The 264,478-nt window shown below is 43.9% G+C and overlaps 2 protein-coding genes across 2 annotated transcripts; one reads left to right on the plus strand and one right to left on the minus strand.

Moving 5' to 3' along the window:
• Window positions 1–46,955: 46,955 nt before the first annotated feature.
• PPIL4 (peptidylprolyl isomerase like 4) lies at window positions 46,956–156,097 on the minus strand. The gene is made up of 13 exons (XM_029594067.1): window positions 155,719–156,097; window positions 145,554–145,621; window positions 143,740–143,804; window positions 142,314–142,431; window positions 139,124–139,266; window positions 131,482–131,578; window positions 115,255–115,371; window positions 103,934–104,058; window positions 102,654–102,720; window positions 81,808–81,919; window positions 70,296–70,392; window positions 53,834–53,969; window positions 46,956–47,967 (listed from the first exon to the last, which is right to left on the minus strand). The coding sequence occupies exons 1-13, from the start codon at window positions 155,786–155,788 to the stop codon at window positions 47,731–47,733; spliced, it is 1,452 nt and encodes a 483-aa protein (XP_029449927.1). The 5' UTR covers window positions 155,789–156,097; the 3' UTR covers window positions 46,956–47,730.
• A 116-nt stretch (window positions 156,098–156,213) lies between these two features.
• Window positions 156,214–227,828, plus strand: GINM1 (glycoprotein integral membrane 1). Its single transcript, XM_029594069.1, has 8 exons — window positions 156,214–156,477; window positions 167,460–167,516; window positions 168,074–168,170; window positions 169,856–169,992; window positions 184,881–185,040; window positions 188,685–188,815; window positions 215,742–215,905; window positions 227,209–227,828. The coding sequence occupies exons 1-8, from the start codon at window positions 156,373–156,375 to the stop codon at window positions 227,351–227,353; spliced, it is 996 nt and encodes a 331-aa protein (XP_029449929.1). The 5' UTR covers window positions 156,214–156,372; the 3' UTR covers window positions 227,354–227,828.
• Window positions 227,829–264,478: the final 36,650 nt, after the last annotated feature.

Raw genomic sequence — 264,478 nt, forward strand, 5'->3', positions numbered from 1 at the left:
AGAATTTTTCTTCAAGTTCCTGGACTCCCGTTTCTTGTTTTTAGTCAGAGTTTTGTGTACTAACTTGCTTGTCTCTTTTCAGTATGTCTGGATTTCCACGACCTGCAGGAGGCGCCTGCATCCAAATTTTCTCCAAGTCCAGTACTGGAACCTTCTCGACCTGCAGGAGATGCCTGCAATTGTTCCAAGTACCATCTCCTCAGGGCACCCACTGCGATGTTACTCTTCTTCCTGGGTTCCATACGACCTGCAGGAAGTGCCTGCACCTCTTCATCAAGAACCTCCAAGCTTCAAGAGTTTACTCTACAGCAACTCCAGGTCCCTGGGTTTAAATGACCTGCAGGAGGCACCTGCACCCTAAACCTAGTTCCTTGTTCAACTCACTCCTTGCAGGTGTAGTTTATACTAGCCCTGGATTTCTCTCCAGTTTTCTGAAATTCACCTTGGAGTCCTTCCTTTCCTTGATCTCAACATGGTTAGTCGCTCTGGATCCTCAGTTATGATCCTGCGTTTCTTCGTACAAGTGGGAATTTCAACCTTTATCTCCAATGCAAGCTACTAAGACTATTTTGTGGTTCCTTTGTTCTGCCATGGCAAGCTGTCTTGATGCCAGAGTTCATCGTCATTCTCCTCCAGCGTCCTTCAGGCAGCATTCTGAGCTGGTAGAATCAGGATTGGAGTTCCTGAATTTGGTGTCCATCCGCTGCCAAGCAAAGGACTTTAATTGCCATCTTTAGCGTGCCTAATAGCCTGCTGGAATCCTTGCTATCCTTGAACCTCACCACCTATCTACGGCGGATCATCTGACTCAAACCTGAGAGATACTCATCTATTCTCCTATCTGGAAAATCCTGTACGATGAACCAATATCCTACTTGAAGTATCTTAGTGATGTCTGTTGACTTCCAAGCTCATCTTGAACAGCTTCTTTATCATATGGGAGCCTGCTTTTCTATACGTATTTTCCTGAGAGACTGTTTCTTTCTTCACCGAATTAAAGGGATCTCTCTTACCATCTGACCTGTTAAAGGTCTGGAACCAGTTGCTTGTGTTTCCTTCCACTTGCCTACTTCATTTCTGTGCCTACTATCATCAAAAGGTATATCCATACCACCACGACTAGCTTTTCATCTTTGGTGCAATGTTCTTTGGATTTCCTTGTTTCATCAAGTGCTTCTGGCACCAAACTACCTCTGAGCAAGTGGCACCTGTCTCCTCAACCTAAAGAATTCAGCTTGATGCCTAAATCTCGATCTTCAACATTATCTTCTGCTAGAAGATCATACTCCTGTTTTTCACTTCCACCTTGACTCAAGATCCAAGTACCAGTCTGCACTCCAAGATGCGACCAACCAATTGTGCCTTCCATTCTACTTGGTTCATATCCTTCTCATAACTTCCTGTGTCTACGTCAAGTTGTCAGTACGTTGCTTCATCTTCACTTCAGTTCCTCTAAAGCATTGAAGATCTTGTGTTTGGATCCCTAAGATCCCCACCCGGCATTGGAGTTGTGCTGTTATGATCCTGCCCGCGGACCCCATCCCACAGACAGGCCCTCACCTTTTCCTATGCTGGCCCGACGCTGCTGCCTTTCTCCACGACCTGGGTTACCCTGAGCCACGCTTCCTCCTTCCTTGCAGTGCCACCACCAGAGTCCCTCCTTGGAGCCGCCACCGAGGTTCCTCCTTCTTCGAGGCCTTTGCCGCTCTGGACTGTTACCGCTACCACGGCCGACACCACCCTCGCGGCAGATGAATGCCACTGCCGCAGCCGACACCACCCTCACGGCAGATGCTGCCGCGGCCGACACCACCCTTGCGGCAGATGAATGCCGCTGCCGCTCACTCCTCCTCACGGCTGGGAGCCGCGCCACTGACTCTGCCTCCAGCGGGGAAGCCCCGCTGGGATTCCCTCCAGCGGCATGGAGCTGCCGTCATCTTCCTCTCCTCCTCTCGGGGCAGGAAGCCGTCCCCAACGTGGCTCTTCTTCGCGGCTGGACACCGCCGCAGGCCTCAGTCTTCCTTCATTCCTCCGGGGTCCCCCTAGGCGTGGGCGCGCGCCTCTTCTTCTCTTTTAAAGGGCCAGCAGCAGGAAACACTCCGTGGCCTCACCGAATGATGTCATCTTATCACTTCCTGGACCAGCCCTATATAAAGGCCCTGCTTCAGTTCCTCAGGGCCTTCGAATCGGATTCCATGGTCATCCATGGCCCCTCTTCTCCAGTTAAGTTCCTCCATGGTCTGCTCCTAGCCCAGATGGCTTCATATTCCATGTTCTTCTTGTTCCTGATGTACTGTGTCTGACATTCCGGGTCTCGTCCCTTGTCGGACCTTTTTCATGGTATGTTCCAGTCCTTGGGTCCCTGATGTCCTAGATGTCCAGATATCCTCATGTCGAGAGGTATCAGTCTCCTGTGTACCCAATGTCCTTTGTCCCAGTCCAGCTTCCGATGAATCTGCGAGCAGCCTTGCCGTCTACCGGACTTCGTCTCCAGCCGGCATTCTTGGGAGTAAATCCATCTCATTCGGATTCCGTCTTCAGGTGACTGGAGTCCCCTTCCGGTTAGACCTCTCTTCAAGCGTTGTCCAGATCCTTCTTCCGACCTGTGCATGTCCCGCTCTCTGCATGGTCCGCAACCAACCTCTCAGGTTGTGTAGGGTGCACAGCGGGACAGGGTGGTCTGTGACCAGTCCACATTGGACTGTGTAGGGTGCCCTGAGGGACAGTGCCATCCAAGTCGCAAGAGACTCGTCTCGTCCTAGTTCCAGGAGCCCTCTTCTCGTCCTAGTTCCAGGAGCCCTCTTCTCGTCCTAGTTCCAGGAGCCCTCTTCTCGTCCTAGTTCCAGGAGCCCTCTTCTCGTCCTAGTTCCAGGAGCCCTCGTCTCGTCCTAGTTCCAGGAGCCCTCGTCTCGTCCTAGTTCCAGGAGCCCTCGTCTCGTCCTAGTTCCAGGAGCCCTCGTCTCGTTCTAGATCCAGGAGCCCTCGTCTCGTCCTAGATCCAGGAGCCCTCGTCTCGTCCAAATTCTCAGTCTCGTCTCGTCCAAATTCTCAGTCTCGTCTCGTCCAAATTCTCAGTCTCGTCTCGTCCAAATTCTCAGTCTCGTCTCGTCCAAATTCCCAGAGACTCGTCTCGTCCAAGCTCCCAGAGACTCATCTCGTCCAAGTTCCAAGAGCCCTCATCTCATCTAAGTCCCAGAATCTTGTCTTGTCCTAGTTCCAGGAGCCCTCGTCTCATCCTACTTCCAGGAGCCCTCGTCTCGTCCAAGCTCCCAGAGTCTCGTCTCGTCCAAGTACTCTGACTCTTCTTCATGTCTTCCAAGTATCCTGAGTCTTCAAGTATTTGTCTAAATCCTCAGTCTGAACTCTCTAAGTATACTGATTCTTTCCATGTCTACGAAGGGTCCGGAGTCTTCTGTGTCGGTTCCTTGTCTCTTCGTTTCCAGCCCTCTGCCTCCGTCTGACCTCACGCACTCATCACCCCCTCGTGACGGGTCCAGAAGGGCTACCGAGTGGCCGGAGGGCTACTCTGGAGACCAGCGTTGCGTTGCTGGGACTCACTGGTGTGTTTTAGTTCAGCGGAGGGCTGACCCTGCCTCGTTCCAGTTCCTGTGTTCCTGCCTCGCCCGTGCCTGTACTCGCTCACTTCCCTCGGGGTGTGTCTTGGGCTCCCCCCTGAGTCGCCCCATGGACCAAGGGCTCACTATCCCCCAGGAGCAGCAGGCAATTGCGCCTCTGCGTCCCTCCTCTGGACCTGTAGGGTGCGTTCGCAAAAAGATGTTACTTTGAACTTGGCATTCAGAAATCTCGTGATTGCACTGGATATTCAAAAAAATTACTTTTGGATTTAAATTATTTCCTCACATTTCTTTGTGTACATTTGCACTTTGGCATGTGAGGCTTTTCAACTCTTGCTATTACCAGGTCTGTATATTACACTGATATAAATAATGTTGCACATCCCTCTTTCCAGATTAACCCACAGTGCAGCCTCCTTACCTTGAAAACCCAGCAGTGCAGTTGCTTTAAAATTGTTCTTTATATAAAACAAGCCGTTAAGCCCGTCACAACGGGCTACATTACATTTTTGTTTTCGGTCCATTTTCGAAAACAGCACCCTCCTACACTTTTTCTCCCTCATTCCCCCTTCCCCTCAGTCACTCACCCCCTTCCCACCCCTCAGTCTTACTCACTCTCTGTCTCCCACTGCCTCCTTCCCCTCACTCTCACCTCCCTCCCCTTCCCTCCTCCACTCCCTTTTTCTCTGCTCCACAACTTCTTACCCTTCCACTTACTCACATCCCTGTCTCTCACCTCTCCCTCATTCTCCCTCTCCCCTCACTCTTCCCCCCCTCTCAGTCCCTCCCCCTCTCTCCCTCTCACTCAGTCCCTCCCTCCCTCTCACTCAGTCCCTCCCCCTCCCACTCAGTCCCTCCCCCCCTCACTCAGTCCCTCCCTCCCCCTCCCTCAGTCCCTCCCTCCCACTCAGTCCCTCCCTCCCCCTCACTCAGTCCCCTCCCTCCCTCTTTCTCTCCTCCCTCCCTCTCTCTCTCCTCCCTCCCTCGCTACTGGCCGCCGCTGCTCCTCGTCGTCCGCTGCCACCCGCCGCTGCCGCTGCCACCCGCCACCGCTGCCACCCGCCGCCGCCATGTTTTGTTTTTTTTTACGCTGGCTAACACCGACGTCCTTGCCCGCACATGCGCAGTAGAGCTGTGCTCTACTGCGCATTTGCGGGCTGTCGGTCATGGCCCATTTATAAGGTAGATGCTAAGCCTTCTCCTTTCTTTCCTATCTGATCCTCCCTGAATAGATTTTAGCCAAGTATAACTATATCCTAGCATTGTTTTTTCCATGGACCAGGTCTCTATGACAGTTACTATATATAAATCAGCTGGAAGAGTGGTCAAAGATTTGGCAGCTGGGTTTCAATGCCAAGAAGTGCAGAGTCATGCATCTGGGATGCAGTAATCCAAAAGAGCTGTATGTGATGGGGGATGAAAGACTGATGTGCATGGACCAAGAGAGGGATCTTGGGGTGATGGTGTCTGGAGATCTGAAGATGGCGAAGCAATGTGACAAGGCAATAGCTAAAGCCAGAAGAATAGCTAAAGCCAGAAGAATGCTGGACAGTATAGAGAGAGGAAAAACCAGTAAGAAAAAGGAGGTGATAATGCCCTTTTACATGTCCTTGGTGATGCCTGATCTGGAGTACTGTGCTCAGTTTTGGAGCTCTTATCTCCAAAAGATGGAGGCAGTCCAGAGAAAGGCAACAAAAATTGAGTGGGGGTCTGTATCGGAAGACCTATGAGGAGAGGCTAAAGAATCTGAATATGTATACCCTGGAAGAGAAGAAGTGCAGGGGCGATATGCCTTCAGATACCTAAAAGGTTTGGGGGGGGTTTTATTTTATTTTTATTGAATTTTAATTTACACAATTCACACATTGTGATAAATGATTACTGGTATTACAAGGCATTAAACATTATTAGCAATTTTACAACTAATGTTTTTTATGTTTTTTAAATACTATACAAAAAGAAATTAAAGTGGAGGTGTGTTACAAAAAGAACTATAAAGCAAACGTATTCATAAATCAATAATAATAAGTATATTTATAGCGACCGTATGAAACCCCTACTTATTACCATTCTGAACTGTAAGGGTTGGTTCGGGATGAGAACTAAGGAAAAAAACGGAGCTGTGATGACTCAAAGAAAATATAGGTAAAACTTTGAAACTTAATAACACACTTGCAGGGGTATTTTAAAGTAAACTTTGAGCACTTTAACACAGCTTCCTCTCTCAATTCCAAAAATTTCCTTCTCTCCTGGGTGGGCCTTGTGATATCGGGAAACATCCATATCTTTTGACCTCGAAACACTTCATGCCTGATGCGAAAGAACAGCCTCATAATATTATTTTTGTCTGTCTGGAACGTAAATGTTACTAATAGTGTTCCTCTTTTAGTAATTTCTTCATCACTATTTAACTCTAATAACGCTGTCACATTTACTTGCTGTTGTTGCCGTAATTCTTGCTGTTCTCTATTTCTCTGAGGTAGGAAATATGCTCTGGTTATCAGAGGAGCTGCTTCTTGTGGGATCTTTAAGATCTTATTCAGGTATTCTTTAAATAGATCCAACGGTGGAATAAGATCTATTAATGGAAAATTTGTTACTCTTTTATTTAAACTCCTCAGGGAGTTTTCAATATTTTCTAGTCTCTTATCGTGTACTATTTCCTTTTGAGACATCCTCTGATTGTAATTTTCTATAGTTTTAATTTTTTCTTCCACTATTCCAATTTTCCTATCTTGCACTTGTATCTTTCCTTCATTTTCAACTGAGTTTCTCGCAACCACAGACACTGTTTTTGAAAAATTTACAATAGCGCTCTCGATTGCAGCCAGTGCTTCCCATATTGCCTCATTAGTAATAACTTCTGGCTTTACCAGGAAAGGAGTTAAGGCTTGAGGTAACTCACTCCTTTCTACAGCCCCAGTTTCAGTGTCCCTTTCGTGTTCCTGCAGTACAGCAGGCTCATCAGCCTCCAAAGCGGTGGGGTATGTATGTTCCCAGTGCTGGGCTTTCACCAACCTCTGCTGATTCTTTTCCTTCCCTGTGGGAATTATGAGCTTTGCCGGCAGGCCATGTCAGGGTTTAACACTAACTTCCCTTCTCCCTGGCCTTTGCATTAAATAAAGCATTACTTGTGCTTAAACCTCTCTGCCTAGGAGAGGATACCTGACTGTCATGTATTTCTCTAGCTTGTAATTAACCCTGATTGCCTGAAAGAAGGGCTAGTTGCCCCTAGTCAGAGGCAGGACAAAGACAGGAGGTATAGGATTCAGCAGCCAATGAAATGATCCGTACACACCCCCTGAGCCAAGCCAATAGTGTAGTGACACGTCTGTTGCTATGTGGAAAGGAGCCAATCATGTGATGACACATCATCTGCTTTTGAATGGATGTACAATAAAAAGGGGACCCTGGGGAGTGCCCAGTCCTTTTTCCTGCCTGATGTGTCTTCATTGCTGCTATACTTTCCGGTGCGGTCTTTGCTCTCCGGGTCCTTGCAGCACCTCCCTCGACTCCGCCTCTCCCACTAAAGTCCGTCGCTGAGGCGGGGACGGGGTCTCAGGCACGCCGGGGCTAAGTGAGATTTCTTCAGCCTGAGCCATGGGCGTTCGCTCTCCACCCAAACCTCCTGCGGCTCTCGCTCCCGGCTCTTTTGGGGTTGGCGCGAAGAAGGTAGGAATTGATGTCTGTTTTAACTCCTCAGTCTGCAATCGCTAAGCTCTCTTGTAGATGAGCTTTGCACTTGATATGGGGCATTTTAGGCAATAGAGGCAATATATTTCAGAAGAAAAAACTTGTGGCTCCTTCACCAGCGTCTCATAATGTCGCCATCTTGGACACACTTATACCTAAAAGGTTTTAATGATGTATGGACTTTGAATCTTTTCCATTGGAAAGAAAACAATAGAATTAGGGGTCACGAAATGAAACTCCAGGGGGGGATGACTCAGAACCAAATGTCAAGAAATTTCTTCACAGAGAGGGTGGTGGAGTCCTGGAATTCAAAGGGGCATGGGATAAACACTGTGGATCTCTAAAGGGTACAGGAGGGAAATGGGATAAGCATGCAGGGGGGGTAACTTGCTGGTACAACGGTTACTACCCCTAGCAGAAGGCATGGAGATTACTACCCTTAACCAATATGCTTTGATGCTCTTAATGCAACTGCCTCATAAATTTACGTGGGCTTATCACTGAATACCTCACGTTAAGGTTGCGCAGCGTTTTGAAGGCTGCTATGCACGTCTATTAACTTTACTTAGACTGTGCCCTGTCTGTCTTTTTGTTTTTGAATTTTAACTCATATTTGTTTTGCAGAAGAAACCGGAAACTTATCTGAGCATTGCTTGAACAGTATTTGACAACACCGACCCAACCCCTGTTCAAGCAATGCTCAGATAAGTGTCCGGTTTCTTCTGCCCGAGAGCGGGAGATCGCGCCGGGACCCCCCACTGGACCCCAGGTAATTTAAAACATTTTGGGGGTTTCGGGAGGGTGGGGGATTTGTTTTAAAGGGTCGGGGTGGGTTTTAGAGTTGTTTTGGTGTGCCGGTTTTCCCGCCCTCCCCCGATTTACGATTTTTTGAAGATAAATCGGGGGAATTGCTATTGTATCGCAGCTCTAACGATTTTTGACGATTTAAAATATATCTGACGATTGTTTTAAATCGTCAAAAAACGATTCACATCTCTAGTATCGAATGCGGATGAGATATCAAGTAGTGCAAGTATATATGATTGGCCTTTATCTATTCCCTTGAGGAGCGTATCCGTGAGTGAAATTAGGAGAGTTTCTGTGTTTAGGAATTTATGGAAACCAAATTGGGAGGGGAAAAGAATATTGTGTTTGTCGAGATACTCAGTGAGTTGGGTGTTGACTAATCTTTCCATGAGTTTTGCAATAAATGGCAGGTTTGAAATAGGTTGGAACAGTGAGCTCAGATAAAACAAGAAAAGTTAGTAAACTGAAGGGCTGGTTAAGCCACTTACCAGTCCTCCAACAAATAGCATGAACAGCATTTTGCACTGTATGCACCTAAAGGGTGAACCAAAAGCAAAAATTGGCAGCTGAGGGCAGGTCGGGTATTAGCTTGCCTTCCTTAGAAAAAGGAAATTATCAGGTAATTATTAATTTCTCCTTCCTCTGCACTCAAACAGGCCAATCTCCATAAATGGGTCGTATGACATAGTGAGGGCAAAGGTAGCGCTGGCGCCATTTTGAATATTGGCAATACGGCCTGAGTGCAGGAGGTCGCTCCCGGACCCCTGCTGGACTTTTGGCAAGTCTTGTGGGGGTCAGGAGGCCCCCCCAAGCTGGCCAAAAGTCCCTGGGGGTCCAGGAGCAATCTCCTGCACTCGTGACGTCAGGTGACAGGAACCAAAATGGCGCCGGCGCTACCTTTGCCCTGTCAAATGGTAAGGGCAAAGGGCCACCTGCGCCATTTCTATTAACGCAGCCGTGGCCCGAGAGTGGGAGATCGTGCCGGGACCCCCCACTGGACCCCAGGTAATTTAAAACATTTTGGGGGGGGTTCGGGAGGGTGGGGGATTTGTTTTAAAGGGTCGGGGTGGGTTTTAGGGTTGTTTTGGTGTGCCGGTTTTCCCGCCCTCCCCCAATTTACGATTTTTTAACAAAAAAAAACCATGATGATCAGATTTCCCTCCCCCCCAGCCAAAATCGATCGTTAAGACGATCGATCACACGATTCACATCCCTATTCGATACCATTAATCACTCCATTCTCCTAAACAGTCTCACCGACATAGGTATCTCAGGAACTGCCCTCCGCTGGTTAGAATCCTACCTTAACAATAGATATTATAAGGTCAGAATAAGCAATAAAGAATCCTCCCCCATCAGCATAACTCATGGAGTTCCCCAAGGCTCATCCCTCTCCCCAGCCCTATTCAATATCTACCTCCTGCCCCTTTGGCAACTACTCGCAGACCTAAATCTTATTCATTTCATCTACGTGGACGATGTTCAGATTCTTATCCCCATAACAGAATCTCTCCCCAAATCTCTCAAATTCTGGACAACTGCCTTAACTCCATTAACCACCTCCTTACCAGCCTCAACCTCGCTCTTAACACAGCCAAAACGGAACTACTCATCTTGCCCAACCACAACAACCACTCCCGCCTCGAGCCTTCCACCACTACAGTCCAGCAAGTGAGAGATCTCAGTGTTCTCCTTGACAACCAGCTGAATCTAAAAAAAATTTGTTAGCACTACAATAAAAGACTGTTACTTTAAACTCCAAGTCCTAAAAAAATTAAGACCCCCTCCTCCACTTCTACGATTTTTGCACAGTCCTCCAAGCCACTCTATTTTCAAAAATTGACTACTGCAACACTCTTCTTCTAGGCCTCCCCGCGACCACCATTAAACCCCTGCAAATGCTGCAAAATGCCACAGCCAGAATCCTAACCAACACTCGCCGAAAAGACCACATCACGCCCATCCTCAAGGATCTCCACTGGCTCCCAATTCGCTTTAGAATACTCCATAAGAGTCTTACTATTATTCACAAGACCCTCCACAACCAGCACTCACATTGGCTAAAGGAGTCCCTGCACTATTACACATCAAAAAGGCCTGTCAGATCTGCTTGCAAAGGATCTTTCCACATTCCCTCACCCAAACTCATTCACCACATTTCCACTAAAGAATGTGCCTTTTCCTTAGCAAGGCCTTCACTATGAAACTCCATGCCCCCAGAATTACGCCAGGAACACTGCCCCTTGACCTTTAAAAAAAAAAAACAAAAAACTAAACTAAAAACCTGGCTGTTCAAACAAGCCTACCCAGTGTCTAGTCCCTCAACTCTCCTCACCTGCCCCCTTCCCTTCTCCCCACCCTTCTCCTAATTTGTTCTACAGTATTATTTTTAGCTCCCAATTTTTTAGCCAGCAGTCAGTTATATTATATGCTATATCAACTGTTATACTATATGTTAATCAATGTTAACTATTGATATTCTTACCTCAGTATAATACGTTTCCTCTCACCTACTATTGCTCACCTGTTATCCTTCTCTTTCCGTGAACCAAGTTTTTCGTAGCCGCCTGTTCTATGTAACTTATCTTTCCTTTCTAAGTTATAATACCCCTGTTCCATGTTAACCGATGTGATATGCTACATGCATGTCGGTATAGAAAAGTTTGAAATAAATAATCATTTTCAAGTATAATCGGTTTGTCCACAGTTTGACTTTTTCAGAAAATACCGGTGGGGTGATGTTGGGGCAGGGCTATATATCTGTGATGTCAGCTTTTACTCAGTCTCCATCTATTGGTAGAAGTGCATAACCCACTGGCCTTTAGAGAAAAGGAAATGATCAATTAAGTAGTAATTTCTCCTTTGAAACCTAGTCGCTATTGATAATTTCTTGCATTGCTCTACCTAGGAAATGTTATATGTGAACTGAATGTAAAATAGTTTAAGCTGTGTGTGTGTAGGAGTTAGTTGTACAGCATGAAAGCATAAAACTGCAGTGGAAGGCAGTTACAGAACTAATCAAGTTCTGAATAAAAGCCTTGTGAGGGACCCTAATAATTGTTTGGAAATGGTATCCTGGAATTTGTGGCAAAATTGAATAATTGCTCTTTCTCCTGCTATTCAGAAATTTCAGCTCTCCTGGAAGCAATCCACATGGAAACAGTAGGACTGCGTTTGCAAAACTTGTTCTCTCACACATACAACAAAGAACTGGTGTTCATCTAAAGGACAAAGCAACTGAGCTCAGCAAAATTATATGATTACAGGTTTACATGATTCAATGCCAGAGATTTCTACATTATATTTTGTGACAATGTATATGTTAATCTATGTATACTTAAGCTAATGTGAAGGTTATTTTTCTTATATCTGTTTGCCTCGGTAAAAACTCATCTGTTGCAGTTCCTTTCCTATGTTGGCTTTTTATTGGTACGGAGTGTCCTAATCATTGCATGTTTAGAAGTAGCAAGCACAGAGGGGAGATATTGGATTTGTTCTCCTGTTTAAAATGCAGAAAATTGCAGCCAAAGGTCCTTCTAGAAAATCCCCAGTAAAAAGTGGGGAAGCTGCTGTTATAAGTTATGTTTTCCTCTCCTCCCTGTAACTACCTCTTTTCCTTTGGAGAGTCTGAATTGAAGACAGTTCTGAATAGATGTTGCTTTTACAACTAAAAGACACTTAAGAACTTATGCATGGCTTTTAGTATACATGAATCTATGCCAGGAGTTGGTGGTTTCCAAAGAGAGAAGCAGGATCTGGGAGAAGGAAGGACCCCCCCAGCCTGGGGAGGGACCCGACCCTGCACTGCTGACCAGAGCTCTCCCTCTCCCCTTCAGAGAAGGCCAGCGGCACGGAATCGGCAGAATAGGAAGAGCTGCACTGTACAGTAGTAACATCTAGTGTTTGCACTTCCCTCCCAAAAGAATCGACTCGCTCACCACCTAACATACTTGCCCTCTTTTGATAGCTTGTTTTCTTTTTCCTTTTTCCTTGTTCCTCTTTCCATTTTTCATATATTTAAATATTTTAGTGGGTTTCCTTTTTATTTTATAGCCATGAGGGAGAATCCAGGCTCTTAAAAAGATTTTCTGGAGGTCACACGTCTGCTTTTCAGGTTGTGTTTATACGTTGGCAGTATCTGAGTGACACTGATACGTTTCTGGTTCTGCACTTCTGATGCAACTCCAGCATTGCTCTCTGCTTCAATGGCACGGAGGGGGGGGGGGGGGGGGGGGGGGAGGAAATTAGACTCAAAACAATACCCAACAAGAGCCCTGACCTCGGCCGTCTCAGTAACTTATAGGTATGGGAAACTGATAACTAAGGGGGATTGCTGGGCAGACTGGATGGGCCATTAGGTCCTTTTCTGCCATCACTTCTATGTTTCTGGCTGTGATTCACACAAACATCTTTATTTTACAATTCATAATGTCAGGGAATGATTAAGAAAAGCAAAAAAAAAAAAAAAAAATCCTTGCTTTGTTCACTTCAACCATGTTAAGAATAGAACAGTAGAAGAGCACAAGTTCTTTCAACTCAGTTATGAAAAGAACCTACAATTCTATTATTGCTTTAAAAGCCCAGTTTAAAAGATGGTCTGCTGTGTATTGCTGAAGTTCGTCCATCAGTGTGCCTGCCAGAAGCAATGATTGTGTCACGTGTGTTGGCTAGAATTTGAACACAGGTCTGTACCGCTTCTTTGTGCTGGCAGAGATGTACTACTAATGAAAGGTGAGGAAGTCTGATATGTTTCCATAATAAAACGTCTATTGACTTTTATACTCCCAGCATTTCAAATATTTTGCATGCAGCCACCTCTAGGACCCCCTTATGCGTTTATTCAATGCTTGAACACTGTATGACAGCTTCAGAAACCAAAGGAGGGGGAACAATATTCTGCAGAGATTAGAGTAAATAAAAAATTATACAATTTCACAATTTATAAAATACAGAGGGGTTGTTATTTAAAGGCATTTATTGAGTTATCTGGATAAATGCGAAGGGTTCAATATTGGTGCCACTTATCCTGATAAAAATGTATCTGGATAAATGGGGGGGGGTGTTCCAGGGCAGAGTTTAGTCTAATAGGTTATTCCGCTAACACTAGTCATGGCCAAGTGGAGGGTTAACTTTATCTGGGAATGTATTCCCGAATAACCTTAACCTAACCAGCTACAGTCAGATGATATAACAGGTTAAATGGCAAATATGTAACGGAAAAAAGAAAACTCCTGAGTGGGCCTGCCGGAATGATCCCTACACCCCACCTCAAGTGAGACAAATATTTGGCCTGCCTGCCCAATCTCCCCCTTCCCCCACCAAAAGATATTTGTAAAGGTTCATGTTGAATGAGGCTGATCGCCACCCTCGCTCCTCTCCCCTCTTCAATTAAGCCAAAAAAAAAAACCCCTTACTTTCAGCCTCTTCCACTTCCCTGCTTCCTCCCACCCCTCATACTGCGGTTCTGGCAGCACAGAAAGTTTTGGAAGATGCTGGGAGGGTTGGGGTGGCAGAAGGAGGGACGAGGCGGGTGCTAGACCAGGAGCCAGGGAGGAAGTGATTGGCCCGATTCAGTGTTAACTTGTGCAAAATCTTTTGGGGAGGGGGGGGGCACATAGAGAAGTGAAGAAGGGATCAGGCTAGCGGGGCCAAGGTTTGTCTCGCTCGGGTGGGGGATCGGGCCAGCAGGCCTGCTCAGCTTTTGCTTTTTTTTTTTTAACCGCCATTTCTTTGCATGTAGCTGATTTAAGGTACTGTTAGTCGGGTATACGTATCTGGATAACTTTGAAACCTAACGTAATATTCAAATATAGCCAGTTCAGTTTCAAAGTTATCCGGATATACTTGTTCAAGGATGTTCAGCGGGATGTTTCTCCCCGTAAATATCCTGATAACTTATTTGGCTAAAGTTAGCTGGATAAGTTATCCTTTTTCTGGATTATTAAATATTGACCTCCAAGGATATAATTTTGAATGTCTTTGATCATTTGTATTTGGGCAATTCTTTAGTCTTTCCTCATAGGGGATTTGTTCCATTCCCCTTATCATTTTGGTAGCCCTTCTCTGTACCTTCTCCTTACCTTCTCCATCGCAATTATATTTTTTTTTTAGATGCAGCGACCAGAATTGTACACAGAATTCAAGGTGCGGTCTCACCATGGAGCGATATAGAGGCATTAGGACATTTTCTGTTTTATTCACCATTCCCTTTCTAATAATTCCCAACATTCTGTTTGCTTTTTTGACTGCCGCAGCACACTGAACCGACAATTTCAATGTGTTATCCACTATGACGCCTAGATCTCTTTCTTGGGTGGTAGCACCTAATATGGAACCTAACATTGTGTAACTATGGCATGGGTTATTTTTCCCTATATGCATCACCTTGCACTTATCCACATTAAATTTCATCTGCCATTTTGATGCCCAATTTTCCAGTCTCACAAGGTCTTCCTGCAATTTATCACAATCTGCTTGTGATTTAACTACTTTGAACAGTTTTATATCATCTGCAAATTTGATTACCTCACTCGTCATATTTCTTTCCAGATCATTTATAAATATAATGAAAAGTAAGGGTCCCAATACAGATCCCTGAGGCACTCCACTGCCCACTCCCTTCCACTGAGAAAATTGCCCATTTAATCCTACTCTCTGTTTCCTGTCTTTTAGCCAGTTTGCAATCCACGAAAGGACATCGCCACCTATCCCATGACTTTTTACTTTTCCTAGAAGCCTCTCATGAGGAACTTTGTCAAACGCCTTCTGAAAATCCAAGTACACTACATCTACCGGTTCACCTTTATCCACATGTTTATTAACTCCTTCAAAAAAGTGAAGCAGATTTGTGAGGCAAGACTTGCCTTGGGTAAAGCCATGCTGACTTTGTTCCATTAAACCATGTCTTTCTATATCAGTGATGGCTAACCTATGACATACGTGTCAGAGGTGACACGCCGAGACTTTTTGCTGACACGCGCAGCGTTTTGTGGACTATCGGGAATTTTTTTTTTTTTTATCTGCTGCGCAGAGCCTTTTTTTTTATCTGCTGCGCCGACCCTTTAAAACTAGTTTTTTATTATCCCCCCAATGCCCCCGGGCGCAGCGACAGGCAGATCGGCAAGGCCAAGAAAAAGATCGTGTTTAAACGCGATGCTCCTCCTCCTTCCTGCCCGTGCGTCCCCGGAAGTAAATGTTGCCGGAGCCGCGTGGGCAGGAAGGGAGGGGAAGCATCAGCGTGTGCAGAAGTGGAGGAGCACTTGCGTTTACGGGCTGCCGCGAATCTCAAGTCGCAGCAGCCCCAGAAGAAGAAGAGGCCCGGTAGCAGGGCCACCGCAGAGCCCATCCTGCAGCGACCCACAAAGAGGAGGCCCAGAGGTGAGAGAGAGGCTGAGGGTCTGTAGAGGGTGTGTGTGTGTGTGCGTGTATGAGATGAGTGTTCAGAGATTGTGTGTGAGAGTGAGGACCTGAATGTTTGCAGAGACAGCATGTGAGAGCCTCTGTGTGTGTGAGAGAGACAGCATGTGACAGTGAGAGCCTGTGCTTGAGCAAGACAGCATGTGGGAGTGAGAGACTGAGTGTATGAATGATTGTATGAGACACAGCATGTGACAGTGAGAGCCTGTGTGTGTGTGAGAGAGAGAGAAATGCATGTGAGAATGAGAACCTGTGTGTTTGAGGGAAGAAGATGGAGAGAAAAGAAACAGAAAAAAAGACAATATAAAAGGAATTGGCAAAAAAATAAGAAAGGGAAGGTGGGAAAAAAAGCCTGTGACCAACCAATTAGAAAACGAAGATCAGACAGCAAAGGTAAAAAACAAAATAAATTACTTTTTAGTGATTGGCACATGTAATCTTTGGGAATGTGCAAGAATAGCACTTTCTCTATGCGGATCTCACAATGTACGAGATCAGTATGGAGAAAGTGGAAGCCCACAGGGCCTGCACAAAGGAGGCAGCAGAATGGGCTTCAGTGCCAGTAACAGCAATCAGCACCTCCCCAATAGCCATGTGGCAGCAGTGACAGTGGCAGCAGAGGAATGAGAGAGGTTCTGAGGTTGCTGGCAAAAGAGAGGGGGGGTCTGCCTTTAGTGTGTGCATGTGAATGAATGGGACTCTGCATGGGGGTGTATGTGTGTGAATGCATGGGTGCCTGCCTGGAGGATGGAGCGGGAGTGGTGTGAAAATGACTGGGAGCCTGCCTGGGTGTGTGTTTGTGTGTATGTGAGGGAGCCAGTGAGTGTGAGAGCATGAGTGTGTATGAGAAAATCCAGGGGAGTAAGAGTTGGGGGGGGGGGGTGGAGGGGGGAGAGAGTGTTTTAATTGAAGATTTAGCCAATGAAATTCAGCAACAAAAAAGTCATTAAGCAGGTAAGGTAAAGAATTATTTGTTTTTGCTTTATTAATAAATACAGAACATATATTAAAATTATAACTTTTTGTTATTAATATTAGAGCTACAAATATCACAAAATTATGGATTTTTCTAGAAGTGACACACCACCCGAATTATGCTCGGTTTTTTTATGAATTTTGACACACTGAGTTCAAAAGGTTGGCCATCACTGTTCTATATGTTCTGTGATTTTGATGTTTAGAACATTTTCCACGATTTTTCCTGGCACTGAAGTCAGGCTAACCAGTCACTACTGCTTCTGGTGTGTGTTACTGGCCTATATGGAAGAGGAGTAAGAGAGCTGCTGGAGGGGGTTAGTAAAGGTAGCTTTTTTAGTTTATTTTTCTTGATTGACTGCTATTTTAATTACTGAATATTATATGATGTGTTTGCTGTTTTGAAATATTTTATTGATGTTTGGAGAATTTTAAATAATTTTTATGAGTTTTTGTTAGAAATTATTCTGTTCATCATAGTTGTTGTGAAACATTTATTCTGCTTATTAGTATTGTTATACAATTATTTCTGTGTGGGGATCTATAGCTGCTTGGCTAGTTCTGTTTTCCTAATAGGAGGTGTATTGGTGTTTAGGGCCTGATTTAATATTTGTAGTGTTGCCTTTTCATAGGTAGGGTTGTTACTGTTTGAGTGTATTCCATAATACAGGTGTAACTGTGTGCGGATTAGTTTATGTGCATTACTGCAGATCCTGTTCTGTGTATGTGACCGAGGTGAGGTATTTTACTAGCATGTAAGCGTTTGTATCAGTCTTATTTTCTCAAGAGTACATGCATTGGTGATAAACTGCTGTCTTTTCATAAGTAGGGTTATTGAGCCTGGTAGTTGGAGTTTGTGTTGCTGTTACTGAGATGACACTAGAACCAGAATATATTTTTTGTAAGGTGAGTTGTACGGGGAATGTCAAAATTCTGCTTTACATCCATAATTGTGGGTCAGGGGGGGTTCCTGTGGATGCAAACTGTACTTTTACATTTAGCCCTATGATGGTCATGTGTTCAGTGTGTTACGCATGTGAGAACCATCTGTCAGGTGTGTCCCGACAGAAAAAAGGTTGAGAACCTCTGCTCTATATATTTCCCACTGTAAGAGGGGCACTTTCAACTTAGGGTGGGGGGGGGTGTTACAAGGGTCTACAGGCAGACCAATGTAACACAACCCCCCTGCCAAAACCCATCCAGAGTTGAAAATGCTCTTCTTACAATGGGAGATATATAGAGTGTCATATTGTCTCTCTCTCTCACCCCTCTGGCTCAGAATCTCCAGACTTGTACTTGCATCATGGCAGTAGGTGCCAAAATCTACCTGTTTATCTTTATTTGCCACTTTAACACATACACATTAGTAGACTGCCTTTACCTTCAGGACAGTGTGCTCCCATTCCTCACAGTGAGTACCGCTTCCCTCAGTACTCTTACAGCTTTGTTACGGCTCAGTGTTTGGACAGCAATATTCTACAGGAACTGCCTTCTTTCTGAAGACCTGGACCTTGTCTGACTTAACCCACCTGGGTCCCAGCTCTTATTCCTCCCCTGCTGGGCCCTGCCCACAGAGCTCTCTCTCACAAGGGCAATTAAAGGGGACCAGGCACCCGGCCTGGTCCTTCATCGGTTTAAGGGGGAAAACGGAGGCACTGCCTCACAGGGCACTTAGATCAGCGGGTCGTAATCTATTAGACATTCAATTAGCCTGCTTACTTCGTCTAGATGAAACTAGGGACAGAACATTCTATGTAGCAGGACCAAACACTCAATCAAATTTGTGTTATTTCATGTTATGGCCCTTTTAGGAAACACCTGAAAGCACTTTAGTTCTCACAAGCATTTGCTTCTCTGACAACTTGATTACATCATCACGCTACTATAAGAACATTAAGATTGCCTCCCCAGGCTGCTTTCCCTCCCCTGTTTTCTGTTCTAGTATTTGTTGATGCCCCCTCCTGCTGACTGAAAGTAGCCCCCTTTTTTTTTTTATTCTACTGGCTGGTGTTGCTGTAGCTGAGCCAAACATTCCAGGTCAGTGGTAGTGGTGAAAAAAAAGGGAAACCATCTTAATCTTCTCCCTTAATAAATTGGAATTACCTGTTATTAAACAAAACCTTGAAGTGTACTGTAATGAAACCCCAGGTTCTACCCTTGCCTGTACTATACCCCTTGCCTTGCTCTCCCCCTGCCCAGCTTAACCTCCATTGCCATCCCCCTCTCCCTGCTGAACCTTCCCCTGTTCCCTCCTGCCCAGCATCCTACTCTAACCCCAGTGTCCCCCTTCCCTACCTAGAATTCTCCTGGTCCCCTCAGGCTGTTGCAAGGCTGGCCTTAGGAATGGGTAGTGTCTCCCTCAATGATGTGACACAGAGATCATAAGCATGTGTGTGTGTGTGTGTATGAGAGGGAGCGAGCGTGTGTGTGGAGGAGGGGAGAGTAAGCATGAGCAAGAGAGACTGTGTAGGTGAGCGTATGTGTGAGAGAATAAACATGTATGTGTATATTAAAGGGAGAAGAGAAAGTGTGTTCTTCATCCCCACTATTCAACAACAATCGCAGGGTGATTGGAAAGCAAAATCTCCAGGTATGCAGCGTGCAGGAGTTTTAAAAAATTCCTTATTCATTTTGTGTATTATTTAATGTGCTTGCTGTTTTGAAACATTCTATTGGTGTTTTAGAAATTTTTTAAAATGTTTGAGTTAAATTATTGGATTTATTCTACTCATCGGCTGTTTGAGATATTTATTCTTTTTATTAATAGGGTTCAATTGTTATGAATGATGTTTTATATTTCTTGATTTTATTCTTTGATGTTTTATGAGGAATGATGATGATTCCATTTTTCAATTGTTGCACTGCATACAGAATCCAGCTTGTTGCAGTTTCCAGTTTAGTTTTGGTGTACATGTTTCTACTTATGCTTTATGGTCTGTTTATCGTGTATTTGGTGAGGGTCTGTCTGTGTTCTGCATTTGCAACCAAAGAGCGATATTCTACTAACATGTAATTTCTGTGTAGGGATCTATTGCAGCCTGGCTTATTCTGTTTTCCTAAAAAGAATGTATTGGTGTTTTAGGGCCTGGTGTAATATTTGCTGTGTTTCCTTTTCATAGGTAGTGTTGTTTCTGTTTGAGTGCTGGAAGTTTATGCTGTTTTTGTATGGTAGGTTTACTGTATCATAATTCATGTTTTTCTGAGGGCAAAACCACACCCAGCACCTGTTAAAATAGGCCTAATGCCATATGGGTTTATGGGGTTCCAAGTATCTTTTGCACAGGGTTTTATGGCTGGCATCACAGGAGTGCATGAAAATATTTATATACATATTGTTGTGATATTTTTACCTCAGAAGACTGTACTTTGAATATACTTTTTCATGTAAATGTTTTTAGAAATGCATGATTTTTAATTGCATGTGGAGAGGGCTGTGTGGTAGAGGGGAGGGCTCAAGGCTGTAAGGTTTACCTACTCTGCCTAATATCCTTGCACATTGTGTTCTGGGGACCCCTTGACTGCTAGCTATGCTTCTGGCCAGCACCACCGCCCCTTTTTAATTTGAGCTTTTGCTGCCTGCCACAACTGCCTCTTCTACTTCCATGGTTCGTGTGGCATGGCCAGGCCTACCAGTACTGCAGCCTCTTCTTCCAGTGCTCATGTCACTTAGGGCCAGGGACAAATTCAAGTAGTAGCTTCTAGGGAAAATGCAGCGCTTGGGTCAAGTAAAAAGCAAGTTCTAAAAAAAAAAAAACCAAAAACTGTAGGAACTGGAGGGTCCTCTGTATGGATGCTGGATTAGGTTCAGGGGAAGTGGGCACAAATTTATGCAAGGAGGGACTCTTTTTTTCAACCTACCTGCCTCCCTCTCTCCCCTTGGTCCTCGAGTGTCCAGTCCTGGTCTGTGGAAAAGTTGGCAACCCTACCCAGAACAGATCCTTTGGGCACTCCACTACTCACCTTTCTCCATTGAGAAAATTGACCATTTAGCCCTACTCAGTTTTCTATCTTTTAACCAGTTGACAAGCCACAATAGGACACTGCCCCTCCATCCCATGACTTTTTAATTTCCTAAGAAGACTCTCATGAGGGACTAGTGTGATAAATTATTTTATTTTTATCCTTTTATGATTTTTACTGTATTTTAATTTGATTGTGTATATTGCTGTTTTATAATGTAAAGTGTAATCCACCAAGTACCTTGAATCATATGGGATATAAATCCTCCATCACCACAAAAACATTGTTAAATACATAGTAAAGTGTTTATAAATTATAATTTTAAGAATAGAAACCCTAGCTATATTTTATCTGTGTTTCCAAGATGGTATTTTTAAACAATTCCCACACTTTATGCAGACATTTACCCTGGCAACTGTCCTTTTTAGTTTTCTTCTAACTAGTTTCCTTGTTTTTTCACTGGCTCCCTTTTAAAAGCAGAAGTTTTATTTATTCTCTGTCAAGGGGTTGTCAACATTAAATGTGTTGTGAATTAAATGCATTGGTTGAACATCAACAAGAATATATGCTTAAGTCAGAGAACTATGATCAGAAGTGAGACATAATCCCTCTGCTTTCAGATCAGAAAGTGGAGTCATCACTGGAAGTCTCATGCCTGACTACTCTGGGAACCCCCTCCTCCCCTTCTGTGAGTCAGCTCTGATCAACTCTCCTAAACCATGACTAATGCTGGAAAAGGAAAATTGTAAAAGCAAAATAGTTTATTAGACCAAAAAGGTACCCACAGAAATGTTCAAGAATGATTACAATGTATAATCCAATACATCAAGTATGTTTAACCCATAAACAGTAGCATGAAATCCATTTATAATGAGCTCATATTTTCTATAGAAATATTTTAAAAAAGCAGCTTTTTTACCAATCTATGTGGCTATGAGAGAGAGAGAGAGAGAGACAGACTCTTTATAAGCTCTCATAGTAATCAAATATTTATACCACTATAGGAGGGTAATCTAGGAGGTTTTGGTGGTGGACTAAGGTTTTGAGGCCAGTTTTATATGCACAGTCAGACATACGAACAGCATAGTACACATCAGGGAAGATTGGATGTGATTTCGAATGAGGAAAGATGAGATTTCTATAATGTTCTCTCGCCCTAGCTTGATGCATCTCTATCTGGGGACCATCAAGCTAGGGCGAGAGAACATTATAGAATTCTCACCTTTGTGTATCCTGCCTTATTCCAAATCACATCCAATCTTCACTGATGTGTACTGTGCTGTTCGTACTTCTGACTGTGCATGTAAAACTGGCCCCAAAACCTTAGTCCACCACCAAAACCTCACCTTGAGTTACTAGATTACCCTCCTATAGTGGTATATATAGATGACAATTATGTGTGACACCCACAAGGCTGGCTCCCGCTCTCTCCCATTTCACTCCTCTCCCTGCCTGCAATAACAGCCTAATGCATTTTGACGAATGACCCTGTGTGGGCCTTATTCTAAAAGGTCTTTTTCCTGTTCTTTGCCTATGGAATGAAGCCTATTAATAGGCAGGCACATGGTGCATGGAAGAAATATCATACACTGGCATTTATACCACTTTTATGAAAAATTGCACAGCTTTTGTCTGGGAATATGCAGCACTTTAATATTAAAATGAAATAGTACAGAAAACCCTGGTGAAAAATGCATAATTTTAAAATGACCAGACTCATTCATGATAAAATGATCCTACTCTCAAAACACTTGACTCTATTACATCTAAGATTCTATTAAAAAGTATTAAAGATTAGCATTTATAGTCTTGTTTCAAAACCACTATGAATTTATGTCAATATAGATTTCAATGATTTGTAGTTCTTGAGCATAATGAGATTCTAGCAGAGTGAGCTGGGCTACCACGAGGAAAGGTAAAACTTTTTTTTTTTCTTTTAATATTCCACGTTTCAGTCCTTCAAAGTGGATTACATTCAGGTACTATATTTATTTCCCTATCCCCAGAAGGCTTACATACATTTTTATTTATTATCTACATCCTGCGAAGGCGCCAGCTTTTGCCGTATGGGGTGGGAAAAAAAACCACACAGACCACTAGTGCCTGTTTCTCGGCGGGTCTTATTACATCAGCCCCTAAATTTGTAACGGAGGGTGAATGGACTTGCTGAAGGTCACAAGGAGATGGGATTTGAACCCTGGTTCATAGCCCACTGTTCTAATTACTAGGCTGCTACTCCACTGCTTATGTTTTTGTGTTTAATGTAATTATGTAACCATATTTTTGAAAGACAAATGGAACATTCTCTTACTTGAATTTAAAAGCTAGGATTTAAAATAAGGCGTTTAAGCATTGCTAGCTTGAATTAAAAGAAAGCCTTTCATGGGCTTGCTAACTATGTTAGGGTACACGATATACCTCAACTGAGTATTGAATTGGTCTGATTAGTTAGACATTAGACAATAAACCTCTCCTTATGGTTACTTAATCTCATTAAAGAATAGGCTGTAGATGAGGCTGCGCTCTATCTAGCTCCTGCCAGAGTCCTCTATTCAAGCAAAATGGCTGCTGTAAAAAAGTGCAGGATTTTACTCCTGTTAGCATGCATTTTTCAGGAGTAAGTTAACTCTGGTATGTAGCAGGGGTTTTAACCCCTAAAAAAGTGTGCTAAAGAGGTATAAAAACTCACTATAAGATTAGAGTGGGTGCATGCAAATCCTATACAAAAGAATGCATTAGGTATTCCTCAGCAATGCAGGGAGGTACATTAAAGGGCAAACAGCTTAAAGCACATTTTCCTGTCGTGTAGCCAGATGAACTCAGAACAAGTGGGTATAGTGTGCTCGTGCTAGCAATTGGAGACGGATCTGACGTCAGCACGGGTACATATACCCCCACAGGAAGTGAAGCACTTCAGTAATTTCCGTCTCCAAAGCAGTTTGGAGAGCCTGCACGCTCGCTGAGCGTGCTTCCAATCTACTTTCTATTTTCTACTTTCTACTTACTACATTTCTACAGGAACATCGAGCCCCGCACTCCTGCGGTGATACCATTCGGTCCCTCCCCCAGTTGAGTTTCCCGAGGTGATTTCCGTGATCCCTCGGAGGTTTAGGCTTCGGTCCGGTGGCCGAATCGCGGCAGGGACCAAGCCCCCGAGCAGGAAAGGCTTGGGTTGAGCTAAGAGGCGCCTCGGTCCCGGCGTGGACTTGGGAGGCAGCGGGTGCATTCCTCAAGCGCAGTGGTGAAGGTATTTCCCCTCTCCCCCCGCAGCCGGAGACCGCCCGGGTTTCAGCCGGGAAGCGCCGAGGATCAGGTAAGGCGCACAACTTTTACTTCGGTCTCCGAAGTTCGAGGATCGGCGGCGTTGCCTGTAGGCGGCACGCCGCGGAGGTCGCCATTTTGTTGGCCCTGTTCAGGTATTGAGCGCCCATGATAGGCACCTGTATCGTATTGAGCGCTTCTTATTGAGCATATATTGCATATGGTTGAGCATATATTGTATTGAGCGTATATTGCTGACCGCATATTATTGAGCGCATATTGTGCTTAGCGTTTATTGCTGACCGCATATTATTGAGCGCATATTGTGTTTAGCGTATATTGCTGTCCGCATATTATTGAGCGCATATTGTATTAAGCGTATATAGCTGCCGCTTACTATTAAGCACATATTGTATTAAGCGTATATAGCTGCTGCTTACTATTGAGCGCATATTGTATTAAGCGTATGTAGTTGCCGCTTACTATTGAGTGCATATTGTATTAAGCGTATATAGCTGTCGCTTATTATTGAGCGCATATTATATTGAGCGCATATTATATTAAGTGCTTGTTGTATTAAGCGCATCTTGCTGCCGCATATTATTCAGCGCATATTCTTCAGAGCGCAATGGAACAATCGAATGCCCCGGTGTCCCCGGCGGCGGCGCCTCCTGATTCCGGCTTGAAAGCTCTTGGCCTCTGCTCAGCATGCCAGCTCAGAGCCACGCACAGCGAGGAGCCAGACTCCCTTTGTGCCCAATGTGAGGAGGCAGTGGGAGCCTCGGGCCAGGACCAGTCTCAACTGAGGTTTGTTGACAGTTCCCCAGGGCCCACCCCAGATCTCGCAGGCAGTCTCGAACAACCTGGAATCCCGAGGGACCTGGTACCCCGACGACTTGAGACCACCTCCATTTCCTGGGTGTATCTCTTTAAGGGGATCCATGCCTTTGTACCGATGCAGTCAGCTTCCCGTCCAGGTCCTGCTGCTGCTGTTGCTGCTGCTCCTGTTGCTGTTGCTCCTGTTGCTGCTCCAGCGGATCCTGCCCCTGGACCTTCGCGCCCTTATCGTGGGCAAGCACACCCGCCTCCGGGCAGTCCGGTTCAGGTGGACCCTGATGTCGCGGAGACTGAATCAGAACCCTCCGAGGAGGGGGAACTTCCCTCGGGGATGGAGCCATATCGAACCATGAGGCGGTTCTTTCCCAAGGAAGATCTCTCCGACCTAATATCTCAGTGCCTGGCGGAGTTGGATATTACAGGCCCCAGCACTATGGTGCCATCTACACAGAACCCTCTGCTGGAAGGTCTTCGTCCTACAGCCCGCCATTTTCCCTTCTTGCAAGCCGCACAGCAAGGTCATTTTGTCAAATTGAAATCAAAGGGTAAACCCTGGAACAGGCAACTACAGCATTTGAGATGCACAGCACCAAAGTGTGGACTGTTCAGCTGTAGGTGCCTTCCCTAGAGAACTTACCCCTTTGATGCCACTTGGCATGTCTTGTTCAAATGGTCTTGTATGTGAGATTATGCCCAAGTCATGATGCCCAGTGCCAATCTTGAATGCAAGGCCATTTTGCTCGCTTTCAGCACTTACCTCCTTACTCCTGTTTTAAAGCATTTTTCTGCATTAGTGCAGATTTTTCAGTTGAACTCACATTTTAGCGCACTTTTTTCGTTTAGCATGCTTTTTTAAACTCTTGTTTGATTTGCATCCCATTAGCTTACTGCATCCCATGGGGACCCTTTTTTTTTTTTTTTTAAATGTGCACGTTAAGTAAAACCTGCGCTGAAATTGAACTTCACCTTTAGTACAGTGGCGCTGAGGCAAACACGGATATATAAAGAAGATCTTCAGGGTCATAAAGCACTCCTGCTTCCGCTCTGGCAAGGTCTCCTGGAAGGAAAGCATCCTTTTGGAATGTAAGGAAATGATCCTATACTTAGGACCCACTTTCCTAAAGATGTGTTATCCTCTTGCACCGAGGATGCATCTCTAGAGGTGTCTATCCAGGAGGGTAGGGATAGGACTGCTATTGTTATTGGGGATTCAGTCATTTTAGCGATGTAAATAGCTTTCTGGCTGATGGCCATGAGGATGCCTTGGGAACTTGCCTGCCTGGTGCCTAGTCATATCATCTAGATAGGATTTTAGAGAGTGCTAGGGAGGAGGCAGCTGTCATGGTATGTTACATGCATACACACTATAACCATTTAGGAGTATGAAGGCCATTATGCTGAGTGACAGAGTGGTCCAGCCCTGTAGGGGGAGTATAAAATATGCTTTCCACAAGCATTCTGGTGTTCTGGAAATGGGAAGAGACCGAGAGAGTGGAGAGAATGTAGCAGTTACTACGCACAGTAGTGCCAATTATGCTGAGGTGCTTCCACAAGCCTTCAAGGGGTCTGAGAGCAGTGAGAGAAGTGAAGAAGATGGAGACTCGAGTCAAAAAAAAAAAAAAAAAGAACTGTGTTGGAGGCCTAAAGGTCCAAAGGAAGAGTGGTGACTGTGTGAAGCTTCGTTGCAGGGCTGGGGAAACTGCATCTGCCTAAGGACAGGGGAATGAGTTGCACTGAAGACATTCTTGATGCTGAATGAGTAATTTTGTTTTCTTTGGGGGGTTTTTTTGTTGGTTTTTTTTCAGAAAAGTGAACTTGGGGAAGAGACTGTGTTTAGGTTTGGGGACACAGAAGATTTGGAAGATTAAAGAAAAGAAGAGCTGACCTTGGGAAATATAAACTGTGATTTGGTGAATTTTGAATTATTTTTTCCTGCATTTTTCTGGTGAACTGAACTTTGGACTGTGAATTTTGTCATTCTGCTGAGCTGGTTATTTTAATAATAAACTGTTTTTGTTTCGGATCACAGCTTTGATGTGGACATTGTGATTTTTCTTGGGTATCCTTGGCCCACTTTGGCCTTGCTGGTGAGCCTACCCCCAACCCACGGACCTCGAAGAAATTTCCCCCACCTTGGTTCAGTAGTACCCAGTGGTTCTCAGCTCCTGGCAAAGGTTGGGGTTACAGATAGAAACTTTTATATTCAACATGCTGCTGATTACCGAGGCTTTCTCTTGGTATGGGAGTATCAAAGGTTAGTCCTCATTTACCAGATGTTTGAGCTCTCAACTTGAAGTGCTCTATTATATAAAACCTGATAGTTATACCTGTATCCCATATTCAGCTATTGACTATGAATCTGAATGATCTTATCTATATGTATGGATTGTGTTATATGTGCTCCTATTTTTTGCTTTCTTCCCCTTTTGGAAATATATAGAAACATCCGGTGAATTTTGGGTTTGCAATGATGAATTAAGACATTGATGGTATGAAGGAAATGTTACATCATCTGTAACTTTATGGAATCAACTTGTGACAGGAATATTCTTGTTGCTGTTCCATAAGGCAGCAGGGGGCAGCAGAGACACTGCATACCTAAATTGTATGAGCCTGTGAGGCATAAATAAAGGAAACAACCAGGTGATGTCATTTGTTATATAAAACCACCCCACTTTAGCAGTCTCCTGTCACCCCAAATGTCATGAATATATATTTGAGTTCTTTATAGTGAAATGTCTTAATCTTCTGGTTAAATACATTGAAAGAAAATACATTTTAGGAGGGGAGAAACATTTTAGTCTGCAAAAGGAGAGGGTCTCCTCTAAACAGGGAGAGTTAGTAACTCTGGGAGCATTGGAGATGTTCTTGATGGCGTGAACATGTCAAAGTCGTATGAGAAGGCAAGCATTACAGAGGGCAGCAGAGAACAGGGATTAGACTGAGGGAGGAAAGAATGTGTGCAAGATCAGAAGACGATGGGGTTAGAGCTGGCCTTGTCTGGGGAAGATGTCTCAACTCCAATGAAGAGAAGGGAGTTTAGATTATAATATAGACAGTATGGACTGAATGTGAGTGTAATGGGCAAGTGTAAAGTCAGGAACTAACAGGTCTTTGTCTTCCAGGTCCCCTTCTCTTCTCAACTATCACAAGGAGGTGTTTGTAGAATAATTAATGTTCTTTTATTAGCAGAAATTTGTGATAGTTACAGCAGATATAGTTGGAATTGGAACAATGAGACAGAGTTCCTGAAATGTTTTCTGGGTTATAGGAAATACAGAAAAAATGTACATATTAACTGCTCATTATTCTAAGTTTTCCATATGTAGTAACAAGTTAACATATTAGCTAATCCCATATCCGATTACATAACCACATTGATTTGGTACTGAATGGAAATTAAGATCATCTCAGAATTACTTAGTGTATGCTGCCATATAGTGCATCTAAGCTCGCAGAAGTAAAGCAGTTATTCCGGTATTATTCCTTTCACCTACATCTGGGAATAACCAAAAACAAAGATATTCTTTTAATTACTGCTCTTACATATCTGTTCCTCTACCCCCAATTTCTGGGGTGGAAACTCTCCCCACTTGTTCCCAGCTCGCGCAATGGAAGGAGTCAGTCTGTCTCATAGCTGAAGCATCTTCTCTCCAGTAAAAAGATATTCTTTCTGTCTTTGCTAGGTTTACAAGAACAGTTCTCTCCATGCAACATTCTCTGCTGCCTCCAATGAGCTGACCTTTGCTATATCTTCATATAATGAAATGGTGCCAGCCTCAGGAACTGCCGGTGCCACTTTTAAATACGACCCAGCAGGGCAGGAGCAACCAGGGATGGTTGCTACCCCAACAGATAATTCCTTGACCCGAGTGAAGGTCCTAACCATGGAGTGCTAAAGGTGAAGACAGTATCCAGGATCCCTCCTGAAGCAGAAGGGACTCTAAACATGGCTCTGTGTCGGTTTTTCAGAGCATGGTTACACACTGCTAAGTTGACTTCACGTTTTTATTAGCACCAGAGTTTGTTTTTGAACGCTATAGCATAAAAAAAAAATTAAAAGGACCATTTAACCAACAGCGTCCTAAGATACTTAGATTATTAGACTCCTGGAGTTTAAGGGTCAGACAATCCCAGATGATTAAGCACCAACATCAACTTTGAAATATATACTGAGTGATATTTTATTGACTGTTTCATTAATTCCCATTCAGTTTTCTTGGGCTTTCTCTTTTGCAGTAACTGGATTGTTCTGTATCTCTGTTTTGCTAGGGTTCATATGGAGTCTGTTCTTTTATGTCCATTCTTGAAATTCTGCAAGACATGCACTTAGTTTAATTATGGCTGCTGATGGGTTTGGGTTCATTGGTAGATGAACATCATCTGGGTAGATGTAGCCCTTGATATCAAAGGCTTGAATCAGCTGTGCCAGTGGTTTGAGGTATTGTTTAAAGAGTATTGGTGAAAGTATAGAGTCTTGAGGAACCCCAGAGTTCAAGATCTAGGATGTTACATTTCGCTATACAGAAAATAAACACTAGTAAAATATTGCATCTCTGTCACAGATGCAGAACCCCTACCCTCACCTAATACAGAATAAAGGACCACAAATTAGAAATATTTATTTATTATTTACCAATATTTGATCTGAGATATCACATCATTTTACATTCAGGTATTTCCCTATCCCCAGAGGGTTTGCAATCTAAGTTTGTACCTGAGGCAATGAAGGGTAAAGTGACTTGCCCAAGGTCACAAGGAGTGACAGTGGGACTCAAACGCTGGTCTCCTGGTTCATAGCCCACTGCTCTAGCCACTAAGCTATTCCTCCTCCCAAGAAAATATGTAGACAAAAACTGAACTGAAACACCAAGAAACTAGACTCTTCATACAACACTGCAGAAAGAGAAATACTTTCTCCTTTACTGTGCAAAATAAAAAGATGAGAGAGATATATATTTACCAAAGCCAAAATATTCCAATCATTAAACTTAAAAGGAGGATAATTCTCAATAGGCTGCTGAACTCAGCACATACACATATAAATAGGTCCACCTAAAATTATGCCTAGTCCTAACAAGGATGGCTGGAAAACACTGTTCACCAAAGCTGCTGCTATAATTGCTATATATTATCTGCCTCTTTCCATACAGATATCCTGATCCAGGTCAGTTTAAAAGATGCCTGCAGGTCGACTCACTCAGGAAGCAGGTGATGGAATGGAGAGAGGAGGTGATGAAGCTTAGAAATATCCACAAAAACAAAGACTGCATTAATTAAATGCTTCTTGAGATACCTAAGATGGGAAAACTGCAGTAGGGAGGGAAAAGAGAAACTGGACTGGCAAGATGTCAGCTGGACATATTTTACTAAATCCAATAGAATCCTTACCCCGCCTTCACTCAAGCTGAAGAACTGGTATGCAGCCCAGGAAGCTGAAATGGAGAAACCCAGCTCAGGATGAGGAAGAACCAAATTTCATGAGCCCAAAAGCAGTAAGATCAATTAACTGACTTTGGAAATATTCCAAAATGGTTAATATTTTTTACATTTAAAGCGTTACCATAAGATTTACTAAAATAGGACTTTTGAAAACTTCTAAAAGATAAATTACACCGCCCCAGTGTTCCAGGTTACCAGCCCCTTTTCTCGTTTTGCTTTCCATTGCCATTAGGTATTTAAAAAACCTGAACATTTTAGGATCACTATGTGCTGCACTTGAATGGCTGTCACTGAGACAAGGTTGTAGATTAGTGAGTGAACTAGTAACTCCCATATGCAGTTACTGTTAAGCTTGTGCAAGGATACATGCACAAGAAGTCCCTGAAGGTGGACTGGAGGAGCTATTTTGGTGCAGTGTAGCAAATCAGAAAGAGTTCTAGGCAAAGTGACTTAAAAATGGAAGCATCAGTGATCTGAAGCTTCAGTTTGGTAAGAGGAGTACATGTTCAGAAGGGTTTGGGTTTGAATATCCTGTAGTGAGCAGCCTCGCAGATTTATCCAACTGTTTATCCAGCTAAAAGTTGCCAGATAAATCACGAGTATTCCTATGCAGCAGTGGCATAGCCACAGGTGGACCTGGGTAGGCCATGGCCCACCCAGTATGGGCTCAGGCCCATCCAATCAGCTTGCCCATGGCCTGAAAAGAGAGGCCTTGTCACAGAGCTGCTGTGAACAGTTGCAGTGCTGCCAGGTGTGCAACCCAGGGGAAGTGGCAGCCAAAGAGAGGAGGAGGAGGCTCACAAGGCCACAAGTGGCCGAGAAGAGGAGGATTCCTGAGATGCCACTGGTAGGATGCAAGTAGACCCCATCCCACTGGTGGCCAAGAAGAGGAGGAGGCCAGGAAGCCCCACAAGGCCACCAGTGGACCCTATCCCATCGGCAGCCGAAAAGAGGATGAGATCTCACCAGTGACCAAAGAAAGAAGAGAACCTCACTGGGAGGGAGCCCATTCTCCTGCTCCTCCATGTGTGCCAGCCCTATGGCATTCAAAACACGTGCAGCTAGCAGTTGCTATATGCTGATCTCGAGATGCATGAGATCAGCATAAAGGAAGTGTTAGCCCCTCGAGTTTTGAATAGCACAGGGCTGGCACATAAAAAGGAACAGCAGCAGAACAGGCTCTCCCTTCTGTTCCCAATGGGGAGCCTGCCTGAGTCATATGTGTGTGTGAGAATGGGAGCTTGCCTGGGCTTGGTATGTGTGAGAATGGGAGCCTGCCTGGGATGGATGCATGTAGATGAATAGGAGCCTGTCTGGGGTGGGGATGTATATATGTGAATGGAAGCCTGCCTGAGATGGAAGAGCCTATGTGTATGTGTGAGGTAACATATGTGTGTGGGAGTGGAAGCCTGCATGTGAGAGAGAGAATGTGAGATTATGTGAGTTTGTGTGGGAATGTAAACCTGCGTGTGAGAGAGCAGGTAAGAGTAAGGGCCTGTTTGTGTCTGAGTCTGTGGGGAGGGGGCGAGAATGGAAGCCTGTGTGTGAGAGTGGGAGCCTGTATGTATGCAAATGGGAGCTTGTGTGTGAGGGAGAACATGCAAGAGCAAAATATGTGTTTGTGGGAATGGGAGGCTGTGAGTGAGAGCCTGTGTGTGTGAGAGAGCATGTGACAGTCTGTATATGTGTGTGAGGAAGTGGGAACCTGCATGTGAGAGTGACAGCTTCCATATGAGAGTGGGAGCCTGTGTGAGAGAGAGCATGCAAGAGTGGGAGTCAATATAAGAGAGAGCTTGAGAGTGTATATATGAAGGAAGGAAACAATATAGATAGGAAGAGAGAGAAGAAACAGAATAAAATAGACCTTGAAAAAGAAATTCTCTCAATTGTCCTTGAAAAAAGGTCAATTGAGAGAATTTTCTCAATAGATCTTGAAAAAGGATCCTCTCAATTGAATCTTTTTGGAAATATCTTCAGTACGCCAAACACACTTGTTTTCTATTGCTGCACCAGCTCTGTGGAATCTTATTCCTTTTGAACTCCAGTCCTTAGACAATTTTAAAAAATTTAAACATCTATTGAAAGAATTCTTACTTCATCATGCCTTGAGTGTATTCTAGAGTTAAATAAGTGAGAGGATTCCCTTATCCTATGTGACAGATATAGTTGATAAGGGTTGTAGTACTAAATATTATTCAGATTACCTTAGATAAGGTATTGGACATTATAGTTTCTATGAAACTAAAGGTATTTTTGTTTGTTAAGTTTGTGGTTGATAATATGTATGATATTTCATATTATGTATGTTTTTATTGTATATCGCCTAGGCCTGTTTGTGTTAGGCAATTAAAAAATTTTAATAAAATAAAATGAAAATGAATTAGAAAATGACAGACAAGGGGGAAAAAAAGAGACTGGGACCAACTGATTAGAAAAATAAAATCAGACAACAAAGGTAAAAAAATATATATACTTTTTGTCTTTCAGTGATTGAATATGCCATCTTTGAAAATATGCATTTCTTATATATTTGTATTTTGCTTTTTCTTCAGTATTCTATTTGTCTGGTTTCTCAGGCTTTCCATTTCAGTTTTGTCTGCATGTTTCTTTCTAATTTGTAATCCTTTATTCTGTACTATTTATTTATTTGAAAACATTTATTACCCACTCTTTCTCTGTTCAGAGTGGGGAACAATATAAACATACACAGACAGATGAAAGGTGAGAACAGGACAATGCATAAAATTAGGAGAAGGGGGAGAAAACAAGCAATCACCTAGGGAGTAGGTGGAATATTAGGGTTGTAGGGCCTGGTTTAATGTTGCCTTGCTGCCTTGACATAGAAAATGTAGCTGCTTTTTGAGTCCTGAGAGTTACTGCTGTTATGGTATGACATGGCAAGGTTTCAGGTGTTTATTTTTTGGATAGGGGTTTATGTTACGGCACAAAGTGTTTGGCGGAGGAGAGAGTTTGTTTTGTTGTCAATGAGATAATGCCAGAATTTGAATACATATGTTTTGCTCTGCTCTGCCTTGCTTGCAAATCTTAAGTTATGGATATTATGATTATTGCTGTTTTATTATAGTTATGATATTCTCTGCATTTCTGGATTGATAAAAGAACACATTCATATTTGTTTTATTACAAGATTAGCTCTGATGTTTCTGTTAAGTGTTTTTGTTTATTTTTTACATATTATTGTATACTTTTAACTACAATAAATATAAAATAAAATAATACAGATTAATAAGGAATTTTTAATGTTGGTAAGTGCTTAAAAACAATTGAATTAAAATATTTTATAGCATCCCTCATGATGCATGGCTTTTGCAGACTACTTAGAAATCCAGGTCAGGTGCACTCTAAGGCATTATTTATCAGTAAAAGCACAACTGATAGGGCTCAGAACTGTGTGCCTACTACCCACCCAGGTTAACCCCTCCCAAACAAAATTCAGTTCTGGCTATGCTACTGCTGAGCAGAATTGCTTTATCCACCTAAGGTAATTGGAAAATGTCTATATTCAGCATCATCTGGTTTAACCTATCTGGTTAACTTTAGAAGTGCTGTAGAGCAAAGTTAGTAAGATAAATAAAACAATTTCCCCCAAACAAGGGGCTGAACAGCCCCTCCCCCCAAGCCATCCCATTCCCCTGTGCAAATAAACCCCATTGTTGCTTTGTCAGAGTAACGCAGGACGCAGAGGGGGAAGGGTTCCACCTGTCTCTTCCTTCACGCCACAGATCTGGAGGGTAGAGGGAAATGGGGCCATTTGGAGGGTTAAGTGAAGAAGGGGAAGGGATGTGGGGTGGGCATTTCATGCTGAAAGATTTTTAATCACAACTGAAGGGGATGGGGGGGGCAGAAGACGGATTTATTTACACAGGGGGGGAGATCACATGACACTTTGAGTTGGTAAGATGTCACTTGTCCAGCTCTGATCTCTGTTTTCACCTCATCCACCCCATCCATTGTTTTTAGTTGTTTTTTTTTGGGTGGTCTGCTTGGTCAAAAAAGGTTGGTGGGAGTTTCTGGTGAGATTATTGGGAATGCTGGTGCATTTAACTAAGAAAGCGAAGGATAAAGAGAAAGACAAGAGCAAGCCGGGATCTAACAAAATGGTGGGTGGGCCTCAGTTGGCAAACCCCACTGTGCGGCAGGAGACAGCCCTCACAGGAATTAAAGCGGCCATGGTGGAAGCTTTGGCCCCAGAATTCCAAAAAATAGTGGACAAGCTGGAGGACTTCACATCTTGCATGGCAGTTTACGAGACCCGCTGCAGTGATCTAGAATAGCGCATGTCTGACAATCAGGACGCCATTGTTTCCATCTGCGAGGAGTTGAACTCGGCGAAACTGCAGCTCAAACAGCAGGAGGAGAGGCTAGAGGAGCTGGAAAATTGCTCCCGCTGCAATAACTTACGTTTTGTTGGTCTGTAGGAGTCCTTGTCAGACAAAGATCTGCACCCATTTCTGGAACAATGGTTGGTGAGTGAGCTAGGCCCTTCCCTAACACAGGGGCCTCTCAGGATTGAGTGGGCCCATTGGCTGGGCATTAGATGGAACAACTTTGGGAAGCTGAGGGTGGTGATCGTCAAGTTCCTTGATTTTGTCTATAAATCTGGAATCCTGCAATATCTTTGTGCTGGTAAAACTCTGTCACAACAATATGAAAAATTTGGTATTTCAGGACTACTCACTTAAGCTATCTTCACAGAGAAGGGAGTTTGCTCCGGTCTGTAAACGACTATATTCCCTGGGAGTGGGGTTTGCTTTGATCTACCCGGTGAAATTATGTGTGGCCTTGCCGTATGGCGTTACATGGTTTTCATCAGTAACCACAGCTCAGCTGCTAGTGAACACCTTGGAGGCAGCTAAGGAGCCTGCAAGCACGTGAAAGCATCTTCGCTCCCTTCATGTTTATCTGGACTTGCAAGTTCCAGCGCTGGCTCAGGGTAGTTACAGATAGTTGTTGCCAGGGGACGAACTTCGATGTTTGATGTCGATTAATGACTATCTCTGAGGCCAGATGAAGATGACCTCTTTTTCAGGTCCCTTATCTGTGGCAACACGGTCTATGGTTCCTGCAGGTCATAGAGTTACTACAGAATTACTTCAGGCATGGAATCTTTGTACCGGGAGCGTAAAGATTTATTTTCATTTTTGGCGGAGAACTCTCCAGTACTCTCATTCCAACTGGATATTTGCCTAATAATAGCCCGGGTGTGGACAATTGATACTTCTTATAAATACTGAGCTCTTGAAGGCACAGTTCTAGTTAATCACGATCATTTATATTTGTTTGTGAGGTATCAGTGTGTGTGGGGTGGATGAGTGTGTGAATGGAGAATGGGAATCAAACGTGATCTGAATGTTTGGATGGGGTGTGAGGGTTGGGGGGGGAAGTTTGGGGGAGGGGGGTTCCTATCGTGCTGGTTCAGAAGCTCTTAATATTTAGTATCTTGTTCCCTTTATCTGAGAGATTAAGGAGGAAGGTGAGTACCTCAGCTGAGAAGATTCTTGCCTTGTTGGGTTTGGTGGTATATTTTTTGAGAGGTAGCGTTTTTTCAATGCCTAGTCCTAATTTAAAGATAGTTTCTTGGAATGTGAGTGGAATTTACGCGCCAATAAAGCACACTAAAATACTTAGTGTTAAAGCGAATGTCAGCTGATATAGCGTTTTTGCAGGAAACACATTTGAGTGAGCGAGAGCACTCGAAGCTCAAACACTGGTGGGTGGGTGGGTCAAGTCAGCTATGCCTCTGCCTCCACTAGATCAGCAAGGGTAGCAACATCGGTCCAAAATATTCTTCATTAAAGATAGTAAAGGAGGTTAGGGATCCTAATGGGCATTACATCATTACCCTGAGAGAACTGAACAGAGAAAAGGAATTTCTTTGTAACGTATATGCACCTAACAATTATGTTCGTCATTTTTTCTCAAAGTTGATTAACCAGTTACTCCCCAGTATCGAGGACTTTATTATTCTGGGGGGTGATCTAAACTTGGTTGTGGACCTGGCTCTAGATAAGTCCCAGGCATCTAAGGGGCATTCAACTGGAGGTGCTAAAGGGATTCCTTTGTTGTTATCTGAATTACAGCTTATGGATGTTTAGCGGGTTCTCCACCCACTAAAGCGTGATTATACACTTTTGTCCCAAGCGCATGCTACATTTTCTAGTATAGACTATTTTTTAACTTCTTCCCATGGTTTTTCTAGAGTTGATGAGGTGGGTGTTGGGAAGATTAAAGTCTCGGATCATGCCCCCATTTGGATTGCATTACATAATCCTGATTGGGGGGGGGGGGGGACGGACTCATGGCATACACTGGAAATTCCCCTTCTATTTAACTACTGATGCTTTTTTCAAGTGTATCTTTGTGCTAAATGTGAAGAGTTCTCAATTAATAATGCCTCCCATCGTGATATAGATCCTGTGTTGCTTTGGTATACGGCGAAGGCTGTACTTTGAAGGGACATTATAGCCTTTTTAGTAAAACGTCGCAGAGACTTGAGTAAATGCATCATTGCATTGGAATCCCACTTGAGAAGGCTGAAGGCTCTTTTAGTCAAGGCCAACACAGCTGCCAATAAAGAAGCATATTTCTCAGTACAGGTAGCATTGAACACTTTATTACACCAAAGGGTGAAAAAGAGTATTCTTTATTACAGATTTCAGTTGCATCAACTCAGTGACAAAGCAGGGAAGCTTATGTCTTCACTGATTAAATCTTCTGCCGGGTCCAGGTACATATCCCATATAAAGAGTCCAGAAGGGAAAAATACTCAAAACTACTCAGTCTATTCTGACTATCTTTGAACATTATTATGCTGCCCTTTACACATCAGAGGGGTATAACAACACCAAGTGTCAAAAATTTTGAGGAAATTACCCCTGTGCTCCTTTACAGAACACCATCTGCAAAGACTGAGAAAGTAGCTTTGGGTATCTGCTCTTCCAAGGCTTTGAAAGCCCCAGGCCCAGATGGATTTTCCAGTGAGTTCTATAAAACCCTGGCAGAGCAGGTGTTGCCTCTGTTATGCTGTACCTATGAGGCATTGGTTGTTCAGGGTTAGTATCCCCCACATATGAATAAATCTGTAATTACCATTCTTCCCAAGCCAGGACGGGATCCCACCCTGATTTCCTCATATTGCCCAATATCTCTGATAAACTTTGATCAGAAGTTGCTAAGCTTATGGCGGATCGCCTTGCATTGACCTCATTGCCCCTGGACAGGTTGGGTGTGGAGGGGCAGGCACGCCATAGTGAATGTTAGAAAATTGCTGATGGCTATCGATAGGAGTACTAAGGCTAACATCCCTTTGATGGTGGTAAGCTTTGATGCCGAAAAAGCTTTCGACAGAGTGGAGTGGCAGTATCTGTTAGCCTTATTTAAACATATGAATTTAGAAGGACCCTTTATGAGAGGGCTACAGTTGCTCTACACTGATCCCATAGCATAAGTTATGGCTAATGGTAGCAGTTCCTCCACTTTTTCCATCAACAGGAGAATGTGTCAAGGATGCTCCTTGTCCCTGTTTTTGTTTTTACTTGCATTGGAACCTTTACTTATGGCCATTAAACAAGCCCCAGAAGTGAAAGGGTTCCCACTAAAGCTGACCACCTTTAAATACACAGCTTTAGCCAATGATTTACTGGTTTGTTTGTTGTTTTTTTTTTTAACAGATCCGGTTACTTCGCTCACCCAATTGCTCCAACTTATTGAGGAATTTGGGGTCTTTTCTGGACTTAAACTAAATAAGGATAAGTTGGAAGCTCTACTATATCCAGATAGCATTAGGTTAACCTGGCAAGGACCATTCCCTCTTAAATGGACTCTGAGAACTTTTAAGTGTCTGGGTGTACAGATTGGTCTGGATTTGACTCAATTATATAGAGCAAATATCTCACCCTTACTGGACCACACTAAAGCGAAGCTGGAGACGTGGCGGCCCATGCCGTTATCTTTAGTGGGTCGGATTAACTTATTTAAGATGGTCTTATTTTCTTGCTAGTTATACTTGTTACAGTTGCTGCCACTCCGCCTCACTCGTAAAGATATTAAGCTTTTAAATCAGAGCTTATCAAAGTTTCTTTGGGCATGCAAAAAGTCGAGAATAGCATTTCAGAAGCTGCATTTCAATTCGGCTAAGGGAGGGCTTAGCCTCCCTGATATAGAATTATGTAACTTGGCAAGTCTCTTGCGAATGTTGTGGGACTGAATATATGGTGGCTCCACTTAATCAGATATCGAGACTGATATATTATTTTTTACTTTTCCTGTTGACCTGCGATATGTCTTGCATGCAATGAGTGATGTCTTACACTCCTCGGGTTTGGCACACAATGTTCTGGTTGCACCTTTACGTTGGGCATGGAAGTGACTTGCTTCATTTCTGCAGTTTTCTAGAACCGGTTCCCCACATTTACCCATACAAGGGAATTTAGACTTTTCTCTGAGGTCTCAATCATGGTTTTTTTTTTTTGCAATGGAAAAGGTTAGGTATTACTGCTCTTTCTCAAGTTTTGACCAGGGATGGGATCCTACTCTCTTTCTCGCAGTTAAGAGAGCAGCTTAATTTACAGATTTTAATCTCTTTTCCTAATTACAATTACAACATTATGTTAGCTCTTTACCTGGGGATGCTCTAGATATGTCAAGGGCAGAAGTGATAGATCACTTTTTTCAGCTCGAGAGGTCTAAGATCTCACTTGCGAATCTTCATAATTACGGGTTTAAAACAATTACGGCTTAAGTTGCTTTGGGAGACTTGGAGGTAGGATTGTAATTTCTCTTTTTCCCAAGGGGGCCTGCTCTCTTGCTTTCAACAAAATTGATTTCTTCTAATATGTACCTTCGGGAAATGCTGTTTAAATTTTACCACAGAGCATATACTTCCCCAATTATGGCTATTAGGGTTGGGATCACACTTTCTGGGGCTTGTCTGAAGTGCTCTGGGACAAGAGGTTCTTTCATTCATATGTTTTGGGAGTGTCCCCTGGTCCATAAATTTTGGAGAAAGGTTTTGAACTAGCTGGGAGAGATTCTGAATGTCTGACTCCCCATGGCTATTGAGGCTGTTTTTTTGGGGGTGGGATTCCCAACCAGTTTGAGAAAGGAGGGAGATAGATTTTTACTATGCAAGGCTTTGACACAGGGGAAACTATTTTGTTGCAAGGGCGGGCTAGGGATCCCCCATCCTTTTGGCAGTGGAGGAATGCACTCCACAATATGGCGCATGTGGAATCTCTGATTCCTGCTGCTTCTCCTGTCGCCAAAAAGAAGTTTTTAACACCTGGGATAATTATATTCAGAACCTCTCCAGCAGAGCTAGGAGCTTACTATTAAACCATTTATATAAGCTTTGAATTTGTTTTGCATTATTATGGCACTATTAGGATCAGGTTGGGTTGGGGAGGGGGGGAGTAGGGAGTTATGTGTCTTCTGTGTAGATAGTCCACCCTGATTTCTCTTGAGGCCTTGCTGGACCAGGACAATACAGCCAAGATGGCCTAATTAGGGATTGTTATTCTACGACATAGATATTAGGATGGAAATTGCATTTTCTTCCATTTTTTGGGGGGGGAAGGGGCACTATAATCAGGGTAATGCTTCTATTGTTCTGTTGTCCTGTGTCAAACTCATTGTTCTGGACTGATTGTGTCCTGATTGTTTGATGTCCAGTGTTGGTTGTATGTTACCCTTATTCTCAATAAACATATTTCAAGTTATCAGTGGGATTGGGTGGCAAGGGGAGGGCTTAGAAGGGAACAGCCAACCTCTCTCTCTCTCTTTTTTTTTTTGTAAAGTAGAAAGGGGGAAATTCAACGTGAGTAATGACTTTTTAGAAACCCAACTCCGCGGGGTGGTGGGCAGGTTTCCTAAGGACTAACATCCTGCTGTCCTAGGAGAACACCTGTTACAGGTAAGCAACTCTGCTTCCTCCTAGGACAAGCAGGATAGTAGTCCTCACATGTGGGTGAATACCTAGCTTCATGCTGCTCATGTTTGCACAAGAGACACACATCACTTAACTAGGTGCCAACGGGCACAACAAACATGCTGGTGGCAACAGAGGGAGTCAGCCTGAACAAGGAGCAGAAGGGAGGGAGAGTTGGATTTAATTACTGAAAAGGTTCTGGAGGACTGACTGAACAAAATGGCTGTTGCATCAACCTTCTCTGTTCAAGCAGTAATGTGACGCAAAGGTCTGGAGAGAAATCCATGTCACAGGTCTGCAAATTTCATCCATGGGGACTGCATTCAAGTCAGCCACCGAAGCTGCCATGGCTTGAATGGAATGAGCCTTGAGATGGCCTCCCAGCTGTAGACCTGCCTGCACATAGCAAAAAGAGATGCAGTCTGCCAGCCAGTTAGACTAGGTCTGCCTGGATACAGCAACTTCCAATCTACTTTAGTTGAAAGAAACGAAGAGTTGCATAGATTGTCTGTGGCCTGCTCTTCGTTCCAGGTAAAAAGCTAAGGCCCTTTTGCAATCTAGGCTGTGCAGAGTTTGCTCATCCCGGGGCAAATGAGGCTTAGGAAAGAAGGTTGGTAAGACGATGGACTGATTAAGATGGAAGTCGGTCACCACCTTCTGTAGAAACTTAGGATGTGTGCAAAGAACCATCCAATCGTGGAAGGGCGACCAAAATGATAAAGGGGATGGAACAGCTCCCCTATGAGGAAAGACTAAAGAGGAGGAATAGCCTAGTGGTTAGAGCAGTGGACTATGAACCAGGAGACCACGGTTCAAGTCCTGCTGTCGCTCCTTGTGACCTTGGGCAAGTCACTTTACCCTACATTGCCTCAGGTACAAAAACTTAGATTGTAAGCCCTCTGGGGATAGAGAAATACCTACAGTACCTGAATGTAAACCGGTGTGATATCTCAATTGAGATGAATGTCGGTATATAAAAATAATAAATAAATAAAATAAATAAATAAATTTTCAGCTTGGAGAAAAGATGGCTGAGGGGGAATTTGATAGAGGTGTTTAAAATCATGAGAGGTCTAGAATGGGTAAATGTGAATCAGTTGTTTACTCTTTTGGATAATAGAAGGACTAGAGGGCACGCCATGAAATTAGCATGTGGCACATCTAAAACTAATCAGAGAAAGTCTCAATTAAACTCTGGAATTTGTTGCCAGGGGATGTGTTTAGTGTAGCTGTGTTTAAAAAAGGATTGGATAAGTTCTTGGAGAAGTCCATTACCTGCTATTAATTAAGTTGACTTAGAAAATAGCCACTGCTATTACTAGCAACAGTAACATGGGATAGACTTAGTTTTTGGGAACTTGCCAGGTTCTTATGGCCTGGATTGGCCACTGCTGGAGACAGGATGCAAGACTTGATGGACCCTTGGTCTGACCCAGTATGGCATGTTCTTATATTGGGTGGCTTGCAAGGACTGCAGCACTCCCTGGATGAAGGCACCTTTATTGAGCCAGTCATACAGGTAGGGAAAGAGCTGTACTCGCCGCCTCCTCAGATATGCAGCCACCGCCACAAGGCACTTTGTGAAAATGGGGGGTGCCGAAGCCAGACCAAAGAGCAGCACCTTGTACTGGAAATGGTGTTCGCCCACCATAAACTGGAGGTACTGCTGGTGGGAGCGGGAATCCCTATGTGAGCATAGGCATCTCGTAGATCGAGGTAGCAAAGCCAGTCTCCCAGGTGCAGGAAAGGAATAAGGACACCCAGCAAGACCAGCTTGAACGTCTCCCACGTGAGGAATTTGTTCAAGGCCTTTAAGTCCAAAATCGGCTGAAATAGCTGGAGTAGAAAGACCTAGAGAAGAAACTGCTTCCCTGCTGACCAAGAGGAACGGAATAGACTGCCCTGGCCATTATAAGGGCAGAAAGCTCCTTGAGAAGTATTTCCCGATCCCCTGAAGACCCCCCAAGAGGGGCACAAGGGAAAGTCCGAACGGATCTCCTAGAAATGCAACCTGTAGCACTGGCAAATGATGGAAAGGACCCACTGATCCGAGGTGATGGTCATCAAACAGTGTACAAAGGACATGAGCTGACCTTCGACTGGAAGATCCGCCACCAGCTGCACTGGCAACTGGCATGGACTCCCTTGCAGCCAGTCAAAAACACATAGTAGAAGTCTGCTGAGGCACTGGATGAGTTCTGGGGACATGCTGTTGCCTAGGATGAGACCTTGGTGCGGTCCATTGAGACTGTGCCCTACCTGCAGGAGGATAGTACTTCCTCGGCCAATAAAAAGGGTGTCGAGGATTTTTTGCCTGAGGTCTGTGGGTCCAAGGTACTAGCCGAGAGATGCTGCAGGCTTCTCATGATCTTTGAGTTGTACTATGCAATATGGTCTTGCACTTTGGGTCATTGATCAGAGGCCCATAGCCAAGCCATATGATGAGCCCCAATGCCTGCCATGGCTACCCTTGCCGCTGTCTCAAAGACATCATATATGGACCTAACTTCATGTTTGTTGCATTCCAACCCTGCTGCACAACCTTCAGGAAATCTTCCTGGAGTTGTTGAGGGAGGCGGTCTACCAATTCCTGAACCTGCCTCCAGAGGTTTCTGGAATATTGAATCATACATGATTGGTAGCAGGCAATGCGGGCCACAAACATAAGAGCCCAGAAAATCTTGTAGTCCAGGACATCTCGGGCCTTGTGCTCACGGCCTGGCGGAGCAGAGGCATGGGTGCGAGACCTCTTCACTTTCTTAAGGGCTGACTTCACCACCACCAACTGGTGTGGGTGGTGGCACCACTCAAATCCAGTAGATGGTTGCACAAGGTACACTGCATTGGTCTTCCTATTTACCGGAGGGACTGAGATTGGATACTCCCAGAGCCAACCAAGTCCTTGAAAATATCATGGACCGGGACTGCAATTACTTCCTTAGGAGCAACCACAAACTGAAGGATCTCCAGCATCTTGTGCCTGGAGTCTTCCTCAGTCAGGAGCTGGAAGCGGACTGACTCTGCCATCGCTCGTACAAAGCCGGAGAATGTCAGGTCCTCTGGAGGGGAGCGGCGTCTCTCCTTTGGAGGAGAGGGTTCAGAAAGCAGTTTTTCAGAGTCCTCAGAGGAAGAGACAGAAGGCTCATCTTCCCATGGGTTGTAAGGGGCATCAACCTCGCTCCCTGGTGACACCGGTGGGGGAGTATGGAGTATGGTCCTTGGCCAGGGCACCGGGAGCACAGAGAGCCTCACAGGCATGGGCCCTGGGGGTATCAACGGCGAAGGACCTGGTAACTCAAAGCTCGGCAGCTGCAGAATCAGTTCGGGGGGGGGGGGGGGGGGGGATTTACCACCGAAGCCGATGGCCCTTCCTCATCGAAGGAATCTGTGATGGGGAGAGTCTCTGATTGCGGCCTCACAGTGCCCACCATGACAGTGAGGGCTCCTAAGGCACTGGTACGGGTTGCGTCAGCAGTGCACAGAGTAGCAGATCCAAACATTCCAGCAACAGCACCAGCATGGATGGACAGGTTTCAGTAGCAGAGGAGACCCCGAGGGGGCTGGTGGCTCAATGTCCTGCAAGAATCATCCCACTGCCAACCGTACTCTGTGCTCCAACTCCTCCTCGAATGTTGTTGATGACAGTACAGCTTGAGGAGAAGGTGGCATAACCTGGTTCTCCTCAGAGGCCAGAGGGGAACCGGTGCCGGCACAGATATCAGTGGAGACAGCCTTGGGCCCTCGGCCTCGACAGGCAACAATGCCTCGTCGGCACGGGGCCACTTCGGTGGTGTTGCGGACAATGACGGCAGCTTTCCGAGCTTCGAGCCATGGGAGGAAGGTAACAGTTGACAGTGCTTCCTCGATTTCTCCTGATGCTCAGCTCAGTCTTTCCCTGGTACCGAGGATGATGGCGATGATCCAGACCTAGAGAGGGAAGAGATAGACAAGGGCCAATCCCCAGCACCTATTTCCAGCTGGGAAACTGGCAAGGGAGAGGACAAGATGGGCCCAGTATCTCCAAGGTCCTTTTTACACCGATGTCGAAGGTGCGGACTTCCTGGCCCCAAACAACTTGTCCATCTTGTCCAGGCATGCTTAGCTATCATTGGGGGTCATCTGGGCACAAAACGAACAGCTGCATACATCACGCGAGGCCCCCAGGCACAGAATGCAGACCTTGTGGGGGGTCTGTGATGGACATGGTCCGGGGCCACTGGGAGCTGCGGTGGAACTCTGAGGACACCATGAGAGAAAAAGCAACTGCTGAGCGGTTGATGGCTGATGGCACCGGGAGACGGCACTGTCGGTAATTGACCGCAAAGAATGATGTACTTACCACGACGCCTCTAACTAGGGCCGGGAAAAGATCGAGGGACCTAGCATGGGAAAAAAATGAGATGAATTTGAAAATACAGTTTTCTGAAATGAAAAAAGCGTGAGCTCCACCTCCGCAAGATGATAGCTCTGCAGAAGAGACTGAAGAGAGACCCTGCGTGGAAAGTGGCACGCTGGGCATGCTCAGTGTGCCTAGTCAAAGTTCTAGAAACTTTGACAGAAGTTTTCCATGCTGGGCTCCATCTGATGATGTCACTCACATGTGAGGACTATAATCCTGCTTGTCCTAGGAGAAAAAGGCTTTAGGTTTGTTAGGAACTGGTCAACATTTTGGGGAAGGCAGGGCCTTTTCCAAAAGGATGGGCTTACTTTAACCAGGGTGGAACCTGGCTCTAAGCATTATCCTTTAAAAAGTAGATCAGCTTTTAAACTAGATCAGGAGTGAGCAAACTGTGGAACACTTTAAAAAACTTAGGTACCAGCCAAAATTATTTAAGAGCCAAGAAAACTCCATCCTATCCTGCTAAACTTTATTTTTGCTTTTTTACTAATTATTCTTAGTTTGCTCATCTTTTATATTTGCTTGTGTATTTGATTTTTTTTTTTTTTTTTAACTTTTTACCTTTATTCTCTCTTCCCCACCTCCCCATTCTCTATGGCCTCTTTGTTCATTCTCCTCCCCCACTTCACCCCTTCTTTTCCCCTGATGAGTATCAGCTGTGATCTCTTTTCCTGGTTAGGGACCCAGAAGCAGGAACTCCTCCTGGGCTGAGGTCTGAGAGTGGCAGATCTTCCTGGGCTGTGGAACACTGTAATGGCTGCTCATATGTCCAGTTCCACCACAAAGTAAGTGACTCACTACCTGAGCCTGTCACAGCAGAAGCGGCTCCTCTCCCTGGCCCACTGAAAGAGATCCAGGACTATGCCATAGAATACTTACAACAATATCACAACATTCTGGCAGCTCCCTCTCTCCTCAGCTTGGAGTTCCTTCACGGCACTGAGACTCGACCGCCTAACCATTTTTCTTCCTTGATTGGGCAGCCAGTAGGCCCCCCTACAGAATTGTTCAGGATAGCCCCGTGCATCCAAGCACCTTGCTGGCTTCTGCCATTGCTTTATCCACCTGGTTGGTCACCTTAAGATCATCAAATACAATCACCCCCAGATCCCTCTCCTCTTTTGTGCTTAGAAGAATTCTGCCTCCAATATTGTACTTCTCACCTTGGGTTTTTGCATCCAAATGCATTACTCTGCATTTTGTAGCATTACATCCTAGCTGCCAGTCTCTAGACCATTCCTGGAGCTTCGCTAGATCCCTCTTCATGTTTTTCACACTCTCCTGGCTTTCTACCCAATCCTTCCTGCCATATCACTCACGAAAATGTTGAAAAGAACTGGGCCAAAGATCAGGCATACCACTCGTAACAATCCCTGCCCCTCAAAGAAAACTCCATTTACCATTACCCTTTGACACCTCCCATTCAGCCTGTTAATTATAACTGGTGTAACCCCAATTCAGGGTGTATGCTGAAATCTGGATGGGGCCATAAAAACAAAATACCTGGCCGCTTTCAAATTATTCACTGTCATCAGTTCTTGTGGCTTTGGAGGTGGGTTCTTTCTAATTGGGGGGTGGGGGAGAGATGTCCTTCGAAGCCCAGACATGGGCTAAATCCATATTGGTTTTGTCCCATTAAACTCTGACTATGTGTTCAGTAATTCTTTTCTTTATATTTTCTACTATTTTGCCTGGGACTGGTGTCAGGCTTACTGGTCTGTAGTTTCTTGAAACATTCCTGGAGCCCTTTTTAATAATGGGAGTTATATTGGCCACACTCCAATCTTCAGATATCGTAGCTGGTTTTAATGTTAATTATTTAATTCATTTAGGTCTGCAATTTCATTTTTTCAAGTTCTTTCAGCACTCTGCTGCTGATTTGCTATTCTTTAGTTTGCCAATTTTTCCTATTAAATCTACCAGGTTCACTGAGATTTGTTTCAGTTCTTCTGAAAAATCACTTTTAAATATTTGCTTACAGCTTCCTCAGTACAGATCAAAGAATTCATTTAAAATCTCTGCTATGGCCTTGTCCTTCCTTAGTGCCCCTTTACACCTTGATCATCTAATGATCTGACTGACTCCCTTATATGCTTTTTGTTTTGAATAAACCTGAAAAAGATTGAGTTTTTGCTCCCAACAGCAAACTTCTTTTCCAATTCTGTTTTTGCCTTCCTCATCAATACTTTGCATTGAACTTGCCAGTGCTTATGGTTTTTCCTGTTTTCTTCATTCAGATCCTTTTTCCATTTTTTTGAAAGATGTTCTTTTGGCCTCTCTCATCTCACCTTTTAACCATGCCAGAAGGAGTTTGGCCTTCCTCCCACCTTTTTTAATGGATGGAATACAGCTAATTTGGGCTTTCAAAATGATAATTTTAAACAATATCCATGCCTGCTGTAAACTCAACCTTTGCAGTTGCTCCTTAGTTATTTTGCTAACCATTGTCCTCATTTTATCATAGTCTCCCTTTTGAAAGTTAATTGCTATTGCAGTAGATTTCCTTAATGTCCTTTCTCTAGTTATTAAGTAAACATTTGATCCAAATTGATCCATCCTATCATTTTTAACAAAATGAACCTCACCTTCATTTACCCTTCATTGAGTCAACAACTATAAAAAAGGGAAATATACACACAAAACATGGATTTTCAAATTCAATTTATGAACATACTAATCTTATCAGAATTTTGCAGGGGTAAATTCAACCAACAGAGTAAAATTATGTTTCCTAACCCTCTCCTGGAGACATATCTACCCAGTCAGGTTTTCAGGACTGCTACAATGAATATGCATGAGAGAGATTTGCATACATTAAGACCCAGTGTATGAAAACAGATCTCATGCATATTTATTACAAAAGATCCTGAAAACCTGACTGGGTAGGTATGCCTCCAGAAGAAGGTTGGGAAATAATGGATTTAAAAAAAAAAAAAAAAAAGTAAGTATAATACAAAAGGTTTTATTGAAACATAACACTAAAAAAAATGTAACACAAGCGCACCTCATAAAAAGAAGATAAATAATGGCTGGGATGACTAAGATTCTATGGAAAATGTATATCAAAAGAAAAAAAATTTATATATATATATATATATATATATTATATATATATATATATATAAATTGTAAACTAATGATTTCTCTTGCTGCATAGCAGTTCAAAAAACAACCCCATGTTCAGTACAAAGTAGAAGAACTAAGCAAGCATATACAACACGAAGGTGAGACTTTGGGAAGCTGCTGCTGTTTTTAATCCATTTAAACTGCTGACAGCAGCAGTAGCATTATACACCCACTAAGTATATTTAGCTATCTCGAACCCTCTAAGTGCATATTATGAAGGCGGGGGGGGGGGGGGGGGCGACGGTGTGCATTACCTACAATCCCATACTACTTATTTTCTAGCTTATCCCATGTTATTTGTATTTGGATCGCTCTTTATCCTTTGATTTTTTCGGACTCTTGTGTCTTCTTCTGTCCTGCTCCCTTTCAGGGGGTTCCTCTCTGTAGCAGTCTTTAGACTTGCTTGAACTGTAATGGCTGTTACGATCACGGGAACGGCTACGGCTGCGGCAGTCATATTTGTCTTTCCTTCGCTTCTCTTTACAATACTCTTCTGTAGAGTGCTGATGTCGCGACTCCTTCTCAAGGTTCTGCCACAGAAGAGGGCAAGACATCAATATACAAAGGCAAAAAAAAAAAAGAAAGATCATCCCACCACAAAATAAAAACAAAAACAAAAGCTAAAACAAAACAGTCAAAACAATTCTTCCATTTTCTGGAAAATACACAGTCTTGGATAGGAACAACTGAAAAATCATAATGCTAAGTGGTAATATTATAAATATGGAACCAAAGATAGAGTCTTAAATTTAAGAAATTCTAAAACAAATTAAAAGCAATACAAGGAGTTTTCTTCTTGCTTTATATGACAAGGAATGTCAGACATGCAGTCAGATCTTCCTGCACCTCCTAATGTTCTGCAGCTGTTTTTTCAGCCAGGCAAGTGTCAACACCTAGGAAAATCAGAATAGGGCTATAATAATTCTTAAAAGTCAAACCTCCAATGCTAAATGGAAGTGCATATGATTACGTATAACACTATATCAAGTGTCAGCTGGCAGTAAAACTATAACCTAGGTTTTAGGTTATATCCTCCAAATTTCTTCACCTTTAATAGCTTTCTATTTTACTTCAAAATATTCCACTCCTTAAGTAACTTTTACTGGCAAGAGAGTCTAAATAGATTTAAGTTGCAGCTTCCAATTATAGACTCATTTGAAAAAGCAAAATCATGATATGCTGGCATAACTTGCTAAAAATCACAAAGAAACATCAGAATTACATAGAAGTAGAAAATAAAGAAGGCATGTCGGATTTTTTTTTTTTTTAACTATATTGTAAATGTATATTTGTAAGGTGTCATAACCATTAGGTGGGTTGATACAAATAAGTCAACTCACTCAGTAACCATCAACCCCAAAATGATTTAAACTAGGTAGTGAAAATATGCAAGTATTAAAACAATATGAAAACATTAATTGTGAAAAAAAACTTATACCAATAAAATTAGTCCCAACATGGCCATATTTTGATGATGCAATGAATCAAGCTGCTTCTTGTAAATTCCTTTAGATGGTGCAATTTGCTACATACACTTTCTTCTGAAGACAGTGAAAGGCTAACGTTTTTACAGCCCACAAGATTCAGCTTCTGTAGCAATTCCCTTGATACATTTTCCACAGCCCAGTTTACTAAAGAGAAAAGGTAAAGCCAGTATGATGCCATCTGTAGACAAGCAGGAGACCTGTCTAATTCCTAGCTAAGTTCATATTTCTGAATTTGGGAATGGTTCACATGGTTGCTAAAGAAGCCCCAGCTGCCCACATTGAGGAACATATTAAGTCTCATACTACACTTCAACCACCAGCTGGCTTTCAGAACGCAATGTTGTCTCCTTCAGACTGTCATATATGTTGTGCCCCACTTTGGGTGAATTTCTTGTTCAAAATCGGGTAATAAATCCAAATAAATTAATTAATTTAATTAAATTTTCTTGAGAGAGCTGTATCCTGTAGGTAGCATTAGGCCTAGTGCAAAGGTAAGCAACTTCTAAAAAGTAAAATAGGTCTGGTTTTCAAGCTAGAACATTCATTGCGGTTAATTTTTTTCTTTTAAATTTAATTTTTATTCAAAAGTTTTCCATATATACAGTAACATCAACTATTCAGAATCACCCTCCCTCCCCATTAGTTCAGTAGGAAAGCCTGACTTTTATCAGCCAACCAAATTCGAAATGTCAACCCAACAGCTTGGAATTTCTCTATCTTATTTCGCTTCAAGGCTGTCAGATTCTCCATCCGATAAATGAATAAAAGTCTCTTGTATGCTGAAAGCTTACCAGGTACATTCTTTATCCTTCCAGTAGGCCGCAATTTCACATCTTGCTACAGTTAAGATGTAATCAATCAGCTGATCTGTCCTCCTCAGCATTCCCTCTACCAAGGACACCAGCAAGAAGGATGAAGGGTCCTTTGTCCATTTGAAAATCCATAATGTCCAAAATCAAGCTATTAATCGTATCCCAATATGGAACTTGCCTCATTGACTCTCTGTCCCTATAATTCCTCCAGCAGTGATCTGACATACTGGGAAACATTGCATTCAAATATGCTCAAGTATACTTTTAAAGAATTTTCCGTCAGCTGCGCAGATAAATGATATTTTTGCCAACTACCACCTAATATCACTCCAGATGTCATCATCATCCGACCATCCTAACTTTCACCCAGTCCTTCTCATGTATCCTCAGGAGGGTAACTCAACCGTTGATACATTTTTTAGATAAACCCCTTCATAGGCAACCCTTTTATACAATAAGTTTCAAATATGGAATGCCATCTTTTCCCCACTATGCTTGAAATATAATTACGGACTTGCGAGTAGGTATAAAAATCACCTCTTTCGAGATTATACTTATCCTTCAACCTCGCAAAGGACTCCCAACCCTGTGAAGAGAAAATCTGTCCCAGCTGAATCAATCCATGTTTTTCCCATTTCTGAAAACTAGCATTCCCTAATCCTATTTGAAAATCATTGTGTCGAATCAACATCAAAGGTGAAAAATCCCCCCCTTGTTTTTAATGTAGCCCACACCTCCAGTGTTCTTCTAGTAAATGGGTCACACACACTTTTACTCAATTGTGAACCTCTCTTAACCTAAAACAGAACCTGCAGTGGCGGTTGATGTAAACATTGTTCAATACAGATCCATTGCTTCAATACCCCCCCCCCCTTAAACCATTCCAGGCATGCCCTAATTTGCACCACTTTATAACAATTTTCCACCTGTGGTACCCCCTAGGCCTCCCATTCACTTAGGTGTAATAATAATCCATGGCGGTCCCGGATCCTGAAGGAATAGAATGCGTCGATGGCATCGAGCAGCTCCGCATCACAATAGCAGCAAGGCCGTGCTTTGAACAGCAGCGGGCCACTCACCGCAATGGCCTAGAGGGCAGCTACATCAAGGCCATGCACCTAGGCTGCCTCAAGGGCTGCCGTGGCATCAAGGCTACATACCCAGACAGCGACAGGGGGGCCATGAACACACCTCAATGAAATCGAGGGTATCAAAGGCCCTGTGATCACTGCAGGCACTATGAGCAGCACTAGCTCTGAGGGCACTATGGCCATCAAGACACATAGACAGTATCGAGGGTGGCCATGCATGCACCTTGATGGAATCACAGGCACTGATGGTACCGTGGGCACCGATGGCACTGCAACATTGATGTCATTGATGGTAACACTGGCATCTCAGCATCGATGGGCATTGCAGCATTAATGGCAGCATTACATCGATGGCACAGAGGCCTCAAGGGCACTGAAAGCAGCAAGGGCATCGACATCGATGTCTACACCATTGGCATAGAGGGGAACCATTGCGCCCAATAGCAGTCCTATTCCCCGACTCCAGCCGCTTCTCCGCCACATCGATGCCTAAGGCACAGAAGGCCCATACGGCACTGAGGGCGGTTCCGCACCTCAAGGACCTCGAAGGCGTCCCAGAACTTCGATGGCATCAAGGGTGAACATGGTGCTCGATGGCAAACTTGGTCCCCAACGCAGTCCTGACATCAATGCATCAGAACAGTGCGCCGGTCACAGATATGCATGGGCAATCGTTACTGGGCATAAAATTGATGGTGCAGCAGCAATCTGCTTGCCCAGGTTCCTGCTCACCTTCTCTCCCAGGGAGACTACACTGCCATCACTGGCAAGCAGGAGGGGAGGCTACGTCATCCAGGGCTCCTGCCTGTGGACACTAGTTCCTTTGAGTGTGGGGAGGATGAGCTCTCCATTCCCCACAGGAATGGTATGGTCCTCTCTCTCTTCACTGTCTGACCTCCATTGATGGCTATCGGTGAAATGACATGGAATTCCTGACCGGGTAGATCGAGAAGGTCCGGAGATTGAGCAGTCCCAGGAGCAAGGGTAACCCAGCAGCAGATCTGGAGGTGGAGCAGTCCCCTCCCCCTTGAGCAAGGGGAACCCAGACGCAGATCTGGAGATGAAGTGGTCCCCCAGGAGTAAGGAGACCCCAGCAGCAGGCCTAGAGGTGGTGCAGTCTGGTTCCCTAGGAGGGCATGGGCCACAGCGGCAGTTTGGGAGGCGGAGTTGTGTCGCCAAGGATGGCGTGGATCCTAGTGGTAGACTGAGAGAAAGGAGTCAGGTCCTCCAGGAGGGCATGGACCTTTCAACAGAGCAGAAGGAGACAGTTTAGTTACAACGGACCACCCCAGGCCAACACTGCCCACCAGCCCAGTTGCATCTTTTCACATAGGTGAGACTTGAAAAAAAAGAGGGAGGATGATAATAAACCTTGATTAAGCAGGAACCTAAGAGGTCCCTTCCAGTCTATATGGTGGTATGCTGTGGGGACCAACAACCCCAAATTGCCAAACATTAAATGTTCTTGCTATATTGTAGAAATGTATATAGTTGCTTGGCCTGAGGCTACTAATCATGAGTAGATAAGTGTGCTGTTTGACATTCAATTAGCAATGTACATAGTCATGTAGAAATGGATATATTTGTATAGTCACCGAAGATGTTCGTGTCAGTATGCTGGAATTTCTACAAGAACAGTTAAGTCATAAACAGCATAGAGATGATTATCGGAAATTATTAGAATTGGCCATGACCTTCCTCGGTGGTACTCCCCCAAAAGGAGTCTCATTTTGTGTTCCTGGAGCTGTGAGCCATGCTCAGTGGATGGCAAAGGCTATTTATGCCTTTAAAATATATTTATTCCAAGATCAATTTAAACTGACCACAAAAGAGAACGATTCAATCAGAAGAACATGCATTTTTCTTATCAGACTATTTACGAGCCTGGTTCCTAGCACCGCTGGCTCTGAAAGCTCCATATCTAGATTACAGTTTTTTTTACTGAAATTGAGTATAAGGACATAGATCCAGAAATTAGTAGTGCTGCTGTGAAAAAATTTGCAAACTATTTATGGTTTCTATCACCAAAAACTGCGGCATTCGCATTCTTTGATGAAGTTCCAATAGACATTAAGCAAAAAATGGCTATTATAATAATGACTACACAAGACAGCGATGCAGAAAATCAAATAAAACAATTCACTGTTAGAAGTGAAGACCCTCAACCATTTTAAAGAAAAACACTTCTATGATTTCATTTCTGCAGAATTGAAGATGTGCTTCTTAAGATTTTCAATAAACACAAATTTTCTAAAAAAACTGCCCATTTACTTGGAAAGATGATGTCAACTTCCAACATGGGTTGGAAACATTGAAAAGCATTGTAGCAGTTAACGACGTAGCTGAAAGAGGAGAGAAGCTAATCCAAGAATATCAGAGCATTCTGACCAAGAACAAAAAAGAAAAGCAATATATTGTGCAGATGGTTAGTAAACACAGAAAGAAAATACCCAGATGCTACCAAAACTGGCCTAATGAAGCAGTAAAATCTGGTATCTTATTACATTTTTATCGTTATTATTTCCATTTTAGACGTTATTTTGTGAAGTATGTATTTTTCATTTGGTTTCAAGTTTTGCTCAATATCTTGGCTAATTTTTATTTCATGTAAATAACTGTAAGAAGAAATAGTTATAAATAAAATTGTTTTTTGATTATGCTTGACTATTATTTTCCCAAACAACATTTGAAAATGAAATACAAAAGTTTTAAATAAGAAATGCTAATTTTCGGTGAACTTTGAAACTTTAAGGCCTTTGGAGGTCACCTTAAAATAGTTCAATTGAGCAGAAATTTGGCAAGGAGCACATTTTCATATATTGGAGCAAGATTAGGGACTGGGAGCAAAGAATTTCAAAAGTTGAAAAATAAGGGCCACCCTGATGGTGTCATAATTTGCTGCATTATTACTCAAACATCTCACTCTTAAAACTGCAACCATTGGCATGGGTTTATAAAATATGGACATGCAATCAGACAGGCTGTATTTCAGATTTTGGTCAGTACCTTGGATTTTTTTGGTCTCTTTTCATCTTCCTCACTGGAGTAGTGGTGTTTTTTCTCCTTGTGTTTTTTGCTTGAGTGTCGGTGACTTGTGCTGGACTCCTCCACCTCTTCATCCAATACTAGGTCATATTTAATGCTACATCAGTGAGTTAAGGACAGCTTTTCTGTCACCAAGTACCAGGAGCATGCGATCAAAACCATTTTCAAAACTTGCCAACATTCAGGGTGTGCAGGATGTAGTTAAGTCAGGCAGAAGCTGTAGGTCCCCAACAGCCATAAGGTCAAACCCACATCTGTCAACAGCTATGCACCTGTTCACGGGATTAAACCACAAAGGACATTCCCACAGATGGAGAATTAACGAGCCATCAGCAGCAGATATAAAATCTTAAATCATTATAAAATACATATGGAACTTGGCTGTCCCCAAATTTCATAATGACTGGTGTTCCATTACATTTCAAAATAGGAGAATTGAACCAATTTTCCTTCCCCTTGAAGATTCTAATAGGGATAAGGAAACAATATGTGGGGACTGACGACCCTCTGATTATTTAACAAATGGATCACAAATCTCCATCTTCCCATTATTCTTGCTACTAACTGGCATAGGCATGTATGGGAACCTCTGCACATACCCTGGAGTGAAAAATTGAATACATTTTAATTGAGAAGGGCAGAAATGGTACAGCCTAAACAAATATTGAAGGCCAAAAGAATAAACAATTTGCCTGGCTTCAAATTCTTTGTTGACAGTGACTTCTTTAGCTAGTGCCTGAGAATGTTCTAGGTTTAGAATTAGTTTCTTTTTTTTGTAGTAATATCACCTCTATCAAAACCTAAATTCAGAAGCCTCCATATGTTTAAACTGAAACCATGATGAAAAACCCCAAATGCAAAAAAATAAACAATAGAAAACCCCCACTTCCCTTAGTATGTCACCCCTCCTTTGCCTATCCTGGATTCATTGCTTTGTTTTTCTGTCTTTTCCATGCTAATGACTCCTCAGCTACACAAATACATGCATTTGACTCAACCAGAAAAAGTATCCAGCAATAGTACCTGCTCTGTAAAAACACCAACACACACTGATATTTGGTACTCCCAAGAACCCCATATTAGCTGGAAAATAAACATCTAAATTTACAAACACCTAAAATCAGAAGCTCTACCTAGAATACTCTTGTGGCTGGTGTTATCTGTCTACTGGGGCCCACATTATGTTAACTTGAAAGAAGCGCTCTGCATGTTCATGTGTGTATCCCTTGCCAAAAGCATGCAATAGTGTGTTCTTTGCAAAGCTGCATGGCAGGAAGGAGGCAGAAGGCTGCTTTCCAATGCATGTGCTTTAAGCCATGTGGCTCTGGTGCACATAGCTATGTGGCCAGAGGAAGGAAGCAGGTCTGGTGGACTGCAAAACAGAAGATACCCACAGATTAAAAAGGATGAGTGGAGACAGGGACTGCTCAGTCAGGCCAGGGGACAAAAAGAATACTGGGTTCAGTCAATGTTTCCTTGGTTGAAATTTCAACAGGATGTTGGCTAGTTTTAAGCAATGCTCCCAGGAAAAAGTAGCATACACAGCAACTCAACAGCACAGAAAAGCTTTGCCTAATGAGAATGAATGCATGAGGGCTTAGCTAAGAAAGAAGAGAGAAACTAAGATGAAGAAACTGAGCACATGGGAATGGGGGAGAAAGAAGAAAAAGAACACAGCAACCATCAAGCAAAGTAATGTAAATGAAGAGAATGTCATAGCAGAAAGACACTTGTATTGAAAATTAACTATCAGCCCGATTCGATAAACTGCGGGAGAGCCGGCGCTCCGAGGTGAGCGCCCACTATCCTGGGCGCCCAATTCGGTATTTAAATTAGTGCTGGTGCTAATATGGAGGCGCTAGGGACACTAGCTCGTCCCTAGCGCCTCCTTATTGGCGGAAGTGATGGCTGTCAGTGGGTCTGAAAACCGACACTTAATTTTACAGTCATTGGTTGTCAAACCCACTGACAGCCACGGGTTCGGAAAACGGACACCGGCAAAAATTGAGCGTCCGTTTTCCAACCCGCGGGCATTTTTTTTAAGTTTTTAAAAAATTTTTATTTTTGGGACCTCTGATTTAATACAGCAGAAGCTGCTTACCTGTAACAGGTTCTCACAGGACAGCAGGGTGTTAGTCCTCACATATGGGTGACATCATCAGGATGGACCCAATCACAGAACGCTTTTGTCAAAGTTTCTAGAACTTTGACAGGCACCTACTGGGCATGCCCAACATTGTACTAACCCTGCATCCAGCAGGGGTTCCCCTTCAGTCTTGTGTAATAGCTAAAGAATGTGCGAAAAATAAAATAAGAAAACGTAAACGAACCCAATACCGCGGATTGGAAGGTGGGTTTCATGAGGACTAACATCCTGCTGTCCTGTGAGAACACCTGTTACAGGAAAGCAACTTCTGCTTTCTCACAGGACAAGCAGGATGGTAGTCCTCACATATGGGTGAGTACCGAGCTGAGGATGACCGGTGCATGCACCAAATGTACCCAAAGACGTGCAACAGGCACATTAGGTCGGTGGAAGGGTGTTGGTACGTTAAGTAGCAAATAGGTTGCGTAAGACAGATTGGCCGAAGATGGAATCTTGTCTTCCAGCTTTATCTAAAAAATAATGGGCTGCAAAAGTATGGAGAGAATTCCAGGTAGCAGCCTTACAAATATCAGAAAGTGGCACAGATTGGAGGTGCGTTACTGATGTCGCCATGGCCCTAACAGAGTGTACCTTGACATGATCTTGTAGCGGAATGCCTGCCTGTTGATAGCAAAAGGAAATACAGTCCGCTATCCAGGAGGATAGAGTCTGCTTACCCATAGGTTGACCCAATTTGATAGAATCGAAGGAAACAAATAATTGAGTGGATTTTCTGTGGGTGGCTGTGCGGTCTAGGTAGAATGCTAGAGCACATTTACAGTCCAGGGTATGCAGAGTCTGTTCTCCTGGGTTAGAATGGGGCCTGGGAAAAAAGGTAGGTAGTACGATAGATTGACTGATATGAAAGTCTGTTACTACCTTAGGCAAAAACTTTGGGTGAGTGCGGAGCACTACCCTGTCGTGCAGAACTTTAGTGTAAGGCAGATAGGTAACTAATGCCTGCAATTCACTAACTATGCGAGCGGAAGTGATGGCTAAGAGAAAAATCACTTTCCATGTGAGGTGGCGAAGATCACAGGAATTGGAGAGGCTCAAATGGCGGTTTCATGAGCCGTCCCAAACCAGGTTAAGGTCCCAAGAAGGGGCCGGAGGAAGTAGTGGAGGTTTTAGGTGGAGCAGGCCCTTCAGAAAGCGTGTTACCAGGGGTTGTACTGAAATAGGTAGATTCCCAATACCTTTAATTATTTATTTAATAGTTTTTTTTATACCGAGGTATAGCTAGCAGCCTTCACTCCGGTTTACAAGTACAACAACCTATTACATTTAACAGTAAACTGAGAAAACTGAGGAACATCAAACTAACTTATTACAAGCAAATTCAAATGTTTAAAACAGGGTATATCTGTGATTAAACCATGTATTTTCTAGCTTAAGACATTCAGTGTCAGTCTTTGTAGTGCCATTCCATATCCGATAAAGGTTATGCATGGGATATATTATGTGAACTTAGCCAATACCATCTTTGAAAGTTTGACTGAATATCCAAGGTTTGAGCTCTTTTTTTAAATGATTTAATGTTGCTTTGTGAGCTCAAGTGCTCAGGTAGTGAGTTCCATAATTTCGAACCAGCTATGGATATGGCTCTGTTCCTTGTGGTGGATAGCTTGGCTAATGGGAGTGATGGTATTTCTAGCTGTAATTTACCTGCTGTTCTAGTCATACGTTGTGATCTGTGTATATGTATGACATTGTCAAAGGCCGGGTTATCTGTTTTGTAGATTGCGTTGTGTAGGATTGTTAGTAATTTGAACTCAATTCTTTTTTCTACTGGAAGCCAATGTAGACTGTTGAGCACGAGCGTGAAGTGTTCAGATTTCTTTTTGCCAGCTAGGACTCTCGCTGCGGCATTCTGTAGTAATTGAAGTGGTTTTAAGGTCACTTTAGGTAGGCCTATCAAGAGTGAATTGCAGTAGTCAAGGCTGGCGAAGATGAGAGATTGTAGGACAGTTCTGAAATCTTGGTGGTGAAGCATCGGTTTAAGATGTTTAAGTATTTGGAGTTTATGGAAACCTTCTTTTGTTTTTGTAGTGATGTGCTTTTTGTAGGTTAGTTCACTGTCAATCCAAATACAGAGGTCTTTTACGTTGTCTTTAAGTTGTATGTGGATGTTGTCTATTTGGAAGGATAGGGTGGTTTTGGATCCTGAGTTTTTTCTTTCGATTAGGATGCATTCAGTTTTGCTCATGTTTAGACATAATTGCTCATGTTTAGACATAATTTTAGGTGGTTTAGCATATTTTTGCGAGAGGATGTGGTTAGTGCAGTTAGTATAGATGTGTTTAAAAAAGGATTGGATAAGTTCTTGGAGGAGAAGTCCATTACCTGCTATTAAGTTCACTTAGAGAATAGCCACCTCCATTAGCAATAGTAACATGGAGTCTGGCTTTTCACTGTGCGTGGCTCTAAGCTGGCATGCAGAGCAGAGGCCAAGGGCTTTAATGCCTGAGGCAGGCGGCGCCGCCACTGAAGACGCTGCGGCGTTCTGATCCATGGAAAGTATGCGCTGAATGCTTAAAAGAACAGGCGCACAATAATTATAGTATGCGGCAGCAATAAGCGCCTAATACAACAGGCGCACAATAATAATAATATGCGGCAGCAATATGCGCAATATGTTCTCAGCAATAGGCGGCCAAGAAAACGGCTCAATTGTATGCAATATGCACTCAGCAATATGCAGTTAGCAATACACGCTCTATGGCATCCAATAGGCTCTCAGCAATAAGCGGTCAGTAATACACGCTCTATGGCTTTCAATAGGCTCTCAGCAATATGCGGTTAGCAATACACGCTTAATGGCATTCAATAGGCTCTCAGCAATATGCGGTTAGCAATACACGCTTAATTATTTATTTATTTATTTTTAATTTTTATATACTGGAATTCCTGTATGCAATACAAATCAGTCCGGTTTACAAGTAACGAAAAGGTTGCCCTGGTCTGGGAGGTTAATGGCATTCAGTAGGCTCTCAACCATAAGCTGTTAGCAATACACGCTCAGTGGCATTCAATATGCTCTCAGCAACAGGCGGTTAGCAATACACGCTCAGTGGCAGTCAATAGGCTCACAACAGTAAGCTGTTAGCAATACACGCTCAGTGGCATTCAATATGCTTTCATTAACAGGCGGTTAGTAATGCTGGCATATGCTCACAGCAATAAGTCAATATACGCACAAGGAGGAACAGAGCCGCACCTATTACGGGTGCTCAATACCTGAACAAGGCCCCAAAATGGCGTCCTCCACGGCGTGCCATGCCGCCGATCCTCTGCTCCTCGGAGACCAGAAATAAGAAATGTACGCCTTACCTGATCCTCGGCACTTCCCGGCTGGAACCCGGGCGGTCTCCGGCTGCGGGGGGAGAGGGCAAGTACCTTCACCGCCGCGTTTGAGGATCTGCACCCGCTGCCTTGTCCACGCCGGGACCGAGGCGCCTCGAAAGCCTCACCCGAACCTCGCCCTGGGGCTGTGTCCCTGCCGCGATTCGGCCGGACCGAAGACTTACACCTCCGGGGTGATCACGGAAATCACCCTGGGAAACTCTACTGGGGAAGGGACCTTAGGGTATCACCGCAGGAGTGCGGGGCTCGATGCTATAGAAGTTTTAGTAAATAGAAAAAGAAAAGAAAAGTAGATTTGGAAAACACGCTCAGCTAGCGTGCAGGCTCTCCAAACTGCTTTGGAGACGGAAATTACTAAGTTGCTACGCTTCCTGTGGGGATATATATACCCCGTGCTGACGTCAGATCAGTCTCCAACTGCTAGCACGTGGATACTATCCCATTCGTTCTGAGTCCATCTGGCTACACGCCAGGAAATTCTGTTTTTTCCAATGTTAATCACAAGTTCCATTTGGTTTAGCAGTTGTTTTATTATGTCTAGGTACATGTTAGCTAGGTTTAACGTTTTCTCTATTGTGTCCTCGATTGGTAGATTTGAATATCGTCTGCATAAATGTAGTGTATGAGTCCCAATCCTGCTAGTAGATGGCATAAGGACAGCATGTATATGTTAAAGACGGTTGCGGACAGGACTGATCCCTGCAGTACTCCTGTTTTGAGATTGATTTTTTTCTGATAATATGTTGTTGATCTGAACTTGAAAGAACCTATTTTTTAGATACGAACTGAACCAGTTTATTGTTTTGTTGTGTAATCCAATTTCTTCTAGTCTTTTCAGTAATATTTTATGGTTTACTGTGTCGAAGGCTGCTGCTAAGTCTAGCATTATTAGAATGTAGTGTTTACCGCTATCAAAATCTCTTAAAATGTTATCTGTTAGTGAGAGAAGTAGTGTCTCAGTGCTGTAGTGCTTGCGAAATCCATGTTGGGACGGATACAGTATGTTATTACTATCTAGGTGTTCAGCTAGCTGTTTCTGTACTGTTTTTTCTATTAGTTTGGCTAGTAAGGGAAGATTTGAGACTAGGCGGTAGTTGTTCAGTATCAGGGGGGGGTCACTGTTTTTTTTCTTTATGATTGGTTTTATAATTGCCCTTTCAGTATATCTGGTATTGTTCCTTCTTCTAGGGATAGGTTTATGATCTTAGTTAGTGTAGGGGAGACTGTCAGATCGATACAGTAAAGTGCAACCGCGGTTACCCTGCTCCTAACTCGCCTTCTACTCACTTTCTGGCCGCGTTAGCCCTTCCTGCGATACACTATCCCCTTTAACTCATCCCTACCGCCTCTTAAAATTCCCGGGTAACCCCTTCCGCCCACGGCATGTATATTAAATGTAAACGAGCGAATTAGCTATTCCCTCCCATACAGTAACGCGCGCCCCGACTATCGCTTTTTTACCCTGCCGTTTTGCCGCGCGTTTACCCTGCTAACTTACCGCCTACCCTTACCCCAGCGTTAGAGGTAGGGGTAAGGGTAGACGGCAAACTTTCCCCCAGCCCCCGCTCACCTGCCCTGGCCGCGTCCGGTCTCCGGTGCAGCCCCAGTCCTGTCCCCTCCTCCCGAAGCAAAAAAAAAAAACCCCCGAAAAAAAAGTAGCAAGAGAGTGAGGGGAGAGACGGGCAATCCTACGCTCAGGCCTGCCAGTCCCTTGTTCTCTCCTCCCGAAGCAGGGCGCGAAAAGCAGCCTTGCTCCGGGAGGAGGGGGGGGGCAGTTTAAAGCGACGAAGCGACTTACTTTTGCAGCCCCCCCCCCCCTGGACATCGGCAACGACCGCGGCTCCTGCCTCCAGCCTCCAGCTGTCAGACAGACGCATCGCACGTGGGAAAGCGGCCCCTATGCGTGCAATTGGCTGCTCAAGACGTGATGTCACATGCCGTGATGCCAAACGTCGTGACGTCACGTCTTGAGCAGCCAATTGCACGCATAGGGGCCGCTTTCCCATGTGCGATGCATCTGTCTGACAGCTGGAGGCTGGAGCCGCGGTCGTTGCCGATGTCCGGAGGAGGGGGGCTGCAAAAGTAAGTCGCTTCGTCGCTTTAAACTGCCCCCCCCTCCTCCCGGAGCAAGGCTGCTTTTCGCGCCCTGCTTCGGGAGGAGAGGAGAAGGGAGTAGCAGGCCGGAGCCTAGGATTGCCCGTCTCTCCCCTCACTCTCTTGCTACTTTTTCGGTTTTTTTTTTTTGCTTCGGGAGGAGGGGACAGGACTGGGGCTGCACCGGAGACCGGACGCGGCCAGGGCAGGTGAGCGGGGGCTGGGGGAAAGTTTGTAGAGCATCGGAGAACATAACTGTCCACTTCCTGGTACCTGTCATTTCAAATGTCATTTGAAATGACATTTGAAATGACAGATACCAGCGTGGCCGGGATACTGTATAGGCGCTCTATACAGTAAAATGGGTTGCGCGGGCCTAACCTTCGACTAACGCTTCGCAGACGCGGCATGCATTTGCATGCAATTTGAAGAGAGTATCGAGCGGTAGGTGAAGAGAACTGTGCGGGGAACGAGGGTGTGCCTGGCACTGCCGCACTCTAACGCGGCATAACTGTATCGACCTGTGTGTTAGCTGTTTTTTTTAGGTCAAATGTTGGTATTGAGTCGATTATGTGTGGAGCCGGGTTTAGGTTTTTTTAGCATGGATTCAACTTCCATCTCGGATATCTCGATAAATGACGACCATTGGTTAACCTCTCTTTTTTGCATTTTAATTTGTTTGGTATTTTGGATCTTAAGTTAGTAATTTTGTCACTGAAGAATTTGGCAATTTCGTCACATTTTGATTCTGGTAGTTTTTGAGGTGATGCTTGTTTGTCATTGGTGAGATTTGATACTATTGAGAATAAGGTTCTTGGGTTGTTAAACTTTTCTATTTTATTGCTGTAGTATATTCTCTTTCTTAACATTAAGGATTAGTTGTTTGTAGAAAGCTAGATGTTTTCTGTATTTAATTAGGGTTTTGGTTGTTTTGTGTTTTCTCCATCTTTTTTCTATTGCCCTGAGATTCCTTTTTCATTATGCCAGGGATTATTTTGTTTTGATTCTTTTTTTTTTGTATTGATTTGATGAGATTTATTTCATCAGCTATTTTTTGGGTTGAGTCTAACCATGTTTCCGTAGCAGAATTGCAGTTGTTGTAGTCAATATCTGTTATTTTTTCTTCTAGTTTGTCTTTTAGTTTTTCAAAATTATAAGGTGGTCGATACTTAAATTCTATGGGTCTATGATTTTGTTTGGTTTGTGGTTTAAGGAATTTGACATTAGAATGAATAAGGAAGTGGTCTGACCAGAGAATTTGCGTGTAATCAGTTTTAAAGTGTTCTAAACAGTTGTGGTTGATGAAGGTGAGATCAAGAGAGTGTCCAGCTTTATGTGTTGATTTGTCCGTTATTAGTGAGAAGCCTAATGTTGTCATAGTGTCTATCAGTGTTTGGCATGTATTTGATAAAGGGTGGACATCCATGTGAAGATTAAAATCCCCTAGAGCTATGGTAGGTTTAGAGATGTTTAAGTGTGTAGTGAGAAACTTGATTAGTAGTAAGATATTTAATTCTAGGAGGCTTGGTGGGCAGTAGATAAGGCATATTTGTATATTGCAAGAATCAAAAATGGCAATTTCATGATTTGGGGGGGGTGTTATTGGGATTGGTTTACATTTAAAGGCTTTTTCGATAATTAGTAAGAGTCTGCGTCCACACTTATTTATTCTAAGGACTGAAAATACCTCGTAATTTATATGTGCTATTTGATTTTTTACTACTACGTCTGATTTTTTTTAACCATGATTCAGTTATTGCAACGAAGTTTGGTTTATTGTCATACAGTAAATCCGTGAAGACTGGGAATTATTTTGTGACTGACTGTGCATTTACTAAGAGGAATGTTAGCGTTAGGAGGTTGTTTATGGCAGAGTTTTTTGACATAGGGGTCCTTTTTTATATATAAAATGTTATGTTGTGATGTTTTCTTTGTCTCTTTTGTTATATATCTAGTTTTGTTCTTTAAATAATTGCTAAACAGTGCGCTCAGCCTGTATAAAACTAAGTTTATGGGAAACAGAATAGAAACTGAAAATATATCTGCCTGTTTCTTATCTCTACTGCACCAATACTGAGTTTTAGGTCAGGTCAGTGCCTATGAATTAAAACATGCTTTCTAAACAAAGCAAGGAATCTTTTTGAGAAGTTTGGAAGACTTTTGGCTATATAGTGAACTGAATGCTGAGCTCCAGAAGTGTTTGGTATTTTATTAGTACCATATTCAGAATATAAAGTTTTCCTGAACCCAAAGAGACAATATCCCCTCCTCCACCACACATGCAATGAGGAGTTAACACAGCATGTATCTAAGTGTGCAAGACAATGGATCCCATGAGAACCTCCTCTGCTCACTCTGGATTTTTCCCACATGTAAATAATGAACTAATCCTTTACTGAAGTGGTTCCTAGCTTCCTCCTCAAAATCTACTGCAGAACTAGCCCCCACCAATCCAAATGGCTCTCAATTAATTTAATATTCCCCCTCTCCATTTTTCTGTTCTACAGGCTACAAAATAAAGCACAGATTTTCCGATTGTGCAGTCATAGATTTCACAATTGCTTCTATGTCAAAAACATGACCATCCTACACTCTGATTGTGCTGCTTTCACAGTCTTGATTTTCCTCTAAAGGAAAGTTTACCAACAAGTCAATTTTTTTCGACTGCGCAGGTTCTGTTCTTCTTCTTCTGAGTATCAATTTCAGGCGAAAGAACTAAAGAATAGATTAATAGATTTCTTTCTCAAGGCTATCCCAATGCATGTATATGATGGGCATACATTTGAGCCAAATATACTCATTGTGATTCTTCCTCGATCATGGGATGACGGTTAACAGCGTATTACGTACATTCTCCCTTTCTTACCATATGTCCGAGAGTTTAGGGCATCAATTTTGAAAAATTGGTATATTTTGCAATAGCATGATATTTTTAAGGACCCCCCTCGCATTACATACACGTTTGGAGCCAGTCTATGGGACTCTTTGGTGCAGATTTTTTTTTATGAGACAGGCTTGAGATGAAATCCAGTAGAAGCATTTATATCAACCATGTGGTAAATGTACTGTATACTATGTATGGATCTGCACATCTGTGATAATCATAGCATCAGCCAATTGGACAGTGTCACAAATACAATACCACTTGCTTATCTATAGGAGTAATCTATGCAATTTTGTGCCCACGTGGAAAGTGTTATGTTGGGAAAATAAAGAGAATGCTCAAAATGAGGTTGATCGAACACCATCCCAGCATATTGTTGCATCGCCTTAATGCACCATTGGTTACACACTGCAAAGAGTTAGCCCATTCGTTCAATAATCTTCATAATTTGTGAATTAAAGCAACCTACACAAAAGCTGGCGAGGAGGGGATTCTGATTTGGTTTTGGTGTGTTTAGAACAATGCTGAATTTACAAGCTTAACATTGTCTCACCATATGGTTTGAATCTGGATTTTAGTGTGTTTTTGGGATGAGTGATTAATCAGCATGTAGATGCTGTTTAATTGACCTGTTTTTTATTTCAGGAATAACCCTTTCAGCTGGTTCTACATCAGGATTCCATACTGACATCATCACATTTTCTGGCATTTAAAAGGATTGTTTTCTCACATGGTTTCTCTAATAAGATTTATATTTATTATATATTTATTATATTTATTATATTTATTATATTTATACACTTTATTTATTTATATTATATTTATTATATTTATAATAAATATTTATTATATTTATTATATATTATTATATTTATACACTTTTTATTTATTTCCCGCCTTATCTTCTTTCCAGCTTGTTCGCAAGCTTCCAAGTTCTCTTTCCCTGTTGATTGTAACTTTGACTTATTCCTGCCCATTGTTATCTTTCGTTTACTTGAATTGTTACTCCAGTTATACCCTTGTTAAATGTAAACCAATCCGATATGGTTATTTACTATGAAGGTCGGTATAAAAAACTGTTAAATAAATAAATAAGATGCCTAGAGACCTTTTGTCTGTAAAGATTATAGTACAAATTCACTAAAGCTAAGTATTTTTATAACTTACTTCTGAAACCTTATTAATTGCTGATGTCTCATTTGATTTTACAGACAACAGTTTATTCCAATTGCTTTCACAAATTATGTTGTTTATCATTGAATAGTTCCTGAAGAACTAAAACTCCAAACCAAAAAGAAGAGCTGGACAGAGACCTGGTTGAAGACATCCTTAAGATAGGAAAGAAGGGAGAAATGGTAATTGTTGGTGACTTTAATATGCCAGATGTAGACTGGAAAATCCCATCTGCAGAATCTAAAAATAGTAGAGCGATAGTGGATGCCATGCAAGTAACTTTGTTCAAACAAATGGTAAATGAACCCACTTGAGAAGGAACTATACTCGACTTAGTGCTCACTAATGGAGATAATGTCTCTGATGTCCAGGTGGGCGCCCACCTCAGCACCAGTGATCAAACGGTATGGTTTAATATCACTAAAAAAAATATGGAAAAGAAGCACAAAGACCCGAGTTTTACAGTTCAAAAACACAGACTTTGAAGAAATGGGGAAGTACCTAGAGGAAGAACTAAAAGGCTGGGAGAACGAGAGAGATGTGGATCAGCAGTGGACCAATCTAAAAGGAGCAATTACCAAGGCAACTACTCTATATGTTAGAAATGTAAAGAAAAGCAAAAGAAAAATGAAACCTATCTGGTTCTCAAAGGAGGTGGCTGACAAAATTAAGGCTAAAAGAACAGCGTTCAAGAAATATAAAAGATCCCAAAAGGAGGAACACAAAGAACAATATTTGAGTCAACTGAGGGAGACGAAGAAATTAATGAAGTCGGCAAAAAGTCAAGCGGAAGAGATGATTGCCAAGGAGGTAAAGAGAGGTAACAAAACATTTTTCAGATACATCAGTGAAAAGAGAAAAGTTCAACGTGGTATAGTGAAATTGAAAGATAGAAATGATCAATGCGTGGAGAGTGACAAAGAAATGGCAGAAATATTAAACGAATACTTCAGTTCTGTGTTCACTAAAGAAGACCCTGGAGAAGGACCATCTCTACACAACAAGAAACTGGAAGGAAGTGGAATAGAAGAAAACCCTTTTACAGTAGAAAATGTATGGGAAGAGCTAAAGAAGCTGAAAGTGGACAAAGCCATGGGACCTGATGGGATTCATCCAAGGATACTGATGGAGCTCAGAGATGTGCTGGCGGGTCCGCTGTGTGACCTGTTCAATAGATCCCTAGAAACGGGAGTGGTGCAGAGTGATTGGAGAAGAGTGGTGGTGGTCCCGCTTCACAAGAGTGGGAACAGAGAGGAGGCTGGTAACTACAGACCGGTTAGCCTCACTTCATTGGTGGGAAAAGTAATGGAGTCACTGTTGAAAGAGAGAATAGTTCACTATCTACAGTCCGGAGAATTGCTGGACCAGAGGCAGCATGGATTCACCAGGGGAAGATCCTGTCAGACAAATCTGATTGACTTTTTTGACTGGATAACCAAGGAATTGGATCGAGGAAGAGCGCTCGATGTCATCTACTTAGATTTCAGCAAAGCTTTTGATACAGTTCCGCACAGGAGACTGGTGAATAAAACGAGAAGCTTAGGAGTGAGAGCCGAGATGGTGACCTGGATTGCAAACTGGTTGACAGACAGAAGACAATGTGTGATGGTAAATGGAACTCTCTCTGAAGAGAGAGCGGTTTTAAGTGGTGTACCGCAAGGATCGGTGTTGGGACCGGTCCTGTTCAATATCTTTGTGAGCGACATTGCGGACAGGATAGAAGGTAAGATTTGTCTTTTTGCGGACGACACTAAGATCTGCAACAGAGTGGACACGCCGGAAGGAGCGGAGAGAATGAGATGGGATTTAAGGAAACTGGAAGAGTGGTCGAAGATATGGCAGCTGCGATTCAATGCCAAGAAGTGCAAAGTCATGCATATGGGGAGTGGAAATCCGAATGAACTGTATTCGATTGGGGGAGGGGAAGGCTGATGTGCACGGAGCAGGAGAGGGACCTAGGGGTTATAGTGTCTAATGATATGAAGTCTGCGAAACAATGCGACAAGGCGATAGCAAAAGCCAGAAGAATGCTGGGCTGCATAGAGAGAGGAATATCGAGTAAGAAAAGGGAAGTGATTATCCCCTTATACAGGTCCTTGGTGAGGCCTCACCTGGAGTACTGTGTTCAGTTCTGGAGACCGTATCTACAAAGAGACAGAGACAAGATGGAAGCGGTACAGAGAGAAGAGTGACCAAAAAGGTGGAGGGTCTTCATCGGATGTCATACGAAGAGAGATTGAAGAATCTAAATATGTACACCCTGGAGGAAAGGAGGAACGGGGTGATATGATTCAGACCTTCAGATACTTGAAAAACTTTAACGATCCAAAGACGACAAACCTTTTCCGTCAGAAAAAAATCAGCAGAACCAGAGGTCACGAGCTGAGGCTCCAGGGAGGAAGACTAAGAACCAATGTCAGGAAATATTTCTTCACGGAGAGAGTGGTGGATGCCTGGAATGCCCTTCCGGAGGAAGTGGTGAAGTCCAAAACTGTGAAGGACTTCAAAAGGGGCGTGGGATAAACACTGTGGATCCATCAGGTCTAGAGGAAGTGTATAAAGGGGAGGCAGCAAAACACTGCACGGAGCGACAGTAGCCACAGAGGCATTCACGGAGCGGAAGGATGGAGGCCTGCCATCTCCATATTTAAAAAAAAAAAAAACCAGGGGTGGGCAAAAGTATGTAAAATTAACGAAGAGTTCATAAGCTATAGGTACTACCAAGTATTAGGCTTATTCAATATTTGTTGATAATGTAGCTTTCAATGCATACTTCACTTTCAATACATATCCAACATAGCTCTCTGCTTCAACAGCAGGGGAGAAGTAAAACTAATAGTTCACGCTTATCCAGCATAGCTCTCTGCTATAATGGCAGGGGAGAAGAAAAACAACCAATAAGGGCTGAATAACATAGTCTGGGTAAAACAAATAAGCACGGGTGTAGCTTGCTTATTGCGGCGGTTACTACCCCTAACTAATCAAGCTTGATATTTCACTTGGGTGCAGCTCCATCACTGCTCTCTGCATTAATGGTGGGTGTGAAAGGGAAATAGAACCAAAGGTTAATAGGAGCCAAGAGAAACAGATAAGTATGAGAAAAAAAAGAAGTGTGAGGCTTGCTGGGCAGACTGGATGGGCCGATTGGTCTTCTGCCGTCATTTCTATGTTTCTATATGTTTCTATAAGAAGAACATTGCGAAACACTGGCCATTGTTGGGTTCTGTTTATTAAACCAATTTAAGACTGGTTGTCTAAACATTTTATTTGCTTTAAAGAAAAATGTTTTCAAAAAAATTATTTTAGATTTTGATACCCAGATAAATGATTTATTAGACCGAATGGCCCATGCAATGTAGGGCACACTGGCTTGATGATTTTGTGGGGATAATCTTTTCATATAAGTTTGCTAATTGCAGGAGTGTTTGTTTTTGCAACACTTGGTTCATGTTTTCCTGTGTAATGTGTGTATTATTGGGATTCATTAGACACTCCTTGGTTATCAATAACTAAATGTAACCCACAAAATTCATGCTAAATTCCTCTATCCCTGCATTTCCCATCCTCTTTCACTCCATTTCTAATTCTGCCTCATTTTCATTTTTCATATGTCTAGCTTCCTTATGTCCCCCCCTGCTTCTCCTCATATTCTCCAATGCATATGTAAAAACTGTGGCAATGAGGGCTATCACTGAGAAGATAGATTATCTCTCTGCAACCAGTTCTGATAAAGGGCAATCAGAGCCAGTAACATCTCCCACTGTAATTTCATCACATCCTAACACCTCAGTTGAAGAACCAAGGAGACAGCTGGGTCAATGTTTTCTCAATTGCATGCTTATTCCTAATTTATTGACATTTTGATTGTGTTTTTCTTAATTGAATTTTTTTCACAAACCTCCATGTTGCTGAGGTATCACTCTTTCTCCATGGCTTGGTTGTCATTTTAGCAGGATATACCCCACATAATCTATGACAAAACTGCACTAAAACACCAGTCTTCCGTCCCCCATAAAGGATCAATCAATGGCATAGCAGACATTACTATTTAGCTAACATATGAAAACCAATGCGGAACAACAGATTATGGCATCATCAGTTATGCCACTGCTTACCTACAGAACTAAACCATTGTACAAAAAATATGGACAAGCTTCTAGTGCAACAGTGTCTACAGGACAGCATAAAGCTACTATCAGGTTATTTAACACTATCAACCATGAACAAATACTCAGAAGAAATTCTGGGAAGTGAGTTCAAGCCTCCCCTTTCTCACTTTCTGTATGGCTCTAGCCATCACTAAATTTTCCTCTGCATAATCTGTAACAACTGCAACTGGGTTAGAAATAACATTACTTCTTCCTTCCTTCTCAGGAAACATTCACACATGCAAGAAACCTGCTGCCAGAACATCCAACGAGGTGGGCTACATGTTTGGTTTTGAAGTATTCATCTGTAAAGCATATTAGAACCCTGTCTGCAGGAAAAAATGCTATGCTAGTTCAGATTCCTGGAAATGTTTCCTTGGCTAAAAAATTAAGTAAAGTTATGCTTTATGAGAAAAATGTGATTGTAACTACACATGTAGCTACCTAGATGAAAAAGTACTAAATTGTATCCCTTGATTACTCTGCCAGGGTTTTCTCATCATAGGAATCCATAGATCTCTCTGTTTAGTGCAAATATTTTGACCATATTTTTTAAGCTGTTTCCCTGATGGCCTGGAGAAATTTTTAAAAACAGAGACAACTGAATAAGGATACTCTTGCTTCGGTTTCATCTTGTCTTTCAGAGCAAGTTTGGAATGCTTATCTAGGTCTTTTTCATACTCCTTGAAATCATCCTTGGTATATTTGCCACCTGATTCAAGGTAAAAGAATAATCTGCATTAGCCTGTGATAATCAAGATTTAATGCAAAAAAAGTAAAGTCATACACATGAGGTGCAGCAGTCAATATAATAATACATAAGGATAAAGCATTGATGGATATACACCAAACTGGAAGGAGATTGGTGATCACATTGCATAATAACAAAGTTGCAAAACAATGTGATAGGGCAGTGGCAAGAGCTTGGGGGCACAGGGAGGAGAGGGCATCACTAAGGGGTCGATTTTCAAAACTGCGCGTGCGCATCCATGTGCCTGCGATTCCCGGCGTGCATACATGGGACACGCCGATTTTATATCATGTGCACGCCGGTGCAACGCGATTGGTTTTTTTTCCAGTTCCCTAACCCCCCCCCCCCCACCTAACATTCCTTCTCTTCCCCCTCTCCACCCCAACCCCTAACCCTTACCTAGCTACCCCCAATTTTTTTTTTTTTATTTTACTACTTGCTGCTCCTCTGGAGCAGAAGTATTTTCCACGCGCCAGTCGGCTGCTAATGCACGCTTTCCCATGATAGCAGCTAATGGCAGATGTCCCAGCCAGTCTTTGTCCCAACCAGCCTGCCCCTTTTTCAGGGCCAGGCACTTCTGCGTGTAACAGGGGTTACGCGTGTGGCTGGGCCCATTCTAAAATGCGCTCGGAAAGCCCGGCCACACACAAAAAAAAATAGGGGTTATGTGTGTGGCCCTCTGAATATTTACATGTACGTAGGTAAAAAAAAAAAATTTAAAATTAAAAAAAGGAAACAATTATATCTCTGTACACTCACAGATGAGACCCCATCTGGAGTATTTGCATTCAGTTCTGGAGGCCATATTTCTAAGGGACACAGACAGAGCAGAAGTAGTTTAGAAAAGGGCTACTAAAATGGTTCCAAGTCTGTATTAAAAGTCCTATGGGATAAGACTCTGAGGTCAACAAGAGATACGACAGAAACATTTAAATGCCTCTGGTATAGTGCACAAGAGGCAAAGAGGGCAGACTAAAGAATAACCTGGGGAAGTACTTCTTTACCCAAGAGATGGTCGATGCATAGGGTAGACTTTTGATGGTAGAAAAACGTTAACACTTCAAGAAAGCATGGAAGAAGAACAGGTGGTCTTTGGTTGAGAGGAAATTAAGGTGATGCTAGTAGTAGTACATTCAGCATTATTGCACAAAGAAAAGATCTACCAATGCAGAGGCATGAGGTAAACATAAATAAATGAACAGACTAGATGTATCCGCTAGTCTTTATCTTTTGATAGAGTACATAGAAACATAGAATAAGAGAAGATAAATTCCTGGAAAACCTAAAATAAACATTCCTTCATTTCATCTTACTTGGAAAGAACAGAATAAGCATGTGTTGTTCTGAGCTGATAATGAAACTGAAGACTATCTTCCTGCAAACCATACTCACTCTGCTCATTGAAGAGGATGTTCACTATTGCCTGAATTTTAAAAGTCTTGTGCGTGTAAAATTTGGGGGTTACACGTGTGGTGCCACTCGTATTTTTGAAAGGGCCCAGCCACATGTGTAACCCCCGATACGCACAGAAGTGCTGGGCCAGGTAAAAAGGCGGGGCCGGGGGGCAAGATGGCCTCCGTGTGAGACGAACAGTTGAAAGACTTGTTCCCTGTATTACCTGGAAAACTTATTTGCCTGCTTAAATTATGCCGCATACTAAACGGAAAGCTACGGTAAGGGAAGCAACATCTTCTCCCTTACCCGAACTGACTCAACCAAAGAGAGAGTCATTTTTCGCCGTTCCAGCAAACTCAACGCCGGTGGAAGGAGCTGCTGCAGAAGTCAGCACAGAGCGGGTGTTGACTATGCTGGCTGTTGATATCACTAAGTCCTGGTGCACCGAAAACTCCCTCTCCCCCCATGATTGCGACTGAGGCAGAGGACGTACTGGGCCTACAAAAACAAGGGAAGGCTGAACCGATGCCTGGGGTTTCCAGCGAACCCGTAAGGGTGGATACAGCAGGAGCAGGAAACCGGTTAAAGTTCAGGCCAGTGAGAGATTTTTCTTCTGGAGATTCTGTCGCTAGTAAGGAAGAAGAACATTTCGGGGTGGAGATAGGGAACCTGGCAGCAACGGGAGATGAGACGACTAAGAACCAGTTGGAAGTTTTCCCCCTAATGGTGAAACCAATGGTAATTGCCTTAGATCCCTTGTGGAGTGCTTTGAAAGGTTTGGAGACAGCAATTTTAAATTTAATTAAGATTACCTTGGAATCTAATCTGCAATTTCAGAACATTGAGAGTAAAATTACTTTGGAAGATACAAAAATGGAACAATTAGAGGCAAGAATTTATAAAGTGGAGCCTGTGCAGCATGAAATATTAAGGGTAGAGGCTGTGAATATTAAGAAAAATCGAGAATATTGAGAACCTTGGTAAATATTCAAATCTTCAAGTTCTTAATTTTCCGTTTGTGGAAATAATATCTCCTTATGATATGTTCAAGAAATATCTCGTGCATGTTTTAAAATTATCTTCTGAGACGTTACCAGTGCTTAATAGAAAATATTATCTTCCTACAAGAGGAGTTAAAGGGGCAATTAGAGAAGATAAGGCCATCGCGGAAAGATTAAATTATTTTTTAGCTTCAGTGTTTACTGAAGAGGATGTTGGGGAGATACCCATATCAGAGAAGGTGTTCATGGGTAATGATTCAGATAGACTGAATCAAATCACGGTGAACCTAGAAGATGTGGTAGGCCTGATTGAAAAACTGAAGACTAGTAAATCATCTAGACCAGGGTTCTGAAGGAACTCAAAAATGAAATTTCAGACCTATTTGTAAAAATATGTAACCTATCATTAAAATCATCCATTGTACCTGAAGACTGGAGGGTGGCTAATGTAACCCCAATATTTAAAAAGGGCTCCAGGGGCGATCCGGGAAACTACAGACTGGTTAGCCTGACTTCAGTTCCAGGAAAAATAGTGGAAAATGTTCTAAATATCAAAATCACAGAACATATAGAAAGACATGGTTTAATGGAACAAAGTCAGCATGGCTTTACCCAGGACAAGTCTTGCCTCACAAATCTGCTTCACCTTTTTTTGAAGGAGTTAATAAACAGGTAGATAAAGGTGAACCGGTAGATGTAGTATATTTGGATTTTCAGAAGGCGTTTCACAAAATTCCTCATGAGAGGCTTCTAAAAAAAAGTAAAAGGTCATGGGATAGGTGGCAATGTCCTTTAGTGGATTACAAACTGACTAAAAGACAGGAAACAGAGTTGGATTAAATGGACAATTTTCTCAGTGGAAAGGAGTGGGCAGTAGAGTGCCTCAGGGATCTGTATTGGGACCCGTACTTTTCAATATATTTATAAATGATCTGGAAAGAAATACAAGTGAGGTAATCAAATCTGCAGATGATACAAAATTGTTCAGAGTACTTAAATCACAAGCAGATTGTGATAAATTTCAGGAAGACCTTGTGAGACTGGAAAATTAAACATCCAAATGGCAGATGAAATTTAATGTGGATAAGTGCAAGGTGATGCATATAGGGAAAAATAACCCATGCTATAGTTACACAATGTTAGGTTCCATATTAGGAGCTACCACCCAAGAAAGAGATCTAGGCGTCATAGTGGATAACACATTGAAATCATCGGTTCAATGTGCTGCGGCAGTCAAAAAAGCAAACAGAATGTTGGGAATTATTAGAAAGGGAATGGTGAATAAAACGGAAAATGTCATAATGCCTCCGTATTGCTCCATGGTGAGACTGCCCTTGAATACTGTGTACAATTCTGGTCGCCGCATCTCAAAAAAGATAGAGTTGCGATGGAGAAGGTACAGAGAAGGGAGACCAAAATGATAAAGGGAATGGAACAGCTCCCCTATGAGGAAAGACTAAAGAGGTTAGGACTTTTCGGCTTGGAAAAGAGACGGCTGAGGGGGGATATGATAGAGGTGTTTAAAATCATGAGAGGTCTAGAACGGGTAGATGTGAATCGGTTATTTACTCTTTCGGATAATAGAAAGACTAGGGGGCATGCCATGAAGTTAGCATGTGGCACATTTAAAATTAATCGGAGAAAGTTCTTTTTCACTCAACGCACAATTAAACTCTGGAATTTGTTGCCAGAGGATGTAGTTAGTGCAGTTAGTGTAGCTGTGTTTAAAAAAGGATTGGATAAGTTCTTGGAGGAGAAGTCCATTACCTACTATTAATTAAGTTGACTTAGAAAACAGCCACTGCTATTACTAGCAACAGTAGCATAGAATAGACTTAGTTTTTGGGTACTTGCCAGGTTCTTATGGCCTGGATTGGCCACTGTTGGAAACAGGATGCTGGGCTTGATGGACCCTTGGTCTGACCTAGTATGGCATGTTCTTATGTTACCTTGAACTTAACTCAAGCTCTGGAAATGGCATTAGATTCAGAAATTTCAAAAAGGACAACATTATTTGTGTCTTTTACTCTTCCATCAGATCGAGACTTAGTGTTTTGAATGTTTATGCGAAATAGATTAAAGGAATTTTTTTTGTGGAAAAATGTGGATCTATCCAGACCTTTCGAGGATCACACAAGAAAGAAGAAAAAAGTTTCTTATTTTGAGACCTGAGGTAGTAACCAGAGGGGGCAAGTTTACCTTAAAATACCTTTGTAAATGTTTGGTGAATTATTTGAACAATTATGTTTTCTTTGAACCATTACAACTGTGTTAATTCTTGGACGCTCATAACCAAGAGGTTAAGTGATCAGGTTGAGGTGGTAGGTTAAGTTTGTTTGCTGGGTCTCAACATTGTGGGCTTTATAAAATAAAATGTTTTCTTTACCTATAAACTGCTAAATTTCAACCCCCCTAAATTTTTTACAAATGTACAGATAAAAGATAACTATTCTTAAAAACTGTATTGCAGCTGAAATATGTATGGATATATCTGTTTATTACAACATAAGTTTTACTGTTGTAAATTTTGAAAATGATAAATTTAAAATTAAAAAAAAAAGGGCCAGGACGGGGCAGCAGCGTAGGAAGATGTATAGGGAAGTTCCTTCCCAGTCCGCTCCTTAATTGGAACTGGAAATCGGCTGATTGCATCGCTGCACATATTTTTCTAAAATTCCACCCCTGCGCACGGAGAAGGCCACCTGGCTGCAAATTAAAATCTGGCGTGCATGTTATAGAATCGACGTGCACGCGGATGTTTTAAAATCGACCCCTACATGTTCTTTATTTTATTATAATAGGTATATAAACAGATAAACAGAAAAGCATGGCCAGCAGTCCCATCCTCCTTAAACAAGGGACGTGACAACCACTTTTATGCATGGATTTGCTAGCACTTTCAAGTTTGACCCTATTAAAAATGAACTCACTCTTATCAGATCAAGGTTATTTTGAAGAGGGTTAAAGACAGGTCCATGCTCCACCTTCCTCTCAAGTCTGGACTCAAATCAATCAATTTTTGTATATTATCATGTCTCCCACCCCAAGGATGGACAGATTGAATCCCCAATACAGTGCTTTCAACACTGGTTGAAAAGTGCTAAAAAGCTATCAAGTCAAATCCCCTTTAATAGTAAACTGTTTTGCTGGAGTATAAATATTTATTCAGCTGTATTTTTATGAGGCAGTACTATAGCTTCTAGCAACAACATGAAGTTAAGTATGACTTTACTCTAGATGATCCCATGGCTTCTTTATGCTATTGCTTTGGCACTTATTTCAAATTCTCACAACCTGGCCTCCACTCTTCAGAATCATTTTAAACAGCCTTGTTTTTATGACATGACTTCAAGCTTTGTCAGCTTTTCAATCTCCCACATTTAAAGGCAATCTCATAACATTTACAGATCTGAGACTAGTAACCTCTTTGTTGGCCTGAAAAACATTTACTCTGTTCAGGCAACTTTTTTGATGAGACACCTATTCTTAAATGATCTTTCAAAACATTTTGTCAACTAACTATAGAGATGCCCTGAATGCAATCATGGCTAAACAAAAACAGCCATGTTCTTGAAAATCAACTCCAAAAGTTCAAAATAATTTACTATGCTTTACATGACTTAATAATTTTACTAAAGCTAATCCATCCTTTTCCTCCAAAATTTGCCTGGATGAGATTGTATCCCTCAAGATTAGCATTCATATCAGTGGCATGGGACTAAACAAAAATTATTTCCACTAGCTGAGACGGTACTATATTAAAGTAAATGGCTTAATCTAGAAATTGATATTTCTATGTTGAATTTTCTGAATGTCACTCAAGTTAACTGAGAAAAATAAATGTTTGGCTCTAGGCACCAAATTTCTTGACGTCATAATGCATTGAATTTTCCTGTGCCTGGCAAAATCCAGATGTACCTTGAGTAGGTTGACTAAACTTACTATACAATACTTATAAGCCATGGAATGGACTACTCCTGATGGAGTCAAAAATAGTAGTGGAATTCAAGAAAGCATGGCATAGATTCAGAGGATCCCTAGTGGCAAGGAATGAAAGTGAAAGACAGAGATTAACTGGGGTTTGTGGAACTGCACTGAAAGTAGAAGTTGGTGGCCTAAGGACCTGATTTACTAAGACTTTTTTTCACGTTCTGTATTTATGGAGGGGGGGGGGGGGGGGGGGGGAGTTTGAGGGGGGAGGAGAAGCTTAGTAAATCAGGCCCTAGTCGAGCCAATTGTCACAGAATACAACTGCAGATAAGATCCAGTGGCAGAACTGCAAATTCACTCTGTCACGCAAGAGCAGAAACAAAGGGAGAAGTGATAAGAACAAAAAAAAAAAGGGCAGAGAAAGGAAGCCCAGTCTAGAAATACTGCAAAGCAGCCAGATAGGTACCAGGCTGTTTCAACTCCCCAGAAACCAGTCAAGTTGGTGCCAGCACATTGGTGGTGACTGAGTACTGTTCCCAAAGTCCATGGGGACCTAGAAGGCTGAATGTTTGGCCAACAGCCTCATCCGTTTTGGTAACTGTTTTAGATTACAAAACTTTGTGGTAAGACATAGGGGTTTTGGGAGGGTGAAGGGGAATAGGGTGTTGGATTAAAAATGGTATCTTGCTCATCTAAGCAGAATGGTAGAGTAATGAAGAGCAAAACACTAACCGACTTGGATAAGAAGTCATATCCTACACATGATCAAGCTTATAAGGCTGGCAGCTGGGATACATCCTGTAGCATGAACAGGAATATCAGCTGACAGAATGGGCCAACTGGTCTTTTCCCGTTCCCATCGATGTTATTACAATATGTTAACATTGTTAAAGTGTTGAACACTGTGGCCAGTTTGTTTTAACAAAAACACTATTCCAACCAAATTAACTGGGACAAAGAAAAATGGCAGGAAATACTTCCATCTACTCTCTTGTCTCTATTTTAATGTGTCATGTTCTTAACATTAAAAATGTTTTATCGCAAAGAGGGTGATAGATACATGAAACATCCACTAGTGGAAGGAGTGGAGGCATAAACAGGATCATAAATTCAAGAAAGCCTGGGATAGGAACAGAAGATCTTAGTTTCAAATGAGTGAACCCCCCCCCCCCCAAAAAAAAAACTGGGGATTACAATATATTTTATCAGGAAGTAAAGTGGGCAAATGGAGGGGCCGTGCAGTTCTAATCTACAGTTATATTCTAATGCTTCTCTGTTTCTAATCAATGAATGCTAATCCAAAAAAAAAAAACCAAACCACTCAGCTGGCAGGGTCAGGGTAGAACAAGTGAGAGGACGAGAGAAAGACCACCAATGGGCCATTTTCTCAATTCATCATTAAACTTGGCTGAAACAGTAGGCTTGTTTTTTTATTTTGTTTCTTAAGCCTAAAATGTTATTTTATAAACAGCGAGGTCCTTTTTCAGCTGCTGTTTAGATTGGCTGGTTAGTTGGATAACCTTACCCGGCTAACTAGCAGGGTATATTCAGTGGCGATTATCTTAAAGTTAGGACAGGTCAGCGGCATGACCAAAAATTATGTTAAATTTTGCAGACAATTCAACAGGTAGAAAGCTCAGAACTTGCTAGAACAGATTTAAACAAAATTATCAGCAATCCAAAACATACTCAAACGGATTTAAATGACATTAGCAGTACAGAAAACAGTCTCACATGTAGCTCATCAAAAACAGTACGCAACTTATAGACTCAACATAGGTGGCAATTAAAATAGCAAACTTGTACTTATTTTCATGAATTTTCTTCAATTTTCCATAAAATAAAATCTCCATATATGATCTCAAATTATTAATAGTGTCTCCCATATTGACAATGTTTCGCTGTAATTCGGCTTAGTCAGGAAGAATAACCACATAGCATAAGGCTGTTCATGTTCCATGTAGGAAAATTGGTTCTTACCTGCTAATTTTCGTTCCTGTAATACCACAGATCAGTCCAGACCAGTGGGTTATGCACTCCCACCAGCAGATGGAGTCAGAGAGCAAAGCTTCGAGGCACTGGTATCCCAAGTGTGCCACCTGCAGCTCATCAGTATTTCTCTGACTCCAGTAGATGGTGGTTGTGTATACCTGCAGCTCTGTGTGAGATGGATTTTTCTTGCTCCCGGAGGTGCTAGGTTCAGTATCTGGGCCATCCCTCAGGTAGAGCCAGGCGAACGAGGGTTAGGTTACCCCTGGCAGTGTTAGCCCATGTGGTTCCGGGTCCCCTGATAGCCAGGTAAGAACCAATTTTCCTTTCCTGTACATACCCAGATCAGTCCAGACCAGTGGGATGTACCAAAGCCACATTAGACTGGGTGGGAACCCGAAAGACCTGCTCACAAGAAGCTCTCCCCAAAAAGTGCTTGGTCCGGATCCCTAACATCCAGACGATAATGCCTTGTGAAGGTATGCAGGGAAGACCAGATTGCGGTTCTACAAATCTCCTCAGGTGACAACAACTGACACTCCACCCAAGAAGCCACCGGTCAGACTGATTTACCCAGAGAGCCGCGGTGAACAGGGAACTTTAACTTCTAGTAACAGAAAAAAAATAAAGCCTAAGCTAAGAATAATAGAAAAAAAATCCCCAAAAGGGCTACTTCCCTGTACCACAGACACTGAAGGGGAGCCTTCGAGTCGCTGAGGGAGCCAGTCCCCTGGCTATCAAGGGACCCGGAACCACATGGGCTAGCACTGCCAGGGGTTTGCCCAGCTCTACCTGAGGGATGGCCCAGACACTGAATCTAGCACCTCCGGGAGCAAGAAAAATCCATCTCACGCAGAGCTGCAGGTATACACGACCACCATCTGCTGGAGTCAGAGAAATACTGATGAACTGCAGGTGGCACTCTTGGGATACCAGTGCCTCGAAGCTTTGCTCTCTGACTCCATCTGCTGGTGGGAGTGCATAACCCACTGGTCTAGACTGATCTGGGTATGTTCAGGAACAACAAAGTTCAATAGTGGCAAAATGCTTACATACTTTTCATATGGAGCAAGAACAGCCTTATACTATGTGGCGTTATTCTCCCTGATGAAGGCAAATTACAGCAACTTATGGTCTCAACATATGTGATGTTTAAAATAGTCAACTGGTACTTACTTTCATGAATTTTCTACAACTTTCCATTAAAAAAAAAAATCTGATGTTGACAATGTTTCGTCTACAAGTTGCTCGCTGTTTTTGATGAGCTACATCTGAGACTGTTTTCTAGAGTGCTGATAATGTCATCTAAACCCATTTGAGTATATTTTGGATTGCTGATAATTTTGTTTCAATCTGTTTGAGCAGGCTTTGAAATACCTACCTGATGAATTATCTATCTGCAAGTTTTAACCATCCCAGAATTTAACATCATGTTTGGACTATATGTATGGAGATTTAGAATTAATGTGGTTGGGAAATTTAATCTGCTCTTTTTGGTGCAATTTTGGTGTATTTGCATTAAAGAATAAAGTTTAAAAAATATATGTAAGGAATACAAAGAAGGGAAGGAGGTTTTTTAGACTAGTGATTTGTGACACCTTATTGAGAGCCTTTGGCTCCGTGGTGTACTGAAGTCTTTTCTTACTCTCTTTAAATTTTTAGATTTTTGGTTACGCTAGCTTTTTCTGAATAAATAAAATCTAGAATTTCCTCCCAGTGAGGTAGTTTTTAGGCTAAGATTTAAATATGCTATGTGGGGTTTTTTGTTTGCCTTTTTTTTTTTTGTTTTAGCTGTCAAAGCCACATGATAGCAGAGAGAGCCAGGAAGGGGATATTGAAGTCCACTGGGCTGGGTACCAGAGGGGACAGAGAGGGAGCTACAGTGTTGGGGTTGGAACTGAAAGAGCAGAAGGGGGGAGCTGATGTGCACAAACAGGCAGGGGGGGGGGGCTCCTTTCCTGCTAGATTCCACCTCCTCAGCACAGGGTCCCAAAAAGGTTGCTCCTAGGGCTCCCTGCCCAGGGATGGCTCTATTGGTCAGTGGTCCAATGTGGTTCACTTGCTCCTCTTTTTCCTCACTTTGGGCGACCAAAATGATAAAAGGGATGGAAAGGCTAAAGAGGTTAGGGTTGTTCAGCTTGGAGAAGAGACGACTGAGGGGGGATATGACAGAGGTCTATAAAATCATGAGTTAGACTAGAACAGGTAATGGTGAATCAGCCATTTACTCTTTCAGATAATACAAGGACTAGAGGGCATGCTATGAAGTTAACAAGCAGAATATTTAAAACAAATTGGAGAAAATTCTTTCACACTCAATGCACAATTAAGCTCTGGAATTTGTTGCCAGAGGATGTGGTTAGTGCAGTTAGTGTAGCTGGATTTAAAAAAGGTTTGGATAAGTTCTTGGAGATGTCCATTAACTGCTATTAATCAAGTTGACTTAGGGAATAGTCACTGCTCTTACTGGCATTAGTAGCATGTGATGTGGTCAATGTTTGGGTACTTGCCAGGTACTTGTAATCTGGATTGGCCACTGTTGGAAACAGGATGCTGGGCTTGATGGACCCTCGGTCTGACACAGTAAGGCAACTTCTTATGATCTTACTTAATGAGGAGCTCCTTAAGTGCTTCTAGGCAGTGCACTGCAAAGGGTGCAAGCTCTTGTAAATATGTTAGCACAGAACACTTGCTTTTCTATTATCTTAATTTATTTTTGATGTTGTAATTGTACCTACTGTATACACCACTACTGTTTTTGTGCTTTCATCACTAGTTAGAAAATAAAATTTTAAAAACTCTCTTAAAGTGACCGCTAATAAAACATCAGAACATTTTCTATTCCATCAAAGATTCCATACTGCCACTATTATATCCCATTATAATGACTCTTTGTTCTAAGAAATTGAAGTATGCAACTCATATATAACTATAAATACTCAGCACAACACAAATTTGTTGGCTCCTGGCGGTTATAAAGAGAAAGCAACTTACATGGATTTAAAGCCTTTAACAGCAGTACACAATGAAACAGAATCCAAAGCAAACATATAATAACCACCTTTTCCTTTCCATTTCACTTTAGCGACAGACTGGCTAAAATCCACATGAATCCGTCGGTCATCTATGAGCACATTGTCCATTTTGAAGTAAGCTTTTTCACAATCTTCCTCCTGAAATTGATGCCAGACACAAAGAAAACAAAATGTCTTTGTTAAATACACCCATACAGAGAACAAAAAAAAAAAAAAAGACAATGGAGTGCTCATGTCCAAGATAATGACCAAAGACCGCTTTCCATAACTTAAAAAAAAATATTTACAACCATTTTGTTGGTTAAGTTTGGTCCAAATAAGCTGTTACCTTCAGTTTAGTTGTGGCTTTTTTGTTCCATAATAAATATTCCCTTCAAAGGTGGCCTAGTTAAACCACAAGAGCAAACAAATTCTCAGTCATGAAAAGCATCTCCTAGCATGTTTTAAGACCTGTAGAGTATTCAGACAGTAAAAGTGCACTGTATGTTAGAAACAGATATGTGACGACAGAAAAAGACCATATGGCCTATGTAGTCCACAACAACTGCTCAGCTCTACAATCCATAACATCTCTCAGAAATCCCTTTGTTGAGAGTCTGCTAGGGAGTTAGCAATCTGTTATCAAACCACTATCTGATGGGAGGAGCAATCAGACAGGAATTAGTAATCTGTTATCATTCGGAATTAACAGTCTGCATGGAGTAGCAATCTGTTATAGTTAGGGATAGTTGTGGGTGGATCCTTGGGCCAATGGCAGATGACCACGCCCCCGGGGTGGGGGGGTGGGGGGGGGAAGATCCCGAGAGGGACCACCGGTCAGGCTCAGAGTTTGGAGACAGACACACACTAGTTCTTTTATTAAACAATATATTGAACTACCAGAGATGGCAGTAGTGAGCTGGAAAGCCCGGCTGGCTGTAGTTCCTCAGATACTGGAACAGCGATCCCTGGAGGCTGAGCTGTAGAGAAACTAAGATATAGTGAGTAGGCAGGGTATGCAGATGGTAACACTCACACAATGTCCCAATAAAGCCCAGGAGCTGGAATGTACAGGTCCTCGAGGAGTGAGTACCTGGTTCCAGGGAAAGCTCAGAGAGAACGATGGTAACTCACTGATGTAGCTGATATAGTTGGTAGTGATGACTTCCAAGCAGAAGAGTATATGAAGCAAGTCTGGGAACAAGGGCCCTCGAGGAGTGAGTACCGGTTCCAGACTGTCACCTGAAAAACAAAGGAGAGCGCGAAGCCCCCGACGAGTGGGCACCTCTGGTAAGTCAGAGGAGGCAGAGTTGCTTAAAAGACAAAGCGAATCAGTTGTCAATCCTTGCTAACTTGATGTGTTAGCAAATACGGAGACCTTAAATATCCGTCGCAGGTGACGTTATCTTCGGGGGATGCCCCCGAGGTTTGCGCCATTGCCGGTACTTGTCGGGGCCGCGCCGCTCGCGCACCCCTAGGCCTCCAGGAACATGGCAGATAGCAACGTTGAGCCAGTCCAGGAACGCCCGAAGACTTGCGGCAGAAGAACGCCGCGGCAGCCAATCTTCCCGCGGTCGGAGAGGGAGGCGCCAGAGAGGTAAGGAGGGCGGAGAGAGGGCGTCGGGCACCTATGGACACAACACCCCTGTGCTGATCTCATGTTTTCTTGAATTCATATACTGTCCTTGTCTCCACCACCTTCATAGGGAGGCTGTTTCATGCATCCACCCATCCTTTCGGTAAATAAATATTTTCTTAGATTACTCGTATTCCCTTTCACCCTCATCCCATGGACCCTTCGCGCTAGGGTTTCCTTTCAGTTTGAAGAGACCCACCTCCTAATCATTGAGGAATTTAAATGTATATCTATATATATATCTATATATATATATTTGTAATAAACAGCATGAAATAAATTTTGTATTATGGGTACCAAGCTTATTCACTTTGCCTCTCAATGCCTTTGAGGATAGTGTCTCTAAGACCATGCACTCTGCTATGTGTCATATCGTATATGCAGAGAGGCTTAGTGACCTGCTAAACAGTGCCCTGAAGGGTCATATTTATCTTGCTTTCCTTCTTATTGATTGCCATCACACTGATGCTAGAGCTTTGAGAGCCCAAGGCAGTGGCAGCTGCAGGGTCAACTGGGCCTTCCACGTCGGTGGTCCCAGCGATGGTGGGGCTGCGGAGAGAGGAGATGCCGTGCCAGCAAGGACCGCCCGCGCACCACAGACCAGAGAAGACCGCGGCGGCGACACCGAAGGCACCTGCGCCGAGAGGCACGCGCATGAAGGAGCACAACAAAGGAGCTTGCCCCTTTGTGCACACCTGAAGTGCTTATACCTTTAATCAAGCTGCCACAATCATGGATTAAAAGTACTACAGTGAACCCATGCATGGATGGGGTCGCTATGGAGATCTAAGGAGCATCCAGAGAAATAAGCACAGAACCAACACAATGTTGGACCACCCCATGATAAGTAAAAACTCTTCAACTATATCTTCCTACTTATTGTTTACTCTGCTTCTACTAAATGCTCAGTCTCTGTCAAAAAAAATCCCTCTGATTAGTCCTGCTAGAGGACTTAAATCCCACTATTTTCTATATCACTGAAACCTGGCTAAAAGACAGAGATAATTTTCTCCTAAACCAAATTAATCACCCTAACTATGATGTATTTCATTTTCCTAGAGCTAAACGAAAAGGTGGGGACTTATTAATAATTAGCAAAAAAGACCTTAAGCTTGTACAATATTAATCCTTCCTATGAGGTGGCAATTCTTAAGTCGCCACAACTACACATAGACTGGGCTACTGTCCTCCAGAAATACTACAAAAAGATTGCTCACCACCGATTGCATTATTCACTAAGGTGTTTCCATCACCAGAATCTACATTAATTGTAGGAGACTTTAATCTCCAGGTAGACAAAAACACCAAGAACCTTAGCCAGTGAAATGTTTTTAGAAACAACGGAAGCCCTGGGATGGTCACAATTTGTCTCGAAAGCCACTCAAAGCGGGTCACACTCTAGATCTAATATTTGCAAATACCAGTAATTGCCTAATCAATATGTCTCACACAATACTGACTGGTCTGATTACCAATTAATAAAGGCAGAAATTGCCATTATCAACCAAACCCATATTAATATAGATCAGTGGTTCTCAACTTTTTTTCTATCAGGACAGATGATGCTCACATGCGTGACACACTGAACACATGATTATCATAGGACTAAATATAAGCATATGCTCTGCATCCACATGAGTCCTGACAATGAGTGCAGAACAGAACTAAAACATTTCCCTGTACAACTCACCATACAAAAAAGATATTCTGATTCTGGTGCCATCTTAATAACAGTATCACAAACTCCCTCTACTACCAGGTGCATTGTAAAATAATACAAACAAGCCCCACTCTGTACACATCTATCAAACCTGCCATACCTCAGCAGCAGTAACTCCAAGAAATGAAATAGGAATAGTCCTACCCATGAAAATGCAGCAGTTCACCACCAGCACAATATAATATTAAGAAAATACAATAAATAAGGCTGATACAAACCTCTAGTAAAGTACCTCATCTCAGTCACATACCCACAGAATACAAACAGACCTGCCTTCACCAAATATAGAATAAAAGACCAAACATTACAAATGTGGAAACAAAACCTGGACTGGAAACCCCAAGATCGTCTTCTGCATGCAGTGCAAAACTGGAGATTAGAAACAAAAATATATTTCCTCCTCCACTAAGCAAAGGTCAAAGAGAGGAAATGTATAGTCTCAAAACTGACATAGTATGGCCCTTGTACCCAGTCAGTCCCCTCCATGCCCCCATCACTTCTCCCAACTACTCAATCATCCCTTCTCATGCTCATATCCCTGTCCAACATTCCCAACACCCCCACCCCACATCCTCTTCCCCATGCTCCTTCTCTCCCCTGTTCAACTCTTTCTGCCCTTCCCTCCCGCTTCCCTACCCAGAATACCTGACCACCTCTTTCCTACCCCTTCCTGCTCAGCATCCCCCACTCCTCCCTCTCCTCTCCCCCAACCCAGCAGCCCCACACCTTCATCTTTCTCTCCACTTCCACCTCTCCTCCCTACTCAGTAGCCCCCAGCCCCTCCCCTCTTCTATCTCTCCCTATCCAACAACCCCAACCTCCTTTCCCCCGCCCCTTCCCATCTAGCAGACTCCTGACCCATGCCTTCCTGCCCAGCAGACTCTCAACCTACTACTTCCCACGCCTCCTGCCCAGTACATTTCTCCCTCCTCCTGGCTCCCAGCCAGTAGAAAAGACTTCAGGCCAATCCAGAGTCTCTCTCCCTCTTTATCAGCAGCAGATGAGGGCTAAAAGCATTGAGGATAGGAAGATGAGGAGGCAGCAGCAGATCTATAGAGTACACACATTTCTCCCCAATGCTCCTGCTTTCACATCCAGGCCCCATGGGGTGAAGAGAGCATCAGCAGCCTCACTGCCAGGCCAGGCAGGGGAAGATAAAGTTGGTGTCCTGCCAGGCCCATATGAACAGGAGTTGTTGATATTGTGCTTTGATCTGAGTGAAGAAAGAGGGAACAATTTTCCACGGGCCAGGAAGAGAAGAAAGCAAGAGCAGCTTCCTGTCATACCCAATAAAAAAAAGAAGTCAGACAACTCCTGCCCAGACTGATAAGGAAAGATCAGTCTTCTGTTGACTCTGTGACACACCTCCCAGGACTTGGGACACACTAGTTTGCCTAACACACCTATTGAGAACCACTGATATAGATAATAAGCACACTTACCTTCAGGAAAAAGATAGAGATGTAAGTACTTGCTAAAGCAATAGAAAAACTCCATGAACTAAATCAAACCAATTCCACATTGACAATTTTATCCCAGGAATCAAAAGCCAATGACATAGCTGAAAACCTTAGTCCTGTCCAGATGAAAACTATTAACAAAGAAAATAATAACTCCAAACTTAAGTAGTCCTGGTACAATGAAGATTTAAAGAAGCACTAAACTGAACCTTAGAAAATTAGAGAAACAATGGCGGAAATGCCCATCTGCTGTATCCTTTGAAAAATATAAATCTTTCCTTACAAAATTCCGTTCACTAACCAATAAAGCAAAAAAAGATTACTATGTTAAGAAGATTCATAGGGTAACATTTAATTCTAAACTGCTCTTTAAGGTTGTTAAAAATTTATTTAAAGACCTGACATCTTCCATCTCAAGAAACTACAATTTCACAAAGGCCGCTTGCAATAAATATGTTACTGCATTCTTAGCAAAATCAATAAGTTGAAAACAATTCCCAATCTGTTCTCCAACAAAAGCACCTGAAGATTCTAATGGCATGGGTAAATGGTCAAATCATTACTAAAATTAAACCTGCCATTCATCCATGTGACCCAATATCAGACAGTTACTTGAAACACGTACAAGGGGTTATCACTCAGACAACCACAACATTAGTTAACCTCTCTCAGAATGAACTGTTCCAAATGGGTTAAAACAAACTGTGATAAAGCAGATCCTAAAAAATAAGAATGGTAGAACTGACTATTGGGACAACTATCGTCCAATATCCAACTTGTCTTTTCTTGCAAAAGTTCTTGAAAAAGCAGTGTTCTCCCAGCTTGTGAATCACTTGGAAGATCAAAATATTCTCTCAGCAAATCAATTTGGATTTAGGAAACATCACTCAATTGAGACATTACTCCTCTCATTAATGTACTCTGTTTTACGAGGACTTGACACAGATAAATCTTATTGTCTTGTGCTAGTTGACTTAACTGCCGCCTTCGACACCGTGGGCCATACCCTGTTATGACATCAGATGAAAAACATTGGTATCAATGGCAGTGTTCTCAGATGGCTCTCTTCATTTTTATCTAACAGAACATTCCAAGTCAAACTGGGCAACCATATATCTAATACTTTCCAGTGTGATACAAATATCCCTCAAGGCTTAACCCTCTCAGCAACACTATTCAATATTTGCATGCTCTTACTATATAAATTACTGACAAATCTAAGAATAACTTTCTTCTTGTATGCTGATGACATACAGTTTTATATCCCACTCTCCACATCATTTGAAAATACAGCTTTGTTACGTTCTATCTATATGAAAGCAATTCAAGAGCTTTCACAACTTAAATTAACATTAAACCCCAAAAAAATGAAATCATTTGGCTGAGTAGAAACTCATCAACAGTTAAACCACCTGCCTAGACCTGGGCAATTTTCCAATTAATCCCTCAAATCAAGTATGGGATTTAGGTGTACAGCTAGATGAGAACCTCCCAATGAAAATGCACATCAGTAAATTAAGACAGGCCATGCCAAGTTGGTTCAAACCACTATTAACTTTTGTGGATTTCTGTACTATATTGCAAACTCTAATCTTCTCAAACCTTGACTACTGTAACTCATTACTACCAGGTCTTCCAGCAAGCCACTTAAAACCACTACAATTATTACAAAATGTTGCAGTATGATTATTATTAGGAACCAGGAAAAAAACATTACATCCTCATTGATGTCACTGCATTGGTTACCAGTACAATCCAGAATCTACTATAAAGTATTAACATTAATACTCATCATTCATTCCAATAACACCGACTTGTTAGGAGTGACACTACAACCTTTCAATCCTCAGTGAACATTAAGATCTCAAAATAAAGGACTACTGACTATTCCCACAATACGGAGCACACACCCGACGCAAATAAGAGATTAAGTGTTTTCCATAGTGGGTCCAAAGCTCTGGAATTCTCTGCCTGAGTTGCCAAGTATTTTACCAGACAGAAAGAGATTAAATGTGAATTAAAAACATGGCTATTCAAAAACACATATAATTTAACTTAAAGACATCAGAATATACAGAACCATAGACAAGGACAAAAGATAAAACGCAGTTGTTTATCTGTAACAGGTGTTCTCCTAGGACAGCAGGATGTTAGTCTTCACATGTGGGTGACATCATCCGATCGAGCCCGGCATGGAAAACTTTTGTCAAAGTTTCTAGAAACTTTGGCCAGCAGACTGAGCATGCCCAGCCTGTTACTATCCGCACGTCCACGCGAGGCCCCCCCTTCAGTCTCGTAATCTAGCAAAAATACAAGCGAAAAACGAAAAACAAACCGAAGATGAACCTAACATCATGGGAAGGCGGGGGGGATTCCTGAGGACTAACATCCTGCTGTCCTAGGAGAACACCTATTACAGGTAAGCAACTACGCTTTCTCCTAGGACAAGCAGGATGTTAGTCCTCACATGTGGGTGAGTACAGAGCTCCAGACTGCCCCATTCAACCAGGAAGCAACCAACAGTGCCCAAACAAGGTGCCAACACCATATGCCCACAAATGCTCTTTCTACTTATTTCAAATCATCTCGCAATGTAATTTCACCCATTTTTTCCAAACTCAATCTTTCATTATCTGAGGGTCTTATTTTACCATCGTTAAAGCATGCATTTGCTCAGCCTTTATTAAAAAAAAAACCATAACCTTGATCTAGCTGACCCCAACAATAAATCACCCAATTTCTTCTTTACCGTTTTTCACCAACATTCTAGAATCTGCCATTCTAACTCAATTGAATGATTTCGTCGAAAAAGCTGAACTTTTAGATCCACATCAATTTGGTTTCCGTTGCACTCTAAACACTGAGCTTTTACTTCTTTCTCTTACTGAAATGTTTAGACATGGCCTTGATTCTGGACAGCAGTTTTTGTTGGTTTCCCTTGATATATCCACAGCCTTCGAAACGATCGATCACAGTATCTTATTTTATAGACTCCAGGAACTTGACATTTCAGGGAAAGTGTTAAATTGGTTTCAATCTTAACTATCTGACCATTCTCATGTCATTGAAGAAAAATCGTTTTTTTGCTTAATCTCCAGTGTCACCACTGGAGTGCCACGAGGCTCAGCTCTTTCCTCTACTCTCTTTAATCTTTATTTTGCTCCAATCTGCAAACTGCTTCCAATCTTGACTGACTCTTATAAGTTGTACATAGATGACATTCAATTTGTATTTCGTATATGTTCTCCGTGGGAAGTTACTCTTGAGCATCTTAACATCTGCTTCTCTGCCATTAATAAATGGCTGAGACATCACAAATTGTCTTTAAACATGGCAAAAACAAGAGTTCCTTGCTATTCACAGTCCCTATTCTTCAATCAACTTCAACTCTATTTCACTGCTTGGTTACAATTTCACAATTCAACAGCAGGTCAAGAGTTTTGGAGTAAACACCCAATACTTTATCATTTCGCCCCCACATTAAACATGCTATTGCATCGAATTGCTATCGAATTCGTGTTTTATCTGGCCTTAAAAAACTCCTTCACAGACGTGATTTTCGAACTGTCCTACAGGTCGCTCTCTTTCCCATAGTGGACTATTGCAATTCACTTTATCTTGGCTTAGCCAACATTACCATTAAGTCCCTGCAATTGCTACTTAATGCTGCTGCTCGTTTGCTTTTTGGCTTGAAGTGGTCTGATCATATCACCTCTACCCTGAAAGAATTACATTGGCTTTCCATACACGAGAGGATAAAGTACAAGGTTGCAATGAGTATCTTCAAGCTTTTGAATGACAAGTCTTCTATTTGGGCAAATGCCATGCATTGATTTTATCAGTCTGCAAGGTCTTTGCGCTCATCCCAAAGTGGCCTACTGGATGTACAATCTCCATGGCTTGCCAGACTCCATGTCACCCGAGAATGCGCTTTTCCCATTGCAGGCCCTACACTCGAACTCTTTCCCTATTGAAATCAGATTCCATCAAGAGTTTCAGAAAGCTATTTAAAGCGTATCTTTCTAGTCTTGCTTACTTTTAGTATTTATGTTAATGTAATTGTTTTATTAGCAGTTATATTTGTTTAGCCTATGTTTTAAGTTTTGCTTATATTGAAGTTTTATGTTTATATTGTAGTTTTTATGATTTGTTTTTATCTCTTCCTTGCATGTTTTTGTTTTTTTTTATATTTTATTATGAATGTTTTTGTTGTACATCGCCTAGTCCTTTTTTTGTGTTAGGCAATTCATAAATTAATAAAATCTAAATCCAACGGGCACAACACAACTGTGGTGCTGTGGGGAAACAGGGGGCAGTCTGGACCCACAAGGAGAACGAGTAGAGAGAGGTGGGTTCAGGTTTGGAACAGGTTGCACTGGATGGACTGACCAAAGGCACTGTTCTGATGGCTATCCCTGTCAAAGCAGTAGTGAGCTACAAACGTGTGGAGAGATCTCCAGGTTGCAGCTCAGCAGATTTCTGTGATGGGGACTGCACGCAAATGGGTCCCCGATGCTGCCATGGCCCACACAGAGTGAGCTTTTTTTTTTTTTTTTTTTTTTTTTTTATAAATATAAAGAACATTCCATACTGGGTCAGACCAAGGGTCCCATCAAGCCCAGCATCCTGTTTCCAACAGTGGCCAATCCAGGCCATAAGAACCTGGCAGGTACCCAAAAATTAAGTCTATTCCATGTTACTGTTGCTAGTAATAGCAATGGCTATTTTCTAAGTCAACTTAATTAATAGCAGGTAATGGATTTCTCCTCCAAGAACTTATCCAATCCTTTTTTAAACACAGCTACACTAACTGCACTAACCACATACTCTGGCAACAAATTCCAGAGTTTAATTGAGCGTTGATTGAAAAAGAACTTTCTCCGAAGGCCTGCCTGTGTAGCAGAAGGTAATGCAATCCGCCAGCCAGTTCAATAGGGTTTGCTTACCCACCGCTGCACCTAGTCAGTTGGGGTCAAATGACACAAAGAGCTGGGTGGACTGTCTGTGGCTCACCATGCGATCTAGGTAAAAGGCTAGTGCCCGTTTACAGTCCAGGATGTGGACAGCATGTTCCCCAGGGTGGGAATGTGGCCTCAGAAAGAAGATGGGTAAAATAATCGACTGATTGATGTGGAAATCAGTCACCACCTTGGGCAGGAACTTAGGACACGTACGCAAGACCACACAGTCGTGGAAGAACTTCATGAACGGTGCGTACGTAACCAAGACCTGAAGTTTACTGACCCTGCGAGCGGAAGTGATCGCCACCAGGAACATGACTTTCCAGGTGAGGAACTTCAGATCACAGGACTGCAGAGGCTCAAATTGAGGCTGCATCAGTCTTGCTAGGACAATGCTGAGGTGCCAGGATGCTGCTGGTGACTGAAGAAGGGGGTTTTAGTTGGAGGAGACCCTGCATGAAACGGCCAACGAGGGGCTGGACCGAAATGGGCATACCAGCGACACCCTGGTGGTATGTGTTGATAGTGCTGTGGTGTACCCTGATGGAACTGGTCTGGAGCCCGGACTCGGACAAGTGCCACAGGTAGTCCAGCAGACGGAGGAGGGCACAAGTGCAGGTCCAACCCATGCCCTCCGCACCAGATGGAAAAGCTTTTCCATTTCGAGCTGTAGGACTTCCTGGTCGAAGGCTTCCAGGATTCAATCAGAACCTGGGAAACACAGTCTGAGAGCTGTAATGGCTGGAGGATTATGCGCTCAACATCCAAGCCGTGAGGGCCAATGCCTGGAGGTTCAGGTGGCGCAGAGTGCCCTGGGTTCTGTGATATGAGGTCGGGCACTGTCCCTAGCGGAAAGGGCGCTTGCACTGACAGGTCCTAGAGAAGTGGGAACCAAACATGTCAAGGCGAGGAGGGTGCCACAAGAATCATTGTACCCCTGTCCTCATGGCGCTTTGACAGAGTCTTCAAGAGGAGCAGGAGAGGTGGGTAAGAACAAAAGAAATTGCCATGCTGGGTCAGACCAAGGGTCCATCAAGCCCAGCATACAGGAGGCTGTGTCCCCAATGAAGGGAGAAGGCATCGCAGGTCGGGTGGCCGTTCTCCACTACCAGGGAGCAGAATTTGTTCACTTTGTGGTTATGAGGGGAGGAGAACAGATACACATCCGGCATACCCCAGCTGCGGAATAGGTGGGCTGCCACCGCAGGGTTGAGAGACGACTCTTGTGGCTGGAACGACTGACAGAGGAGATCTACCAGTATGTTGAGGTGACCCGGCAGGCAGGTTGCCTGCAAATACATCCCTTGGGAGAGGGCCCAGTTCCAGACCTCTACTGCCTCTTGGCAGAGGAGGAACGAGCCCATGCTGCCCTGCTTGTTGATGTACCACATCGTGACCTGGTTGTTCGTCCTGAGCAGAACTACTTTGGATGACCACTGATCCTGGATTGCCCATAAGGCGTACCATATCGCCCAAAGGTCCAGAAAGTTTATCTGTCAACGTGCTTTGGCGGCAGTCCAAAGGCCTTGAGCGTGGAAGCCTTTTGTGTAGGCTCCCCACCCCTGAGGCAAAGCATTGGTGATGAAGATCGTCTGGGGCAGCATGAGCTGGAATGGAAGTCCGCTTTCCAGATTGGGGAGGGCTTCCCACCAGGCCAAAGATCCCAAGAGGGTCCATGACCATGGTCGGAGCCTCTAGATCCTCGGATACCTGTTGCCATTGGGAACGCAAGGCCCACTGAGGGCTCTGCATACGGAGGCGGGCTAAGGGAGCCACATGGACAAAGGCTGCCACTTGGTCCAGCAGGAGACGGGCTGGCACCCTCCTGCTGTTGCGGACGAGGGAGGCCAGCGAGGTGAGGGCAATCGCTCAGTCCCTGGGCAAGAAAGCTTTCGCTTGTGCTGTGTCCATCCTGGCACCTATGAAGTCCAGCTGAAGGGACGGACAGAGGTGCGACTTGGGAAGTTGATAACAAATCCCACAGTCTGCAGGGTCTGAACTGTCAAGGCCAGAGCTTGCAAGGCTCTGGAGCAGCCAGTCATCCAGGTATGGGAACACATGGACCAAGCAATGTCTGAGGTAGGCAGCCACCACTGCCAAGCATTTGGTAAAGATGCGGGGGGCTGATGCCACTCCAAAAGGCAGCACTTTGTACTGGAAATGTGCATTCCCCACCACGAAGCAGATGTACTTCCTGTGGTTGGGGACAATTGCAATATGTGCATAAGCCTCCTTCAGGTCGAGGGAGCAAAGCCAGTCTCCGCTTCAGAGGAGTGGGATCAACATGCCCAGAGAGAGACCATTTTGAATTTTTCTTTTACGAGAAACTTGTTCATCGCCATGCGGTCGAGAATGGGGCGCAAGCCGCCATTCCTTTTCGGAACGAGGAAATACCTCGAGTAGAACCCTTGGCCCTGCTGATGGCAAAGGACCGTTTCCACCTCGCCCGCTGTGAGGAGGGTGGAGAGTTCTGTTTGAAGAATGGCCAAATGGGTGGATGAACCCCATGATGGCCATGGGGGAGAGGTCTCTAGGAGCCGGCTGAAATGCAGGTGGTACCCCTGGCAGACGATGGAGAGGACCCATTGGTCCAATGTTATCTCTCTTCCCAGTGACCGGCGAAGCTGAGGAGTCTTCCTCTGAGTGGGGGATTGGCCTCCTGGAGAACTGCTAGCTGACTTACGCTCCCTTGCCGCTAGTCAAAAGCTCGTGGCTAGGGCTTCCTAGGGGGCCCATTGTTGGCAGTGGCGACCCCTGGAACCGGTTCGAGGTGGGCGAGTCCGAGCAGCCGGCAGGTAATACTGATAGAAAGGTTTATGATTACCTTGCCAGGAGGATTTCCTGGCTGGGGACGGCCCTTCTGAGGAACTAGTGGACAGCTGCTGGAGGTAAAGCCAATATTTCTCTGACAAAGCATATTAAACACTTTGGAAAGCCAGAAATATTAACTATAATATTTCAATAATTTCTTGTATTTTTTTTTTTTTTTTAAGAAGAAGATCCCTCCTCAAACTCCAATAAATGTTTCCTTACTTATTTTTGTTTCTATATTTAGCTTCTCAGATGGGTTTCTGGACTAGTTTAGCAGAAATAAAGGAAAGAAAATTATTTGGAAAGATTTAATTGTTTCTTCCTTTTCTTTCTGCTATACCAGTCCAGAATGACTGGGAAGTACCAAAGCCCAATTACTTTCGGTTGAAGGATGTTAGTCCCACTTTAAGAACGGCTCCAATTTAATGCCTTCTTTTGTGAGAACATCCATTCTATAATGTTTAGTAGAAGAATGTAATTACGACTATGTGGCTGCTTTACAAACCTCTAAAGGATTTACAGCTTCTACTTCTGCCCATTCATCCATTTTAGTTCTTTGGACCGCTTTTGTTATATCTTCTGCAGCTTATGCTATTTGCTGCTGATGAGTGTTTGCTGTCACGCTCAGTACAGCAGTGATTTTAATCAGACAGGAATCATTTAGACAAAGTTTAAAGCCCTTGAATTAAGATCTCCTCTGCAGTTAATAAGATGAGGTTGTCTGTACAATGTAATAAACAGTTTTCTAAAAAAAAAAAAAAAAAAAAATCAAACAAACAAATAGTTCTGGACTGGTGTAGCATAAAGAAAGGGGAAAGTTTGGTATAGAAAATACTCATATTCAAAACAGACAAATTCAGAGCAACCAGCCCTATTTCACATCTTAATCAGGGTATGAAGTTTGACAAACTGATCGCAAATATATATATTTATTTATTTAATGATTTTATATACCGTCGTTCGCGTCCTTGTTGATTTCTGAAAAGCAGGTGGGATATGTTAAAGGAAGGCAAACAGTCTCAATATCTGCAGGACTTGGTGCAAGGGTTAGCTATGGTGAAGCAGCTTGGCAACAGTATTCATAATGCAATCAAATTTGCCATAAACATTGGAGGGATTAATATAAAACTGCATTACCATTTAAACTAAAGGGATACTTTGATAAAGAATAAATTAAAGAAAATTAAAAGGAACAGTTGTGAGTATAAAACATCTGCATGAGATGTGGAAACTGTTTAAAGACCATCTTGAAAGTCCAGATAGAATGTATTCTGCAAGTTAAAAAAAAGGTCAAATGAAGTCCAATTTTATTTAATTTTTTTTATATTCTGTTTTTTGGCACCTCAAAGCGAATTACATTCTGGTACTCTGTAGGTATTTCCCTATCCCCACAGGGCTTACAATCTAAGTTTGTACCTGAGGTGATGACTTGCCCAAGTTCACAAGGAGCAGCAGGGGGCTTGAGCCCTGATTTCCTTGGTTTGTGGCTAGAGCAGCTGGCTATTAGACTACTCCTCCACTGCTAGCATGGCTGAATGGTACTGTGAAAGGAGAAATTACTACTTACCTGATAACTTCTTTTCCTCTAGTAAGGGCAGGTCAATCCCCATGAGTGGGTTATGCACCTCTGCCAGATGGAGACGGAGCAAAAGCTGACATCAAGGCCACAGTACCACCCAAATATCAGCCCACCAGTATTCTCCAGAAAAGCCAAACTGTGGACAAAACTGATTATACTTGAATATTACTATTAACAATCAACCATTCATGCTTCCCAACCAACAAGAACACTGAGCTCAACCAAAAGAAGGAACATATCTAGTAAACTAAGGGCTAGAGAAACCACTTGGCAGTTTTCAAAGAAGAGCAGGAATCTCTGCTTAGCTCATCTGAAGAAAGGCTAACCAAAAAATGTAAACATCAGCAGCTGAGGGCGGGTCAGGGATTGACCTGCCCTTACTAAAGGAAAGGAAATTATCAGGTAAGTAGTAATTTCTCCTTCCTCAGTGTTTGGGCAGGTCAGCCCTTACAAGTGGGATGCACCTAAGCTAATCTTGCAAAGGGCAGGAAGCTGTCAGCAGTCCAATAAATACCGCCCGTGCAAACACGGCATCCTCCCTAGCCCTAACATCCAAATGGTAATGCTTGGAGAAGGTGTGCAAAGATAACCACGTCACGCTTGGCAAATTTCAGCAGGCAACAACTGAAGTTCCACCCACGATAATGCTTGAGCCCTCATGGAGTGTGATCTAATCTGTTTCAGCAAGACAACCTCAGCAGCCATATAGCTGCTGTAATGACCCTTTTAACCCAGTGTGCTATCGTTGCCCACGTTGCCAGTGCTCCCTATTTACTTCTACAATGGAAAACAAACAGGTGATCAGACCTCCGAACAGTTTTAGTCACCTCCAAGTACCACAGTAAATGACGCTTGACGTACAGGGCACGCAAAAGACTGTACTCAGCTTCATCTCTGTCCCTGTCCAAGGCGGGCAGGGAAATGGACTGATTCAAATGAAACTCGGAAACCCTTTTGGTAAAAAAAAAAAAAGGAGGGCACAGTCCGAAGCTGAACCACACCCGGAGTCATACGGAGAAAAGGCTCAAGGCAGGAAAGAGCCTGCAGCTCAAAGACCAGACGTGCCGAACAGATTGCTACCAGAAAAACTGTCTTCAAGGTAAGCAGCTATAAGGAAAGAGTATGCAGCATACGAAAACTCAGACCTGCCAAGAACTCAAGGACCAAGTTACGATTCCACAGCAGCACTGGAAGCTGCAATGGGGAGTGAAGATGCTTAACTCCCTGCAAGAAACAGGACATGTCTGGATGGGAATGCAAAGGCCCTCCATTTGATAGATACTAATGCTTGCCTATGAATACTACCTCTAGAACCAATCTTTGTTTGTTTATTGAGTTGCAACTATGAATGTCACTATGTAAACTGTTGTGATCTATACGTGGAACAACGGTATATAAAATGTCTAAATAAATAAGATAAATAAATAAAACTTACTCTCCCCCTATAGCAAGCCAGGGCTGCAACTTGAACCTCCAAGGTGTTAAGGGCCAAACCCTTAAGCAAGCCTTCCTGTAAAAATTCCAAAATCAAAGGAATATTCACCTTGAGCGGTTGAGTACCTCGCTCAGAACACCAGGCCTCAAAGACCCTCCAACTTCTAACATAGGCTAGAGAAATAGAAAATTTCCAGGCCCGAAGTAGAGTGGAAATTACAGCAGGTGAATAACCCCGCTTCAACAACCCCGCTTCAACAACAATGGCCAAACCATAAGACAGAATCGACCTGGATCCTCGTGTAACATGGGCCCCTGAAGTAACAGATCACATGGTAGGAGCACTGGATGGCTCCTACCATGTGACAAGATCCAGCCAATGGCACGGATACCCTGTCACATGGTAAGGGCAAAGGGCCATCGGCGCCATTTTGATTAGTGGCAGCCGACGGCCTGGGAGCCGGAGGACGGCCCGGAGCAGGAGATCGCTCCCGGGACCCCCACTGGATCACCAGGTATCTGTAAAAAGGTTTTAGGGGGGGGGGGGGCGGGGGGGTGGGGGAAGCTAAGGGGTTACTTTTAATGGGTCGGGGTGGGTTTAGGGGTTATTTTTGTGTGCGTTTCTTTCCCGCCCTCCCCCAAAACGATAAGGGAACCCCCATTATCAATATCGTGGGGTTTTTCCCTATCGTTTTGGGGGAGCCCCCGATTTCTGACGATTTTGAAAATATCGACGATATTTTCAATCGTCCGAAGCCCGATTCACATCCCTAATAAATAATCACATTCACACTACATGTATACCTCATAAAAATGCATAAAAAGAACAAATGCTCATATATGCTCTTAATATATTAATTAATAATTTGAATATGTAAGCATAATTCTATTTACTTAAGCCACAGCTTAAAAAAATACATATTCACTACTGAGAAAAAACCATCGGTCCCCTTGTGTTTTTTGAAAACTCAGATCACAAGTTGAATTGAGAATTGCTTGTTATTGTTGAAAAACTATATGTCCCAACAAGGTTCCTTGTTTCACCCCAATAAGAGTTTCCTCAGGGGAAATTATATCACCTTCTTGACGTATCACAACATTCTCTCCAATCCGCGCATCTAAAAAACACATAAAAATCAATACCTGCCAATCCAATATATCAAGATGTTGATGAGATTTGATTAACTCTGTATAATTATTGAGATGTTTAGATTATATAGTATATGTTATACTGTTGTATAATATGCAAAAAGTGAACTGGACAATTTAATTCCCATTTTTTTTCCAATTCACTGCCAAACAAAAGCAAGCCCTTGAAGGGCAGCTTGGTAAGATTAGATTTTGAAATAGTATCTGCTGACCAGTGCCACAATAACCGAAGCAGCTCCTCTGACGGCTGTGTGAACCATATCAAGCCTGCATCAGCTAAGAAGGTGGTCCCTGGGTCTACCATACGTCCAAGTTTGGACACAGCGCTACCAGCTTCTTAATAAAAATGCAAGATAGCCCAAACTACTAAGGCGCAACAAGAAGCAATTTGTAATTTCAATGTCACTGCCTCAAATACTGATTTCATGCAGGTCGAATCCTCCAGTCAAGTTCGCGATCTTGGAATTTTAATTGATTCTGATTTTAGATTAGAAAGTGATATAAAACAGAAAACGAGGGACGGTTATTTTAAATTGCAGATTTTAAAACGGCTTAAACCCTCTGCTAGATTTTAATGATTTTATAACTGTTTTACAATCTTTAGTCTTTTCCACTATTGATTATTGTAACGCTTTATTTCTTGGGTTGCCTGCTACCCACCTAAGACCACTGCAACTTCTGCAGAATGCAGTGGCGAGACTTATGTAGAGGCAAAATATTTTACCATATTACTCCTACTCTGATTGATTTGTACTGGTTACCCATAAAGCAAAGAATTGAATACAAAACACTGTGTATTCTTTTCAAATCCATAAATAACAAACAAACTTTAAACAGGACCTGAAAACTTTCCTTTTCAAACAAGCATACTCTGAAAAGCACACCTCCCTCCCATAACGCTTACCCCCTTCCATGATGTCTATTCCTCACTGGCCTTCGCGACACTACTGTAAATAGTAATACTCTTGTAAAAATGATATTTTTAAGCTTCATATTTTCTTCATAAGTTGTGAATCGTTGCAATTTTACCCTATCTGTATATTCTCAGGTTCTTTGTTGCACTGTAAAGCACTTGTTGCTGATTTTCGTTTTAATGTGAACTGATGAGATGTTCCCAATGTTCATCGGTATATAAAAACCGCTAAATAAAATAAATAAATAAATCTGAATGGTTAAATGCATCATTACATCTTCATACTCCTCAAAGGAACTTTCGCTCAGCAAATACAGGACTTTTGACAATACCATCAATCAGAACGGCACATTTGTCTGAGGTGAGAAAACGAGCTCTCTCAGTCACAGGTCCAAAATTATGGAACTCTTTACCAGATGAATTAAGGTTACAAAAAGATATCAAATATTTTTTTTAAAAGCTGAAAACATTACTATTTAGAAACGCATATGAAATATTGGCAGAGACTTGATCGCCTTGTTTGATGAGTCCCTCGCTAGCCTGTTCTTCTCTTTTTAATCTGATTGTTTTGTTTTACTTATCATATTTGTATTATTGATTATATTCAGTAAAATAGAGAAAATACATTACAATGTATTGTGTTTTATTTTTGAGTAGTTTTTATCTTTTTTGTACATCTTATCTATTTATGATTTATTGTACACCATCTAGATTGACGGTATATAAAAGAAACAAACAAATAAAGGCTTGCTTTAGGATAGCCGCAATCCTTCTATCCTGAGCATTCTTCAGTACCGCACCTTCCTCTACTGGAATGGTGCTATGTTTCGTGACAGAACAAATCAAGGCATTCACCTTAGGGAAAAGCAACTGCTCTCTGGCCTGTGGATCCAAGGGGTATAAACCTGCCAAGATGCATCCTCCTTTAAAGGACACCTCTGCGCTCTCCATTCCACATCAATCAACTCCTGGATTGCATCTGGGAGGGGAAAGAAACTAGAAGACTTGCATAGGGTGACCCAAATGGGATCCTTCTTCTGCATCCCCAAGGAGTCAGTCCCAGCCCCTCTGAAAGTCTTCAAGGTCTGAGAGATCAAATTCGGCAACTCATCTCTATGAAAGAAATGGAAAAGAGTTCTAAATGGCTCCAAATCTAGGAGAATGTCCCCTTCCTCACCAGGAGAGCCACCACCATCATCATTGGTATCATCTTGATCCACCTGCATCTGAGCCTTGCCAGACCGTACTGCACCACAGTGCTTGACAATGGAAAAAGGTGAAGCAGCACTCAGAGCGCATGGGCCTACCAGTACCAACACTAAGGAAGATGCCTAAGCTAAATGCACAAGATGTGTGTCCAGAAGGAAGAATGCCCAAATGGGACGCATGGGCGAGAATGGACGCATAAACATATGCACAGGCTCACCGATGGCTCACAGCAAAAAATGCGTAAAATTACCTCATGGCCTACCACGCGCCATAAAGGGGAGAAGCCTGGGAGATGGCCTAGCCAAACGGCTGCTCAACCCACCATGCCTGCATCACTTCTTCACCTCAGAGAATTCCTATATGTGAGCGTGACTCGCCAAGGAAACAAACCCTTTCCTCCTGCTTTCTTTCTTTTCGCTGTTTTTTTTTTTTTTAAGTAAAAAAACTTTTTCCTGAGCTCTGCCCTCCCTGGCTGAGAGCAAGAACGTGTCCCGGCTAAGGGGGGAGAGGGCTAAAGCCTTCACTGCTGAGCCTCTCTTGGACTGCAACCGCTAATTAAATTTTAGGTCCACGCCACTCAAGGCCTCGGGACTGAAGACACTTTTATTGGAGGGATCGTGTGGTATCACCTTAGGAGGCAAGCAGTGCTATATAAGGCAGGCCAAGAGAGAAGCTTGCCAAAGATGCAAAACCCAATAATAAAATCTTTATCATATACATCAAAAAAAAAGAAACCTGTGATAAAGAGTTAGCTGGACCATTAGATGGCCAAGGAAAATAAGGCATGCACAGGGAGAATAAAACCATACCAGAAAAATTGAATTGTTTGCTTTGGACTTCACTGTAGAAGAAACTGGGGAGATAACCACACCAGAAACATTATTGGTAAATGGATGAATCACTGTGAAGTTAGAAGAGGTGCTAGAGCAAATAAGCAAATGAAATAAGTCATCCCCAGCGTTCTGAAGGAAGTCAAATATATAACTTCAGACCAGTTACTGATAATCTGTAACCTATCATTAAAATATGCCACTTTACCTGAGAACTGGAAGGTAGCCTATGAAATTCCCATTTTGAAATAGGGTGACCCTGGAAACTATAGACCAGTAAGTCTGTCATTAGCATTGGAACAGTTTGCCTTCCAGTTTCAGAAAGGAGGTGGATTTACTATAATTCCAGAAGGTTTTAAAACTTGCCTAATGAATGATATTATTCAGCAAAGTTAATAGATTTATATTTTAAAGGATGTTTGTTACCCATGAAGAAATTGTGTAACTAATTGTTAATTGTGTTGCAAATCGCTTAGGAAGATTTTTAATCTATTAGGCAATAAATAAATGATTTCAAATAAATAAATTAATAAATAAAAACAGAATTACTGGCCACATGGATAAACATGGCTTAATGGGAAAGAGCCTGCATGGATTTAGCAAAGGGAAGTCATGTCTTCCTAATCTATTAGGTTAAGGGCAAAGGCAGATAATAATAGTGTCTTTGGATTCTCAGAAAGCATTTAATAAAGTTTTTCATAAAAGACTCCTTGGGAAATTAAAAAGTCATGAGATGAGATAAGAGGCACAGCCCTACTGTGGATTGGTAACAGAAAAGGATAGAACTACATGGTCAGTTTTCCCACTGGAGACAGAAACAGCAGAGTTCCCCAAGGATTGGTATTACGACCAGTGTTTCATTTATTAATTATCTGAACAAAGGAGCAATGAGTGAGGTGATCAGACTAAGATGACACAAAGTAGTTAAAAGACTAATAGACTATGAGGAATTGCAGGACAACCTTGCAAGACTGGGGAATTAAGTATCTATATGACAGGTGAAATTGAGGACAGGTGCAATGTGGTGCACATAGGGAAAATAATCCTAACTTTATGTTCATAATGCTAGGTTTCACATTAGAAGTTATCACTCAAAAAAGGACCTTCCATAAAAAAGGGACAATTATGATGGAAGCCATAAAAGCTATTTCTTGCTTACAAACTTCCAAGTTTACCTGGATCCAAACATACCTTGTCAAACTCAATGAAGGCATAGCAAAGAGATTCTCCAGTCTTCCAGTCACGGATAATTTCACAGCTGAAAATAAAGCATACGAGGCACAGTCAATATCATCTTGAATACTTTTTCCTGTTTATCCTCCAATGTAAGGCTTCTCTGCAAATCCCTCTGAACTCCCACCATCTCCCCACTAGTACTGCACTGACACACAAATTCACACACAAGATCTCTAACTTTTCTTAGGTTGCTTGATAGTGGATTCTGCAGCCAAAATTGCATCATTCTGCAGCTGTTCCTTTTGAATAAATGTGTCATCATAATGCCATCTAGATAACAAAAAGACTACAGGAAAAAGGGAATGTTTTACAGTATCTAGTCCGTGAAGAAAGCCAGGAAGTTAGTTATTTACTGACAGCTAATATAATCTGATCACTGGGGGGGGGGGGAGGGGAAGCAGAGGATCTTCATTGTTAGGGCAGGTACTCTGCTTGAAGAGGGATGGGAGAAGATTTTTCTATGCACTGTTCAGTGACACACATTACTGAAGGCAAAACAAATGCTAAGGTTAGTGTAAAAACTCCTGCAAATCCATGATCCACCAGTAAAGAAACTGCTGCTAAATATACTGGGATATTATATAGGCTAACAAAAAAGTGCAATGGCCAAATTCAGTTCTATGTTCCTCTCAAATTATTCAGTTATCATCAAGAACAAAATTAATTTTAAAAAATACAGAATGGTTGAAAAAAGCTGGTTTAGCTTTAAATGAAAATTGTCCAACACCATCACAACATGGCTGTTTCAAGCTTAAATTGCTCTTTATCAAGCATCAACTTAGCGAGCACAAACATAACTTTAGTCTTTTCTCAATTATGAGATGAAATTTTGTCCTATGAAGTGATATAGCTTTCTTATTGTCAAGAGGGGACCTAGCGCCCCTCTTGACAACAGGAAAGCTATATCATGCAGAAGAAAGGCCACAGGAATCCTGTGATACCACAATGGGAACTATAAAGAAAGACATTTACTGCTTCATAGTTTTTATTTACAGATGTTATGCTTAGCCCTGGAGAATTTTTACCACAGAACACACAGGTTCTCCTTTTCTTAATGTAAGCAACTACAGAGTGCTTACTATTTCACCTGTATGTCAAATTCTAATAAACAATCCTACTGAAAAATATTTACAGATTTTTTTAAATTAACCTTTACAAGATTAATGCAAACAGACTGTTTATTTTAGTAAGACATTAATTTTTTCCTAATAAATATAAAAGTAAACTTAATTAACCTTTTTATAGATCCAAATCGTGAGAAGATGATCTCGAGGTCCTCATCTGTGGTTACTGGATTGAGTTTACAGACAAACAGCACATTCTCAGGGGGCTTGATATCTGCATCGGGCAAATCCCCGACCTGAAGCAGAGAGTGGGAGGGAAGAAAAGAAGGGGACAGCACTTTCACAACCTCTTCTGTCATTTCATGCAAAACTTTCCATCTGTTTCGTAAGAGAATCTGCTTCACCATTCGCCTCTGCAAGGGACTGTTCTCTACCACAATGAATCAAATTAGCAGCAAGGCTCAAAAGAACCAGTGTCAAACATTCTCTCCTTTCAGAACTGCAATATAAATAATGCTAAACCTTATGCCATTCTAAAAAGTTCTGTAGTGTAAGAATGTCCTATGCGACTCCTAAGCTCAGGGCTAAGTATCATTGAATCATGTATTTGGCCTAATCATCTCCTCCAAATTTGAGATACGTACTGCTGAAAATGGTGTGACCTGTAGAAATGCTGGATTTCATGCACATTGTAAAAGTACTCGCTTGTTCACTGTGGAGCAAAACCATCCAAACCCCTTCTATGCTTCAGCTCCTGCCTGAGCTGCAAAGAGGAAGATCATGCATGCTCTACATTTGTGTGTCTATTTCTCCATCCCACTCTACCCCACCACTGCTGCCCAACAGCTGTACAGAAATATTTTCATTTTAACAACATTTCAGCTTATTTAAAATAGAACATGATGGCATGATTGTTTACATTATCAGAATTGTAAACCTCATGATGAAGCAGTTTATGACGGCAAGAGTTCAGCTGGAGGCTATTCAGCGTGGCATTTGACCACCACTGAAAGATCAAGCATGAGTTCAAAGGTCATCCAGTCCAAACCCAATGCAGACTGTATACAGTAGAGGCATTGTGACACTGAAAAAGTCAGAAACTAGGACACCTAATAAAAGTAGGAGTGACAAGATGACAAAATGACAGAAGAGAGGTAAATGAGGCGGTGATGGTGACCAGAGAGTGAAACAAAAATGGAAAAAAAGAAGTTAACTACCAAAGTTATGGTAAAATATACAACAGAATAGCAATATCATGTTCAAGTCCCCGCTTAGCTCTGGTGTACCCCAAGGCTCTTTTTAACATTTATCTCACCCCTGTATATGCCGATGATATTCAGTTCTTCTTTCCCTTCAGAAACTTGTGGACCAAAATAGAAGACACTATGTATCTGCCATCCAGAACTGGCTAACGGATAACAAACTCACTGTAAATATCTCCAAAACTGAAATTATGCTACTTTCTCGCTTTCTCCCATCAGCTATCCCAACTCAAATTATCTTCATGAAAGGACTTCCACTCTCAAACATTGCTCGCAACCTCCTTCAGTCTCAATTCAGCAATTTTACAATCATTACCTTTTTCCAGCCTTGACTACTGCAATTCACTTTTCCTTGGTCTCCCAGGTTACATACTTTGTCCACTTCAAATTATTCAAAATTCAGCAGCAAGACTTCACTGGCCTTCCCCCTCCTGATCACATAACGCCAGTCTTAAAATCCCTACATTGGTTACCTATCACCTGTTCAATGTGTTAGCAGTCATTCACAATCTCTTATAACATTAAATCACCTTGGATTACAGCCATTTTGAAAATACAAGAGCCCTGAGATCAGTGAACTAGAGCCTGCTTGAAGTTCCCTCCCCAAAATTGCACACATTGAAGAGACCAGGGAGTAGGCTTTTTCATTTGCTGGCCCCCTATTTTGGATCTCCCTCCCTGTTGAAGTCAGAACAATTAAAGAGCCCAAATTTTTCAAAAAGGCATTAAACACACACTTATGTCGGAAAGCCTATGCTTCATGATGATACAACAACACTGTCACATGCCATAAATATTATTTTAATTTATGTTTTTATGTTGCAGATACAGTCTTGTTTTAATATGTCATACCTGTTTTATGTATTTTAAATAATGTGCATGTTTTCTGTACTGGCCCTGAACATAGGAAGGGTGGGTAACAAATCAATCTGATGATGTCACCCATGAGTGAGGACTAACATCCTGCTATCCTCGGACAACATCTGTTACAGGTAAGCAACTCTGCTTTTCCCACCAATTGCATACATTTGGTGCACACAATATTTTTGTACATACAAAACTTACCCACACAAAAAGAGATATCAGTGAAGGTATTCAGGGAGTGAGACTTAACTTTACCCATCACATTTCCATGATGGCCTTATCTTCTCTAAGTGCCCCTTTAACCCCTCGCTCATCTAACAGTCCAACTGACTCCCTCACAGGCTTTCTGCTTCGGATATATTTGTTAAAGTTTTTATTGTGAGTTTTTGCCTCTACGGCCAACTTCTTTTCAAATTCTCTCTTAGCCTGTCTTATCAATGTCTTACATTTAACTTGCCAATGCTTATGCTTTATCCTATTTTTTTCTGTTGGATCCTTCTTCCAATTTTTGAATGAAGATCTTTTGGTTAAAATAGCCTCTTTCACCTCACCTTTTAACCATGCCGGTAATCGTTTTGCCTTCCTTTCACCTTTCTTAATGTGTTCATAAGACCCTTCCCTTGTCCGTTCATAGGCATATTGCAGAACCAGAGGGCCGTTGCCTAGCTCTGGAATGCTAACTGTATGGCGTTCAATTTACGTTTATTAATGTGTACAGACCTAATACGGGTCAGAACGAATTTTACGGGGGATTGACACCTATAATTGAGAATTTCTCCTCCCTCCCACTGATGATGGGTAGGGTTTGGAATGTATGTCTAGACCCAAGCCAAGACAGATCTAGTGAGTGCATTTCTTTCCCAAGTTACGCTGCTGGGTTCAAAGAGCTGTTGGCCGGTTTAGATGTGATTGATTGATCTTTGGAGGGCTCAACATCCGTCTGGAAAAGATTATACATACTTTTTCCCGCGTCATTTCACCTAGAGGAGGATAGATTTCTTTCTTTGCACTGCCTCCTTGCTATCAAATATTTTGTCCTGTCATATCTGAGATCAATAGTCCAGTCCAGGGACTCCTGTCGCCTAAACTTGCGTTTAAATCCCTCATTGTTAAGTATGAGAAGTTCTGTCAGGTGATTCGTGATGCAATTAAAGATTTCTCTGAGGTGAATTGAGTGGCGGAGCAGTCCCCTGTTGTTTTCTGAGAAATGCTCAAAACGGGGTAAGATTATTAGTTTTGCTTCTCATCAAAAGCGCATTCGGTTACATAGGGAAAAATCTTTGGAAGGGAGAAAAAAAGCCCTGGAAGCACGGCATAAGGCTACCTGCTCTCTCAAGGTGTACAGGGATTTGCAATGTATGAGAGAAGACCTTTAGCTGTTGCAGGTGGAGGGTATTGAAAGATCCTTTCAATTTTCCCCTCAGCGACTGTATGAGCATGGGAATAAAATGGGTGCATTTTTGGCTAGAGCAATTCGGAAGAGACTTGTTCAAACAGTAGTTGGGAGTATAAGAACTCCCTCTGGGGAGGTAGTGTGTCACCATCAATCCATTAATGAGGTATTTAAGGACTTTTATCAGGCTTTGTACAGTAACAATGAGCATTATCGCGTGGCAGAGGTGGAGGAGTACTTGGTGGGGACTGAATTTCCTTCACTCTCCGATCGGCAAATTGATAGATTAAAGGCACCTATTACTGAAGGCAAGGTGTATGCGGCCATTATGAGTTTAACTAATGGCAAGTGTCCGGGACCTGATGGTTTTCATATAGATTTTTAAAAAAAATTCCCCGTTTGAATTAGCTTCGTGAATGAAGGACACATTCGATTTTCTGAGAGAAAATCCTGATGTTCCACATACTATGTCAGTTACAGTTATTGTATTGATTCATAAACCTGGTAGAGATGGGCTGGACCCGGGTTCGTACCGTCCAATCTCGCTAGTGATCTCCGATGTCAAGATTTTAGTGAAAATCTTGCAGACTAGACCGGAGACAGTAATATCTGTTCTTGTCAGGCATGATCAAACAGGTTTTATCAAAAATTATCTTTCGACCCCAAATACAAGGAGGCTGTTTAATATTATTGCTTTGGTAAAGCATACCTGTACAGCAGGACTAGTGGCTGCCCTTGATGCTGAGAAGGCATTCGACCGTCTTCAGTGGGGATTCCTAACAAGAGTTCTTGCGAAAGCAGGGCTCCCAGTCAAATATTGGGAATTAGTGAATTTACTGTATGCCCATCCTCGTGCCAAAGGGCTTACTAATGGTCATTATTCATATTTTGTTTTCCCATCATGTGGAGCATAAGACGCATTCACCTGCAATGTGAGAGATCTCGGTGTCTATCTTGACCAACATTTAAATTTCAAATCTCACATCCACAACACCATAAAAACAGGTTTTTTCAAATTGCACATCCTAAAGAAACTTAAATCCTTGCTTTATACCCAAGACCTCCGCACAGTCCTACAGGCAACTATCTTAACTAAACTGGACTATTGCAATTCTTTATTTCTGGGCCTCCCTCTCTCCACTATCAAACCCCTCCAACTATTACAGAATGCCATGGCCAGAATTCTCACAAACACACGTAAATCTGATCACATTACCCCTATCCTAAAAGACCTCCACTGGTTACCTGTAGCCTACCGCATAAAATACAAAACACTCACCATTCTCCACAATCTATTGTACAATCAAAATCACACCTGGCTCGAGAATGCACCACTTTTCCGATCATCAACCCACCCCTCCAGATCCAACCTTGCTGGAACTCTATACACCCCCTCACTAAAAACTGCTCACCACACCTCAACCAGAGAAAGGGCCTTCTCCAATGCCGGCCCTTTCCTATGGAACACCCTGCCCACAGCCCTCCGTCTAGAACCTAACCTGTCTAAATTTTAAAAAGGGCTCAAAACCTGGCTCTTTACATTAGCGTATCCAGATGTTGACCAAACTTAGCTTTCACTCTAACCTCTTAGCCCACTCACTCTCCCCTCCTCCTATCTGCCTCTCTGCTTTCTCCCCTATTCTTCCCCCTAGCAAAGACTCCGAAATACAGTGTTTCTTCCCCCCAAGCAAAGACTCCTAAATACTGTGTTATAAGTTCCCCTCCTCCACTCTAAGCTTATCCTACCCTGTCTCTCCCTCCCCCCCCACCACCTCTCCGTTTCACTGCCATCAATGGTCTGGTACCTACCAGCCCACCTGTACATATATTGTCTATTGTTAATTTATATTCTTCAAATGTTCCTATCAAATTTCTCCCTTTCCCTATCTTTCCTACTGCTGGCCTCTCTCCTCCTTCATTGCTGCTCCCCCTTCCCCATCCCTGTTTATTCTATTTCTCTCTCTCTTGTTAATTTGTTACAATGTAAACCGGCATGATGTTCCAACGAATATAAAAATCAACAAATAAATAAAAATAAATAAAGACATGGATGCCTCCTTTCTCTGTTATTGTTTAACCTAGCCATTGAAGTTCTGGCGTATAAAATCAAGATGAATCCTGAGGTGACAGGCTTTCAGCTGGATGGAGCATTGCATGTCATATTCCTCTATGCAGACGACGTTCTGTTTTCTTTAATGAATCCCAGACAGTCCAGCCCTAACTTATTAGATATTCTGTCAGAATATGGCAGATTCTCTGGATATAAAATAAATTTTTCTAAATCAGAAGTATTTCCTCTTGAACTATTGAGGTTAGAAGAGATACCGAAGTGTTTTCTACACCTTTAAGAAGGCATGGTCTGATTTCAAATATCTGTGGATTTGGGTATCCCGTAGAGCGGCTGATTTGTATAGACTCAACTACACTCCTGTTGCAAAGATTAAGTAGGATTTGGTGTAGTTGGATGATCACTTAGTCTCGTGAGCTGGTAGGATTAATGTTCTAAAAATGAAAATTTTACCTCGTTTAATGTACCTTTTTCAACATATTCCCAGTTAATTGCCCGAGGGGTTTTTCTCTATTCTTTCTGGGATTATGTCAAGATTCATTTGGCATCAGAAATCGGCACATATTAAGATATGTATGCTCTGGGGACCCAAGGAGGCTGGAAATATCACCCTTCTGGATCTGCAGAGTTGTTATTGGGCCTATGGGTTAGTGGGGGCTGTGTTGTGGCTTCATAGAGAATGCGCTGTATACTGGTATATGCTCGAACATAAATTAGCAGAGGATGTGGATTTGCCTATGTCGCTCCTGCAGCCAGATCTGCTTAAGGGGGCTAAAAAAGCTGGAGGGGTTAGTCCTCACATCACTTATACTCTAAAAATCTGGAGGGCCCTGAGTAAGAAATTAAAGTGGCCTGAACATGACCTCTCTGCGCTCACTCCCTTGGCGAGGGAATCTCAGGCTGGTGATGACTATGATGTACAGAGATGCTGCCTGTTAGTGGAAACTTGGTTTAAAATTTCTGGGGCAATTACGGGAGTATGACAATACGCAATTTCAACCCTTTCAAGATATTTAGGATGAATTTGGGGTAGATGATGATTCAGAAGTATTCTACAGTCATTTAGTGGCTGAGCTGACTTGATTCATAGATAAAGGCTGGCAGCCTTTGGTTCCCGATCCTGTAGTGTGCATTCTTATTCAAGATACTCTACCTTGGAGGGGTATATCTCTTTTCTATAAGGCCTTATTGCAAATACAGGTTATGCAAGAACCACCATTAGGCGTAATTCATCAATGGAATAGTGACCTTCAGTTGGAACTGACAAACCAGTAGTGGAAAAGAATTTGGGAGAAAGCACATAAGATTTGTGTGTGTTCGCCTTGTTGAAATGATGGTAAAGAAAGAGCAGCGTCTGTCCCCACCTAAGGACCTGACCTTCGCAGGGTTTGTCCGGGCTACGACTGAAGCCATACCCTTCCAGCTTATGACGGAGGAGGATGCTCGCCACAAAATGCTGGAGACTCTCCAGTTCATGGATGCCCTGAAGGAATTGGTAATGGTCCCATCCACAATATTCTCCATGAACTGCTCCTTCGGCTTTGGGAGCAACCCCTCTCCATGGTCTCGGTGAACCAGCAAACTGTAGGCTTTGATAAGCGCCAACTTCCCCACCAATCTGTGGTGGTAGAGTCTGCACCGAAGAAAGCAAAGAGGTCGAAGACTCATGCCTCGGCTCCGCCTGGCAAGGAGAATAGGGCATGGGATGCCATGGGTAAAAAAGTGTTTCAGGGCTCCATGCTGGTGGCCCATATTGCTTCCTACCTGTTATAAATGACCCAAAACACCCATAACCCTCTGGAAGCAAGTTCAGGAGGTTGTGGATGGTCTTGCCCAGCAGCCTCAAGAAGCCCTTATGGCTATTGTCCACCAGGGCCTCGCGTGCAGGAAACACGAAGTGCGTGTGGCCTATGTTGTCTTTGAGACTGCGGGCTGCGTAGCTGCCACCGGCATCTCAGCTAGGCGTCTCGCATGGCTCCGTGCCTTGGACCTTTGCCCTGAAGTTCAGGACCAGCTGGCTGACCTGCCTTGCACCGGGGATAAACCTTTTCGTTGACAAGCACAGCTTCTGGGGGCACATGGCCGCAACCGTCCATGTCACCCCATTCACCCGTCTGCATATGCGCCGAGCCCAGTGGTCCCTGTGCGCTCAGTGGCAGCAGGCCAACCAAGATCTCCAGGTTTGTATCCAGGTTTCCCCCGCTCCCAGGAATGCCCTGGCTTGGTGGAGATCCCCATCCAATCTGGAGCAGGGTATTCCATTTCAGGTGCCCCCAGCCCAGATTATTCTTACTACAGATGCGTCTCACCTAGGTTGGGGAGCCCACGTCAACAGCCTCCACACCCAGAGTCTCTGGACTGCCCAAGAAGCCCGGTGACAGATAAAGGTCTTGGAGCTGTAAGTGATCCGGTATGCACTGTGGGCCTTCCAGGATCGCCTGGCCAATCACATGGTCCTCATTCAGTCAGACAACCAGGTTGCCATATGATATATCAACAAGCAAGGGGGCACCAGATCCTTCCTTCCTCTGTCAGGAGGCAGTGCAGATCTGGTCCTGGGCTCTGGCTCAGGGAATGTTGCTCCGGGCGGAGGCAGAGAGCACCTCTGCAGACAGGCCGAGTTGTGCCTTCTGACCCCATGAGTGGTCCCTGATGCAGGAGGTGGCGCATCGAATCTTCCGCATCGAATCTTCCAACTCTGGGGAACCCCAGTCATGGATCTATTTGCCGCCCTCTGCAACAGGAAGGTTCCTCAGTACTGCTCCCTGTCCACGGCAGACAGACAGCCAGCTACAGCGCCTTTGCCCTCCACTGGGAAACGGGCCTCCTCTATGCATATCCTCCATTCGCGTTGGTAGCAAAGACTTTGTTGAAGCTTCGCCAGGATCAGGGGACCATGATGCTCATAGCCCCCCATTAGCCAAGACAGGTTTGGTTTCCACTCTTGCGGGAGCTCTCCCAGCGGGATTGCCCTGGACCTTTTCACGCAGGATCAGAGCAGGCTGCGCCACCCCAACCTCTGGGCCCTGTTCCTTACAGCCTGGATGTTGAACAGTTGATCTTGCAGCCTCTTGACATCTCAGAGGAGGTGTCTCGAGTCCTCGTGGCTTCAAGAAAGCCTTTCACAAGGAAGTCTTATGCACTGAAATGGAGGAGGCTTACTGTCTGGTGCAAGCAGAAGAATAGACGACCCCCCGCCCCTTCTCTTGCCTGATCTGGGACCTCCTGGTTTATCTGCTGCACCTATCGGAGGCTGGGCTTAAAACCAACTCCATTTGGGTGCATCTCGGTGCCATAGGGGCTTACCACCAGGGGGTGGATGGTTCGCCCATCTCGGTGCAGCTGATTGTGGGGCGGTCCATGAGTAGGTTGCTTCAGCTGTGGCTTCCCCTACGGACCATAACGTAGTGTTGGCTCAGCCAATGAAACCACCCTTTGAGCTCCTGCACTCCTTAATGCTCAGGTATTTGGCCTGGAAGGTCATATTCTTGGTGGCAATCACTTCAGCATGCAGGGTCAGTGAGCTGCACATCTTGGTGACTTATCTGCCCTACACAAGTTTTTTCCATGACAGGGTGGTTCTGCGTACCCACCCTAGGTTCCTGCCGAAGGTGGTGACAGATTTCCCGCTGCACAGACCGTCAATGCAGTTTCAAAAACATCGTAGGTCATACAGACCTGGTGTTTTCTGCACTCCAAACCCTTGTGCACCAGCGACATGAGGGTGTCTTGCTGCTGTTATGCAGCTGCTCAGTCACCTCCTGTATCTGCTTCCAGATGTCCCGCGCGTATTGGCTCATATAGAGCTGGTTGGCAGCGATGCAGGCAATAAGCAGAGCACCATGGAACACCTTCCTCCCAAGAGGGTCCAACATTCTGTGGTCTTCCCCAGGGGCTCCAAGGCTCTCTTGAGGGCAGATTCAACCACCACCGACTGGTGGGGCAGCTGACACTTATTGAATCCAGCAACCTTCTGGACGAGGTAAACCTCGTCGCTGCCTTATTCACAGTAAGTACTGTGAGGGGATGGTTCCCAAATCCTCAGCAGCAACTCCTTGAGGAGCTCAGGCACTGGGACCACCACTATCTCCTTAGAAGGCAACACAAACTGAACTCAAGCATTTTGTGTGTGTGGCATCTTCTTCAGTCAAAAGCTGGAATGGGATGGCTTCTGCAATCACCATCACAAACCCTGCTAAGATCAAATCCTCAGGCGGGGGACTTCATTTACCTCGAGTAGAAGAGTCTGATGGGAGACCATCCAAGTCCTTGGAGGAGGACTCAGTTGGATCATCCCCCCCAGGGGTCATAAGGACCCTCATCTTCACTGTATACCACATGGGAAGGGGCCCTAGGTGCTCGGCTAATGTCCAGAGGTGCAGGCACAAATGAAACTGGATGGGGGACTAAAGGCCTCAGTGGAGCTTCTCCATGGAGGAACTGGCAACTACCACTATATCAGAAGGGGAGAAGCCTTGTCACCCCACTAGGCACAGGTGCCACCCTGGGAATCTACACCAGCTGGGTTGGTAAGGCATCAATGAGCATATTAAGCTTCTCCAGAAGCGGTACAAGGATGGGTGGCACCAGCTCTGGTGCAACAGGTCTGAAGCCCTGCAGTGCTTGCTCCACCACTAGCTGGACTCGACGCTCCAGCTACTCCTTGAATGCTGCTGATGCCAACACCAACTGAGAGGAAGGAGGGGTGGCCAGATCTTCCTCGGACCCATGAGGGAGATAGTCGACTGGCACCAGGACCGATGGAGACCATCGTGGACCCCGGGCATCAATGGAGGATGAGCACTCCTTGCCAAAGGGTCGCTTCGGGAGCATTGAGGCAAAAGCCGGTGTGTTCCCATGCCCGGCAACATGCATCAATGGGGACCAGTGCTGATGCTTCTTTATCTTCCCACGATGCTCGGCTCAGTCTTTCCCCAATGCAGAGGTCGTGGACAACGAATCCGGAGCCCTCATCCCGGAGGAGATTGATAATGGTCAGTCTCCGGTGCTCCTATCCACCGGCAACCTCGATGGAACAGACAGTCCCACCGATGTCAATGGCTTGGTGTCCATTGGTGCGGCTCCAAAGTCCTTCAATGCTGGTGCTGTCACTGGCTCAGATTTCTTTGACCTGAAGAGGTGGTCTATCTTGTTGAGTCGAAGCCAACGTCCTTTTGGGGTCATCTGGGCACACAAGCAGCAACCCCAGACGTCATGTGATGCTCCCAGGCAGAGGATGCAAACATCATGAGGATTGGTGATAGGCATGGTCTTCAGGCATTGGGGGCATTGGTGGAAACCAGATGCGGCCCTGATGGGGGTGAAACAAAAGGGGAAAAAAAAAAGGATGATGGCGGCGAGCATTGATGGCAGACAGGCACCGTCACCACAGAGGGGAAACGACCACAAAAAGAAACTTATCTGAAAGATAAAAACCCTGACTGGGGGCACTACGGGAAGGCACTGAGAGAGACCCAGCAATGGACTGAAGGAAAAAGATAGCAAAAAACTGCAAAAATCAAAAAGTTTTCCACAAGGCAAAAAACAAACATTTTCTGAGCTCAATCTGCGAGGCTCACTGCACCACGGAAAAAAATAGACTAAAGAGGGACCCCGCATGAACACATGGTATAGGGCATGCTCAGTGTGCCTAGTCAAAGGTGCTAGAAACGTTTGACATGTTTTCCACATCGGGCTCCATCTGATAATGTCACCCATATGTGACTTAGATTTTCTATTTCATTTAGTGATGCAATAAAAATATTTTACTGATCTAGAAAAAGAAAGAGTTGGGATTAAATATATATGCTATATTTGCTTGCTGTTATTTCATGAGGCATATATGCATTGCATGATGCACTTATTTATCTTCAAGCCCTAATGTGGAATTTTTTTTTTCATTTACCATTTCCAAGAGAACAGCTTGGGTTTTTGATTCCTTCTCTGCTAGGATTTCATCCATCTCTTCAGCAGATCTTCCTTTGCTGTCATCAATCTCTTCATCTGCTCCTATCCGGCCACTCTGCATAAAGAAAACAATATATATAAATATAAAGTACATGCACACATACAGGAAGGGCAGATTCATACTCCAGGTAATATATACGTGAACAAATGATTCTCATTTTTTTCAAACGCCAGAGATCAGTGAAGCCTGCAGAACGCTGCCCAACTTTTTAAAACTAGTAAATAAAGAGTGGAGGAGGAAAAGAACAGGTGCTACACATGTACCAAGGATAGAAAGACCATGAAAATAACAAAAAAAAAAACCAACCCTTAATCAACTAGGGTACCGAACATAAAAGGGAAAAACATGCAAAGCCAGCAAGAACTGAAGAGACAGACAAAAACAGAATAACAAAAACAAGAACAATGGTAGTAGGGGAGAAGGAAATATACATCTTAGAGAGGACAGAGTAATAAATATTGGCATTCAAAATTTCAACAGTAAATGAGTTAGAAATCACTAGGACTAAGCAAATATAACAGAAAAATTATATAAAATCTTAGAAATGGGAGAGGGAAAGGGGTTGGGTTAGCCAAGCCTATAGCCTCTAATATAGGGTTAGTTTGATGTTTGCTCCATCTATATGGGGTTATTTTTGATATGTTCTTATATATTTTCATACATCAGAAATGATGACTGAAGAATGAGGCTCTTGAGGATTATTATTATTTATTGAAATTATGAATCCCATCTCCTTGATGACAACCAAAAATCATAAAATCAGTAAAAAGATAGGAGAGTTTCCTACTATAAAAAATATAAAGCAACAAATGCAAAGGCTTTAAAATATCTGATTTCTGAATTTTTTTTTTTTATATTCCGCTTTTCAGCACTTCAAAGCATATTACATTCAGGCACTGTAGTTATTTCTCTGTCCCCAGATGGCTAACAATCTAAGTTTTGTACCTGAGGCAATGGAGGGTAAAGTGATTTGCCCAAGGTCACAAGGAGCGGCAGTGGAACAGAACGCTGCTCTCCCTGGTTCAAAACCCGCTGCTTTAACTTCTAGGCTACTCCTCCACTCCCAATGCTTGTGTGGAGAGCCAGGATCCAAGATGACTAAAGGGAATTCTGAAGCTCCACTTGGCTGTTTTCCTCATTTTCCCCATCAGTTTTGATGAGAAGTGCTAGGGCAAGATTCACGCTTTCCCAGTTAAACATTTGTCAATACCAGTTCCTGCTGACCCAACAGAATGGTTTGCTGTCACAGAGGCAATGGGTTTTGGGCCAGTCAGCTCTCCTTGGGTCTTTGTGCCGACATCTCTAATGCTGGAGACATCTCTGCTGGGCATTCTCCTCTGCCAATTCCAACTGCTCCGAAGAAGCAGAGCACTCTTTCCACCAAGGCCCAAGATGCTATGCGGTTAATTATTTAGCCTGCAATGGTTAAGCGTTGGCCACTATTCTTCCTGTGGGATCAACATCGGTGGTGGAATTGTTGCATTCAGCGGGATAGCAGTAATAGGACAGGTTCCAAGTAAATCCCAGCTGCCTATAGTGAATGTCACTACCTCTTTTGGAGGCCCTTCCAAAGCTCCCATGTCTACTATGCCTGGAGGCAATTCCCCTACAATGGGACCTTTGTTGATTCAGGGGGGAGTTTCTGGGAAATTGTGCTAGGAACACCTGAAAAATTTACTTTACAAAAAAAAAAAAATCTACATAACCATTTCAAAACTACAACAAAAATTGTCAGTTCAAGATATCGCTGATTATGTTAACAATTTGAAAGTTAAGACGAATAATAAATATTTAATTAAATAAACCAGCAAACACAAACCAAGGAACAACATACCAAGCTTTTGTATAAAACTATAGAAAAATTTTTAGGATGGAAATTCAGAGTTAAGAGCAACATTTTTCTTTGTTGTAAATTGTAGGCAATAGAAAATTATATAAATCATGCACATCTTTCCTTTATTACATTTTCCTAACTTTGCAAATGTCGCTGCTTTAGAAGTCTAAAAAATGTATTATATAAGAGAGAGAAGGATGATTAGTGGCGTGCTACAGGGATCAGTTGTTCAACAGCTTTGTGGGCAATATTGTGAAGGGGGTTAGAAAAAATAACCACTTCACAATATCGCTCACAAAGATGAATGTAATGGAATAAGTAAATGTTAATCAATTGTTTATTCTTTCAGAAAGTACAAAGGCCAAGGACACACAATGAAGTTACTAGGTAATACATTTAAAACTAATAAGAGAAAATATTTTTTTACTCAACACATAATACAGCTCTGGAATTTGTTGCTTGAGAATGTGATAAAAGCTATTAGTGTAGCTGCGTTTAAAAAAGTTGTGGACAAGTTCCTGGAGGAAAAGTCTATAACATGCAAAGGGAGTTTGCCAGATCAAAAGAGCCCACACAATGTGCTTTCCAAATTAGTGAAGACAAAATGTATTTCACAGTTTTAAACAAGCACTAAAGTCTTCATCACAAGAACAAGCTTTCACAGTCCCCCGACATGGAACAGTGTCGGGGGAATGGCTGCAGCGCCATTCAATGTTATTGAAGCAGTTCCACTCGGCATTTGGTCCCTCCCAACGCAGTTGGTCGAAACACAGTTCCATGTCAGGAGGGGGGGGGGGGGGGGACCATGAAAACTTTAGTGCCTGTTTAAAACTGTGAAATACATTTTGTCTTCACTAATTTGGAAAGTACATTGTTGTGGACTCTTTTGATCTAGCAAACTCCCTTTGCTTGTTTGGATTACCCATTGTGGATGATTGCTAGAAAAGTCAATAAACCATTAAGGTGGAGTTGCAGAAATCCACTGCTTATCCCTGGGATAAGCAGCTTGGAATCTATCAATCCCTTGGGATCCTGCTAGGTATTTGTGACCTGGATTGGCCACTGTTGGAAACAAGATACTAGGCTTGATGGACCTTTGGGCTGACCCAGTATGGTAAGTCTTGTTATGTTCTTAGAAGGAAACGTTTGCATTTTAGCATATGATTTTATTTATTTATTTATTTATTGTCAAAAGAAAGCAAAAAAAAAAAAATCCCTCTCGCTGCAGAGAGGATTTTTTTTTTGTTTTCTTTTGATATTATACTTTTATTCCCTTTCCGGACTTTTTAATTGTTTGTCTATTGACATTTGATATTCTGCTTTTTACTGTGAATGATTTCAAAGCACAATACAATAAATTTAAAGTATGTTACAATAATATTAGATCAGACAATACTGAGGATCTACATGCCAAGACATGCAAAAGAGTAGACACCCCTGAAAGAGTACATAGAATGAGACGTGACCTAAGAAAGCTCAGGGAGTGGTCTTATACTTAGCAGTTAACATTCAGTGCAAAAAGGTGCAGTCACACTTGGAGTACAGAAATCTGAGGGAGCAGTATACATTGAGGGATGAGAAGCTGATGTGCAAGACACTTCAGGATGATAAAGTCTGATGATCTCAAGATAACAAAAAAAAAACAGAGGGATACTAGGGTGTATACAGGGAGGTATATCTAGCAGAAAAAAATGGTGAGGATAATGCCCCTGTATAGGTCATTAGTGAGACCTCATCTAGAATATTGTGTTCAATTCTGGAGGCTGATACTCTGATAGAATATAAATAGGTTAGAGACAGTCCAGAGAAAGTAACAAAATGCTGCCATATGAGAGGAAATTTAAGAACGTCAATACGTATACTTAGAGGAGAAGAAGGGCAGAGGGGATATGATAGATACATTTAAATACCTAAATGCACATGTAAATCTTTTTTCATGAAAAGAAATTGCAGCACTAGAGAAAATGATATGAAACTAAGGTGTTAAAATTCAGGAACAAAGTCAGGAAATATTTTTTCTCAGAAAGGGTAATGGATTACTGCAATGTACTCATGGAGTGGGTGGTGAAGGCTAAAATGGTAAAGGACATCAAGAAGGTATGGGATAAACACAGGAGGATCCTTACTTCCAAAAAGAGAAAAGACAGCAGAAAAATGAACTAGTGGCACCTCAGACAATGGGGGTAGACAACTGAGGAAACCTGCACTGTATGCAGTTAGGACCCTAACAGTAGTGACATGGCTGCATCGAGCTAAGAAATCTTGGTTAACCTGCATGGAACAACCATGATTAAAATGCATACCTTAATGAGCTTGGGGAAGTCGGATATTTTTAACAATAGTCTTGCAGGTTTTGATGTCTGTGCAGATTCTTAGAAAGCTTAGAGTTACCCCTCGGAGGGGGACCTGGGTGTCTGATTACTCGTTGGTCTTGTAAGAATCAACGAGGAAGATGACAAGACCTGAAATGGCCTGCCAATGAAGTGGTGGAGGCCAGTACTTTAACAGATTCTGGGCATGATTGGGAACAATATGGAGGGCAGTGAGAGGATGGCCAATTTGTTTTTTTTTCTGTTGTCATTTACTATGACATTATCTGTTATACTTGGGAGGCCTCATCACCTATTTTCAGGGTATATTTTCTGACTACTTGATTGGTGAAAAATGCAGAGCAGCAATTTTTGTTAGGACAGAATGTTAAGTAAACTGTACTAGATTTGATCCAAGAAATAAAATCAGGTAACAATGTAATTGTAGCAAGACTCTGCTGGTTTTTTTCACCGGCAACTGCAGTGCGCTTCTGCTCCGGAGGGCTTCTTACAGGTCCGTGCCCACACAGAAGATTTTTCGAGTGCCGTGGGTGGCATGTGGCAGAGGCCCACACGGAGCAGCATAGAGCGGCGACAAAGCATGATCAAAATGGCGGCCGCAACAGAGGCCCCAAAAATGCTGGCAGCGATTTCAGAGGAGGAGATCTCCCAAAAGCGTCTCTACGGCGCTGGATGCGTGCCTAATAACAATTCAGACATCGATGGATGAGTTATAGGGCACCCTGGAAGGCCAAGCAAAACGGCTGGATCAGGCAGAACAGGTGCTCTCTGATTATGGGGACCGGCTGGCAGACTTGGAGCGCCACGTGGCGGAGCTCCAAGCCCAACACAAAGATCTCTTGGATAAGATGGAGGATAAGAGAATAGAGGTCGGCACAGCAATCTTAAAATAATTGGGCTACCAGAATCAGTGCAGGAGGGTGAGCTGATAAGCTTCGTGGAAACGTGGCTCCCTGGCAAATTGGGCCTGGTGCTTCATGATAAGCTGTGCTGTGAGCGGGCTCATCGGGTGGGGCCACCACGCGAGGCTCCAGCCAGACCCAGACCGGTGATGGCGCACATTCTCAGCTGGGCACACTAAACTCAGATGCTCCGCGCCTTCCGCCAGCAACCCTCGGTGGAATATCAAGGCCACAAAATACTTCTCTTCAATGACTTCTCTGCAACTACAGAGGAAGCAAATGGTGCCGGCCTGCTCAGACCTTCATAAAAGGGGAATACGTTTCGCTCTCCTATACCCGGCGAAGCTGAGGGTACACCACGGCAATCGTGTGCATTACCTTATGTCCAAGGAGGAAGCTTCATCCTTCCTGGCGAAGCTAGATAATCCTGGAGTTTAAACAATCCTATCTGAACACTTGGTGAAAGGCCACAGCACGTGCAATTTATAATGAATGGGGACAGGTGGTCTGCTACCCCGTGCGGATAGAATCCACAGCTCAAAGCATCCCTGGTCACTGCACGTGCTGGAGCTGTTATCGTTGGTTATCACAGTTTCCTGTTTTTTTGGAATTTCTCAGTGCCAGGTCAAAGGAATCCTGCAACACAGCAAAGTCTATGGACTTGGCCGGGCGGGACAGTACGATATGGTAGCTATACAGGCTATAAGGCAGTTTCTAAGCTGGGCGAACGAGGAGGGGGGTACCTAACTATGTTTGGAAGGTATGGTTCTGGAACGGGAAGGTCCCCGTGCCTCTTAGGGCATGTGGTAGTATGTATGAGGGTATGGATGTGGTATGCATAGGGGGGGGGGGGGGTGTTGGTTGGGAAGGGATAAAGGGGTGGGGGATGGAGACCAGGTAATAACTACATGGGTTTTGGTTCTGCCGGATCCGGGGGCTCAAGCTGAGGAGCCCCGGGACCACTCCGTATTGTGTTTAAAGCCAGGGGCAGAGGGCCCTCTGTCTTGACAATGCACGTGTAGTGATCATGGCAACAGTTAAAATTACATCCCTTAATGTGGATGGTATCCACTCCCCAATAAAGAGGTCCAAATTGCTTTCCATGCTGCGCCGCCAGCACTCACCGGTAGCGTTTCTCCAAGAGACGCACCTTACAGATGTAGAGCATGGGAAACTAAAACGGGATTGGGTGGGGCAGTGCATTTATTCCTCTTTTCCCGCTCGCAAGCGGGGCGTTGCCATTCTCATACACAAACAGTTGCCCTTCCAGCTCGAGCAGGTATGCCATGACAGAGAGGGACGAGATGTGGTAGCTGCTGAGGTCCTCTATCAACAGCAGGTGGCTTTTTGCAATATCTATGCCCCTAATGCATATTCCCACGAGTTTTTTTTTTACAGGGCTGGTGGGCATACGGACAAGTTTTCGGGTTGTCAGTAAACAACTTGATTGCAAACCATCTAAGCCCGTCGCGGCCAATGACCTCTACTTAGGCGTACATTTCCTATGCCAAGAACTCCAACTGCTTGATGTGTGGCAGGTTATTTACATCCCTCTGAGCTAGATTTTACTTTTTATTCCAACTCACATCAGTCGTACTCCCGCTTAGATTACTTGTTAGTCTCTAGCGCCATGTTTCCCAGGGTAGTGGATGCTACTATTGGTGTCATTTCATTCTCAGACCATGTCCCGGTGACCCTCACTTTGAGGGGCGAGCGGGGGCCTTGGGTCCTTTTTCATGGTGCATGTGACCTGAGCTGCTTCTTGACAAACAATTCCACACTTATTTACAAGCTCAGTGGAAGGCATATTTAGAGCTAAACGCCTCCCCAGAGATCTCACCGGGATTGCTCTGGGAGGCCGGAAAGGCAGTGATGCGCGGCCATATTATAGCCTATGTTGCTAAGGTAAATCGGCAGCGCAATGCAGAAATCCTACGCCTTACTGGAGTGCTTAAAAAGGCGCAGCACCAACTCATGGCCACCATGTCGCCAGCCGATAAAGGCTTGGCGGACCAAGCACGCGAGACACATAACTCTTTACTACACCAAAGAGCTTCTAAAATCATTAAGGTATTACCAATATCAACTATATAAGTACGGTAATAGAGCAAGCAGAATGTTAGCCAACTTAGTGCGGCCCCGAAATCAAAGATCGGTTATTACCGGCAGCCGAGGGCAGGACGGAGCGCATAAGGCTACAGCAGTGGATATTTCAGCCCGGTTTCTGGAATACTATAGAACGCTGTTATACTAAAGAGCTTCCTGATCCAGCAGCCACAGAGCAGTTCTTTCAGGGGCCAACATGGCCGCGCCTGACTGCGGACCAGCTAGCAGAGCTGAATAAGCCTATTAGCGACCGAGAGGTATATGCGGTGATACAGGGATTGAAGGTGGGGAAGGCGGCAGGCCAAGACGGGTTAGGGTCCGAATTTTACAAAATTTTGAAATTCCAACTTCTGCCCTCACTGTTCAAGCATTATAATGAGCTGCTTGTCACTAAAGAGCTCCCTGCCGAGGCCAAATCGCTCAGTCATTGTGGTCCTGCCAAAAAAGGACAAGGATCCTTTGGAGGTTAGCTCGTATCGGCCTATATCCCTGATTAATGTTGATGTCAAGATCTTAGTGGCTATACTCGCTGCGCGCTTAAATGGGATCTTACCTGTCTTAATTGACCCCGACCAGACTGGTTTTATTAAAGGGCGACAGGGCATGCGGAATGTGAGGCGCCTTATAGCGGCCCTCAGCTACCACCCCACGATGGATGCCAGGATATTGAGTTTAGATGCCGAGAAAGCCTTTGACTCCATATCATGGGAATATCTGTTCTGGGCCAAGCGTCAATATGGCTTCTCGGGACAGTTAGTGACATGGCTCGAAGTGCTATATCACAATCCTAGCGCTCATATTTTGCTGAATGGCGCCCTTACGGACCCCTTCGACTTACAGTGTGGCGTACGGCAGGGGTGCCCACTATCCCCACTCTTATTTGTGCTGGCAGTGGAACCCCTAGCCACCCGATTGCGTGGGGGAAAAGGAGTTTTGGGGACTCAGCATCGGCAGCCACCCTTTAAAAATATCACATTTCGCCAATGATATTTTGCTGTTTGTGGGACGCCCGCGCCACAGTATTCCGGTGATTACCCATATTTTTGAACAGTTCTGGAGTATTGCAGGGCTGAAGATTAATTTTTCAAAATCTGAGGCCCTCGCATTGGACCCAGTGCTACCACAGTCATGGGAAGGACCCTTTCCATTTGCATGGGCCCCTGACAAGCTTCGATATTTGGGGGACTGGATCCCCAGAGATTTGGGCCTAATGTATGAACTAAATCTCACTGCAGTCATCAGCAAAGCGCAGGCACAATTAGTAGCATGGCGCCCTCTCCCACTTTCTCTGTTTGGCAAGTGCATACTGGTGAAAATGGTACTTTTCCCCAAAATTCTATATGTGCTACACATGCTCCCATGTTGGCTTACAGTTAGCGATTTAAAGCGCCTGCAATCCTGCATCTCCAAATTTCTGTGGCGGGGTAAGGCAGTCTGCATTAAATACACCACTCTTGAAAACCCTCAACAGGCGGGAGGATGTGGGATGCCAGATTTTCGGCTCTACAATGTCGCCTGCCAACTGAAATTTGTGGGAGAATGGCTGACATTTATTGCTATTGTGAGAAGGGGTTAGTGAGCAGAATGACGACACCTTGGTCACCGCTTTGTTTGCTTCATCTCCAACCCTCGCAGTTACACCCCTCGGACTTCCCCAAACAGCTGCTGAATCCCTGTATTTCCACCTGGAGGTGGCTGAGGAAACTCCAGGGTCCGGCGGACACCACCTCATTACTGATGCCGCTGATGGGTAACTTGGACTTTCTACCTGGCCGGGAATCCAGCGGCAACTTTCAACACTGGGCCAGTCGTGGGGTCATATTCGCCTTTCACTTATATGACTCTGAGACCCATACCATTTTGGACTTTCAAACGCTGACTAAGGATTATCATCTATCACCACATCATTTCTTTGCATATCTACAAGCCCGTCACTATCTGCAGTCCCTCTCGTGGACAACGGAGGTGGTGGCCACGGAAACTGACTTTGCAACTAAAGTTTTCGATGCAGCCTGTCTCAATAACACTATAGCAGGATGGGAGAACCCTAGGCCAGGCTCGCAAGGCACGCGACTTCCTGTAGCCATTGGTGCGCCGGTGGTCTACCATCTTGACCTAAGATATCACCCGGATGTGGGGCTTTGCGAACTACAGTTCTGGATTCTCCACTTGGCCTATTAGGATGATGTCCGCCATTTCAAGATGGGCCTCACTGACTCACCGCTCTGTATCAAATGTGCATTGGAGGAGGGATCTTTGCTACACCGTCTCCTGCACTGCCAGATGCTCACATGGTTTTGGGAAACAGTGCTGGACCCTATCACCCGCTGTACCGGTATTGCCACACATGCCTTCGGTAGTATTCTGAAGACCCATCCTTTCCGTATGATGCTGCCAGGAAATCATTCTAAGGCAAAGTTTGGGCCTGTAGCCACCCTGTTAGCATGCAGAACGATCTTGTCGGTGTGGGTGGAACCTACAACATCCCCTTCCGTAGCAGCCTGGCACTATAGGATGGCAACGTTTATGCAACTGGAGTGCATGGATTTCACTGCCGGAAACTGCAAGCGGAATAAGAAGTATGAGGAATGCTGGCAGCCGTGTTTAATTCTGCTACCCAAGGAATTACAAACTGGACTGCTGGAAACTGGTTATACTATATTATGGGACTGAATTCCCTGGTTTCGGGGGGGTGGGAGGGAGGGAGGCTGCTGCTGTTTGTTGGAAGCTGTATGCCTGACTCCATGGGGAGGGTAACAGGAGTAACTGTGGAAGCTGGGATGTGTGTGGTTAGGATGTATGTAGGTGATGAGACCACTACTTGGGATGACAAGTTGGGAGAGTGGGGGGTTACTAAAAAAAAAAAGAGGAAAGCGGAAATTGCATTATATGCGTTCAGCTGACCGGTTTGTGCTTTTGTTACTGTTTAACATACTACATTTGCTGTGCCGTGCTCTGTTGGCATGGACTGTACTATACTGCCCTGTCTAACGCAAGGATGCATATTCTTGCTGTTAATAAAAACTATTTTGAAAAAAAAAAAAAAAAAAGACACAAGACAAATTCAAAATTTATATTTTTGTAACAAAGATGCACCATTTTTAGGTTACAATATACAGGGGTAAATATTCAGCTGCTGGGCGGCTAGCAAAGTTAGCTAGATAAACATATCCAGCTAACTTGGTCTGGATATTCAACAGCCTTGATAAATTTGTCCTGTTTACTTTGCTGGCCATCCAGATGAAAGGTGAAATTTATACTTAAAATGAATCTTCTTTCCTTTAATCCTACCACACCAATTCAGACTAGTGCCAGATGGAGACAGAAAAAAAAAAAACATTCTGAAACTACTCGACTCCAGGAATAGGCAACTTCCGTCCTGGAGTAAAACAAACAGGCCTAGTTTTAAAGATATCTACAATGAATATGTAGGAGGTATATTTGCCTATGATATTCCCTGTGGATATCCTGTCTTTTGCTGATATACACAGAAGCTATTGCCGCCTTTATTTTATTTATTTTTAACTTAACTATTCATCAATTTTAAATCAACAAGATACAAGTTTGTCAAGTTTTGCTTGACAGAAACAGGATAATCATTCATAACCGAAGTAAAGAAAAATATTAATACTATATCAAAAATGTAAAAACCTACTAAGCCCACAAACAGGCCGATACAGTACAGTGCGCTCCGACGGAGCGCACTGTTAGCCGTCGGGATACAGAAAGTAAAATGTGCAGCCAAGCCGCATATTTTACTTTCAGAAATTAACGCCGACCCAAAGGCGCTAATTAAGTCGGAGGTCCCGAAGAGTAAAAAAAAGTTTAAAAAAATGTGAATTCGGCTTGCGGCTGTCGGGCCGAAAACCGGACGCTCAATTTTGCTGGCGTCCGGTTTCCGAGCCCGTGGCTGTCAGCGGGCTCGAGAACAGACACCGGCAAAATTGAGCATCGGCTGTCAAACCCGCTGACAGCCGCCGCTCCTGTCAAAAAGGAGGCGCTAGGGACACGCTAGTGTCCCTAGCGCCTCCTTTTACCCGGATCTACCGCCGGATCTAATTTAAATACTGAATCGCGCGCGCCGGGAGAGCAGGCGTCCGCCCGCTCTCCCGCAGACTTTACTGTATCGGCCCGAAAGAGAGGGAGATCGCAACAGCAAAGTTAAAGTTGAAGAGACACAGCACACAAACAAGGCAAATCATACAAGGAAAAGACACTGCCAGACAGAAATAATTCACATGGCCAGTCATTAAACCTAATCTGAAGTAGAAGCAGGAACCATGGCGATCCTCTCATCTAAAAAAGATTTCAAATAACTAGGTTCATAAAGACAAACCTACTGCCAGACATTTTTATCAAACGTTTAAGCAGGATATCTTAAGAAAATTTTCCCCCTAAACCTATCACATTATCATGCAACTGAAAAAAAGATCTATTTTGAGTTTGTTTACACACATCTCAAAAAATCCAGACCTTCTGACCCAAAAAAGATGTCTCTCTATTACTGAAACACAGTCTCATTATAAGATTCCTATCCACTTCAGAAACATATGAAATCAGCAAAGTAGCTCAGTCTTTCACAGCTTCAGCTGATTGTTCAAGAAAATCAGTTAAATCCAAACTTTCTGAACAGGGGAAATGTCCAGTACGTTTTCTTTTTTCCTAAATAGCAAGTAGAATGCCATATTGGGGGGGCACAGATTCTTCTGATATACACAGTACTTTCCTCATATTTCTTGATTAACTCCTTAGCACCAATTAAGGGGGGGATCTTGGAAAGTTAAGAATCTAAAGATTCAAACTCCTCCATCTATTTTCAAAAATGTCCAGTCTTCTGTGGATGGCTAAACTATCTTTAGCAGAAAAAGCTTTAATAAAATCTAGAAACAGCAAAGACAGATTCCAATTCCTTAATTTTTCCATCGTAGCCCACAACAGAAACTTTCAACAGCAGAGATCTGTCCTTTCACAAATTTCAAAGACTGGTCAAAATCATTCTTTCAAGCATCATTATCGCCTGCCAGAAATTCTTCCAAACTTATATTGGCTGAAGTGCATAGGGCATCAGGGGGCTTCCTAGAGACAGAGGGAACAATATCTCCTCGAGCTCTTGATTCCCTGCAGCCAACAGAAGTAACATCCACCTCTCGCAAACAGCAAGAATCTAGCACGGCCAACATGAGAGCTCTCTCAGCATGTTGAGACTCCACTGAAGCGCCGGAAACAGAAACTTTCATGACACCCGCTACCTCACTCAAAATGCCACCGCTTCTAAGACCCAGAATCAAGGGAGGTAAGTGGTTCTCAGGAATCATTGAGGTTTCTCCCTCTGGCTGGTCTGGTATCATCCCCTCACCAGTACTGGCAACGAGGGAATCTCCCAAACATATAGGCTCTAATCCCCCCCCCCTCCTCTGTGAGGAGGAATAAGCAATAGAGAAAATCCCCCATAGCTGGCCCTTCCTCTTCACCATGATAGGAAATTGAAGCTCAAAGACATGCTGAAATTAAAGAAGAATAGAAATGTCTCACTAAATTAGCACCTTCTTGGATCCCTGCCCCTGCTATTGCCTCCTTAACCACCTGCTAATAATGGCTTTGTAGGCAGCTTCACCCTTCCTGAGACTACTAAACACCATAAGTTGCTCATCTGTTTCATGAAATGAAGTCATCACCCTCAAATAACTCAAAAACATTTGTCGGACATCCATGACATGGAAAAACAAATCCCCATCACAGCCTAATTTCTTCCAAAAGATCATAGGAGAAATAACCTGGTTAAGATGAAACTGAGAAACTACCTTGGATAGAAACAAAGGCACCGGTGTGTAATGGATAACTTTTCCTTAGAAAAAAAACCAAGAATGGATCCCTACAGGAAAGAGCCTTCAATGTCCCATCTTTAACTGAGGCTCATGTGTGGCATAGATAAGATGTTTCTCACATTCCTTCACATTTTCCACAACTCTGTTAGTCTGCTTGCCCTGGATAAGACGATTCTGTCAGCTTTTGCCCACATTCATGCACATACTGCACTATGTATGACTGATAAGCTGCAATCCAAGTACTAAGCATGGATCCCTGAAATATCTTCTTCTCAAATGCATCTAATGCCTTTGGGTCCTTCCCAGGAGGAGTGTTAGAATGATTCCAGATGGGCTTAGCACTCTTCACTGCCAACTCCACCACCACAGAGTGATGCAGTAGCTGGACTACTTCAAACCCTGGACTCTATACTTAAGATCCAGCTTTTGGGCCAGCGGAATGTCAGAGTCTTCCACATTCTCATTTGCAAATCCATGCACTGGAGAGGATACAGAATTTTCTGCAGGACAGAGAAATTGTGGTAGACCAAGGATATCCATCCTTGGGTTCTGCTCTAACAGCAATGGACAACATCTTTGCTAGCAAGTAGCTAAGATCTTCTGGTAGACAGCTATGCTGAGGCAAGTCTGGCATGGGACTGAATAAATCCCCGTGGAATCCTCTTCCTCTGATCCCAGGGGAATGCTGAGACAGGAAACAAGACAATGCTGAGAGAGAGACCAAGGAGGAGACCTCCATTCATCTGAGGGGAAAGCCTCAGAATGAGCTGATCTGTCTTCCCCTTCCAGTCTATGAAGGAATGTCTCTGAAGGGAATGAATCTACCACCTCAGGAATTGGGCATCGCTCATCACCAGAAGCCCCTGAGGAAAGGTTTGAACTTCTGTAGGGCCCTGAATATCCATCTTTGACATGAGAGTTTCCAACCTCTCTCTCCCAACTTCAGGGCTTAAGTAGGCAAAGAAATTCCTCACCAGCTCCAACAGCTTTGCTTCCATTGGTTGTAAGACCCTTTATGTTGGAATGGAGGAAAGACATCCTTTACATAAATCCAAACTGGCTAATCCTTTCTAAGGGATGTTGATGCCGGTGGCACAGAGTAGAAGCTTGGAGTTACAGTGATTGCAACTGCCAATATGGGAGGCTCTGATGTATTATGTACTGGCCATGCCGACACTTTCCTCTGGATGGTGCCAAATCTGATCACTGATACCATACAGCCTCCTTCTGCACCACAGCTGTACTCTTCACGGGCAGCTATGTCTGGCTTCTGCCTGTAGAAATCTCAAAAGGAGTGACCCCTACACCTCTTGCACCCCAAGAGCCTCAAAGGGAGTAAGATCCTAAACATTTCCCTGGCCTATAGTGTCTAGAGTCCCAAAGCCGACCACCGACCTTGACAAGGTTTGAAAAAGGCACATCCCCTTGTCCTCCAGGAGCCTTTGCAACTAGGGTCCCCTATCAAAATGTTTCAAATCCTACCCAAAAAGCAGTTTGCATTTAAAAGGAAGTTGCTGAAATGTGACTTAGACCAAGAATCAACTGCCCAGTTGCACAGCCAGAGCAATCTCCTGGCCTCAGTTGCCGAAGCCACTGACCTACAGGAAATTTGCATATAACAGAGGTCATCTGCAACAAAGGCAGTCACTGATTCCATTTCTTGCAACCTCCTCATTTTTTGGGAGTTGTTGAATCCAGCGCAAGGGTGCCCATACAACTAAGGCAGACAAGGTAAAAACATGCTTTGAAGGAATCTGTTTTCCTGTCCTGAAGATCCTTGAGTGAAATACTTCCCTACACAAGGATTGTAGTCCAACTGGTGACCACAGAAACCAGAGTGTCCATCCAAGGAAGCTGAAACAAACATTGTACCGCCTCAAGGGAAAGGGGGGTATAACTCTAGCATATTTCTGACCCTCCTGAAGACCACTCTGCATAGATTCCCATGCCGATAGAACCATATCTTCTAATTCTGAATGCAAGGGAAAGGACTTGGAAGGACTTATGCTTCTCCTCAATGATGGGATCTTCCTCCTTCGAATCTTCAATCCGGAAGCAGGAGACCACTTGATCAATATAGTCATCTCATCCTTCCTGAAGAGATAAATAACAGAGTCTTCCTCTCTCTTGGGAGGCAGCTCTCCCTCTGTCAGAAATGCACAACTCAAAGAATCTGGCTCCTCTGAATCCTTCTGGGGCTCTTCCCAGCCTACTGGGGAGAGCTCTGCCACCTCCTTCAGATGCTTCACAGGCATGAGAGCACCAGCTGCGGATGCAACTTCCCCTGTAGGAAATCTGTGCTAATCACCAGATTTCTGAATTGCACAGAAAGCCTGGTGAAGTAAACTAAAAAAATCAAAACTAAAGTCTTGAGATTCCTTTGTCTGGCCCCTAGGGACCCAAGGAGGAAGACAATCAATGAGAACCAGAGCCGGGGGCAGGTCTGAAACAACAACAACTGAGCTGCCCAAGCGCTGAAGGAACGCCAGGATTCCTGCGGGAGGAGACAAGATGATAGACATTCCTGCCACAGAGGGCCCACTCAAAATCCCTCCAACATCAAGCCTGGCCAAGTATCGGTCCCAGATTACTGAAGAAGCCCCCACTGAGAACACTCTCCTGGGATTCCCCCCACTCTAATGCAGGCAAAATACAGTGATGCACCGCAGCAGTGGAATCTCTCAGACCGCTTCATCCTGAAGCAAAATAAACAAAGCAGGAACAAAGAACAGTGTCCCCAGTACATGCTTCCCCTGTGCAGTCATCCAAATTGCAGTTCAGGAGGACAAAGGAAGGAAGCTTTAGTCACTACACAATGGTGACAGTACTGGCCAGACTCAGGATCCCAGAGGGAATTTAATCTGTGGCCCCTGGCTAAGGATGGTCTCTGCAACAATTGGACTTTTGAAGGGAGATAGGAGGGCAGCCCAAGGAGAAGGGCCATAAAGGACAGCTTTGACTGAGGTGAAAGACCAAAAGAGCAAGAAGAAATGTCATGCCAAAAAGTTAGTTATTTAATTTATTTCTAGAACTAAAAAAAACCAACTCTCCAAAATAAAATGAACAGCCATACTGTTGACAACAGTTTTTTGTAGCTATATTTCTTGACAAGTCCCATTTAACACTAAGTTCCTCCCTATGCAATGCTTTACAAGATTATAACTTACATCTAGCTGCTCTTTAGTGGGCTCTGGTGACTTATCAGGAACTGGCAAATCAGAGGGGTCATCATATGGATCATCCAGAATCACGGTATGATTTATCCTGGCAGGAAATAACAGGCAACAAGACATAGGTTTATTTACATAATGTGTTCTTCGATGCTGATGGAAGGCAACAACATCTCACAAATACTTTATTTTGTAATTTACAGGGCTTCCCATCCATAGGTATCAGAATTAGGAGGGCCACTGAATCGCTGCGGGAGATCCAGGGGTCAGTCGGACAGGCAGTAGCTGTTTGGTGGCAGGAGGAGGAGAGCAGCGGTGCATCAGCTGCATCTTCCATCTCTACAACTCTGGGCCTGACTGCTGCTCTGAATCACAGGAGACTCTGTAGAGTCACGTGACGCAAAGTAGCAGGCGAGGCAGGCAGCATAGCAGGAAGTGGCAGTAGCCCAAGGCACCACTGCTCTTCTCCAGCTGCTGATCAGTATGGGGAGGACAGAGAGGGCAAGAGTGAGCAAGCAAGAAAGACCAGTGGAAGATAGGGGTGGAGCTTACTTGGCTTGGCCTCCACCCAACCTTAAAAAGGTATCCCAGTGCTCCTGATCCCATAGATCACTGTAGCCGGGAGCGTAAATGAACAGGAGACAGGTTCAGATCCGATCTCGAGAGGGGTTGTGGGTGGTTTTTTTTTTAACTAACTGTGGATGCAGTGGGCTTAGGATCCAGTGGGTGGAATAGAAAATGGTTGCCTGGACCCAAAATGGTGACTGCTATTAACAGGCAAGGACAACAAGAGGATTCAACCCTGCAGGAGACTTCCCTTGCAGCCATACTCAGCAGGAAATCTCAGCTCACATGGCACAGCAGTCATGAGACATGGAGCACCAATATAGTTAGTGGAACTTTACACTAATCGTATACTAAAATGAATTATGGCAATGTGGTGGAAGATGGGCTTATTTTCAAGTAACTGCATTATGCATAGTAATATGTTTGAGGAAGGGAGACAGAAGCTGGTGGAGCACTGGGGGAGGATGAGTGAAGCAGGGTAGGAGACACTAAGGACACATGAGTGAGGCTGAAGGAGGACTGGGAGGGTGAGGACAAGATGAGTGGGGCCATCCAGATCTGACTTGGAGAAGTGACAGTATCTTTGACAAACCAAACCAGATGGGTGCTTGGTCACGTCATAAGAATATAAGAATTGCCATACTAGGTCAGACTGAGAGTCCATCAAGCCAGTATCCTGTTTCCAACAGTGGCCAATCCAGGTCACAACTACCTTGCAGGATCTCAAACATGCTTCTAATGCCCCAGAATAAAAAAGCAGATTTGCTTACCTGTAACAGGTGTTCTCCTAGGACAGCAGGATGTTAGTCCTCACAGATGGGTGACATCATCAGATGGAGCCCGGCATGGAAATCTTTTGTTTCTAGAAACTTTGACTGGCACACTGAGCATGCCACTATCCGCGCGGCCAGGCAGGGTCCCTCTTCAGCCTTGTAACTTAGCGAAAAAGACAAGCGAAAAATAAAACAAACCAATAGTGAACTTAACTCCGCAGGGTGGCAGGCGGGTTTCCTCAGGACTAACATCCTGCTGTCCTAGGAGAACACCTGTTACAGGTAAGCAACTCTGCTTTCTCCTAGGACAAGCAGGATGGTAATTCTCACAAATGGGTGAATACCAAGCTGCACACTGCCCCTGGTAAAGACAGGACGAACCCACGTGCCAACGGGCACAACAGAAGTGCTGTGGGCTGTAGCGGGAGGCAGCAAGAACCAGATACTGGGCCCTAGTTAGAGAGAGTTGGGTTCTTACGCCTGGAACAGATTACGAAGGTACTGGCCAAAGATATTGTTGTCGACCAACCTTGTCCAAACAGTAATGGGTGGCGAATTTGTACAGGGAGCTCCACGTCACAGCCTTGCAGATTTCAGCGACGGGAAGCGGACGAAAGTGCGCCACTGACGCTGCCATGGCTCTGAGTGTGCCTTGATGCGGCCTCTAAGTGAAAGGCCTGCCATCTCGTAGCAGAAGGGTATTCAGTCTGCCAACCAGTTAGAGTCTGCTTGCCCACCGCAACGCCAAGTCCGCTTTTGTCAAAGGAAACAGAGTTGCGTGGACTGCCTGTGGGCTGCTGTGTGCTTAAGATAAAAGGCAAGGGCACGCTTGCAGTCCAGGCTGCACAGAGCCCATTCCCCCTGGTGGGAATGGGGCCTCAGAAAGAAGGTGGGCAGAACAATAGACTGGGTGAGATGGAAATCAGTCACCACCTTAGGCAGGAGCTTAAGGTAAATACATAAAACCCCCTTGTGTCCTGAAAGAATTTTGGAGAGGGCGGATATATCACCAACGCCCACTGACCCTGCGAGCGGAGGTGACCGCAACCAGGAAAATGACTTTCCAGATGAGGCGTTTAAGGTCGCAGGAGCACATAAGCTCAAAAGGAGACTGCATGAGCCACGCTAGGACCATGTTGAGGTCCCAGGACACAGCAGGACGATGCAGAGGGGGTTTTAGCTGCAACAAGCCACTCATGAAGTGGCCCTCCAAGGGCTAAACAGAAATTGATGCACCCCAATGATAAGCGCTGATCGCACTCAGGTGGGTCTGTAGCCCAGACTCCAAGAGCGACCACAAGTAGTCCAATAATCGTGGTGTGGGGCACGAGAAAGGGTCTAGGCCCTTTGCCTAACACCAGAGGGAGAACCTCCTCCAGTTCAACCGGTAAGACTTCCTGGTGGAAGGCTTTCGGGAAGCCACCAGTACCTGGCAACACGTTATCAGAGAGGTTGAGGGACTGCAAGACTTACCCTTTCAACATCCAGGCAGTGAGGGCCAGCAACTGGAGGTTCAGATGGCGCAATCTGCTCTGGTCCTGCGTGACCAGATCTGGGGAGGTGCCCAGGCATATGGGTTCCTGGATCGATAGGTCTCGCAGAATCGGGAACCAGACCTGTTGTGGCTAATATGAGACCAGGATCATGGTGCTCCTGTCCTGCTGGAGCTTCACGAGCGTCTTCCCCACCAGCGGGAGTGAAGGATACGCGTACAGGAGGTCCTCGCCCCAAAACTGGGTGAAGGCATCCAAGGCTGGTTCCCTTTCCTCCCTGTATAGCAAGCAGAAGTGGGGCACTTTGTAATTCCCGGGGGAGGCAAAGAGATCCACGTCCAGATTGCCCCACAGGCGGAAGAGCCTGTCCGCAACTATCGGGTTGAGTGACCACTCGTGGGGGTGGAAAATCTAACTCAGGCGGTCCGCCACTAAATTCTCTGTCCCTGAAAGGTAAACCACTCGTAAGATCATGCCCTTGGACAGTGCCCAGGCCCAAATCTGTACCGCCTCCTGGCAAAGCAGGAAGGAGCCTGTGCCTCCCTGCTTGTTTATATACCACATCATGACTTGGTTGTCGGTCTGGATCAAGACTACTTTGTGGGCCAGACGATCCTGGAACGCCAAGAGGATGTACCAGATCACTCGCAGCTTTAGGATGTTTATTTGACAACTCGCTTCCTGCTCTGACCACAAGCCCTGCATGCGGAGACTGCCCACATGTGCTCCCCAGTCCAAGATGGAGGCATCGATGGTCAGTACCACTTAGGGAGATGGAGTTTTGAAGGGAAGACCTCTTTTAAAGCTGGGCAGCTTCTCCCTCCAAGAGAGGGACGCCCGGAGTGGTGAGGGAACTTACACTGAGGTGCTGAGGGGGTGGCTTGGAGCCACTGACAGCGAAGTGCCCACTGCGCGACACGCATGGCTAGTCAGGCAAGTGGAGTGAGGTACTGAAGCCGCCATGTGACCCAGCAAGCAGAGCAGCACCCTGAAGGACAGAGTGTGCTAGTGACGCCAGAACCTGGGCACGGTCCTGGGGAAGAAACGCTCTGGCTAGAGTCATATCCAGCAGAGCTCCAATAAACGCCAGCTGCTGGGTTGGGCTGAGATGAGATTTGGGGAGGTTGATTACAAACCAATACAGTCAGGCAATTTGTGAAGATCCTCAGGGCAGAGGCTAGGCCAAATGGTAGCACCCGGTACTGGAAGTGCCTGTGGCCTACTAAGAAACGGAGATACTTCCTATGAGGTGGGAATATGACTATATGGACATAAGCGTCCTTCAGATTGAGAGAGCAGAGCCAGTCTCCTTTGCAAAGGAGAGGGATCAGGGTATCCAAGGAGATCATCTTGAAGCGACCTCGGTGCAAGAACCTGTTTAAGGCTCTGAGAATGAGAATGGACCGGAGGCTGCCTGCTTTCTTTGGTATCAGAAAATACCTAGAGTAGAAACTCCGACCCCGTAGAGAGTGGGACACGGGTTCGTCCACACTGGCTTTTAAACAAGGCTGAGAGTTTGGACTTGAGGACTGCCTGATGTCCCAAGGGGTCCCACGTAAAGAGTGGCGGGGAGTCCGCCGGGACAGTTTTGAAGTTCAGGCGGTAACCATGTTTCACAATGGCCAGAACCCAATGGTCGCTAGTAATGAGGGCCCAGTGATCCGCGAACAGACACAGTTGGCCTCCGACCGGTGGGCAAGGATTCACAGGCACTGGGAACTGGTCTCCGCTCTCTCGCGCAAGTCAAAAACCCACAGCTGGGCTGGGTTGCAGCTTGGGCTGGGGCCTGGGTGTACACTGCTGGTAAGGCCAACCCCTGGTTATAACTCTTGATGCTCTGGTACGTGTAAGTAGGAGGATAGTACCTTCTCTGGCAGTAGAAGGGATTATGAGGACCTGATCATGGAGGCCTGTGTCCAGAAGATTGTGGGTTGAAAACGCTGGCCAAAAGCTACTGCAAGGTTTCATGGTGGTCCTTGAGCTGAGCTACTGTGTCCCTGACCTTTTCACCGAATAGATTCTCTCCGGTACAAGGCAGGTCTGCCAACCTCTCCTGAACCTCCGGGCGAAGGTCAGAGGCCCGAAGCCAGGCCGTGCGACGGGTGCTAATGCCCGCAGCCGACACTCTGGCTGACGTCTCAAATACATCGTAGTTTGTCCTCACCTCATGCTTTCCGGTTTCCAGGCCCTTCTGAACCACTGCCTGTTCTGCCTCCTGTTGTTGTGGGTAGGTTTTCTGCCAGCTCTTGAACATATTTCCTTAGGTTCCTGTTGTACTGGGGCATGTACAACTGGGTAGGAGGCGATACCAGCAGTAAGCATTGCTCCTTGAAAGACTCCTACCCAGAGCATCCAGGGCCCTGTGTTCTCGGCCTGGAGGGATGGATGAATGGGTGCGGGATCTCTTCACCTTTTTAAGGGCAGTCTCAACAACCACACAGAGAGCTGCCACTTTTGAAAGCCTAGGGCGTGCCAAACCAGATACAGGGCATCTGTTTTCCAGTTAACCGGGGGACAGATCCCGGATGCTCCCAGATCCTGTATAGAAGTTCTAAAAGAATTTCATGGATCGGGATAGCCACTACCTCCTTCGGTACCATCCACGAACTGAAGGACTTCCGGCATTTTGTGGTGGGCGTCTTCCTCTATGAGAAGTTGAAACAGAATAGCTTCCGCCATCGCCCTAACAAAGCCCGTAAGGGCACAGAGGGAACCAGTGGTCCTGGTACACCGGATGGCTTGGGAACGGGCTCGGGGAAAGGTGCCTTCGCATGCCTCTGGCGCAGTTGCACTTCCTCCTCGGAGGACCCAAGGACTGGAATCGCTCCGGAGGGTTACCTCGGTGGTCGATAAGGAACAGAGAAAGCCCTGGCGATCAGCTCTGTTGGTAGGATGCCCAAAAGAATGTCAAGGTGCTCCAGCAGAGGCGCTAACAGCACAAGCACTGGTTCTGGTGCCAGTACGGGGGCTGGCGCCAGGGGCAGTTCAACACTCCGGAAGGCATGGCGAACCCCCTGTTGCACCTTGCGGGTCCAACTCCTCCTGAAAATCTGGCGATGAAAGCGCGGATGACGGAGAAGGTGGGCGAGGCGTCACTGGCCCCTCCACGGGGAGCCGAGGCGGCTCGGTGTCCAGCACCAAAAAATCGGTGGGGGAACACCTATGACTCCTGGGTCTGGAAGAGGATGGAGCCTCTTCTCCAAGGAGTCACTTCGGGGGAGGCTCGGCATAGGCCAGTTCTCCCCCAGCATTGGCACTGATGCCGTGCGAAGGCGACGGATGATGTCAGTGTTTCCCTTGGTGCTTGGCCCGGTCCTTCTCCACTGCCGAGGAAGCAGACGATCCAGGTGCCTCTGACTCCGAGGTTGCCAGACAACCCTCGATGCCACGGTCTCCCTCACCGTTCCCCCAGGGACGTCAGTGAGGAGGATGCACCTTATGACCCTTGGGCAGATGATTCTTTGGAAACCTCTTAGATGACTCCGGTGACTTGCCCTCCGAGCCTTCTCTACCGGAGGAGAGCCGTCTCTCTCCCCCAGAGGGCTTCTCCTTCATTTATTCCTACTCTGTTTCCTATTTTTTAGACAATTAGCAATCCACAAAAGGACAATGCCTCCTATCCCAACATTTTATTTTTTCTGAGGAATCTCATGAGGGACTTTGTCAAATGCCTTCTGAAAATCGAAATACACTATTATCCACTGAATCACTGTCATCCACAAATGTATTAACTCCATCAAAAAAAAAAAGTAGCAGACTAGTGAGACAAGACTTCCTTTGTGTAAATCTATGTCTGCTATGTCCCATTAAACCATACCTGTCTATATGTTGTGGGATTATAATTCTTTACAATAGTTTCTATGATTTTTCCCGGCACTGAAGTCTGGTTCAGCCATCTATAGTTTCCCAAATAATGCCAGAAATTCTTTTCAAAATCAGCATTATGTTGACCACCCTCCAATTTACAAGTACAATAGACAATTTTAAGAATAGGCAACAATTACTAGTAATAGATCTGCAATTATCATTTTTGAACTCTTTCAGAACTAGAGTGTAAGCCATCTGGCCAGGCGATATGCTATTCTTCAGTTTGTTAATCTGCTCTATCAGCCAGGTTCACTTTGATTTGTTTTAGTTCTTCTGAATCATCACCATTAAATATAGTTTCCAGCAAAGGTATCTTCCCAACATCCTCTTCAGTAAACATCGAAGCAAAGAACTCATTTAGCATTTTCTGCTAGGCCTTGTCTTCCCTAAGTGTCCCTGTAACCCCTCCATCATCTAACAATGCAACAGACTCCCTTCACAGGCTTCCTCCTCAATTTGATTCATTGCAGGCATTGGCCCACCGACTTGGGAGAGGATGGAGTCTTGCTCCCTTTTCCCACCCTACCTCCAGCTTTAGGACTCTGCTAAAAAAAATAAAAAGACTCCAGCAGAGGTAGTTTCAGAGAAAGAGAAACGCATCAGTTTTGAACTTAGCTGAATAAGGCGGCCAGGATGATTTGTGCTGGTTTCTCTGCTCATGTGTGATTTCTAATTGCAATAAGCTAAACATTTTGCAAGATATGAAAATGGGCGAGATCTGCCAGTTCTGCCGTTTATGAAACTCCATGAACTCAAAGAAACATTTATTTATTTGATTTGCATTCCGCTTTTTCAGGCATTTCAAAGCAGATTACATTCAGGTACTGTAGGTATTTCTCTTTCCCCATGTTTTTTTTTTCCCTTGACAAGCTGGTGCAAGTAATAAAACCTACAAAGATAGAAGGAAAAAAAGGGATAGTGCACAAAATCCAACCATACCTGATGTCCTGATAAGGAACAAACTCCTTGTCGACAAAGGTTTCATTAATTTTCTTTAGTACATCCATGCCTTCTGTCACCTCGCCAAACACTGTGTGGACACCATCAAGGTAATCTAGATTTTCTCCAGTAGTTATAAGAAACTGCAAAGAGCAACAGTAAAATGCTTACAGTGTGTAGTTAACATATGAGCACATTCTAGCAAAACACAGAGGTTCATGAAAAAGGCTGAAGTGTATACAGTAATGCCAGTGCCCTGAAGGCAGTCTCCTGTGCATGCTCTTGGCCTGCAAATGTCTTTAACGATAAACAGCATAAGAAGAATTTCAATTTCATTGATTCAAAAGATAATTATAAAATTAATTGAAAAGAATACTAAAACATGTTTTCTTTGATGGTATATGAGACTAACTCCATGTTTAAACAAGAATGACCAACAGTCTTTCATTGCTATTCAGCACCATAGTCTGCACAATGCCTAGGATAGACAGAAAGATTACAATTAATAGCACTTTTTAAATTTTGAAGTGCCATAAAAAGCAACCCTAGCAAAACAAATTGTTACTAATTCAGCTGCCAATTAAAACATCTCCCTTTTTTTTAAATTTGTATTTACTATTATTTTATTCCTTATAAAATAAAAGTGTTTGATGATTTTAAAATCTCTCCCTTACAAATATTCCCATCATTAATCATCTGAGTAAAATAAAGCACATCACTGATACATGTAAAGCATGAGCACAAAAATAACAGAGAGAGCTAAACTTAAAGATGACAATATTTACCATCTTTCTAAAAAAAAAAAAAAAAAAAAAAATTAAAATAAAAAAAATAGTTAAGAAAAATGTTTATAAAAAAAAAAAAAAAAAGAAGGTATCTAGAACAAAGACACAGGCAGGAAGCAATTGAACTAAGAAACATTAAAGGGTATTTTGAAAGCTTCAATGTTGCTGCTTTAAAGAATCAAATTTCATTATCATAAACCAATATTTTAATAGATCCAGTTCCAACAATCATTATGTTGACATTCACACCCATCTTTAGAGTGGTGGAGACTGCAGCAATCACTATGCCAAGGTGCCAGGTAATGACTAGGCCCAGCATGTAGGGAGACAGACAGTGCAGCCTTGCCGATCTTCTGGGAATGTCCTAGGTTATCTATATGTGCTCCTGCCCCCTGCCAGACCTTTTAGCCCAAAATGGCATCAGTGCTTCAACTTGGAACAAAATCTGGAGCACAAGTAGTGGAGAGGGCTTGATTGAGAGAAACAGCCAAAAAGCTGCATGAACTTTTCTCGAGAGTGCCCCTCTTTCTTTTTTTCCCCTACAGACTAAAGTTTTAATAAAGCATAGATTCTGCAAAGAGATGAAAGCCTGGTGTAGGAACAGAACCTGCAGCTTTTTTTTTCCTCTTTTCAAAAGTGCAACAACCACTCTTATCTCCTTCTGGAGGCTTGAGATGGTGACAAACCTGCCCTATCCCCTTCACCCCTCTTCTACCTCCATTCTGTGGAACTGTGGGGTTAGTGCAAGTAAGCATGTACCAGATCCCTGCAACTATTCCTCCTCCCCTCAAAACTTCCTCTAAACACAGTACGAGGGGGCAAGCTCCAAAAAGCACTCAGCACTGTAAACAGAGCAAAACAGCCACAGATATGCATTTCAACTTTTGAGTCAGCTATGTTGAAAGTTTACTTTAGCCTTTAATATAAAGAAACTCTAAAATGAAGCCACTGGAATCTTCATGAAGAAAATCCTTACAATAATACTAAGAAAAGCAGGGACATTTTCAAATAAATAAAGCTTCAATCACACATACAGAAGTTAAAAAAGCAAGCAGATTACTATGAAGACACAATCCCCTTGGACGTAAATACTAGGTATGTGCACACAATAGACCTATTATTAAGAACCATTTGTTTTATTTCAGCCCAGCAGTCTTCTTCTGTTCAGGTCAATTGGAACCAGATTCTACAGTGCCACGTCTTTATTTCTACAACTACCCAGTATTTTGTCTCCATTTTATACCCTCTCTCTCCTTCCTTCACATCTAGCCCAGGCGGCGCAGTGACAATCCTTAATCAGAGGCCACAGACTGTAGTTCCCTCTTGAACATTTATTTATTTATTTTATTTATTTAAAATTTTTATATACCGACATTCATCAATGATATCACATCGGTTCACAGTGTAACGCAAACAGACGCCTGGGATAGCATCCCAAACCTGGTCATTAGATGCTGCTGTTGTGAAGGAGCTGAAAGCCTCTCTCCCCAGGGGCTGTGAATGCCGAAACTGGCCTGGGGAACAGAATCTGGGCCCATGGATCAAATCCAGGTGGTCATTTTCAAAAGGGATCGCATGCGAATAGAGATTTTTCGCATGCGATACCTAGATCGGGGCGGGTTCTGGGCAGCGTCCACACCGGAAGGGGAGGAGTCGGGGCAGATGCCGCAAAGACGTCGCTGACGGCGAAAAGGTAAGGGCCCTTTTCGCCGCCAGTTTCGCACCCAATAGCGCCACCTTTTACGATGGCACTATTGGGTGCGAAAGCCCCCCCACTTCACCACCCCACCCCCCTGTTACCACCGGATTTTCTAAGGTCTGCGACCTTAAAAAATCCAGGCCTAAGTTGCCAAGCTGGCTCAAAGAATTTTTATTTTTTTATTAAGAAAGGATATTTTGTTAACACAGAAGTTCAAAATGGCAATGGCTCTGTACAAATGTTTAGTGTTTTTAAAATGCAGGTTAATAAAGAAATGAGGAGAGTTTAATCCACATGCATTACCGTTCAATATCTCCTTCTTCTCCAAGAAAAAAAGCAAACAACTTTCACTCTTTGCCCAAACATGTCCATCTTGGCCGAACTTCTGGCAGGCCCAATCTGGCTCCCAGCTCTGGAACTAGTTTGGTATTTTATCAATTTCTCAAATTTTTCTATACTGCACATACAGCGAACTGATCAAAGCAGTTTACAACATAAAAATAAGTGTCACTAATACAATACACATTATTTAAAATAAAACAATATATTAGTATTATACAAAGAATTACTTCGGTAATTTATTATGGTTAGATGCACTATTACAGTTTCTAAATTAGCACAGCATGTCAATCAATTATAAACTTGCAGAGATTTCTGAGGAGACCTCTCCCTTTTGGCTTCTCGCTATAACCATCAATCTTTTCACCTGTGATCCGTGCTGATCATTCCCATTGTTCACCATGGACACAGTCCCCTGTTTCTTGTGCTTGATTCTTGGTACTTTTTCTGCCTCAAAAAACCTAGCTTGATCCCCATAGAGTTTACTAAGAAAAAACAGAAAATATAAACATGCAATGAAACAGTAGGTCAAAAGGTATTAACTAATAAAAAAAAAAAATCAGTAAGGTTTTATAATATAAACAAACACTTTTGTGTGTATATATATATTTATTTTATTTATTATTTTTATATACTGACATGCGATCTCAATCGAGATATCACACCGGTATATATATATATATATATATACATACATACATACACACACACACACACACACTTAGGCACCAGTCAAAACTATTTAGAAGACAGGGAAATCTATTCCTTTTCCTCCACCCTTTTATTTTGCTCATCTGTTTTTTTGCTTCCATTTTTTTTCTTTTTCTTCATTTTTTTTTTTTTACTCTCTCCTTCCCTCCCTCTGGCCTCACCCCTTCCTAAACAGCCCAGGGTCAGGGACCATCCCTAGATTGTGGTAGTTCTACTCAAGTCGGCCACATCTTTGTCAGGTGCCAAATTTTAGGTGCCTAGGAGTTTCCAACATTTGAACACAAAGATACAATGGAAGGGACAGTGGAAAGGGACTTCTGTCTCCATCTGCTAGAGGGGGGCAAAACCCATGAGTCTGGACTGATCCAGGTACATACAGGGAAAGAGCCTTTACTGCCTTCCCATTGTTGTCCAAGAATAGAGGAAGAGTGGGTATTAGTAGTCCCTGCTGCTGGACCCACCAATGGGGAAAAACGTCACTGGGGGCTACCCGATGCTTGCGTCATCTCTGCGGGAACTCAGACCCCCAACTGAGTTGGTTCCCAAAGGGGAAGGGAAAACCAATACCAACAGGACTGAAGCCTGGAGCTAAGCCCCCAAGATTTGGATTAAGCTCCACTGGAAACTTTAGCCTATAATCTTCTCGGGAACAGCTTACTCCTAGCTGCTGCATCAGTCCACACGTCTGCACCATCTGCTGGAGACAGAGTAGAAGGCTGCAACATGCACATATAAGGGGAGTGAAGTCAGTTTTCAGCTTTTTATTTGATTCCTCTGCTAGTATGGGAATATAACTCACTCACCAAGACTGGTCTGGAATGGATGATAAGGAATGAAGTTTTCTGTAATGTTTTTGGGTGTTACTGAACATATGATGTGAGGTGGCAGGTTTATCACCGTGGTAAAAAGATGAAATTTAAAAATTCATCCTCTACAATAGTAGACAGGGCTGCATAAAAATTTCAAGAACTCCCTGGAGATACACCTATTAAAACAGGACCTCCAGCTGCTATCCAGCTAACAGAGCAACTTCGTTTTCTCTCTCTCTATATATATATATATGTAAACACAAATTTACTCACCAAAAGACAGATTCTCCTCCTCGGCCAGTCCCCAGCGGGTCACCAGTTTGTATGATAAAGTCCCTCTGTAATAACCAATGACCCAAGTGACTAACAGCAGGCTGCACCATGTAGAATTTGGTTAAGAGAGGGACTAAGTTCAGGGATCATGATACTATGAATCAGACTCATGTATAAGTGCCGAATTCAGAAGCAACCGAAACTAAACATGCAGTCTCAGACAGTTTTCATTTTAAGAAAAGGATAGGGAGATCAAAGAAAGTACAGGGTAATGAACAGCAACCAAATTAACTAAGAATGTAATGTTTATGATGTACTGACTACATGAACTCAGGATAGTTGTATACCTAGATCCCTCAAGATATCGAACTACTTACTTCTTGGTTCTAGTTTTACTTCATTAGGCCTTATTCATCCTTTTTCTTTAGCATCCAAGATTTGTTCTGTTTTAAACATTAGCTCAAAATAAAACATGGGAACCTTTTACCATGACCTAACCCCAATTTTGTAAATCTCATTCCCCTGAGATTTGGTGTGGTGTCTCTAGATGAACCTGTGGGAGCATTTTGGATAACAAGCAAAAGGGTAGCCCATCTAAGCACTTGAATGCAGCTAGAGGCTAAATGAGAGCAGCTTTCAAATTTAACAGATATTGTGCATTTGGAATAAAATAGAAATTCAGAAATACAATATATGGCCTATTGACATTTTTAAAGGCATCGTGACTGTAATATAATTAATTTGGCCATCCATTGCTCCTTCTATGTGACAAGGGCTGACCAATGGCACCGGTAGCCCCTGTGACATAGTAAGGGCAAAGGCTATCGGCGCCATTTTGAATACCGGCAGCCGAGGGTGTGAGTGCAGGAGATGGCTGCTGGACCTCCCCAGGGAGTTTTGGTAAGTCTTGGGGGGGGGGGGTCAGGAGGGTGGGGGGTTGTAGTTAATTTAATTTTAGCGGGGAAATGAATAAGAATTAACGTATAAACGTATCAGGGGGCCCCCTTGCCGAATGCAACGTATCTGCCCCCGACGAATACGAATCCCGAATGCAACGTATGGTGTCCCTCTGCACATCCCTATAAAAGATTCTATGTATCTACCAATAAGAGCAATAACTATATTCTATTTGGAATTATGCTAGATACTTGTGACCTGGATTGGTCACTGATGGAAACAGAATACTGGGCCGGATGAATCCTTTGTCTGAACCAGTATGGCAATTCTTATGTTCATCTGTTTTGTACAGGCACTTAATCAAAAGGTTACCCAATTATCATCAATGACTTAAGTTAATAGGAGCTCTATCCGAACTGGAGGCAGGCTCAAATTATAAGATAACCAAAACAGAGATAAAAGGGCTAATCAGAGAAAATTCTTTTTCACTCAATGCACAGTAAAGCTCAGGAATTTGTTGCCAGAGGATGTGGTTGGTGCAGTTAGTGTAGCTGGGTTCAAAAAAAGGTTTGGATAAGTTCTTGGAGGAGAAGTCCATTAACGGCTATTAATCAAGTTTACTTAGGAAATAGCCACTGCTATTAATTGCATCAGTAGCATGGGATCTTCTTAGTGTTTGGGTAATTGCCAGGTTCTTGTGGCCTGGTTTGGCCTCTGTTGGAAACAGGATGCTGGGCTTGATGGACATGGCAATTTCTTATGTTCTTATGGGCATCTGTTTCAGAATCACCCATGGTATTAACACAGAAATATAAACAGAGACTGTACTTACTTATAACAAATGACGTTCAATCTATAGCTGACAAGAACATATGGAATCAGCAGAAAGATAAAAACAAATCTTCAAGAACACTCACCTGAACATTATGAATAAGACAGTAATTATAGTATTTGATTTTGCACAGCTTCAAAAAATTCAAACAGGCTGAAAAAGAAAAAAAAAGATCTTTTATTTCTCCCAAGACTTGTAAAGTTGCTTGAGCTTAGAAAAGATGGCATTGTGACAATATGAACAGTCTTGTGCTGGCCAGAGAAATGAATCAGCCTGGACTCTGGCTGTTCTCGCAAACGTTTTATTAATGACAAGAAAACAAAACAAAAATAGCTTAGCAGTTCTCAAAACAAAGTTAGCAATATAAAATTCACAGTTCAGCAGTAATGACCTTCCCTAGGCTTCCTTCTCTTCATGGGGCCTCCTACCCCCTACTGGGGCTTGCTAGTTATTCCCCCTCCCTAGGGAACCGCCCCCCACCAGGATTCCCTGCTACACAGATCGATACTGTAACGTGCGGTTGAAGATTTCCCGTCTGTAACGTGCTGTGAGCGCACAATTCGGACGCGTAAGGCGATTCAGCGATACAGTCTCTAGTTTCACGCGTCCTTAGCGCTTCTTAAAACAGACGCATAACCCTTTCCGCACCCAGCATGTATATGATATGTAAATGAACGAATTAGCTGTATAATGAAGGAATTAGCTATTCCCCTCCGATACTGTGACGCGCGCTCAGATTATCTCCTTTGTAACCCGCTATTTTGCCGCGTCCTTAACCTGTTAGTTTACCGCCTACCCTCTACTTGGTGTTAGTGTGGTGTTCGAAAATTAAAACGGGAATAAAGTGTAAAAATGGGGGTAAAACCAAAGGGAGTAAAGTGTAAAAAACCATGGACGACCTCCATATTAACATTGCAGCGTAAGTTGTTTATATATATGTATAAATACCTGTCACTTTCCGAATCCCCCAGGCGTGCGGTCATAGAGGCGGCGGCAGTGGGAGCCGGCGGGCGGGTGGGCGCGCGTTGGATCCAGGCGGTGGCGGGAGCCGGCGGGCGCGTGTTCGATCCAGGCTGCGGCCGGGTGGGCGTGCATTCATCCAGGCAGAGGGAGCCGGCGGCGAAAGCGGCCTCCGTGCGATTTTGGCGCTCAAGGCGTGACGTCACGACGCTTGACGTCATGCCATATGACTGCCTTGAGCGCCGAAATCGCACGGGCATTCATTCACTGCCGGCGGGGGCCGTGCATTCATCCAGGCAGAGGGAGCCGGCGGCGAAAGCAGCCTCCGGCCTGGATCGAACACGCGCCCGCCGATGCTGCTCGAGCCGGCCGATTTGCGTCTTTCGCAAGCAAAATAGACGACACTTCCCCCTGGGGGAGGCAAGCCGAACAGAGACTCTCCCTTACTACCATGTGACAGGGGCCGACCAATGACACGGGTAGCCCGTGACATAGTAAGGGCAAAGGCTATCGGCGCCATTTTGAATACCGGCAGCAGATGACCCACGTGCAGGAGATCGCTCCAGGACCCCCGCTGGACCACCAGGGACTTTTGGCAAGTCTTGGGGGGGGGGGGGGGTTTGTAGTTAATTAACTTTAAAGGGTTGGGATTTTTTGTTTTGTTTTTTTATATTTGCTCCATAAGACGCACAGACATTTTTCCCCCACTTTTGGGGGGAAAAAAGTGCGTCTTATGGAGCAAAAAATACGGTATTTGTGTTTGTTTTATTTGGTCCTGCTCTAAGCCCTTCCACAGTGATTCCTCATCAGCCTCTACATATTTCTCCCCTTCACCGCTGAGTCTCACAATGCCACTTTTGCACTTCCTTCTATCACTAACATATTTAAAAAAAAAAAAAAGTCATCCCCCATTTTACCATATTTGATATTTTTTCTTCCATTTACCCTTTTGCATTCCTGACGACTTTCCCAGCTTCTCTTTGCTTTTCCAGATATTGTCACCTGTCTTCCTCTTTCTGCAATCTCTTGCAGTTTATGAAAGTGAACCTTTCTCCTTTCCGCTACTTCTTTAGAAAACCATAACGGCCTCTTTTTTTTATTTATGCATGAATAAAGATTTTGGAACCATCTTCAAAAGGAAGGGACAGACTTTAGTGATATTATTGTAATGGGATATATATCCCACTCCCTGAGAAATGTAAGAGAAAGGGCTTTATAGGCAGATTCAGAAACCCTCCAGAACAATGACAGAGGTATAGGAACAGAAAGAAAAGTCTACAATTCACAGGAGCCAAAGGGGCTCTGAAGGAGGGAAGGTGGGGACTTTCTTAACCTCAAGTATATCATTCAGAAATGGAAGAATCTAAAGTGTTTAAGCAACCAGGAAGAGATCTTATCTAGATGTAGAGTGGTACAGCTAACAGCTAGCAGGTAAAATTGCTTTGTTAATCTATTTGACAAAGGAGGAAAAGATCTGCTAGTGGGTGGCTATATTGCAAGTTAGGAGCTATTACAGATGGTATTTATCCCAGACCTTAAATTACAAGTGGAAGTTAGCAGCCAACTGCAAGCTTAAAGCCTGAAATTGCTATAGGTTGTACTATAGTCTAGAAACTGTTTAAATCCTTGCTGAATTGAATTAAAACTTGGAATTGCTGCAGTTTGTACTGGAGTCTAAAGGCAGATAGTAATTTATTGCTGTGGAGTGAATGGATTGTATGAGAAGAACAGAATACTGAAGAGAGAAACTGCCTAGAGATGTCCTGACCAATAAGTCACCCAACTGTAACTCTGTGGCTGAGTGCCACAGTTAGAGGAAGTGTTAGGGTGCATACTTTAATGATATTTTGGATATGTGTGGAGAAAGAGAGACCAGCATCAAAGATGACCCCAAGGTTACAGACCAAGGGGACTGGGAGGATGAATGCACCATCACAAGAGAGAAAGAGATAAAGGAGTCATGGGGTTTGGGGAAAGATAAGAATTTCTATCTTGTCCAAATTAAGGTGGTGGGACATCCAGGTGGTGATGTCAGAGAAGCTGGCTGAGATTTGGGACTAGATTTCTGGTGAAGTTTCTGGTGTAGAGAAGTAGATCTAGGAGTTATCAGCATAAAAGTGGTACTGAACACCTTGAAAGGCTATCAAAGCACCAAAAGAAGTGGGCCCAGGATTGACTTAATAGTGGAATAGAAGTGGAGGAAAAACAACCAGAGGATACACTAAAAGTATGAAGGGAGAGATAAGAAGAAAACTTTGCATTTGTTTTATCTTTTATATTGTAAACTGCTATGATGACTTTGATTGATTAGAGGTCAATCAAATTTAATTTATAATAATAAAATCCAATTGAGTACTGTATGTCAAGGAGTAGACTATAACACCAATGGTGTCAAAAGCAGTGGATAGGTTAAGGAGGATGAGAATTGAGTAAAGATCCTTATCCATGAAAGGTCACTGGAGACTTTGTCAAGGATGGATTCTGTAGAACAGAGGGCAAAAAAATAGGCTGCAGCAGATCTAGAACTACTTGAGATGAAAAGACAGTGGAGATGAATAGTATATGCAAGCACTTGGGATGTGAAAGGGTGGAGGGAGTTGGAATGATAGCAAGGCAAGTAGGGTTCATACATATTTTTCTATAATCAGGCCGATGTAGTACAGTGCGCTCAACTGTTTAACACGTGGTTGGACTCAGAATTAGTGCGTCCAAAATGCATGTTCAACTCCCCACCCCAAGCCAATAGAGTTCATCATATGCAAATTCATGTTAATGAGGCTATTAGCTATTTCCCCATCCAAAAAAAAACCAAAACTCGGCACACATTTTTACCCTCAGAAATCAACACCTGCCCTGTCGGAGGAACAAAAAGGACGAGAATGTTTAAAAAAAAAAGGGGGGGGAAAGGAAAATTAGGACTTACCTGATAATTTTCATTCCTGTAGTACCAAGGATCAGTCCAGACTGCTGGGTTATGCCTCCCGTCCAGCAGATGGAGTCAGAGAGAAACTGAAAAGGCACCACTGATATACCCTGGTGCGCCCCCTGCGATCCTCCAGTATAATCCATAACAAAGCAGTATGAAATTAGAAAACAATGGCAAATTCTGTGACTAGCTCAATATAAAGATGAAACGTATATGAACATGTGGAAAAAACAAGGAAACCATGAAAACAAGCAAGTGCCCGTAAAAAACGGAACCCGAAAAACACGAAAAAACAACAGTTGCGGGACTCTACACTCTTCACTGAAATGGGCGGGCGTCTGGACTGATCCTTGGTACTACAGAAATGAAAATTATCAGGTATGTCCTAATTTTCCTTTCCCTGTACGTACCAGGATCAGTCCAGACTGCTGGGAAGTACCCAAGCTGCCCTAAACGGGGTGGGACCCTGACAGTCCCGCACGAAGCACACCACTGCCGAATGAGTCCACCGTCGGAGCGCGCACGTCCAAACGGTAATGTCTCGCAAAGGTGTGCAATGTCTTCCAAGTAGCCGCTCGGCAAATTTCCTGCGAGGAAATAAACCCACTCTCTGCCCACGATGCCGCCTGGGAGCGCAGAGAATGAGCCTTAAGACCCTCCGGAACGGCGCGACCTTGGGAAATGTAAGTAGACACAATCGCCTCTTTCAACCAGCGTGCGATCGTAGTTTTTGAAGCTTTATTTCCCTTCTTTGGACCACCCCACAAGACAAACAGATGATCAGACAACCGAAAGGGGTTGGTAACGTCCAGGTACCGCAAGAGTGGCCTTCGAACATCCAACTTGCGAAGTTCCGGTTGCCGCGACGCCTCAGCCCCGTCCACCGCAAATGCCGGTAGGTCCACCGTCTGGTTGACGTGAAAGGCGGAAACTACCTTAGGCAAAAACGAAGGAACGGTACGTAGAGAAACCCCCGAATTAGAAATACGGAGAAAAGGTTCCCTACAAGACAACGCCTGAAGTTCCGAGATTCGGCGAGCTGAACAAATAGCGACGAGAAAAACAGTTTTGAGAGTGAGATCCTTGAGAGTAGCCCTTCGTAGAGGCTCAAACGGAGAAGTACAAAGACCCCGGAGAACCAAATTTAAACTCCAAGAAGGACAGATAGGTCGCACCGGGGGTCGCAAATGTTTAACTCCCTTTAAAAATCGTGCAATGTCCGGATGCATGGCAATGGAAACTCCGTCAAGTTTACCGCGGTAACAGCCTAAGGCCGCTACCTGCACACGCAGAGAATTATAGGATAAACCCTTCTTTAGACCCTCTTGCAAAAAAGTCAGAATATGAGACACCGTAGCCTTCCGCGACGGCACTTCCAGACCCTGACACCAGGAGTCAAAAACCTTCCATACCCTGACATAAGCAACCGAGGTAGAGGGCTTACGAGCCTGCAGAAGAGTAGTAATGACAGACTCGGAATATCCTTTCCTTCTCAATTGCCGCCTCTCATAAGCCAAGCCGCTAGACAAAAGCGATCGGCCTGGTCGAAAAATACTGGACCCTGCCGAAGGAGTCGAGGCAGATGACAGAGCCGCAAGGGGCCGTCCACCGCTAGATTGATGAGGTCGGCGAACCACGGCCTCCTCGGCCACTCCGGAGCTACGAGAATGACGGGTCCCGTGTGGGATTCTATGCGACGCAATATTTTCCCCACCAACGGCCACGGTGGAAACACATACAGAAGAACGTGCGCAGGCCAGGGAAGAGCTAGCGCGTCTACGCCCTCCGACCCGTGTTCCCTTCTGCGACTGAAGAAGCGAGCTGCCTTGGCATTCAAACGAGTTGCCATGAGGTCCAACCGGGGAGTTCCCCACCGGCGACAGATGAGTCCGAGTGCCTCGGGAGATAGTTCCCACTCTCCCGGGTCTAGTCGTTGCCGGCTGAGATAGTCTGCTTGAACGTTGTCGACTCCTGCGATGTGGGACGCCGCAATCCGAGACAGGTGCTGCTCTGCCCACACCATCAACTGGCTGGCTTCGGTTGCTACCGGTAGACTCCGTGTACCGCCTTGCCGATTTATATACGCTACCGTGGTTGCGTTGTCGGACAGAACCCGAACTGCTCTGTCCCGAATCAAAGGCAGAAAGTGCTGTAATGCTAGGCGAACCGCCCTTGTTTCCAAACGATTGATCGACCACTTGGTCTGAGGAGGCGTCCAACGTCCCTGAGCGGACTGAGACTGACAGACTGCTCCCCAGCCCGTCAGACTGGCATCGGTCGTGACAATGATCCATTGAGGCGGATCCAAATCGGTGCCTTGGAGCAAGTGGACCGGATCCAACCACCATTGTAGACTGGTCCTCGCTGGGGGTAAGAGTGGCAAAGGTATCTGAAACTCTTCCGATTTGGGGTCCCAACGAGACAGAAGCGCCCTCTGTAGCGGCCGCATATGCGCAAATGACCACGGAACCAAATCCAGTGTGGATGCCATATATCCAAGAACCTGTAAGTAATCCCATACCACAGGCAGGGGAAGGGCGAGGAGACGGCGAACGTGCGCCATCAGACGCTCCATCCTTGCCTGTGGGAGAGAAACCTTTCCCACTTTCGTATCGAACGAGGCGCCCAGAAATTCCAAATTCTGGGAGGGGATCAGATGGCTCTTGGTGTAATTGACCACCCACCCCAAGGAGTGGAGCCGGTGAAGGACTGCCTGAATCGCATCTTCGCAGAGACGTCGCGATTTTGCTCGGATGAGCCAATCGTCCAAATACGGGTGTACCAACACTCCGTCTCTCCGAAGACTCGCCGCCACCACCACCATTACCTTGGTGAACACCCTCGGAGCTGTCGCCAGACCGAACGGAAGAGCACAAAACTGGAAGTGAGATCCCAGGACCATAAAGCGCAGAAATCTTTGATGGAACTCTTGTATCCCTATGTGCAAGTAAGCCTCCGTGAGATCTAAGGAAGCCAAATACTCGCCTTTGTGTACTGCCGCTATGACCGAGCGCAGGGTCTCCATCCGAAACCGCGGTATGCGCAACGCCCTGTTGACTCGCTTGAGATCCAGAATCGGCCGAAATGTGCCCTCCTTCTTGGGAACGATGAAATAGATGGAATAACGGCCCATGCGTTGCTCGGCGGGCGGCACAGGCACTATTGCACCCAGCGCCTGCAATCGCTCCAGGGTCTGAGCAATTCGCTGTTGCTTTACCTGAGAACCGCTGGGAGAGATAAGGAACAAATCGCGCAGGGGCCTTGCAAAATCTAGGGCGTAGCCGTGAGATATAATGTCGAGGACCCATTGGTCTGAGGTAATTGTGGCCCATTCCTCCCGAAAGTAAGAGAGTCGTCCTCCTACCTCCGGGACGGAGGAATGGACCGGCGTCCCTTCACTGAGCCGCCTTAGAGGTGGCGAAGGTATGAGACGCCCCTGCGCGTGCCTGCCTTCTACCACGAAAGGAAGGAGTCCATGACTGGGAACGCGGAGACGGCTGTCGGGTAGCAAAAGAGGACCCCCTTCCCGAGCGAAAACAGCGTTGCCCGCGAAACCGTCCGCGGAAGGTACCCGAAGGGCGAAAAAATCTAGGCTTGTCCTCTGGCAACTTAAACACTTTATTCTCCCCCAAAGATCGGATAAGGTCTTCTAACTCGGTGCCAAATAACAACTTGCCCCGAAAGGGAAAGGAACCGAGTTGGGCCTTGGAGGAAGAGTCCGCCGCCCAATGACGCAGCCAGAGTAACCTCCGTGCCGACACAGCCGAAGACATAGACCGGGCCGAAGTGCAGAGGAGGTCATAAAAGGCATCCGCGGCGTAAGCCACCGCGGATTCTATACGGTTCGCTTGCTCTGCTTCATCCGGAGGCAGATCTTGAGATGTCAACATCTGTTGTACCCAACGAAGGGTAGCCCTTTGTACCATGCAGCTGCAAACGGCCGCCCGTACTCCCAAAGCCGAAACCTCAAAGATGCGCTTAAGCAACGTCTCCAGCTTCCGATCCTGAAGATCCTTAAGGGCCGTACCCCCTGTTACGGGAATGGTGGTATGTTTAGCCATGGCAGTGACCGCCGAATCCACCCTAAGGAGCTCCAAGGAATCCGCAGGGAGAGGGTAAAGCTTATCCATAGCGCGGCTGACCCTAAGAGTTGCCTCCGGATTATCCCATTCCCGGGATACAAGCTGAAACAGTTTATTATGAAAAGGAAAGGCATGCGCAGGCGTGCGGAGCCCGTCTAATTCAAAATCCCCTGGCTGGGAATTGGAGTCAACCTGGGGTACTGGAATCTTTAGTTCCCGAAGAACATGGGCAATCAAGGGATCCAGTTCTTCCTTATGAAATAAGCGGAGTATCTGAGGATCATCCCCCTCAACCGGGTCCGTACCCCCTACATCCATATCAGGATCCGGCGTGGACGGATCCTGTGAAAGGGAGGCCGGAGCTACATGCTGAGGAGGTTTTGGAGGGGGAGCCGAAGGAGCTGGAGCAGCCTGCTGCAGAGGTTGAGGAGGAGCCGAGGCTGCATCCCCCAAGCCAAAGAGACCAGTAGAAAGTCTCCCCCGTTTATCTGGGGCAGGAGTACCCTGCTCCCATTCCGCTTCGGCCTCCATATAAGCCTTGTGGAGCAAAAGTACAAATTGTGAGGAAAAGGGATGAGGCCTCTTCAAAGAACCTCCTTTTGCTCCCACAGGTGGCAAATTAACAGGCCCTGGTAACCCGCGGGGGCTAAGATCCGGTGGGGACAGGGGGGGGGAGTCATCCCCTTCTTCCGACGAAACCGCATCGCGATCCGAGTCATTTAAAATGGCCGCCGAATTTTCTAAAATGGCCGCCGCCCCCCGGTATCGGCAGCGCGGACTGCCGAGATTTGGCCGACGCTGGCCGTGCCCCACGCCGCGGGGAAGGGGAGCTCCCGGCCGCGGCTGACCCCCGCGAGGAACCCTCACCCCCGGGAAGGCACCGGGAGCAAAGGCCCTCGCGGGAGAGCCGACGGCCCGGCTCCCCACATGCCATACAAACAGTGCCTCGGGGCATGGTTTGTTTTTTTTTTTAAACACCAAAAAACGGCGCGAAAAACGGCGCGAGTAAGGGCTGGGTGACAAGCCACCCCTTCCGGAGACCACAGTGAGGAACGCAGGCAGTGGACACAATTACCTCGTTTTTAATTTTTTTTTTTTTTTTTTTTAATAGGGCTGCCACCGGCAGCTAAAGTACCTCACAGACAAGTGGCTGGTGGAGCCTGCAGGGGGTGTAGCACACCCGACTAAACTTTCTTCTCCGAGGAATGAAACTTCTCAGGAGGCGGATAGGGAGAGTGACCGGCCCACCGATTAATCCTCCCCTCCTCTCACTGGGTAAGACTGAAAAAAACCCCGGGAAAAGGCTGTAGGGCAGTGCCCTGCCTGGCCTGCTATGGCTCCACTTATTATTACCAAATTAGGTACAAATCACTAATTGATCTAGTCACAGGATTTCTCCTCTATATTAAGTCAAACCTGATAGGGAAATCCCTTCACAATTCAATTTACAGGAGATCAGGACCGCAAGGTTATGCTGTCTCATCTGCTGGAGTCAGAGATATACTGGAGGATCGCAGGGGGCACACCAGGGTATATCAGTGGTGCCTTTTCAGTTTCTCTCTGACTCCATCTGCTGGACGGGAGGCATAACCCAGCAGTCTGGACTGATCCTGGTACGTACAGGGAATGCTCAATTAATGAGCCTCCGTTTACCTAACCCGTAGCTGTGCACAGGTTAGGAAAACGGAAGCTCATAAAATTGAGCGTCCGTTTTCCTAACCCGCTGCCACCCACCTCTCCTGGGCGCCCGCTCCCAAGGAGGCACTAGGGGCACACACTTTTCCCTCCTTTTTAGTGTGGCCATTTAAATATTCAATCACGCGCCCAGGAGCACCCCTTTTTCCGTGCACATTTATTGGATCGGCCTAATTGTGTCTTGACAACATTGTGTCTCTGTGACTTGCCATGTGCATCTGGTGTATATATACATATTATGGTATTTGTGTCTATCGTTATACGGAGCAATACCCATGTATGGATACGACTGTAGACAACCTAGATAAAGATATATTATATTTTGTTCGTGCCCAAATGTCCTATTCAATTTTTGAGAGAAGCTGCGGGGGAGGGGGAGGGGGGGTTATCCGGTGAGAAAAAAAAAAGATTTTAAAACACAAACTATCCTAGAAAAAGCATCAAGTGCGTTTTTGTTATTCACAATATCCTTCCTGCGAATGTAAAGTAGCACAGCAGGAATCAGGGGGTAGTAAAACATTCCGCTGACTCTCCTTTCGACTAGTTCATAAGAGCAGACTCCACATGAGTCCAAACCCTGCAATTACCTCTTGGTCTCTCCTCTGTGTATAAATCAATGACGAGATCTCCCAGCGTAGTCTCCAAGAGCACCGCCATAGCACTGCCGCCACTGACATCACCAAGCCCCGTCACATCCGCTGGCGCAGGAGAAGGACGTCGGGCAGCGCGCGCTGCTTGCTGGGAGCAGCTAAATGGGCGGAGCCCTTGGAGTCAGTCAAAATAATGTCCTTTGGCGATCAATGCCACCGTTTTCTGGCAGTTAGCATGAAATCACGTAAAGAAGCATGCTGAGCGCAGGAAATATTGATTTCTACAGACACAAAAAAGCCGCTCTCTTTCTCAAGAGCAGCCTAATTCTATCCCTGTTTCGGCTCCCTCACTCGGCTATTTACTGAAAGTCAATAAATGATTTCACAAAAGGGGTTGGGGGTGTGTGAGGGTGGTCGTCCCTTGCCCTAGTTAAAAATGGCCGCCATAAGAAAGAAAGCGAGTCCATCAACTTCACTTATTGATATCCAGTTGAACTGAAAGGTGTAGGAAGAGTAACGAGAGAGAGCGAGCGCGCGCGCGCGCGCGCCTTGCACAGTCACAGACACGCACGGGTGGGCCGGAGCGCGCTATCCCCGGATGTGCTAGTGCGGAGCTCGCGCCCCCGCCTCCCGTTGGGACTCCCGGGGAAGATGGAAGTCATGCTGGGGCCTCTTTGGCCCTGGCTCTGCCTCTGGCTGCTCCCCTGGCTTGTGCTCTCCAGCCCTTCGCTGCCGGACGCCGCGCTGGGCACCCAGGTACCGCGGGGCGAGCTGGCTGCATGTTTTCAGGCTTCCGTATGGGTGTTGTTTCAGGGTTTGCTCGAGGAGCCAACGCCATGACTGCATGCAGGCTCCTGCTGGTTACCTCTGCACTCATTGGCATTTCTCTCTCCTGCTGGTAGGAGGTAGCCCAGAGAGGCTAGGGAACTGATACTAGTGATCAAAATCCCGCAAATGTCCGGTGCTGAGCAGCTGTTTCTTTTACATTATTGCCTCATAAAAGAGGCACATAAATAAAGGTAAACAAAAAGGTGAACCTTTTTAATTGGACTAATTTATACATTTATTGTATTAGCTTTCTAGAGTTTAAAACTCTCCTCTTCAGATCAGAAGACAACTGAGCAAAAGATGGATCCTATAAGAGGATCCTTGAGAGGTTTGGAATAATGGTGGGGATTGGAGTTTGTTCGGGATGGAGGACGGTACTTGATGATCGGCTCTTGTTAGGAACGGGTTTTTATTTTTCACATTTATCTCTGATCTAGTATTGAACGCACGTTTGTTGCAGGCTTTCTGGACAGGTGCTTTTCAATCACATCTCGCTCGGAGGGTACCGTAACTGAACTCACCCAGGGAAGTAGTTGCGCTCCCAGATGTATTTCAGGAGTTAGCTAATGCACGTGACTGAAGTTCGTGAACTCGTCGTTTGGATTAAGCCTGAACACATACGGAAGCTCATGCCACATTTTGTCTTGGAGTAGTTTCCACCCTGTGAATGGAACCAGGGGCAAAACTGGATTATTTATTCCAGAACGCAATCTAGAAGAACTAATCTGCGAGCGGAAGGGTCTGTCTCCGAGCAGCGGAAACGTGACTCTCAACAATTTTCTGCTAAACCCCTCGGTATAAAGACTGTCGGGGTGCCTATCTATTGGCATGTTGGATTGGGAAATAGCCAGAGGTGCTGTGCTGGCTGACAGGTTTACCCAGCCACACCAGTTTTGTTCTGTTTAAAAATAAATAGTGATGATATTGGCTCCCTGAAGGTTTGAATAGTTACCTCATCTTTGGTGAGGTAGGGGGGGAGATAATGATGGTCAGAGATATGATGGCTTTGTATTTTTCAATAAAAGCTTTTATAAAATAAATACGATGGGATGATTTTGGAACTTCATGATAACAAGTAGGGTCAGTGCACTCTCTACTAGGAGTGAGGTAATCAATTTTGTATCATCTGCAAATTTGTTCAAAGTAGTTAAATCACAAGCCGATTGTGATAAATTGCAGGAAGAACTTGTAAGACTGGAAAATTGGGCATCCAAATGGCAGATGAAATTTAATGTGGCTAAGTGCAAAGTGATGTATATAGGGAAAAATAACCCATGCTATAATTACACAATGTTAGGTTCCATATTAGGAGCTACCACCCAAGAAAGAGATCTAGGCATCATAGTGGATAACACATTGAAATCGTCAATTTAGTGTGCTGCGGCAGTCAAAAAAGCAAAAAGAATGTTGGGAATGGTGAATAAAACAAAAAATGTCATAATGCCTCTGTATCGCTCTATGGTGAGACTGCACCTTGAATACTGTGTACAATTCTGGTCGCCGCATCTCAAAAAAGGAATAGTTGCAATGGAGAAGGTACAGAGAGGGGCAACCAAAATGATCAAGGGAATGGAACAGCTCCCCTGTGAGGAAATACTAAAGAGATTAGGACTGTTCAGCTTGGAGAAGAGACTGCTGAGGGGGTATATGATAGAGGTGTTTAAAATCATGAGAGGTCTAGAACGAGTAAATGTGAATCTGTTATTTACTCTTTCGGATAATAAAAAGACTAGGGGGCACCCCATGAAGATAGCATATGGCATATTTAAAACTAATCAAAGTTCTTTTTCACTCAACGCACAATTAAACTCTGGAATTTGTTGCCAGAGGATGTGGTTAGTGCAGTTAGTGTAGCTGTGTTTAAAAAAAGGATTGAATAAGTTCCTGGAGGAGAAGTCCATTACCTGCTATTAATTAAGTTGAATTAGAAATAGCCACTTCTAGTACTAGCAACAGTAACATGGAATAGACTTATTTTTTGGGTTGGGTACTTGCCAGGATCTTATGGCCTGGTTTGGCCACTGTTGGAAACAGGATGCTGGGCTTGATGGACCCTTGGTCTGACCCAGTATGGCATGTTCTTTTAGCATGGGATATCACGGTGGGGCTTTTTGTTAAAGCATAGTTGTTTGAGGATTGATAGAGCAGGAGTGGGCAAATCTTATAGTTAGAGGTCCACATTTCCTGGGGGGCGGGAATCTCTTGGAAGCTCCTTGACACGACAGTTAAATCCCCAGCACTTGCAGGCATTTCAGCATCCAGCAGGCTTAAGCACCATCATTTTTAGCACCCAAGGAGCCCTTTTAATCATGGATCCCAGCCTCTACCAAAATCAGCAAATCTTCAACCCAACAGCAAGGTGTTTTCCCAGCTAGCAGACTACCTCACCTTAGTCACAAATGCAGAACGCAGACAGACAGACCCTCACCAAATCAGGTTAAAAAGGCCATGACATGGGAAGGTATTTGGGTATGTAACCAGACTGTTGGGTTGCATTATTCCTCTATCTTCTGACCTGGTTCTATCTACCTTTTGTGAAAAGAGGTAATATTCTTTTTACATGTAAAGGCTTCCTACTTGGGGGGAAAATCGATTTTGTTAGTGTGGCAGGATGAGACATCACCGCCTTATTGGCAATGGCGGAACTCATGGACGCCATGTCTTTACATAACTGTGACAATGTGGGTCGGAAGAAAGATTCCTGGAAGTTTGGGAACAATATATTCAGAGCTTGTCATCTAAATCTGGAAGCTTGATATTAAGTACTTTAACTTTGCTGTGATTGGGCAGTGCCCATCATACACTTTAAGTGCTTCCTTATCTTGAGTGGGGGGTGGGAAGGGAGTAGGCTGGGGTGTTCTTGTTTATTATCGTGTAAGTTTTAAGTATCTTTGGTATTGGTGGGGTTAGAGTTGCTGTTGCGTGAGTGCACAAGAACCAGGCACTCAAGGTCATAGGTTACTTTAGATTTGCTTGAGGGGTAATTAGAAACTCCTTATGTTTATGTGACAGTTATTTTTGTAGTAGAGCTATGTTATGCAATAACTTATATTGTGTTTATTATGTATTAGATCACACATGTTCATGCTTTTATTTGTTGCAGGTATGCTTTGTAATACTTGACTCTGAATAAACGGATTTATACTAAAAAGGCCATGACATATAAATAGAAAGATGCAAACAAAAAACTAAACTGGAAAACACTAAAAACCAGATTCATGTGTGGTACAATAATACAAAAACAGAAATATCCCCATTCCTCATAAAAGAAAATCAGGAAGTATAAAATCACTCATTAGTTAACCATGCTAATAAAAATATTTCAAAACAACTGATGAATAGAATATATAATTAAGAATAAGGATTCAAAAAAAGTTAAAATTTCCCAAAAAACAATTATTTAAAAACTGCAGACATATCAAACACCCATTTCTTAACATCCATTCAGATGAATCCAGAACAAGTGGGTTATGCACCTCTACCAGCAAATGGAGATAGAGCAAACTGATGCCACAATATATATATAACCCTGCAGTGACAGCCTGCCAGTATTCTCCTTCTCCAGCAGATAGTGGATGTGCATCTCCCGACTGGGGATTGCTTCATTTTAAAGAAAAGGAGAGTTAAGGAAATAATTTACCCTGCTCTCCTGCAGTGATACCAAATGGACCCTCCCAGAGTTGAGAATTCCTGGAGTGATTTCCGTGGTCCCTCAGAGGAGTGCCTTAGTCCATTAGCTGATTTTCAGCTGGTGTAGACTTAGCTGCGCGAGCAGCTGAAAGACAGCGGGTGCAGGAAGCTGAGCACTGCGGTGATGGCAGCTGCCCACTCAGCCAGGTAAAGCTGAGCTCCGGTAAATTTTTTTTTTTTTTTTTTAAAGATTATGCAGAGATTTAGGAGGCTTTTAGTTGTGCAGGGCTTTTTCCTCCCGTGGCTTCCACGTTCGTCCCACTCTGTGAGAGGTCGAGAAACATGGGCAACCTGGAGGGTTGAGGAGCCTCCTTAGGCTAGGTTCTGCTCTGAGGCTTTTCGCTGCGCACTGCATGGTAGGTCGCTACAGCATTTTGTGTGCTTTCTGCGGCTGCGCTCTACAGGATTGTTGGCCCGGCGTGTGTATCTAGCTGTGTGTTACGAACCAGGAGGTGGACCCTTAGTCCGAGGTAAGGTTAATGCTACCAAAGAGGGAATCAACCCTCTCTGGTCCCTACCGTCAGAGGGCAAGGTTTGAAGATACGGTAGTAGACTGATGACTTCGGCCTGGAAGCTCGTGGTTCCCCCAGGAGGAGCCCGTAGGAACCCGGCCGCTGGGACTTAGGAGACTCACCGAAGACTGAAGATAGGTCCTGACGCAGGCGCCTCCTGCAGGTCGTGGATTCCGGATGGCTGTCGTCTCCAGCAGGTCGAAGACAGTCCAGGAGCGTGAGTCGAAGAGTGGCCAAGAGCCGGTTCCAGGGTCAGAAGCCGGTCCAGAAGCAAGACAGAAGAATGGTCCGAAGCCAGTCAAGGAGCGAATCAGGAGAAAGGTCCGAAGCCAGTCCAGGAGCGAATCAGGCGAAAGGTCCGAAGCCAATCCAGGAGCGAATCAGGCGAAAGGTCCGAAGCCAGTCCAGGAGCAAATCAGGAGAGAGGTCCGAAGCCAGTCCAGGAGCAAATCAGGAGAGAGGTCCGAAGCCAGTCCAGGGTCAAACCAAGAAATCACCGCAGCCAGTCCAAAGGTCAAAAGCCAAGGGAGCAGTCCAATCGGAAGCAGGAACAGAACGGAGACCGGAACCAGGATCGCAGGGCACAGGCAAAGGGTCTGAGAGTCAGACCTTGCCTTAAATACTAAAGGTGAGGGAGGCGTCCCGGGAGGGAGCCATGACAACTTTCTGTTGTGGCCCCTTTAAATATATTCTTCAGCCGCGCGCACGGCCCGATCTAACCCGGAGGGTTTATGCACGACATACTGATAAACGATAAATCTGTGCTTTCCCTGTACGTACCTGGATCACTCCAGACTCCTGGGTTTATGCACGACATGCTGATATGTCTGGTTTATCGTCTTTGCGCCATAACAGAAACATGGCTGAAAGAAACAGACATCGTTTTACTAAACCAACTCCCAAAGCACGACTACGACATCTTCCCCATCCCGAGACCCAAAAAGAAAGGAGGAGGCCTCCTCGCCACAAGAAAGGAACTGAAACTAACACAACAAACCATTAGGCTTATCTCTAAATTTGAAATCGGACTTTTCAAATCCCCCCAACTACAAATATGCTTAGTTTATAACCCCCCCAGGTCTCCTAGACTCAAATTCATCCCCACTGATTGAATTTATAGCTAAAAATATATCCATGAACACACCAGCTATTATCCTAGGGGATTTCAATTTACATGTTAATACCATCCCCCTCCCCTCCTCATGCAAGGCCTTCCTGACATCCCTCCAAGCATTGGGATTCAACCAAATAATAAAGAGTCCCACACACAGAGCAGGGCACACTTTAGATCTCATATTCACAAACAATCTCAAACTCTGATATCCCCTCTTGCACTCCAATTCCCTGGTCAAACCACTCCTCATCAAAACAAACCTTACCATCCCAAAACACTTAATTCTGACACCAATGCTAAATACTCTACTATCCACTAGAGCAGGGGTCAGGAACCTTTTTGGCTGAGAGAGCCATAAACGCCACATATTTTAAAATGTAATTCCATGAGAGCCATACAATATGTTTAAAACTAAATACAAGTAAATGTGTGCATTTTATGTAAGATCACACTTTTAAAGTACAATAAGTCTCTGAAAATATTACACCAGGCCTTAAGACACCAATACATCTCCTATTAGGAAAACGGACCAAGTCAGGCTGCTATAGAGTCCTACACAGAAACTACACGCCAGCAGAAAACCTCACCTGAATCACGTGCTGTCCCTCACCTAACATAGAATAAAGAGACCAAAACGCATAACAAGAAGCATGCAGACAAAAACTGAATTGGAACTGCAACAAGCCAGAGTCTCTGTATGCAGTGTAACAAAGGAAAAAAGAAACATCACACATCCTTATAAAACAAATCAAGAAATATAAAATCATCAGCAGTAAAACTGTACTAACAAAAAGAACATATTTCGAAACAGCTGATGAGTGGAATATCCAATAATTAAAAACTCATATAAAACATTTCCAGATACCAACAAAATATTTCAAAATAGCAGACACAAAGATCCAGTAATGAAAATAATAAGGATACAAAAATTTTTTTGCTCTGCATACCTGGGAACGTTTGATATCCAGGTGTCCTGAGATTGTTCTGAATTAGCAGGAGGTGGGGGTGGTTTGCTTGGAACTTTCTCCTCTCTCAGTCACATACAGCGCTCTCTCTCACACTGGCTCTCAATGACACACCTATACACACATGCTCTCAGTCACTCACATATACAAATGTTTTTTCTCTCTCACTTATATAGGCTCTTAATTACACATTTACACACATGCTGTCTATCTTTTCACGCTTACACACCCACAGGCTTTCAATCACATAAATACATGCTGTCTTTTTCTCTCACACACAGACTCTCATTCACATGCTTACAAACATGTCCTCTCTTTCTCTCATTTACACACAGGCTCTCAATCACATACTCACATGCTCCCTCACCTAAATCAGCTCTCAATCACACAGACACACATGGTCTCTCTCTCTCATTTAAACACAGGCTCTCAATCACATACTCACATGCTCCCTCACCTAAATCAGCTCTCAATCACACAGACACACATGGTCTCTCTCTCTCATTTAAACACAGGCTCTCAATCACATACTCACATGCTCCATCACCTAAACCAGCTGTCAATCAGACACAGACACACATGATCTCTCTCTTACTTATACACACAGGCTCTTAATCATACATACACATGATCTCTCTCACACACAAAGGATCTCAATCATACACACATACTCTTTCAAACAAACAGGTTTTCAATTACAAACTTACACATACAGGTTCCCAATGGTAAACTTACATTCATGCTCTCTCTCTCACAGGCAGGATCTCAATCACAGACATACTCTCTTTCACATATACAGGCTCTCAATCATTCACATACATGCAAGCTCTCACTCACACACACAGGATCTCAAACACACATGCTTGCTCGCTCATTCATTCACTCTCTCTCCTCCCCCCCCCCCCCCCCGGGAACTCGCGGCAGCAGCAGCCACCTCCCAACGCTAACCTCCTTCATTTTCAGCCCTCGCGGAGGCGAAGGCGGAGTCCCATCGGCCGCGGTTGAAGATTTTCATTTTCCTCCGAGCCGCGCTGCAGTCTTCTTCCCATCGGACACTAGCGTGCCTGCGCGGGTCTTCCCGCGCAGGCACCCGATGCTCTCCACTTCCTCTTCCGGGCCGCGGGAAGAAGAGAGCACCGGCGTGCTTCTCTTCTTCCCGCGGCCCGGAAGAGGAAGTGGAGAGCATCGGGTGCCTGCGCGGGAAGACCCGCGCAGGCACCCGATGACTCCAGCGCTGGCACCCGGCTGACACCCGATGACTCCCGCGCAGGCACCCGGATGACTCCAGTCGGCGTGCTCTCTTCTCCTCCCCCCGCGGCCCGGAAGAGGAAGTGGTGAGCATCGGGTGCCTGCGCGGAAGAAGAGACCACGCTAGTGTGGTCTCTTCTTCCCACGCAGGCACCCGATGCTCTCCACTTCCTCTTCCGGGCCGCGGGGGGGGGGGGGAGAAGAGAGCACGCCGGTGCCGCTGACTCCAGCTGTCCTGCCGCGTTCCGCCCGGGCTGACAGCATTTTAAGCCCGGGCGGCGGAGGACCGGGGAGCAGCTGGGTCAGCGGGGAACCGCGAAGTATGGCGACACTTGTCTGCGAGCCAGATGCAGCCCTCAAAAGAGCCATATCTGGCTCGCGAGCCATGGGTTCCCGACCCCTGCACTAGAGAAAACCCTGCCCAAATGACGACCTCATCACAGCCATTTCAGATGACATCAGCAAACTGGATCTAACTGACTCTGAATCTGCATTCTCATCCTGGCACCAAATCACGAGTAATATTGCTGACAAACTATGCCCACTACACTCCAAGAAAATTAACCACTCACCTAACCCTAAGAAACTCTGGTACACTCCAGAATTAAAGACACTGAAACGCAACCTTAGAAAATTAGAAAAGAACTGGCGTAAAGACCCATCCGCTACTCAACTCGCCAAATACAAACAAGCCCTGCACATATACCGTGAAAACATCCTAAAAAACAAACGGGATTTCCACGCATACACGAATTCCACTGAACCCCAAAGCATTATTCGAATATGTAGCCAACCTAACCAAAACGCCCCCCCCCCCCCCCACCTATCCCTGAGGAAGAAGCTGCAAACAAATGCCATGACTTAGCCCAATTCTTCCATGATAAAATAGCAAAAATCATGACACAATTTCACACAATCCCATCTTCATCATCACCAACCACACCCAAGAACCACACTTTAGCACCACAAGCAACCATGAACTGTGAGAACACCACCCCCTCTGAAATTGAATCATGTCTAAGAAAAATGAGGCCATCCTCACACCCATACAATACTATACCCACTAAACTCCTCACTATCCCCAGCACTATATCCCATCCATTAGCCCAAATTATAAATAGATCTCTCACCCAGGGTCAAGTCCCCTCGGCCTTAAAGCAAGCAGTGATCAAACCCATTCTTAAGAAACCAACCCTAAATCCAAATGAACCTACAAACTACCGCCCAATCTCCAACCTACCTTTCATATCAAAAGTTATGGAAAAAATAGTTAACATCCAGCTTACAGAATACCTAGAAAACAACAATATCCTATCCAATTCACAATATGGTTTCCATAAATTCTTCAACACTGAAACCCTCTTCTTATCATTATCCGACCACCTACTCAAGGGATTAGATAAAGGCCACTCATTCATACTCGCACTTCTTGACATATCAGCAGCCTTTGACACCATAAATCACAACGTACTACTTGATCGGCTATCTGAAATCGGTATCACAGGAACCCCGCTCCGCTGGTTCATCTCTTACCTAAAAAACAGATAATACAAAGTCAGAATAGGTAACCAAGAATCCAAGGCATTCAACCTACTACAAGGAGTTCCCTAAGGCTCCTCTCTTTCCTAAACCCTGATCAACATTTACCACCTGCCCCTCTGCAACCTTCTCTCAGATCGTGGCCTCAAACACTACATATACGCAGACGACGTACAAATCGTCATCCCATTCACAGACTCACTACCCAAAAGCCATCAAAACATGAGAAGCCTCACTTGCAGCCATCAGTAACTTCCTCTCTAGTCTCAACCTTGCACTCAACACCTCAAAAACAGAAACCTTAATAATAACTCCTCCACCCAACCATCTCATCTCTAATCAACACAACACTCCCCCTAACTCAATTCTTACATCTCAACCTCCTCTAAATGCAGTTATTACATCTCAACACGCAAGAAATCTAGGAGTCATCATAGACGATCAACTCAACCACAAAAAATTCATTAAAAACCTCCTCAAGGAATGCTACTTCAAGCTGCAAACCCTAAAAAAACTGAAACCACTCTTACATTTCAATGATTTCCAAACAATACTTCAGTCCACAATATTCACAAAAATAGACTACTGCAACTCGCTACTCCTTGGCCTTCCAAAAAACACCATCTCCCCCCTCCAATTGCTGCAGAACGCAGTTGCACGCATCCTCACCAACACTCGCAGGAACGAACACATAACCCCAATCCTCAAAGAACTACACTGGTTACCTATCCAACAGCGCATACAGTACAAACCCTCACAATAATACACAAATCCTTACACAACCCAGATATAAACTGGCCCCATAGCACCTTCTCCTTCTGCAGCACAAACAGACCCACCCAATCACGCTACCTAGCAACGTTAAACATTCACTCACCCATTACAATACCACCAGGGATCGCGCCCTATCCATTGCCGGCCCCATACTCTGGAATTCTATGCCCGCTGACATACGCCAGAACACTGCCTACTTAAATTTAAACAAAAACTAAAAACTTGGCTCTTCACACAAGTATACTCAATCTCAAGGACACTACACTGCATCCTATTACAATGCATCCTATACCACCCCTACTCCCTGCCCTCTCAATAACCTACGCCCCCCCGCACTTATCCTAACACCTCACCACACAGTAGCTCTCATCACGGAGAATACTAAACTTCACCTTACCCCAGTTTACTCTACAAAAAACGATCCAGTCCATACACCCAATTATATAATTACATTCATTATACTATTCAATTTAGATATTTATATACATTTTATTATGTAGCAACCCCTATTAGTCACATTATTAACGTGTTACTGCTGCTCTAAACAAATATAATCTGCCTAGCTGTTTCTATTAAACTGTTATTATAGTTACTCTGTAAAAGTTATGTTGGTTACACTGTAAAGCTCTGTTGCTGACTCCATGTTGCCTGTAAACCGATATGATGTCCAACAACAAATGTTGATATAGAAAAACCTTAAATAAATAAATAAATGCATCCCTGCCAGCAGATGGAGACAGTTTCACTGACACTGCTTGATAAACCCTAGTGCCACCTACAGTTCCTCAGTATTTCTCTGCCTCCAGCAGATGGTAGTTGGTGCTAAACCTGCAGTTCTGTGGTTTGAGTATTTTTTGTTTTTGGAGCCTTTTTTTTTTTCTTTTTGGAATCCTAAGGGGTGAGCCGGGGGTCTGGGACCTCTTTATATGCTCAACCTGTACGCCCGTGGAGTGTAAATCTGGTGGTCCGGATCTGCTGCTGATTGTACTTTTTTGCTTTAGTAGATGTAAACAGATGTTTCTCTCTCTGTACAAGTATGTGTCAATAGCTATTTTTATTGCTTTTCAGGAGAGCATCAGAATTAATGTTACAACACTGAAATTGACTGGCAATGTACCTGAACAGGTAGAAAATTTGCATATTGCAGATAACTGTACTTTTTCTTTTTTTTTCTGCATTTAGTATGGAGCTTATATGTTCATAATTGTCTTGTAAACAGTTCTCTACTCTATTTTGTTAAGTCATTTGGATTTGGAAATATGTTTTATTTACTTTAGTGGTTTGCAGCCATCAACCTACTTTTTAGTGTTTAACCATTATTATAAAATATCCTGGTGTTTACAATCCAAATTATCGCATGGTGTGTTTTCATGGTCTTAACATTACGGTGATGTCATGCCTGTGACCACTTTTTGCAGGTGTTCATCTTGCTTTTGTGCCTTATGTGCATTCGCTGTCTACTTAAATGTCCATATTGGAGAATCATCTTGAAACTCACATGCACCAATGGCTTCAGCCCCTGTCTCTGTGTGTGCACATGTGGTGCTTACACAATATGCTGGCAGATGAGGAGCTCCAAGCCCATCCTCCTCTGCCGCTGAGGATCTTCCCTGTTTCTCCAATTCTTTCCTGAATTTTATTGCTGTTTTTTGCCCCCATCTCAAGTGTGCATTCTGTTGTAGGTGATATTCAACATCTCGTTTGTCAGCGGACAGGTCCTTGTCAATGACTTCCCTGTGAAGAGTGGCGTCACACGGGTCACGTGTCCGACTGTCGTACGTGAGTGTCGGACGGGGTTGCGTTGTATGTTGTGGTGGATTTTAAACTAGATATGTATTGCCCCTCTAAATGCAAACAAAGGCTACAGTCTAATCAACTCTAAGATAATGACAGGTGCTGCACAAACTGCATTTACAATTACCCTTGCTGACCATTTAGAAGGTGGAAGCTTGTCAGTGAGGAGAAGGCTGTATGTATAGCATGACAGAATAAAAGAAAGTGATGATAATACTAAAATACACGTGTGTGTATTTTAAAATGATTGGTCTTGAAATGATCGCTTCACCATCTCTCTAACTTAATTCTAGGAGAGCCAGGGGACAAGAGTCTACCAGTGCTGCTCGGTTTTTTTTCCTGCTTCCAAGAAAATCTGTTATGCTATCTTATTGCTGGATGTTTTACCTAACTAATATCCAGGAATTGTTTGGGTTTTTTTGTTTTTTTAAACATAAATTTAAATATGTTATATGTATTTGACTTTACAGAAGAATGGATCTACCTTTTTCTGCTTGCAGATTTTATGACCTCAAAATAAGCAATTGGAAATGAGATCCTGTGTGAATGAAATATTCTTCCAGGGACCTCGCTGCTTGCGGCATGTACAAACTCTGCATGCCCGGGCAGGGAAGGGGACAAGGGTTGCAGGTTATTTTCAGGGCTGGGATGCTGCCCTGTCCAACAGTGCTGAGCTCCAGCCCAGCAGGGTGCAAGCGTAATTATTCAAAATCGGGGACTGGAACTGAAAAACAATAGAGACAGAAAGCTTGGTGAACTAGCCGCACTGGCCAGCATGGCAGGAAATCATGTTTGCTCCCTAGTCCTTGGTTCTGATTAAGTCTAATAGTAACTATTAGTTGCAATCAGATTTTCAGAGGTAAGCACACTTGTAATAACATCTTTATGTTAAGCAAAGAGTAGTGCTATGGGATTTAAAAGTATGCTTCATGAGAGAAGCACAGCCTCGTGCACACTCGAAGGCAAAAATACAATACAGTACAGGTAACTATCTCCTCTTTGTAAAGGTTAGGACCAATGTACTGAAAGCCTAGGGCAGGGCCATACAAGATTTCTGGCTTCCCCCTAGGTGTCTTCAGGTTGCAATGCTCCTCTTTATGTCCTGACATGCTTGGGCAATTGGGACTTGTATTTGTGTGACTCTAGAGCAGTGAGCCACTGTGTGCTCACTGTCCTTGCAGTGTGGGGGATCCTACCTTCTCCCTTTCTAAAGGGAGTTGCTAGGACAGTGGCACCACAAGAGTTGTGAGCAGATAGGGGCTTCCCAGCAGTCAGGTGCTTACATGGTTTGATTTAGGACTACCCAGCTTTACAATAAGGAGCAGGGCAGGGGCAGTAGTGTTGATATATTTTATGCCCCTTGCTGTCTATATTCCCTTACGAGTTGTGCCAACCCTGAACATAGGCCTGGTTTCTATAAGATTTTCAACCATTCTCTGCCTATGGGGAGCATACTGTCTAAGAAACCAGGACTCCTAGCTCCGAGCAGGGATTTTGGTACTTCACATTGTTCCTTGACTACTCCTGGATTAATATGTTGAGTTATTAATGATTTTAGTTTCCATAGAAACTTTTTTGGAATTTGATACTAAACTTCATTCACCTAGTCTAGCTCTTTTCATGTCTGCACTGTGGCATGAGGCCTGATGGTGCTCCTTTCTATTTGATAGTGGAGGGTGGAAGTGCCACGGGCAGCCTGCATGAGGTTGCTGTCCGTATCCTGGTGCACGAGTGGCCGCTGACGCTCGGATCCCGCGTAAAGCTGATGGTGGTGCAGGAAGAGGTGATGGAAATAGGAGGCGAACAGGTAACGCTCTCTACTCCTTTTCAGGCATGGTTTAGGTAAGATAAACTTTTGATAAAGAAAAATGCTCTCGCTATTTAAAGATCTCATTACTGTGTGAAAAAGCACTCCCTCTGTTTGTTGGATTTAGTTAGGCATGCAAGGTTACATATTCTGTACTATAGATTGATTACCTTGGCAAGGGCCACAGAATTCTGTTGGTTTCCTCCTAGTACCTGTGTTATCACCTTTCATGGTTAAATGCGGGATGAGAGACACTGGAACGTTTTTGTGACACCACCGATTAATTTTAGAAGATTGATTGGATGTTTCGTTTTTTCAACCCTTTCCTTTAACCTTCCAGTGGACCCTGCACGGTGCTCCTCACGACTTCTGATATTCTCTGAGATACCATTTGTGTAAAGTCCAATGCATTTTCTTTACTTCAGCATGACATTAACAGTATATAGAGATGGGAGGAAAGCGTAACATTGGCTATAGCTACCAATCCTTTCTATTTTCATTTTGTATCCAACAGTTCTGGCTTTTTGTTTTGTTGCCAGTTTCTGAGGGATTTTTTATTTGTTTCTAGTTTTGGTTTGAACATTCAGAGTGGGGGGGGGGGGGGGAAGCAAAGAAGCAATATTTTTAGTGCAACATGGCTCAGAAGGTCTCTGAACAATTTTGGGTCTCTGCAGGGGATTGTCCCATAAGGCTGTGTGGGCTGACTGCCATCTCAAGTGTTTTTGTGGGCTCTCCTTTTGCTCTTGGAGGAGAGCTTTAAACCGTGTTGGGCCATTTCGTAGTCAGACTCAATGTGTTTGCAGTGCTTCCAGCAGAACTTGTAGTACGGTGAAGGGGAAAGGTAGCAACATGGCATTCTCTCACTGGACTGGTTACCCTTTAGAAATTTCAGCTGCCCTGCCCTTGTTGTTAAATTTTCTGTTCAACCTATTTTTTTTTTCTTGCATGATTTATTTTCCAGCGGCACTTCAGATTATTTGAATCAATGATTATTTGCCTGCTCTAATAATGATAGACATGTTTAGAACACTATCAGATTACCTTTAATGATAACACTGTGTCCAAAAACATTATAGCACAGAGCCAGCACCAGTGGCTTGGGTTCCTGGCTCAGGACTTCCAATTCCCGGGCCAACTATGGCTGCATCCTAGTCATCCTACAGCGGAGATGCCAAGTGGCTGGATTTAGGGCCCATGATTCTGGTCAGATCACTCGATCATTAACACAACCCTCTCTCTACAAACCCCATCCACCTCCTCTCCTTCTCAGCCTAAATCCTTCCAATTTCGTAAAACTTGCCCTATAGATACCCTTGCCACCGCCTGCTCCAACATCCCAAATCACATTGACCTGGAGACAGCAGACAGGGCTATATCCTCCTGGACAGAAACAACTCAGAAAATCGCTAACAATTTATGCCCAATCATTCACAAAACAATCACACAAACCAAATCATCCAAAAAACCCTGGTACACCCAGACACTCAAAACCCAAAAAACCCAGCTTAGAGCAGCAGAAAGACACTGGCGCAGACATCCCTCTACTGCCACAAAAACCACCTACTACCAACTCATGCATGCTTACAGAAACGCCATTCAAACAACAAAAAAAGAATACTATGCCAAGAAAATTCATCACCTCCAATTCAACCCTAAAGCACTATTCACTCTAGTCTCAAATCTTACCAAATCCAACGTGCCTACATCCCAAATCCCCTCCATACAAACCCGATGCAATGAAATTGCCATGTTCTTTAAGAACAAAATATCCAACATCACCGCCAAATTTACCCCGAATACCAAAAATTCCCCCATCACTAATTGCATCACCCCCCCACCCCACAGACACTCACTATCCTCTCATGTTTTGAACCTTCCTCATCTCTAGAAATAGAAAACATTTTAAAAAAGATGAGACCCTCCTCCCACCCCTCAGAAACTATCCCCACCAAACTACTCCTCGCTATCCCCAAAACCATAGCCACTTCACTCTCCAAAATCGTTAACTGCTCCCTGGAACACGGCCTAGTACCTATCTCCCTGAAACAAGCCGTGGTCAAACCCATCTTAAAAAAACCCTCCCTTGACCCCTCCAACCTTTCCAATCTCCGTCCTATCTCCAACCTCCCTTTCCTCTCCAAAATCATTGAGAAACTAGTAAACTCCCGCCTCTCCGACCACCTAGAACAATCCAACATACTCCCACCCACACAATATGGTTTCCGAAAGCACCTCAGCACCGAATCCCTACTCCTCTCCCTCACAGACACCATCATTAAAGGTATGGACGCTGGCAACTCCTATCTCATCGCCATGCTAGATATCTCCGCCGCTTTCGACACTGTAGATCACAACATCCTCATCAACACTCTCATCAGCATAGGAATCTCAGGTACTGCCCTCTCCTGGATAAAATCCTTCCTCCAAAACCGTACCTACACAGTCCTCACCGACAATTTCACGTCCCCCCCCCTATTAATCTTGACTGTGGCGTCCCCCAAGGATCCTCCCTCTCTTCCACCTTGTTTAACATTTACATGCTCCCCCTTACAAACCTCCTCTCCAACTTTGGGATTACACACTTCATCTACGCAGATGATGTGCAAATCCTCATTCCTTTCACAAATTCTGTTCTCACTGCTCTCCAAAAATGGAACACCATTCTCGCCTCCATAAACCAACTCCTCACTGACATGCACCTAGCTCTTAACCCGCAAAAAACTGAACTCCTCCTCATCTCCTCCAGACATGCACCCACACCCTCCCCCCCCCCACCCTCCAACCCTCTAACTTTCTCTCTGACACAAGAAACCTAGGTGTCATACTTGACAACCAACTAACTTTCAAACCATATATCAAATCTATCCTTAGCTGCTACTACAAACTCTCAAAAAACTCAAACCCCTCCTCTACTTCTCTGATTTCCGTACTGTACTCCAATCCATAATCTTTTCAAAAATTGATTACTGTAACGCACTCCTACTGGGACTCCCTGCTACCTACATCAAACCTCTACAACTCCTTCAAAACGCTACTGCACGCATCCTCACCAATGCCAAAAGAAAGACCACATCACCCCTACCCTCTAATCTCCACTGGCTTCCTATCCACTCACGAATTTTATACAAGACCCTTACCCTCATCCACAAAAGCATAATCAACGAACACTACAACTGGCTAAACCCACCCTTCCCTCTCTCGTACCTCCACAAGACCCACCCGCTCCTCTCTCCGTGGAACTCTCATTCCTCCCTCCATAAAATCCACTAGACTCATCTCCACCACCAATAGGGCCCTTTCCCTCGCAGGCCCTTCCCTTTGGAACTCCATGCCTCTTGACTTACGCTCTGAAACCTCCACACCCACCTTCAAAAAGAAACTCAAAACCTGGCTCTTCCTCCAAGCATACCCCCAATCATCATCATCACCTACCAACACCCTAACCCTACCACCCTCTCGTACTAACACCCCCTCCATAGGACCTACACCCACACCCTCTAAGGAAATACAAACCCCACACCTAACCTCCAGCACATAATTTTTGTCACTTAACGCAACTGTACACACCTCCTCACTGAGCCTCTTCGCGCTTAAACAATTTTGTATATAACATATGTATATATCAATAATCACTCGACCCTTGTACATATTTTTTCCTTATGTACCAGTTTCACCCTCCCCTACCCCCTTCTCTGTCTCGATCACCCCACCCCCTCCTTCCACAAGTTATCTAGTTATTTGCTCCGTTTTTTGAGCTTATGTTTCACACTGTTTCTTGTAAAGGCTTTGCCTATATATCCTTGTTGTAAGTTATCTGTAAACCGGCACGATGTGCAAACGGTTGCCGGTATATAAAATTAAATAAATTAAATTAAATTAGGGACCCAGAAGGAGCCCTGGTGGCTCCCAGCCAAAGACTGTTGCTGTGAGGACTGGGCTAAGTAAGTTGGGAGGGGGATATAAAAGGAGAGATAATCCCCAGGTAGTCACTAATGGAGGCTTATGGTGCTAGATCCCAGCCCTGGTTCTGATTGAGCTGGGAGTCCAAAGGAGCAGAAGAAAATTGCTAGGCCAAAAAATAGTGCAAAGTAAGGGATAAGGAGGTCGTGTTTTGCCTTGAACAAGAGTTGCAGGACTTCAGAGAGACTCCTATTGCACCTTGTTTAATTTATTCTTTTACATTTCTTGTTGCTGAATAAATAAAGTTTTTTTACATGATAACTAAAGAACTAGGGAAGAAAAATATTGCTGCCTTGTGGGTAATACAAGCATCTAAACTTCTGGAGGTCAGAAAGAAAATATTAGAGTCTCTGCTATGCTGAGGATCTATCCTTTGGCAAAACAGACTAGATTTCTGCAGGAGCGACATTTGATCTCCATGCATGCTTGTCGGAAAATGCTAGCTCTGACTGACAAAACTACAGCTACTAGGAGCTTGGTTAGAAACTGTGGTAGAAAAAGTTGCACAACTGTGTAGGATAACTCAGTCCACTGAGGTGACACTGAGATGCACATTCAAGAGTTAGGAATCTCAGTGACAATCTTGTGTCAATGGAATCCTTAGAATGGGAATATCCTTGTTGAAGAGCAAAATATGGAAAATAGTAGCTAAAGAAAAGCTGTGGTTCAATTTTAATTTTCTGTTCACATGGATCCCAAAAGGCCTCAGGTTAAAAGTTAGAAAATAATTGCTTAAAATTTGAGAGAGCTCATCAGGCCTTGGCACAGGCTCCTAGCCTAGAGGTTTGCTATGTGCAGTAGCTGTAGTTATACAATTATGTGGACAAATCCTTAATTCTGGACTTTGCTTGGCAAAATTAAACATGAAGGACAGCAAATCTTTTCAGGACTCTTCCTCAGCACTGTAGAAGAGGGGATACAGTTTTGCAGAAGTCACAAAAGAATGTAAACAGTGTGGCCTTCCTTATGCAATGCTGAACTCTGCACATCTAAAAGTCTCTGATGCAAACAAGTCGGTTAATGTTTGAGTTTATTCGTAATTTGCCTTTCCATTTATGCCCAAGGCAAGAAAAGTAAGTCATACAAACAAAAAACAAATAAAAACATGAAAAATAAAAGTATAGAGATAAAACATAGGATGGAGAACAAGCATTAAAAAAAATTGGTCATTTTAATAGCTGAGAGAGGGTAAGAAGTATATTTGTGACTACCCTCCACCATCTCCTCAACATGTACAAAACCTGACTTTTTTACAATTTACTAGTTTTCATTTTTAGTACTCACCCTACTGGTTAATGTAGGCACATATGGGGTAATTTTGAAAAGGCTTTGTAGCAATTTTCAAAAGCCACTCGCATAAAGTGCACTTACATGGGTAAATCCTATGAACAATTTAATGGCAGCAATTTTCAAAAGCCCATTTAATTCTGGTAAAGTGCATTTATACATGTAAAACCCATTTTTAAACATGTAAATGCTTTTGAAAATCTGGCCCTTATTGAATATGTTGCTATTTGCTTTCTAACTTTTTCTTGTTTGCATGTGTGAATTTATTTTTGGTTTGTGTGGTGGTGTGATTGTGAGTAAGTACTTTTCACATGCATGTCTGCCATTGTGGCTTTTTTCAGTATTTGCTGTGTGTTTCATTTACAGCTTCCAAAACCTGTCCTGAGGGACACTCCCAGCTAGTCAGATTTTCAATATATATCCATAATGAGAATGCATAAGATAACATTGCAAGCAGAAGAGGCAGTGCATGCAAATTTGTTATGTTATACTCCTTGGGGATTTTCTGAAAACCTTCTGGGCTTGGGATCCCCCAGGACAAGGCTGGAAACCATTATTGTAGATTACATATATTGTTTGTGGGGTTTTCAGATTCCAGTGCGCACGCATTATCTTTCTCCAGCTCAGGAGGTTCCTTAAATTGCTCTGATCTTATTTATCAGGTTTTTAGTTGCCTTTATCCTGTTTCCAAGCTTTGTTAACTTTTATTTTCTGACTGAAGCAGGATTGAACCCTAACATTTCAGCTATGAATGGAACTCCGAATTCCAGCATGAGCTAAACACAAATGCTCGGCATGTCCTTTGAAAAGCAGCACAAAAGATTTCAATTTGTTTTAAAATTATACATTAATGTATAGGGTCCTCCACTGCACATGTAGACCACACCCTATTTTCTCTGAGGTCAAGCAAGAATGGTCGTGCTCACACATGGGCGACATCATCAGATGGTGCCCCAATCTGTAACTTTGATCTCAAAGCTTCTAGAATTTTCAGTCATGCCCTACTGAGCATGTGTAGCTATAGTCATCACCCTGCCCTCTAGGCAGAGTCCCTCAGTCTCTTTTTGGTTTTTTTTTTCCCACTGAGCCGTGTGGTCGCGGGAGCCGTGTGTGTCACGGTATTCAGCTTTGCCCTCTCCTCACAGTTTTTGTGATTGTATTTTTTCTAGAGCTTCAGCTGTTTTCTTTCCTTTACCTTACGGTAGTTTTATTTCTTTATTTTTTTTTCTTCTGTCCTCTGTCTGCCAGCCACATGGCAGTCCTTAGTTGCTGTGCGGTCTGGCAGAGTCTATTTCTATCCCTTATTAAAAAAAAAAAAAAAAAAAAAATTCTGCACCGGCAGTTTAGCATCTGTGTCCTCTCCTTGCTCTGCTTTTGTACCTTTATCAGGTGCTGGCAGGAGTGACTGAATGCAGTCTGTGGGGTGATCCATGTAGGCCACTGAGCCCAGGCAGGAGTTCCATGCCGTTTCACCGCTCGATCGACATTGATGGAGGTTCAGACAGTGCAGAGTTCAAGGGCCACACTGTTCCTGTGATGGAGGGGGGGGAGCTCATCCTTCCCACATTCAAAGGAACTAGTCTCCATGGGCAGGAGCCCTGGATGATGTAGCTTCCCCTCCTGCTTGCCGGTGATGGCAGTGCAGTCACTTCATGAGAGAGGGTGAGCAGGAGCCTGGGCAAACAGCTTGCTGCCGCTCCTCTGGTGCCATGCCCAGTAACAGTTGATCTGATGCATCGATACCAGGACTGCCATTGAGCGCCTTGGTTACCCTTGATGCTGTCAAGGTGCCGGGACACCCTCGATGCCATCGGGGTGCGTGACAGCTCTCGATGCCATAAGGGCCTTCTGTGCCGTAGGCATCTGTGGACATGGAGTCATCGAGCACCTTGGGCCTCGATGTGGCGGAGTAGCGGCACCAGCCTCTAGCGTCCGGGACCAGGTTTGCCATCAAGCACCATGGTCCCCCTCGATACCATTGTAGCTTCCCTCGATGTCAGTGCTCTCGATGCTTCGGTGCCATTGATGCCCTCTATCCCATCGAGGTGCGTGAGTGGCCACCCTCAATGCCGTCGTGGGATGTGGCCTAGATGCCATTGCAGTGCAGAGGTGCCCTGATATCAATGGCACTCTCGATGCCATCAAGGTATGGGGCCGCCATGGAGGTCATTGGGTGTGTTGTACACCGATGCCTTTCATTGCCACTCTCAACAATGTCGAGCACCACCAACAAGGCACTGGGATTGCCAGTGAGCGCCCTGGATGTTCCTGAGGCAGTCGACTGCCGAGGCTCTTGAGATCCCTCGAGTGCCACTGAAGCCCGTGAGTGACTGGGATTTCGGCCTTGAACAGATCAAGCCCTGGGGGTTGTCATTTACTCAAGGCACCCTGGTTACACCAAATCATCCAGGCGCACTGGTCTGGTACCCTCGAAGTTCCTTGGTGGTGTTCCAACAGGGCACTGAGGGGCATTGCGCTGTCCCATCACTGAATTATGGCTATCGGGCACCATAAATGCTGATGATCTTGGGGGCCCTGAGCTGCTGGGATCGGGGTCATCGGAGACCCTGCCTGGATTCGTGCACCATCTGTGTGAATGAGCACTAGCAAGGCTATCGTCTGTCAAAGCCAATGGTGAGGGATGCCATCAAGCTAGCAGCATCGACGTCCTTGGACTTATAGGTGAGCTGAGGGTCAGAGGCATAGCGAGGGTCTCTGGCGCCCGGGGGCCCATGCATTTGTGATTTCTCCCCTGCACCCCCCCCCTTTTCTCCCCCATCATCACCCACCAGTGCATTACCACATGGCACCACTGTTATCTTGATATTTTTGATTGGAGAAATACTGCTGTTCCTCCCAAGTGATTTTTGAAGGATTCGCCACCAACTTATACCACAAGTGATCCAACAAGTAAATACATCGTCTATAACATATATGGTATTTTGAGTATTATATATTTTAATTGTTTTAATTTATTTTATTTGTATTAAAATTGGTATATATTGTTTGTATTTTGTTGTAAAGCGCTCTGGCCAGATCTGAAATCTGTTGAGCGGTATATAGGAAATGAGAAATAAATAAAATTAATAAGGAATAAAAAAAAATCAGTTGCTCTCCATACCTGGGAACTTTTGACTTCTGGTCATCCTGAGATTGTCGTGGAGTAGTGGGAAGGGAGGAGCACAAACTCTCATTCCTTATATACACACTCATTCATCCTGATGCTCACACAGACACACACAAACACTCTTTCAAAACCCACACAGTCATAGACTCACACAAGCTGGCTGGCTCCCTCTCTGTCCGGCTCTCACACACACTGGCTTACTCTCTCTCAGGCACATGCATGCTAGCTCCACTCCCATACATACACGCCGGCTCCTCTCCGTCTCTTCCCCCCCACACACACAAACACGCTGGCTCCCCTCCATCTCTTCCCCACACACACACACATGCTGGCTCCTCTCCATCTCTTACACACACACACACACACGCTGGCTCCTCTCAATCTCTTACACACGCTGGCTCCTCTCTGTCTCTCTTCCCCCTCCACACACACACACACACACAGGTGGCCACGGGCCTCCTCTACCTCTGCTGCCTGGCAAGACAGGTTCCCCTGGCAGCTGCGGCAGGGATATTGCAAGGGTATTAGGAGCCCTGGGCAAACCGTACAGCCTGGCTCCCCTCCTCCCTACCTCCCCATACACATAAGAACATGCCTTACTGGATCAGACCAAAGGTCCATCAAGCCCAGCATCCTGTTTCCAACAGTGGCCAATCCAGGCCATAAGAACCTGGCAAGTACCCAAAAACTAAGTCTATTCCATGCTACTGTTGCTAGTAATAGCAGTGACTATTTTCTTAATTAAGTTGACTTAGAACTTATCCAATCCTTTTTTAAACACAGCTACACTAACTGCATTAACCACATCCTCTGGCAACAAATTCCAGACTTTAATTGTGCGTTGAGTGAAAAAAAAACTTTCTCTGATTAGTTTTAAATGTGCCCCATGCTAACTTCATGGACTGCCCCCTAGTCTTTTTATTAGCCAAAAAAGTAAAAAACTGATTCACATTTACCCGTTCTAGATCTCTCATGATTTTAAACACCTCTATCGTATCCCCCCTTAGCAGTCTCTTCTCCAAGCTGAAAAGTCTTAAACCTCTTTAGTCTTTCCTCACAGGGGAGCTGTTCCATTCCCTTTATCATTTTGGTCGTCCTTCTCTGTACCTTCTCCATCACAACTATATCTTTTTTGAGATGTGGTGACCAGAATTGTACACAGTATTCAAGGTGCAGTCTCACCATGGAGCGATGCAGAGGCATTATGACATTTTCCGTTTTATTCACCATTCCCTTTCTAATAATTCCCAACATCCTGTTTGCTTTTTTGACTGCCGCAGCAGTCAAATTTCAATTTCAATGTGTTATGCATTATGACGCCTAGATCTCTTTCTTGGGTGGTAGCTCCTAATATGGAACCTAACATTGTGTAACTATAGCATGGGTCATTTTTCCCTATATGCATCACCTTGCACTTATCCACACAATTTAAAATTATGCATTTATAACACATTTTACGTGAAAAATGACATTCTGAGGTAAAAATAATATACACATTGTTGTGATGTTCTCCTGTGGTGCCAACCAGAAAAATCTGCAACTTGGAACTCATATGGTATTAGGCCTATTGTAACATGTAGGGTGTGGGCATGGTCCTCCTGTATCAACACAGCACTATCTGCCAACATTAAAAAAGTATCAACCCTAGGTATGAAAAGGAACACCGCAAATATTACACCAGCCTCTAAAACATAAATACATCTCCTATCAGGAAAACAGAACAAGCCCAGCTACTACAGATCCCTATAGAGAAACCACATGTTAACAGAATGCTTCATCTCAGTCACACATGCAGAATACAGACCTCACCAAATACAGAGTAAAGATACATTAAGGTTTAAATAGAAATGTGCAGACAGAAGCTGAACTGTAAATCGCAACATGCCAGACTCTGTATACAGTGCAACAATGGAAAAACAGAAATATCACCATTATTCTTGAAACAAACAATAAAATCAAGATATATAAATCATTACTCATAATGGTAAATTCATAATTACAATAATTTCAAAACAGCTGGTGAATAGAATATCCAATAATTAAAGACTTGTACAAATTTTGAACGCTTTCCCAAACACCAATAAAATATTTCAAAACAGCAGACACACCAAACACCACTGAATAATTACAAATAAGGATAAAAAATCTCCTGCTCTGTATACCTGGGGAACTCTTGGTTTTCAGTGTGTTTGTTATGGATTGGTGGGCGGATGTGGTAGCCGCGATACACAAGTTTTATCCTCTCTCTCACATACACACTCTCCAACACAAGCACGCACACTTACTCTCTCCCCCATTTGCACCCGCACATGCTCTCTCCCCCACACCCTCACTCTCCCCCACATGTTCTGTCTTACGCACATACACTCTCCTCCACATGCTCTCATACACACACAAATGCGCTCTCTCCCCCAAAAGTTCCTGCACACACATGCGCTCTCCCCCTTCTGTGCTCTCTCACACAATTTCTTTTCCTTCTCATGCTTTTGCACACACCCACTTGCTTTCTCTTTCCCACACATGCTGTTACTCACACATGCTCACATGCACACACTTGTTTTCTCCCTTCTAGGTGCAGGCAGCAGCAGTTTTCTTGGACTTCCTTGCAGCAGGAAGCCTCCAGTCTCTTCCTTGTGAGCAAACATGGCTCTTGTTCTTGACCACACAGGCAGTTTGCTGCTGCTGCTTCTCTTCAGCCGGGTGGCCCGGCTACCAGTGCTGCCTCTCTTGAGCTGGACAGTGGGATGGGTTTGCCCAGCAGCCGCGGGCTGCCTCCTCTCTGCTGCCAGATGGGATTGGTTCCCCTGGTGGTTGTAGAGCCTTTTCTTCTCTGGGTGGAATGGGATCCCCTGCACCCCTTGGCACCCCCTACAGCTAGAGGCCTTGGCCCCCTGGTCCCCCCTCACTATGCCACTCCTGAGAAGAACAGTTGATGGCACTGGCAGTTGTCAGTTCCTCTGGGCACCGATGAGGCGTGTCGGGGCTGTAGAGCCTCTGCCTGCAGGCGCCCTTGGAATCCTTGGTGTTGCTGGTCCATCAGTGCCTTCAGGCACTGGGGGTCTCTCTTGCTTCACAGGTGCCTGTGGCACAGGAGATGGCACTATATACCGTTGAACTGATCAAGATTCAGTCAAGCACCATCGAAGCCCTGGGTACAGTGTTGTTTTGTGCCCTTGATGTGATCCATTGGTAAGTGCAAAAGTGCTATGGGCCCTACAGGCACCATCACCACTGTGGGCACCAGTGGATGCAGTTGGAGGCTGCAGGACATGACCGCAGAGCACCATGGGCAAAGTCACCATGGACTTTGCTGCTGCCATTCCATGAGGGAAACTGCGATGAGCCATTCCCGATGCAGTTTCAAGGGCCGTGTCCAGCCTCTTGGAGTGTTATCAGGTACTAGAGGGGGGCAATGCCATAGAACACCATTCCACCACCATGCAGTACCCAGAGCTCCAGTGGTACTGGGGATGCCGTTGTCACACTGTTTCTATGCACTCCACTGGGAGTTACTGTAACAGTGGAGCACAGCATGTGCAGTCGGGTATGGCAAGGCTTCTATTCCAAGCGCCTCGGGCGATGGCAGACTGCACTAAACATACATAGAAACATAGAAATGACGGCAGAAAAGGACCAAACGATCCATCCATTCTGCCCAGCAACCTTATGGTAACCTTAGATGCACCACATAGGTCTCCCCCATTATAGTAGCATCTGCCATACCATACAAGTCACCCCCTTACTTAGTTTCCCAAACTGTCAAAGTCAGGGCCCTTGTTGGCTGCTGTCTGAGTCCAATTCTCCATTACCTCTTGCCGTTGAAGCAGAAAGCAATGTTGGAGTTGCATCATCTCCATGCTTATTTGTTTTCCCAGACTGTAAAATTCATGTCTTTGTTGGTTGCTGTCTGAAAATAATTTCTTTTTTCTTCTTTTCCCCCTGCTGTTAAAGCAGAGAGCAATAATGGAGTTGCATCAACAGTATGAAGGCTTATTGGTTAAGGGTAGTAACCACCATACCAGTGGTCACCTAGCCTTTAGGGATCTATTGTGTTTATCTCAATCCTTCACTTTTTTTGTCTTCACCTCCTCCTCCAGAAGGGCATTCCAGGCATCCACCATCATCTCCGTGAAAAAATATTTCCTGACATTGGTTCTGAGTCATCCTCTCTGGAGTTTCAATTCGGGAACTCTAGTTTTACTGATTTCCTTTGAACGGAGAAGGTGTGTTGATTGTGCATCATTAAAACCTTGCAGTTATCTGAAGGTCTGTATCATATCTCCTCTCTTCCAGGTTATACATATTTAGGTTCTTCAACCTCTCCTCATACGTCATTTGGAGACCCCCCACCATTTTTGTCGCCTTTCTCTGGACCGCCTCCATCCTGTCTCTGTCCCTTTTGAGATATGGTCTCCAGAAATGAATATAATACTCTAGGTGAGGCTTCACCAAGGACCTGTACAAGTGGATTATCACTTCCTTTTTCTTACTGGTTATTCCTCTCTCTTTGCAGCCCAGCATTCTTCTGGCTTTAGCTATTGAGGGAGCCATTCCAGAGTAGCTCCCCCCCCCCCCCCCCCCCCGGTGAAGAATAGGGCTTTCTCCCATCCAAGAGTCACCTTTGATACCTGCTGAGCTCAGTGGCGTTTTTGATAAGGACCATTGTTGCAAGTCATTCTTGCCTGCGGGACCCTACCTCAGTGAGGAAAGTTCTAATTAATCAATTGGCGAGTATGCCTTTCAACCTATCGCCATATCCATGTCTCAGGGAGTTGGGGGATGAGGGACCCCGCAATAGAGATGCTGTTCTGTGGTTGCAGTGGCTTGCAAGCTATTCTTCCCCATTTTAGGGATAACCCTGTCTGTGGACAGGGGAGTCCTGGTTCATGCAACAGTTGTTCCACTTTACTGGACTGCATGCTTCCTTGGGAGAAGTATATGCTATCATGGCTGAGGTATGCAGTGTGGGTGAGCTTCAGGCCTAACATATCTCCTTGCTGAGGGGTTTGGGTTAGTGATCCCATTCAGGGATTGCCTTTCATCCCCTGAAACTCTTGATGCTGTCCTGCTGGTGTCTGGTGCTATGGCACATAGGGTCTCTCACAAACCCTGCCATTATTACTGATTATTCTTCCAAACCTTGCTTGGGTTTTCTGCCCATTATGCCTATTAGCCAAACATGGGCACACTTTTGCAGAGACATTCTGTCCTTCAAATGTCAGTGGACCACAGTTTCTTTCTGTGGAGTTTTCGAATACCAGTTAGTTTTTCGGTCTTCGTCCAAGAGTCCTTTTCTTGTTTACATCTCTAGACCTTTTCCTGTATACAGGAGGTTTTAGACCTACTCTCATTGTCAGGGTCTACTGATCCAAAACCTGCTTGTAGTGTTGTCTGTGATGCGGAGTATGTGTTTCTTGCTGGCACTCGCATCAGGGTTTTGTATCTCAGTCTTTTCTATGATTTTCTCTTAATTTGGTTCTATATTTTCCCGCCTAGACCCCTTTGTGGGTCGGCTGCCTAACCGTCAAAAGGGAGAGAGAGGTGGTGCTTTCAGCACAGTGCGGTTTCCCGCTTTGACAGCCTAAAGCTTGGGATTCACCCATGTGTGAGAACTAGCATCCTATAGGAGATCTCTTCAATTACCGATATTTCGATTGTGCTTAACCTCTGTGCTTGCTGGCATCTTGTGGAAGGATGTCCTTATCTCTCAGTGCTAAGAATCTGGTGATTCAGCTGCAAGAGTAACCATTGGCTTTTTCTGGAACCATGCAGTTCCATCTAATTTTTGGAAGAATTTTGTAGTCTGTTACCTTTGATATTTGTACCATTCTGAACTATTTAGATTTTAGAAATTTGTAAAATGTGCTTTCTTTTTACAAGCCTTTACCTGAATTGACCAGCCTTTGGTCTTTGTTTTTTTTTGTTGGGGTTTTTTTTGTGTTTTGAATACATTTATTTTATTTGTTTTAGTTGATTAGTTATTATAAAATAGGTTTGTTATTCCTTGCTTAGAGTTTACTTTTTGTATTTTTAGCAAGTGTTACAAAATTTTAATAACTAAAAGACAGTAGAAATTGCCTAGCTGGGGAAACTCACCTCTGCCTTAAAGGGAGAACTGAAATGTTACAACAAGGTATGGGATCCTTACTGGTGGGGACATAGAAAATTGATATAGCTCTTTCTTCAAGACTTGACGAGATTTGCTACATTTTTCCTGGAAGTTTTATCTCCATTTTTTAATGTCTTCAGACTTTGATGAATGTTGGATGCTGCCAAGATTGAATTGTTTACTACATTTTATATATATATATATATATATATATATATATATATATATATATATATATACTCACACAACCATGTTTCAGGCATGAGGTAAATATCAGTTTGGCTTTGTGATGGTAGTTGGGCATATTAAAAATCCATTAATATTTAGAGTTTGGCCCTTCCAATCTGGTCTCCTCCTGGATTATTAAGTGAAACCCTATTATTACATTCTTCATCTCTTTTGCAGGTTCAGCAAGAAGACACCACAGAAATCGAGTTCCTGGTTAATGAAGAGATGCATGTGCTCAGATACTCAAGTTACAGCACACCTTTGAAGGAGAGCATGCTGTATTCCATTTCAAGGGATAAAGATATCCTGTTTACACTTCCTAATCTCTCAGGAAAAGGTACTGTGTGGAGCACTTACAGAGACACCTTCAGTCGGACACCAGTGGTTTCCCAAAGTGTGACAGGAACACTATTGGGGCTGGGAATCATAGGGGGAAGGGCCAGTCCTGATGTATCAGTCTTAATATATTTGCTCCTGCACCAGGATCCCAAGAGCAATTTTCAGCTTTCTCTTACTAGTTGGCTCCAAAGAAATTGGCTGGATTGCAATATGCCCATATGGAGTATGTTACTAAATTACAGCAGCATACATGTGATTTTGTGTTTCCTGTCCTCTTTAAAATGTTTCTCTGGTGACAAGTCACCTTGTGGGGAGTGTCATACTGAAAGGCTTTAATGGGTTGGAGGGGATAGACAATCATTGAAGAGAAATGTGTGCTTTGTAATTCTGCTGGGATTGGGCCTAGGAAAGAGGGAGCATTGGGAAGAAGAAATGGGGTGGACAAGGACAGGAATAATAGACATGTGGAAGTGAGAGGATACCATCGGTGAAAATTTTACTCTGTCCGCCCTAGTATTCGGAATTTTCATAGTAGAAAGTTGGCAACGTTGTGTGAAACCCTGAGTCATGGGCTATCTGTGGGCTTCTTTTTTGGGACTGCTATCTCATTCCTGCTCTGCCTGTTGGCTGTATCACTTTATTGCACACTCAGTAGGTTTAGGTTTCTTTATTTACAGTTCATTCAGAAAGTATACAGACCCCTTCACTTTTTCCACATTTTGATACATTACAGCTTTATTCTAAAATGGATAATATGCATTTTCCCCTCCTCAAACTACACACAATACCCCATAATGACAAAGCAAATTCAGGTTTGTAGAAATTTGTGCAAATTAATTAAAAAAAAAAAACCCCAAAACTGAACTATCACACAGGTATTCAGACCCTCTGCTATGACACAAAGTTGAGCTCAGGTGCATCCTGTTTCCATTGATCATCCTCGAGATATTTTTCCAACCTGATTGACTCCACCTGTGGTAAATTCTAGTTTCCTAGACTCCTCCTTTTTACAGTTTAGAATGAATAAAGGGACACTTAGCCTCTTTAAATTCTATGACTTGACCAACACTGAGTAGACAGTTGAAAGGTGTGGAAAACATTAGAAGGGATCTAGCTAAGCTCAAGGAATGATCTAGGCTCTATCTGCTAAGATTTGTTGCTCAAAAATGAAGTGACATGCATTTAGGATGCAAAAACCCAAAGGAATGGTACAGTATAGGAGGTGAAATTCTAAGCACAAAAGAAATGAGGGATCTGGGGCTAATTGTTTCTGACTATCTTAAGGTAGCCAAACAGGTGGATATGGTGACTGAAAAAGCCAGAATGATGTTTTAACTGTACAGAGAGAGGAATGGTCAGCAGAAGAAAGGAAGTGATATTACCCCATATAAGTCCCTGGTGAGACCTCATTTGGACTACTGTATACAGTTCTGGAGATTGGACCTTCAAAAGATATAAATCAGATAGAGTCTGTACAGAGGGTACTACAAAAAAAGATTTAAAAATTACTTACTATCTGCATCCCCAATCCAAAAGGGTGACTGATGTAGCCTTCAACAGTAATGTGCATAACAAACAGTAGTCTTCGTTTTAAAGCATAGGGGGAAAGACTTAAAGATCTACACATGTACACCCTAGAGGAAAGGTGGGATCAGGAAGTTATGATAGAGACATTTAAATACCTCCAAGGTTTTCATGCTCATGCAACCAGTCGCTCTTTCAAAGGAAAGGAGGGTCTAGAATGAAGGTCATGGGATGAGGGTGAAAAGGGGTAGACTCAGGAATAAGCTAAGGAAATATTTCTTTACAGAGTGTTGTGGATGCATAGACCAGTCTCCCTGTAAAGATGGTGAATGGTCAAGCCAGTATTTGAATTCAAGACAGTTTGGGAAAAGCACAGGGGATCTCTGAGGGAGTGGTAGGGATTGTAAAGCTGAATAGTTGCTGTGGATGGGCAGATTAGATAGACCATATGGTCTTTTTGCATCATATTTCACCATTTCTGTAATATAATGCATTAATTTGATACTTTTGACTTGGCCACTGTGGGAAACTGGATACTGGGCTTGATGGACCCTTGGCCTGACCCAGTATGGCATATCTTGTGTTCTTATGTTCTTAATAAAACGGAAAATGTCATAATGTCTCTGTATTGCTTCGTGGTGAGACTGCACCTTGAGTACTATGTACAATTCTCGTCACCACATCTAAAAAAAAAATATATAGTTGCCCTGAAGAAGGTACAGAGAAGAGAAACCAAAATGATAAAGGGGATGGAACAGTTCCCCTATAAGGAAAGGCTAAAGATGTTAGGGCTGTTCAGCTTGGAGAAGAGACAGCTGAGGGGGGATATGATAGAGATCTTTAGAATCATGAGAAGGTAGATGTGAATCGGTTGTTTTCTCTTTCAGATAATAGAAGGACTAGGGGGCACTCCATGAAGTTGGCAAGTAGCACATTTAAAACTAATCTGAGAAAATTATTTTTCAATCACGCACAATTAAGCTCTGGAATCTGTTGCCAGAGAATGTGGTTAGTGTAGCTGGGTTTAAAAAAGGTTTGGATAAGTTCTTGGAGGAGAAGTCCATTAAGTGCTATTAATCAAGTTGACATAGGATTAGTCACTGCTATTATTGGCATTAGTAGCATAGGATCTACTTAGTGTTTGGGTACTTGCCAGGTACTTGTAGCCTGGTTTGGCCACTGTTGGAACCAGGATGCTGGGCTTGATGGACCCTCGGTCTGACCCAGTATGGCAATTTATTATGTAATTTGTATTTTTTAATATGTGCTGTATTCTGAGGATTTTTTTTTTTTTGTATATTTCACAGGTATCACATAGCCTTTTCCTTTTGTGAGGTTTTAGCAGATATAATCTGTCATATTTGGAAACCTTTTCCTCCTTGGATCAGCTATTCTTAGAGAGGCTTTCACTTATGTAGTGCACAAGTCCCAGAAACTCAGGGGAATGAGGAGTCTATTCTGATCTCTCATCATGTAACTGCATGTACATTTTGTAAGAGTACTGTTTTGTGATTTATGTGATTGTTACTGCTCACTTTTCATATCATTCCACAGATTTGCCGTTTGCCTGTTATAGTTTACCCCGTTTTTAGTTTTAATTAGTCTCCCCCACCCCCCAGTTGAAATTAAGTTTATTGTAAAGCTCTGTTACGCTGCATTACTTGTTCTCTGGAAACCGATGTGATGTTCCCAACGAATGTCGGTATATTAAAATGTTAAATAAATAAAATAAGTATTGTACTGATTAGATGATTTTGAGTAAATATGCATTCAAAGAATGATCTATCTTGTAAAAGTGAATATATTTTACAATTCTTGGTACAATTCATTCTTTTCAACTTTGCAACCAAGACTTAAGATGACAATTATGTAGTGGGAAAATAGCATAAAGCTTCCATGTAGAGCCAAGGAAAATCATTTTTTCAAATATCCAGAGAAAACTCTAACTCAGCAGTTAGAATAGTAGGAGAATACCCTGTTTCACTCTTCATTTGTGTAAATGGGGCAGGGGGAATATATTTTGATTAGAGAGAGAGACATGTAATTTTTATATGGAGTGGGAATGGAGTTTGAGACAGCTGATTTTTGGGTTTTTTTGTTTTGTTTTTAAATATATAGAGGTTCAAGCTCCACTACAGACGACGAGTCAATACCTTCTCCGGCAAATGGAGACAACAGTGGAGGAAGACACAGCCCCTGGCAAGTTACCTGAGACTCCACTTAGAGCGGCATCACCATCCTCGTATAAGGTGATTTACAGCAGGAAATGCTTACTTTCTGTGTTTCTTCCTCTATTTTATGACAGTATAATGGGGAGACTTGTGTAAGAGGTCCCAGGATTCTCTTATCATCTGATCTTAACATCTCAGAATTTTACATTAGATAGATACTTCTAATCCTGGTGTAGTCTGTTACTTAGAGCAGAATAATTTTAAACTGGGATTGCTATTGGAGCTTAAGAATACAAATCCTATCCTTTCACTGAATTCATGTGACTCTTGGCCAAGAGTCCCTGATGGCTACATTTCCACAGTAGCTGCTATCTGCAGCTTCCCCATTCTGGAGCTTCTTTCTTTTCCTTCCCCTTTATGATTGATCTATTGCCTTCTCCATCATCTCACATCATTGTGTGTTCTTCCTAAAGTAATTTCTCCCAGGACAAGCAGGATGATAGTCCTCACATATGGGTGACATCACTGGATGGAGCCCTATCACGGAAAATTTTCTGTCAAAGTTTCTAGAAACTTTTAACTGGCACACTGAGCCCACTGAGCATGCCCAGCATGCCATGATGCCTCGAGCCACAGGGGTCTCCCTTCAGTCTTCTTTTTTCCGTGTTGCAGTTAGCCTCAAGGTGAAGGAGCCTTGTGTGATTGTTTCACAAATTTTTCCTCAGGGAAAAAAGATTAAAAATTTTCAAATTTCATCCCCTTCATAGGGGTCTCCCTTTCTCCACTTTTTTTTAGTCAGAAGGCCGTCGTCGGCTGTCCGGCCTTCAAAATGGCCGATCGGTGAGTACTAATTTTTTCTCCAGTCGATACCGTCAGCCTGAATTACCCTCACATCATGTCTATCACCAACCCACATGTCAAGTGTGTTCTCTGTTTGGGCGAGAAACATAATGTATCTACGTGTCCACAATGTGCCAAAATGACGGCAAAAGGCAGACTGGCCCCTCTGGAGAAGATGGAACATCTCTTCCAAATTCAATTAATTCCATCGACATCGACATCAACACAGTCGTCTCTGGCTGGAGCGGCCAAAAAGTTAGTTTTCAAAACAAAACGTCGTCCTGATGGAAGCGGTGACCGACCATCTCCGACTCCATCTCTGTCATCGATAAAATCAACATCGGTGCTTGAGAAAAAAAGCATCGAACATCGTGAAAAACATCACCACTGCCATCTACGGACTTCGACCCCCGATGTCAGATCGATTCCCGGATCGCCCTCGATTCCCATCGAGCCATCACATAAAGGGTCTTGAGTGGAAGAGCCATTGATACCCTCGATGCCTCTCACTCCAAGGTGATCCTCACCGATACTGGGTATCACGTCACCACAGGGATCTGTGGAAGGGCCGGTTCCGCCTTCTCTGCCACCCCCTATAGCTGCTCTGACTTCACCAGCTATATGGGAGGAACTGAATGGGTTCATCCGCCAGGCAGTAAAAGACGCTCTGCGAGACCTGCAACCATCAATGCCGATGCCTACACCGCTACTGATACCGGCGCTGACGCCGGACCTCTCATTCTTCGCACCGATATTCACTAAGCTCGTTGCCCTCATCGGTGCCCTCCCGATGCAACCATTGCCATCGGGAACGAAGACTCAGATTCTCAATCCCAGGGAAGACGATGCCTCGGGAACCTCAACGATGCCTGAGCCAATACTAGGGCTGTCGGGGATTTCGCATCAGAGGTTCCCCATTTCTCCATCGGTTCCATCACTTCCACCATCGATGCCGCCGCTGAAACCAATGAATGCCACTTTTCATTCCTCACTCTACTCCTCCACGGCATCCCTTAACCGACACCTGGGATGAGATTGCCACCGCTTCTTCATCGGAGGATATATTATCGGACCCATCCCCACCGGAAGAGAGAAGGAAGTCACCACCGGAGGACCTCTCATTTTCAAATTTTGTAAAAGAGATGGCTGATACGGTTCCTTTCCAGCTGGTGGCAGAATAGGACACGAGGCAGAAAACCCCAGAGGTTTTACAATTTGTAGATCCTCCTAAGGATGTTCTTGCAATACCTGTCCATGAAGTCCTTGTGGATCTTCAGCATAGACTATGGGAGCACCCTTGTTCAATACCACCAAAGAACAAGCGGACTGACGGCACATACCTGGTTCAATATATCCCAGGTTTTCAAAAACCTCAACTCCCCCAACTAGTCTGTAGTGGTGGAGTCCGCCCAAAAGAAGTCAAAGAGAATCCGCCCACACTCATCTATGCCTCCTGGCAAGGAACAAAAATTCCTAGACACGCTGGGCCGGAAAATGTTCCTAGGTTCCATGCTTGTCTCCAGAATTGCGTCCTATCAACTATATATGACTCAATACCAGCGCAATTTATGGAAGCAGGTATAGTAATTGACTGAGTCACTACCTGAACAACACCAGGATTCCTTTAACAACATTATTTTTAAAGGTCTAGAGGCAGGCAAACACGAAGTACATGCAGCTTATGACAGCTTTGAAACATCATCTAGAATGGCTGCAACTGGGATTAGTGCCCGCAGATGGGTCTGGCTAAAGGCTTCTGACCTCAGGCCTGAGATTCAAGAAAAGCTGGCAGATCTGCCTTGTACTGGTGAAAACCTTTTTGGGGAAAAAATACAAGATGCTGTGGCGCAGCTAAAGGAGCATTCTGAAACTCTGAACCAGCTATCTGCTGTTCTAGCAGAAATGCCCTCTTCTGCATGTCGAACAGCCAGGAAAGACACCAGGAAACCTATTACAGACTATGGAGATACTATCCTCCAGCACCCCATGGTAGGGCATCAAGATCATCCCAGAGAGATCAACTCAGACAACCAAGGGCACCTAGGCCTCAGCCTCCTCCTCAGACAGGCCCAGCATCGGGATTTTGAAACCTGCCAGAGGACAGCAGCCACTCTACCAACCCGATCCCGGATCTACCAGTGGGAGGTCGGATCTCCTTCTTTCTACGCAATTGGTCAAACATCACAACAGATCAATGGGTACTATCCATAATAACACAAGGTTACCGTCTGGATTTTCTCACAGTGCCCACCAAAGTCTCTTTGGGTACACAAAGATTATACCACTCTTCTGCAAACAGAATTATCCACCCTCCTGAGAGTCAGGGCTGTGGAACCAGTTCCCCGACCTCAGCAGGGCAGAGGATTCTACTCCCGCTATTTTCTCATTCCAAAGAAAATAGGAGGGCTACGTCCCATCTTAGACCTCCAAAATCTCAACAAATTTCTGAGAAAAGAAAAATTCTGGATGGTTTCCTTAGGCACCATGCTTCCACTTCTTCAAGCAGGAGATTGGCTCTGTTCTCTGGATCTTCAAGACGCTTACGCTCACATTCCAATATTCCCCCCACATCGCAAGTTCCTGCGCTTCCTGGTGGGTCATCAACACTTTCAATACCGGGTTCTGCCATTTGGACTTGCCTCTGCACCCCGAGTATTCACAAAGTGCTTAGCGGTGGCAGCGGCCCATTTATGCAAGGAAAGCATACACGTTTTTCCTTATCTGGTCAACTGGCTCATCAAAAGCCAATCAAGACAAGGAGCTCTCACTTCTCTCAGACTCACAGTCAATCTGCTTCAATCATTGGGATTTCTTTTTTTTTTTTTTTTCTAATTTAACATTACAGCAAGACATCATCTTACTAGAAGAAAATGGATATGCAAGTTCAGTACATAACAAGAGAAAAAAAAAAAAAAGGAGGCAATAATTTCACATTCATCTGATTACAGAACAATTGCATTTCCCCTTAAAGAAACTTTGACCTGAGGGCAGAAAAATAATTGGAGACTAATAAAGTAGTAACATCCTTAACATAGGGCTTAACGTGTCACAGGAGCTTATTACTACATGATCCACTCTAGTGCTAATTATTAGAGGGAGTTATGACTACCCTCCTAGCATTAAGGAAAGATTTTAGTTGTTCAGGATAGAAGAAAATAAAGCATTCTGTTGAAGACTTAATTACACACTTACAGGGATATTTTAACACAAATGAAAACCCCAAAGAGACTACTTGGGCTCTTAGCACTAAAATTTCTCGTCTCTTCTCCTGTGTTACTGGGGCAAAATCTGGATATATACGAATCTGTGTACCCCTGAAGGGCACTGCCAAATTCTTAAAGTATCTTTTCATAGTTTCACTGACATCCCTCTCAGTAATAAATGATACCATTAACGTAGCACATTCATAAAATTCAGAAGTTGAGTCTTTTAAAAATTGTGTAAGGTTCCCTTTAGCAATGATATTTTGAGAAATTTCTCGGTTTTTTAGCAGAAACAGGTAAATAAAAAAGCTTATTAACTAAAGGGATTTCTCCCTCCTGAAATTTCAAAACCTCCAAGAAATATTTTCTCAATGAAACATAGGGAAGTTCTCCCACAATCTTAGGGAAATTTATAAATCTTAAGTTCAAGTGTCTCGAGTGGTTTTCCAAATGTTCCAGCCTGCGTGATACAGCGCTGAACTCTTTTCACCATCTTGGCCTTATATTCCTGATTCCTCACCAACTCTGCTTCCACCGTCTCCATTCGCGGCTTTAATTCTTCTATCTGTACATCATGTGAGTCTATCTTCTGAGCAAAAATATCCATTTTATCATTAATTTCACTCACAACATTCCCTAATGTAGTCACTAGGTCCCATATAGCATCCAGTGTGATTGTCTCTGGCTTTAATGGCATTTGTAAGCGGGGACGCTGGATAAACTCACCCACTTTCAGCACAGGTGAAATTCCAGCCAGCAAGTTCCTCCCAGCTCCAGCAACTGATCTCTCCGAAGCTTCCTCCTCCCGGGTAGGTGTTGACTCTGGGGGGAGGGGGGGACTGAAGGAAACACCAGGGTCTCTCTGTCCCTGGTGTTTCCTGCTCTTCAGAGCTCTGTATCGGAGTCACAGTTGCTCCATCTCTCTGGCATCCTTTCGTCGGGTCTGCCTGAGTCACTTCGGAGCTCAGTGACGCAACTGCCTGAGAGAGGTCAGGGAGAGCTGCTATCACGGGCTTACGAGGATCCGGGGGGCTGAGCGTGATTTCCCCCAGCGAGACAAGCGCTCCACCGCTTGTTCCAGCAGCGGGGGTTTCACCTCCCGTTTCAAGCTCCTTCACAGGTGCGTAAGATATTATCAAGCGCTGAGTCATTAGCTCTGGGTCCGAAGGAAAGACACGGAGCTTTCCCTTCCTTTTTGCAGGCATTGTTACCAAAAATCTTATTGCAGAAACAGGAGCTCAGCGTTCACACAGCCAGTCACGCCGCCATCTTGCCCCCCAGTGTCCAATCATTGGGATTTCTAATCAACTACCAAAAATCCCACCTGATGCCATCTCGCCTCCTACAGTTCATCGGAGCAGAATTGAACACCACCGTATCAAAAGCCTTCTTCCCGAAAGACCGCTCCCTGCACAAACAGAGAAACTAGTTAGCTAAGGACGCCTTTGCTGACCCCTGGAACTAAGGCCTTCTATATGCGTATCCCCCGATACCGCTAATAACCAAAACTCTAGTGAAGCTACAACAGGACAAAGGGTCAATGATACTCATAGCCCCATATTGGCCTCTGCAAGTATGGTTTCCCATACTCCTCGACCTCTCGATCAGGGAACCAATTCGCCTGGGCACAGCACCCACGCTCATAACTCAGGATCAGGGTAGGTTGCACCACCCCAACCTTCAATCCCTATCCCTCACAGCCTGAATGTTGAAAGCTTAATCCTTCAACCACTCAATCTTTCCACTAATGTATCTCAAATGCTTGTAGCTTCACGAAAGCCTTCCGCACGAAAATCCTATCATAAGTGGAAAAGATTCACCACGTGGTGCACACAGAAAGGTATTGATCCATTTTCCTGCCCCACATCATCTCTATTGGACTATTTCTGGCACCTTTCAGACTCTGGTCTCCAGACTTCGTCAGTAAGGGTGCACTTGAGTGCTATCTCAGCTTACCATAAAGAAAAAGGGGATGCACCGATATCAGTGCAACTCCTTGTCAGTAGATTTATGAGAGGTTTAATTCACTTAAACCCCCTTTGCGGCCACCAGTCACAGAATGGGACCTTAACGTGGTACTAGCAAGGTTCATGCATTCTCCTTTTGAACCCATAGATTCATGTGATGTTAAATTTCTTACATGGAAAGTTCTCTTCCTAGTGGCTATTACATCTGCTAGAAGAGTTAGTGAGTTACAAGCACTTGTAACATACAAACAATACTCACCCTATACCAGGTTCCTACATGACCAAGTGGTACTCCATTCTCACCCTAAATTCCTTCCCAAGTTGGTTACTGACTTCCACTTGAATCAGTCTATAAACTTGCCCACATTCTTTCCCAGACCTCACTCACACCAAGGCGAAAGAGTTTTACACACCTTGGACTGTAAACACGCGCAAGCATATTATCTAGAACGCAGTAAAGCCTATAGGCACTCCACCCAGCTCTTTGTTTCCTTTGATAAAAACAAACCGGGTAAAGCAATGGGCAAACAAACACTCTCTAACTGGCTAGCAGATTGTATAGACTTCTGCTATGAAAAAGCAGGCCTTTCTCTCCAGGGACGAGTAAAGGCGCGCTCAGTTAGTGTGCTACTGAGGTTGCCATAGCTCTATCGTTCTGTACCGATTGCTGACATCTGCAAAGCTGCAACATGGAGCTCTCTTCACACATTTGCAGCCCATTACTGCTTGGACAAGGAAGGATGACAAGATTCAGCCTTTGGACAATCTGTCTTAAAGAACTTATTTCCAGTATAGTCCCAACTCCTTCCACATCCAACCTGCTGTAATTTCAGGCTGCCTCATTTTTCCAGTACACCAGTTGTTGTGCCCGTTGCACAAGTTGTACACTGTTGGTCTAACACAAAGATGACTCAGCCTGTAGCTTGCTAATCACTCATATGAGAGGACTATCATCCTGCTTGTCCTGGGATAAAGCAAAATTGCTTACCTTGTAATAGGTGTTATCCCAGGTCAGCAGGATGTAGTCCTCACGAAACCCACCCGCCACCCCGCGGAGTTGGGTCCAAAACGTTTTATTATTTTATTTTTTGCTAACACTTATTGCTACAAACGAGACTGAAGGGAGACCCCTGTGGCTCGAGGGATCGTGGCATGCTGGGCATGCTCTGTGGGCTCAGCGTGCCAGTCAAAAGTTTTCAGTGATAAGGCTCCGTCCAGTGACGTCACCCATATGTTAGGACTACATCCTGCTGTCCTGGGATAACACCTATTACAGGTAAGTAATTTTGCTTTCTCAGTTTATTTGAATCAGTCCATCGTTTTACCTACCTTTTTCCCAAGATCTCACACCAGTAAGGGCAAGCAGATCCTTCACACTTTAGCATGCAGAAGAGTATTATTCTACTTAGACAAAATTGTTTAGAAAGTTATCTCAGTTATTTATCTCCCTCTGTCTGATCAAGCAGGGAGTTTTGGTTACTAAATTCTTTTCACATAGATATCTGACTATGTCCTATTTTTATTCTCAGTAAAAACAGCAGCTTCAGAATAAGGTTGAAGGTGCATCAGGCTAGGGCTATGGCAGTATTTCTAGCCCCCTCTTCACTCTGCTTCCATAAAAGATATTTGTAAGGCAGATACAAGGTCATCTGTTCATTATTCTCTAGAAAATGCTTCACATCAGGATAGTAGTTTTGGCCAAGCTATACTAAAAAGCTACATGTCAACTGTCCCTCTGGGCTACATATTGAAAGCTTTAAAATGAGAGAGTATTGACTACTGCATGCAAACCTCAGCTTGGGAGCCCCCACCTGTGTGGTTGTATTTTGTCCTATCTGTTCACAGAGAATGCAAAGTGGCTTACCTGTAACATGTGTTCTCCATAGACAGCGAGACCACACCATCTCACCTTCCTCTTCTCCTTAAAGTTGAAGGTTAATTTGCCAAAGAAGACTGAGGAGACTTGTAGCAGCAGCTGAATGGGGACAGCCACGCTGGCTAAAAAGGACTACCTGGTTCATTCTGAGCTCAGAGAACTTGTTCCATCTCTGTGCCGTTGGATGACAGCCCCTTGTGCAGGGCTGGTGCTGCCCTCCCCCCGTTCATTCATTCTCTGTCCCGGACCCACCAAACAAAAGCCTAGCTCCCTGCAGTGATACAAACCTGAAAAAATGACACCCCCCCCCCAACCACTGGCTGGTGCAAGGGTATTAGATGCCCCAGGCGAACTTTATAGCCTTACACAACATGCACCCCCCCTGCCCCATTCCACACACACAGTTAAGAGTTATGCATTTATATTTTACATGAAAAATATCAAAGTACAGTATTCTGAGGTAAAAATATCACTTACATTATATTTACATGCACTGCTGTGATGCCAACAGAAATCCTTGCAAAAAGACACTTGGAACTCCTATGGTATTAGGCCTATTGTGATGTGGTTGGCTGTGGAACTGACACTCTGAAAGCTCGAATACAGTTCCTATTAAGAAAATGCTTCACCTCAGTCACACATGCAGAACATAAACAGACCTTCATCAAATACAGAATAGAGCAACCATAAAGTAGAATTACAAATGCGCAGATAAAAACTGAACTGGAAACCACAAGAAACCAGACACTGTATGCAGTGCAACAATGAAAAAACAGAACCATCATGCCCATCCCAGGCAGCCTCCCATTCTCACACACAGACACGTCCATCCCGGGCAGCCTTCTATACACACACACACACACACATATATCCCGGGCAGCCTTCTATACACACACACACACACACATATATCCCGGGCAGCCTTCTATTCACACACACATATCCCGGGCAGCCTTCTATTCACACACACACACACACACATATCCCGGGCAGCCTTCTATTCACACACACACACACATATCCCGGGCAGCCTTCTATTCACACACACACACACACATATCCCGGGCAGCCTTCTGTTCACACACACACACACATATCCCGGGCAGCCTTCTGTTCACACACACACACACACACATATCCCGGGCAGCCTTTTGTTCACACACACACACACACACACATATCCTGGGCAGCCTTTTGTTCACACACACACACACACACACACATATCCCGGGCAGCCTTCTGTTCACACACACACACACATCCCGGGCAGCCTTCTGTTCACACACACACACACACACACACATATCCCGGGCAGCCTTCTATTCACACACACACACATATCCCAGGCAGCCTTCTATTCACACACATACATATGCATCCATCCCAGACAGCCTCCCATTCACACACACACGCGCGCCCATTCTGCCCTGTACAATTGCACGGTTTGCCCACCCGGTGGCACCAGGCTTGCACTTGTGTAAATAGTGACACACCTATGTAAGGTGGCGATGTGAGAAATGCCCTACCTCAGTGTGGCTAAAAGTACGGATGCTGTTCCATAGCAAGCAGACTTATAGCCTAAGTTAAAGATTTTACCAAGTCTGTATAAATAACGTATTGTCAGAGAAAATAAATCTACAAACAGGAGTCCCACAGGGATCAGCACTATCAGCTACTCTAATATTTACCTGCTGCCACTATGCCACCTCCTAGCAGGCCTGGGAGTCATACACTTCATTTATGCTGATGACATTTAACTACTACTACCCATTGAAGACACATTGGAAAAAACACTAAATCTAGCAAACACGTACCTAAACATCATCAAGCAGCTACTAAACCAAATGGAGCTAGTTATTAACATCGAGAAAACTGAATTCCTACATTTAGAACGAAAAAATCTGGCAATCATCCAAACCCCGATACTGCTAAAAAAAAAAAATAATCAGAAAATAGAATTAACCGAAAAAGTACGAAACCTCGGTGTAATAATTGACACAGAACTTAGCCTCAAACAACACATATCACTAAAAGTCAAAGAAGGTTACGCCAAACTTATGGTTCTCAGGAAATTAAAACCTTTATTAACATTAACAAACTTCAGAACAGTCTTACAAGCACTAATATTTGCTAGCACCGACTACTGTAATGCCCTTCTCCTTGGATTACCATACACAACAATAAGACCATTCCAAATACTGAAAAATGCTGCAGCAAGAATACTTACTGGTAAACTAAAAAATGATCACATTACTGAAACACTAGCAGAACTACACTGGCTACCCATCAAATACAGATTTCAATACAAAACACTTTGTACAATACATAAATTAATACACGACGAAAAAGCAAAATGGCTGAATACAGCATTACGTGTTCATGTCCCACATAGAAACCTCACATCTGCTAACAAAGCACTAACCATCCCTTCAGTTAAAACAGCTAGACTGACCCAAGTTAGAGAATGGGCTCTATCCTTAGCTGGACCAATACTGTGGAACACCATGCCCTTAGAAATTAGACTACAGAGAGATTTTATACTATTCAAAAAGAGTTTAAAAACCTGGCTTTTCAAGCAAGCATTTTACAAAGAGAGCAGTAGATAGTGGTATATGAAATCTGGCAGCAGAACATCGGAACGCAGCACCTTTTCTGCTCAATAAGCGTGTTTTATTAAAACAAAACATGCATTCTGATTAGAGCTATATATACAATTGAAACTGAGAAACGTAGAAAAAGGACAAGATCTTTAACTTTTTGCAAATAGTCTTTATTACGAAACTATGTTACCGATCTTCAAATGGCACCTCCTATAGATAGTATTAACTTATACATCTTTCATAAATGTATATATGTGCCTCAATGTAAACCATTGAGATGGTATACTTCTTAACGACGGTATAGAAAAGATTTTAAATAAATAAAATAAATAGCCATATCTTCAAGCAGCATCCCTAAGAGGAAAATAACCCTCATAGATTGCATTTCAATTTCATGCCAGCATTTTATTTTCTATGGAAAAAATATATCCACAAAAATTGCATGTTTGTAACTTTTGCAAAATCCATGGATAAAAATGCCCACGGACTTGATTGAAATGAGAACTGTCCACATTGTCATGTGAAGACTATATAGGACAACACGCATTTCTGCGTTCTTAAACTAGCTTGTAAAAATGTGGGCTTTTTCCCCCTACTGCATAAAGCTTTTTTTTTTTTTTGTAATAACATTTTATTGAGTTTTATGATAGAAAAGATACAAACAGATCAGGAGGTGCGTGGCACTGCAACACCCCCCAACTTGCAATCCATCAGACTAATTATGTACATCCAAAAAGATATAGTCCCCCCCCCCATCCCCTCTAATTCCCCCCCTTTGCTCCCCATTCCCCTGAAACTCTGATTGAGGTCCCAATACTATAAAAGAGTCAATGGCCTCAACATCAAGAGACATCTATCTGTAAGCGGCACACTCAAATGAGCTATGCTTAGTCATTAAGCAGTCTACTTCTGGCGCGATGTGGAAGAGTTTGGATGTAGGGTTCCCAAACAGCCAGAAATCGACCTCGATGATGCGGCGAGCTGCGGGATGATAAATACTCCATGTGCATGAGTGAGTAGAATAAATTTCTCCAAGTCCAGAATGACGGAGGTTCGACATCCCTCCAACGCAGTAGGATCACACGCTTCCCCACCAGAGATGCCTTCTGTAGAAGGAGACGAACACCCCGATCTCTAATTCGCAAGGGTGGAATACAGCCAAAAAGAAGGCACAAAGGTGCAACTGGTTAGTATAGTGGCCAGATACTTCGCAACCTTCGTCCAAAAAAGTTTAATAGTCGGGCAAGCCCAAAATGCATGAGACAAAGTACCAATGACTTGTGGACAACAACCACAAAACGCAGTGGCCATAATATGTTGGCGATAAGCCATTTGTGGAGAGACATATGCCCTCCCGAGAAATTTATATTGAACCTCTCTATAATAAGAATTTTGCGAAACTCTGGCCACCCGACCAAAACAAACATGCAATACAGAAGGATATATGACAAATTCCCCTTCCCCTGTCCAACGTTCTGCCAGCGTCTCACAAATGTCCACTCTCCCCACCTTACTAAGGTGTTTATAATAACAAGATAAAGAAGGGTGGACGTTTTGCCCAATTGAAAAATCTGCTCCAATTTATGGAATGTGGCTTGTTGACGAAATGCAACAGGTGTGGAGTTCAAATAATGTGAAGTTTGTAAATATGGAAAGATCGAGGAGCTCCCCAATTGATAGCAATCTTGAAATTCGGAATAAGGGAGCGGGCCGCCCTCCCCAGTAAGTACATGGCCAAGACGTGTAATGCCTGCCTGTATCCAGCGCCAAAAAACGGCAGTTTGAGAGCCAGGAAGAAAATCCCCATTTCCCGCTATGGGCAGCAAATAAGCACAAACCCTAGGTGTCTGCAATCATTTAGTTAAATGGACCCATGCTTACTGAATAGGACGAATAAGGGGAGAAGAGGTTACGAACGTGGAATGTTTCGAAGGCTCTACTTGTAAAACATGTCACCTCCAAGGGTACCACCAACGCACTGTCCGCAACAGACGGAGTATGTTAGGAAGTACCCAATATCCAATCTCTAATCACTTGCATTTTGCAGGCCAGATTATATAACTGAAGGTTTGGCACCCCCAGCCCCCCCACTCCCCACCGCTCCTGCAACCAAGAAAGGGGCAGCCTAGCCCTCCGTCCCCACCAAAGAAACTTTCGGAGATAACGATCTAACAATGCCAAGTCCCTATGGCATAGAGATAGAGGTACATTTTGAAGAAGATAGAGCCATTTAGGAAGAATAACCATTTTGTGTAAGTGGACCCGACCAGACAGAGACAGGGGTAACGGCTGCCACCATTGTAAGAAGTCACGTGAGGTTTGAAGTAAAGTGGGAGAACATTCAGCTGGTATACTTGGGTGGGATCTGCAGACAGTGAAATACCTAAATAGCGAAAAGAGTTCTCAGCCCATTGCAAGGGAAAGGGATCCCGCCATCGCTCCCGGAGTGCCTCCGGGAAAGCTAACGCAGACGATTTCCCGCGGTTAAACCGGAAGCCTGAGAACACTCCAAATGAGCCAAACAGATCCAAAAGTAATGGTAACGATGACGAAGGATTTGTCAGGAAAACTAGCAAGTCACCCGCAAAGGCGGCACATTTAAAAATATCTCCTCACCGAAGCGAACCCCCCGAATTCGCATAGCAGCTTGTATAGCAGCTAATAGGGGCTCCAACTGAAGTATAAAAAGCAGAGGCGACAAGGGACAACTTTGGCGAGTGCCCCGTGAGATTGAGAAAGGTTCCGAACACTCCCCATTGACAAGGAGAGATCCTGAGGTGCCACATAAAATAAGCGAATAGCTTCAAGAAAAAACCCTGCAAATCCCATGTGCCGCAAAATAAAGAACAAATAGCACCACTCCACTTGGTCAAAAGCTTTTTCTGCATCAAAGCTGACAGTAAGATATGGAGTCTGAGTGGAGTGGCACATCTCCATTGCCACAAGTATTCGACGAACATTGAAAAGAGCAGATCGTTTTCTTAAGAAACCAACTTGTTGTGGTCCAACCAAAGAAGGTAACAAAGTAGCTAAACAATCCGCCAGGATTTTCGTGAGCAACTTGTAATCAAAATTAAGTAATGATATTGGACAATATGATTCTGGGGCTAACGAATCCTTTCCAGGCTTGGGTATAAGGGTAATATGAGCGTGGTTCATCTGCGCAGGAAAATTCCTAGTGGATATCAAATCTGAGAACAAAAAAGTCAATGGGTCAGCAATCTTATCAATTAGACATTTTATAAAATTCGGCCGGATACCCTTCGGGGCCTGGAGCTTTTAAGCGTTGAGATTTTTTGGATAGTCAATTTGATATCTTCCGTTGTGATAGGAGAGTTTAAGAAGTTTTGTTGATCAATAGTGAGATGAGGCAAAGATAAAGATTCACAAAAGCGAGCGCATGCCTCTTCCGTCCCCCCTTCAGACCCATATAATTTACCATAATAGTCTCTGAAGATACGCAAGATAGATTTTGTATGTGTCTCTGTGTCCCACTTCATTGCGCAAATCTGCAACAAAGCGAGATGCACGGGAGGATCTAATCAACTGGGACATCAATTTGCCCGCTTTGTTACTGTATTGCTATAAGCAAAATTTATAGTATAAAAGACTTTTTTGCTCTCTTTGGTGTAACAGGGTATTTAAGGCGCATTGAAGTGAAAGATAGTTGTCCCGTACCGGACCTGTATTCAATTGAAGGAGTTGTGCCTTAGCTTTTTTCAGCTGATGAGAGAGCTGTAGGACCCGCTTATTGAGAGTCGCTAGGCGGTGTGCCATATAGGAGATAATATCTCCCCTCAAAACCGCCTTAGCAGTATACCAGAAAAGTGAGGATTGGGCCCTATGTTCATGATTTAACTGATCATACTTGGACCATCGTTTGTCCAGGTATTTTTGAAAGTCTCTATCTTCAGTTAGGTAATAAGGGAAACGCCAGATCCGAGCACACCGAGAAGGGGATCGAAAAGCCATATCCACCCACACAGGGGTGTGATCCGAGATCACAATATTCTCTATGCCGGCCTCAACCACCTGTGAAAATGTTTGACTGCTCGTGAGAAAATAGTCAATACGAGAGTACGTGGCATGTGCTCGAGAAAGGTGAGTGAATTCCTTCACTCCCAGATTTAGAGTTCGCCAAGTTTCCACCAAGTGAAGAGCATTCTCCAGAAAAGATGGACCTCTTCCCGTTCCCCCTTCCCTCCGCCGATTTTGAGAGGCATCTAGTTGAGGGTCTTTAATGGTATTGAAATCACCCCCTACAATGATCGTATCTGCAATGAATGGTAGCAGCTGTTGATATAGCGTTTGGAAAAAAGGGGGGGGGGAATACGTATTAGGGGCGTATAGATTACAGAACACCACAGTCTGATGATATAGTTCGGTGATTAAAATGAGAAAACGGCCCTCCAGGTCTTTTATTTCTTTACAGACCTGAATAGGAAGCGATTTATGAAAAAAGATTGCCACTCCCTCTGAGCGAGAAGTAGCCGATGCATAATGTGTTTTCCTCACCAAATGTTTACAAAGTTTAGCATGTTCGGAGTCAGATAGGTGAGTTTCTTGGAGGAACCCCACGTCCGTCTCCAGACGACGCAAGCGAGTCAGTATCTTGGAGCGTTTAATGGGAGCGTGAATGCCACATACATTCCAGGACACTATCCGCGTGTGTTGATTAGGTTGCAACTAAAAGTGCAGATAGGTAAAGCAGATTATTCACCTTAAGGGGAGCCTGAGCCCTCCCAGCCGGGGCCCACACTCAAGAAGAGAAATTCCTGGCCATCAAGACCATCAAATACCAGATATATAAGCACCTTTTAGGACACTCGAACCAATCAGAAGCCCCATCATTCCCTCTACCCCTCCGTCCCCAAATCTCATTCCCTATCCCTGTCCCTCCCCTCCCCACCGTAACTTTAACTATGAGCACTTTCCCATACCTCTTAATGAAAGGGAGATTAAGAGGCTCCCTCCCATCCCCACTCCATCCCCCATCCAGCACCCATCGCCCAAACACTGATGAACTGAGAAAAGAAACCACAATATCAGAACCCATTAACAACTTCGACCAATGGTGACCAGACTTTCAAACATAGAAAATAGCACGTCCCACTTAATAGCAGGTAAAGGGAAAGACATACAGTCTAGAAATTTCCAGAGTGATTGGCTGAATCCACTATAACCATCACCCGGGATCCCAGATTCCAGTCTAACTTACCCTATACCCCAGGGATGGGACCGTGTGCTTAGGAACAGGCCTAGTGAACTAGTACATGGCTACCGCGTGTATAAGAAGTAATTGTCTCACTGGCCTGAAAGATCCACAAGGAAAGGCTTCTCTAAATAAGCTGTGTCGCTATCTCGTCTAAACTAGAAAGAGCTAGAAGATAGAATAATAAAAAAAAAAAAAAGGCTGCCGTGAAGGACTTCCTAAATCCAAAAAATGAAAGAAAAAAAAGAAAAAAAATGTCCAGAAAGCGCTAAGGACCCCATAAGGGTGAGGGGAATGAGGACAGGCCAGCAACCTCTCTGCATATTCCAGGGCTCATGGTCCCAGGTGTTCCTGAGCCACTTACCTTGGCAACTGTTTGGACCCTTAAACAATAAACCTTTTTTTTTTTTTTTTTTAATTTATTCTTTATTAATTTTTTAAACATTACAAAGAAATACTTTGCACAGAAATTCTGTAACATTATTTTCAATTATTATGTAATACACTCGAAGCATCATCTATTTGTTAGACCACAAGCAATTAAAAAATAATAAAAATTAAATAGAGGAGAAAGGAAAACTTGGGAGTTTCAAGAAGAAAAATAAATATGTCTATCAAGAAATTCATTGAAAATAGTCTTCGCAGACTGAATCTGAGACTTTTGAATTTTCCAAAGGTTATAGGGGAATCTCCCCGAATGACATTGAGGAGATATATGTTAGAGGGTCTGAAAATGACAACAGATCAAATCCCTTGTATAAATAAGATTTATTTTCTTCCATTTAATAGGAATAGAGAAAGTAATCCACCACAAGTAAATTTAAATAAACTGACAGAAATATTAGAATCTTCAATAGAAATTTATGATAGGGCGACTTTACTGATTTCCTTGGCTACAGAATTGGATGTTAGCTTGTTTATGAAGTGTTATTTTCAAAATATTAATGAGAGTTTTATGGGCCAAAAAATCCAAATATTCCCAGACCTATCTAAAACAACTCAGGAGAGGAGGAAGGCTTTCCTTTCCTTTCTATGAGACAGGAAGTGATTACACTTGGGGCAAAGTTTCTTCTAAGATACCCCTGCAAAGGGGTGGTTACATATAATAGAGATGTATATATTTTTTATGCCCCGGAACAACTTAGAGTATTCATAGACTCTAGAAAGGGAGCCTTTATTACCTCCTCTCCTAATCAGGAACCGGGCTGATTCACACAGATCAAACAATAAACCTTTTAAGTGGTATGGTTGCTATGCCCTCCCACATAATTAAATATACCATCCTCATGAACATCTGAACTCCCTCCCTCCCCCACCACTCACTGAACTCTCCCTAGGTTAGAAAGAAAGAACGGGGATGAGCACAAAAGAGAACATAACAAAAATAAATAAAGAGCGCAAAAAAAATAGAATAAGTCCAAACTCCCCATCAACAGGGGGAGAAAAAAAATAAAATGACTGGGGGCACCGGATTGTTAAAAGCAATAGCCAAGTCCACGTAGCAAATCACAATAAAACAAAAACCAGACAATGCTGCGGGCCAGGGTTAGAAAAAACAGTCAATCTCCGAGAAGGATCAAGCCATTAAAAGTTGATTCCGTCTCAAAAAAAAAACCTGAACTCCAGGGAACTGTAGCAAAGAAGCGCTGCTGGGAGACAGAAAATGTTGGAAGCGACAGTCATAACCATAGAGAGCACTAGGCCTGTCCCGCTGAAAAGCTCTTGGTTTTTCACCTGATCTGGCAGCGAATGTCCCGACTTGCAAGACGTGATCCATGAGCGAAAGTTTCAAGGATCCTGGCCACCCATCGAGAGTAAATGACGGCTATTTCAGCACCCAAACCGTTGGATAGACATCAAGGCACTGTTGCCGCCTCCCGATTCTCATGTTCCCGCACAAACGCCTGTGCCGCTGTCAGGGTCTCCAGCCACTTCACTCCCGACGCAGTAACCACGTGAAGTCGGGCCGGGTAAATTAGCATCGCGCGGAAGCCCTGATTAATCAGTTGTGAGCAATGAGGCGCCATGGCTCGGCGTTGCGCCGCAACAGCTGCGGAAAAATCCTGAAAAAGAAGAATTTTTTGGCCGTCATACGTGAGTGAGCGACCCCCTCGCAGCGCTTTCAAAATATCCAGTTTGTGGGCGTAATTATGCAGCTTTGCAATCACCGGCCTCGGACACACTGAATTCACCTGCCTGGGCCCTAGTCTATGCGATCGCTCTACCCCCAAGGGCCCATGTGTAGCCGGGAGCTCTAGCTGCTCCTGTAACCAGGTTTCCATGACGGTCGTTAGATCTTGTTCTTTAATAGTCTCTGGCAGTCCAATTAGACGAATATTCGATCTTCGAGATCGGTTCTCCAGGTCCTCGACGCGCTGTATTTGCTGCACCATCGAGGCCTGGAGAACCTCTGTGTCTCGCTTTGCTGTAACCATGTCATCCTGAATTTCAGACACCCTATCTTCCACCTCTTCAAAGCGCTTTTCATACCCGCTGAGGGACTGAGTAATTTCCGATAGCTTATCCGCTATGGTTTTCAGGTCTGGGCTTAATGCCGCTGCCACAGCTGCTTTTATAGCCTCAATATCTGGCTGAGAATTTGGCGCCACAGGCGGAGTATCCTCAGGGGAAGATGGCGGATCGGAGTTCTTCACATTTTGTCGTTCTTTCTCCCTGTCTTTACGGATGACCCGAGCTGCCATGGTCCGCACCGATTAAAGCTGGAGGGGTTAATTTTGTTGCCAAGATAAGAGCAATGGTTTCGATTGCTGATTGAGGCAGACGATGCGGCTGGATGGGAGGGCGACGTACGGAGCAGGGAGACTTACATCCGTTCCCCTTGCTACCTCATGTGATCTCCTGCATAAAGCTTTTTATTGTAAAATTATATACATGTGAGGAAGTGATGTCACCCACATTGATGGGAGCCTGATCAGATCACTCCCTCTCATGCCTCACTATTTTTCTAATTATTGGACCTCCTGCAGCAACTTAAGCATAAAACTGGGCTTCTGAATAGTCTCTGAATGGAACTCGATGACGGCGAAAAAGAAGTCAGTGGACTTGCAGCAGTATTCTCATGGTGCAACAGCACTGGAGGAAGAGGAGAGAGACAAGATGGCCGACAAGGGCAGGCTCGTGTCAACTGAAATACCAACTGAGCTAATATCAAGCGATCTCTCTCTTCTCAGCTGACGGGGTTGTCCCGTGCTGATTTCATCTTACGGAGCTGAAAACAAATATTCTCCTAGGGGCAAGCAGGATGGTAGTCCTCACATGTAGGTGACATCATTGGATAGAGCCCGGCACGGAAAACTTTTGTCAAACTTTCTAGAAACTTTGACCAGCACACTGAGCATGCCCAGCTTGCTGCTGTCCACGCAAGGTCCACCTTCAGTCTTTTCTTTTCTGGGGTGCAGTTGCCTTGCAGTTTATGGAGCTCTCAAACATTTTCATGTTTTCTTGACAAGTATTGGGTCCCCCTCCTCGGTCTGGTAGGTTTTTGCTGAATCTTTCAATGTGGTCTATTCCCAACCCCTCACCTCATGCTGACCACCAGTCATCAATCGCACGCCAAGTGTTTTTTCATGGCGTCGACCAGTTTTTGTCTGTGACCTCAGTGCCTGCAGACCATGTCCATCATGGATCCGCATGAGGTTTGCATCCTCTGCCTGGGGGCCTCACAAGACATCCATGGGTGTTGTCTGTGTGACCAGATGACCCCCAAAGGCTGTCGGGCATTTCTCGATCAGATGGAGAAACAGTTCTACAAGCCATGTTATTTTCCAAAACGGACTATTGCAATTCACTTCTCCTAGGCCTACCCAAAACTGCCATCCGCCCCTTACAAATCCTGCAAAATACCGCAGCCCGTATCCTTACTAACACAAACTCAAAGGAACACATTACGCCAGTTTTGAAAGAGTTGCACTGGCTCCCCATTCAATCTCGCATACATTACAAGACACCAACACTTATCCATAAAGCCCTCCACAATCCTGAAATGAAATGGTTTAATAACTCACTACAATTTCAAACATCTATTAAACCCACCAGAAATCCATACCTCGCCACCTTACAGACCCCCTCGCCCAAACTATATAACCATGCCTCCACTAAAGCACGAGCGTTTTCCTTTGCCGGCCCCTTGTTATGGAATACTATGCCCTCCGAACTACGCCTTGAGCTATCTCCCAAAACATTCAAGCAAAAACTCAAGACATGGTTATTCACACATGCCTATACTTGATATACATATGTCTTTCTACTCCTTTATATGCCCTGCTTATCTACTCAACACCTCCTTTTTATACACCATCTCTGATTTCCCCTTATATCTGCTTCTACCCTCAATACCCTTCTATATAACTGCTCTTAATTACAACTAAATGCTATCTCCCCCTTCCTACCACCTCTAACTTAAAATTCCATCTCTTCTTTACCCTTCCCTAACCTCATACCTAAATTCCTAGAATCCTTATATTCTCCAGCTTTGTTTAACTCAGTTCAGTTAAGTTACTCCTAAATGATCGTTTTGTTTTTAATTGCTTTTCCTTGTTTTATGTTCAAATACCTATATATTAACACTTGTTAAATGTATAACGCTCCGGCGTAAGTTCCTGTTCACTGTACACCGACGTGATATCTCTGATGAGCGGCGGTATATAAAAAACTATAAATAAATAAATTTCGGAGCCCCAACGTCTGCTCCTTCTACCCCTGCAGTTGGAGCCATCAACCCTGAGAGGTCGCAGGGAGCCTCTCGACACACTCCCTCTCGCTAGTACTTCAAAGGATTGCAAGAACAGTGATAGATCCTTGATTTCACTGCTCTCCCAGACATCAGGATCCTCTACTTCCTCAGCGCCGGGGAAAGACCGGGCCAAGTACCAAGGGAGATCCCGAAAACATCACCACCGGTCGCTGTTGTCAGACAGCTCCGGTTCCAGGGCGGCACTAGCCGCTGCTGGGCTGCCACCAAAGCAACACCGGCCTTCGGAACTCCCATCCTCTGATGCCCCCGTTAGTTCCAAGCGTTCCCAACCAATATCGGTGCCGGGCACCATGCCACCTCGGGGACCCGAGGAAGAGATGGTGACGCCTCATCCCCCTCCCTCAGTTCTGGCCACCCCGGACTTTCAGGAGGAGTTGGACCACAGGGTGCAATCCACGGTGCTTAAAGTGCTTAGCGTTGAGCTGCCGGTGCCACCGGCCCCTATACTGATACCCGAGCCTCCGCCGTTGATACTCGCATCCCTGCTCGAGCGTCTGGACATCCTTTTAGGCGCCCTTCCGACACAACCGGTGGCCGAGGGGCCTTCGGTTCCCCATCGGCCACCGATGCCCTCCACCGGAGCAATCCCAATTCTCTGGTACTCCAAGGAGGAAGATGCGGCCGGTACCATGTTCCCCAGGCCACGGTTCCCCAGTCCTTTGGTCGTTCTGGCCTCCTGCAGCCTCCGGTCCCCTTAACACCAGGAGAACTGTTGATTCCCGTGGTGCCCTTAAGGCCTCCGAAGCCATTGGAGCCCAGGGTGGATCCCCATCATGGACCTCGCCCACGCCATGCTGGTCCTAGTGAAGAGGAGGGGGCCCCACAACCTTTGGGGTGATGACTCCATGGAGTCGTTCTCAGATGACCCCCATCTCTCAGCCCTCCCTGCCGGAGGAGCAGCGCCGGTCATCCCACGAGGACCTGTCCCTTTGCGGGGTTTGTTAGGGCTATGGCTGAAGCCAGTCCTTTTCAGCTGCTCTCAGAGGAGGATGGTGCGACATAAGATGCTGGAAGTACTCCAGTTTGTCAATGCTCCTAAGGAGATCGTGGCGGTTCCCATCCACAACATCTTTATTTATATATATATATATATATTGCTCCAAGCACAAGTTGCCAAGTGAATGGTATATCAAATGATTATAGATCTTGTTGATATGTTTTAGTAGTAATTTTTTTTTTTTTAAAGTACCAGTACATCATTTAGATAGATATAATACAGGATCCATATTGCACTCTATTTCTGTTTTCAGACTTTTTCTTATATTGAGGGGATGGCTATGTGGTGACGTCATTCCTTCATTATTGATGGAGCCTGAAAGGGCTCCGCTGAGGTTGATTGGGACAGATGGGGGGGGGGGGGGAGGTTTGTGGGGAGGCTTAACCAAGGATGGTTTGATAATCAGTATAGAGAGATCTGATATATTTTATGTTCTGCTTTACCTTTCCGAGGCAGATATGGGTTCCTGGAGTTTTGACTGGTAAGAGCTAGCTCTTAATTTTTATCTTATTTTATGCCTAGTGCGGATTTTTCATATTTTTTCACATGGCGCATGTTAGGTTTTCCTCCATTAATGCCAAGTGGCTAGATTCTCCTTATAAAAGGAACATGATGTTTAAAGAAGCATTGCGTTTAAAATCTGACCTACTGTTTGTCCAGGAAACGCATTTAAGAAAGAGGGATAAAGGCTTGCTGAAACATAATAAACATTACCCACAGGTTTTTCTAGCTTCTAATTCTATAAAACATAAATATGGTGGTATGGGAATATTGGTTATTAATAAGATCTGTGCTGAATTCCAAATTCTTCAACAAGATATGGATGGGGAGATGTTTAATTTTTCAATTGTCTACCCCCAATGGGAAATATATTTTTGTAAGTGTTTATGGTCCCAATGTAGATCATTTTACATTTTTCAAGAACTCCATGATAAGTTAGAGACTATCACAGGGGACTGTCATTATTGGAGGGGACTTTTATATAGTGCTGAATCCGTATGTTGACACCTCAGTAGGGAAAAGTGTTACTCCCATTCATAACACTCAAGTCTGACATCACTAATGGGTAAAGTTGGGGTAATATTTGGAGATTTTTACGTGCTAATGAGAGAGATTACACCTTCTACTCCAAACCACATGATTCTTACACCTGAATTGATATGTGTTTAATAGATAAATTATTGGTATCCAAAGTTACGTCCACATACATAGGCTCAATAACTTGGTCAGATCATGCACCTATTGTCTGCGATATACTTTTGCAACAAGACAACATGGGGAGACATTTCTAGCGATTTAATGAAGATTTATTATAAGATACAGATTACTGTAAACATTTACACGGCGTTATCAAGGAATATGTAAAACTTAATGATGATGATATTTCAGTGGTATCACTGTGGGAAGGTCTTAAGGCAGTATTGCAAGGACATCTGATTGCCAGGCAAACTATAAGAAAAAAGAAAATAAGATTAGGCTTAATCTATAAGCTCAAATCAAAATCCTGGAGTATAATCATAAAACACAAAAAAGGTCTATAGATCTAAATGTTACTTAAAGCAAGGCAGGAACTGCAACAATTGAACATATCGGAAATTTCACAGCTAAATCTAACCAAACAATGCTATTTTGAAGGCAGGAACAAAGCTGGGTAACTTTTGACCCAATCTTTAAAATCCCAAACTGTGAACCAAATACTCAAGATTAGAGATTTTGGGGGCACTTATTTTTATAAAGTGTAACCCATATTAGAAAGCGATTTTCACAATTTTATTCCAATTTATATAAAAAGGATTCATCCATACCTCAGCTGCAGTAGATGAATATTTATCTACAGTTGAGCATCCACATATCGACACAGAACAGTATTTATTGAATAGGGACTTTGCAGAACTGGAAGTTTTACAAGCTATAAAGGAATTGAAAGTGGGGAAATCAGGTTTAGATGGGTATACAGGTAAATTTTATAAGGTTTTTGATGATCAGTTTAGTCCCATTGTTAATTAAAACATTCAATTCTTTACTGGGTGAGATGCAGTTAGCCCCCCATACAAATGTAGGCATTACAGTATTACTTAAACTAGGGAAAGATGCCACTTTTTGTGGCTCATATCACCCTATATCTTTGCTTAATATAAACCTTAAGTTATTAGCAAAAATTCTGGTCAACTATTCAGGGAAATTATTACCTAATGTTGTCCATAAGGATTTATCCCTGGGCGTATAGCGTCTGACAAGGATAATTTTGGATTTAATTTGGTGGGCGCGTCATCAGTCTATTCCCTCAGTCCTGATGGCAGTAGACTCCGAAAAAGCTTTTGACAGTGTTCATTGTGAATTTTTATTCCGAGGTTTTGAAAAATTTGAATTGGGCATCAATTTTATTTGGTGGATTAAGAAATTGTACACACAACCGGAAGTGAGCGTTAAGATTAATGGAGGTTATTCTGCACCATTTTTAGTGCAGAGTGTCACAAGAAAAGTTTGTCCCTTATCCCCAGTACTTTTTGCTTTGGTGATGGAACCATTTTCTACAAGGATTAGGGCCAACATGGATATTGAAGAGATTCTGGTGGGGGACATATCTTATAAAATTTCCATGTTTGCTGATGACATTCTCTTTACCATAAGTAATCCCATGAACTCTTTGCAAGCCCTATTGATGGAATTGTGGTCATACGGCAAAGTATCTGCATTTAAAATTAATATTGATAAATCAGAACTTATGTCTATTTGGTTAACAGAGGTTGTTTAAGTACAATTGCGAGAAACTTTTCAGTTAAATGGGCAAATACATCTGTTACATACTTGGGGGTACAATTGAGCAGAGAGAGAGCCGACCTCGTTCCCCTAAATTATAAAACCCTGGCTGATTTTGTGTTTAGGGATTTAGACATGTGGAATAGACATAATTTGTCGTGGTTGGGGCAGATTGACTCTATTAAAATGAACATCCTACCTAGGTTCTTATATTTTTTTCATACGTTGCCTTTAGAGTTATCAGAGGCATTTTTGAAAACTGTAGAGGCCTGGAATTTCAGTTTTATATGGAAAAGGAGACCACCGAGAGTAGCAAGACATGTCTTATATCAACCTAAAGCGTTGGGTGGACTGGGAATTCCCAAAATTAAAAAATATTATGTTGCAGCACAATTAAAATCAGTGGTAGATTGGTATAAGGTGAAAAAAGTAAACAATGGGCTTTTATCGAACAAGCCCAAGCTAGTAATGTGCCCATTATGGGTCATTTTTGGCTTCCTAAACATTGTAGAATATTACCTTCTCAAATCTCCCCCTATACGAGGCACACCTTACAAATATGGGATCAGTGGAAAGGGACATTTTTGGGCACTCGTATTTTCTCGGCAGGGACACCAATTTGTGATAAGGATTTTCCACCAGGGCTAACATCTAGTATATTTCGACATTGGAGAAGTTTAGGGTTATAACTTATTGGCCAAGTATGGGATGCAAGTAGGATGCTGGGCTTTCATAAACTTTGTGATATGTTCTCTTTGAGCCAGGAAGATTATTTTGCTTACTTAAGGATAACCCACTATGTGAATTCTAGTCATATTAAATCATATCTAATAAGGGATAAATCATTATTCGACGGTCTGTGTTTTTCCTCTTAGCCTGGCACGAAATTGATATCCAAATTATATACTGACCTGTTGGGGGACCTCAAGTCTAAACCCACACCTCTTAGGACCTAAGAAACTGACTTTGGTGATCCTTTGGAGGAGGCGGAGTAGGATATCTGCTTTAGTTCTTTGAGGCGGAGCTCCATTTCAGCCCTTTTGGTTGAGAATGGATATAAATTACTCTACCGTTGGTATTTGACTCCGACAAGACTCCAAAGGATTTATCCAAAAATATCTGGCAAATGTTGGAGGGAATGTGGACATGAAGATACTGTATTCCATATTTGGCAGAGCTGTATAAAAATATCCATATTTTGGGACAATGTAATGCATTACTTAAATGAACTATTACATTGTAAGGTACCTAAAGATCCATGATTTTGTTTAGCCTTTCCTCGTCCAGATCTCAACAAATATCAGCAAATACTGTTTTCTCAAGTTGTTAATAGCTGCATGAATGGTGATTGCTACAAATTAGAAACAGGTGGATTGTCAAACTATTTTCAAGGTTAAAAGGAAATTATTCTCTATATACTACTTGGGCAAACTAACAGCAATATGATTGGACAATTTTTACAAATTTATGAAAATCTGGAAACCATATATATATCATGGAGGCAGATAGTTCAGCGAGTGACACATCTGATTCTTAGATGTGAATCATCTTTGTTTTAAATTTTTGAATTGGTAAGTAGGGAAGGGGTGGAGGGGACTGTGGGAAGGGAAAAACATTGTACATATTCCATGATTTATGTACAAAAAAATCAATTATTGTTAATTATATTTTGTATTGCTTATGGAATCAAAAATTTAAATTACAGAAAAAACCAAACTATATACGTGTACAAATATGGAATGGTTCAATAGCATAGCAGTGGCTCGAGGTGCAGTGTTCAGCACTGAAATAGCAGTGATGGAATCACCAGCTTGTACATCAGAGACGTTTTTAGTGAAATAGACAAGGAAGGCATTTATAAACATAGTTGGAGGTTTTGCCTCGCACCTTTTGTCCTTGGCTGTGCAAAGTACATCTGGACATGGCAAATCTCCAGGTTCCCACCACACTGTAAGCAGCTGTCAGTAGGGTTGCCATTTGAGCCAGGTCAACCCTGATACGCTAATCTGCAACTAGTTTGCCATAAGAAGTTGCCATATTGCATCAGACTGAGGGTCCATCAGGCCCAGCATCCTGCTTCCAACAGTGGCCAATCCAGGTTACAAGTACCTGAAAAATACCCAAACATTAAGTAGATCCCATGCTACCAATGCCAGTAATAGCAGTGATTATTCCCTAAGTCAACTTGATTAATAGCAATTAATGGACTTCTCCAGGAATTTATCCAAATCTTTTTTAAACCCAACCACACTATGTTTCTAACCACATCCTCTGACAACAAGTGGCAACACTAGCTGATTTCCAAAGTTGAAAACAGGATTTACATTCAGACAACATCTAACAAGGCATTGATCTGTGCAGTCTGGGTAAACAAGCATCAGGGTAACTTGCTTGATGCGGTGGTTACTACCCTTAACTATTAAGCCTTATGCTCACCTTTGATGCAACTCCAACATTGCTCTCTGCATCAATGGCAGAAGATGGCAGGAAATTTGAATCAAACAGTTACCAACAAGGGCCCTGAACTTGGTAGTTGGTGAAACAGATAAGTATGGGAAAATAAGTGTGGAAGCTTGTTGGGCAGATTGGATGGGCCGATTGGTCTTTTTCTGCCGTTGTTTCTATGTACTTCTGGGAAGAGGGTAGGAGGTTTCAGATAGGAGTTTCAAGCAGATGAATATGTGGAAGAAACTGAGTTTTGCAGGAGAAATAAAAATAGAAAAAGCCCAGCACCACGCTGCTAATCAGATGATTTTTGTGTTTCTTTGTTTGCAGGTGATGTGCCAGTGGGTGGAAGAGCTGCGGAAAGAGCTGTGCCCATTCTGGCTTGCATTCCTCCCTCTGTATATCAGCATCATGGAGGTGGTGGCAGTTGGAGTTATAGGAGCTGCTGTAATTGTAAACCTCCTGACGGTGATTTTCCCTACATGTGAACACAGGTGACTAGTTTACGTATTTAGTAACTTCTGAACTAATGTTGACCCATGTATAACCTTGATGCCAAAAACTGGATTGCTTTTATTATTAGAAGGGAGGGAGATGGGGAACAGTCTGCTGTTCAGTGATGGGACTGTGCTCAGTTGTGCAGTTGTTGCTAGATTCTGCGAAGAGTTGTGGTTGCTGTGGAAGCTCTGTCTGCAGCTTCTGAGAAGGGTTATAAGGCAGTACGAGTTGTGACTGCCCACTGCTGTCGTCATGCAGTAGCCTCACAACTACTCCTCTTGGTATTAAAGTAATGCATAAGACAAGGACAGATTCTGAGTAGGCCTTGAAAGAGTAGAGGAGAGCTTCAGGGAAAACTAAGAAGTAATTTGCCTTGTTCAGAGTTTTAAAAACAGAAATGTGGTATAATGCTAGCTGCTATTCAGTGTAGGGAGCCATGGGCTTGTACAAAATTTCATTGCTAAAATTTGCATTCCTTTTACTGAAAACACAGTACATTGAGGCAGCAGGTACCACTAAAGCAACCAAGCACCATGAGGTCATAGTACCCCTATGCAAAGTAGACATTCTGAAACCTTATCACACAGATATTGGTATATGTTGACATTGGGTCCCTGTCCCAATGTCAACATATACCAAGGGTATCGGTGATGAAGGAATTGGGCCCATCAAAACAGTTTGGTTTTTTATGTTTGTTTTTTGGGGTTTGTTTGTTTTTTATGACTAACCCAACATATCCAGTTGAGGGCCTATCAAGACTAGTAACTCATCAGTACAGGTAGTTATGAGTCATGCATGGGTTTGTATTGTTTTTATTAAATTTTTTTATTCATTGCGGTTGGACTTGTTCTGCATTCTGGGTTGTCTTCCCCCAACTATATTCTGTTTTAAGTCCTGTGGTTTAATTTTCATTTTATGTATTTTATTTCAGATTGTTTTAATGTATTTTTTATTTAATGTTTTCAGTGTTTTATGTATATTACTTTAAAATGTTTTTCCTCTGTATTGTATGTTTTAATGTTTTATCTATGAATGTATTTATGTACGCCACTTAGGGCCTTGGTTTAAGCGGCCTATAAATAAATGTGTGCCACTTAAAATCATGGATAATGCGGCATATAAATGCATTAATAGATAGATAAACTACTGAATACTTTACTCCAGGGAAAACTGCAGCTCTCAAGTGCTGACAGTCTAGTTTTCAAGATTTCCACTCAAGGCCGGGTTTAGGGTGAAATTTGTTAATGGCGCCCCCACCCCCCGAGAAACAGACATTTCTACTAAATATGCATAACAGACAAAACAAGCATTTTGGTACTTGCATTTAGTTTAATTTGAAAAAAAAGAAATGTTTACATAGGCCAAATACAATTAAAACGTAATTTTGCAAAACAATTTTCTCAGTCACCTGTTCTACAACAAAACAAAATTCACATTTCAAAAAAGAAATGAATCGTAGAACTTGCTAGAGTTTCCAGTCCATGAATTTGGCTGTAAAGAAGTGTTGATGCAGATTCTCCTTTAGTTCATGATTCTCCATCAGTCCATACATTTGGTACTTTTGATTCCTGGCGAACTTAAACCTCTGCTTTCCATGACCAAAGATATGAGTGAAACTGGGCTTGCCAGGCCAAACAAAACTTGACTTTGTGAGCTTTTATCTCAACAAATTGCTCCACAGCAAATGAGAGCTCAAGATCTTTAGCAGTGTCATTCTCTATAAATAGCATGTCATGTGAGGAGAGCCTTTCATCTACCAGCGTAGACCATAGGTACATTTTGATTAGTTCTAATTTTGAGAAGCTACGTTTGCTATTTGCAGCTGTAATGAAGCGTCAGGAGGATTTGCAGTGCTACCCAAATATTGGAAAAGGCATCACTTATATTCATATTATGTATATACAGCAAAACCTCTCATGGGAAATATTTTCCAGGGGGGTGGGGTAACATATCACATAAAAGGATCAGCTCATCACAAAGTTCTATGCCATTAACATTAGAGTGTTCACCATAGCAGAGAATTTCATAAAAATACATAAAAACATAGAAATGACGGCAGAAGAAGACCAAACGGCCCATCTAGTCTGCCCAGCAAGCTACGCACTTTATTCATTTTTTTCCCCTTTTTTTTCTCTCCCACCTGTTACTATTGGCTTCCAGTACCCTCCGGCCCTAATTCCCCTCCACCCCACCACCAATTGTACAGTTCCTTTTTTCCTAGTAGTTTATTTAAATTGTACAAAAATCCCCATATACTTCTATGAGCTTCAAGCAGTTCAAATCATTGTTCAACTGAAATGTGAGCTGTGTCGACAAGAATATAGAAGAAATCATGTTTGAATGTCTCTTATGGACTGCCGCAATCCTCCTCATAATCCTCATATTCAAATTACCCTTTCTTGCAACGTTTGCATTGAGCTTCCTTGAAAGTTGTTTTGACATCAAGAGATTTTGTCATCTGCTTGGCTGTGATAACTGCATTTATAAAACCATTTTCTCACAGGACAAGCAGGATGGTAGTCCTCACATATGGGTGACATCACAGGATGGAGCCCAATCACGAAAAACTTCTGTCAAAGCTTCCAGAACTTTGACTGGCACCCACTGGGCATGCCAGCACGGCACAGACCACGCAGCCAGCAGGGGTCCCCTCTCAGTCTTCTTTTTTCCATGCAGCAGTAGCCACGCGGGTTAAGGAGCTCTTCAGAGATTCCTGACAGGAATTTTTCCTCAAGGAACTTTATCAAAAAGTTATAACCCACAGGGGTCCTTTATCGATACTTTTGCTCCACGGTCGAACAGTAAGTTTTTTTTACTTGATTGCAGTCGATTCCCGTCAAGTTTTTCTCTCGCAGCCTACCGGCCATTGACCACACCACGATTAAATTTGTCGAGGCTATGGCATCGGGTTTCCGTCTGTGACCCAACTGCATTCGAACAATGTCCATCACTGACCCTCACACGGTCTATGTGATGTGTTTGGGGTCCGGCCATGATGTCCTTACTTGCACCAAATGTGCCCAGATGACACCAAAGGGTCTCAAGGCTAGGCTGGAGAAGATGGAACTTCTTTCGGTCACAAACCCCGACTCCATCGATAGCTTCGATGTCATCTGAACCAGTACCGTCGACTTCGCGCCAGCACCGGGAACCCGCTGCTGCCCAACCGGCTTAGACGACTCCGCGGGTGTTGACCCCCTCTGTTTCTCCTCAGGAAAAAGACAGAGGAGAACATCGAGAAAAACAGACACCGTCATCGGAAAGCTCAGGCCACCAATACAGGTAAACCCTCTGCATAAACGTCGTCTGAGCCACTGACAAAAAGGTCCCGTACAGTAAAGGCCCCATCCTCTTCTGTCTCTGGGTCACTGAGGCGTTCCCCCACCTGGACAGGTGCCGGGAGCCGCGACTCCACTTTCACCAGTGGTTCCTCCAGCTATGCCAGTGCTGCCTCCTACTCCGGAACCGGGTATCCATGCCCCAGGTTTCCATGAGGAATTAGATTGGATGATTCAAGAGGCCATCGGTAAAACACTCCAGAGGTTCAAACCTCCATTGATACCGATGCCAGTTCCTGAGCCAGCCACCGATCCGATACCCACGGTGATTGCACAGTTATTGGCAAGAACGAATGCGTTAATTGGTGCCCTTCCACCGGTGAACCCGCGGGAACCGATGGGCCCAATTCCTTCATCACCGATACCCTTATAAGAAGAAGAAATACCGATCTCCATTCCGCCATCTGGAGTGCTGCCACTGACACAACTATCAATGCCCCCATCGATGCCTTCGATTCCGCCTCGGAGGCCATCGACGCCTAGGCCCGGGCCTTCCAGGATAACACCGTTACTCCCTTCTATCACCAGTGGACCCTCCAGCTATGCCAGTGCTGCCTCCTACTCCGGAACCGGGTATCCAGGCCCCAGGTTTCCGTGAGGATTGGATCGGATGATCCAAGAGGCCATCGGTAAGGCACTCCAGGTGTTCAAACCTCCATCGATACCGGTGCCGGTTCCTGAGCCGCCACCGATCTGATACCCACGGCGCTTGCACTGTTATTGGCAAGAATGGATGCGTTAAACGGTGCCCTTCCACCGGTGAATCAGAGGGAACTGATGGGCCCAATTCCTTCATCACCGATACCCTTGTCATCGGAAGAAGAAGAAGAAATACCGACCTCCATGCCGCCCTCCGGAGTGCTGCCACCAACACAATTATCGATGCCTTCGATGCCCCCATCGATGCCTTCGATTTCGCCTCGAGGCCATCGATGCCTAGGCCTGGGCCTTCCAGGATAACACTGTTACTCCCTTCTGATGAGCATATGGGAGCTGGTGATGAGTCTTACGATCCTTGAACCGATGATTCGTCCCAGGATATTGATGATCTGCCTTCACAGCCCTCTCCTCCTGATGAAAGGAAGCGTTCTCCTCCAGAGGACTTGTCCTTTATCAACTTCGTAAAGGAAATATCTGAAACGGTTCCATTCCAGCTTCAGATTGAAGAGGACTCTAGGCATCAGATGCTGGAGCTTCTCCAGTTTCTCGATGCTCCAAAGGAAATCATGTCTATCCCTATTCATGAAATTCTTCTGGACTTTTTAAAGATGCTCTGTGGCACCTGTCAACCGTAAGACAGATGCCACCTACCTAGTTCAGTCAGCCCCTGGCTTCCAGAGAACTCAATTAGATCATCACTCAGTGGTTGTGGAGTCAGCCCAAAAGAGGGCACGACGCTCCAAACCTCATTCTTCCATTCCTCCAGGAAAGGAACAAAAATTCTTGGATGCATTTGGAAGACGTGTATTCAATGCTGATCTCTCGCATTGCTTCCTACCAATTGTACATGTCCCAATACAACAGGTCCCTGTTCACGAAGATTCAGGAATTTGCTGAAGCCTTACCTCTGCAATTCCAGGACCAGCTTCATGCCATAGCACAAAAAAGGCCTAGATGCTGGCAGACATGAAGTACGGGCTGCATATGACATCTTTGATACCGCCTACAGAGTTTCGGTGGGAGGAATTAGTGCGAGGTGATGGACCTGGCTAAAGACTTCAGACCAGAAGTATAGGACAGGTTAGCTGACTTGCCCTGTGCTGGGGATAATCTTTTTGGTGAAAAGATTCAAGAAGCAGTGGCGCAGCTCAAGGACCACCAAGAGACTCTGCGCCAGCTCTCCTTACTGCCTTCTGATCTCTCTTCCTCTTCCAAAAGATCTTTTCGGAGAGACTCCAAGAGACAAGTCTATCGGCAAAGGAGATGATATCCCCGGCATCCAGGGGTCGGCCTTCTAAGCCTTACCAAAATGGCCAATCCAGGCAACCTTGACTACAGAAGTCACAGCCAGCCCCCCAGCCAGGTCCAGCTTCTGGCTTTTGACTCCTTCCTAAAGAGCAGTACCCAGCCTCCACTTCCGGCTATTCCCGTCAGAGGCCGATTGTGCCACTTCTCCAGACTTTGGCACACAGTCACCACAGATCAGTGTGTACTCGCTGTAGTAACTCAAGGTTACCACCTCAATTTTCTCTCTGTTCCACCAGATTCCCCACCTCGGCTGACGAGGGGAACATCCAACCACTCATCACTCCTGGAGCAGGAGGTCTCCCTCCTCCTCCAGTCCGGAGCAATAGAGCCAGTGCCCCTATCCCAACAGGGGCAGGGGTTCTATTCCCGATATTTCCTAATACCAAAAAAGTCAGGTGGTATTCGCCCAATACTGGATCTTCACACCTTAATCAAATACCTACAAAGAGAAAAGTTCAAAATGGTAACCTTGGGTTCTCTTCTTCCCCTTCTCCAAAGGGAAGATTGGTTCTGCTCTCTAGACCTTCAGGACACCTACACACACATTTCAATTACTCCATCACATCGCAGATTCCTGCAGTTCCTAGTAGGCCCATAACACTTCCAATATCGAGTGTTACCATTTGGCCTAGCATCTGCCCCATGAGTCTTTACCAAGTGCCTCGTAGTGGTAGCTGCCTTTCTCAGGAGTCAAAGTGTCCACGTCTACCCCTATCTCGATTGGTTGATCAGGGCTCCCACTCAGCAAATTACACTGACGTGCCTATATCTCACTTTGCATACGCTGATCTCCCTAGGGTTCCTCATAAACTATCCAAAATCCAGGCTAGTTCCTTCTCAAACCCTGTCGTTCATAGGGGCTGACTTGGACACTCCAAAAGCAAAAGCCTTCCTGCCTCGGGATTGAGCTTTCACTCTTGCTTCTCTGGCCCATCGACTGCAGTCTCGACAATATTCAACTGCATGCGATTTTCTGGTCTTACTGGGTCATTTGGCCTCCTCTATGCATGTCACTCCCATGGCTCGCCTTGCAATGAGAATAATGCAGTGGACTCTAAAATCACAGTGGACTCAGTCATCTCAGCCAATGTCTACCATTGTCCACATCACCAAACAGCTTTGCTTATCGCTGGCCTGGTGGACAAACCAATCCAATCTTCTTCAAGGCCTTCCATTTCAGGTTCCAGACCCTCAAATAACTTTGACAACAGATGCCTCCAACCTTGGCTGGGGTGCACACGTAGCCAACCTACAAACTCAGGGTATCTGGTCTCCAGAGGAAGCCAAACACCAAATAAATTTCCTAGAGCTTCGTGCAATCAGATATGCTCTAAGGGTTTTTCAGGATCACCTTTCCAACCAGGTTATCCTGATTCAAACCAAGAACCAGGTGGCCATGTGGTACATCAACAAGCAAGGGGGAACGGGCTCATACCTTCTATGTCAGGAAGCTGCACAGATATGGGCGGAGGCCCTTTCCCACTCAATGTATCTCAGGGCCACCTACTTGCCAGGAGTGGACAATGTGTTGGCGGACAAGCTGAGTCTCACTTTTCCAACCGCACGAGTGGTCTCGCGACCCCACAGTAGCGGAATTAATATTTCAACGTTGGGGTTACCCTCGCATAGACCTCTTTGCGTCAATCTGCAACCGCAAAGTAGGAAAAGTCTGCACTCTCACTCGCAGCCAACATCTACAACCAAGAGACGCTTTCTCCCTCTCGTGGGCCAGCGGTCTCCTTTATGCATACCCTCCATTTCCACTCATTTCCAGGACTCTCATGAAGTTGTGAAAGAACAAGGAACTGATGATGCTGATAGCCCCTCACTGGCCACGCCAGGTCTGGTTTCCAATACTCCAGGACTATCAGTTCGCCTCTGGGGAAGGATCCACTTCTGATCACTCAGAATGACAGGTGCTTGCGTCACCCCAACCTCCAGGCCCTGTCTCTGACTGCCTGGATGATGAAAAGTTAATACTTCAACCTCTTAACCTTTCAGAGACGGTCTCCCGTGCCCTGGTAGCTTCACGAAAGCCTTCAACAAGAAAGTCTTATCGTTCTAAGTGGAACAGGTTTACGGTATGGTGTACTTCCATGTCCATCAACCCCTTCACTTGTTCCATACAGATGTTTTTGGACTATCTCTGGCACCTGTCAGAGTCAGGCCTGAAAACTTCCTCTATCAGGGTACATGTCAGTGTGGTAGCCACCTTCCATAAAGGTGTTGGGGATGTACCCATTTCCGTACAACCCTTTGTAACACGCTTTTTAAAGGGCTTGCTCCGCCTAAAACCTCCACTGCACCCTCCGGCTCCCTCCTGGGACCTTAACATGGTTTTGAGGCAACTCATGAAACCGCTGTTTGAGCCTCTCCAATCCTGTGATCTCCGCTATCTCACCTGGAAAGTGATTTTTCTTTTGGCGATCACATCCGCTCGCAGAGTTAGTGAATTACAGGCCTTAGTCACCTATCCACCTTACACTAAACTTCTGCATGACAGGGTAGTACTCCGCACTCACCCTAGGTTTTTGCCTAAGGTAGTATCGGAGTTTTATATCAATCAATCCATTATACTACCCACTTTCGTTCCCAGGCCCCATTCGAATCCAGGAGAACAGGCTCTGCATACCCTTGACTGTAAACGTAAGAACATGCCATACTGGATCAGACCAAAGGTCCATCAAGCCCAGCATCCTGTTTCCAACAGTGGCCAATCCAGACCATAAGAACCTGGCAAGTACCCAAAAACTAAGTCTATTCCATGTTACCGTTGCTAGTAATAGCAGTGGCTATTTTCTAAGTCGACTTAATTAATAGCAGGTAATGGACTTCTCCTCCAAGAACTTATCAAATCCTTTTTTAAACACAGCTACACTAACTGCACTAACCACATCCTCTGGCAACAAATTCCAGAGTTTAATTGTGCGTTGAGTAAAAAAGAACTTTCTCCGATTAGTTTTAAATGTGCCACATGCTAACTTCATGGAGTGCCCCCTAGTCTTTCTATTATCCGAAAGAGTAAATAACCGATTCACATCTACCCATTCTAGACCTCTCATGATTTTAAACACCTCTATCATATCCCCCTCAGCCGTCTCTTCTCCAAGCTGAAAAGTCCTAACCTCTTTAGTCTTTTCTCATAGGGGAGCTGTTCCATTCCCCTTATCATTTTCGTGCTCTAGCATTTTATCTAGACCGTACAGCCATCCACAGGAAATCCACTCAATTGTTTGTTTCCTTCGATACCATCAAATTGGGTAAACCTGTGGGAAAGCAGACCGTCTCCTCCTGGTTAACGGACTGTGTTTCCTTTTGCTATTAGCAGGCAGGCATTCCGCTACAAGATCGTGTCAAGGCACACTATCAGGGCCATGGCGACATCAGTAGCGCACCTACGCTCTGTGCCGCTTGCTGACATTCGTAAAGCTGCTACCTGGAGCTCTCTCCACACCTTCACAGCTCACTATTGCTTAGACAAGGCTGGCAGACAAGATTCCATCTTCGGCCAGTCTGTGCTACGCAACTTGTTTGCGAATTAATGTACCAACACCCTTCCACGACCCATTAAGGTTCAGTATGCCCTTTAACCAAATTGACAGCCCAGTTGTACCTGTTGCACGCCGTTGGGTACATTTGGTGCATTGCTCAGGCATCCTCAGCTCGGTCCTCACCCATATGTGAGGACTACGATCCTGCTTGTCCTGTGAGAAAGCAAATGTTGCTTACCTGTAACAAGTGTTCTCACAGGACAGCAGGATGTTAGTCCTCACGAAACCCGCCCGCCACCTCACGGTGTTGGGTTTGTTTTCTTATTTTATTTTTCGCATGTACTTTTACTATAAGACAAGACTGAGGGGGGGCCCCTGCTGTCTGCGGGGTCCGTGCCATGCTGGGTATGCCCAGTGGGTGCCAGTCAAAGTTCTGGAAACGTTGACAGAAGTGTTCCGTGATTGGGCTCCATCCTGTGATGTCACCCATATGTGAGGACTAACATCCTGCTGTCCTGTGAGAATACCTGTTACAGGTAAGCAACTCTGCTTTCTCTGTAGGAGGTGATGAACTCAAAGTATTTTTTCATGAGTATGGTAGCATTTAATACATCAGTATCATTGCTTTGCATAGCTTTTCTTGCTGTATTAACCTGAATTGTATGTCATACTATACTGCAATTGATATTAAAAACTTGAAGTCCAACAGTTGATTTGCTAGACATTGTGCTTCATTGTGAAGACCTGCATCCACTTAAGGTGTCTCTGTTACTATCGGAGCATCATGGACTTCTTTAGTCAGATATCGAATAGCCTTTATACTCTCAACCCAACTTTCCCAGCAAGTAGTACTTAAAGAGACTTAACAGTAAAGTTGGATACGTGTTTTGTCAAAATTTTGCATCTTTGACCTGAGGAAGTAAACAACACAAAAATGCATTGTAACACACTTCAAGGAACTGCAGAAGGAATTTGAGACTAGAAGACTGGGCAACTGAATAGCACAGGACTCCCATCCAGAGTCATCGCACATCAGCTTAGTTGCGGCAACTTCTATTGCACATCTTCATAACGTGCCTTTGAACATTTGCAAAGGAGCTACATCGTGCTCTCTCCATACCTTCACATCTCATTATTGTCTAGACAAGCAAGCAGCTTCAGATGCCTCGGTGAGATCAGCAGGTTTGCATCATGCCACTAGAGCTTTCGGTTGTCCACAGGATCTGTGGGTTGTGCACACACAACTTAAGAACTAACCACAGCAAATGACTGTGTCATTCCTCCAAATACTGAATCAGAGGTTTGTGCATGATAGCAACCCTAAGCTGGAGCCTCCCAGATAGCATGGCTAATTCAGCCTGCTTATCGGGAAAACAAGTTTGCTTACTGTAAACTGTGTTTTTCGTAGATAGGATGAATTAGCCATGTGATCCTGCCTTCCTCCATGGACAGCCTTTGTCTTCACTACACTTTGCTGACTATCTTATCAACTAAGGAGACTGGGACAATCTTGCAGGAACAGCTGGACAGAGCAAGGTCTGTATTCTTTGAGAGAAGCTCTGCCCCGAGCCATCCAGAGGACATCCCAGACAGCATGGCTAATTCATCCTGCTATCTATGGAAAACACCATTTATAGTAATCAAACATTTATGCTTCTGTACTTTTACAGAATGAATCAGATTTCCTAGACAAGATTGTTTACAAGATTCATAAAGAACCATAGCCCTTCATTTATTGTGGCAGTATACAAACTAATTGCCAGTCACGAGTTCCAACAAAATCTGGAGGAATTTATTTCCTAGTCTGCATTACAATTGAGATTTCATTGATATTCTGTATAATTTTGGATAACCAATAAAAAGATTTTCAGAAAACAAATAATGAATTTAACAAAGGTTAGTTTGAGGATAAAGGGATCCCTTGTAAGTTGTTATCCAAAAATCATATGGAGGAGTAGCCTAGTGGTTAGAGCAGTGGTCTATGTCGCTCCTTGTGACCTTGGGCAAGTCACTTTACCCTCCATTGCCTTATCTACAAACTTAGATTGTAAGCCCTCTGGGGATTGTGAGCCTCAGAAATACATTCAGGTACTGTAGGTATTTCCTATCCCCAGGGAAATACCTACAGTAAGAGGGCTTCCCTGGGGATAGGAAATACCTACAGTACCTGAATGTAATCTGCTTTGAAGCAGTGGAAAAAAAGTGCGGAACATAAACCTAAATAAATATCTCTTGTAGCTGCAATATTGAAGTCAAAACAATTTAATGAAAAATTATTTCATCTCTCAAAGCTCTGGAAAACTACATATTAGAAGAACTCCTATTGCACATGCAGTTTAGGTGTAAAAACCCTTTTGTAAAAGACAAATCATATTTTCTGTATTAAAATATGAACCAAGGATTTGTGTAAGAAGAGGTCAGCATTCTAAGCCCAGTGCATTAACAACATGTCTTTCTCTACTCCAGTGTGTTGGTATTTAATTGTATATCTTTCTATTACAGGAATGTTCTCCCTGTTGGTGACATTTATGCTGTGCCAGTACTCGTCCCACTACTGCTCGAGGTCTCGGAGAAAACTGTGGACAACATACAAGAAAAACACTCTTCTTTGAACACTAAACCCTCCTCTGGGGCATCTTTTATATGAAATTTTTCTTCTGTCTGAAACTGAATCTCGGACCTACCGTATTTCAGATCCTTTATCTCCCCTGTAAGGAACTCAGCAAACAATGGAACCATAAGCATATCCATACCTTGTGCAAGTGGAACCAGTTTTAAAGTGCTGACCTTCCCCTACTTTTTAAGCATGGGGGAAAAATCAATTCACCTACGGGCATGGATATTTTATTATGCATAACTGCAAGGTATCATATTTGTTGGCAGAGACATTTATTGATGCAGTCTTTTTTAAAAATAAAGCAGGAATCAAAATTGCCTCCCCAGAAAGTTAAATGCAAGGATATAAAAAGTATTATATAAAACAAATTGTCAATATTTGTGGATTATAACATTTTCTGGGGTGTTTAAGCACTTTTAAACTGTTAGTTTGTAATCTGTTTAAGGATAAAGTGTGCCTTTTGTATGATTTTATGTTAAAAATTAAATTTATGGCTTGGACACCAGTACTATTCTTTAAATTAAAGACATGAGTACAAACCTCTTTCTACTGAACCCATTTGTTGGCAGGTTTGAAGATTTTTCATGAATGACTTGTGTGCTTCCAGTTTTTCTTACACCCCCATGTCTGGCTGTCTTCATGAATCTATATTATCACATGTCCTTGGATCCTGACATGAACCTGCTTTGTGATGTCATACCCATATTGCAATGTCAGGCAAAACCTATGGCCATTCTTATACAATAAAATCAAGATACAATATCTACTATGCTACTAGGAGGACCAATGGGGCTGGTCTTTTGGTCTGGTTCTCTACCGTATTGGATAGAGGAGTATTTAAATTCCCATGTTTGAAACACAAGATTCCCACCATATTATTTATTCAACTCTCTTCTTACTATTGTCCTTTGTATTTCTCCCTCACATTTTGATTCCATTACAGTACAGGCCTCCGCCACCTGAGGTAGGCTGTTTCAGTCCTTATCTTCCTGTTTGGTTCTTACAATTTCCCTGCTTAATCCAAACCCAGCTGCTGCCCTTTCCCTCCACTCTCCCATGTCTTACCACCAAACAGCCACCAAATCCTAGTGAACTGGTTGCAACATTGTCATTACATGCTCATTGATGCTAGGGTTAAAACTATTGCCATACTGCATTCTGTCCTCATTGGCTGTTTAAAATGTCATGTCATCGAACAAACACTCAAAGCTTATCCCTCATTTCTTCTGCTTAGTTCTACACACCCGGTCCTCCCACTGTGCTCTATGGCTGTCCCAAATATATTTAAGTTCTTTTATAGTACTGGTGGCCACAATGTCTGCTGGTAGGGTATTCCAGATATTAACACCCTCTCAGTATTTTCTTACGTTTCTTCTGAACATTTTATTTGTTAGATTTCTTATTTGCCATTCTTCTAAGGCCCAAGGCAAAGATTACAATAGATGCAATATAAATATTTTATAAAACCATCACACAGCAATAAAATAAACAGTCACATAATAAAACTTAAAAAAATACAAAGGAATAAACCATCATGGCTACAGAACCTAATCAAACATCAGGAAAGACTAGCTTGAATAGCCATACAGTTTTCTAAAGGAAATAATCTGAAAAATTTCACAGATAGTTTGGCAGGGTATTCTACAATGTAGGATCCATTCCTGGAAAAGCCTCTGAGTTTCTACTAGTTTTATTTCCTTAAATGAAGGAAACAGTAGTACATTTTTTTATGACCTAAGTGACTGAGTTGGAATATAAGAATGTAAACAATTAGATAAATATTCTGGATTGCCCTTCTTTAAAACTCAGAGTCTACATAAGAATCAATTACCTTGATTCTTATCCAATTACCTTGAGGATCACCAAATACTGTCCCCCAACCAATTTGGATTTCGCAGAGCAGCAAGCACGGAAACGCTTCTACTCTCCCTCACAGACTTCCTCCTAACCGGCTTAGACAAAGGACACGCCTACCTTCTAATTCTACTTGACTTTTCGGCGGCATTCGATACGGTCAACCACCACATTCTACTAAACCAATTGGCAAACATCGGAGTGCAAGGCACTGCACAGAACTGGTTCAAAACCTTTCTGGAAAACAGAGGATATAAGGTTAAAATCCATAACAAAGAATCTCAGTACCATCCATCTTCACTAGGGGTTCCACAGGGCTCCTCTCTTTCCCCCACCCTTTTCAATATATACTTGCTCCCACTCTGCCACCTCCTCACCAAACTAAACTTGAAACACTTCCTATTCGCAGACGACGTACAGATCGTAATCCCCATAAAAAAATCCATTATAAACACATTAGAATTCTGGAACAAATGCCTGACTGAAATCAAACTCCTCCTCAACAGTCTTAACCTTATTCTAAATGCCTCAAAAACAGAATTCCTCATTATAGCACCCGAAAACAACAACATCACCACAAACCTACCAGCCAACCTGCAAACCTCGCACGTAAGAGACCTAGGAGCAATCATCGATAACCGCCTAAACCTTAAATCATTCATAAACCAAACAACCAAGGACAGTTTTCACAAGTTATACATCCTCAAAAGAATCAGACCACTGTTCCACTCACAAGACTTTAGAACAATTCTACAAGCAATAATCTTCTCAAAGCTGGATTATTGTAATTCTATTCTACTAGGTCTCCCTGCCGCTCATACAAAACCCCTTCAGATGGTGCAGAACACAGCTGCCAGAATTCTGACCAACTCCAGAAAATTCGACCACATCACCCCCATCTTGAAAACCCTTCATTGGCTTCCCATTCACTACAGAATCATGTACAAATCTATTACCACCATTTTCAAAGTCATACATCAACTCGCACCATTAAATCTACAAATACCACTCAAGAAACACACCTCTGTCAGACCAACTAGAGAACACTACAAAGAATCACTTCATGTTCCAAAAGCCAAAACATTCCAACACAAATCTTTCGAAGACAGAGCTCTATCCACAGCAGGACCGCGCCTATGGAACTCCATCCCTTCAGAGCTTCGCCAGGAACCATGCCTACCTACTTTTAGGAAAAGACTAAAAACCTGGCTTTTCAAAAAAGCCTACCAGAGTTCAGATTGATCCAGGTTCCCTTTCAACCACCAATTGTCACCCCTAACCTCCTTCTTCCCTCTATCCTAGTGTAAACCCCACCATCCCATACCCCACCCCTTCCTTGACTTCATTTAGCCCTCGACATCCTCTAGACACTGATCCTTTATTGCATACTATGTAAATATTCACTGTAAATGCGTTTTACTATGTAAATATTCCTGTCCCATTTCTCTTTTTTCCTCCTATCCCAGTTGGTAATTTCCTTGTTCATTGTAACTATTATTTTCTGCACCAGTTCAATTACCCTAGTTCTATGTTTATTACACGACTTGTTAAATGTAAACCGACTTGATGCAACCTCTGGTCGTGAAAGCCGGTATAGAAATTAATAAATAAATAAATAAATAAATAAAAATAAATCAAACACAACATGAAATTCCACTGCTAACCAACATAATTTGTTCAGTGCAGGAGTAATATGATAATTCAAATATAAATTCAATAGTAGATGAGCTGCCAAATTTTGAATAAGCTATAACTGCCAAAGCTAAATTTTTGGGAGCCTGATATAAAGGGCATTATAGTAATAGTGTGAAGTTACAAAGTGCATACATAATATTTGCTAGATCCTTTTGAGAAAAAGAATTGCAATGTCAAAATATTCCTAAATAGTGAAAAGTCTTTATTACAGCAGAAACTTATTTTTTATTAGCATTTTCAAAGAGATTTACATAGCTAAGCCATAAGAAAACACGGTACCATAATAGAAATGTCGCAAATGAACTAAAGAAAAAACATTAAATGCTGCCTCTAGTCCACATTTCTGGAAGGAGGCAAGAAAAAAAAAGGGTGGTCACGTCATGCTGTGAGCGGAGTCAGAAGTGCTTTGGCTTTGCTCCTCAGGCCTCTGTGCCGCAAAGCCAAATCACCTGGGCTTTTCTAGTACCAAATTGGCCTTAATATGAATAATTGAGGGTTGGTGCTGTGCTCTATTTACCTGAGGTGTGGCTAGGAGCAGTAAAGCGGTGAGGAATGACAAAGAAAAAAAACAAAGACCCTAAAATGGCAGAGAGTAAGGTGATGTTATCACCCAATCCTGCTGACTCTGGGCCTTTGAGCGAGGTGGTTCTGGAAATGGTGACTTGGGCCTTGGCTGCAAAGCCCAACGCAAAATTTGACTAGATCTTTGTCAAATTTGATGTGTTATCAGAAGTGATGGAGAATGTTACAAAGAGTCTCGATGCCGTAGAACAGTGGGTCTCGGCCTGAGTACAGTGCATGTGCTTTGGCTGCAACGGTGAATGGCATCACGATATGCACAGAAGAGCTGGAGGCTAAAATAGAAGACCTGGAAAGCTGAGCATGCCACAAGAACCTGTCTTTCATTCACCTGCCAGAGACCTTGCTAGACCATGAACTGAAGGAATTTTTGGAAACTTGGTTTCCGGCTATGCTTCAGCTCCCTGATGCCATTGGGCCTTTGATTATCAAGTGTGCCCACTTAATAGACCCTTGTCAGGACAATCATGAATTGCCCAGAGTTGTCATCGCATGGTTTTTAAATTATGTACAAAACATGGCGATACTATAGGTGCTTCACAAGGGTCTACAGCCTGCAGTGGTAGAAAGGAGAATCATCATTTTCCAAGACTACTCAGTTAAGCTGGTGAGGCTAAATAGAGCTTTCTACCCCATCTGCAGCAAACTCTACAGTCTTAAGATTCGCTTCACACTTCAATACCCTGCCAAACTCAGGATTACACATGGTGTAAAAGCAGTCCCCTACAACTCGCCTGCAGTTTCTACAATCACCTGAGGAACCCCGACTACCCAGTTTGGAACTCTCACTTTTTGGATTCTCATTGTTGCTTTCATCTTTTTTTCTGCATTGCTGAGTGCTGGCCCAGATACTCTGGAATTTGTTAGCTCAGCTGTTGTACGGAAGATAATTATCTGAGTAAAAGACTGATGGGCCGATGCTCAGTCGAGTACACTGTTTAACCCATGGTTGGAGGCGGGTTTTGGACGCGTGTCCACAACTTCTCATTTTATAAGGGGATTAAGCATGTCCAAAACAAGTGTCCAACCCACCCACAAAACTAATAGTGTTTGTCACATGCAAATGCATGTTTTTGAGGCTATTAGCTATTCTCTTTAGATTCAAAAAAAAAAAAAAAGATGTGCGCCTGACATGCACATTTTTACCTTCAGAAATTAATGCCTACCTAGAGAAGGTGTTAATTTCTGAGTAGCCCAAAATGTGTACAGAAAATCAGAAAAATACTCCATTTCTGTACTTCTTCTGCCTTAATATATATATAATATATATACTTTAATTCCTACCTTCCTGCTCTATGTATATTCCTTCCTGTTTCCCCTCCCCGTTGATTGTATTTTCAGCCTATTAGTTACAATGTGAACCGGTATGATGTATGCTTACTAATGCCGGTATATAAAAGTTTCAAATAAATAAATAAATAAATAATATCGTGGCGATATTAAGTTGGAGGAACAAAAGGACGAGAATGTTTTTAAAATAATATTTTTTAAAAGTGTGCCGGCGGTCACGTTAGGAAAAGGGACGTTCAATTAATGAGTGTCCCTTTTCCTAATCCATGGCTGGACACAGGTTAAGGAAACCCACACTTGTAAAATGGAACATCCGTTTACATAACCCGCTAACAGCTACGTCGCCTGTGCACCCACTGCCAAGGAGGCACTAGGGCTGCATATTTATCCCTAGCACCTTCTTTTTAGCATGACCCCTCATTTAAATATTTGATCATGGGCCCAGGAGAGGTGGCTGGGCATGCGTTAGGAATGCGGGCGCTCAACACTGAGCACTCATTTTCCGTACAGATTTATTGAATCAGCCTGTGTATACGTGAGTGGGTTTATGTTGGGAGCTTGGGATGCACTTTGATTACCCTGACGCTACTACTGAACCTCAATATACTTGGAACAGAGATAAAAGCGACGATAATCTTTATAAGCTGTGGGGGGGGGGGGGATACTTTTTAAAATTCAGTCACTGTTGGGATTGTTAGTCCTGGGATGGGCTTCATTTTTGTGCCTATTTTATATTAATGCTGGATGTTGGGGTGGTGGGTGGGGAGGCACACAGCATCATACAGGTGCCTCAATTCTCACAGAGGCTGTTTGCAGTTGGGGGAATAAACGGTTGTCTGGTAAGATTGGGGAGTGGGGTTAGGGCAATTTGCTTGGAGGGGTTTATTTTCTAATAGGGATGGGGGTAGTTTATCTGAAGAGGTCAGGCTCCAGTATTGGTTCTGCTGGGGGAATGCTAAAGCAGGTGGTTGCCCTAGGCTTGGGGTGCCCTCTCTTGACTGGAAATGGATGCTATTGATGTCATTTTCTCAAAATATTCCTATGAGTAAGATGGGGCTTAGAATTGTATCCTAGAACAGGACAAGGCTGGGCTCCCTTACTAAAATGCACAAGATTCTTAAACTTAGGAAATGTCACCAGGCTGAAATTGCCCTGATCCAGGAAACTTATTTGAATAATGTGGAGTATGGCAAACTCCAAAGGTGGTGGATTGGGGAGGTGCACAGGGCTTCTTCTGGGTCCAGAAGGGCTGGCATTGCCAGCTTAGTCAACAAAGCTATTTCCCTCTCTGTTGAAATGACCATAAGTGATCCAGGAGGCCGTTTACTTATCCTCAACTGCCCTTTGAGGGGGGGGAAGTACCTGGTTCTCTGCAATGTGTATGCGCCCAATCACTATGACTTGTCTTGATTTTTTTTATGAGCCTAATACACTCCAGAACTTGCAATCGGGACCTATTGTCAGCAGCGCAACTTCAATCTTATCTTTGATCCCTTAATAGATAAATCTCATGCTGGCCCAGGTGACCGACTGATTGAACACACAGGCAGTCCCTTAGGGGGCCGATTTTAAATTTTAAGTGTGCGGGGTACATTTGTGCGGAGGTCAGGACAAAGACAGGAACAAGAGGGATGAGCAGGACCCTCAGGTGCCCTACCAATCCATTGCCAACGGGCGGCCCCAACGGACAGCCCACACTGTCTCCGCACCCTACACAGCCAAGAGGCTGGTCGCGGACCACAAGAAGAGCGGGAGAAGCTCGGGAAGTTACTCAGCCCAGGGTAGTGGAAACCCCTCGGGTCCTCCAGAGTTGGAACTAGGAATCAGAAGCAAGAGTCTAGGAACTCGGAACAGAAGCAGGAACTCTCGGAGGCATGGGTCCCACATCCTGGAGCATCAGGAGTAAGCAGGAACATAAGAACATGCCTTACTGGGTCAGACCAAGGGTCCATCAAGCCCAGCATCCTGTTTCCAACAGTGACCAATCCAGGCCATAAGAACCTGGCAAGTACCCAAAAACTAAGTCTATTCCATGTTACCGTTGCTAGTAATAGCAGTGGCTATTTTCTAAGTCAACTTAATTAATAGCAGGTAATGGACTTTTCCTCCAAGAACTTATCCAATCCTTTTTTAAACACAGCTATACTAACTGCACTAACCACATCCTCTGGAAACAAATTCCAGAGTTTAATTGTGTGTTGAGTAAAAGAGAACTTTCTCCGATTAGTTTTAAATGTGCCACATGCTAACTTCATGGAGTGCCCCCTAGTCTTTCTATTATCTGAAAGAGTAAATAACTGATTGACATCTACCCGTTCTAGACCTCTCATGATTTTAAACACCTCTATAATATCCCCCCTCAGCCGTCTCTTCTCCAAGCTGAAAAGTCCTAACCTCTTTAGTCTTTCCTCATAGGGGAGTTGTTCCATTTCCCCTTATTTTGGTAGCCCTTCTCTGTACCTTCTCCATCGCAATTATATCTTTTTTTAGATGCAGCAACCAGAACTGTACACAGTATTCAAGGTGCGGTCTCACCATGGAGCGATACAGAGGCATTATGACATTTTCCGTTGTATTCATCATTCCCTTTCCAATAATTCCCAACATTGTTTGCTTTTTTGACTGTCGCAGCACACTGAACAGACTATTTCAATGTGTTATCCACTATGACGCCTAGATCTCTTTCTTAGGTTCCAGATTAGGTGCTACAACGCAACATTGTGTAACTATAGCATGTGTTATTTTTCCCTATATGCATCACCTTGCACTTATCCACATTAATTTTCATCTGCCATTTTGATGCCCAAATTTTCCAGTCTCACAAGGTCTTCCTGCAATTTCATAATCTGCTTGTGATTTAACTACTCTGAACAATTTTGTATCATCTGCAAATTTGATTATTTCACTCGTCGTATTTCTTTCCAGATCATTTATAAATATATTGAAAAGTAAGGGTCCCAATACAGATCCCTGAAGCACTCCACTGCCCTCTCCCTTCCACTGAGAAAATTGTCCATTTAATCCTACTCTGTTTCCTGTCTTTTTACCAGTTTGTAATCCACTAAAGGACATCGCCACCTATCCCATGACTTTTTACTTTTCCTAGAAGCCTTTCATGAGGAACTTTGTCAAATGCCTTCTGAAAATCCAAGTGTACTACATCTACTGGTTCACCTTTATCCACATGTTTATTAACTCCTTCAAAAAAGTGAAGCAGATTTGTGAGGCAAGACTTGCCTTGGGCAAAGCCATGCTGACTTTGTTCCATTAAACCATATCTTTCTATATGTTCTGTGATTTTGATGTTTAGAACACTTTCCACTATATTTCCTGGCACTGAAGTCAGGCTAACCGGTCTGTAGTTTCCTGGATCGCCCCTGGAGCCCTTTTTAAATATTGGGGTTACATTTGCTATCCTCCAGTCTTCAGGTACAATGGATGATTTTAATGATAGGTTACAAATTTTTACTAATAGGTCTGAAATTTTGTTTTTTAGATCCTTCAGAACTCAGGGGTGTATACCATCCGGTCCAGGTGATTTACTACTCTTCAGTTTGTCAATCAGGTCTACCACATATTCTAGGTTCACCGTGATTTGATTCAGTCCATCTGAATCATTGCCCATGAAAACCTTCTCCATTACGGGTACCTCCCCAACATCCTCTTCAGTAAACACCGAATCAAAGAAATCATTTAATCTTTCCACGATGGCCTTATCTTCTCTAAGTGCCCCTTTAACCCCTCGATCATCTAACGATCCAACTGACTCCCGCACAGGCTTTCTGCTTTGGATATATTTTTAAATGTTTTTACTGTGAGTTTTTGCCTCTATGGCCAACTTCTTTTCAAATTCTCTCTTAGCCTCTCTTGCCAACATTTATGCATTATCCTGTTTTCTTTTGTTGGATCCTTCTTCCAATTTTTGAATGAAGATCTTTTGGCTAAAATAGCTTTTCACCTCCCCTTTTAACCATGCCGGTAATCGTTTTGCCTTCTTTCCACCTTTCTTAATGTATGGAATTTATCTGGACTGTGCTTCTACAATGATATATTTTAACAATGACCATGCCTCTTGCATATTTTTTTACTTTTGTAGCTGCTCCTTTCAGTTTTTTTCTAACAATTTTTCTCATTTTATCAAAATTTGTATTCTCACATTCTGACACCTTATTGTGAATCTGGTGGACAGACAACAATCACCTTCATATGACAACCAACCTGTGGTATTAGCCATCATTACCCACTCAGGAAAAGTGCAAAAAGTATCTCCAAAAGTTCATCTGAAGAGGCCTTACCAATCTTTTAATTCCCCTTCATTGTTATTCTTGTCACATTTTCATAATAAAGCCTTTTATTAAAATTATAAAAAATGAAAGAAGTTTCATCATGGTTCCATCAGTCTCCATAAAAGGAATGGTCACAAAATATAACACTAGTGATAATTCTGAGCCCATATGGGAATCTGATATTCACCTGGTCTATGTGTACCATTATAATTAAAAAAATTAGGAGGATCATTTCTATAGTCCTGACTAGGAAACCATCTATAGTTCAAAGGACTATTTTCTCCTAAATAAGGGTTTGAAATTGGACAATCTTCTATAATAGTGTTAGCTGGCCAATTTCTGGGATGGTAAATACCATAATAACGATGTGCTAACTCCTGATAAGTGCCAATTCACGATATGACTCCTAATTATAAAAAGAGTCTAAGGGTGTATCAAATTCCAGTACAGTTTGCTGTAAATCCTTTAACTCTTTATTTACTACTTGCTGTAGCTGAGTAAGACCATTAGTGTCTGCATCCCTACAGTATGTCCTAATGTTTCCGCATCTATTAGGATTACTGTTGATATGGCAGGAACTCTTTCTTTAACCACCCTGGGGTATGGATAAGGCTTAAAGATCAAGCCTTGTGAAATAGGTGAAATCTTAATATCTACAGGCATCTGAACCATATGTAATTCTCTTTTTCATCTGTATGTGGGTGTTAATGTATTAGTCTGATTTATAAATGACTAACTGTCCCAGCTGTTCAATCACAGCTTTCCACTGCAAATGAAAAATAACTCCTAATATTATGCTGCTAATTATAATTAGGGCTAAACCCCAAACCAGCATAAATAATGTAAGAGTAGTACATAAGAAATGGAGTTTATATTTTACCCTTTGAATTACAGTATGTTTGCTATTGAAGCATCTGGGGGCATAGAAATCTCAACAGATAAGTAAGCTTCAGGAGTCACCAGCTCCATTTCCTTGTGATCCTGTCTCTTTTACCTGTTCTGCCACCACATCCATTTTTGGATTGTCATTGTCATTCTGAATTTCCTGCTGTTGAAATTGAATAATTTTCAAATCGTCAATTGATATAATCCATTCCTGTCCTTTCTTGTCCAAAATCATTAACGCTCTAAGGGCCGGATTTTATAAATGTGCGTGAATGCGTACTTTTGTTCGCGCACCAGGCACATAAGTTTAACACATTAGTGCTCCTTAGAGATAATGTGTTAGTGAGGGCACTTCATTATTTTAAGAGAACAGAGCAACTAAATAACTTAGGCAGAGATATATTCTTAAAAAATGAGGAACAATATTTAAAAATCAAGTCTGGTCTTAGATACAGAAAGATAGGTAACAAATAGAATGGTCTTACCATATATGAATTAATAGCCAGCCTCATCTCAGTCTGCATGAGTTACAATGGCAGCCTTTAGTGCCAATTTTTCATTGTATTTATATTTTTCATTTGTTGACAATTCATGGCCTATCATCTTAACACTTGGATCAGTCTTAACATCTTAGAGACACATGAACTTATGATCACATATATAAATCCAAGTTTTTAGGCACTGAATTCATCATTAAGCTCTAGTATGTATATTTTATTAAAAACTGTGTAAGTACCTCATAATAGGAAGCAATAGAATTAAAGTTGGTATATTTTTCAATATTCTTCACTATATATAAGTATTCTTCACTAAGAAGCACCTTGTTTAAATACCTAATGCATATATACTAAGTCATATACTCAGAGGATTTAGCTACATAGAGATTCAAGATCTTGTATACAATGTTATGTCATACACCATAAATGCTTAGTTTAGTTAGCTAAATGCCTTGCTATACAATTTTATTATGTGCTAGAAAGAAGAGCCTATTGCTATATTAAAAGAAAAATATGTAAGGAAATAAGGTTATGATTTAAAAAAAAAACAACTCTCAATGGTTAAATACTGTAAGCACTGTGAGGCAGAGCCCCTAGTGTTCCCCTATTTACCTGTACAGGACCCAGGCTAGATGCTTGGTCCATTTTAAATCCACTAAGGAGAGTATGCTCTATGGGCAGGATCCTGCGGGGCAGATGGGCCGCAGCAGGCATAGCCAGAGACTAGGGAATAAGAGCTGGAATCGAAGTGGGAATAACCAGACCAGACCCAGGTCTCCAGGAGGAAAGCAGCTCCTGTAACTTAAACATTGTCCAAATACTGAGCTGAAACGAAGCAGAACTGTAAGTAGAGTTCACTGTTCTGAAAGGCAGACAGTAATTGTTGTGCATGTGTGAAACTGTAAAAGTTATATTGTTTTAAGCAAGACTGGAATTAGACTAGTTTGAGTCCAGGCCTGTGTGAATTACCACTCATTCCCACATATGGTGTCATGCATGGGATTTTTTCTAAGCTTTGCAAAGAAAAAAAAAGCCTACAAGAAAGTGGCTGTTTGGAAGACAAATTTGTGAAGAGGACCTGTGGTTCTAAATGTAGTACAGTACACAGGGGGCCTGTGGCTCTAAAACAAAGTACAAAGAGCAGGGTTGCACAGAGCACAGTAGCTTGTGAAAATATATGGCTCAGAAGCTGTACCGAAGGAATAAAATAACAAGGTTTAAATGTTTCAGGTACAAGGAAACTGTCAGTGGACCTGATTGCAGGGACAGCCAGGAAGTGGTAGGTTTGTACCAGCTAACAGGAGAAATCTGACTAGAGTTAGAGAGGGATTAAAAGTGATTTAGTCATTGCTAGTTTTCAACTTTTCTTTACTTTTTTTTTGCCTTGAAAAAATAAAAGTGGAATGAATACTGGTGCAGTAGGGCTGTGCTGAATAGGGTGTGGCCCTGGAAAAACTGTCAGAGTGGGCTGTGAGTGCAGTGAATGGAAACAGGGTGGGGCTCTCTTCTAGCAAGCAAGCTACTTTGCAGTTTGAGGTGTGCAGCCATAGGAAAACCTGGAGGAACAGTCAGGGTACTGCAGCAACCTGTGAAGCAAAAGCAGCCAGAGGGCTGGAAGGAAAGAATAGCATGTATTTCTGTGTTGTGGGAGTTCCCCAGTCCCAAGAGCCAGGTCAGAGGGAGGACATGAGGCTCAAGGTTTGCCAGCTGGAAAGGACAGCCAGGGTAATCAAGAAAGGGAACCCATTCTTCCAATAGTCCAGACCAGACAATAGAATGAATGCCTAGACTGGCTGGATAAGGAGTACCAACAGCTCATGGAGGAATTGGATGAGAAGTTGGCAGAGGGGACCAGTGAGCTGTGCTGTGGTAAGTCTGAGACTGGCACTACAGGCGGTCCTAAGGAAAATCCTGTAGGGTGTCCAAACACTACTAGGAGTCTAGAGACTGCTTCCATGGGAAGCCCAGAGAAAGGAGCTGTGAGGAACCCTGAGAAAGTAGTCACAGAGAGCCCTCGGAGGGCAACACAGACTGAACAGGAAAGGGCAGTATTGAGAAGCTGGAGCTACAGGAGGTGCTGATGAAGATTCTGTAGGGTGCCAAAACACTACTCGGAGTCCAGCAATGACTACCATGAGAAGCCCAGAAAGAGAGGGCACAGATAGGTAAGCGAGAGATGCCATGGAGAGCCCAGAGAGTGACGCTGTGGAGACCCCAACAAGTGAGGCTGCAAAGGAGCCAGTGACCAGCATGGGTGAGTGGACAGAGTATACAGAGGTGGAAACTGCGGAGAGCCCTGATAAAGGTGCTGCAGATTTTACAGACAAGGAAACTGCAGAGAGCCCAGTGGGATGTGCTGCAGAATGCAGAGGAGGAAACTGCAGAGAGCCCAGAGGGAGGAGCTGCTGAGAATTGGAGGAAGTCCACAGAAAGCCCAGAGGATGGTGCTGTGGAGACTCAGCAACTGATGATATAAAGGAGCCAATGAGGGCTCTACATCAGATTCCAGATACCAGGAAACAGGCATAGCTAGTTATAGAGGAACCAGCACTGGGGATTCTCCAGTCAGTCTATAAATCTCCATCAGGGTGGAATTTGAACAGAGAACCAGCACAGGATTTAAAGGGCTGGGTATGAGCACTGTGTGAATGAAACACTGAGTGGTGGTGGTGACACTGTTGAGAGGAATCCTAAGAGATGGAGGTGAGCTTGTCACTAGGTCCCCATTCCCAAGCATAGCTGATGGGAAGCTAGAGGAAGGAGAAAGGGATGGCTTGGACTCTCCTGGATGGGGATCCAGGAAGAAGGAGGGATGCTTAGCTTGACCGGTCCAAACTGATAGGAGGGATATGTGAGGCAGTGCCCTTAGTGGTCCCCTATTTACCCGTGCAGGACCAGGCTAGATGCCTGGACCATCTTGCTTTATGGGTGGGATCCTGCGGGATAGGTGGAGCTCAGAGGGAATAAGCAGAGACTGGGAAATTAGAGCTGGGATCCAGGTGGGGATAAATGACCAGGCCCAGGTCTCCAGGAGGAAGGCAGTTCCTGAAACACTGTCCAAACACTGAGCTAAGATAAAGCAGAACTGTAAATAAAGAGCACATTGTTCTGAAGGGCAGTCTACTGTTGTGCCTGTGTGAAGCTGTAATAAATGTATATTGTTTTAAGCAAAGCTGAAATCAGACTAGACTAGTTTGTCTCTAAGCCTGTGGGAATCACCACTCGTTCCCACACACTGGTCTATGAGCTATACTTGCAGATTTAGAATGACTGGGGGCTTTGCCAAACTAGACTATCTGCTACTACTGAACTGCCTATTAATGCTGGGCTATCTTCCAATTGTAAGAAATTCAGCACTATTCATGTTAATGTATTTAGGATTTAAACAGGAGCCCAGGATGTCAGAGGTTATTGTTTTCATTTTTGTTTTGTTTTATAGGTAAGAGGCCCCTAGACTGTGTCTGAGACCCAAGGGGCCCATCCCACCATGTCACTCTGCAATTACTTACATCAAGTGAATAAGAGCTAACACAGATGTCATGGAGGTTCACACTGGCCATCTTTTGGTAACATATGGCACAGAGATTGAAGGTTTATCTTCCCTACAAGACACATTTTTAAATTTATCTTTAGGAAACTTGAAGATTAAAAGAAAATGAAGACAAATGACCTAAACTTAAAATCACAGCATGGGAAAAGAGCAGGAAAACTGAGACCCCTGAGTATTCTCAGATGACTTTTGTCTTTCTAAGCTTTGAGACAGCTTGTCTATGTTGGTGCCATTGGATGATGTCACCCACTTGTATGGCTGAGCTTGTTCACAGAAAGAAATCCTCATCTGCCATCATAGTCTATATTCATATATGCTAGCCAGTATTAGAAAGTAACACAAGAGTATTCACCTAATATCAATTTAAAACATTTTGAATATGAAATAATTTTACATTGTGTTGACCTGACATTCTCTGCTGTGTATGGAGCCGTAAAATTCTATAGGGTAAGGGTGGCCTAATTTGACAGTGGCAGGAAAGAAGATTCTAAGTAAGAAGTTACAGACATACATCATCAGGCATTTAAGCTTCAGGATAGGGTTGGCAGAAGGTGGCCAATGAGATTGAGATATCATCCCCAAGCAATACAGGAAATGAGAGAAGAAAAAAAATCAATTAGCTCAATATTTCATGCTTAAGGAAAAGAACAGAAAAGGTGATTAGGAAGAGCAGCAAACTAAGGAAGTAAAGTTGGAAAACTATAAACACAAATGCTAATATTCAGGGCAATAAAATCCCAGATCTGCAGGCCCTAATGGTGGAGGTGGACTTGGACATTGTTCCTATTACAGAGACATGGTTGATTGAGTCTCATGATTGGGAAATGGCCTAATGTGAAGCATCATTCTATAAACTGTACTTATTGAAAACTTTAAAGCCTTTATTAGAGTCACAGGATTTCTGTTCTGTCTTATGAGCATTGATACTTAATTCATTAGATTATTGCAACTCACTTTACCTTGGACTCCCACTATCTACAATTCATCCTTTACGAATCATCCAGAATTCTGCAGCAAGAATACTAAGAGGATGCAAGCTGAGAGAACATATCACACCCACCCTTATGAACTTATATTAGCTGCCCATCAACTGGTGGTTAAAATACAAAGATCTTGGCATAATATACAAATTGCAACACAATGAATCTTCTATCTGGCTTGCCTCATGTTCAGACATGCATACATTCTGAGATCAGAGGATAAAAACCTGCTGGAGATACTGATAGTAAAAATAGCAAGACTGGAGATCACCAGGAACAGAACATTTTCAGTGGCTGGCTCACACTTATAGAATAACCTACCAGAATCAATACATATGGCTGTGTCTTCAAGAACATTTAAGAAAGCAATGAAGACATATTTATTCAAACTGGCCTATCAAAATTTACCCTGGGTCTTTTCTATTGTTTTTTGGAACATTTCTGCATTATTTAGTTTGATTGTATTTTATTTATATTTTATGAGACCTGTGTATGTAAATTTTTTGTAAGCCGCTGTGAACTCCCAAACAGAACATGTGGGTTAAAAGAATTTTTAAATAAATAAATCCCAAACTACAACTTGTTAAAGAAGGACACAGAGGACATATAGGGAAAAATAACCCATGCTGTAGCTACATGCTGTTAGGTTCCATTTTAAGAGTTACCACTCAGGAAAAAGCTATGGGTGCCATAATTGATATTACATTGAAATCGTGGGCTTATTGTTCTGTGGCAGTCAAAAAAGCAAACAATGTCAAGAATTATTAGAAAGGGAATGGAGGACGTCAGCCTCTGTATCGCTCAATGGTTAGACTGCACCTTGAATATTGTATGTAATTCTGGTCACTGCATCTCAAAAAATATATAGTAGCCTGGAGAAAGAACAGAGAAAGGCAACCAAATGATAAAGGGCATAGAATGGCTCCCCTATGAGGAAAGGCTAAAGAGGTTAGGGCTGTTCAGCTTGGAGAAGAGATCGCAGAGGGGAATATGATAAGAGGTCTACAAAATCATGAAAGGACTTGAACGGGTAAATGCGAATGTTGAGATTACTTACCTGGTAATCTTGTTTTCCTTAGTGTAGACAGATGGACTCAGGACAAATGGGATAGTATCCGCGTGCTAGCAGTTGGAGACGGATCTGACGTCAGCACGGGGGCGTGTATATATCCCCACAGGAAGCGCAGCTGTTCAGTAATCTTCCTTGCAAAAGCTGTTATGGATGTGTGTACTGACGCTCAATGAAAAGTAAAGAAAAAAGTGAAAACAGGCCTCCCCTGACCGATTGACAGTGGCTGGAGACCGCCAGCCTTCCCAACCGGAAGGCGTGGATATAGGCAGAGTGTACGCTCTTAGGAAAACAAAAGTCAAAGGCTTACCTGGAATCAGTGAAAACCCATGTACACAGGCAGCTGGGAGGGATGCCGAGTCCATCTGTCTACACTAAGGAAAACAAGATTACCAGGTAAGTAATCTCAACATTTCCTGGCGTGTAGCCAGATGGACTCAGGACAAATGGGATGTACCAAAGCTTTACACCCCGCCTGGGCGGGAGGCTGCCTGAGGACCATGCAGTACCGCCCTCGCAAAAGCCGAGTCCTCCCTGGCCTGGACATCCAGACGGTAGAACCGAGAAAAGGTATGGAGGGAGGACCATGTCGCCGCTTTACAGATGTCCGCCGGTGACAGCATCCGGGATTCAGCCCAAGACGCCGCTTGGGCTCTGGTAGAATGAGCCTTAACCTGTAGAGGCGGAGCCTTCCCAGCCGCCACGTAGGCGGCTCTGACCACGTCTTTAATCCAGCGGGCAATGGTGGGCCGAGAGGCCGCTTCACCTTGCTTCTTCCCGCTGTGTAGGACGAACAGATGGTCTGTCTTCCGCAGGTCTTGAGTCATTGTCAGATACCTGGGCAGCAATCTGCCGATGTCGAGATGGCGTAATAAACGGCCTTCTTCAGATTTCTTCAAACCTACCGTGGTAGGCAAGGATATGGTTTGGTTAAGATGAAATTGTGAAACCACTTTAGGGAGAAAGGAGGGAACCGTCCGAAGATGGATAGACTCCGAAGTGATACGTAGAAAGGGATCACGGCAGGACAGCGCTTGTAGTTCAGAGACGCGGCGTGCGGAGCATACGGCCAGCAGGAATACCAACTTCAGGGTTAGAGACCGTAGAGACAAGCCCCGAAGGGGTCGGAAGGTGGATCCCGCAAGGAAATCCAGAACCAGATTAAGGTTCCATAAGGGGATAGGCCACTTTAGTGGCGGACGAATATGCTTGACGCCTTGCAGGAAACGAGAAACATCAGGGTGCTTGGCGATAGTCTTGCCACCTCTCCTGGGCCCATAGCACGATAGTGCCGCTACCTGAACCTTGATGGAGCTGAGGGAGAGACCCTTCTGAAGCCCATCCTGCAGGAAATCCAACACAATAGGAATAGTGGCAGCATGTGGACTGGTGCCATGAGAGTCGCACCATGCTTCAAAGATTCTCCAGATCCGTACGTAGGTGAGGGATGTGGAAAACTTGCGAGCCCGGAGGAGTGTATTAATCACAGGCCCCGAGTAACCCTTTTTCTTCAGTCGAGCCCTCTCAATGGCCAGACCGTAAGAGAGAACTGAGCCGGATCCTCGTGCAGAATGGGACCTTGACGTAGAAGGTCCCGGAGAGGAGGCAGGGGGAAAGGCTCCCCTGCCAGCAGGCGTCTGAGGTCCGCGTACCAGGGTCTTCTTGGCCAGTCCGGGGCCACCAGAAGAACCAGGCCCTGGTGTGACCGAATCCTGTGGATGAGGGCGCCCAGTAGAGGCCACGGGGGAAAGGCATATAGAAGAGTCCCCGGAGGCCACGGCTGGACCAGAGCATCGATGCCGTGCGAGCACGGGTCGCGTCTGCAGCTGAAGTATCTGGGTACTTGAGCATTGGACTTGTCTGCCAGTAAATCCATGGCCGGGATCCCCCAGTGATCGACAATCATCTGGAAAGCTGTGGGGGACAGCTGCCACTCGCCTGGATTCAGGCTTCCTCTGCTGAGGAAGTCCGCTGTGGTATTGTCCTTCCCGGCAATGTGGACGGCGGAGATGTCCCACAGATTCGCCTCCGCCCAAACCATGAGTGGGGCGATTTCTAGAGTTACCTGTCGGCTTCTGGTTCCGCCCTGACGGTTGATGTAGGCCACCGTGGTGGCGTTGTCGGACATCACCCTGACAGCTCTGTGCCGCAGCCGTGGAGCGAAACGAAGGCAGGCCAGTCTGACTGCCCGGGCTTCCAGGCGATTGATGTTCCATGTGGACTCCTCCCTGTTCCAGCGCCCTTGCGCGGTGAGTTCTTCGCAATGTGCTCCCCAGCCGCTTAGGCTGGCATCCGTGGTGAGCAAGATCCACGTGGGCGAGGACATCCGCGACCCCCTGCTCAGGTGGTCGGACCGCAACCACCACCGCAGCTGGGTCCGAACATGGACCGGTAGAGGGAGGTGCGTGGAATAGGCTCGGTGATGGGGGCTCCAGCGAGAGAGCAGGGAATGCTGTAGTGGTCTCATATGGGCTCGTGCCCAAGGCACCACGTCCAGAGTGGAGGCCATGAGACCCAGAACTTGCAGATAATCCCAAGCTAACGGCCGACTGGTTCCCAACAGATACTGGATACGCTGCCGAAGTTTCAACTGTCTCTTGGTCGTAAGACTGACCGTGTCCGCCCGAGTGTCGAACCGTACCCCCAGATATTCTATGGCCTGGGAAGGCTGTAGGCAGCTCTTGCTGAGGTTGATGACCCAGCCCAAGCTTTCCAGAAGGGCGATCACCCTGTCGGTTGTCCGCAGGCTCTCCACTCGGGATTTCGCCCTGATCAACCAGTCGTCTAGGTAGGGATGGACCAAGATCCCGTCCCGCCTGAGTGCCGCCGCCACAACCACGATCACCTTGGTGAATGTCCTTGGGGAGGTGGCCAACCCGAAGGGGAGAGCTCGAAACTGGAAGTGGCGGTCCAGAACCTTGAAGCGTAGGAAGCGCTGATGATCTGGATGTATCGGAATATGAAGATAGGCTTTGGACAGGTCTAATGCCGTGAGGAACTCTCCGGGCTGGACTGCGGCTTTGACGGAGCGCAGAGTTTCCATGCGAAACCTCGGCACCCGTAAGTACCGATTGAGGGATTTGAGGTCCAGCACAGGCCGAAAAGTGCCCCCTTTCTTGGGTACTATGAAATAAATGGAATAGTGTCCAGAATTCACTTCCCAGGCAGGCACTGGGAGGATGGCGTTCAAGGTCAGGAGCCTCGTCAGGGTGGCCTCCAATGCTGCCTTCTTGAGCGGGGAACATGAAGACTCCACAAACCTGTCCGGAGGAAGATGATGAAAGTCCAGATAATACCCCTCTCGGATAACTGCGAGGACCCACTGGTCCGACGTGATCTCGACCCATCTGGGGTAGAAGAGGGTCAACCTGCCCCCTATGGCTTCGTCCCCCAGATGAATCGACAAATTCTCATTGTGGGATGCGACCGGGACCCCCGCCCGGCCCGTTCCCCCGTCTGCGCAGCCTGGACCGAAAGGACTGATTCCTGGCCGGAGGACGCGGCGTCTGGTAGCGCCCTCTATATGGAACAAATCGCTGTGAACTCCTGCCCCTGGAGGGCCGGGGACCGGAGCGCTGTCCCCTCCTGGACCGGTCTTCTGGTAGGCGAGGCACAGGAGAGGCACCCCAGGAAGCGACAAGCTTATCAAGGTCACTGCCAAACAGAAACGAGCCCTGAAAAGGCAATTTGGTGAGGCGAGACTTTGAAGGTGTATCAGCGGACCATGGCTGGATCCATAGGTGTCTCCTGGCGGCCACGGAAGACGAGATCCCCTTAGCCGTGGTTCGAACCAAATCCGATGCGGCATCGGTGAGGAAGGAAAGAGCGGGCTCCATGTCAGCCGCCGGAGCGTTGTTCCGGACCTGAGACAAGCAGGCACGAGTGACCACCGTGCAACAGGCCGCAATCCTCAAAGAAAGAGCTGCCACCTCAAAATTTTGCTTCAGAATGGCGTCCATCCGCCTGTCCTGGGGCTCCCTGAGGGCCAAACCCCCTTCCACAGGAATGGTAGTGCGCTTGACCACAGCGCTAATTAAGGCGTCCACCTGAGGGCATGCCAGGAGGTCCTGGAGAGCCGGTGCCAATGGGTACATGCCTTTCAGGGCCCGGCCCCCTTGAAATGAGGCCGCCGGTGCCGCCCATTCCAAATCAATGAGTTGCTGAGCTGCCTGCAAGAAAGGAAAATGGCGGGCTGTAGGACGAAGACCTTCCAGCAGGGGGTTCTGCGCAGAAGGAATCGAAGCACTGGGTCCAGTGATATCCAACTCCGCCAGACACTGAGACACGAGGTCCGAGAGGTCCTCCTTAGGGAAAAAGCGCCGCATAGTCCTATATGGCGCAATCCCCGGGGGGAGGTCCCCTTCGTCCGGGAGTTCGGACTCGTCCGGTGAAACCTCCTGGTCCGAGTGATCGGGACTGTCCAATAGCGGGAGGTCCCGCTCCCGAGAAGGCTGCGAGGGTCCCGGAACAGGATCCCTAGAGGCTGCCATCATGGCGGCAGCCGCAGCATGCGCCGTAGACACCGCCACCGCAGGAACCGCAGCAACCGCCGGAAGAACAGGCGCAGCAAGGACCGTAGGGGCAGGACTCGAAGCTGTCTGCATCTGGACAAAGGCATGAATTCCCTGAAAGAGATCCACCCAGGAAATGGAAGCAGCCTCAAAACGCCGGGGTACCAGATCCCCCGGGATTCCTGAGCGGTCGAGACTGCCTCCCAAATCCGGGGTAGCCGCAGGTGAACTGTCAAAAAACTGCGGCTGAGATTGGTCCTGGCCGGAGGGTCCCCCGGCCGCCGCACATTGGGTACACAGGGAGTCTGGGTCAGTCGCGCGTGGCACGAAGGTGGCATGCGGAACAGAGGCCCAGAGCTGAAACGTCTAGGGCAAGTGGTGGCGCAGCTGCGGCCGCGGCTGCGAGCTGATCCATGAGCAAAATATAGCAAGCGTGCACTTCTTATGCGGCAGCAATAGGCGCAGGCTAGAACAGGCGCACAATAGCAATAGGATGCGGCAGCAATAGGCGCTGAATAGAGCAAGCGCACAATAGCAAAGGCAAGCGGCAGCAATAGGCGCTGAGCAAAACAAGCGCACAATAGCAATAGTAAGCGGCAGCAATAGGCGCTGAGCAAAACAAGCGCACAATAGCAAGAGTATGCGACAGCAATAGGCGCTGAAAATAACAGACGCACAATAGCAACAGGCTGTGGCAGCAAGAGGCACTGAGTAGAACAGGCACACAATAGCAACAGTGTGCGGCCGAGCAGAATAGGCGCACAATATTAAGCAGGTAGCAAGATACACCTAATGGCAGACATACAGCAGCAATATGCGGCACATACTCACAGTGGCAGCCAATAAGCAAAAACAAGGAGGAAAGAAAGCCGCGCCCATTACAGGCGCGGAATACCTGAGTAAGGCCACAAATGGCGTCCTCCACGGCTTGCCACGCCGCCAGTCCTCTAGATAGCGGAGACCTGGGTGAAGAGACGTACGCCTTACCAAATCTTCAGCGCTGCCGGGCAGGATCACAGGCGGTCTCCGGCTGCGAGGGGAAAGGGCCGATACCTTTCACCGCCGCGGTTGAGGCACTGCACCCGCCACCTCGTCCACGCCGGGAGCGAGGGCCTCGGTGGGACCGAGGACTTTCACCTCCGGGGGACCACGGCAGTCACCCCGGGAAGCTCAACTGGGGGGCACGGCCAGAACGGCCCCTGAGGAGCGCGGGGCTCAAAAAGGTGTTGAAGAAAGGTAAAGTAGAATCTAGAAGAGAAGAAAACAAAAAATGAAAGTAGTCTTGGAAAGCACGCTGAACCAGCGTGCAGGCACTCCAAACTGCTTTGGAGACGGAAATTACTGAACAGCTGCGCTTCCTGTGGGGATATATACACGCCCCCGTGCTGACGTCAGATCCGTCTCCAACTGCTAGCACGCGGATACTATCCCATTTGTCCTGAGTCCATCTGGCTACACGCCAGGAAAATGGTTATTTGCTCTTTTGCATAATGCAAGGACTAGGGGGCACTCCATGAAATTAGCAAATAGCGCATTTAAAACAAATATGAGAAAATTTTCACTCAATGCACAATTAAGCACTGGAATTGTTATGGAGGATGTGGTTAAGGCAGCTAGTATAGCTGGATTTAAAAAAGTTTGGATAAGTTCATGGAGGAGAAATCCATAAACTGCTTCTTGCTGGCATTAATAGCATGGGATCTGGTACTTGTGACTTGGATTGGATACTGTTGCTTGATGGACCCTTGGTCTGAGCCAGAATGGCAGATCTTATTTTCTTATATCAGAAAAGGGGGAGATGTAGATCTATTTCAAAAATAATATCCAAATAACTGAAATGCATGGGGTATGGAAGAAGCATCATGGACTGTCTTAATAAAAAGATAGTGCTTTCATTTACACTTGTATGGTCTACAGGCCTCCGACTCATCCTGAAGAACTGGACAGAGATCTGGTCAAGACATCCAAAAGGTGGGAAAGAAGGGAGAAGTGTTTGTTGGAGATTTGAAATGGTTGGATGTGGATTTGAAAATCCCTACTGCCGAATCTGCAAGAAGTACAGAGATAGTGGATGCCCTTCAAGGAGTTATGCTCAAATGCTGATGGAACCTACAAGGGAAGAAGTGATATTTCACCTGGTACTCACAAACAGGGATAATGTCTCCAATGTTTAAGTAGGTGCCCACTTAAGCACCAGTGATAATCAGAGAGTATGGTTCAATATCATAGCCAGGATAGAGAAAAGTCAATCGAAGATTCAAGATTTGAATTTCAAAAATACAGGCTTAAGTAAAATGGGGAAGTACCTCAAGGAGGAACTAGAAACCTGGAAGATGATGGGTGAAGTGGAACAACAGCGGGCCAAATTTAAAGGAGCTAGTACAAAGGCAACATATCTCTATGTAAGAAAAGTAAACAAGAGTAAGAGGAAAAAGAAACAGATCTGGTTCTCAAAGGAGCTAGCTAAAAAAATTAAGTAAAAAAAGAACAGCATTCAAGAAGTGCAACGGATTACAGAGAATATTTGGTGAAGTAGAGAGAGATGGGCAAAGAAATCAGGAAAGCAAAAGATCAAGCAGAAGAAAGGATTGCTGAAGAGGTAAAATGAAGTGACAAAACATTTTTCAGATATATTAGTGAAAGGAGGAAGACCCAATGGGATATAGTAAAACTGAAAGGAAACAAGGAACAATGTTTGGAGAAAGATGATGAAATATAGGGTGGCCCATGGAAAAGTAGCTCGCCTGCGTGGCACTGGTATTGGAGGCGGACTACTTTTCCATGGGCTAACCTGTAGTAGAAATATTAAATACTTAAGTTTGGTGTTCACGAAAGATGACCCTGAAGAAGGACCATTGTTGGGATGGTAATGGGGTAGACGCAACCCCATTTGTAAAAGAGATTGTATGGGAACAGCTAGGAAGACTAAAAATGGATAATGCTAAGAGATCTCAGAGATGTGCTGGTGTGTCCACTGAAAAGACCTGTTCAATAGATTCCTGGAAACAGGAGTGGTGTCGTAAGATTGGAGAAGAGTGTTTGTGATCCCACTTCAAAAGGGTGGTAGCAGAGAAGAGGCTGAAAAAACTAGACTGCTTGGCCTCTCCTCAGTGGTTGGGAAATTAATGGAGACTGTTGAATGAAACAATAGTGAACTGTTTACAATCCAGTGGGTTGCTGGATCTGAGGCAGCATGGATTCACCAGGGGGAAGCCCTGCAGGCCTGGCTGATTTTTTTTTTGAATGAGTTACTAGAGAATTGTATTGAGGAAGTGCACTGAATGTGATTTACTTGGATTTCAACATAAGAACATGCCATACTGGGTCAGACCAAGGGTCCATCAAGCCCAGCATCCTGTTTCCAACAGTGGCCAATCCAGGCCATAAGAACCTGGCAAGTACCCAAAAACTAAGTCTATTCCATGTTACCGTTGCTAGTCATAGTGGTGGTTATTATCTAAGTCAACTTAATTAATAGCAGGTAATGGCAGGTAATGGAAAAGCTTTCGATACAGTCCTGCATAGGAGGCTCATGAATAAAATGAGAAACTTGGGAGTGGGTGCCAAGGTGGTGGCTGACAGGACTGGTTGACTGACAGGAGACAACTTGTAAAGGTAAATGGAACCTGCTCTAAAGAGAGAACAGTATTAAGTGGAGTGCCTCAAAGATCAATTTTGGGACTGGTTCTGTTCACTATCTTCAGGAGTAACATTGCAGAGGTGTTAGAAGGAAACGTTTATTTTTGTAGATGATGCCAAGACTTGCAACAGAATGGATATACTTGCAGGAGTAGAGAGAATGAAACGTGATATAAGAAAGCTTGAAGAGGGGTAAAATTTGGCAGCTGGGATTCAATACCAAGAAGTACAGAGTCATGCATCTGGGATTTGGTAATCCAAAAACGCTGTATGCTATGGGGGGAGAAAGACTAATGTGCATGGATTAAGAGAGGTTCCTGGGGTGATCTGAAGGCAATGAAGCAATCTGACAAAGCAGTACCTACCAGGGTTGTCAGGTAATCATGAAAGAACAAGCACTATTTGCCGAAAATACAAGCCCAAAACACATGAGAGATTTATTAGAAGGAATTTATACACAGAAAACACTTAAAAATACTTTTGTGAGAGTAATGGAGGAAATATAGTGGCTTGCAATGTTATTTAACTCTCCAAAATGCCCATCAAATTTTTCTCAGTTACATGACATTACACAGATTGGGCCGGATTTTAATACCTATGCGTGGGCATAGATTTGTGCGCGCAACCCTGCGTGCACAAATCTACATCCGATTTTATAACACTCGCGCGCATGTTATAAAGTCCAGGGTCGGCACGTGCAAGAGGGTACACACTTGTGCACGCCGAGCCCTAGGGGAGCCGATGGCTTTCCCTGTTCCCTCCCGCCCCCCCCCCCCCCCACCTTCCCCTCCCTTCCCCGCCCCACCTAAACCCCCCCCCTGACCTTTATTTTTCAAGTTGCGCCTGCCTCTGGGCAGGCGTATGTTGCGCACATATGTTTTGCGCCTCTGGCCACGCCCCCTCCCTGCCCCTTTTTTCAAGCCCCAGAACATAAGCGCATCCCGGGGCTTGCGCGTGTTGCCGGACCTGTGCAAAATAGGTTTGGTGCGCATAATCCCCCTGCGCGCATAAATTCAGCTGGATTTACGCCCGTAGGGCTTTTAAAATCTGCCCCATTGTTCCAGACAGTACGCCCTAAAAGTACATTTTCAAACTCACAATTCATTATTCAGTAATGGCTTCTATCTAGCTAGCCTTCCATGCAGGTCAGTTGTATGGTTGACTGGTGCACCACCACTCCAGTCTCAGCCACTAAACTCTGTAGCTCCTTCAAAGTGAAAACAAAAACAAATAAAACCCCCAGCCCCTCATGCTCATTCCCCCCCCCCCCCCCAAGCATATCTGCCACCCTCACACTCATTCCCTCTCCAGGTACCTCTTCTTTTCTGATTGTTGCCAGTTGAGGGTTTCACTCCCTTCAGCGTTCAAGCCTGCTGTGCTACATAAAATCTTCCTTGGTCACCAGACGCTGTTGCTTGTCGTCAGTGCCTGTTTGCCCACGTGCGTCTCTGACAGTGGACAGGCCTCATCGGCAGCAGCAGCCGCCAATCACAGGGAAAGCTGGGCACAAGTCCCACCCACCAAGCCAAAAAAAAACACAATTGACAAAAAAAACACCCCAAACCGCCCAATAATAAACAATCTGCGAATTGAAAAAAACCCAACAAAGTGAATCGCTAGAAGAAAAAAAAAGCCCAAACTCGTGGGAAATAAGCAAGGTTGGCAACACTGCTAAAGCCAGAAGGCTAAGTAGACAGAGGAATAATTAGCAGGAACAAGGAGGTGATAATCCCCTTGTATAGATTCTTGATGATGCCTCACCTGGAATACTGTGTACAGTTTAGGAAACCATATCTAAAAAAAAAAAAAAAAAAAAAAAGAATAGAGACAGGATGGAAGCAGTCCAGAGGAAGGCAACCAAAATGGTATGGGGTCTGTTTCAGAAGATTTACGAGAAGCTGAAATATCTAAATATGTATACCCTTGAGAAGATTAGGTGCAGCGGAGATCTGATACAGACCTTCAGATACCTGAAAGGAATTAAAGATGCACGAACATCAAATGTTTTCCATTGGCAAGGAAACCTTATAGCTAGGGGTTACAATATGAAACTCCAGGGGGGGGGGGGGGCTGAACATTAGGAAATATTTCTTCACGTAGAGGGTGGTGGATGCCTGGAATGCTCTCCTGAATGGAGGTGATGACAAGAACAATAAATGAATTCAAAAGGGCATGGGACAATCACTGCAGATCCCTAGAGGCTTGAGATTGGAAATGAAGAAAGGGGATAACCTATATTAATTTTAGGTGTAACATTTCAACATGGGGATATAGCCTGCATGGAGCGCCAGTCAGTACCCTTTACAGAATGTGTGGGGGTACTACCATAAGCAACTTGCTGGGAAGACTAGATGAACTATTTGGCCTTTATTTGCCATCATTATGTTACTATGTTTATCCTGCTTTGAGGCTGATGTCCTGATTGCATTTATAAATTGTTATAAGAAATCAAAAAGCCATGTGGTGTTAATTTTGTAACTGAAAGGTTTTGCTTGACTGGGCTAAAAGATGAATAGCTGTGAAGATTTTCTGTAAGATTTTGTTCTCTCCAAAATAGAATACAGAAGAGCCTGTTATCTGCATTGGCATGCAGTCTTCAGAAAAAACATGTTGGCAATACAGTGAATTGATTCAAATTAAACTGAGATACTACCTTTGGTAGAAATTTAGAATGAGCTTTCAGAACTACTCTATTGAAAACAGGTATATGGAAAATATGAGACTAGCACTTGTAACTCACTCTGTGAGCAGAAGTTACAGCTATCAAAAATAAAACCAAGAAAGAAATTTTAGTTCAACTGTGGGTAGAGGCTCAAAGGGAGATTTCATGAGCTAAGCGAGAACTATATTTAGATTCCAAGGAGCAGAAGAATGAAGATTTAAGCCTTTTATAAATCTAGCAACTTTAGGTTGCTGAGATAAGAATTCTTCCTGTAATGCTCTTATAGCACTAAGCACTATAGTTTTCAATCCTGAGTCAGAAAGACTTAAAAGGTATTGAAGTAGGAAAGGGGATAGGACACAGAAAGGAGGCTTGATTGATCTATATGCACCAGATAGAAAATATTTTCCATTTAAAGCTACATGAACTTCTAGTGGAGCATTTTTCTTAATGATAGAATAACCTTATTTATTTCCATAGGTAATCTAATAGAGACTAACTGACTTTCAGCATTCAGGTAGTCAGAACCAAAAGACTGAAGGTTCCGATGGGAATAATTTTCAACTTTATTGGGTGTTGACCAGCTAGGAATTGAAGCCATAGAAACCAAATTTGACACAGACAGGATCAAAATCATTAGGCCCTTTTTTCTTCTTAATTTTTGAATAGTCTTGGCTATAAAAAATAAATCAGTAGAAATGTATAAATTAGTTCTTGATTCCATGGGACTGAAAAAAAGTCACCTGTTGCTAGACTGTTCCTTGCTGGGGTTTTGGAACAGTAGGCGAGAACTTTATCATTGAATGGAGCTGCAAAGAGATTTGCAGAGTTCCCCTAATTTGAAACAATTCTTTCACTATAGGTTGGTCCAATGACCATTCATGTAGATGTAAGTCAGCAATTTAACATCTGCTACCTGGTTTTGGTTTTCAGGAAGACAGTCAGCTATCCTTTTGTGAAATTTCCCCTTTCCATATTGATGAGGTCTCTTAATAAAGTTTGAAAGAGTCTGTTCCACCTTGTTTGCTGATGTAGTACATTGCTACTTTTTTGTCTGTTTGAATTAAACACCACTTTCACTTTTAACCAGGGATTGAACACTTTTAAAGCACTGAAGATTGCACTACAAAAACCAATTGAATTGAGAACAATCTTTTTTTGTGGAGACCAAGTTCTTAGAAAATGAAGGTTGTTCTGATGGACGCCCCCATCCTTGATTGGAAGCATCTGGCTATAAATTGAAATGGAGGTTGCTGGAAAAACAAACAAGCTGATCTCTGATTAAAAAAAAAAAAAAAAAAAAAAAAGATTCATCCACCAGAAAAGAGGTTGGATAAGAGAATTGGAGACATATCTTGAGCGATAGCAGTTGTAGATGCTGGTTCCACTGGAACTTTAAGTGCTATTGATCTTTTCTCAGGTGGAGATGTGCAAATGGCATAATGAACTATTGCTGCCATATGGCCTAGCATTTTCATTCAGAAGCAAGCTAAAACTGTATTGCTTGGGAAAATGATTATTTTGGATAGAACGTGTACTCTGGAAGGAAAAATGCCTTTCCATGTGTGGTATCCTGGCGAGTCCCTATGACGTCCGTTATATTTGAAGATTGATTTTCCAAAATCCAATGTACAATGACAAAACCTGTGGATTGAAGGATATTCATTCTATAAATAATACAGGCATGCACTCCTGAACATCACTGGATATGAGCCAATCATCCAAGTAGGGGAAAACAGACGTTTTTCTTTCTTAAATGAACAGCAACTACATTGCAGCATTTTGTCAACACACTGGATGCTGGTGAGAATCTGAAAGGGTACAAGGTATTAATGGTTGTTGGCTATGGTGAAAACAGAAATTTCCTGCAAGCCTTTTAGATTAAGATGTGCATGCAGATAGCGGAGGTCAAGCGTGGTCAGCCAGTCATTAATTCCTAAATGAGGAAGGATGGTTCCTTGAGCATTCATCCTGAACTTTTCTCTCTGTTAGGTGTTTGTTGAGTTTCCTAAGGTAGGAAAGAGGAAAAACTTGTAGTAGAAACCTTAGGATTGGCTCCACAGCATTTACTGCAATGAAACTCCTGAGAGAATTCTGTGCAAAAAAATTTAAAAGTCTGCATACTTTAAAAATAACACAATATACACTAGTCTTTAATTTAAAATGTAATACAGAAAAAAGTTATTACTACAGTTGCAGAGTTTTAAATATTTTGAGCAGAATTTTCCTAGAAGTTCACTGTGTCTCTTCCACCTTCTCTCTCTATTCCCCTGGCCAGTCTCCTTTCACTTTGACCTCTCAGACCCCAACTCCTCCAACCTGCTATCTCTCCCCTCCCCCTCTAGGCTCAATCCCTTCCAATCTATCTCCACTCCCCATGTTTGACCCCTCTCTCAGTACTGTCCCTCACACAGGCTCCCTATGTCCTTCTCTTTTACAAACACAGGCTCCCTCTCTAGTGCACACATATACCCTCATACAGGCTAATTCTCTCTTGTACACACACAGAGTCAGGCTCCCTTTCTCTCTCACGCATGCACCCTCACATAGGCTATGTCTCTCTTACACACCCCTGCACACTGGCTCCCCTCTTGCCCACACCCCCCTACATAGGCTCCCTCTCTCACACACATCCCTTTATATACAGGCTCTCTTACGCATACACACACCCTCATACAGGCTTCCTCTCACAAACAAGCATCTTCACATATACATACAATCCCTTTTTCACACACACCAGCTCCCATTTTCTCACATACATAAAACACATATATATGTCTCCTCACATGCTCTCTCTCAGCCCCCCCAGGCTCATAGTCTTACACATGCACACAGACTCACTCACTGGGCCCTGGCTCCTTCTTTGCCATGAGCAGGATGGCCTCTGCTCACTGAATGCCTGGACCTGCTCCTTCGCGAGCGGGACATGCTTCGCTCACAGCATACCAAGGCCTGCTCCTTCGCCGCAAGTGGGACGGCCTCTGCTTGTGGCATGCCAGGGCCTGCCAAATTCTACACAGAAAACTGAATTCCTGCGCAGAAGGGGAATTCTACGCTCCACAATAGTGCAGAATCCCCTAGGTCTAAAGACAGACAGCTCTTGTTGGAGTTAGAGCTATTCTGCATTTGTGGGGTGATTCTTTTAGAGACTGTTTGCAGCAAAGGTTTTGAAATTTTAATATCAGACCATTGAGAATTAAAAACCATAATAGGCTGAATTGCTGAAGTCATCCCTGCCACTAGAAGCTGTTCAAATCTAATCTGAGAGCTTGCTTGCTTCTGATGCTTGGATTGGGTTCTCTCTAGCCTGCGTTCTGCTTGGCTACCGCTACTGCTGTTGCAGGTGAGGTGACCTGGGTAGGCTTGGTAGCTTTGTGAATATTTTGTAATGTTGAGGCTGACCTTTTCTAGACTTAGATGGTTGCTCCATTGCAACTGCTGAAGGGTAAGAGTGTAGACCAGTGATCTTTATGGCTTTTTACCTTGTCTCCAAAGAGATTATCTCCTGGTTATGGAGAATCAGTTTTTCATGACTATCTTTACAGACCCCTGATGCTCTCAGCCATGCTAGCCTTCTGGCTTAAATAGCTACTGCAGAAGTTCTGGAGGATATATTACATCATTGTAAGTTGATCAAATTAGATGTTTTCCACACGTTTGCTTCTTATAATACTGGAGTAATATTATTCATAGTCTCTGTAGAAAGCTGCTGGGTCATGTCTTGCAGCTTCTGCAAATTATATTACACATATAGAGGTAGATCTTAAAAAAGTACACGCGCGCGAACAAAAATCCGGGGTCGGCGCACGCAAGGCTGTGCAAAATCAGCAGCCTGCGCGCGCCGAGCCGTGCAGCCTGCCTCCGTTCCCTCCGCCTCCCCCTATCTACCCCACCCCCCAGCCCTACCTAAATCCCCCCCCTACCTTTTGTTGTGCAAGTTACGCCTGCTTGAAGCAGACGTAACTTGCGCGCACCACCTCGGAATCCCCCGGCACAGGCCGCAGTGCCAGGGGACTCAGGACCGCCCTCCCGGCCCGCCCCCGGACCTGTCCCCCTGACCCCAGACACACCCCCGGACTGCCGACACGCCCACAGACACGCCCCCTCCCACCCCTTTTACATGCGTTCCGGGGCTTTGCGCGCGCCGGTGGCGTATGCAAAATAGGTGCCCCAGCGCGAGTGCCCTGCGCGTGTAAATCCAGCCCATACTGTACCATATGTAGCTGATGGACAGCTATTCTGGATCTTAACAAAATTTATTTTGCGAAGAAAATCTGATGCAAATGGCAATCCAGTACCCTTTTCAATATTGTAAAATCTTTAACTACGGTGAATCCTTTTAACTTCACCAGCTACGTTTCTATTTTGTGTAATAAAATAGCTACCCACTTTAAATCCAAGATTGACACAAAGAATTTCAACATTTGCTATATCCTACTTTCAAGTCTCCTTCGACCACAGCCAACTGGTCTGAATTCTCGCCTATAACTGAATCTTCTTTATTAAATATAATTCAGAAACAGAAAATTACCAATTCCCCTTTAAACCCATGTTCCAGCTCTTTCTTTAAAGCCATCGCCCTGCTAGCGAGTAGTTTTCTATGTGACTTGGTTAATCAATCTCTTGAAACTGGTCTCTTTCCAGACAGTCTGAAAAAAAAAACTGCCATTCTTCCCATACCAAAAAACAAATCAAAAGATCCCTCTGATCTTAATAACCTCAAACTAATAGCGCTAATACCTTCCCAAGCAAAGTTAATAGAGTCAGTGGTTTTACATCAACTTTCCAATTTCCTCGCCGATATTTTACATTCGGGTCAGCACGGTTTTCGGAAGAGTCATTCTGAGGGAGCCTTTATTCTGAGGGAAATCATCTGGAAACTTAGGGCTTGCCCCATTTGTTCAGAACTCTCTTCCTTGAAAAAGGAGCTGGCTGAAGTTAAAGCTGAATTAGCTTCGATAAAGAAAGTCTCATCCACTTTACATTATGCAGGTAATCACGTTACTAGTTTAGGTGTAACGATAAATTCAGATTTAACAATGGCTCAGTATATCTCTGCCATCACAAAAAAATCATTCTATAAGTTGCATCTCTTAAAAAGACTACGTCCTGTGCTGTTTTTCTGTGACTTTCACACGGTTCTGCAATCTCTAGTATTTTCAGGTCTAGACTATTGCAATGTGCTATACATGAGCCTACCCGACTACAATTCACCCTTTACAATTAGTAAATTGTAAATTCACCCTTCACCCCGGCGAATCCGGCCACCGATCACGCTGCTTAATCCAAACGCGACGTCCATCACCGCGGCCATAAGTCCCGCCTACTTACCTGAATCGGCCTATCACAATCTGAGAGGGACTTTTAAATTCCCTGCTACTCAGGCGCCGCGCGCCTGCGTCGCACAACAAAGGGGCTGGCCCCTTTGTGCGCCCCTTTGTGCAGCCCCGGAGTAAAGTCTACTTCATACAGTCTTGCCTCAAAATCCTCACTTCCTGGCTAAATTCGTATCTACTCTTTCATCTCCTTTCTTCAGTGGCTTTCCATCTCTGACCCTGCTGCTTTCCAAGACTTCCTGGTTGGTGCTTCTCTGCGAAAAAAAAAACCTAGCCACACCGAACCATCTGCTGTCTGTTTCAACTCCAGTTATACAACGGACTACGTATCCTTTAATTTTCACCCGTTTCAATCTGAAGTTAGCAAGAAAAGTAGCTTAAAATCCAAATTCACAAAATCTTGAAAACCAGGAAGTGTCTCCCAGAAACAACATCTTCCTTCCAGTCTAGAGACTTTTAAAGTCGGGACCCTACTGCAATAAAAGGGCTTGTCCCTGCATCTCGCCCTTTCATACAGTCCCATAAAAAAAAAAACAAAAACAAAACAAAAAAAAACCCCCTTCTTTTTTGCTAAACTCAAGAGTCCTACAGAATTTCATGTCACTATGCACCAATCAGAAATGTTTGCTCGCCACATTCCCACTAACACACACTTCAACGTGAACCATAAACCGGCTAGATTTCTCCAACACTCACCATTAATCAGAACATTTACTCCCATTATGGTAGCACCTATCACTCAAATGTTAGGTCTATTAACTTTCTCTATTTTTCTTTTAAATACACAATCTCTACTAAAAAAGATCACCCTACTAAGCGATATCCTCATAGATGAAAAGCCAGACATATGTGCGATCACTGAATCATGGCTAAAAGACACCGACACAGCCATAATAAATCAACTACCCACTGACACATACAATGTTTTTTCCATTCCAAGGAACAAAAAGAAAGGTGGAGGTATTCTCCTGGCTGCCAAAAAGAAATTTAACCTTAAAAGTTCAAACTACTTTCCCCTCCTCCAAAATTGAGACTGGCCTTTTCAAATCTAAGGATCTTCAAATTTGCCTGATCTACTCCCCCCCAACATACTTGAAAATAACCCATCTCTACTTACAGAATTTATTATCAAAAACTTTGATATTCACCTCCCAACAATTATTCTTGGGGATTTGAACTTACACTTTGATCGCATACCATTATCCCCTTCCTGCAAAGCATTATTGTCTTCTCTTAATGCTCTGGGCTTTCAACAAGCCGTGACCAACCCGACTCATAAAGCCGGTCATACCCTTGATGTCATTTTTACTAACTCCCTTATTGATACAAAACTTCCCCACTGCACTCCTATTCCTTGGTCTGACCACTTCAGAATTGACACCTGCTGTACAATAAAGCAATCACCAACTAACGTTCACAGCAAAAAAAACTATCTACTTCCGAAAACAAGGTCAAACTGATGAAATTAATAATGTGATATCAGAAGATCTAAAAAATTTAGATCTCACAGACGCAGAAACAGCTACCTCTTCTTGGTTTAAAATCACCAATAACATGGCAGAGAATCTCTGTCCCATTCAATCCAAAGAAATCAATTCTGAAAAAAATAAAAAAAAAACAAACCTTGGTATACTCCTGATCTTAAAGCTTTGAAAATGGAGCTACGTAAAACAGAAAAAGAATGGCGCAGAAACAAAAATTCTACGACATTATTAAAATTCAAATCATTACTACACAAATATCGCCAAACCACCGATAAAACAAAAAAAGATTTCTATGCTGCCAGAATTCACCAATATCAATTCAACCCTCAAGCACTATTCCAATATGTCAAAAGCCTTGTAACTGCTCCAGCTCACAACAGTCTAAACAACAATGATGATTCTAAATGTGAAGAACTAGCTACGTTCTTTTATAACAAAATACATTCTATTCTAATGCGATTTAAGTCATATCCTGCTCCTTCACACACCAACCAAGCTACATCAGCCACTCAAGATAAATTTGAAACAAAGCTATCTAATCTTGAGATCACTACTGGTATTGAAGTTGAGTCAATTCTAAAGAAAATGAAACCAGCTTTCCACCCCTCAGACATCTTGCCCACTAAGACTCTTCTTTCAATACGTTCTACAATAGCAAATCCTATTGCAAAGATTCTTAACAAATCGATCACCACAGGCATAGTTCCCTCTATACTCAAACATGCTATCATAACTCCAATGATAAAAAAATCTAACCTAGATTCATCTGATCCAGCAAATTTTCGACCAGTATCAAACCTACCCTTCCTTTCAAAAATTATGGAAAAAGTCATCAAACAACTAACTGACTATTTAGATGATCATCAAATACTCTTCCCATCCCAATTTGGGTTCAGAAAGTATCACAGCATGGAAACGCTTTTGATTTCACTTTCAGATGTGCTACTAAAAGCTTTAGATGCTGGTAAATCATATCTCATCACCCTACTTGATATATCTGCTGCATTCGACACGGTAAATCACAACACCCTCTTTACCCGCCTCTCTGAAATAGGTATCTCTGGATCGGCTCTACTATGGTTTCAGTCATTCCTGAGCAACAGAACTTATAGTGTTAGATGTGGACGAAGTGAATCCAAGCCAAGAAACCTATCTCAAGGAGTCCCCCAAGGATCCTCTCTCTCCTCCACACTATTTAATATTTACCTTTCACCATTATGCCGGTTACTTTCAAAAATGGGTCTTCAACACTTCATCTACGCAGATGATGTTCAGATACTCATACCTATTACCAGCACAATCACAAATGCCCTGAGCACTTGGAAGACAGCTTTATTAGAAATTAAAACAATCCTCACAGACAACCAATTGGCTATCAATACCAATAAAACTGAGCTTATCAATTTCACCTCCGAAAAATACAACACTGATCAACTCTGGTTCCACACAAGACATCTCCACTATTTCACAGCAAGTACGCAGCCTTGGTATCATCGACAGCAATCTCACGTTCAAAACATTCATCGCGGATACGGTTAAAAATGGTTTCTTCAAACTATACACGCTTAAACGTATTAAACCTCTTTTATACCAATATGACTTCCGCACAGTATTACAAGCAACTATCTTATCTAAGATTGATTACCGCAGTGCTCTGCTACTGGGTCTACCTAAAGCTACTATCCAACCTTTGCAAATGTTGCAAAATGCAGCTGCCCGCATTATCACTGACACAAGCCGCCACGAGCACATTACTCCAGCACTTCAATCTTTGCACTGGCTACCCGTGGCTTCCAGGATAATATATAAATCTATGACGCTGATACATAAAGCAATTCAAAACAGAGATATGCTCTGGTTCACCGATCATCTTCAATTCAAAACTTCACACCGCCCAACGAGATTCCAGCATTTAGCCAAACTAAAGATCCCAGCACCCAATCTGACCAAGCTTTCTAGTACAAAAGAACGATCATTCATCATTGCTGGATCAACTATATGGAACACCATGCCTTCCGAATTACACCAGGAACCTTGCCACAAAAAATTTAAACAAAACCTCAAAACCTGGTTATTTAAAAAAGCCTACTATTAATGAACTGAATCCTCTACTCTTCTTCCTAATTTCCACAGTCTACCATATATTGTTTAAATTCTATTAATACAAAATTATACATGGTATTGTATTTGTTCAGTTACTATGTTTCATTGTAAAGCGCAATGCTGAATTATTGTTGAATGTAAACCGAGGTGATGTTACCTACATACCCCGGTATATAAAAATCTGTAAATAAATAAATAAATAGTAGGGATATGAATCGGGCTTCAGATGATTGAAAATATCGATATTTTCAAAATAGTCAGAAATCGGGGGCTCCCCCGAAACGATAGGAAAACCCCACGATATTGATTGTGGGGGTTCTCTTATCGTTTTGGGGGAGGGCGGGAAAAACAGCACCCAAAAATAACCCCTAAACCCACCCCGACCCTTTAAAACTAATCCCTTTGCTTCCCCCACCCTCCCTCCCCCCTCCCAAAAAAAACATTTTACAGGCACCTGGTGGTCCAGTGAGGGTCTCGGGAGCGATCTCCCGCTCTCGAGCTGTCGGCTGCCACTAATCAAAACGGCGCAGATGGCCTTTGCCCTTACCATGTGACAGGGTATCCATGCCATTGGCCGGCCCCTGTCACATGGTAGGAGCACTGGATGGCCCGCACCGTTTTTAAAGATGGCGCCGGCCATCCAGTGGACAAAGATTAACTTTGAGACAAATTGCAGATCGGGTTGCATGACTTTTCTGACTGAATATAATGGAATAGTAGATTGAGTTTCAAATT

Source organism: Rhinatrema bivittatum, chromosome 3 (assembly GCF_901001135.1).
Source record: "Rhinatrema bivittatum chromosome 3, aRhiBiv1.1, whole genome shotgun sequence".
NCBI lineage: Eukaryota > Metazoa > Chordata > Amphibia > Gymnophiona > Rhinatrematidae > Rhinatrema > Rhinatrema bivittatum.

Excerpts from the sequence above, each read along its gene's own strand:
- PPIL4 (XM_029594067.1), bottom strand. The coding sequence starts at position 155,788 with ATGGCGGTGCTCTTGGAGACTACGCTGGGAGATCTCGTCATTGATTTA. Across the intron at positions 81,920-102,653 it reads CCTTCATTGAGTTTGACAAG|GAGGAAGATTGTGAAAAAGC; the intron begins GTATGTTTGGAT and ends CATCAATTTCAG. Across the intron at positions 53,970-70,295 it reads AAGATGAAACCGAAGCAAGA|CATTAAATATGACCTAGTAT; the intron begins GTATCCTTATTC and ends TCACTGATGTAG.
- GINM1 (XM_029594069.1), top strand. The coding sequence starts at position 156,373 with ATGGAAGTCATGCTGGGGCCTCTTTGGCCCTGGCTCTGCCTCTGGCTG. Across the intron at positions 156,478-167,459 it reads ACGCCGCGCTGGGCACCCAG|GAGAGCATCAGAATTAATGT; the intron begins GTACCGCGGGGC and ends ATTGCTTTTCAG. Across the intron at positions 168,171-169,855 it reads CACGTGTCCGACTGTCGTAC|TGGAGGGTGGAAGTGCCACG; the intron begins GTGAGTGTCGGA and ends TCTATTTGATAG.